The sequence below is a fragment of the Nannobrachium achirus genome (genome assembly GCF_963921795.1).
Source record: "Nannobrachium achirus genome assembly, chromosome: 4".
NCBI lineage: Eukaryota > Metazoa > Chordata > Actinopteri > Myctophiformes > Myctophidae > Nannobrachium > Nannobrachium achirus.
The window spans coordinates 44,614,882-44,887,405 of NC_137813.1; the positions used below are offsets into that span (position 1 = coordinate 44,614,882).

Here is a 272,524-nt window from a genome sequence, read left to right on the forward strand (position 1 = left end):
TTAACACATTGAATATCATATCATATTTATATTTATGCATGAAAAGCTGAAAAGTAGAAGTCAATCTTAGCCAGTCATGATGAAATATGAAAAATCACTATGGAGATAATGTTGATTTGCGTGGTGTTTGGCCATATCTGTAGGAGTAATAGCAAAACATACATTTGTTTTACAAAAATCGCCCTTTTGATGGTGCCATAATTGACCAATGTGAAAGGTGGCATTTCTCCTTCGGCCTAATGGGAATGTGCGTGTAAAGTTTCACGGCAATCAGACCCTGCATTAATGATTTGAGACATTTTGTTCAAAGCCTACCACTCCTGCATTGGATGCCAATCTTGAAAAAAATCAATGACAAATCAAACAAATATGTCTTGATCATAATGACTCTAGAGATAATGTGTACTGATTTGCGTGATGTTTGGGAAAATAATTGGTAGGAGTAATATCCCAAAAAAAATATTTAGAAAAAATCAGCCACCTGTGCTATAACAGGCCAATGTGAAAAATGGGGTGTGTGTGCACAGTTTCACGTCCAACGGTCCAACGGAGCCGGAGATTAGCTGTACACAGACGGATAGACGGACATATGCGCACACGGACACACAGACGGGCCGACAGGATGAAAAACATAGTCTTTGACAATAAGTGTGAAAAGTTTAAAGAAAATATAAAAGTCAGCAACATGCATTCATTAAAAAGGCACAGTGGGTATGTGTAATAACATTATCTTTAAGCATGCAAAACAATTATCATCGGTCAGTTATGCAAAACAGTTCACAGCATTATCCTTGGGTAACAAATTACAAGCACAACATCTGAAATGTGGCAATGCTTCCACTAAAAAACATGCAGAATTGTGCATTCATATATAATCCATAAAGTCTTTGGTAGGAAATCCGTCCATCCAGAGCCCTTTCAGTAGAAAGAATTCTTGCCTTTTTTTGTTTTGTAATAAACATACCCAATCACAGCCAGGAGTGCTATGGCCACAGGTGGTCCAACCATAGCCCAGAATGTTGTGCGATTGCGATTCACTGTGGAGGAAGTGAGGGGTTATTAGGTTAACATATTGTTATTCCACGTATTATCTATTTTCTCACTGTTGATCACAAAATAGTAATACCACCAACACTTATATTCCACACATAAAGGTCACGAGGGGACAATGACAACCATTTACCTCCTCTATGAGGGTTAAAAAGCAAATTGCCTGGATCTCCTCACACTACAGTTTTAAATACTTTGAATACTGTATCTGGTTGCATCACACTTTACAGAATAATAATCATATACCGTAAGTAAACTAGAAAGTAACTAGACTTTGAATCAATGCAAGTCATGAACGATTCCCCACCCGGTTATGTAATCCCTGGTACCAGTTGTCAAGAGTACCTGTTGTACCTGTCTGTCCCTTTTATGCCCACATGGAGATCTCTTTATCTGTCTGTTTGGCAGCCTGTGTCCCTTTTATGCAAATATATGGAGATCCCTGATGTTATCAGTATATGCCCATACATATATCGGTGTATGCCACAGACAGCACCACACTCCCTCATTGGGCACTGGTGTACTCAGGGAATGATTTAATTTGGAAACAGATGCCCAAAGTCCTGTCCTGTATCTCTATCTGTGCCCCTATTATGCGTTTATGCCCATTATATGGGCTTCAGTGTCAGGTATGCCCAAATATGGGTTCTATAGGCCAGTCTATGACGTCATATTGATGACATTAGCGTACTTCCATATGTAGAGATTTGTGGATTTATTTTTGGAAGATACGCTGAAACGACGACTTCCCACTTGGCGCATTATATCCTCTGCTTCTTGCCGATACGCACGGCAAGTTTTAAGTCGGTCATGCTCACTGTATATCATGAACTACAGACAGAGATTTCGCACATTTATAGTTATGATTATTGGGCCTGGGCGGAGCAACACAGCTCCTCACGTGATGAAGCAGGTTGTAAACAGCGGAGCTGGTTAAACTTGCGGTGGCACCACTGGCAATGGATGAACAGTCATGATATATGTGGTAAGACACATCATAGGCATACTGTATGTTCTCCCATATATAATGCAGAACCATCTGTCCCTTGCCACTGCTAGTTTAACAGTCTCTGTTGTTGACATCTGCACATCGAGGTGCCGCGTTGGTATTGCTCTGGCAAATGAAATTCTGTAGTGTGTGATGCAGCCAGATTTTAAATCTCCTGTAGCCTACCGCCAAGGTTAAACAACTCTCCTCTTTTCTAAAGCATGCAGGGCTCACTCTCCCCAAACATAACCTGGGACAGCTATAAACACAGACATACGGCTCCAAAACCAATGTTACGGGGTTCTAGTGTCAGAAATTATACGTTTTAAAGTCATACTGTGTACATTCTACTATTTAAATTTAAAATATATATATATATTGTTGATAAAATGTTCCACTGGCATATTTTTCACAATAACGTTCCACATAAATGTGTTGTGAGACCACTCCTCTAAATGGTCACATTTAGAGAAGTGGTTAAACAACCATTTAACGTAAATGTGCACGAGACCATGCACTTTTCTAAATTGTGTGACAGCAGTGCACAAAGTTATAAGAGCTTTGGATAAATGTGCTAAATAAATGTACCATTAACCCTTTAAGTAATATTTGTGTCTGCCCCTTACACTTCCACCAGAAATGATGCAGGCACCCACCGGAAGTTACACTTCCACCAGAAATGATGCAGGCACCCACAGGAAGTTACACAGCATGACTTTAACTTTCGTAATTTCGGTAAGTTAAAACACACACATTTATGGTATGTGGAATGATTATTGTGAAAGAATACCAGTGAAAGATTATATCAAAGTTTTCTTTTGTTTAATTGAAAAAAGACACTAAAAGACACTAATGACATTAAGACACAGTTACATTAAGAGAGTGCAAAATACACACATTATAAAATGTGTGAATATATAAAAAGAGTTTATTATTATAAACTCTTTTTATATATTCAACAGAAAAACAAACAGAAAAACAAATAAACCACAGCAAAAGGCACTGGCAAACAGAAAGGTATTTAGCTTTGATTTAAAATTGTTGAGAGGTGTAGCAACCCTGCAGTTTGTTCCAGATAATGTAGTGCAAAAAACATGAATTCTGCTTCCATGTTGAGTTATGAATCTGGATTCTGAAAGCAGAATTGTCTCAGAAGACCTGAGAGATCTAGAATGGTTCATGCAGTGTCACAAGAAGAAATTCTGTGCTTTATAAACCAACAGTAGTATTTTGAAATCAATCTCTCTCTGCCTTAGACGTGATATGATCCACATTCTACAGGTTTTACAGCTTTCTGAATCAACAGCAGTCATCTGAACAATTTGTAGTTGGCCCCAACAATGGTTGCCCTCAAAATATGTTTTTCCTATATAACAGCTTCTCCCTTTCGTATGTACCGGTAATAAACAGCAATGCCAGACACTAAGACAGCCACAATTAAGACAGCCACAACAATCCCAACAATGGTCCCAGCCCCAGGCCCAGGGTGACTGCCTGATGGAGAACAGTGGCATGGAAGAAATATAGAATTATAAATTAAACACTGAAAGGAAATAGATTAGAATGGTAGTATTGTTAGTACCTGAGCCTAAGTTATTTCATCATAAAAAAGATCCAAAATAACTGAAACATTTTCAATTTTTCACTTGAAAAACATGTATTTTAGGCATGCAAAACCATCATACAATGAAGTACAAATTAGGCTGTATAATCTTTGATAATAACACTTACCTTCGGGTGAATTGATGATAATGAACCTCTTGGTCTCAGTGCCCACACCATTGGAAGCTGTGCAATTGCAAGTGCCTGGAAACAAGGTGGTGGTAATGACAGAAAGACCTCCCATCTTCTCCTGCTTTGCATTAGAGCACTGCCAACTGTATGATGGGGTGGGATTTCCTGTAGCGGTGCAGTTCAAGGTTATTTTATCTCCTGGATCTAGTGTTTCTGTTTCGGAACTGAGGAAGGTTGGTGGGTCTGGAAGGTAAACAAAATAAATGTTAAGAGGGCAAGGAGAAGGAAAAAATAACAGAAAAAGTCCAATGATAAGTTATGTAATAAATATTCATGTGGTTTAGGAATTGAAACTCACAGTGTACAGTCATAATATGTGGCTGTGATGGGAAAGGGTTTGGACCTGACGGTCCAAGGTTCATTTGGGTTTCACAGTAGACCTGAGTTCCATCATCATCTCTGCCTGGGGTGATAGTGAGGGTAGACGACTCGTTTACTGGTGAAACTGAAGTCAAATTGTCATATGACTGCCTGTGGATGGCCTTATGTTGTTCTTTGAACCAAATAACAGTGAGATTCCTGACAGGTGCAATGTTGATAATGTCACACTGGAGCTGGTACGTCATGCCCTCCACCATTGGTCCTGTGTGGCTTGCTTGAGATATGGACACGCTGTCTGGCTCTTCTGTAAACATATAATGACTTAATTAAATTGCAGTAATGACAACGTATCCCCCCCTCCATTATAAATATCAATATGAAATGACTAGGATTGAACCATGTGGTATTAAATGATCAAAATCATAAGTGAGATAGGCTACTCACTGTAGAGAGTGACTGTCAGGCTTTGCGAACACTGGTCACCGTTGCCCCCAGGATTAATGTAGCACTGAGGCTCTATTTTCCAGAGTTTTAAACTCTCGACTGTCCAAGTGACAAACTTGACATTTTCTGCCATGTCTGTGGCTCCAATCTCGGACTCCCAGCCCATCCCGTCGTGCTCTGTAGATGGCGTGCTGCAGTTAACCGAGACGGTGTCTCCATATCTCACCACAACACTGGGAGGGTTCAGCTCCAGAGGGCAGGAAGTGTTCACACGTCCACCTACAAGTTGTACAAAAGACACATGAAAAAGAGTCAACATAAAAGTTAGAAAATATGCACAATACACAATCACGCTCTCTTCCAGCGTGATATAAATTGAAACGGAAAAATCTGCACACCATGTGTGTATATGATATGATATGTACACACTGGGCCACTGGGCCGAAATGCCTGTTTGTTTGAACAATAAACAATGAAGAATCCGTTCTAAAGTGAGTGCTGGTGTCCTTGTTCTAAAGTTCAAGTTGTTGAACTACTCTTTGAGAGCGCTCCTCTTTCTATTTTTTAGGTGTTTGGGGCAGGTCGTTTTAAGTACGTCTACTCTGGCTTTTGTGAGAACTCCAGACAGTTTTTAAGTTATATTATATAGTATATTTGATGTATTAGACATGCCCCCCCTTGATGTAGGGCTACATACGGTAAACACCTGTCCTAGTAACTGAAATCCTTCTAATGCATGAGGTGGCCGTGTTTTGTCAATTGTTTCATTTCTTTTATTTGAAAATGATAAATAAATATATAAAATAAAGAGAAACACGGCCCCTCACGTATGAGAAGGACAATATCAGCCACCTGAACCAAGAATGGGTGTTTTCAATTAATTCAATATGGTTCAAATGGATTTTGAAGTTGCAACTGGTTTACGTATATAAGAAGGGGGCATGTCTGATCAAATGAATATCAAACATCTAAACCAGGGGTATCCAACATTTTTTCAAAGTGGGCCACATCAGAAAATATTGAAACATCCAAGGGCCGACTATCTCCTGAAAAAATGTACTTTCGGTCGACCATAACAAAGTCACATATGCATCGCAATTACAATATTTCATTATCATTATCATTATCTATCTTTTGTCAGGTGTGTGCTCTGAATTAAATACAAATAACTCACATTACCAAATGTAACCAGACATGTAAGCTAAAAAATACAACAAAATAGCCTTTCATGACCGCTTCAGAATGAGACAACAGGGAACAAGGAATACTGACAAATTATTATAACATTGTTTATACTATAAACATCTTTTTTAACGGTGCTACCAGGCCGTTTGCAGCAAACACACATTTCCTACCAAATGTCTCTCTGACAACCACAACGCTGTCATGCATGTGCACTGAGACACAAATATAATACTCTGCAGACTGAAACAGATCTGCTATTTTTTTTATCAGGTCTTAATGGGTTGAATCTAATCTGCTTGTATTATCGAATATGTTATTAACATTTTGCAAAAAGAAAAGGCACAGTGGCACATATTTATAAAAAGGAATGCTAAAAGGATAACCCAATAAGCCCAGGGCTTGTTTTTGTGTATTCAGTTCATCAAGACATTTAAAGACAAACGATATACAGTAGAAAACATCATATATTATACAGTATACGAATAAAGGTACAGAAACATTTGAGGGACATCTATATGCATTCTGACAATGCAACGTTTATTTGTATGCATTTCTTTATGTGGAAGTTATAGAATATAATGTTGCTGTCGGGCAGACAACTCTTATTTCCATAATTTGAACTTTTGGTGTGTGTGCTCCTCACTGGCACTTGAGTCAGTAGAATTATAGATATTATAGAAACAGCAGTGACAACACAGAAATGTGTGTGGGCCTGAGGAATCCATTGGCATAACGACTAAATTGGGGAGAAAAAGAGGGTACAAAAATAATGTTCATCCCAGAACTAACCAGCGTTGCCAGGCCTGCTCATTATAAAGGGTTTCTAGGTAAAACCTGTGTGTGTGTGGTGGTTCATTTCAAGGTAAAGAGCAGTGTGCCTTGTGGTGGTTCATTTCAAGGAAAGGCAGCGGGGCTTTCACAGTAGCATCTGTCCCCCTGATTCACCACAACAATGTGCCCATGCCTGCAACTGTGACACAAATATAACATGCAAACTGATAGGAAATAACGAAAGTCTGGGCTCTGGGCTTTCAATAAAATGTTTGGGGGACATTATATGCGTGCATGATTCTCACATACATTTACATGCAACTAAATACACATAAATGCATTTCATACATTTGCATTGCAGTCACAACCAGTGTTGCCATGCATGCACTGTGATGCAAACACCAATGCAAACTGAAAGGCTTGGCGGATGGGGAAATGCAAATGACTCATGTCCTGACGTGTTTTAATAAAGATGCAGACACATTGGAGGCACATTACCTGCATGTGTGATTTTTACAAGCTGTGTATGCAAATATACATATAGTTGTTGTTGGGCAGAAAGCTCTTAATTCATGGGTTTCCAAACATTAGAAAATATTAATGTACTTTCGGACCATAGCCTAATAAAGTCACATATATGCATGCATCACATTTAACAATTTTATTTAACTATCATCATCAATACTGTACATATCAATGGCCTTTTGTCAGGTGTTTGCTCTGAAAACAAAAAAATACAATAAAATAGCCAGGAAACAATCCAGACAAATTATACTTTGGAAAGATATTCTTGTTTGACGGTGCTGGCGGGCCGTTTACAATACAATTTAGCAATGAAGCCGAGGGCTGTATAAAAGTTGTCCTTGGGCCGCATTTGGCCCCCGGGCTGCACTTTGGACACCCCTGATCTAAACACTAAATCTAAATGAAAATCTAATTGTCTAATAAAGTGGACATTTCATGAATTAACCCACCCCAGAGTGTATTGCTTGAGGAACCATGTAGATTGGAACATTACGCCACTTTTCCATTGAACTCAATAAAGGATATCTGAATGGTGAATCGTGTCCTCAAGCTCGATTGCTTAATTAAGGAACATCATTTATGTTCTGACTTGACGATGACATCATGACACTGACTCGCCTCTACTGGCACAGATGCTTCAGAATAGTCTTGGCAAAGGGGTGGGTTGGTTGCGGCTCTCTTGGTTAAAAGCACTGTGTTGACTCGCCTTGCACCGATGGTTTTGTGGCGACGTGTTGCAAGCACGGGTGCATGTCCGTGGCAAAGACTTGGCCCTGTCCATGTCAAATTCTAAATTCTCTGTATTATATAAGAGTATAATGTTCTTATTGGTTCTCAAATGTTTTATTTGAAAGGGTCCCCTTAACTCTGAGAGTGTACAAATGGAACCAATGGGCTTTTCTGCCAGTGAGAAACTCACTGGCAGAAAAGCAGTTCCCCACGGGATGAAAAAAGGTCAAAAACAAAAAGGTATGGAATGCCATGTGACAGGTTTTGAGAGCTGCATTCTCTGTAAACTTTTAAGAACCACTTTTAAGAACCATTTGTGGAATTTCTTGGATTCTTTGCTTTTTGTGTTGTTTTTAATGTAAATGTTCCATTTGACATACCTGTTATGGTCAATCAGGACTAGCTCTTTTATTAGTATAATATTATTGTCCACTCATTTTGAGTGTCCATGGCAAAAATCTGACAAAAAATGTCCACCACAAGCCAGCATGGGATGACCCCTGGTTGCAAGCGACTCATCGGCCTGTGATCACCTAATAACATGGATTCACTCACACATTCCTCCATGGTATCAATCTGGACTTCGGCCCATAGGCAGAGAATATGAGAAATCAGAAAATGACCCGACCAATCAGTGCTTTTAACTGTTGTACGGACAGCCGTTGAAACGCAGTCACTGATTGGTCCGGTCATTTTCTGACTTTACATACTCTCTGCCTATATGGGCCGATGTCCAGACTGATACCGTGGAGGAACGTGAGTGAATCCATGGATGTTGTCAGTTCGGATCACCCATGTCCGTTATAGGCTAGCTAGCGCAGGGGTAGGCAAGGCACGGGGGCCATCATAATAACTGGCACACTGGTATAAGTGTGAGAGAAAGGATTAGTTTATGTTTTTCTTTCAAAGATCAAGTAGACAATGCACAGTCAATAAAACAAGATGTGTCCAGCCCAGGTAATGAATCATGCAAACTCAGATGAATACGATGGGGTGGGAGTTTGGGAGATGGGTGGGGGTTAGACTTGAGATAGATGCAATGATCATTTTGATCATTCGTTAGAATGTCCTGATGTGAAAAGAAATGATCTATATATTCATTGTATATGGACATAATTAAACTTCTTCATAGTAAGCAGCACACTGACTATAAAAGAAAAACATGACACCTCATGTAAAAAAGGTTGCCGACCCCTACTAACATCCATCCCCCAAAATACGTGTTATAGTAACACACACCTGTTGTGCATAAATCAGTCAAATAGAAAACCACTCATCTATCAGGCTCAGCACCTCTATCAAAGCCTATTATATACTATTATTATTAATCTATAATAGGCTTTCACTAGCCTACTGACACAACAAAATGTGGCACCACATGCAAAAAAACAAGAAAAAAAAAGACACAACCAGACTACAAAATATAAATGATATAGTTAGCCTAATATAGCCTAGGAGTCAGAGGTGTTACTGTGAGGTAGCCCTGAAACATGACATGTGAACCATGGCTAGCTCTGGTATATGGACATGGATAGGCCTAGCCCTCATGGCTACTAATAGGCCTAGTTAGGGAAAGTTAGCCAAGTATTTGACCAATCTGGGAACTAAATGCTTACCAATAGTTTTCTTCACAAAATTAATGTGTTCATATTCATAGGTGTCTATCACCTCTGAATTATTTCCAACCAAATTCCCTTGGGAAACTTTGTGGGAGCCATGAATCAAAGTTGGGGTCTCATTGACTTTAGCCTAGCCTATAGTCTCAGGAAAATAATGCAAAAAATAAATCTGCTTTAAGTATAGCATGCTACAAAAGAAAGTGATGACTCATCACAAAACAATGGTTTAGTGTATCAGCGACCGTCATGTTTCAGGGCTAGGTTTAGTGATGAGTCATCACTTTTCACAGTTTTGTGGGGGCCGCTATTAGCCCAAGGAATGTTTTTTGTACAAAGCAAATGCTTGCATTGGATTCAGAATCATGAAAAAACCTTAGTTTGACCCCTCACATGCTACTTAAAGGAGTAGTTCACCCCCAAAATGACTTTTTTTCTATTGATGATTACTCATGCCATGGAGAGTATAGAGTTTTTTTTTTGTTTTTTGTCACATTCCTAAGACAAAAATTTGATTTGAGTAAATTTACCCCCATTGATTCTGGATGGGGACCCGTTTCATCCGGAACGAATGGGGGTACATTTATTGTTATCACATTTTTGTCTTAGGAATGCGACAAAAAACTAAAAATATTATTGAACTCTACTCTCCATGGCATGAGTAATCAAAAGAAAAAAAGTCATTTTGAGGGTGAACTACTCCTTTAAAAAAAGATTAATTTTGTATAATTTTACTGTATAGGCTAGGCTAGGCGACCCCAACTTTGATTCATGGCTGGCTCCCACAACATTTCCCGAGGGAGTTGGATTGGAAAGAATTCAGAGGTGATAGACCTTTATGAACACATTTATTTGTGAAGAAAGCTATTGTTAAGAATTTAGTTCCCAGATTGGTCAAACTAGACTTGGCTAACTTTACCTATTAAACTAGCCTATCCTTATTGCGGTCTTGCACAAAGAAGCGCACAGTTTGTGAAAATGAAAGTGGAGATTGTGGAAAATGCAAACAATGAATATGAGGGTGAACCCCATGCACTCACTGTTTTTGCATTCTCCACTTTCAGTTTCAGTTTCAGGTCCCCACCCTTATGCCTTATCTAATTTCACAATCGAGATAAATCTGTAAATGAAATAATAACTGGTAGCCTATATTTCTCCAGCATCCATCTGTTTTGATCATTTCTGTTGTTTCACTCTAGACAAATAGTCCCGTGATTGCAAACGAATTAGAGAAGATTTGTGCACTTACTACTACTAGACTAACTTAAAATAATAACCATGCGATTATAGCATGCTACATAAAACAGGCGAATTCAACAACAAACCCACATCCATCCATGCACGTATTAATATGTTATGACTTAAACGTTCCTATATGTAGCTCGAACCTCTCAGCTGCCTACTTTTAACGGCCATCCGATCCATTCAAGACAGTTTAGGTTGTTCTTTTGTTCATGTGGAAAACAAGACGACAACGTTGTTGTAACGTTACCTGCAAATGCAATCATTCCGATTAACATAAATATGTCCGTCGTTATTTTCCTCATGTTGTCAGTTCCCCAGTGAATTTCAAGTACGGTCCCGTAGTCGCAGCCAGTACCTCGTCCTCACCAACCTAGTCTGACTACCGTTATTATCGCAACTGACTGAACTATAAATGTCTACCGTATGATGATGGGAGTGGTGGAGGAGGGGAATCCCAAAGGTGTCATGTCCCCAGAAGTAGGAGGAGGATGTTTTTAAGACAACACACCCTTCGAGAAACTGCAGTGTAGCCTATTCCAACTATTGTACAAGATAGTAAGGCTATAATGTATCAAATTGTATTAGCCTATCAACTCAGGGTTTCCTGCAGGGTTTCCTGCGGCCCCCTGGCCTAAAATCTGTCCCCCCTGGCCAAGAGACAAGAGTCAACCTCTCCTTTTATGTTGAGGGCAAAAATAAGAATTAGTCTAAAATAAGGGAATTAATTTAGTTGTGTGAGCGCCTTCCTAGGAAGGTCCTCGATGCACGTCCCACTGGGAGGAGACCCCGTGGCAGACCAAAGACCAGATGGAAGGATTATATCTCCAAACTGGCTTGGGAATGCCTCGGTATACTCCCTGAGGGAGTGGAGGAAGTTGCTCCAGCTCAGGATAAGGAAATCTGGAGGTCTCAGTTGGAACTGATACCGCCGCGACCCGATTCCGGATAAGTGGTTGAAGATGGATGGATGGATGGAATTTAGTTGTGTTTTCCGTCATCATGGGCACATGTAGTCTATGTGTTTTTATAGGGCAAAATTAAGAATTAATATTACAAATTAAGTGAATTAATTACTTGAATTAATTAATTAGAAATTCCAGATTCCCCCTGGTCAAGACTTTTTCCTGCAGGAAACCCTGCAACTATAAGCGTTGTCATCCTTTACTTTAGGAACACCATTGCCATAATGGCAATGGTGGAATATCATTCACTTGTCAATGAAAAAGCACAAAAGTAATTGCATGAGGACATCTTCAGAAATGTAGTGGAATTTGAGAAGAACAGTTTGATATGATGATATATTTGATAACATTTCTAATAGTGCAATCCATTGTTGTAGTGGATTCTGCCTTTCCAAATTCATGAGCTGGTTCTCAATGACTCCAAAAATCTTTGGAAAATATTATATGCCTATTTGTATGAAAAATGTCTTAAGATCTTCTTTTGTCACTTTAGAAATGTGCAGATACCCTGTATACATGCACTTACACTGTTTAGTGTTGCACATGAAGCGAATCATCTGGGGACCCCACAACATCTTTCAGGGATCCCCCTAGTCAGTTTGAGAATAACTGGTCTAAACTTCTGATGATATTTCTAAACACTGTTGATATAACATGAATGAAATATCTCATAAAACACTCAGAGTTATTCATGTAAACATTTTGATAACCTATGACATTTATATGACTGATGCCTCTTTACTTGCATTGGCCAGACTGACAGTATTCATATCTACTTTATTCTGAATAGTAACACAATATATGAAATCTTTTTTAAACAAAACATTTTTTTTAATAATAACACCAAATTGTGAAAAAATATTTTACAGCAGTATACACAAGGGGCTACCTCCAAATTCATATTGTACACTTAGAGGTAGACCTTTAATACTTACAACTCAGACATCAAGAAAGGTCTCATCACTCTTTCATTGCATCAAATCCCTCCTTGCAGTCCAATTTCCAATCTACAGTGTCTCCAAAAATAAATATGATTTACATCTGCATAAAATATTGATATGGCTGTACAAACATTATATTTGTAGTTACTAATTTGGATCATAAAGTTTAAAGGAGTAGTTCATCCCCAAAATGACTTTTTTTTCCTATTGATTAGTCACACCATGGAGACTGGGGACCCAAATGCATGGGCAAGGATGGGGACCCAAATAAGGCCCTGGATGGGGACCAGAATCAATGGGGGTAAATTTAGGGTCAAGTAAATTTACCCCCATTGATTCTCACACAAATGCATTTGGGTCCACATCCAGGGTCTTATTTGGGTCCCCATCCAGGCCCATGCATTTGGGTCCCAATCCAGAATCAATGGGGGGTAATTTTACTTTAATAAATGTTTTGTCTTTTGTCAAATAAAAAACAATATTATTGAACTCAAGTCTCCATGGTGTGACTAATCAATAGGTAGTTTTGGAGGTGAACTACTGCTTTAAACACATTTATGTCTCATAACCCCTGACCGTAATACTTAGTCTATCCGGAAATTAAGCTCACAATGCATCACATCGCAAAAATAGCAGATCTACAAGTTCACAATGCACCACAAGCTTATCTGCTATTTTCATTGTGCAATGCTGATGTAGCCTAGAGCTAAGTATAACTTGGGCTTAACACACAGTATAACTATAGTATAACTTAAGACAGTAAAATGGTGACGTCACAAACTCATAGTAGTGCAGAGTGATTGCAGAAGTGAGTGCAGAATGAGTAGGCTGGTTACAAAGAGGTTGAGAAACTCAGTGGAGTTGGCATGTGCAGGCGCAAATGTTCACAGCTCTGGCCACAGCTGGCATGCTCTTTCAAATGTCACACATTAAGATGAGAGGCCGATGTTGGGTCAGATCAGATCTCGTGCCCGGGGTTTATCGGTGTTCATTTCAAACGACAGCGATCCTCTGTCTTGCGACCGGGCCCGGTATATCCCGCTGTGCCAAGTGAAATATCTCAGACCATTACAAATGAGACCGACGTCTCGCGATTCTAGCCACCCACGATCTCGGGGGGGTGGTGCCATGAGAGACGTGACTAGATGAAGATTCCGCCCCCTCAAGAGGGATAAAATCAAGAGTGTTTTTCTCTCTCTCTCTGTCAGTTTAATTGCCATTTGTTTAATGTTTTGACAATGAGGGTGTTCCAGGTGATCCCCAGCTTAATGATGGAGACCAAATGGTAACCAAAAGGACTATTATTTATACTAAAGGGAATCTTTCTCCAAAATAATCAATTAGGCCTACCGCATGCCAGCAAAGTCAACGAGCCAACGACCCAATTAGCGCAGAAGTCCTGCAGCTGCGGTGTTCTGACTCGCTATGCTCCAAAATCCATTTTATTACCTAATTAAATATTAAAACAGCGAAATTAAACAAATATATTCGCTATAGTCTATAACAAAGAGTCTCTCTCTCTCTCTCTGTCTGTGCCATATTTGTAGCTAATAATGCAGTATTGATACTTTTACTTAAGTAAAGAATGGGAGTATACTTTTTCCATCACTGCGCAAATTAGACTACAGAGGCGCACATGGGTATGGTAGGCCTATAACGTACCTTGATTAGGCCTACAGGAGAAAATAATAAAATGTACTTCTTAAAATGAATTCATCATGCTTGTGCTTGTTGCTAAAAAGTAGGTATTGGCAACATGACTAGTGTATCGCATGCATGCCATGTTACCATACCTTAGCATTTGCAGAACTGACGCTGCTGGCAGCCGGAGGAGGAGGAGGACATTATGAGCGAGTGTGCAGGCCTATTCGTGGACTCTTTTTATTCTGACTTTGGTTGGTGTTATTACTGTTATGTTGATATGATTGATCTGAACCAAGCTGGACCCAGTGGATTATGTAGTCTACAAGGAAGCACGTTGGCTGTCTCACCCTGTCTGTCTGTCACAGCAATGGATTAATTGGTAGAAGTTGGTGTTACATTCTTCTTTCGTTTATCATCGTCCTTTGCACACAAGTGATAACTGCGCCATCATGACAAAACATTATAAAAACAAAGGTAGGTTGGTAGTCTTCTAGGTAGGCTACTGTGCGCACACTGGCCGCTGCTCACTTTATAGATATTATAATTATATATTCAGTTATGTTTTTGGCAAGCGAGACGCGAGATGTGACGCGCATCCAGCAAGACACGGCTGAGAGTGTCGCATGATCTCCAATATCATTGATTGACCAGTGTCCACTCCTAAAAAGCATCAACCAGCATTTTAACGGCAACCAGCCAGACATTAAACAGACATGAGCTTAATCAGCTAATAGCAATTATGAATGTCCAAACCTCGCCGTTGTGGGCGTGCAGTCGCAGAAAAAAAAAAGTTTAACCTCTCGCTTTTTTTTTTTACTGTCCCACCAACATCCAAGCATATAGAATAGGGACAGGCCTAGGTTCCTCAATATCATTTAGCTGGGGACCCCCTGGAACTCCCCAAGGACTGGCGGTCCTCTTTGAGGACCAATGAACAAACTGACAGAACGAGAGGCGCAATGCCTGCAGCCCGCGCGTAAAAGTAAAAAAAAAAAAGGAATGCAATGGAATGTCTCTGACTTTGAGTATTACATTATATGAATAAGATATTATATATAGGGTGTCTGTCTGTCAAGTTGCACAAGGTCAATTTAGAGCCCTTATAATACACGGATAGAACAGCACTGCCCTAGCCAAATCTGCGCAGCAAAAAAAAAGACACTGCCTTGTTGCCAAATGACTGCGCAGAAGAAAAAAGAAGAAAGAACGCTATAGGCTATAACGTTTTTGAACAAGTGATTACAACAAGGGAGAGAGTAGGCTAAAGTAAAAAGTAAGTAGGCTAATAATAATAATAAAAGTGTAGGCTGTGACAGAATAGCCTACACTCTGCGCAGCCTAAAAAGGGAGGAGCTGGCTTCATATAATCTGAAGCAATCCCGTGAGCTCATTCAGACGACAATAATTGTAAAGGATTCCTACCCGATGACCCGAAAATATCAAGCTTTTTTGATATTATCGTGAGTGCTCCCGACGAGTCCCGAGGTCATAAAAAAGCTAATTAACATAATCCGATCGTGTCGGGGTACTGTTCAAGCCCAAGACCGATTCCGGGGCCGACCAAACGATTTTCCCGGGGGGTCCTCCCGAAATCTGGTCGGGGATCCTCGGCCCCGGGATCGGCTCAATGTGAACGGGCCCTTACAGTGTCAGGATAATAAACATAATAGCATCATGCACCCTTTGTGCCTTTCAAACAGAGCAGAATGTCATAAGACCCCCCCACACACAGCTATATTTCAGTAGTACACTTATAGCCTAGCACAGCTAAACAATCCACCCATGTTAAAACAAGATGCAGTTAGTTAGCTGCATTAGTATAGACTGGCCAAGCCAGGCTAGTACACTTAACCCAACATCCCAAGCTGCAACTACTGAACTTCATATTCAAGTGCATGAACTATGGGAGGTTTGACAGGGATGAGGGAGGGATACTTCCAGATGGTTATGTATCTAGGCCTGAAGTCTGCCAGCTGATTCATGTGGATTCAGGCAGACGTAGAGACACATGGACGTGTCGTCTACCATTTGGACGTCACAGAACGGAATGGCAGGATGGCAAATCCAAAAACAATGACACGTTTCTATGGTGACAGGAAATGGGGGGAGAGATAGGGAGCAACACGCGGCAAATGTCATCCGGATCGGGAATCGAACTGGCGACACCGCCAGGCATCCATGCCTATGTGGCAATGCCTAAATGGTATACGCCTGGACCAGTAGGCCAGTGTGATTTTTAAGTACAATTATTTTGTGATCTGCAGGTATGTGTAAACATGCAGCTCTCTCTCTCTTTAAAATTAATGGAAAATTACCCCCGAAACACGAAGGTCATGATTCATTTCCAATTCATTGTGTAAAAAAGTGACAGAAAAAGCACTTATGGCTGGCTGCATCCTTTTCTGCAATAGCACAACATATATGTTGAATTTCATCAGCTCCAGGAAGTGAAGACAGGTTTCAGGCATACATCTCAGCTGAATCTTTCTCAATTCAGCCACTTGCTTCATCTGATTGCTCCACAATCTCCAGAAGATGGACATAGATTTCAGGACACCCATCAGTCAAATACAAATATTCGGTTCTTGTTGTCCAGATCGCCCATGTTTTCTCCTTGTGTGAGAGAGCTACTTTACATCCAGTTATAAATCCTGCCGCTGAGCACAGCAAAAGTTACAATATTTAAACTTTGGACCGCGATGCCGTCTACCATTACCTTTGCCGGAATCTTCTACCAGCATCACCTAATGTTACAGTCCGCTCTCTCCCACGTAAAATGATATACTGTCTGCCCAAAACCATTTGAACACAGCATGAGTGGTATGCATCCCCTTGACTAAAGTGTTTGAGGGGTTCTGCATTCAAAGCAGTCATATCCATCCATCTTGTGGTAGAAACGGATGTGAGGCTAAGAGAGTTTGGTCATGGGGATGGGCAGTTGCATGTCCAAGCCGTTATGAGCTACGTTGCCATTCTGGGTGCTCAGTTTGGGCTTTTTGAGACTGTAGCTTCGTATCCTGGTGTTCTTGTAGTAGATTGAGTAGATGAAGACGAAGATGACAGAGATCACCACTACAGTTACAGCCACAAAGCCTGCTATGAGGGGCAGGTAGTCCTCTGTGATAAAAGAGACAGAAACACAGAAACACACCAACACCCCATTAATATGCCACCAGGCCAAGTAGAAACGTAGAAACGCCTCCATTTCTGACACCTGAAGGTCAAACGTGCCATAAGGATGCAACTATAAAACCTGTAATTAGAGACTTAAGAGGGATTATATGATTTCTATCTAGTTACCCGTCATATATATAAATTAGAACAGGGATGAAGGACAGAGTGCTCCTTCAGGAAATGCATAATCAATCTATTGAGTATTTGGTAGGAACCCAGTTAAGCGTTGCAAAAGAAAAGGAAAATATGGCAATGGTCAGAAGCAAGATGTGTAAATGAACATTATGAAACGTATGATACTTGCAAGGTTAATATGTAATATATTAGCACTATTAACTTTTCTGCGTCCACATGCGAGGGTCCACGGAAAGAGGACACCATATACTGTAGTTGTGATTTTACAAAAATGTTGTGTCAGCAGATGTGTCCAAGAGTAATCCAAGGCACGATCAAATAATCTTCCAGACAACTAAAGGACTTGTGCCATAGCAACAATTCTCACTCCCAACTCGTCACATACTGATGCAGACAAGTTTCCAACAGGGCAGGTTTCCAACAAGGCAGGTAGGTTATCCGTTTCTGTTGATTTAGCACCATTCCATAGGAGGCTGGAATGTCCGCATCTAATATGGAGCACGAAAGGTACCCCTTTCGTGCACCATATTGGCCTACAGTATGTGACGATATTCACGTCACATGTCTCTAGCGGACCCTCGCAGCTACACAGGAGCGGCAAGTACCGTATATCGGAAAACCTCTTCTTCTAAATGGAGGATTTGCACCTAGCTGTTGTTGTCATTTAGATTTTTGAGTTACTGACACTTTCAAACGGGTCCGAAACAAGTGAGTAAATGTGACACAGAGATCTATGTCACACGTGTTTTTACTACACTAAACTGTTCTTGTGTTACGCGTGTCCTAAAGGCAATAAGCCACACAACTTTCTAGCTTCAGACAGTGTCCCAGAGACCCAGTCTTTCTAATAACCGTATTTATTTGGGAACATATCGTATTTTACCGAAGAAAAATCACGCACAACTATATGCCTACTTTCTATCTATATTTTCTTAAAAGTTAACCACGACTGATACAATAATATAATAAAAAATATTCTGTTACCTTTTAAAATCACCTCCACATTAACGGTGCGGGAAGCGAGATCATTGGTGGCATTGCAGATGTATCGACCAGCTTCGGACACGGTGAGGTTTCCTCCAGTCATACGCAGCACTGAGCTGTGGAACCACTGGATCCTTGGTGGCGGGTTGCCATCGGCCTCGCAGACCAGGTCCACGGGATAGCCTCTGAACACTGGTATCTTCTTTGGAAGTTTTGTGGTGTTGATTGTGGGTTCATCTACGAAGAGGGAGGGACACAGTTAGACATGAGGTCTGTAGAACTGGGCAGAGATTTTCTTTCTCTAATCTGGGTCCCGAACGTGATATTTTTTCTGATCTATGGGCAGAAAAGGTTTTACATTATCTGCCAAAATTGTGCAATACTTTTACTGATACATGATAATACCATATACCTTTAAGTATAGTACAGGGTTTGGTGATGTTTTATGCTGTCAGAATTAGCTTTGTTTGTGTTCCTTTACAGGAGAAGTAAAATAGCTCCTCCTGAGCCTCTTCACCGTACAATCTAAGTCAATGAGGAGGCAGAGGAGCATATTTTAAATTGTCGATTTCTAGTCAATGGAGAAATTATTTTTAGGTTTCTGGCCCACCTTTGTTGTTACATCATGGCAGGGTAACTACACAAAGTGGTCTTGTCCTTTAATGTGCACACTTTTCATTGGTCTCCACTTTTACAGCCTAATAGAGTTAATTGTGGTCTATAAATAGAGAGGGGACTGCCCAAAAGCACCACAATCAGTCACAGCTGAAGTACAGTGGTTCTTTAAATTCCTCTTCCAAAACAGTCTGAAAGACACAGAGACACACAGACACACACGCGCACGCGCACGCACACACACACACACACACACACACACACACACACACACACACACACACACACACAGTACTATTGCTCTCACAGTAGACGGCGATGTTTAGGGGACTGGAAGTTAGAGGTCCTTCTTCTCCCAAATCCAAATGAGCTTCACATCTGAACTGTGCTCCGTTATGACTTCTGTCGACAGTAATACTGATGGTGGATGACACGTTATACGGTGCCCTCATGGATGACGTGTCATATGGTGTCCTTGTCTCGTTGCTGTATGATTGTGTGAAGGTGCTGATGGGAAGCCACCTCACAGCCAGCTTCTCTACAGGAGCAACGTTGATGATGTCACATCGCAGTTGGTACGACGTCCCCTCAACCAGCGGTCCAGTTTGATTCACAACATGGATGGAAACACTGTCTGGGGATTCTTGGGAGGAAATGTGCAACGATGTCAATCAAATCAGAATAGTTGAAATACAGATTATTGTCAAAAACATAAAAAGAAAAAAAAAACATAAAATACTTACTATACATAGTAAAGTCAAGAGGTTTCTCGCATTCTCCAATTCCGACAAACGTTCCGACACAAACAGGCCTTGGGTCCCAATCTTCGTGGGTGTCCACAGACCACTGGGTTCCGCTGACTTTGCCTTGAGGGACCCTCCAGTATATGTCTTTGGTGCTGGAGGGGTTGGCAGTGGATTTGCATGTTGCAACCCCATTGCCTCGATATTGTACCACCATCCTTTCTGGGGTTATTTCGACGGGGCATCCGGGCGTCACACCTGTGGAATTAAAAGTGGCGGAAAATGTCATTGCATTCCTTTTTTATATCCCCCTATTGTCTCTCTCTCTTTGCATGTCTACATAATACTCCCATGTCCATTGCTGAGACACAATGGTTAAGTCACTTAAAACAAAGGCTGTTAGCCTGTGACTCACAGTCAGTAGACTATAAAAATACAGGAAAGGGCTCAGGATCAGGAAGGATACCCCCACCCTACATGCACTGCGCGCACACACACACAATATACACAAAGTGGGCGCTTATGCCAACTTTATCAGCCCTAGCCTTAACGGCGCTATTTTCCTCTGGGCTCCAGCCCTTGTGAATGTGAAGAACATACCTTCAACCATTATGGACGTTTCCATTCACAGCAAGCCTATGCTAATATCGCCAGTGGTGGAAAGTAACTAAGTACATTTACTTAAGTACAATTTTGAGGTATTTGTACTTTACTTGAGTATTTCCAATTTCCAATACTTTTACTCCACTGCATTTCAGATCCAAATATTGTACTTTTACTCCAATACATTTATTTGAGACACATTGTGAGCTTGTAGATCTGCTATTTTCAAACCTTTAACCTTTTTTTACATTTGAACACTTGAAATGGGACATGTCTATTGCATAATGATGAGTACTTTTACTTTTGGTACTCTCAAGTACATTTTGATGCCAATTTACTTTTACTCGAGTAATATATTTTTTAATTCCCGACTTTTACTTGTAACAGAGTATTTCTACATTGCAGTAGTAGCCTATTGATACTTTTACAACAAATGAGTATAGGCCTACTTTTTCCACCACTGAATATTGCCCCTCTATAATGGTTGTATGCACGCGCGGTGCGTGCACGAGCACGCGCTTGTTGCTTCTAAAACAAAGACTTTCTCCTCAGGTTATTGTGCCAGTGTGTCGCGCGACCGAAAACAGCCGATCTACAAGCTCACAGCAGCGCGTTGCTATGCGACGTGTTGTGAGATAGTAGATTTGTCTATTTTCGGCACGCCACCCCGTTTCATTGATTTTTTCAATACCAAAACAAGGGAAACGTGTGACATAGATCTCTGTAATTGGCATCACATTTACTCACTTGTTTCGGACCCGTTTGGAAGCGACAGCAACTCCAAAATCAAAACGACTGAGAGAAAAGCAACAGGGTGCAAATCCTCCATTTAGAAGAAGAGGTTTTCCGATGCGTTGAAAAGCTGTCGCCCCCTCCCGTTATGTTCCGCTTTAACTAAAGTTTTCCTTATAGCTCAAGTTGGCTCAGAGCTCTTTGCCTTGGGAAGCAAGCAGCCAGCTACTGGTCGTGCTGAGTCTGTTACACGACTTCCAGTTAAATATCATAGGGGAGGAAGGAAACAACCCTCCCCCACTACTAGACTGCAGCCCGCCTGTATCTATAAATGTAAAAGCCTGTTACAGTAGCCTACGCAGTTTTTCCATGTTAGTGGTGCTTAGAATGGTGGTTTGTTGGGAAAAACAGTCAAAGGACCATAAATTCAAATTCATTTCAAATTGTTGGTATGAAAACAATAGGCTTAGGGCTTAGGCAATAGTAAGCCTATCAGCTGCCACAAAATATGCATTGTGGTGTTAAAAAATGTGTATCCTGTGGTAGCCGCCTACTGTAACCTAGTGATTCACAATTTCAAGTGTCCCCAGCTTGATATGCAAAGGCCGTACTGGACTCAAATTTAAATTAACACAGTGTAGATTGGGGTCCCATGCAGGGACTCCTATCTACACAGTGTTAATTTAGACCATAGACTGTACAAATGGATCTATACAGGTCCATTTGGTTGCTTACACCCCGCCACTCCGACATGTCTCCTTTCCGACATGTCTCCATTCCGACACTAACCCTATCTCTAACCCTAACCCTAAACGTAACCCCTATGGGAGTGTCGCCACTCCGACAATAAAGAAGTCAATTTTGGAGTGGCGACATGTCGGAATGGAGAGCGACTCCCCATTTGGTTCCATTTGTACACTCTCTGAGTTACAGATCTATATAAGGCCCATATCTAACAATCATTTAGCTGGGGACCTCCCAGAACCCCCGCTCCCAGGAGGGGCCCACACAGTGGAGTGCTGTAGTCCAGTGATTCTCAACCTTTTCAGGCCATGCCTCCCCAAAATAATCATATTTGAGGTCCAGGAGCATACGTACAACACAGGCTCTGATGCCTGATAGCGTGTCCCGAGTTCGAGTCCTGATCCTGACAACCTTTGCTGCGTGTCACTCCCCATCTCTCTCCGCATTTCCTGTCAGTCTCTATACTGTCCTATCAATAAAGGCAAAACATCCCCCCTCCACACACCACACTGCTGTAATCTATGATGATGACTTACCTTTAACAATGACTCTGGCTGTTCTAGAGACGTTCCCCCTGTTGTTCCCGGCATTGCAAGTGTAGGACCCCATGTTGTGGGCATTGGCATTGTGGATGTGGAGAATGGACACATTATCTTCATTCGTCACCTCTACATTGGGAGCATGGAAATAAATCCAGGAGTATTCAGGCGGGGGTTTGCTCTTGGAGACGCACTTCAGCTCCACATCAGAACCAACGTCAGCTTCAGCGTCCTCAAGCTCTGAAATCTTTGATGGTGGATCTGGAGATGAATGAATCATGATAGGTTAGATCAGGGGTCTTCAACAGGGGTCCGGGACCCCTAGGGGGTCCTCAGAGTTTCTACGGGGGGTCCTCCAAATCTTCCAATCTTTTTTATATTAACAACTTGAACCCTAGTGTCCATATTCTGAGATCTATTATAAATAGCAGATCTACAAGCTCAAAACGCCTCGCAGTGCGAGCTTGTAGATCGGCTATTTTCGGCAAAGAGGTTTGGTGTAGAGGGGAAAGAGAGCAGACTAAGTACAGAGTAAAAGGTCAAGTTTATTAGGTAATGACGGCTCAAGTGGTTAAATATCTGAAAACACAAATTGACATGTATCCAAAATACACTGATGATTGGGCTGCCAAACGATGAAACTAAATGGAATCTATGAAAAGGTTGTGGGGGTCCCTGCTTCATCTCTCTCTCAACTAAGGGGGTCCTTGGCCTGAAAACGTTGAAGACCCCTGGGTTAGATCTAGAATAAAGGTGGAAACCTTTTATGTCCAAAACTGGACACCAAAGTGGTAACTCCCCCCCCCCCCCCCCCCCCCCCACACACACACACACACACACACACACACACACACACACACACACACACACACACACACACAACTCAGTTTATTCATCAGTACATTTTGAGATTTTTCAGTGACTTACATGAGACATCAATCCTCAAGTTGTGACTGACATTTGAATATTCGTTTGAAGCAGTGATCGTATAGAGTCCTTCGTCGTGTCTTGTTAGGTTCTCTGGGAGGGACATTTCTTCCCCGTCTTTGTATGTAGTAATAGAAGGTGACGGGGATCCAGTAATATTACAGATGATGTTGATAGTTGTATATTCAATACCAACGTAGGTGCTGGGACAATCTATCTCTGGTCCATCTGAAAGCATTCAATACAGAAAAAGACAAAAAATTAGATAGTGGGTCTAAAGGCTTTATCATATCAGTCTGAGATGAAGGGTGATCACCTCAACTTTTTTTTTTTTTTTTAAAGATTAGTTTTTGGGCTTTTTATGCCTTTATTCGACAGGACAGTAGACCGACAAGAAATGAGGAGAGAGATGGGGAACGACATGCGGCAAAGGTCGTCCGGATCGGGAATCGAACCAGCGACGCCAGCAGGCATCATAGCCTAGTATGTGGTATGCGCCTTGACCACCAGGCCAGCGGGCGCCCCAATCACCTCAACTTTTAGGTGATAAGTTATCACCTGAAAATGAGATAACAATGGAGGCCATCATAGTCATTGTTGTTGATGTACTGACATATTATCTTGCTAATTATATTGATGTATTACCTGCTTATTGTAAGTCGCTTTGGATTAAAAGCGTCTGCTAAATGCCTAAATTATAATTGTAAATTGTCACGGTGAAGTCCTATCACCGTGACTGATATGTCTCTACAGTGCCTCTGAAACCAGGGGGCACACTGATTAGTCTAGATCGACCAATCAGTGAACGGGGTGAAGGGGAGATGCCTGAAGGTAAAAACAGAGGAGAGATGTCGGGGTTCGCGGTGATAGCCCTTCACCGCGGCGAATGATGTCATGTTGTAGTTTTCTGACTTTAAAAGACTACACTGCGGTGATAGCTTATCACAATAGCTTTTTCAAAAGGCAATCCCTTTTTGGCCAGGGGAGATATTGAGCTTATTGGCTTCACTTTTTACAGACTGATAAAAGGGCAGGGGCTCAAGCCCCCTCTGATGTCTATGTGTGCACGTGCCTACCAGTTTGTGTCCAACTTACAAATGTCTCAATGGACCACATCCAATCAATGCTGACGTGCTTAGTTATATTGTGATATAGATTGGCTAAAATTTGATTTTATTCATTAAGATACGTTCCGGATTGCAGCTTAATGAAGTTACATCTCTGGGTTTAAATTGGCTCTGGTGTATGTGAAGGCTGAATATGCGACTTACAAAACACAGAGACATGCAGAGTTCTGTTGGTATTGATATAGCCTTTAGCTTCAATTGTGTAGAGGCCTGTATTGTGCCTCAACAGAGCATCTGCTGGATCGATGCGAAGTCCATCTTTAAACCACGCAATTGTTGGAGACGGATTTCCTGTCACAGAACACTGGTCCTCCAAATTCTGACCTTCCCATATTGTGATGTCAGAACAGGCTGACATGTCTGGTCCATCTAAAGAGAGTGGAACATTTTGCAACAAATTATTCCAAAATTATTCTCAGAAGTAGCAACTTGTTCTGGGTTAGTATCATGGTTGACTGGCTGCTGGCATAATACTATTTTCTCTTAATAGTATTTGTTAATGGAGTAAGCTTTATTATCCAAACTCTGACCTGTAGGCCTAAACCATTGATATGAATTCAAGATGTTCAAATGTCAGAGCTAGGTTATTACGAAGCAACACCGCCTCTCTTTCTGGGGCATCACTGCCCTTCAGTCATGCTCCAAAAATGTTTTAAAATGTAATATACTTACAGTGAACCTTAATCGGATACGCCTCTGAAAAGATAGAATTCTGGGGTCCTTCTGGTCCTAGGTTCAAAGAAGCCTCACACCTGAAATGGACTCCATCATACTCTCGACCGGCTTTAAAGGTGAAATTAGCTGACACATCCTTTGGTCCCTTGGTGTCGGTGGGATCATCAAAAGATTTCTGGATGGGTTTGGTGTAATTTCCTTTGTGCCACAGCACAGTGAGATTTTCAACAGGAGCTATGTGACGGATGCCACATGTGATGGTATATTGCTGGTCCTCATGCATCACAGCAGAGTCCGCATTTGAGCTGATGGTGATAGTGTCTGGAAAGGCTGTAAGACATAAAATGTGTGAATCTATGGCAGAGCCTATAAAAGTCTCATTCTGTGCTGTGCAGTGGTGTAAAGTAACTAAGTAACGTTAACTTAAGTACTGTACTTATAAGTACACTTTTGAGTTATTTGTACTTTACTTGAGTGTTTCCTATTTCCAATACTTTTTACTTCTACTCTACTACATCTCAGATCCAAATAATTTACTTTTACTCCACTACAATTATTTGAAAACTTTAGTTACTAGTTACTTTGCATATATAAATGATTATATTATAAAACATACATTAACCCACTTTAGCCCTATCTTATACCTAGGCTATTGAAAATAGCCGATCTACAAGCTCACAACGTGCCGCATCGCGACGCGTTGTGAGCTTGTAGATCTGCTATTTTCAAACATTTTGTACTTTTTGCTTTTGGTACATTAGATCCCAATACTTTCGTACTTTTACTCAAGTACATTTCGAATCACAGACTTTTACTTGTAACAGAGTATTTCTATATAGCAGTATTGATACTTTTACGTAAAACATCTGAGTACTTTTTCCACCACTGGTGCTGTGTAAAGACAATACAATCAAGACTTACTGTAAACAACGACTGGTAGTTTCTTTTCACATTGTGTGTCTCCGTTGATGTAGCATATTGGACTGGCATCGTATTTTGTTAGATTTGCCACAGTCCAAACAACAAGCTTGACGTTCTCCATTTGTGGCGTGCCTCCTTCTTGAGCCTCCCATCCCATTCCTTCATGTTCTTCAACTGAGGTGGTGCAGTTAACTGAGACGGAAGCTCCATGTCTCACCACAACACTAGGAGGGCTCAGCTCAATAGGACAGGATGCATGTATACCTACACAGCCAATGATAATATAAAGTTATTAGTATTTGCATTCGATGTAACCATAAAGCATAATTTATACGTTCTCAAAGTGGGGTCTGGGGACGCCCATGGGTCCTTGAGGGTGTTCCAGGGGTCCCCAGCAAAATGTTTAAACCTTTTTTACAGCCTCTATTTGTAAATAGCCGATCTACAAGATCATCGTCTCAATGTGACCTGTTGTGAGCTTGTAGATCTGCTATTTTCAAAGAATCTTGAACAAATTTGAATATGTTTGAAACATTTTAACTACACAAATCTTGTATGGGGGTCCCTGACACAAAATATTGTCAAATGGGGGTGATATGAAAATGTTTGAGAACAACAGTGTTAGACCATGTACACAATGTATCCCTCAGCTTCTCCTAATACACTTGAGTTTCGCGCCATCATCATTATTGTCAGGGTTGTCATGGTTGAGATACAAAGTCATTCTTTTGAGAAAGTTTGTCATTCTTTTGAGAAAGCAAATCATAATTTTGAGATAGTAAGTCATTCTGAGTTTTCATTATTTTGAGAGTTTATCATTAATTTGAGGCACAAAGTCATTATTATGATGGTTCATCATTATTTTAAGATACTACACAGTAATTACTTCTCATTATAATGACTTACAGGATCTTTGTATTTTCCATAACATTGGTGGAAATGGACTTCCATAGAGGACATGTCAATCATGGGCATACTTTCAATTACCCGATAAGCCACTGGCAAATAGGTAGGCTTTAGAATTATTCAAGCCAAGAGTGGCAATGTAATTTAACGAAACTTTAGTATATGCAAATAAATTGAAGGATCATGGTTGGCTAATGGCTACATGTATGCTATTGATATTGATACACAGTGTACATGACCCCCATGACCCCGCTTTGAGAACCAATGCACTACTACAGTATAATGTCACACCTTCCAGTTACACAAGATTCAAGATTCAATAACTTTATTGCCATGTCAACATAGTTGATAGGAATTTGTCTATTGGTTCACTCTCAAACGTAAAACAAAAAACAAGGACAGTGCACCATATGTGAACACCCATAAACACAGAAGAAGGAAACAACGGGAGACAATCCCCAGCAGCAGTTTAAAGTGCTATATACATATACAGTATATTGCCACATAAGTTCATAACGAGTCAGTGCAAGTTCAGATGTCTAATAGCTACAGTATGGGGTAGGTGCTGTCTCTGAAACGGGATGTTTTGCTCTTAATGCTTCTGTATCTCCTGCCTGATGGAAGGAGATTGAAGAGGTAGTGTGCAGGATGAGAGTTGTCTGCTATGATTTTTTTTAGCCTTCCTACTTATTCTTGAGGAGAAGAGTGATGAAAGTGAGGGGAGGCTACGTCCAATGACTGTTGATGCTCGGCGTACTACTCTCTCTAGCTGAGACTTGTCCTGGGAGGTTGTGTGACCAAACCCGACAGTCATCGAGAAGGTGAGCACACTTTCAATCGTTCAGCTGACCCTGAACTTCTTGAGTTGCCGCAGGAAATAGAGCCCCTGACACCTTTCAATGAATATTTCATTTTTATTTCCTTCCGCATTCCGTTTCCTTTTTGCAGTTGTATTAGTAGGGTAGATCAGAGGCTCCCAGAGAAACCTGTTTTTTTAAGACCCTTATGGTGTCTAGTTATGATTTGTTCTTGTTGCCGTGGTCAAATAATGTCATAAACTCATCACTTTTCACAGTTTTGAGGGGACGTTTTTTAGTCGTGCAAAAAAAATGCTTGTAAAGGATTCAGAATCATGAAAAAACCCTAGTTAGACCCCTCATATATGCTACTCAAAGAAGATTTTTTTGAGGGGTCTTTTTTTTTTGCTTAGTGAATGGGTAGGTGCAAGAAATGGTTAAAAATTAACCCCATGGGACATTAGTTGACCACAGCAACACGAAAATGTGTTGGGGTGCTCTGGGAGCCTCTGATCTACCCTATACTACATGATGTGTGTAGAGTAGTGGTTCTCATACCTTTTCTCGTCAAGGGCCACAGTTTGACATGCATTTTAGGCTGCAATGTATTTCTACCTCTGGCATCTCAAATTATATTGTAACATCACTGTTAATTAAACTCAGAGAGAGTGTACAAATGGAACCAATCCATTTGTAGTGCACTCTCAGAGTTGCATACCATTTAAGGGTAGTTAGGGCCATTTGGTTCCAAACTATCATTTAGCTGGGGACCCCCTGGAACTCCCTCAAGGACCCATGGGGCTCCCCAGACCCCACTTTGAGAACCAATGGTGTAGAGAACATCTCATAAATCTATTGTGGCTTTGATGACAGGTGGAAAGGCCTCCACTCATTGCTGCACCAAATGGTCAGATGCAAATCATGTTTTGTTTTGTTTTAATTAAAGTATACAATTTTAGACCAGCTGAGTCAACAACATGCCTGTAGCCTGTAACATCATTTACTCAAGTTGAAGTAAATACTTGTAAATAGGCCTACAAGTACAATTGAGAGGTAGCTACTTTTACTTTATAAAAGGTATACCATTTCTTCTACTCCTTTCTCAGAGGCAAAGGGTCGATTCACACTCTAATAAGGAGCCTAACTAATTTCGGTTTGGCACTAGGCGAACCGAAATTAGTTAGGCTCCTTAGAGTGTGAAACGACCCTAATATTGTTGACTCCACATATATGCCCATGTCACAGCTTTAATTATAGGCTACTTCAACTAATGAATTGTACAGGTTAGCTACCCAAGAGTCATCAAAAAGAGTTTACACCTGTAAACCTGTGATGTGTCAATAAAGTTGTCTGATTCTTTACTATTTAAGTAGACCTAATGATCACAAGGCCTTATGTGCCACAAGGCACGAAGTGGATAGGTAATAAATTATCACATTATCAATGATTAGCTAGTCCAATAATGTAGCTTTATAGGCTATAAAAATCTTTATGCTTTTCTAATACTTTTCTCTCACTTAAGATTCTGTAAGCAGGACCTTCACTTGTAGCAAAGTATTTACACTGACACCTATCGGCGACTTGTTGTTCCACTGAGGAAGTTGGAAAGCCAAATGTTTATTTTACTACAAACCACTGATAAATCTAAGCATTTTCACTACAATACCGCCCTCTTCTGGCTGTTAGACCTATTCTAAAAGTTCTAGCCTTCAAGCAAAAAAAGGGGAAAAAAGTACGAAATCATAATCTTCTTTGATAAATAATAGGCTTAAAGCAAAAAAAGGGGAAAAAAGTACGAAATCATAATCTTCTTTGATAAATAATAGGCTTAAGCCGCTTGTGTATTTTCCCGTTTTGTTATAGCCTATGATGCTGATGTTGTTTTGTTGAAAGTAGTTTTTTAAACAATCTAACAAAATAGTCGGCTAATAAGCTAATATATAGCCTACTAGTTTTCAATGTATAATATAATATGATAAAATATAATGCAATGTAATTAATAAGCTATCGAATAATCTATCTAATAATGATGTACATTATTAGTCAAACAAATAGGCCTATTATATCACGAAGATCAGAACAAATGAAACAATCCAAAAATGAATGACATACCGTATATAGGCTATAGCCTCATATATTTTTAAACAGCCTACCTGTCGCACCGAGGAGAAACCCCACGATCAGTCTAATAATTGTATTTCCACTCATTTGTCCGAACAGTCCAGTCCTTGACGAAAAGGTGATGATTCCTTATGCAGTCCAACTTCAGCGCCCCTTATCACTTCACTCTCCTGAAGTTGTGGAGAGGACTCGCCTACTCGCGCCTAGACGCCTACTACATCTACTCTAGTCTCTAACGGTAAAACACGTGGTTCACTGGAATACCCCGCACAGCACTAAGCATCATTCTGAGTCAGTCTACCGGTATATTCATTAAACTGCTCTCTCTCTCTCTCTCTCTCTCTCTCTCTCTCTCTCTCTCTCTCTCTCTCTCTCTACCAGTGTTGGAAAAAGTACTCAAATTTTTTGCTTAAGTAAAAGTATCAATACTGCATTATAGCATCAAAATGTACTTAAAGTACAAAAATTACCTGTAAAAAATGCTGATCTACAAGCTCACAATGCGACGTGTTGTGAGCTGTTGTGGATTATAATTTTCAAATAGCCTAGGTATAAAATATGTCTAAAGTGGGTATGTTTTATAAATTTATAATTTATATCTGCACAGTAACTAGTTAAAAAAAATGCAGTAGCCTACAATATTTGGATGCGAGATGGAGAGGAGTAGAAGTCAAATTATTGGAAATACTCAAGTAAAGTACAAATACCTCAAAAATGTACCTAACTACAGTACTTAAATAAACGTACTTAGTTACTTTATACCACTTTATGCCTCTGTCTGCCTCCCTAAAGTTTCTATAGTAACTACTTTATGTTGTGTACAGCAGCTTGAAGTACACGCTCTTTATTCAGCTATTTATAAATGTAGGCTAAACATTCAGGTTACATGTCAGACATTCTATATTCAGGAGTCAGGACTCATTAAATCAATTTGACAGCCAGATAAAGTCTGGAGTCCAGTTAACTGGAGTGAGGTTAACAGGATCTTTTTACAATAAGATTGCAAGTGTTGTTATTCCGAGATTCATGCAGCTCATCTCATTATGCCCACACTAGAGGTCAACAGCGCATATATTTACTCCTACTCACCAATGAAAAATGCTATTTTTCTGCTCTAATATTGCCATGTTAATATTTCAGTCAGCAAAGTTGGATAGCTACATGAGGGACAAAACAGAACAGTTTTGGGTTATTAAGTTCAGATAAACATCATGTCAGAGACATCAGTGGAACCACATACAGTGAAAATGATTGTTGCCTTTATAGTACAGTAGAGTACAGTAGATTAATTCATTAGGTTATAGATATAACATTTCATATTGTTTTGTGTTGGCCCTCCTCTCATAAAATGAGGTTATTTGCTTATAAGCTCAACTGCCATAATTCACTGAGGGCATGAGTGCTTTGGAATGTTTTGGACTTTCCAATTCCTGTTTTTGTGAATAATGACTAAAGGTCTGATCATGAGTTACCTAGAACATACACACTTTGGATTTCTATTAGGCTATAGGCCTCTGTGTCATTGGCTATCTTTGGCAAGCTTCTCCGTCATATGACGGAGTAATCATGACGGCACCGTTACAAGATAGGCTCTAAGGCACCAGCCATGGGCCTACACATCTGAAGGCAGACACATAGGAGTACATCAACAAGACCTTAAGTGAACTCATGTGCTCCACAAGTTCACATTATCAAAACCCAGCAGTGATTCTCACAAGCCACATTTGTCATTGTATAGGCAATTTCTATGACAATCTGTTTGTTTGTTTTTATTCCTGTCAAGAAAATTCCCCAAATTGCTCAATTTTTACACTCTCATAGTTTAATTAACACAAAGTTTAGTTTCTGTGTGTGATCAACCATGAAGTAATGTTGTATACAAAGAAGACCAAGATTGCTGAGAATTTACAGCTGTGCAGCCCCTTGTTGTCTTTAATCTGGGTTGTGGTCAAGGGTTATTAAAAATAAATATCAGCTCAAGGAGTTTAATCACTAGGAGAGTAGTAGATGTGTGTTGGAGCCAGGAACAGTGGGGTTGTGTCAAGAAAACAAGCATTTGGATTCCAATCATGTCCTGAAACACTCCCTATTCACCAGAGTATAACAACATGGAGGTGTGGCATGTCCTACTTTCCCCTCTGCATTTGCAACAGAAAACCCATGCACACTGACTCGCATTACAAGAGAAGGTTTTCATAATTTAAATACATTGTTTCTCACACACTTTGATCTGAGCGAGGGCCATGTGTTATGGCGACATGGATTAAAGGCACAGAGAAATAAGCAGTGCTTCCAAACAAAACATATTTGGGCTGTTTGGGCATATCCCCTCACTCTCAAAACCATGCCCTAGAGTTTAGACCAGTAGACCCATGCCATGAGAGGAATTAGACGTTTGCCCGGGACCCAGACTAGTGAAAATAGCAGATCTACAAGCTTTATGCCGCGCTGTGAGCGATGGGTGCGTATAGGCAGGGGTCAACGTAATTTCAAACATGCACAAAATGTACATATAGGACCTGCACACCATCTTCAACTTGCCAAAAAAACCTCTTTTTATTTATTAGAATGCAACGTTTCGGTCAAAGACCTTCTTCAGGTATCTGCTGACAGGTAGTAGCAGCACAGCTAAATACATACAGAGATCTACCACACCTAATCGCTGATAGGGATGAGCCACACGACAGGTGGTAATCATTAGACTAATGTGATCTTGTCATCACTGTCAGTATAATACACAGTTAATACAGATATAAAATTCAAATTCTATTAAACAGTGGATCACAGTGTATGGAAAACTATACAATATAAGAAAAAACATCAATGTCACCAGTATTACACCTCAACATATACAAGATAGAAAATAAAAAATAAAATACAGAAGAGAAATCTTTTATTGGTACAAAAACACTCAATTCACTGTTCAGGCAGGAGATTTGCCCTATAGTGCCTGAGAATGAAAAAAATGAAAAAACAACAATAGTTAGAATACATTACAGCATCAAATTATGTAAAAAATCGTTGTTAAGTCCCTTAGGTGCAAGAGTTTGTAGGTGGTGTATCCAGAACGCTTCACGTCGTTTCAATAGGACATCCAGGTTTCCACCCCTCTTGGGGAGGCAAACCTGTAAAGTGGAAGCTCGACATGTCATGTTTAAAATCATTAAAATGGACAGCGACGGGATAATCCCGATAGTTCCTTCGAATAGAGCGTTTATGCTCACTCATTCTCTGTTTGAGTTGTCTAGACGTTTTGCCTTCATAGGCCAGTCCACAAGGACAGCGTATCAGATACACCACACTAGTAGAAGCACAGGTAATAGTCTAATCTTAAACTGTTTACCAGTGTGAGGATGATGTTGTTACATTGAGCACTATGACCACACAGGTAGTTTCCCCTAGGAAGGGGAGCCAGAAGAGTCTGCCCCTGTGCAATATTAATAACAATAATTAAAAAACTAAATGTAGGAAAAAACAATTAAAGGGCCTAGACTGAGTGTCTAGACCTAATCCTGCATGAACAAAAGACACCCAAGAAAAACTAATAAGCGAACCGAAAGAAAAATCGAAAAGGAACTGACTGGAAAAGGGAAACGAAAGCAACTTCCACATGATTCGTGACAAATCCCCCTAAAATAAAGTTCTATCCCTTACGTAGATCGGCTATTTTCGGCAAAGAGGTTTAGTGTAAGTAGGCTACAGAGTGAAAGGTCAAGTATTTATGCTTAAATGTCTTTAAGTCTATGAAGCTATGAAATCTATATGGAAAAAGTTGAATTGAATGTAGTGGGGGTCCCTGCTTCATCTCTCGCTCTCATCTAGGGGGCCGTTGGGCTGAAAAACATTGAAGACCCCTACCATAAAGTCATTGCCAAAAGGATAAAATGCTGTTAACTGTTGTAGACTTTCCCCTCTTACACTGCTCTTGAGCTTGTGCACATGCAGTGACTAGCGCACAAAGAACAATGACTGGAAAAACTAAAAAGAAAAAAAGAAAAAAAAGACTGGAATGTGATGAGCCCAATGGTTAGATAAGTACTAATGTGTTAGTAATGCTTCCAGGCACAACACTAAAGGAGCATACCAATCTTTTGACGTGTGGATTTTTTCTTGATAGGATTTCATAAATCAAATCTTATCACACTTGATCAAAATGCTATTCTGATGTTTGTGTTCTCAACTTCTCACTTAGATTTTGTATTAAGGTCCATTGTGCCATAGGCTAATCCCCCGGCCACCATGCATGTATATACAGTACATGTGGGATTTATGGATTATGGCACAAAGGACCTGAATTATGAAAGCCACCCTCAAAAGAGCATGAATTGTGGTCAGTTCCATGTGATCTTTCAGCAGTTGAAGATGTATTGATAAGCGTCAGAATTTAATAACAATCATAAATAGACGGATATATCTCAATAACAGAAAAATATACTCTATGTTTATGATTTATGATTAAGCAAATCATAAAGAGTGACAAATGACCCACATGACTTAAAACCAGTAGTCCTTTAAAGCCTAATTCGTTCATTCATGTAACTGTGTCACTTGCCAAAATGAGTCATTCTCAAGTTATTTTTAGTGAGAAACAACGTGTCTTTTACCACTTTTCTGGTGAACTGGAGGCTGAGTCATTCTTTCAAAAATTAATCAAATAGTTGCATTCATCTTGCCAAATATTAACTAGCAAAGAACTTTCACGCTCAAACAGAACTCAGACTCCTGACACCAGCAAGAGTTATCCAATGACTCTGCATGCACTCAGTACAGGAGTGGTGTCATCTGTCTCAGGTCCCAGGGCTACCTCTCACTTCTGCCTCTGACTCATGTATATACTGTAGATAATGCTGTGAATGGACGCTGATAACGTGACCTTGTGCTTGGGTTGTTTAGAACGAAGCCCACGTCAGCTTTGGTGGGAGGTCCGCCTCACTGACATCTGCATGCTGAAAACACAGGCTGGGGTGTCACACCAAATTCTGGGCCCTGGGTACAAGGATTCACTTCAATTATTTTGTGCTTTAACTATTGAAAAATAGCAGATCTACAAGCTCACAGTGCGGCACCGACTACCGAGTGCCGCAAGTGTAGATCTGCTATTTTTTAAAAGTTGTGAAAATGTGTGCACGTCTTTGAATATTTCAGAGTGCCGCGCTGTGAGCTTGTATATCTGCTATTTTTCAATAGCTAAAGTATATAAAATAATTAGGACCCCTCCACCTTGGGCCCTAGTGACTCAGTCCCACTCTCTCTCTCCCCCCCCCCCCCCCCCCTGTGACACCCCTGAACACAGGCATTGAAATATTAAGGAACACTATTCGTGAATACGGAGAACGACACCAGAGACAAATTTCACGCTACAACAATATATCTGTTGTGGATTTACTGACTGGGCAAAAGCTCTACTGTAATGTGATCATGGGGAATACATGAGCTCAACAGAGGTTCCTCTGTGTGTGTCCATAGATTCTTTGTGTTACTTTTGGCATTTGAGGGGCCTTTTCTATGTTGGCTGAGTGGCTGGACCCTGTCAGCCACTGGAAATGTGAACAGGGTTTACTGGAATTGGAAGACTTACAGGAAAGGCGCAGCCTACTATCGAAAAGGGAAGACTGAAACAAACCCCTTGCAGAGCCCTGCCCTAAACGTTAATACAATCACAGGAATTGATTATCATCACTGCAGCGTACAGCATAATGTCATTCCTACACAGTAAATCCTTGGTGTTAATTAACTCTGTGTAAAATCTAACCAAATTGACCTGTAAGGGTCCAATGTGTTACATTTGTACACTCTCTGGATGACAAATATTGAGATGAATTTAGCGCTTTATTCTGGCTATGATTATACTCCTTCCCTCAGTATTGCAATTTTTTAGCTTTTTGGCAGGGGTCCCTGGGGGTCCCTGGAGGGGTGGAGGTTGTGGATTGGCAGGCAAGGAGTGTGTGTGCAAAGTTTGGCATGGATAGGGGCAATGGTGGGCGAGATATGAGTAGGGCAAAAGTGTGACGTGACGTGACGTGACGTGACGTGACGTGACGTGACGTGACGTGACGTGACGTGACGTGACAGAGGGACTGACTGACTGACGGACGGACTGACAGCTGATGGAGGTTTTGATAGTAACTGCGACCTGACGGTCACAATAAACACGTATACTTTCTGGGAGGGAGTGTATGTACTATACATGTTAAGTTAAAGGTTGACTAACATTAAAGTTAATGCATTAATACATGTAATTATTTAGTAAATAATGACATAATTGAATAATGAATTATTTAGTATGCTGGATTATTAAGTAATGCGTGCAAAATGCATGTCACATTTTGGCCTATTGAAACTTGGGTCATACAATTAAAAAAATAAATCCCCGGATTCCTGACGCAACTTCGACTGAGCCATAGTCGGCTATTAGACGTCTAAAACCGGGTTGTAACTGTTTTTTAGACGGCTAGGCTTAGCTTAGACGTTGAAACAACGTCATTTCAACGGCTATATAGACAGTATGTAGCCTATATAGACGCTTAAAAAAACAGTTAATCAACGTCTAATCTAAGTTTAGCCGTCTAAAAACATTTACTTTTACAGCAGTTATAACGTGGCTTTAGCCTAGCCGTTTAGACGTAATTTAGACATCCAATAGAGACACACGGGCCCCTACAAATTCACACCCTGCACTATTGAAACAGCGGCCCCGCTTCGGGTAAAGGAGAACGGTGAACTGAAAGCCAGCCCATAGAAAGTCATTGCAATTCAACTGTGGTTAGCCTAATATTAAAATAATCCTACACGAACTGAAGACTATATTGATTTAAATAAAAATCTGTTTTCAAATGTATGGCCTGACCCTGACAACATATCTTCTTGTTTGCTAAATACATGATGTGTGTCACGTTTAATTTGCCACTTGAATGGGTTACCCATAATGTTAACAGAGAAGAGGGGAAACGGCAGAGACAGAACCTGTCGCTTTTCAGTGACATCACTGTCTTTACTGCTGAGAGTTTACGAGCGCCGACTTTGAAGATCTCGACTTTTTCAACTACAGGTGGATTCTCATTCTCCAGGTTAATATTAATCAAAAAATAACCTGCAAGACTCCGTTTGGAAGAAGCGAGATGCGACCATTTTCCAAAAATAAACAGCCTAATTATACATGAGAGACAAGCGTATCTGGGTATTGAAAACCTCACGGGATGCGTCCATGACGTGTGTACCATGCGACCAACTAAACTTAAAGTTATACTATGTAACTTTTTTTATAAAACACATCTTAAAATTGTCCTAACTATTAAATCGCTAAAGTTTTAGAACCCCCACTCCGTTAATTTCAGCCCCAAAAGCCTTTTCATATGTTTTCTACTTAGCCTTGACAGGGGCGGGATTTCGCGGCAAAATGACGTAATCTGCATCATCTGTATACGTTGTGTATACGTTGGCCAATCACATCGCAGATCATACACACATGATACACTACCGGCCAATTACAGTGCATCTTGCGTCTTTTCAGGAAATAGCTTGCTTCAACAGCTTTGTTTACACTGGTCTAGAAGTCTAGCATGTAACTCCCAACCGCTGCTCGTAGAGGCACACGAGAGACCTCGATGGATGCGTCTCGGCGAGGCGAGGCGGACGCGGTGGTCTGAAGGCCCGGTCCGCGGCGAAAAACGGCCGAAAAAAGCAGACGCGACCGCGGTTTGCTATACTGCTACAGACCACTAGTTGAGCAACTTACACAGTATAGCTTTAAGATTTCCAATGCTAGCACTTTTGACTCACAGGTGAAGTATATTAAAGTATATTGTAGGTAGTGTATCAAGATGACAGATATGCCACTTTAAAAATGCAAAATTAAACTCATGGGACACTTTATTAGAACACAAATAAATCGCTATGGCCTCAGTAATCAACCACTGAAATTATGATATTTCACGATGCCTCTCATTGGGATTGCATTGGCAGCTGCAGTGCACCGTTCTTCCTTACCCAAAGTGGGGCCGCTGTCACAATAGGGGGCGTGAATTTGTAGGCGCCCGTGTGTCTCTATAGCCTGAAGAATGCTCAGTGGGTTGGCATATAGGCCAAGCCCCTTTTCTGCTTGACAAGAGTTTACACCATTTTGCGTTTTCTTCAAAACACGTTTTGCTACTCCTACAGATTTTGTCCAAAAATCATACAAATTGGTACACATTCTCTCTGGAGTCATGTGATCAAGTCAGAGTTTTCATATTCCATTCTGATTGGCTACAACTGGCTTCTAAATGTTGTGGGAGCAGCCTGTTTTTCAGAATGTTATCACACATTGAGGGGCCTGTAATCACTTTCACCCATAAGGGGTACCACAAATACTCTCCTACTGTATGTCATGTGACAATATTGTCTTAGAGGGTTTTCATACTCCATACAGTTTGCCTTTAATTATACCCAGGGTGGGGCCTATTTATTACAAAAACGTAGCTAGTAGTACGAGGTGAGCCCTCAACAGCTTGACATTGGATTGAGGCTGAAGAATGCTGTGACTGAGCCAAATACTTCCACTATGAAGAAAAACTATGTTGTGCTTTGTCTGGAAGGGAAGTGATAATCAATCTAGGAAATGTCACTAGGAAATGGAATGCTCATGATTCCACTTGCAGATTTATTGTTTATGGTATTAATGAACTATTAGCCTACTGAAGGTGAAGGTGTCACAGAATTGTTTCCCTTGGGAGACGTTTTTCTTGGAGCATAATATATCGTCCCCAAACCAACATACCTAGTGCAACGAGAGCAACACCTTATTGGCACCAACTCAAAACCTTCTGCCCCACTGTCTGCCCTCCTCTAGTATGATTGAAAGAGGGGCAAAAGAGTGCTCCAGGGGTCTTCAATGTTTTCAGTCCAAGGACCCCTTAGTTGAGAGAGAGAGAGATGAAGCAGGGACCCCCACAACCTCTTCATAGATTCCACATAGCTTGTAGATCTGCTATTTTCGGCAAAGTTCTCTGAATATGGATGTTAAGGGTTCAAGTGGTTAATATAAAAAAGGAGAAAAAAGGTTTCTATCACTCAAATATTTGGAGGACCCCTTGTAGTAACTCTGGGGACCCCCGAGGGATCCCGGACCCCCTGTTGAAGACCCCTGTATGACTCCATGCAGGGACCCTGTAGTTTATATCTCCTACCTGACGGCAGTAAGTCATGCTCAGGGTATAATACATGGGGTCAGATACAAATGTCTTAGCCTGCCCAATGGTGGACTCCTTTAAGCCCGTAGCAATCTCAGATGTCATTCAGTTTTTTATTGTTTTGTCATAAACATACAAATCTGTAGCAAGCCAAGTGGGAAAAAAAAGAAAACATTTATATTGTATTTTCTTGTAAATGCTATGCTATGATTACCTGTGCTTTGAACGGGTCTCACTCTCTGGTCATGTAAAGCCAAAAAGAGGGGTTGGAAGTGATGACTTTTTGAAACATCTTTGAGTAAGTGTTAAATATATCAGACCAGCACTTGGTGAGATTAGGAGCAGGACCAGAACATACGCATATGGTCAGCTGGTCATGCTTTACAGCATGGACAATAACGGTCTATAGTAGGGTAGATTCAAGCACATTTAGCATCTCAGATGTCATTCTGCCAATATCGGGCACAAGCCACAGCTCATAGGTAGCTTCTGCCACATTCCAGTCGGTGGGACATTTGTCTGCACCGATCCACACACAGCTGCATGTGTCTTCTGTTGTGTAGTTCCAGACTTTCATCAGTTCTTTGCACATCTCCCCTGTTTCACACTCACTCTATTTAGTGACTTCCAGGTTGTCCAGCTAAGGTCGTGGTCACTAGCGAGGCTTTCCTAGGCTTTCCATTGATGTTACTCTGTCCAATCATTCAAGAGCTCCATGTGTCATAACTTTGCCATTTATCTTGAGGACTGCGGATACAGAAACATTCCCCTGGTGCAGCTTGGGAAACGCTGGTTGAATGAGATAAACATCCAAGAGGATATATCTGATATGGCCAGTAGGCCAATCTCTGTATACCTCCTACCTGGGGGTGATGGGAGCTGTGAATGTGCATGGACATTCCTCTTCCCTGCCATTTTGACCATGTTTACCATACTCTCACCCTAAACCTAGACTGTTGGTAATGCTTGCTGCATATATGAGGCAAGCATTTCACAAACTAAACAAAGGAGCATAGCCTATGAATGTACGGTAAGTGAAATAAGAAGTAGTTCATGTTTTTTTTGGGGGGGTGGGGGGTTTTTCCCATTCTCCTCTTTCTCACTTTCGGTTGTCTTCGCTGACAAACACTTTAGCTGAAATCTCTGGTATTAATAGAACTCAGTTGTCATTTCCTGGCCAGTACCGCAGTGCGGGTGTGTGGCTTGGGTTCAACGCGTTCCCTAATCACAGAGACCTCCTTTAACATTCTTCTGAGGTGTGCGCAATATGCAAGAAACCACATGGTTAAATAGTTAGTGACGGACATCAACAATAATAATCAATCTCACTGCTTCAGGGAAAGTTTAATGCATGCAGGAACAAGATAAGGAACGGGAAACTCGAACACTCGAACAAGAGACGTGACAGGAAGACACATTTCAAAAATCAGAGGCCAAAGTGCTAACTATGCTTTAGATAGCACTTGTCATGGAAAACATGGTTTGGATTTCATAGCGGCTTCCTCTGGCCTCTTCTGATGCCATCCCAATCCACTATTTTACTATCACATGTGCATCCCCTTCCTCCTCAACCTCTTCTGTCAACCTCTGGCTTTAAGCATCTGATGCTGCGTTGGCTAGATTTGATGTTGTGTTTGTCAGCATGAGGCAGTCATATGGGGGGGTTGGCCTCAAATTCTTTCTTCATTCCCTCCTTTTATGTTTTTTTTTGTTCCCTTTGGGGGAAGGGGAAGAGTGGATAGAAGACAAAATTCTTCTTTCCACTCTTCCCCCATTTATTTCTGACTGTTCTCTCTCTAACCTTTCTTTTTCTCCCTCCTTTTTGTATGCAGGCATTCTTTTCTGTTTGGAAATGGAGAAGTGTGTTGATGCAGCGTGTCGATCTCTTGGGTGTCAAGGCTACAAACAACAAACTTACATTCCCAAAAAGGGGCCTCATCATTATTCCTCTCCAGCTGAGTCAGTGTTTCTCCCAAAAACAATCTGGAGTATGTCTCCATGTGTGTCTGTGTGTGTGTGTGTGTGTGTGTGTGTGTGTGTGTGTGTGTGTGTGTGTGTGTGTGTGTGTGTGTGTGTGTGTGTGTGTGTGTGTGTGTGCGTGCGCGCGTGCGTGCGTGCGTGTGTGCTTTCATGTGGGTGTGCATGTGTGTGTGTGTGTGTGTGTGTGTGTGTGTGTGTGTGTGTGTGTGTGTGTGTGTGTGTGTGTGTGTGTGTGTGTGTCTGTCTATCTGTGCGTGTGTTGTGAAGGTTGAGGTGACCTCTTTCACCCTGTCCTGCATTCTGATGATAGCCAGGTTTAACCAGCCTCCCCCCCACAGGGGGAGGACAAGTGGAGGATGGTAGTCTAGTGGCCACTAGTCTTATCTCTAGGGGGTCTGGGGTCTATAGGATGATCCAAAATGGACATGTTGTTGCTCTGGAAACACAACACTTGACATCATAGTCATCTGGGAAGAGTTAGCCCCTATAAACTAGTACCATACTCACTTTATATGAGGAATGTTCTTTGGCACTGAGACAACCTAGCACAGGGCTATTAAAACGTAAAGCTGGACTGCAGACAAAGTAGTCTACACAGCAATGGTGTGGAGCAGCCTTTACAACAGATTAATTTACAATAGCATAAACTATGGTGAAAAAGTCGTTGACACATCACATTTTACAAATCAGTTATTTACATTAATTGATTGATCTATGTGCAACAAAGCATGCATTAATCACACTGAAGAAGACTAAGTAAAACAATGAATATAGTGTAATGTACTGTATAGCATTACTGCTGGTGAGTGATGAACACGGACTTGCTGTAGTATTTGATCTGCCCTTTTTGCCTTAGCGTGGGCTGTATGGGGGACTGTAAATGATTATGTAATACGCCAGGGAGAATAAACGAAACATTGAAACGACTGCACAGTGTTGTGTATACTGTTCCTGAGAGAAAGACTCCTGACCCTTCTTTTGGCACGATATCCAAAACCCAACAATATATGGCATCTGTCCATGAGGTGAAATGCATCCCTTGGTGGGAGAAGAGCAGATGTGAGCACAGGAAAGCATATGTGAACGTGTTGATCTTCTGACCTATGTTACTGGGGAGATATATAGACCTAAGCAAGGGCGTACTACAACAGTTAGTGGCTGCAGCTGCCATAGAGTACACTGCATGCATGTTTGAGCCAGGTATTCATCAGTGATCTGTTCTGTCCCCAAAGACATAAACACTCTCGCTGATCTCTGGCTCCACCGTGTGGTGTTTTGTAATGTCCAAAGGAGTCTCTAGTAAAACCATGTCAAATCTCACCATCATAATAACAACAACATATAGGCCTAAGTACATTTAGAATATAAGTTATACAGTATACACTAGTAAGACGCCTCAGGACGAGGTCGCGCCATGTCTTGGCCATCTGGCCAGTGATGTATATCGGACCAGTTACCCATGGAGACCCCTGGTACCCATATATGGAGATCCATGTACTGCATATGGAGATATGCTGTGAGAGCCCAAACATGCTTAGTCCTACTCAGTTATGATGTCTATGACATCTGACATCATACCCTTTTATGCCCATACATGGAAATCCCTGTCTGTAGAACCAGCCACACAGATAGGGCTGTCTTGGCCATCTGTCTTGGCCATATATGGATTCTGTTAGTGTGGTATGTGGCCTCCATATATGAGCATTCCCATATGAAGTCCTGTTAGATATGGGCTTAATATTTGGCATCAGGAACTCCATATATGTGCATAAAAGGGATTCTGTTTGTGTGACATCACAGTGAAGCCAGAGCGTGAAGCCAGAGCGTGATGTCAGAGCGGCAAACCCCAGAGAGGTTCCCCTGACATCACAGTGATGTCATTGTCAGAGCATGATGTCAGAGCGACAAACCCATAGACAGTAAAAAAGTGTCCAGACTGACGGACGGACGGACAGACACGGACAAGCCAAAAATCTTATCAAATGGGGGTACTTGGTCAAAAGCATATAATCTTTTCTTTTTTTTCTTTTACAAAACTTTATCCCACGATTTTGTAACCCATTCTTCACCCAGTGCCAATTGCCTAAGCTGTAATCCTGGGCTCTGCTCTCCCTCTGCCAACCTGGGGAGAGCCCCGAACTGAGCTCATGCTTCTTTCAGTGCATGAGGAGTGTGCAGGCCGTTTCTTATCACCTGACAGGGGGAGCTTCCCCGGTTGGACGTAGCGCGTGGAAGTAACACGTTATTCCAACCAGTTCCATTCCCATCCATCAGGCGCCCCGACTGGCCAGGCAGGGCAGGAATTTCATGGAGGCCATGAAGGCCATGGCCGCCGTTGCCCCTCAGTTTGGCCATGTGCCCCTAAAAACATGGCCCTGAGGCCACAGTGGCCTTAATGTCCCAGCTGACTGTACCACTTTCTCCTCTGTCTGGTCATGTTTGTTGACACTAGTGTCTTTTGTTGAGATTCTGAATTCATAACTCCCCTGAGTCCCCATCTTTAAACATATCCAGTGACTTTGATTGGTGCAGGGCTTAGCAATTAGCATGGAACAGATTAAATCATCCTTAACCCTTAAGTCCAATTAATTATTTCAATGGACTAAGATCTTGTCTTATTTGACGGTTTGATGGTCTCATTTGGCCCAATTGTGCCCTAAAGAAATTTTCAACATTACAGGCCAAGTGGCCGTGACCCTAAAATGACAAAATTCCAGGCCTGTGGCCAGCATTATAGAGACCAGGATTACTGCATGTTTTTGTGAGGGTATTTAACACTAGGAGACACGGGGAGAACATGCAAACTCCACACAGAAAGGCCCTTTCTGCCAACCCCATAGGGTGTGGGACTGTGGGTAGCTGTGGGCGTTGATGACGCGGAGTAGAGAACTCGCCCCCCCAGCGTCCCCCGACAGGAATTGAACCCATCAGGACCTTCTAGCTGTGAGCACAGCACTACCGACTGCATCACCGTGCCCCCATCTAACACATATTCTTGACATAAGGCTTGACAAACAAAGCTGATGTGGTGGGTGTTGGGGAGGGTGAGCAAGCTATCTGTGTAAGAATGTATCTGTATCCCTGTCTTGTATGTATGCTGTTCATGTTTTTTGTATGTCATGTTCTTATGGGTCCCTCTTTAAAATGAGATGCTGCATCTCAATGGGGCTTTCCCTTCAATAAAATCGTACAAATCTTACAAAGATTGAGAACCACTGATTTAGCCCACAGAAAGATTTTAAGCACCCACGCCATCATTCTACTCTCGTTGAGTCAAATTATTTAGGCTTTATGGCCTATAGAACATTTAAAAGATAAAGATCATACAAAACATATCAAATGTGTTCATCATAACATAAGATAAAAAAACAACAGTAATTTAAAAAGGAATAAGTTATATTTTTTCAGTAACCACATACATACCTAACAAAATGCCCAATTAAAATCTTGTTCAATGTTCAGACATACAGTATGCCGTCTTTCTTTTTTAAATCTGTGTAACAGATTTCTTTCTTTCCTGTGTGTGAGTGCACTACCTTTACGCGACTTTTTGCCCATTGGCTGTCTCGGTGTCACATGGTCAGTGACGTCATTACGTGCGCATCCCGCGTCTTAGACGCGTTCACGTTGCCTAGAGACGCATTCACGTCATTGTCCTGGAGTCCACGTTAAAATAATTTACCACGTCGCGAAAAAATATATATTTTAAAAAGTCCACAGACGCCACCATTGTTCATGGGTGAAGGCATGCTACTTTACCCTGCGTTAACACAAATGAAATCCGCGTAGAAAGTCTTAAAACAGACGATAGAACTAACAGTGTGTGTTTTGAATCCATTTTGTGCGACCGTACATGGTCATAGAATTCAATGGGTGCCTGAGTTTTAGCGTAGCACCGGGCCGCTCTCTGACCATAGTGGCACGGGATGGTGTTTTCCTCTGGTGTTTCAGTCCGAGTGTATCAAAGGGTGCGTTCGGAAATGCGCACCGGGTGGACTGCGCGGGCGTTTATCGTGGGCTTGCCCAGGCCTTACGGCCTGGGCATAAATATAACGATTGCATTCACCACGGCTTCGTAACTCGCGCGGCGCTCCGCCGGCCGCGCGGCCCTGGTCCGCTGGCCTTCGCGCCGCTTGCAATGTCGTGGACAATAAAACGAGCGCACCCTTTGATACACTCTGACTGAATCACCAGTAGAAAACACTCTCTCATAGTGGCACAGCGTGTCAGGTGATACACCAAAAAGGGTTCCCCCACAGAACGTGTTCCCCCACAGGCGCAGAAACGTGACGTCTTTACACTGCAGCTGCTACGTTTAGCTACATGCTAAAGCTACTGCCGTTTCTGGCTGCTCTTCTGAGGCAGAGTGAGGCTGGCAGAGGGTCATAAACTCATTAAGTCATAAAAAGACGTCTGATTTTCAAAGCGGAGAAACTAATTATCTGTGATTTACAACAGCCGTTTTCCCGAGCGCTCCACGTTCTCATAGTATTACGTCTCTCCCACAGAGTGGTCTCTCCATAGACAGTGGTGAGAAAAGTATACTCAAATGTTTTACTTAAGTAAAAGTATCTATACTGCAAGTAAAAGTCCGGAATTCAAAATGTACTTGAGTAAAAGTATAGGCTACACTTAGGACTAAAAGTAAAAGTACTCATTATGCACAATTATTCTGTATCACATGTTACCAAATAATATCCTTTGAAAATAGCTATGGCTGAAGTGGTTATGTAGGCTATACTTTTCAAAGTAACTAGTAAAGTTTTCAAATAATTGTAGTGGAATAAGTACAATATTTGCCTCTGAGATGTAGTGGAGTAGAAGTAAAAGTAATGAAAATTGGAAATACTCCAGTAAAGTAAAAGTACCTTAAATTGTACTTATAAGTACAGTACTTGAGAAAATTACCTTTTTATTACAAAAATACCATAATTGCACCAAAGTAATCAACAAGCTAAAACTATACTACCAAAAATGTCCAAACATTAGCCTAATTGTAAAATAATATAAGATAGAGGCAAACATTTTATAAATAGCCGATCTAAAAGCTCACAATGCAAAAAATAAATAAAATGGGGACCCAAATTATACCAAGGCTATTTGAAAATAGCCGATCTACAAGCTCACAACGCATTGCGGTGCGACGCGTTGTGAGCTTGTAGATCTGCTATTTTCAAACATTTTGTACTTTTACTTTTGGTACTTTAAGTACATTTGGATACCAATACTTTTGTACTTTTACTCAAGTACATTTGTAATTCTGGACTTTTACTTGTAACAGAGTGATTCTACATTGCAGAATTGATACTTTTACTTAATTATAAAAATGTAGGTACTTTTTCCACCACTGTGTAAACGTTTGTGTTCTCATGCCAATAAAGCTTCTTTGAATTGAAGATTGCTCCCCATGTGGCGGAGTACACAATAATGGTAAATAAAGTAGCTTACTCTAAAATAATCCATCCATCCATCTTCAACCGCTTATCCAGCATCGGGTCACTGGGGTAACAGTTCCAACTGAGATTTCTAGAGTTCCTTAATAATAATAATTAAAATAAACAATACTAAGGATTATAATTGCGACCGTCAGGTCGCAGTTACTATGAAAACCTCCACCGCCTTTTTTGCCCCTATCCATGTGAAATTTTCCACACACAATCCTTGTCTGCCAATCCACAACCTCCACCCTTCCAGGGACCCCCGCAGCTCCAGGGACCCCCGCCAAAATGTTTAAAACACATTTTTGAATACTGCTCCTGCAGTTTTTGCCCTAAGATCACACAAATCGCTACACAGTATGTCTACACTTATCTCATCGACATGGATCTGTCCCATATAGCGCCACCATCAGGTCGATTTTTTAACACATTTTTGGACCTAAACTTTTTTTTTTCTAATTTCTTTTTCAAACTTTTTTTTTTTTCAAAATTTTTTTTTTTTCAAACTTTTTTTAACACTAAAACGAGCACACAGATTTTATATTGACTGTGTCAATTCTTGTTTCTTTTCTTTAAAGGTCACTGTTGTAGCAGACCTTAGTTCATATGGTAGAGAATTCCATAATTTTCTCTCAACAGTCAATTTGAGACACTGTCAATGACCACCACTAGATGTCAGCATAGTGTTAAACAAACTCCCATTCTAGCTATTCCCCCTCTCTTTCTGCCATCTCTCTCAACCATGTGGCCCTGTCCCTATTGTCAGAGGTAGACCTAAATTAGGTGTGTTGCTGTTGCTGTATAATTGCAGGCTACAGAGGATGGTAGGCCAGGTACACAGCATTTCACTGTGCTCCTGGGCACAGGTTTAGAGAGGGGGCATTTATAAATAGGTGTCCTATGGATTTGGCGACCACAGTAACCACATACATGCACTGGGAGGCCACAACCAAGCCCATGGGAAAACACAATTAGTGAGGTCAGAATGAACTGGATGGGAACACGTGATGGCTGTTTCTCACATTTTACCTTGAATTCATCATTGTAAGTGGCAGCCGGGAATGAGAATGCGTCACACCCGTGTGGTCCGGGTTCCTACACCCTCGCTAATCTAAACCATAAGGGGATTGCTCATTTCCCCCGTTGTCAACAAGCACACAACTAGTCTGAACTAAACTAAAAGCTGCAAGTCATCTTTAAGCACTTGAGCCAGTGGCCCTCGTTACTGGGGGATACATTCGCCAGACTGATCTACTAGCCCGCCCTATGTAGATCTTTTTTTCTGGCCAAGAGATTTGGTGTAGAAGTAAACAAGAGCTGACCAAGTAGGGAGCCAAGTCAGGTCCATTTTACTAAATAAAGAGGGGTTCAGGGATGTTTGGCTGGAAATGTAGTCAGAGGCAGATATCACACATTTCAAACTTGCATAGCATATGGTTTTTCTACTTTTCCCCCCCTTGTCACGCAGGCCATTTGAGCTCAAATAACAATTGTGAAGTGATTTTCAAGTGTTTTTCAAGGCTATAGCCTTTATATGACAACTTTTCCATTGTCAGCAATACAGCTTGAATAATCAAAACTCAACATTTTACAGGTTGAAGGCAGTAGAAACAAAGGATTTCTTGTCATGAGTTTTACTTTGTCAGCAGAAATGTTCACAGTGTTTTTCCAAATATCATTTTGGAAAAGACTGTTTTCCTTTATGTAACAGCTTCTCTTAAGTAAGCCATTTAATTCACTGTTAACTGTTCGAAAGACCTTGCGTGTATTCAGACAAGTGGGCTTGGTTATTGATCAACAGTCTGTTAATAATTCCGTAGGCCTATTCCTGATAAGCCATACAAAACTGCTTTGGGGTATATACTGTGACAATTGGTTCCATTGTGGTTTGAAGACAAACCACAAAACGGACTATTTCTCAGACCTTTAGAGATGGTAACACGGTAATCCCCTGTTTGGGAGTACTTTAAACATGGAGAGCGGTTGTCTTTCTGTGGTTTAATTTTAACTTGTTTGTCTTGGGCCAGTTCCAGAACACGCTGCAGATGGACACATTCTCACAGTGCTGCACTCACTCAGCCCGGAGGTTTTTTCCTATACTCTTCCGCAGCCCATTTTCTCTGGTTTGGGTCTGGGGCTGTGGCCTCGCTCATGACCCCATGCAGGACCCACTGGACCCATGGCCTGCCATGCTGTTGTTGGGTTGGCTCACATCAGTGTCCCTGTGACCCCAGCCAGAAGATAATCACGCTGGTATGTTTCTCTTCTGGTCCATTTTTTCCAGTGTGATGAAGAAAGACAGACCTCCACGCCCACCCCACCCGACTATCTGCTCAAACCACCTTTTAGTTTACGGAGAAAATAGGAGCCCCATAGGTTGAAACTTGGGATGCACTCATATGGAAATCCTGGGCCGATACTGATACAGATTTTTTTTAATTAAGTTGGCCGATGACTGATACAGACACTGATATTTATTTATTTTGTTGTCATTTGTCAGAACCACGGACCACCCGCCCCCATCGGTTCTTGTATTCTTATATTTGTTTTGCTGTTAGGTTTAGTTCTATATTTAGGGTTAGGCATAGTTTTACTGTAAGGGTGCAATGGTTTACAGAATTCACGATTCGGTGCGATTAGATATTTTGGTGTCACGGTTCGATACTTTTTCGATACAAAAAATAAACAGAAATGTCCTTGATTTATAAATGTATTTTTATAACGACGATTTTTTTTGTTTTAACTTTGAACAATACGGTACCTAACCTATAGGGTAGTGGTTCTCTAAGTGGGCTCTGCGGACCCCTAGGGGTCCTTGAGGGGGTTCCAGGGGGATGTGGATGTGGAGTGGTATTGTATTGTATTGTTCGGTACAGGATCACTTTGTTCGGTCCTTTCGGTTCGGTTCGGTATTCGATATTTGGTTCGATATGTTGCATCCCTATTTTACTGCGGTTAAGTTCAGGAATAAGGTTAGTTTTAGCCATAGTTTTACTGAGGTTAAGTTCAGGAATAAGGTTAGTTTTAGCCATAGTTTTACTGAGGTTAAGTTCAGGAATAAGGTTAGTTTTAGCCATAGTTTTACTGAGGTTAAGTTCAGGAATAAGGTTAGTTTTAGCCATAGTTTTACTGAGGTTACGTTTAGGTTTACCTGCTGGCGACCGCTCCAAGGTCAGTTGAAACCAATGCCTGTTTCAAAGTTACTATAGTAGAGTAGAGAGCAGGTCCCTGAGGATCTGACATGGAGCATATACATACTGATGAGGTATTTCACAGACTAATCGACCACAGCTTGGAACCTTGTATGAGACGATAACTCTGAGTCTATGACACAAGATAATTTAGTACGGGTCAATGGAGGGAGTAGAAGCAGGGAGTGGAGGCCGTAATATAAGCAGCCTCTTGAGGCAGATCATTGATTTTCTACACTAGATAGCCTCTGAAGTAGACTAATGGGCAGACCTGCTGCACCTCAACGAAATCATCAGATCCACGACTGAAAACATGTCATGGATCCAAAGTGTTTTTGTTTTGTTTTTTCTACTGAAGATCTGTTTTCATTGAGTGGCAAAGTATGGATTAGTTGCCAGGGAGAATGCTTTTAAGCCATGGGTCTTCAACAGGGGGTCGCGGACCCCTAGGGGGTCCTCAGAGTTACTAGGGGGTCCTCCAAATCTTTGTGTGATAGAATGTTTTTATTTTCTGAGTACTTTAGCCAAAAATAGCAGATCTACAAGCTCACAACGCCTCGCAGCTATTTTAGGCAAAGGGGTTTAGTGTAGAGGGGGAAAAGAGCAGACTAAGTACAGTGTGAAAGGTCACGTTTATTAAGTATTGACAGTTCAAGTGGTTAAATATCGGAAAACACAAATTGACATGAATCCAAAATAAACTGATGATTGTGCTGTCAAACAATGAAACTATATGGAATCTATGAACAGGGTTGTGGGGGTCCCTGCTTCATCTCTCTCTCGACTAAGGGGTCCTTGTCCTGAAAACGTTGAAGACCACTGTTTTGAGGGAAGGGCTGGGGGAAGAGTGGTGGGGTTATAAAGAGGTGTGGCTGACACAAGATACCTAGAGGCAGGGTTCGACCGGGGGGCGATCGGCGCCTTTTCTTTTGATATCCCTCCTCTGGTCATTAATCGGTATGGCCTGGGGATATGTTTTACCCCTGCTTCTGGTCAGACTGAATGAAAGACTGTATGTTAACAGCGGCGTCAGTTCAGAAAAAGCTAAGGTATGGCAACTTGACTGGTGTCTTGCACGCGCGCACTCGCACGCGTGCAAGACACCAGTCATGTTGCCATACCTTAGCAACAGGCACAATTACAGTACACTTTATTATTTCACCCTGTAGCCAAGGTATGGCAGCTGCCATAGCTTGCCATACCCAATTGACGCCTCTGTATGTTAACATCATTATCCTTGGCGTTCCCAATTTTGGTCAGATTTTCGAAACTTTTCCAAATCTTTCAAACATCTTTCAGGCTCACAGCACGTTGCGATGCGAGGTGTTGTTGTTGAGCTTGTAGATCTGCTATATTCACTGTTTGTTGTATAATGACGTATGGGGATTACATGGTTAAGAAAACGCCCCACCTCTGTACCTTTTAGCCAATCGAACCCTTGCCTAGAGGCAATTCCCGATCATCCAGGCAAACGAAACCAGATAATACGAACGCCACCACCCACCCGTCTGGCTAATGTAGCTAGAGGACAGCTGCAGAGGGACTCAGTTACAGTACCTCCTGACCTCCATCTCAAATGCGATCAGGATGTGATTGTGTGAGCCACACCCATTCATGCGGCTTTTCATTGGCAATCCCACCAACTGGGGGGGGGGGCAGATCATTGATTACCCTGTGAAAGGGAAAGGATGCATGGGTCTTTTTTTGGCAGACCCAGCAGGAGGCTGGAAAGGTTCTTGTGATCCCCCCAACCCCCCCCCCCCCCCCCAACCCCCCAGGCACCGTTAGCACTATGAGAGAGAGGGGCACTCACTTCCAAGGCTTGGCAAAAAAAGAAAAAAGAAAATGCATGGAAGAATACGACAGCTAAACATCTGGAAGGCATTATGCTGTTACTGCCCAGGGGTGAGACACAGGGAGGCGATGAGGGGGGAGGGTGTGTGTGTGTGTGTGTGTGTGTGTGTGTGCGTGTGCGTGTGTGCGTGTGTGTGTGTGTGTGTGTGTGTGTGTGTGTGTGTGTGTGTTTGCGTGTGCGTGTGTGTGTGTGTGTGTGTGTGTGTGTGCGTGTGCGTGTGCGTGTGCGTGTGTGTGTGTGTTTGTGTGTGTGTGTGTGTGTGTTTGCTTTAGTGGGAATGCTTTAATTACATTGTTGTGTGTGAGTCTGGGTAATGAAAGCGTGACCTCTTGAGAAATACTTGGGAGGACGAATGAGGGTGGCAGACAAGGATGCAGAAAGAAAGATGGAGGGAGATATGGATAGTGAAACAGTGTGTGCGTGCGCGTGCGTGTGTACGCGCTTGTGCAGCGTCTATATGGGCCTTTGTTCGTGCAGACTCGTTTGAAGGGGTCTTACACAAGGCAGCAGGATGTAGAGATCATGGCAACAGAGCAGTTCCATCTGAGCCGGGCCCAGGGACGTGCAGAGAATGTTAGAGAGGCAGGGGCTGACATTTCTAAAGGGGCCTTTGAGTGAAAATATTGAAAATAGCCGACCTCCAAGCTCGCAACGCGTCGCAAGCGTCGCGACGCAACACGACGCGTTGTGAGCTTGGAGGTCGGCTATTTTCAGTACTTGATACCACACTAAACTAAGCATAAAAAAGGTAATACGGGAGATATGCCTACAGCATGGATTTCTACACAGTGAGGGCAATTCTTTCAACATAAGATGCTGCATTCAAGTTCAGGAGAGTTTGGACAAGGCAATTCTCCTGAATGCTGCCTTCAGGTATATGGCATGGAAAGAGAGCATTTGCATGTCTTTCACCATGGTAAAAACTGCATTCAATTCAATTTCAATTCAAAGGAGCTTTATTGGCATGAGAAAACATACGTTTACATTGTCAAAGCAAGTATCACAAATACAATAAAAACAGTTGAAAATGGGGAACATATGTACAGTTGGAGGGGGTGCATTCATGGTTCTGGAGAGGGCACGTTTTACAGACGGGTAAAAGGGCAGGGGCTCAAGCCACCCTTTATTGTCTATGTGTGCCTGCTCTCTGGGCCCTTCAACACAAGATGGCTTTGTGTGGAGGACACGGCCAGTGGAGAAGAACACCCCGTCCTCCCCTCCTTCCCCCATGGGTTCTACCTGCAGCCTCAGGCACGGTGCAGGACACCAGGTGGTGATAGGGCTCACAGCAGCAGCCCAGCTGTCCCTCTGCCCAGGGCCAGGCTGCCAGGGGAGCTGGGAGTCACCTCAGAGAAACCTGACCTTCACATCTGCCGCTCCCTTCACCGGGAGGACGCTCCAAATGAGAAGCACGGCCGGCTCATATATAAGGAACAGCATGTGACACAAAAGAGGGTTACGGACTCTTCTTTGCATCACGTTTCGTTTCCCAAACAGTGGGTCGAGACCCATCTTTGGGTTGCAGAACAATTTTTATGTAATTTTTAAGTAAATATCCCCCTTTTATGGTTTCCTAAATTTTTTTTTTTTATTTAACTATGTTTTTAAAATGTAATTAAAGAATTCACAACTTTTCATCAATTCAAAACATTTTTGAGCGGTGGTAGACCGCTCCATAGAGTGGCTGTGTGTGTGTGTGTGTGTCTGTAGCCTGTACTCCTCAGCGTTTTGCCATAGCAATGTGTGTGTGTGTCTGTAGCCTATACTCCTCAGCGTTTTGCCATAGCAATGTGTGTGTGTGTCTGTAGCCTGTAGCCTGTACTCCTCAGCGTTTTGCCATCACATTGGGTGTGATTTTTCAAAAGTATTTGATAAAGTGAAGCGAAGTGACGCGTTGTGAACTTGTACAGTATCTGCTATTTTCACTGGGTCTTGAGCTAAAAGGTTTGGGAACCACTGACTTAGCAGACCACTTAGACATTAACCACATGAACCCTATATCCTATGGGACGAACATCCGGCGGAAATAGCAAACACACAGTCACAACACGACGTGTTGTGATCTTGTAGATCGCTCGGCTATTTTGGGGGGAAGAGATTATATGTTGTTTAGAGGGGAAAAGGGGGCGGACCTTGTATAGAGCCCTGGGGGACCCCGGTCAATGTATGGTTTAATTGGTTAATCATGGAGCACAGTGAAATCAGAAGCAGACCAGCTGACAGGGAGCAGCATGTGACACACAGGGTATATCAGAAGGCCCTCAAGACTTTGACACTGCGTTACCGTGACGGCATGCACGCCACAAACACTCACGGGACCATAATCTGGTTTACGGAAGACCCTGTGCTGGCTGCCGGCCGGGGGCCACGTAATAAAGTCGGCCTCAAGGGGGTGAAGTGTATCGTTCTGCTTTGACAGATCACCGATGCGTGGCAAGAATTCATAGATCGATTTACAAGAACTGTGGGGATTTTCGCAGCCCTCCCCCCATCTCCCCCCAATCCCCTCCATGGACGGCCTTGCACAAGCCAATTACTCATAGAACCATCTGTAAGAAATGAAAATCAGCAGCATTTCTCAGCCAGCGCTGGACCGGTCGCCGCCATTTCGTGAGATTTTCCTGGCCATGCTGTATATTCACCCCCCCTGCCCTCCTCCGTCTGTTTTTTCTTTTCTTAGTTTTCTTTTTTTTTTAAGAGAGAACTGAGTTCTCTCCATAACGTGAACACATGCTGTGCTTTGCCTGGGGCTCACTGGAGACAGACACTGGACAGGCATCTCTCCTCCTCCTCCTCCTCCTCATCATACTACTACTACTCTCTTCCAGGGGCGTCACAAGGGGGGGAAAGGTCGGACTGAGTTACTAGGGCCCAAGGTGGAGGGGCCTTCATTATTTTATACTTTAGCTATTGAAAGATTACAGATCTACAAGCTCACAGCGCGGCACCGAGTGCCGCGCTGCAAGCTTGTAGATCTGCTATTTTTGGAAAGTCAAATTTTGCTTCTGGGGGGTGCCTGGAACTAAATATTTTGAGATGGGAGTCCGTGGCCAAATACATGTCATTTTGGGCATCAATCACATGAAAAAGTTTGAGCACCACTGACATAGACACATGTTTTTTTTTTTTTTTTTTTTTTCAAAAAACCTAAAGAAGGATTTGAAATATTCAAAGACTATTTTCAAGTTTTTTCAAAAATAGCAGATCTAGAGGCTCGCAGCGCTGACACTCGGTTTCACGCTGTGAGCTTATTTGCTATTTTTCAATAGTTAAAGCACAAAATAATGCGTAATAATGCGTTACCGTGCAGTCTAAATGGGTTAAACCCCCCTATGAAGAACATTCATGGGGGGCCCGCAGTGAATCCTCGTAGCCAGGGCCCAGAATTTGGTGCGACGCCCCTGCTTTCTTCTCTTCCATTCCCCCTGTTCCCCTCATCAACTTGTCATCCACTCCTCCACTGCTGCTTGGCCCCCCACTACACCTCCCACCCGCCCCTCCTCTCCCCTCCTCTCCTCTCCTCTCTCCCGCTCCACACCGCCCTGCCATCGGAGCCGTTATCGAGCAGGCATTTCACAGACACTCCCACTGAGACTGGTGACCTCATCAGTGGGCAGGAAGTCAGAGGGTTCATGTTCCTCCTGTGAGAGTGATCCCACACATCCCCACATATTTTTGATTCGAGAGAGAGAGAGAGCGGGGAGAGGAGAGTGTTCTGGGGTCGCGTGGGGGTGTGGAGTCACTCTGCTCGCTCGATTCTCACTAGCTGGCGGATCATCTTCATCGGCGTCGTCATCATTAGCCTGTGATTGTAGAAATGTGGCATTAGCTGTACTTGAACCCACCCTGGCCATGATATACGATGCGAATGGCATGAACCTGTAGACACCGGAAGTGGCGGAAGTGCTGCGGTTAACGTAAGTTACGTCATGCGTTGCAGTCTGTTTACATTCCCCGGTGAAACAAAACAAAGCTCCATTGACCAGCTCGTAAGTTAACTCGCTCTTTAGTAGAATCGTAAGCGTTTAGTAGAAACGTGTAACGTTGTTAGAATCCATGTTTGCTGCTTACTGTGCGAGCACTCCGAGCAGAAAGGACGAAGGCGTGAGGGAGAACAGAAAATGTTTCTGCGGGAAATAGATTTTCAGCAAGACCGCACTGTGATTGGTCGGAAAAAAGACAACTTCCGGTGAAATTCTCCCCGCGGAAGTACGGTTGCACCGTTCTATACCGTATCAGCCTATGGTGGTAACCAGGCTTTTCTCTTCGCAGATGAGTACGCCTGGCTACGCGAGGCCAACTTGAACCAGAACAGAGGCTCGCTCCAGGTGTCCTGATGTCCTCTTATACTCTCTGGGGGGCTGCTGTGTTGGTGGTGGAACAATGAGGAGGAAGAAGTTGAATTAAAGAGAGGAAAAAATGAAAGGGGAAGGATGAAATAGGAGAGCGCTCTTGCGCACAATGAAAGATATATAGGGCATACTGAGCCATCTGTAAACAAAGAAACTGACGTTCCTCCAGTCTCACACGATGGAGTCATCCCTATTTTGAAGCGTCGGTGACACAGACCAACTGACCATTGACTATTTCCCTCAACTGGGCCAACGACCTTCAATGTTTGTTCGCCTCTTCCTGCCAGAGTTACTGTTACTTCAACAAATGACATCAGTGCAGATCGAGGCCAGCGCTGATTCAACGTGTCTGAACACAGTAACACACCCACCTGCCCACCTACACTTAAATTCTAGGTTGTTTGTTACATTGCAAAACTTTACTAGAGCTGGCAAGTGGAAAACAGAGACAAAACGTGTTATGATAAGAAATCAAGGAATGTTAATCTTTGCTATGGTTGCTGTGTTGCAGATGGAGCAATTGTTCGTGGTTGATATCCTTTTTATCGCTGATACCCTTTAAAGCCTTAGATGTTACCTGTTGTTGTTTGAATACGATTATGCGGTTGCTTTAAATATTATTGTTTCGTTGCTGTTGTGTTTAAGTGCTGTCCTTCTAAAAAAACAAAAAGAATATATTAATAACTCTTTACAACAAATCTACTGTGCTCATTTGCTGTCACGTTGAATCCACTTAATGAGAAGGCCATCTCAGAACGATGGAAAAGTACAAATTGTATTTAATAGAAGGGCATGGGGGGGATTCAAGTTAGCAAGAGAGGCTTAGCTTACAAAACTGCAGATGAATTGACAGGAATTGGGTGTAAGCAGATCTAAATGTTAAAGTGTCTGATATGGCTTAATCGTTGGCGAGACATAAATTGTGAAATAAGTTGTGTATCTGCAATTGTGTCTGGATTCTTAACCGTTGGCGTGACAAAAGTATGAAAATAGCTATTTATCTGGACTTGTGGTCTATGTTCTTCCCTATTCTGAGAAATTACAGGTATTTTGCGAAACTCTCCTCTAGAGAAATGCAGAAGTCAGATCAGCAAGCGACGAGTGGAGAAGTCACGCCAGTCTGATGGGCCGATCTATCTGAAAGTAAAAACAGAGAGATGTGTCTGGGTTTGCGGTGGATAGCTCTTCACCGCGAGTAATGACGCAATGTTGTAGTTTTATGACTTAAAAAGACTACATTGCGGTGCCTACTATGATAGGGGCTTGAGACCCACCTACCTGTATATCTTTTTGCATAATTAGGGCTCAGGGGTACAGAATAGCGGGGCTCAGACTTCGCGAACTGCCTCGGTGCAACTTGTTGCTGATAAGGAAAACGTAGTTTGAGCCCGGATACTCTGTATCACATTTCTATCATTCAGTCTGTAATATTTTTTAACTTTATGCTTGATTATTAAATACATATTTTTACTTTAACATTCTTGTCCTCTCCTATTTTGACCATACAACAGATATGTGGATCTGAGGACATGATCTGGGGGTTTGACAAATGATCTCACTGCATCTGGTTGTGTTTAAGGCCTTTCCCAACACAATACAGTAACTTTCAATCACTAAACTCAAAACTGCTGAATGTTGTGAGGGTGGCGGTGGTGAATTTCCATGGCACAGACAGTATTGATTCTTGCTCTGACATGTGAGTACACAGCCTATACAGTCGATCTGTACAGGGCAAAGGTATCCTCAGGGTAATGTATAATTATCACACACGCATCCAGTCAGATACACACAGACACATGTACAAACATGCACACATACACGCACACACGCGCACGGCACGCGCACGCACGCACACACACACACACACACACACACACACACACACTGAAAACCTCACACACAAAATGCTAAACCTCACACTCCCTTCCCAAGATGATCACTTTGCCATCGAATCACTTGACTATTTTCACAAAATGGACTTGTGTTTTCATTTGGTACACACGCCATATTTTCAAATGACACATACCAATCATTCAGTACACACAACTAGCATTTGCTGCACACTACCAAGCATTTACAGCACTATGGAGTGCAAAATTGAAAACACACCATTGAATTGGAACACACCATATGAATGACATTGACTCTGGAGAATGAGCTATTTCTCCTTTTGTAAAATTACTCAGTGTTGGCCTTCTTTTTTATATAGTCAAACATAAAACGGCACACAAATATGCAACCAAAAAGTTTTATTTGGGTACATGATTTACAGTAGATTTAGGCACCATGCCTCCGGTCAGAGATGGGCACAAAATACAAAAAAGTATTTTGAAAAAAATCTAAATACTTGGTCAGTACTTGGTCTAATATTGACCATGATAGTGTCACCAAGATACTATCCTGGTGACACTATCCTGGTATTTGTATCTTTGTATTTCAAATCATTTTTTGTATTTTGTGCCCATCTCTGCCTCCGGTTCCTGTCTCAATGTTCAGTTGTGCAACAACTGAACATTGTGTGTAGTGTTTAGACAACAAGGTGCTTGTGTAATTGACATCAGACTTGATTGTGTAGAGTTTTGAATAGTTGTGTGTTGTGTGTTGATACTTTGAGATTTTACGTGAGAAGTGTGTGCAACAACTGAACATTATGTATAGTGTTTCGACGACAAGGTGATGTGTAATTGACATCCGTGTTTTATAGGTTGATGCTTTGAGATTTTACATGAGAAGTGTGTGCAACAACATGACATCAGAGTGTAAAGAAGGAAAATCCGAGTCTAATACATGAAAAGGGAGTGTGAAGTAGTGCCAAATCAGGTCAAGCTATAGGTACATGAAGTGAAGGTTGTGAAAATTGTGCAGAATTGTAGATTTTTGTGTGTTAACAATCGTGAAAAACTGTAACTGTGTTCACAAATGGACTTGAGTTTTCATTTGGTACACACGCCATATTTTCAAATGACACATACGGTACCATTCATTCAGTACACACAACTAAGCATTTGCTGCACACTACCAAGCATGTACAGCCCACTGGAGTGCAAAATTGAAAACACACCATTGAATTGGAACACACCATATGAATGACATTGGAGAATGAGCTATTTCTCCTTTTGTAAAATTACTCAGTGTTGGCCTACTTTTTCTATATAGTCAAACAAACAGCACACAAATATGCATCCAAAAAGTTTTATTTGGGTACATGATTTAGATTTAGGCATCATGCCTCCGGTCAGAGATGTGCACAAAATATAAAAAAAGTATTTTGAAAAAAAGAAAAAGGAAAAAAAAAAAATCTAAATACTTGGTCAGTACTTGGTCTAATATTGACCAGGATAGTGTCACCAAGATACTATCCTGGTATCTGTATCTTTGTATTTCAAATCATTTTTGTATTTTGTGTCCATCTCTGCCTCTGGTTCCTGTCTACAGTTGTGCAACAACTGAACATTGTGTATAGTGTTTTGACAACAAGGTGAATTGTAATTGACATCCGTGTGTTATAGGTTGATGCTTTGACATTTTATGTGAGAAGTGTGTGCAACAACCACAAATTGGAGTGTAAAGAAAGAAAATCTGAGTCTAATGCATGAAAAGCGAGTGTGAAGTAGTGCCAACTCAGGCCAAGCTATAGGTACATGAAGTGAAGGTTGTGAAAATTGTGCAGAATTTTAGATTTTTGTGTGTTAACAATCGTGAAAAACTGTAAGTGCTGAAATGTTTACCATTGAGCTTATAGGGGCGGCCTGCTTGCTCGGGAGATAAAATGTATCTTGAGCATCAGGTCAAAAGTGAGGCATCATTCATGGCCTTTGACACTATCTAAATGTCTCATGTATGTTACATGTGACATGTGTTTTGAATTCACAATCAATAAAATACCAATCAATCAATCAATCAATAGAAAAGCAGGGAGACAAAATATAACCAACCCAATTGTAAAGTTATATTGTATTCTATTAGTGAGACTTTAACCGTGGCCCAACTTAACCCTATCCTTAACCTTAGGGATATGGGTTAATCCCTATAACCTTAAAACGAACCCTAAACATAACCCCCTCAACCAAACTCCAAACGGAACGCCTACATGCCTAGCTCCAACCTGAATCTTTTCATAGTTGTAACTGTGTAACCTTAAAAATCTTTCTTAGCCATAACAAAAAAAGAAAAAAAGAAAAACAAAATACCTCACGGGGGCCAGAAAAATGTCCCCACAAGGTTGATGTTTTGCTTCTGGTTCTACTATGCTTGTGGGGGGTTTCCCCACGAGGATCCCCACAAGGATAGAAAAACAAAAGACACACACACACACACACACACACACACACACACACACACACACACACGCATGCATATGTACATTGGAGATCACTTTCAAACAAATGTATCATAGCTTCCCAGACACACCTCTTGCTTTTCTTAATCTCTTAAATGATATGAGGCTGAGCGGCGTTGCAACACGTCCTGCTACCTGCATGTCTTGGTTTGTGCTGCTGACGGGGCACAAACACACCTTCAGCTCCAGAGGGCTTTGAACTGAAGCCCGTCTGGGCTTGGCCACGGTGCACTCTCACCGCTTGCACGCAGTGCTGGAAAAAAGTAGGCTACACACATGTTATACTTAAGTAAAAGTTTCAATACTGCAGCATAATTACGCTCACAATGCGATGCATCGTGAGCTTGTAGATCGGCTATTTTCAAATGGCTGAAATGTATAGGCTATAGGGCTGAAGGTAGGTAAGGTATATTTTGTAATAATAATCGAAATCTAAAAAGTAACTATAGTGACTAAAGTTTTCAAATTATTGTAGTGGAGTGAAAGTACAATATTTGCCTCTGAGATGTAGTGGAGTAGAAGTAAAAGTACTGAAAATTGGAACTACTCCAGTAAAGTGAAAATACCTAAAAATTGTACTTGCACGGCACTACTAGAGCTCAACCGATTTATCCTTTTGGTCGATATATCGGCCATCATTTGACAATTTTGTCGATATCAGCAATTACACAAAAATGTTCCACTGTTTGTTCTTTTTTCTTTTCTTTTCTTTATTCTAAAATATCGATCAAAACATCGGTACTCTGTGGTCTAGGACTCTCTGGATCGGCCGGCTCGGACTCAGCAATCTAACATCGGTCAGTCTCTAACTTAAGACATCAGCTCTGCCAGAAGGCCCACAGCAAATGTATGGAAAAGGAGAAAAACAGAACATCCCAGAGGGCTCGCCAAGCTAAGAGAAGGAGAGCCTGTGACTGTTGATTCTGTTAAGTTCAGCTCATCACTGCTGTCTGCCCACGGGGACATTGGCGTGTTTGTTGTGCCCAGATGTGAGTGAGCATTATAGGCAGGGCTCAACAGTCATACGCAGTGTTTGTGATTCACTTCCAATCACTTGAGACATGGCTCTATTCAACAGATCTGTGTAGGCTACTGCTGTACTTCCAGGCAGTTCATCACCAGCTTGAGCTCATTCTGACATGCATCGATAAAGGAGCAATGTCACCCGTGACAATGGAAGGACAGGAAAATGCACATATTTCAAAGTGAACACACATGCATCATTATGCGGTGAAAAAGGAGGAAGCAGAAGGAAACTAAACACAATCTTCTTGCAGGCTGGAGTTAGAAAGAGATCACAATTAGAACACTGCCTCATGCATGAATGAAGCAGTGAGCTCATATCCTCTCTATCCTCTACCGGTTACTGTCCATAGCACACAGAAAGAACACGTTTTTTCCTATTAATATTTAAACATCCATGTGGACGTTGCTCTACCATGGAGTGCAACTATAGGTGGGAATCGTGGGATACAATGCATACCGGTATATACTTTCTCAGGAGATAATAGGGTCGTTTGAAGCAAACAAACAGATCCTGCTATTGTTTTTTTTTTTCAATCGATAATACAGTGTTATCCAGTATGGAATCAGTGTATGGTACAGTTGTCTCTGGTTAAAGCTAGACATGACTAAACTTCTCTAAGATTGTGGGTCAAATGCTTCAGTCTGGTTTTCAAGCTGGGTATACTAAACAAATTCTGTCTCTGGCAGGTATTACATCCGCCCCCTCTCATATTTTATTTGTGGAATATCATCTTTTCCCCACCAAACAAAAGATTCAGGGTCCCACGGGCTCAACTGAACAGACTGTGCAACTCTTTTGTTGCAGTTGTCAGAGTTTTGTTTCTTAGAAGTATACAGGCCTCAGTGTTCCTGTGTGGTCCAAGCACTGGCTGATGTAAAAGGGAGTGATTAAATTGATACGCTGCAGAATGTCTGGTGTAATTTACCGTACGTATGACTAAATATTAGTCATAGTATTTCTTTATTTTTTGTTATTTTTGGTGGTGAAATATTGTTTTGTTATTTACGTGAAACGAAGTACATCCTGGGACCGCTCTAGGACAGAGGTCTTCAACAGGGGGCCCGGGGCCCCTAGGGGGTCCTCAGAGTTACTACAGGGGGTCCTCCAAATCTTTGAGTGATTTTTATATTAACCACTTGAACCCTAACGTCCATATTCTGAGAACTTTAGCCAAAAATAGCAGATCTACAAGCTCACGCTGCCAGGCGTTGTGAGCTTGTAGATCGGCTATTTTCGGCAAAGAGGTTTGGTGAGAAGGGAACTAAGTACAGAGTGAAAGGTCAAGTTCATTAAGTATTGACAGTTCGAGTGGTTAAATATCTGAAAACACAAATTGACATGAATCCAAAATACACTGATGATTGATGATGATTGTGCTGTCAAACTATGAAACTACGGAATCTATTGTGGGGGTCCCTGCTTCATCTCTCTCTCAACTAAGGAGTCCTTGGCCTGAAAACATTGAAGCCCCCTGCTCTAGAAAGAAGATTCCGATGAAGTGAAATCAAATGTTGTTGGTCGTCTTTCACAATCAGTTTTCTTTGTGCTGTGCGCGCGTTCCATGTGGAGGCTAAGGGCTGTTCTCTCATCCTACTGACACCATGCCAGTATTCATACTTGAGAGAAACAGAACATTCACATAGAGACAGCAGTGGGACTGGGAGGACATTCACAGATAAACTCTGAACCCTCACAATGAGAACATTCACGTCGCTAGCTGGAGATTGGGACTGCGCTCACTCAGCACCCCGAGGCAGATCATGGTGCCCCTCGTCTCGGACCCCTACAGAATCAGTGATTAGGGCATGTTTCCGTCATCGGTTTGGAGATCTAATTATGCTGTTACAACCAAAGCTCGTCTGTCTGGTGACATTATCTGAGCTGCCAGAAAGGGATGCTATGAACCTAGCTAAGAAACAAGATAAAGAAAATAAATAACACATGGGGTTATTATACGTGGGGTACTGACCATGATACTGACCATGATACTAGAAGATACTGAAAATAATAATTTATTGCACCCTAAAGTGGTGTGACGTTTTGGCTCAAATGTCCTTCATCAGACTGGCATGTACAGTTGTGCACCGGCCTGAAATATCCATCAGTGTGCGAGCGTTTATTTCATTTTGTTTAGTCTAATACTTTTTACATGATGCTGACCATGATGCTGACCATGACACTGTCCATGACACTGACCATGATACTGACCATGATACTGAACATGATGCTGACTGACATGATACTAGCATGATACTAACCATGATACGGACATGACACTGACCATGTTATGTTGTATTTTAATCCATTTTAATATTGTTTATCATTATATTTTAAACAGTGTTTTGGGGGGCAAGAGATGGAGACGGAGAGAGAGAGAGAAAGAGAGAGAGAGAGAGGCAGAGAGAAATAGACAGAGAGAGATGGAGATTGAGAGAGAGACAGAAAGTGAGATGGAGAGAGAGACAGAGAGAGAGGGAGAGAGAGGGAGTATGTATGAGAGTGAGTGAGAGAGAGCGAGAGAGAGCGAGTGGGAGTGGAAGAGAGAGAGAGAGAGAGAGAGAGAGAGAGAGAGTGGGAGGAGGAGCCTGTCGGAGCCGGAGATTAGTAAAGGTCAGTACATTAGCGTTTGGTTGCTGTGGTCACAGGGGTCAGTGTGCGGAGTGAAAAGTTGGAACGTCATGAGTCGTTGCTATGTGGGAAAATTAGCGGAGGGAATAGTTTCAGGTCTGTTTGGGATAATTGAAGTGCGTCCATCAGCTGGAGTGTGTGTTGGTGGAGTACTGGGTGTGTGTGGGGAGGGGGATCACAGAGAGAGAGAGAGCGAGGGAAAAAGAGAGAGATGGGGGTTTGGTTCGTGAGCAGGTCTGGTTCCCATTAGGCCCAGAGGCCCGGAGTCGGTTTGTTTGTACAGGCGGAGCGTCCCCAGAGGAACACAGTCGAGGCAGGGCTGATGTGGCTCCTCCCCACCGGGACGCCATGGAGGGAAGATCCAGGGGTGTCGCAGTTCTGGGCCCTGGGTGCAAGGTTTCACTGCGGGCCCCCCATGAATGTTCTTCATAGGGGGAGGGGGTTTAACCCATTCAGACTGGGAACGCATGATTACACATTATTTTGTGCTTTAACTATTGAAAAATAGCAGATCTACAAGCTCACTGCACGGCTGCGAGCTTGTAGATCTGCTATTTTTGAAAAATCTTGAAAATTTGTGTAAAGTCTTTGAATATTTCAAATCCTACCAAGGTTTTTTGAAAAACCTATGTTTCTATGTCAGTGGTGCTCAAACTTGTTCATGTGAAGGACCCCCAAAATGATATGTATTTGGCCACGGACCCCCATCTCAAAATATTTAGTTCCAGGGACCCTCCAGAAGCAAATTTTGAGTTAAAAATGTTAAAAAGGTACATATTTTCTAAGATTTGCACACATTTTCACAACTTTTCAAAAATAGCTAAAGCATAAAATAACTATAGGCCCCTCCACCTTGGGCCCTAGTAACTCAGTCCCCCTTTCCCCCCCACCCCCCCCCCCCCCCCCCCCCCCCCCCCTTGTGACGCCCCTGGGGAGATCAGCTGCAGTGCTTCACGCTCTCACCCCTCCAGGCGGTCCCTGTCGCTTCGCTCCATCCCTCCTTCCTTCCCACCCATCCACCCCATCTTGGAACAAACTCCAAACGGGTCTTCGAAGACTGTTTACGGATGTTCTCTGTTTATGTGCTATTCATGAGAGCTGAGCCGAGAGTTCCTGTCAGAGCCCTCGCGGCCTGACAGTCCCAGAAACTCTGCCCTTTGTGGGACATGTCATTCACATGCAGGGACGTGCTGGGCCCCTGATTCAGCCCGGGAAAAAAGAGTTGGAGAGGCCCTCATTGCGCGCTATAGAGAGAGATCTCTCTCTATAGCGCTGCTGCTACTCAAAGATTTGCCATTTCAGATCATAACAAGTGGCAAGCCAGTGGGCCAATTACTGTAGATGAGTTATATTTCGTCGTTGTCGGGTGGAAACCGTTTGTTTTGTATTTATCATTTAAAAAATGATTTAAACTAGTGAAAACAGCCGATCTACAAGCACACAACGCCTCGCACTGCGAGGCGTTGTGTGCTTGTAGAATGGAACGAAGGCCGCCATTTTATTTTTATTTTTTTCCTAATGGCCGGCCTGGACCGGACGGGAATGAACCGGCCGTTCGGGAGTTGTCCCGCTTTTCCCGATGGCCAGCACGTCCCTGTTCACATGTGAACCTATCCCTGCTCATTAATCGGCTCGGCTACGTCACATGGGCATGCACAGACAGAGCCATTGCTCACAGGGGTTGGGCCACACTCTCCTTTTAAACATAATCACAGCGCCAATCAATAAAACACTTTTCCACTCACGCAATTAAACAGAGCCGAGCTGTTGCTTTTATGTGAAGCGTTTCGTGCCGCCGTCTTGGACATGACTCCCTCCTTGTAAAAGAGATTTTGAATTTCAGTGGCCGTATTCCTGGTAAAATAAATCTAAGAAAAAAAGAAAAAGGAAGAACTGAGCTTGTGTAACTTTCTTTTTATCCCTGATGGGTGAGGGTCTTGCATTATATAACGTAGCCTACAGGAAGCAGCTCATATGTTCAAAGTTGTGACCTCTTTGAAAGCATTCTTTATAAGCTACACTATAGCGTTCCTAAAAGCATTTTGCAGCAACGGTCCCTCAAGGTCTTTAAAGATTTGTGGCCGCGTGTCCTGTGAAATACCGTAACTGTCATGAGATAGCGGTCAGTGAGCAGTGAAGGGCTACCGCGGTGGATTGGGGGGGGCAATAAAGGAATAAACACATGTCTGACCACATGCAGTAACCCACTAATTGGAAAATAAAGACAGGGGGACAGATTAAAGCAGCGGGACTTTGATGCCACTGAGGTGGGACAGACTGGGGGCCGTAAAGATGAAGATCAGAGCACAGAGTGACCGGCCGAAGGTGGAAAAGACACCTGGAGAGGTTGTGGCAATGTGGTGAAGAAAGTCTCATAGTGCAGCTCCACACAGTCTGCAGGGAGGTGGCGATGGAGAGAGAGGGGCGGGGAAAGGGAAAGAGGATGATGTTTCACTCTTGGTGCTCTGCAGGGAGCGGCTGGGGAGTAGAACTGTGATTTATGGAAGCCAGAACTTCACTTCAACTTTTCCTGGAATCCAAGGGCTCTTTAGAGGGGGGCAGGGGAGGGGGGGAGGGGGGGTTGGTGGTGGGGGGGTTGAGAGGGTTAGGGGGCAAGTGTGGTCCAAGGCCACGATAGGAGCGATATTTCACCGTGGCCGTTAAATCAATTCACCTCCAGTAGAGGACCAAAAGCTGGAGAGCAAATGCACATTCTCCATTACAGGGTCTCCTTAAAGTCCCCAGAGGGGTGAACCGTTTCTCAGAGTTTGGAAACTCACAATCAAGCTGTGTTATTTGAACTCGTCGGGGTCAGCAGTGCAAATGCTGAGGTAATTAGGAATGCCCTTTTTGGAAATAGAAAACCTAGTAAAAAAAGGACAGAAAGACATACAGTATAAAACAATACAGTACTTCAACCATGCAAAACAAATGGTGTCCACATAGGCATTATTTTCAGTGTTTCAAAATAACAATTCTCTCTAAACGTAATGCCAACTATCTCAAATATTGTGGTGCTGTTGGTGTTAAACCGTATATATGAAAGTATCTCATCCAATCTGCATTAACTTAACATGATTACAGCCAGTCGTAGCAGAATTCATGAGACGCTGTTAATTTAATCCAGCTTTCCTTCGTGTTATTCATCACTTTATGGAGCTTTCTCTGTGGCAGCTGCAACGCCAGATCCTGGCTTTTAAGATAAACACTGGATCTTCTCCAAGACTGCAACTTTGTCCATGGACTTGAAACATACCCCCACAGGCAGCGGAGCAGACAAAATATGCATGCACGTTGCACGCACACACGCATGCACAGACACACACGCACACACACACTGAGATGTGCTCTGAGATTAGACAGGCTTTACTGTAGTAGTAAGAGCGTCTCTGCCTTTCACATTTCCCCATTGCTCATAAGCCCGAGCTGAGGAAGACTCTCCTGTGATCCCTTTGTGAAGACAGCTCATGTGCTTTTCACAGAGAGCAATGTCCTCAGTGCTGCTGGTTCCAAGTTCCAACTAGCAGTCTTAACGGTTCTATTGTGAAAATAGCAGATCTACATGCTCACAACGCCTCACGTTGCGAAGCGTTGTGAGCATGTAGATCGGCTATTTTCCCAATTTCTGCCTCTAATATTTGACAATTTGACCAATGTTTAATTTGTCATTTTAGAGGTATTAAAAAGTCCTTAACCCTTAAGTTCTGTTCAGATTCACTACACCTTCGTTCTGTTCGGGTCATTTTGACCCGGGGGATATTTGGTTTAAAAAAAACAACACTAATATAAATTTTAACTTAACAAATCATCATGATACATTGACTTTGACTCAATACCAAACAATTCATATGATATATATGGTAAATGTTTGCATTTCTGCTTTGCTATATCACATTAAACACTGAACGAGCTAGGCGTTTTTACTGATTTAGCTGGAATTCATGTAAAAAAAACTACTTTATTTAATACTGGGCAATATTGCTCATGGTTATAGGAAAACATGAAAATCAGACAGGGGGGCTTCGGAAGGGGGGTGTTAGAAGGGGGGGGGGGGTGTGTCTGTGTTTTGGCACAATAATGTGTATTTCTGTGCATAATTATGTGCTTCCGGGTCAAAATGACCCGAACAGCACTTAAGGTTCAAAAAATACGAGGGGGGTGTAGCATGGGTGTAGGGCAAAAATATTTTTTTTACACGTTCATCTCAGAAGACTCTTTAAGGCCAGTGAGTTTCAGGTGGAAAAAAATTAAACTTCTACCTTTTTTTTTCAAATGAAAATGTAAAACGGGTCAAAATGACCCGAACAGAACTTAAGGGTTAAACTGTGACTTTAGAAATGTGCAGATTCAGAAACCCACTATACACTAGTAAGACGCCTCAGGGCAACAAGCGACGGTCGCGCCACAGTGATGTGGACATCAGGGATGTGGAAATCCCGGGATCTCCATATATGAGCATGAAAGGGATTTGTTCCCCTGGCATCACAGGGATCTCTCTAACAGGGCATCATTAATATTGATGACATCAGGGAACTCCATATATGGGCATAAAAGGGATTCTGCTAGTGTGACATCACAGTGAAGCCAGAGCGTGATGTCAGAGCGGCAAACCCATTCTGGTAGAGTGGTTCCCCTGACATCAAAGTGACATCAGAGCTTGATGACATCATGATGACACATTTTTCACGGTCTATGGGTTTGCCCATAGACCGTCTACACTGTGTACACGTCTACACGTCTACATGACGTTTCTCATGGTAAACTGCGACCTTCGTTCGCAATTATGTTGGTTTGTTTACTGACGCGTGAGAAAACATTGTTGCACTGGGGACCCCCCAAAATAATGTGGGGACCCCCCTGGGGGTCCCAACCCACAGGTTGCTCCCCTGGTCTGTTGGTGTTGAGCCCATATTGTATCCCTAATAGCATGAGTCACCACTCACCAAGCAGAACCAGCCCTGTTGGCAAGAGGAAGCAGAGTGAGCTCACAAACCGTTAACAGTCACCATCACGTGAAAACTCCAAGGCCGACGGGCCTAGTTGACATTATGACTCCCTTGAAACTATTTCAAAATGAGATTTAATTTTAAGACGCCACGCTTTAGGCCATTAGTCATCATCTGTTGGAGCAGCATCGTGGCTCCATCTGGACTTCAGCATGCTACACATTTAGACTAGCTTTCCTCATCGTTCATTGATATGATAATGAAATTACATCTTGTTTTAGACACAAATCATTTGTGTAATACACGGTGGTTTTCTTTATGTCCAGGAACAATGATGAATAAACACGATAAACAATGCTCGGTTCTCTGCAGTGCACGGTCCTTTTACTTAATTGCCCCGAAATATTACGGTTTTGATTGGCTGCAGCCAGTGTGTTCTTTTAGATTTGATTGGATGTGGCCGGTGAGGTCATAATGCAACGGAGTCACAGCTGTAACAACATGACCAAACTTGGCTAAAACTCCACTCCCCTTCCACATTTTCCATCCTTCGTCTCCCTGCCCAGGCACGTGCACACAAAGACATCAAAGGGGGCTTGAGCCCCTGCCCTTTTACCGTATGTCATAAGTGCCCTCTCCAGACCATGAATGTAGTTTTTACTATGGTGAAAGAAATTAAAATGCCCTCTTTTCATGCCACACCTGAACGCAGCATTCGAGAGAATTGCCCTGTCCAAACTCTCTTGAACTTGAATGCAGCAGCTTATGTTGAAAGAATTGCCCTCTCTATGTAGAAATCCATGCTGTACGCCACATTGCCTTTTTTTAGTTCAGTGTGGTATCAAGTACTGAAAATAGCCGACCTCCAAGCTCACAACGCGTCACAGCGCAACATATTGTGAGCTTGGAGGTCTGCTATTTTCAATACTTTCACCAAAAGCCATTTTAGAAATGTCAGCCCCTGCCTCTTTAATATTCTCTGCACGTCCCTGTCCCTGCCCCTGCCCAGTAAAATCCTGAGTGTTCATTTAACTGTGTACGAACAGACCCAAAAGCATCCGTTTGTACACTCTGAAGAGTTGAAAGAAAACACTCTGGATTATACAGTGCGACTGCACACTGGAGCCTTGTGCTCCTGGGGTCCTTCCTGCCTACGACACTGTCTCAACTCTGGGGCCACAGGTCATGGAAAAAGGCACAGCATCAAGGGAGCTGCAGGCACCACGCACAACTACCAGATGAACACTGTATTCTTCAGAGAGGAAGGGAGAAAATATAATCTCCTGCGCTGTATAATGTTATCACTGTCGGGTGAAAACCTGTCCAAAACCATTCGTTTTTTATATCATCTAAAAAATTAACTAAACTAGTGAAAACAGCCGATCTACAAGCACACAACGCCTCGCGTGGGAGGCGTTGTGTGCTTGTAGATCTGCTGTTTTCACTACTTTTGTGCAACTGCCTTGTCTGATGAAGCAGGGCTTTACCTTGCGAAAAAACTTACAAATTTGACACTTGGAGATACAAGGTTTCTGCCCGACAGTGACGATGTATTGACTGCATTGGGTCAAAAGGGTCCCTCTCGCAATGACAATAGCCATTGAACACAGACAGAGCCCCGGGCCGGGGGAGCGATAACAATGCTTTTCTTGATCCAAACCTGCTGCTAAATGTTTCCTTCCTCGGCCCCGTGATTGGATACACAAACTGAAGTGCAAGCCCAGATACAAGAGGCCTGTTACTCGTTTGGGCAGCGGGACTGTCAGTGCGGCCTTGGCAGGGAGAGAGGTGCGAGAGAGACCAGAGGCTTTCCAGCTACAGCCAAAAATAAACACACCGGAGATGGAAGTGAGGTGGGGATGAGAAGAGAGTCTGAGTGTTCACATCAAAGCAGCAGCTCCCGGGGGACATGCGGGAGTCAGCCCACAGGGGAGGGGACTCTGTGCAGTCCAAACCTGTGCAGGCTTGCCTTTATGTCCCAGGTGATTTACAATGACATAAGACCTATACGGTGTTTTGTATTTATCATTTTAAAAATGATTTAAACTGGTGAAAATAGCCGATCTACAAGCACACGTGTGGTTGTAGATCTGCTATTTTCACTAGTTTTGTGCGACAGTCTTGTATGGTGAGCTATAGGGCTTTACCTTACAAAAAAACATACTAATTTGAAACTTGGAGATACAAGGTTTCTGCCCGACAGTGACTATATATATATTATGTATATAAAAATGATTATAGAATCTTCATGTCCCTGGTGACATAAAGAAAGTCCCTGGTGTCATGTAAAAAACAATTAACCATGATTGAATCATAATTTACAATTATGATTCACTATTCACCATTTCGAGAGAAACTCATAAAGCATTCACTGGAAATTATGTCACAGAGCACAGGTTGTAATCAAGGGTTACATATAGGCTTATGTCACAGAGCACAGGTTGTAATCAAGGGTTACATATCACTTATGTCACAGAGCACAGGTTGTAATCAAGGATTACATATCAGAACTCCGGCACATTGCTATTCCGACCACTTTAAACCTGACCTTAACCCTAACCTCAGTAAAACTAACGCTGGAGAATGCTAACCTGCCGACGCTGGAGAATGCTAACCTGGTGTTTGGAATGGGGATGTGTCGGAATGGAAACCCGTCACCGTAATCAACTACGTGTTTTAGTATGTTTAATCAGATTTACGTGTGAAGGAAGCAGACAAAAACACCAATCTGCAAACCAAGTCAAGTGCTGTGATCATTAATGAGGGTAATGTATTAAACTAGCAAAATAGAAATTGGAGCATACATTCAACAGACATTCCTTGTAAGCTGTGTCTGTTTAAGTACAGTAAACTATTCATTCAATGAAAGAGAAACAGGAGATTGCCAGTTTGTATAGCAATCAGTGAACATCTGTCTTTGATACATTTCTTGTTTCATCAAAATTGGTCTATTGATTACAAATATCCAATATGTTCAATTTGATGCAGTTACACTAAAGTCAATGCCAGTTCCTGTCAATGCCATGCAGGCTGTATTACAGCAACCTGTTACCTAATGCCCTTTATACCTACAAAACTACAAAATGTCCCCACACCGGATGTAAATGCAGACAGAGATGGAGATGTAGGTAGAAGTATGTAGGTTGATAAGTTGATATAGGTTCTTGGTTTATCTATGATCTAGATGACTATTTCTATATGCATCTGATGTACCTCTTCTACCTCATGTTTTCTTTTAGCTTACTGCCTAAATTGATCATCAGTTGGATGCAATTAAAAATCTGAAAATCTACATTTACCTCACTACTACAAGGAAAAGTGCAATTTGATGGAAAGGATGTTGGTATATTCATTGAAAATATCTAATATGTTCAATTTGATGCAGTTACACTAAAATCAATTAGTTGACTTCAATGGTTTCCTGTGTAAATAAGCCAAGTGCTTTCCTAGGATCTCCTTTTAGTTGACCTTGTACCAGTGAACTGTACCGTCATGAAACTGTACCTTTTTCTATGCAAACTTCTAATAAAGTCTTCAATCAATCAAGACTTCCAGTTCCGTTCCACTGTCAATGTGACTGTGTAGGCTGTTTTACAGCCTCTGCAGCTGAATGCCTTTTACCTTAATGCCCTTTAAAGCTACGAAACTACAACATTTCCCCACACCGGACGTAAATGCAGACAGAGTTGCACGTAGTAGGTAGGAGTATGTAGGTTGTTGATAAGATCTCTTGTCAAGAAGCTTTGATCTTCAAAATGGAATTATAGTTCAGGAAATCTACATTTACCTCACTACTACTTCAAGGAAAGGTTCGTATTACGTATTATTACTTTAAACCATTAGTTTCTGATTTAACTATTAAAAAATAGCAGATATACAAGCTGACAGCACAAGCTTGTAGATTCGCTATTTTTGAAAAATCCTGAAAATCTTTGCAAATCCTTGAATATAATATTATCTTTTTCAAGGCAAACCTTTGTAACTCAAATCTCTGCTTCTGGAGGTCCCTGGAACAACATATTTTGAGACGGGGGTCCGTGAAATACATGTAATTTGGAGGGTCCTTGACATGAAAAGGTTTGAGAACCACTGATTTAGAAGAAGGATTTAGAAGACATTTACAGATACAAGCTGTGAGCTTATCTGCTATTTTTTGATAGTTAAAGCATAACATAAAGTGGTTAAAATCTAGAGTGACACAGATTTGTTTTGTACGCATTAGGCCACGGGCCCTCATAACTCTCAGTTACAGACATGTACTGTAAGGGTCCATCTATCAACAATTTAGCTGTAGATCCCCTGTAATTCCCTCATGGACCAGCCCTGCGGGTCCCTGGACCCCACTTTGAGAACCACTGTTATATAGAGAGCTCTTCCTTATCATGCTGTTTGTACGTCTGCGGTCAGGTGTATATACACAGATGACTGCGCTTCAGGCTCCATCGCAGGAGCGTGAGAATTAGAACTTACTACCCCCCTGTCCTTTTACAGCTTCTGTTTTTATGGTGCAGCAGACGTTTACCACTCTGTCTACCACCATGTCTACACATACAGTAGTCTATACTCTGTAGTACCTGTCCCCAACTCACAGTCACTTATATGTGAATAACCACTTCAACCCTATATACTTCACTGACCAGAGTCCCTCAGGTCTATAACAGCCCCCCCTTCGTTTTTCCTCTACACCACTGGTTCTCAACCTGTGTGTGTGTGTGTGTGTGTGTGTGTGTGTGTGTGTGTGTGTGGGGGGGGGGGTCCCCAAATTATTATGTAATGGAGGTCATACAACAGGGTCGTGCCAGGTCAGTGCTTGGCGGCAAAATGCATTATGGGATTTGTAGTCACCCCTGAGAAAGGGTAAAAATGGCCCCTGGCTGTCAGTATAGCTTGTGTCATGAATGTTGTTTCTATATACTGTGATAGTCATCAACAAATGATCAGAATGGCACAGTTCCTATTTTCCCTCCAACTGTGGGTATAGAGTATAGACACACAGGCCATGAGACAGGGTGGAAAGAACAGCTAGATTAAAGTAATGTCCTGACCCTGGTCAGTGTTATCTGATGACCCCCGACACTGACCTCTGCAGTCAATTCGTCAGCACCCCTCACCACAACTCATCCCCCTTTGGGAAAACCAAAGATAAGCTGTGGCGAGGAGGAGACAAATGTGTGCGTTTGACGCATGTGCTAGTACAAATGGTCTTTTGTAAACAAACTTTTACACACAAACAGTGCGTGCCCGGCCTCAAGCAAAAATACACAAAGATCAACTCATTCTGTCTGGTCTCCCTGTCTCCGGTGTACAACCACCAGCCCACGTGCAAACTTCTTGAGGCAAGATTCCAATAGGCGCACGCTTGACCTGGTTACTACTGAAAGCTTATTTCACCCTCTGTTGACTAACTTCACTGCACTTCCTTCACTTGCAGCCATCCATTCTTCCTCTTTCTAAACTTCTAAACTTCACTTTACCATATACCTCTATGTGCCCCCACACATACTCTAAAGACCCTTCTTTGTGCAGGACAAAATCCTTTAAGGCAGGGGTTCTTCAACAAGGGGTCCGGGACCCAGAGTTACTACAGGGGGTCCTCCAAATCTTTGAGCGATAGAACATTTTTTTCTTCTTTTTCATATAAACCACGTGAACCCTAGAGTCCATATTCGGAGAACTTTAGCCAAAAATAGCCGATCTACAAGCTCACAGAGCTTGTAGATCGGCTATTTTTGGCGAAGAGCTTTGGTGTAGAGGGGAAAAAGAGCAGACTAAGTACAGAGTGAAAGTTCAAGTTTATTAAGTATTGACGTTTCAAGTGGTTAAATACCTGAAAACACAAATTGACATGAATCCAAAATACACTGATGATTGTGGAATCTATGAACAGATTGGGGGTCCCTGCTTCATCTCTCTCCCAACTAAGGGGTCCTCGGCCTGAAAACGTTGAAGACCCCTGCTTTAAGGCAAGGCAATTAAGGAAGGCAAGGCAAGGCAAGGCAAAGCAAGACAAAGCAAGGCCATGGGGCCTAAAACATCTCATAAAAAATCCATAAAAGGGCATTTCAGAGCATATAGCATTTCCTCAATTCCTCCATGTGGTGACATGCTGAAAATGAGTGCATGCTGAAGCGCAGGTATGCTATAATATTAGTGCATGTTGAAGCACAGAACAGGTACAGCCTTCTCTGTAGAGGAACATCTGTCAGCTAATTCTCTCTTTTTTAACATGAGCAAGCAGTTACTCACAGTCAACCCTATAGGGGTCAAGGAATGTGAGCAGATCTTACATAATGTACTACAGATGGAACTGCGGCATATACAACACATGAATGTGACAATAAAACTACAAAGGCCATTTCGTTTTTTATAAGATGCACAACGTGAGTACTTAGACTGAGAAAACAATGTATTTTCTCACTAATGAATGGAACATTGGTTCACATATCCCTCCCTTTCTCAGACCCTGTCCCCAGTAATAACCACACAGACACATATACAGTATGTGCACTCACACACACACGCACAGTGTGTGCGTGTGCGCACTTTTTTGGCTCTGCACTTTTTCTTTTATTTAGGCTAAGCATTATTATTATTGTCTTGGTGCAAACACTTATGCATACTATATGTGTATATTTTTGGGCACTATGTTGAGAAGTAGTTCCTAATGTTTGAATGACTGGACCATTGTAAGTTCTTTGAGTTTGCAATATGCTTTAGAAAAGTCCCTTAAAACTGCAATCCTTTACAGAAACGTTAGTACTACTTTTTTGTTGTTGTGTTGTGTTCTGTCTCGACACTTTATGTATATATGGGTATGTATTTCTTTTTACTTAATTGCTCTGTATGGTTGATTCTCCTGTATTGTTCATTCTTCTTTCTTGTTTGTTTTTGTCGCTCGGCTGTACACAACAGTCCTTTTCTTTTTGTCTTACTGTCCTGTAACCTTAACTGCTGTACCTTCTGGGTGACTTAATTTCCCCCTTGGGATAATTGCGACCGTCAGGGAGCAGTTTACTATGACCAGTCAACCCATTCTTTGAGTACTTTGTACAACTAGACTAGGGTAAAAAAATGGTTGCTATGGTAAACAGTTGGTTGCTAGGGTAAAAAAACATGGTTGCTATGGTAAACAGTTGGTTGCTAGGGTAAACAGTTGGTTGCTAGGGTAAAACCATGGTTGCTAAGGTGGTTGCTAACGTACACTAACAGACCAGCAACAACAGACTGTTGCCACAGCAACGTACACAAAGGTTTGTGTACACATGTGGTGTGATGTCATACTGATGCGGAGATATGAGCAGGGCAAAGGTGTGACGTGTCACAGTGTGACGTGTGACCGACCGACCGACCGACGGACGGACGGCCGGTGGAGGTTTTGATACTAAACTGCGACCTACGGTCGCAAAAACCTCCACCGGCCGTCCGTCGGTCGGTCACACGTCACACGTCACACCTTTGCCCTGCTCATATCTCCGCATCAGTATATAGGGCTTGTTTGTTTATTGTATGACATCACGCCACATCATCAGCTGTGGACTCTGTGTCTCCAAGTATGGGCTGGTGAGGTCAGACTTTGTGTGATGCGTAGGTTATCTCCATATATGGAGATTCAACATTCCAGGTGTAACTATGGCTACCCGTATGACGTGAGAGGTGGAGGTTGAGATATTTGTGGAGATAAGCGACCAACGGTCGCTTATCTCCCGATTAGGGAGTCTTACTGGTAAAGGTATCTATCTCTGTGTGTGTGTGTGTGTGCTTCAAGCCCTTGCACTCATCCCCTGGTACAAGGATTAGCCAAACACCTCAGGGTTGGGTTTCTCTGCAGTGTGACAACAGGGGCGACGGAGAGCTATAGAGCTGCCCCATGGTTTCAGGTCAAAACAACAGATTTGAATCTAGCCCTCAGTGATGTCTCCTCAGATTTAAGAGGTGGGACTTACCACTAGCTGTGATGATCACATCAGCACAGCAACAGCTACTGACTGCCTGCCATATGTCTTAATTTGACCGGTTCCCTGCTTCAGAAAGGCCACTTCTTCTTGGTCCAACGTTGGGTCCCATGACATGGGTGCCCTGCTGGAACCGACGAGAGTTGTATCTCTTCTCATATGACCGGTTCTGCTTATGAAAACATTTTCCGCTCGGTAATAAATCGTCACTGTTGGGCAGAAACCTCCAATCTCCAAAGTTTCAAATGTGTACGTTTTTTCGCAAGTAAAGCTCTATGCTTCATCATAGAAGGCCGTCGCACAAAAGTAGTGAAAACAGCAGATTGTAGATCGGCTGTTTTCACTAGTTTAAATCATTTTTAGAATGATAACTACAAAACAAACGGTTTTGCACATACAAAGGTTTCCACCCGACAACGACGAAATGTTAATGTAGTGGGGGGTAATAATGGATGTGTGGATTACTATGTGTTTTGCTAAGGGTACTTGAGCAAGGCTCTCTAAACACTGGCCTAATCTGCAGGAAGCCACAAGGCTCACGGCCATCCTCAGCCTGTGTGTCCATCCATGCACCGCCCACTGCACAGTTCTCTGGACCTCCCTGGCCTGACCGGACCACCAGAGGTGGAAAAAGTACTCACATTTCTTACTCATGTGAAAGTATCAATAATACAATAAAGAAATACTCTGTTACAAGTAAAAGTCTGGTATGCAACATTTGCTAAGTACAAAACTATTGGTATCAAAATGTACATAAAGTACCAACTACCAAAAGTAGAGTGTACTCATTTAGGAGAATGTCCCATTTCACAAGTTTTAAAAACTCTTTTGAAAATAGCTACAAGCACAGAGAGATCGGCTATTTTCAGATGTCCAAAATATGTACACTTATAGGGCTGAAGTGCTTAATGTATGTTTTGTAATAATAATCACAATCTACAAAGTAACTAACTAAAGTTTTAAAATGATTGTAGTGGAGTAAAAGTAGTCTACAATATTTTTATCTGAGATGTAGTGGAGTAGAAGTAAAGTTATTGGAAATTGGTAAAGTAAAGTACAAATACCTCAAAATTGTACTTAAGTAGGCCTACATTACTTAAGCGAATATTCTTGGTTACTTACACTTCTGCGGACCACTCACACAACAGCACAGTGACTACATAGACATCCATTCTGCATATAAATTGGATCTTAAATAGGGAACTCATATGTGAATAATTAAACTTAAAAAAATAAATCCAAACATAGCAGCTGTACAAGCTCAAAACACATTCACGAGGTGGTGAGCTTGCAGATAGGCTATTTCCTCATTCCTGTACGATGAAGTATGATGAGCTTAAGTCAATGCTGTAATACTCCAGCAGCTACCAATGCATGGACACTTGGCTAAAGTGGACCATGGGAACCATCTTTCCAGGCTTGACTGTAATAATAAGGTAATGCTATACTCCTGTGAGACATGGAGCAGGGAGGGGTTCTGTAACACTAGGCAAGCACTGTATGGCACCTTGGATAGAGAGATACTGTCTACTCAGAACTCGCAAAGAGGTCAGCAAGGAAATAATGTCATGAAATCACAGGAAACAATTCAATTTCGATTCAATGCAATTCAAATTGCTTTATTGGCATGAGAAAACATGCTTTAGCATTGCCAAAGCAAAAGTGGAACAATTACAATCAAAACAAAAGAACATAATGTACAACATATATACTGTATACCGGTATACATTTACACAGGAAACTCAGGGGAAGTGTATGTGCAAACACTATGTTGCACAAGATGTATTTTCTCTTACCACAAACGGAACCATAATTATAAGTGTTGCATCTCACAGAGTCATCATGTTTTGTTCGAGGCCAGATATGGTACATTCAACTGAAGGTGGACCAGTGGCCTCAGTTCAGAAAAAGCTAATGGCAACATGACTGGTGTCGCGCGCGTGCAAGACACCAGTCATGTTGGCAACAGGCATGATACATTTATTTTAAGAAGTACATTCTATTTTCCCCCCACAATTTCTATGGTTTCTTGGGCTGGATATGGCAGTCTGGAACAGTTGTTCAAGTGCGGCTAAACTTGGCATAATATAGTAAACGTGCCACAATTAACAATAATGCATTGCACCTGTGCAGCTAACCTACGGAATATACTATTCTGTCAAGATGGGGAGGATAAAAGTGTGGAGAATATAACTAGTAAGACACCTGAGGGTGGAATGCGACCTCAGGGTGACATGCGACCTCGCCCTAAAGAGCGAGGTTGTGCCAATTCTTGACTATCTGGCCAACCACAGCGTTTCTCTGACGATTCTAGTTGTTGTCATTCTGGGGGGAGTTTGTTCATGTTTTTGTGAGGGTATCAACCCTAGGAGACACGGGGAGAACATGCAAACTCCACACAGAAAGGCCCTATCGCCAACCCCACCTAGGGTGTGAGCGATAGGGCCTAAACATGGAGATGTGGAGAACACTATATATGGAGATAGTCCAGTCCATCATGTCATATGGGACTACCGTCATAGACAGTAGCCATTGTTAGGCCGGAGTCAATGGCTGTCTGTCTGACTGTCTGTGCAGGAAGTGATGTCACATGACATACTTTTTATGCCCATATATGAGTCATTCTGTACCACATCTCCATGTTTAGGCCAAACAGGTTAGCTCCATTTCTCCATGTATAGGTCCAAATGCCCAACGTCGAGCTTGACAAGGAGGATACCGCACATTGTACCTCATCCACCCTTTCTTCTCTCTCCTTTTGGTATCTTTATCCTCCTCCTCCATTTTTTCTTATTTGTTCTTCTCTTTTTTTGTCTTTCTTAGTCATTGTGTATCCTTCTCTTTTTTTAGTCTTTCGTTTACAGTTTACAGTTTACAGTTTAGGCATTTAGCAGACGCTTTTAATCCAAAGCGACTTACAATAAGCAAATAAACATCACAATAATAAACAAGATTAAGTGTCAGTACATCAACAGCAATATAACAAATGTGTATGAATATATATCTAGAAAAAAACGATATAATCCGTAAAAAAAAGTTTCTAAAAACCTAAAAACAAATGCTAACTAGCTTCATGTTGATTTTTCCAGTAGTGCTAAGGGTTTAGGTGGAGTCTGAAAAGGTGAGTCTTCAGTCCTCGGCGAAAGCTAGCGAGTGAGTCCGTTGTTCTAAGTGCGACAGGGAGTTTATTCCACAACTTGGGGGCCAGGAGGGCAAACTGTCTCGGACGAGTGGATTTTTGCCCTGGGGTTTTTAGCGAGGGTTCTGTCAACATCCCTGTGTTGGTTGATCTAAGTGCACGGGTGGGGGTGTAGGGGTTGATCAGGTTTTGGAGGTATGGAGGAGCCATACCTTTGGCTGCTTTGAAGGTCAGCATCAGAGTTTTGTATTCCGCGCGGGCCGCAACCGGAAGCCAGTGGAGGCTGCGGAGAAGGGGAGAGACATGTGAGAACTTAGGCTGGTTGAAGACCAGTCGTGCCGCGGCATTTTGGATCAGTTGGAGAGGTTTAAGTGCACATGCCGGGAGACCAGTGAGGAGGGAGTTACAATAGTCAAGTTTTGATATGACAGATGTCTGGATGAGGAGCTGGGCTGCCTCCTGGGTGAGGAAAGGTCTGATTTTACGGATGTTATAGAGTGTGAACCTACAGGACCGGGTGACTGATGCAATGTGTGCCTTGTATGATAGCTGGCTGTCCAGGACCACCCCAAGGTTTCTAGCGGTAGGAACCGAAGTCACCAATGCGTTATCTATGGAAATAGTGAGATCTTGCCTGGGGCAAGGCTTAGCTGGGAAGAAGAGTAGCTCTGTCTTGTCCGGGTTCAGCTTGAGGTGGTGGGCTGACATCCACTGTGAGATGTCGGCCAGACATGCAGCAATGCGTTCTTCCACCTGGGTGGCAGAAGGAGGGAAGGACAAAAACAGTTGAGTGTCATCAGCATAGCAGTGATAGGATAGGTTGTGAGCAGAGATGACAGCACCAAGGGATTTAGTGTACAGGGAGAAAAGCAGAGGGCCAAGTACGGATCCCTGGGGGACTCCCGTTTGGAGGGTTCGGGGAGATGAAAGCAAACCTTTCCATGAGACTTGGTAGGTCCGGTCCGACAGGTAGGAGGCGAACCACTTTAGTGCCGTCCCGGTGATGCCTAGGTCAGCAAGGGTGTCCAGGAGCAGCTGATGGTTCACTGTGTCAAATGCTGCTGATAGATCCAGAAGTATCAGGACTGCAGAGTGGGAGGCAGCCTGGGCAGCATGGAGTGCTTCTGTGACAGCTAGGAGTGCCGTTTCTGTGGAATGGGCCGGTTTAAAACCTGACTGGTTGGGATCCAGCAGGTTGTTCTGTGAGAGATGGAGAGAAAGCTGGTTAGAGACCACACATTCAAGGGTTTTTGAAAGAAAGGATAGGAGGGATAGGAGGGATTTGTGTAGCCGCCCCGTACAGGAAGTGATGTCACAACTCGCTGACATCACACTGACATCACTCCCTGTACAGAAGGAAGGTTACAGAAGGAAGGAAGGAAGGAAGGAAGGAAGGAAGGAAGGTCACTCAAGTGACAAGGTTTTTCAGGGTAAATGCGACCTTCGGTCGCAATTATAATACCTTGTTAAATTTTGCATTTGTAGTTATTTTAATGTAATTTAACAACATAACCAGCACAGATAGACAAAGAGACATTCATGGATTTATATACCCCGGCCGCCATACCCAATTGACGCCCCTGAGGTGGACAGTGAGTGAGTGAGTCCATATCACTCTGAACAGAGCAAATCAAATGTTGCTACTAGAACTGGTCTCCTGTTGAGCAGGGGGGAAAAGGCAATAAATGAGCAGAGATAAGGGCTAAGCTAACACTACTACTGTAGTCTGGGGCACTGCAGGCGGGGGGAGAACTGATTCGGGGGCGAACAGATGTACCTCTCAACCTGTGAACAGCAGAGACAAATGGCAGAACCACCACTTAAGCTGTGGGGAGAGATCAGACACCCTGACCTCCCAGATACCATTGTTTATACTGTTTTTGTTCAGGGATGTGTGCAGGAAGCAACCCAAGTTGATTGCATTCCCCCCAACCCACCCCCAGCGTGTTGAGTGATTTTCACAACACCTTTGACATTTAACCCATGTGCCCTATTCTCCATTTTGGAAATGGTCCTAGAAAGGTCCTCTAAGCTATAACCCCAGAGCTATTAGGGTTGATTATGTCATGTTTATTATTGTATATTCTACCACTTTTTGTGGTCACATGTTCAGATACTGGATTCTGATTGGCTTAAAACAGTGGTAAATCAGTCAACAACCTTGAGTTGGCTCATGGACCCCGCCCACTGTTGTGTTGCGATTGTAACTAAATAACCTTGCAAGTTACAACTGCGTTTTCTTTCATTTATATGGTAGAAGTGGTAGAAAAGCAATTTACCATTCGAGGGTCGTTGGCTGATTTACCACTGTTTCAGGGTTGTTTGTCACTCGGCTTCGCCTTGTGCCACAACCCTGAAACAGTGGTAAACCAGGCAACAACCCACTCCCTCTCATGGTAAATGGCTTACTTCCCGTATGTCTTTCCCAATGTCTTGATGAATTGAATGCACATGGTGTGTTATCCTTTTAACAAAATCATACCTCTGTACTATTTGCAAACTGTTAATAAAGTATTCAATCAATCAATCAATTCTGGGTTGAACATTCAACAAAAATAGCAGATAAGCTCACAGGTCACGAGATTTAGTCTATAGGGGAAAGAAATAAAAAAAATCACACCCGTGTGAACTGAGCGGTGGTCGGTGTGTGTGTGTGTGTGTGTGTGTGTGTGTGTGTCTCTGACTGGCCTGATGAACAACAGCGCCCCTCCCTTAACATGTGTGGTCAGAAAAGGTACTGCAGGCTCTGCAGGCTACATACAGACACGGAGACACGGAGACACACACACACACGCGCATACACACACGGCCACGTATAGGAGACGGTGTAACCACCGCTCAATAGGGGCCTGGTAAAGGCCATTGGGGAAGCCTGGTCAATGAAGTATATACTGTGTGGTTTAAATCCATCGATTGCATTCATGAGATGAATCACAAATCATGCCCATTTATGAAACAGTGAGACAGGACACCGAATATGTGGTAATTTCAGGCACTTCCCCTGCCTGTCCATTCGTCTACATCAGAGATGATGATTCATATTAGTGTGCGTGCGTGAGAAAAGGACACTGTTTTCTCTCTCCAGAAATAGTGTTTGGTGAATCAGCTGAAAGTTGGAAAAGAGAAATGTTTAAAATAACTCTGAGCAGTTAGCAGTGGCAACATCTCCACAACGCGGAAAATGAGCATATTTCCTTCTCCTTTGATGTGAACAACAACTCTATGAGAATCATGTTGTCCAGAACATGCTTTCTGATTATAGCAAACCCATGACTCTGTTGCACATGATCTGAGGAACACTGCTAAAAATACGTAGGCTGCTATCTAACACTGGTCCAGCTCCAAAAGCACTGCAAAACCCAAAGTGTTTATCTAACTCATAAGGGTCCGTTATTACACTCTCATCATAGTTCAATTAACGCTCTGGGTTTTACAGTGAAGAGTATGGTCTCTATACCACGCCTTCTGCTGTCTGATTTAAAGAGGGAAGAGAAGTGATGGGCTTGTGGTCTGAATAGGGGTGTTTTATTTCAAATCCAAACTATTTGATATCCCTTTGAATAGACAACATACTTCTCCTGGGAGATTTACATAAAAACGTTGCCATTTGTGTCACGAACGACTGTCACGAGAAAAAAACCTACACGGCAAAAATCATCAGTGGTAAATTGAACTCTTGCAGGGTGTGAAAACGGACCTCTACGGGTCTTAAGAGTTCGATTAAAACGCTGATTATTCTCCTGCGCAAGCACCACATATCCTGTTGTGTTGTGCTCCATCCATTGTTCAACTGTCTGTGCATGCTATAGAAACTGGGTTAAAGGATCATCCAAAAGGGATGGAAAGTACCCCTCTACCATAATATCGTCAGATTCGTCACTGTCGGGCAGAAACCTCGTAACTCCAAGTTTTAAATTTGATTTTTTTTCACAAAGTAAAGCCCTGCTTCATCAGACAAGGCCGTCGCACAAAAGTAGTGAAAACAGAAGATCTACAAGCACACAACGCCTCGCGGTGCGAGGCGTTGTGTGCTTGTAGTTCGGCTGTTTTCACTAGTTTAAATCATTTTTTAAATGATAACTACTAAACGAACGGTTTTGGACATACAAGGTTTCCACCCGACAACGACGACATGGAGCCTGAGAACAGCTATAGTTCACTGTTAATGAGTTCCCCAGTGTGTAAGCCTGCATCTAAAAGTAGAAGCAAAGGAAATTCAGGCGGGCTGCCTACAAAGACCGTTTGCCTTTTTCAGGTCCTACGCTTTTGTGCAAAGATGAGTAAAGCTCCTCAGATGACTGATAAGAGTTATCAGGTCTGACTCAGTTTACTCTCTGTTACTGTAGTACAATACATATTTTCCGTGGCTGGGTCCAATCCAGTTTCTCTGTTTGTGAGAGGTTATGTCTAGGTAAAGACCTGCTTACCATATCATTTTCACAAGGGGGTAGAGCAAGGTCAGGTAACCACATGAGCCTCTCAAGAATGTGTGTTTGTATACAAGTACCGAAGCAAAATCTCCTTGATCTACTTTTTCTTTGTGTAAAAGTGCTAATCTTCCAAATTCGTGCGGTCGCCGGTCGGCCTTCCATGGCGAAAACCAGTCGCCACAGAAGCAGAACTGTGTGGTAAACGAATACAATTCCACCACACGTTATCAGGCCAGACAACATCGATTTGTGAAACAATAGCAATATCCAGGGTTCGATTTGCTGGGGGGCCCAATGCCTCTTCTCTGCGGAGCTTTATTGTCATGAGAAAACATATGTTTACATTGCCAATGCAAGTTTCAAAACATAATAAAAACAGTTGAAAGTGGGGAACATAATTATCGTCATTGTCGGGTGAAAACCTTGTATGTCCAAAACCATTCGTTTTTTATATCATCTAAAAAAATGAACTAAACTAGTGAAAACAGCCGATCTACAAGCACACAACGCCTCGCACCGCTTGTTGTGTGCTTGTAGATCTGCTGTTTTCACTACTTTTGTGCGACGGCCTTGTCTGATGAAGCAGGGCTTTACCTTGCGAAAAAACGTACAAATTTGAAACTTGGAGATACGAGGTTTCTGCCCGACAGTGACGATATACTGGAGGGGGTACAGCATTGTGTAGACACAGCTACCGGTATGTCACCTTTTGTTGTTATGTACGGTGTATACAGGGTATGAAGCTTTTTTGGAGCCGTGGGCGGAGCCCATGGTCTCCCTCTGAGTGGCAATGTGTGTCCTGTCTCACCAGTGAGAACTGTCCCGTTGAGTTCGAACAGTACCTTTTATGACCACACATGTTAAGGGAGGGGCGCTGTTTTCAGGCCAGGCACACACACGCGCACACACACACAGGGGGGAACACATAGAATCAAAAACATAGATCTGGAAGTGCTCAATTTCACGGCTCCACTTCGAAACAAGGTTTGATTTTTGGAACAAATAGCAGCATTTATTGTAGTCCTTAGGGTGGTTGTATTCCATTCTTTAGAGTTCTTTTATCGCAATAGTTCACAAATCTTGCTGCTGTGTTCGCACATTGTTGTATTTCTCCCAGTAGGTATGGGAGTTTTTTGTCATGTTGGTCATGCTTTCAAACTCACTTTGGGTGTGCATAATCTGCGGAAGTATGTGTCTCGATGTCTTGGTATAGTGGGCAGGTGGTTAGAAAGTGTAGCCCTGTTTCCACCACATTGTGTGCAGTGGGTGCAAGGCCTGTCTAGTCTACTGTCTACCCTTGCGGAAGTGGAGTCCGTCTGTGGTGGCCTTTCTCTTTTGCAAGGCTGTGTTCGCTGAGTCTGTACCTAGTCAAGACTTTCCTACGTTTTGGGTTGTTTACCGTGCTCAGATATTGTGCCAATGTATATTCTCTTTTTAGTTCTAGATAGCATGGAATTGTGTACAAAATAGTATCCAACAATAACAAAATATTCAAAGTTTTGGGTCCGAGAGGCTAAATCCCATCAAATGGTTGTCGACGGCTCAAATGCTGAATAAATGATGGACCTTGATATGAAATCGGTTGAAAACCACTGCTCTACAGTGTTCATTAGAACAGGGGTTCCCAAACTTTTTTGTCTCAGGGCACCCCATACATATCTTTTTAATCCGAGGCACCTTATATTTATAGCATATTGTCGTTGTCGGGTGGAAACCTTGTATGTCCAAAACCGTTCGTTTTGTATTTATCATCTATAAAATGTACTAAACTAGTGAAAACAGCAGATCTACAAGCACACAACGCCTCGCCACGCGCGGCGTTGTGTGCTTGTAGATCGGCTGTTTTCACTACTTTTGTGCGACAGTCTTGTATGATGAAGCAGGGCTTTGCTTTACCAAAAGACATACACATTTGAAACTTGGAGATTTGAGTACCCCTGCATTAGAAGAGGTGTCACGGTGTCTGTGTGCACGTTCACCATGCGCGCACACCGTTAGTCACCCTGGTCTTCCTGGGGGGAGGGATAAGATCGAGAGGCGGCTAATAACAGCTGCCAGATGTGGGACTCTTGTGGGAGTCCCCTGAGCCCATGTGCATTCTCACAGACAATGGAATGCTTATGAGGAGCCCCAGCAGGAAGTGAGGTCAGGGCTCTTGACCCCTCCCCTAAACTAAGTGGGAGACGGGAGACACAGCAGCGATGGGGTCCCTATATAAGTGGAGCTACGCTGCTGCAGGCTGCAGCCCCCTAAACACATCTCATCATAAACCCTGCTGACAATGAGCAGCCAGTCCATAAAGCCATGTCTGCCAGACATCCAGATGACAGACAGTGTCCATTCGACACCACCCCAACTGTCAAGTGCTCAATGGCACACATAAGCAGGAGGAAATACAAAAGGCCTGCCATCATGTGCACAAAGATTCAAGTTTTCCTCTGAGAAAAACCACACACACACACACACACACACACACACACACACACACACACACACACACACACACGCTTAAAGGGAAAATTGGTAACGAAAACGAAACATTGATACGTTTATGAGAATTTCACAATGCTTCCTGAACACGTCACAACGCAGCAGATGGCACAAGAGAGGGGGCACAGATGAGTACCAAGGGTGGGGAATCTGGGGGATTACTCAATCACCACCACTCCCCCAGTCACTGTCTGGACTCCTCCATTTACCTAGACATGACAGAAGTCATGGTTAGACACGCTCTTTTGAGGAAGGCTAGATGCCTGTCAGACAGACGTGGTCAGACGTTGTCAGACAGACGTTGTCAGACAACATACGTTGTCAGACAGACGTGGTCAGACGTTGTCAGACAGACGTTGTCAGACAACAGAGGATGTCAGACAGACGTGGTTTCAGATTGCATCATTGTGGCGTTTGAGATTGTTCAATTGCCATAATGCACTGACTGATAAGGTGCTGCGCATGCTCAGGTGCTGGTTCCATGTTTTTTTTTCTTTTTTACAAGGGTAATAGGTCTAATAATAATAAAGTAAAATGTTGGCTTAAAGATCAATAAATGTTTATTTTGAGCTCTGGTGAGCTTATAGCTTCCTGTTCCTGCATGGTAATGACTGTAAAACGAAAAACAACAACAACAACAGCAACTTCTTGCATCACCACATTCAGATTTTGTTTTCAAAGCTATAGTCATTTGATGACTTTCGTATCTAATCCTAATGTAACAAGATTTAAGAATCCCTGCTGTCATCAAAAATAAATAAATCTGCACCCCCCCCCCCCCCCCATTCTTCACACAAACAAAGATAGACCCACAAAAAAACCGTAGCCTTATAGCCTACTTAAGCCTAAGCTGACCTGCATTTTCTCCTTATAATAGCCATTGTATAATATTCTGTGCTAGGAATGAAAACAACCCACTTTGTCAGAAGCGGTCGTGTTGTTGTGTGTAATTACACGTCGTCACGACAAAAAGTAACTGATATTTATCACAGTCATATTAGATCATAGCTTGGTGACTTCAGGTTTCCATGTGGTGTGGTGGCTGGCTGAGTTGTTCACCTTGCTTAAGGCACACAAACACAACACAACCTGTCCTTTTGTATGTCTATTTGGGTCTGTTGACAAAAATGACATACTGCAACACACAACTACTTACGTACACAGGACATGGGCCACTGTCCAATTCATGTGAAAAGTATACCAGCAGTGTTTCTCAAACTTTCAAATTTCAAGGTCTCCCCTTAACTCTGACAGCATACAAATGGAATCAAATGAACCTGTCAGGGTTCATTTGGTTCCATTTGTACACTGTCAGAGTTACAGACCTGTATGGGGCCATTTAGTCCCCCCTAAAGAAACCCACAGAGTCCCTGGAAATCGACTTTGAGAAACACTGCCATAGAATTAATAATCACCAGAAGAAAGAAAGAAAGAAAGAAAGAAAGAAAGAACGAAAGAAAGAAAGAAAGAAAGAAAGAAAGAACGAAAGAAAGAAAGAAAAGAAGCTTGCATCGTCTTGCAATATAATAGCTTTAACAGTGTTTTGCTCATCTGCTTATACAGTAACATTGCCAACTGGAATAAATTAAAACGTGTGGATATTAGTCTGAGATAATTAATCTCTTAAAGAAACTGAGGAGTTTGGAATGATATAAGGACCATCCTGGGATCTACTTAGAGGGAGAGGAAGTGAGGAGGTGGAACAGAAAGGATGAAAACATCTGGACTTCATTTCTAGCCTTGAGAGCGGAAAAAAAGACCAGAAATATAGATGTATTTTCATATTACACCTATCCACAAATCTAAAGAGCTGGATGATGCTAACATTTCGACACTTATATGCTGGTCTGTGGACGGCCAAAGAAACCTGGGCTCACAGCAGCGGTTTCCAGTGTGGAAATGTGTTTGTGTGTGTGTCAGTGTGCAGTGGTGGAAAGTAACTGAGTACAATTTTTAGGTATTTGTACTGACTATTTCCAATTTCTAATGCTTCTACTCTACTACATCTCAGATCCAAATAGGCCTATTGTAATTTTACTCCACTACATTTAATTGAAAACTTTAGTTAAGGCCTAGTTACTTTGTAGATTGATTATTATTACAAAACATAGGCCTACATGAAACTCTTCAATCCTATACATTTGATTTCAGCCATTTGAACATTGCAGATGTACAAGCTAACAATGCCTCAAGGTGCAACACATTGCTGTGATCTTATAGATCTGGTATTTTTAAAAGATTTGAAAACTTGAAATGGGACATTCGGCATAATAGGCTACTTTCTACTTTTGTACTTTTTGTATATTTTAATTGATACCAATACTTCCTACTTTTACTCAAGTAGCCTATAATAGCCAATTAACATTGCATTCTGGATCGACTTTTACTTGCAACAGAGTAGACCTAGCCTATTTCTAAATTGCAGTAGGCCTATTGATATAGCCTACATTTAGGCTACTTAAGTAAAACATGTGGGTAGGCCTACTTTTTCCACCACTGAGTGAGAGTGTGTCAGTGTGTGCGTGGGTGCGCGTATGTGTATGTGTGTGTGTGTGTGTGTGTGTGTGTGTGTGTGTGTGTGTGTGTGTGTGTGTGTGTGTGTGTGTGTGACCGCGCGTAATGTGCGCGCGCGCCCATAGCTCCCAGGCTGACGTCCAGTGGAGCTGTTGTTCTCTCAGAATAGCAACAGGGACAATCACAGTACGGACGGCTTGGAATAAAGAGAGTTAGAGAGACAAAAGAGAAAGTTCTTAAAAGTCTCAGTCAATTGTCTTTAATGCTCGTCTTAACGCTTGGGGGAATTATCGTCTCTTTTCTTGCAAGAAGAAGAAGAGTCGCATTCGGTAATTCGGTGACTCCCAGACCAGTACAGTATGGATCTACCAGTGACTGCTAGTAGGCAAGGAGCATTAAAATCCACTCATCTGGGAAAGTTTTGACTGTCATCGCGGCTTGTTGTCTTTCATTGAAGGAACGGGTATACAAGAGGCTGAGCACATGTTAGAACATTTAAGGACAAAGCTCGCACAGACGCTCTTTTCTACGATCACTCACATGGGGTAAGTTTAGCCTAAAAATAACACTCAGAATATATTGCTATAGTAGCCTATGTGTCGTCTGCAGGTCCGACTGCAACATATATATTTTTTAATATACAGTATATAAAGCACCATGTATGCCTACGATGTGTAAACTGACTATTATAGTCGATACTTTTTTGCGTAATGCATTGGAGATAGATGAAGTGCATCCGGAGAAGTGTTCCTTCATTCATCCTTCACTGTCTGATCTTTGATTCAATCAAAGATCACTTTCTCAACGCGTTGATCGATCATAATTCATAACCATACATTCCAAGTAGTATAGCCTCCCTAAATCTAATTGTAGCCTAATGCACTGGTTCCCAACACTGGGTCGGGACCCATTCATGTCATGGGCACATTTTTACGAGTGTTATTCCAAAGTTCCAAAACAAATGTCTAAGAAGTAGTGAAAATAGCCCATCTACAAACTCACAACGCGGCGCGAAGCATTGATCTGCTGTTTTGTAGATCTGCTCTTTTGGGTCTCGAGCGCAAAAGTTTGGGAACCACTGAGCCTAATGCCCTGTAATCTCAAAATAGATACCGACATTTGCTAAAACGCGATCCTCGCCGTGTCATTTGGTTTGGTGACACATTGTGTGAGTATCGCAGTGTGTGCGTGACTGACTCAACCTTTTAGGACTATCGGCCGTGACAGCTGTGTTTGTGGAACTCTGTGTCTCGTATTAATGAATTACACTGTGTTTAAATATTAACACGCGTCCGTGTCATTTGGCCGAGGGGTTCACGGAGTAACGCTCGCATCATGCATGGGAAAGTTTACTGTATGATGGAGGATATATTGGCTCCATGGAGGGTATGCGCCCCTGGCGCGTCCCTATAGGGGGGTCCACCGCTTCTGGTGGCCGCTTTGCAGAGCCTGCTGTGTCGCCCCCCCTCCGATGTTTTTTTGGGGCTTCTTGTTCATCCGTCACTCCAAAGGAGGCATTGTACTGAAAGGATGTATTAATAAGACAAAAGCTCCCATTATCCCATCTACTGCAGTTAATCTCTTGGTTGGAGTTAGGGTCTACCCTCCTCCCATGCAGAGCCAGGCCGCAGACATTCAAAATTGCAAGCAATTTTAGAAAAAAGAAAAACAAGAGTAAAGTACTGCAGCTTTGAATATTCTTTTGATGCAAACCCCCATTGCATTTTAGAAGGTAGTAATGACAAGCCCACTAAAAAGACCATCTATATAATCATGCTGTAAAACGGCCTGTTAAATCTATCAAGTAGCCTAGAAGACATCAGTAAAAGTACATTTATGGTATTCCGATTTCCTCCTAGAAGAATGAGGCACCTTATAATGCTTATTCCATGCTGACACAACGAACGGCACATGGTTTTGTGGTCGATTGTATATATAATTATGCAAAAAAAAAAGAAGAAAAAAAAAAACACTGCCAGGAGGGATAATTGAGGTGTCAGTAGTCCAGCCACAAAGCGCCTCGTTGGAAGAGTCTACTGAAATCACAGCGAGATAAGATGATAAGGTCGAGGAACCAAAGTTTATTACCCAGATAAAACCCCACAATCCATCATCCCCTCTTCTGTGGTGGGCACCACTCTGTGTCCACGGTGTGGTGCTTATATATTAATGGGTTCTCTTAAACGTTAAAAGCTCATGATGATGACTGACAAAACTCTTTTGCATTGCTGGTGTGATAGCATGTTGTGGAAATGGGATTCATCAAAGGCATCGACTTGAAGCCGCGACATCCACACTAGATAAACATTAGCAAAGATGTCTTTGTGATAACATCGCTGAAGGTGGTTTGTGTGGAGAAGGAAGTGTGGTCCACAACAGTGGGTGATGTTGTGTCAACTGGTGTTGAAAGAGGCCCTGGTAGGAGGTTTGTAATGGTGGGGATGTTGAGAGAAAAGGGTCGCAAAGTTGTTTGGGGACGTGTGGGTGCCTGGCTACAGGTTCAGGTGATGCGTGTGTCTGTGTGTGTGCCTGTGTGTGTGTGTGTATCGTCACTGTCGGGCAGAAACCTCTCCAAGTTTCAAATTTGTACGTTTTTTCGCAAGGTAAAGCCCTGCTTCATCAGACAAGGCCGTCGCACAAAAGTAGTGAAAACAGCAGATCTACAAGCACACAACGCCTCGCACCGCGAGGCGTTGTGTGCTTGTAGATCGGCTGTTTTCACTAGTTTAGTTCATTTTTTTAGATGATATAAAAAACGAATGGTTTTGGACATACAAGGTTTTCAACCGACAGTGACGATATGTATATGTGCTGACCGGCTGCTGTGTGCACGCTGCACACATAACGTGATATGGCCGGCCTGCCGTCTGCACTGGGGCCATGTGACCTCATGGCTGATTAGAGCAGAACAAAAGCCCACCGCGCCACCGCCACTGACCACTGCCAGCCTTCTTCTCACAGTGGTAGCAGCAGCACACTCCATCGTTGGCTCAGAGGAGAGCGACCTGGAGTGTTGCTGTTAACAGTGTCAGCTCAGACGCTCCGCGGCTGCGGGCCAGAATCAGGGACTCGCACAGGTTCTCTGGCGCACACACACACACACACACACATGCTCTTGGACTTACCAGACCATATAGAGGGACTTTAAAATCCATTATGTCAGAGCGCAGGGAGAAGGACCCAGGCCAGCAGACCATGACATCACACTCCTAGGAGTTGCCCGCACAGCCTCTCCGGTGCCCGCCGGCGCCCACCCACCCACCCAGCGCTCAGTAGCCCACCCCGCCGCCATATCACCCAGATGTGGCCCAGCAGCAACCGCTGTAACCCGACACTTCTTCTCTGCATCCCCTCGTGTGCTGCAAAGGGGCGCACACGGGGGATGAAGACAAATAGATGGGATTGGATAAATAAATAGATGTATAAGTGAACTGGGTGGAAAAATAAATGCGTGATAATTCAGTTGGTGGGAACTGGAAGTGAGGGATCTTTCTTTCGGGGCCGGGTCACGTGGGGGTAGGGGGGTGGGGTGGGGCGGGGTGTGGTGTTCCCTGAAGGATGCTCGGGTTTCAGCGTAGGCCTGGGAGAGGCCCTCATAGGAAGCAGTGAGAGGTTTTCTTCCTCGGGGACAGCAACATCTCCTTTGTTGTCGACACACAACCACTTTAGTTTGGCCATATCAGAGGGGTAAAGAGACAAGGAGAGATCAGAGAAGGGAACACAAGGTTCCCTTGCCCAAGGCGGGCACGACTTTCACCTGGTTAAATGAAACCAGTCAGAGTTAATAGGTCAATACATCTAGGATTCGGGGAAAGAATAGCCAAAAACCCCCGGCAGATCACAGAGATCAATGTAAGAAATGTGTTTAGAAAGTGCTGCTGGGGCTTTGCTCTGTGATATTAATAGTGCTTTGTGGTGCCACGGCCATGTGGGCTTCACACAAGCTCTGGAGTTCTAACTGGTGTTTCCCCCCTTTGCCTGAACAAAAAAAAAAAACACACTTTCTTGGGTGTGGCAGCTGGAGCAAAATAAACGCCTTCTGTTCGCAAGCTGCTGGAAGTGCAAGTCGCAACATACAGCACAGCCGACAGCATGCAGCTTCTCAGAATCACAGCCAAGAACTGGGAGTGACTCTCTGATGGGAAATAAATAAATATGGCCTACTCCTCTGTCTTCCCCCCCGTCCCCTGTCCGTAAACACAACCACGGCTAGACTCTTGCAAGTCTTCACTTCTCTTTGTTATTTAGCATACAGGTATACGGAAATACACTGACGCGCAGGCACCACAGACGTGGAGAGAAAGGAGGAGAGAGAAAAGAAGGAGAGTGAGAATGTTGAGCTTGTACTCTCTGGATCGGTGTTTCTCAACCACTGTGCCTGGGGACCTTTGGTGTGCCCCTGAGAAGGGTCAAGTGTGCCCCTTGAAACTGCTTGAAAGCCAGTATTGTAATTATCATTTTAAAAATGATTTAAACTAGTGAAAACAGCCGATCTACAAGCACACCGCGAGGCGTTGTGTGCTTGTAGATCTGCTGTTTTCACTACTGTTGTGCGACAGCCTTGTATGATGAAGCAGGGCTTTACTTTGCGAAGAAACGTACAAATTTGAAAATTGGAGATACACGGTTTCTTCCCGACATTGATGATAATTACACCCCCGTATTATGTTGGTGTGCCCATGGATTCTTGGGACATGAAAAGTGTGCCCATGCAGAAAAAAGGTTGAGAAACTTTGCTCTGGATACGCTGTATGTGTGTTAATCTCCAGCATGCAAGACATGGCTGTCATCGCTCTTCAGATTACTTTGCAACCGTGTGCATAAATGGATGTTTTGTGAAATTTCCAGCTTACGTAGGCAAGGTTCTATCTATTCAGAGTTAAATCTACACTCTTGATTTCACTGTGTGACACATTTCCATCTATCACGAAGAAAGGAAAAATAAATCCATCCGCTTTAAGGGCTCCTGTTACTTGCCTTCCCTTCTCCTGTGACTTAAGACTAACTATTAAGACCCCCCATGGCCAGAGACGAATGCTTGTAGCAGCATGCCAGGATTTCCTGATGCTTTGTGAAGAGAGAAGGGGGTGTGTGTGTGTGTGTGTGTGTGTGTGTGTGTGTGTGTGTGTGTGTGTGTGTGTGTGTGTGTGTGTGTGTGTGTGTGTGTGTGTTCGCATGGTCTTGTGCTGATAAATGCCACTCTGCTTATTATATTTCGAACACGGACCACACCACACTTAATTCTAGTCGAGTTGAGTTTAGTCCCGCTAAATGAGGTTCTTGGACCTCAAAGTGGCATTTTTCATCACGTATCCATGCCCACAGACATGAACGCTACAGATCTTTCAGAAACAATGACATGGGAATTTAACATGAGGTTTTTATGGGTTTGCGCTGTGGCTTTTGGGACGGGCGCATGCAAAGCAACACTTTGCTCACTCTGCATAGGTTGCTGCATGGCTTGCTCAGCGTGATTTATGGAGGGGAGCGGAACAAGCTCCCTGCTGTCTGCCACGGCGGCGCGCTTAATCAGTGCGGTCGTGTCGTGGTTTCCTGACGTCTGGTCAATCTTGAGCACTCTCCCTGCACCGATCTTGGAACAGGTACACATGTGGAGATGCTGTGGCCTCCTTCTCTGTCCTCCTGGCAGCCATTGTTATGCTCTCTGCCTGGCTTTGTTTGTGCAGCTGGAAAGCTCACCAGCATTACTTCGGCAACCCCCTTCCCCTCCTCCTCCTCCTCCTTGACAGCAGAGTCAGGGAGAAGAGAAGCCAGATGCATGCAGCGGGCTTCTTCTTGGATTTTGTCTTGCCCCCATCCGTTCAGTGGGGCTTAGATCGTGTCTGAGGGGCGTGTCGAAGCAGCTTATATAGCTTGGAATTTAAGACTCGAGAGTCCGCCTGTCCTCTCTCAGCAAACCATTTCAGATTATCTAATGGCAGACAGGCTTGAAAAGATAGATGGATCAGTCATAACATCAAAATCCTGAGTGTTCATTTACATTTGACAATATAAATGTGCACCCATAAGGGTTACTTTGTACCGTCTGAATTAACCGAGCACTCTGGATTTTATTGTGTATCCTGTTTTGTCAAAAATAGCTGTTTGATCTTCTGACCTCCATTTGAGTTTTCTAAGAACAGCTTGAATACAACGCTGGATTCACAGTGCAGTTCAGACAACTTTGCTGAAACAGACACGATGAAATGCATGTGGGTGCTGTTTGTGTGAAGTTAATGTGACAACTGCTCAAACATGTCCATTTAGAGACCGGCTCTTCCTTGGTCAATGTCAAGTAGCGGTTGTCCCGTAGTAAGATGGAGTATTTTAAGATCTGTCTGGTTGTTGGGTCAGCAAATATGAAATATCCCTTGCTTGAGGAACCTAAATTCATTTTACCGTAGATCTGTCTTCGAAGAAATCTGAGCTCAAGTGCTGTTGCAAGAAGTGAAACAGCCACACAACAACCCTATCCTCCTGAGGTAGTCATTATACGTGGCCCCTTTACAGAAAGTAAAGATCGTTTTATTGTGGATATTTTACACTCCTGGTCGTAAAACCTCTGTGTATCAGTGAGGTCAGTGGATGGTGAAATCATAGTTACTTTTTTCCAGATATACATTTTGGTTGCGAGAAAATGCAGCCGAAATGTGTCCAAAACTCAAGGGAACAACTGTTGCGAATGTGGACACAACAACGTTTCTTCTCCAGGCAACAATGTTTTTCTCCAACAACAGATTTCCGTTAGATGGGCCTGTGTTTTCTCGAAAAGTCTGGCAGATGGAGGAACCTCTCTCTGTATACATTTATCTATAACATCTTATCAGTGTGTAGAGGCAATCAGGTTGGCATCGCACTCCTGTGTGTGTTCTATTGTTATGAGTTTTTGTTGTGCAGACTTTTTCTGTGTCATTACTCATTACGCTTAGGCTACTTCTTGACTTCTTGTGGTGCGTCTGTCTGCTGGTCTAGATTCTGGTACATTAAAGATTTCGCTAAACATGGTAAACAAGCACCAGCGTACAGTGATGATTATCTATTGTCACACAGCCCTGCAAAACACACACGCACACACACACACACGCGCACGCATAAAAACACACACACACACACACACACACACACACACACACACACACACACACACACACACACACACACACACACACACGCACACACACACACACACACACACACACACACACACATAAAAACAAACACACACACACACACACACACACTTGAGAAAACATACGTTTACATTGCCAAAGCCGAAGTGTGCTGTGTGCACTCACATAGACACACTGTATATATACTGTGATGTCTTACATTTACTGACACTATGGTGCAACAAGCACACGCTCACACTCATACGTGCGCTTGTGCTCTCTCACGACACCCTCACGATATCTTTAACCAGGCTACAGAACATGAGAAGGGGTGGAGTTCAAGTTCTGGAGACGGTGCAGAATAGGAGCTGGAAGCCAGAACAAAGGAGAAGTGAATAAGGATTGAAAGGCTTTCATTAGGGGGATGCCTCATTGTGTGGCATGTATAGGACATGGGAAGGTGTGAAGCTACTCCGCAGGTCAGCCGAAACCTGAAACGGACAACTCCTCAGCCCTCTCACTCAGCATGATAATGGCCCGCTCCCTCCCTATAGTTCTACTCTGGGGGGTTGTGGTCCAGCCCTGCCAGCTGTGCTCCAGCAAAGAAGAGAATTGTAACTTTGCTGATGCACATGAGCCGTTTTTTAGAGGTCTTTCAGTCCGAGTGTATCAAAAAAGCAACTCGGTTCAGGCAGCGGAAGCTTGTGATTGGCTGCGCGGAGGTACCGAAAGTCGGGAGGACGGAGATACACCTAAACCTAACCCTAAGCCTAACCTCAGTAAAACTAATGCTGGTGAATGCTAACCTGGTGAAATGCTAACCTGCCAACGCTGGTGAATGCTAACCTGGTGAATGTTAAACTGGTCGGACCAACGATGCCTAACCGAGGTGCTTTTTTTTTCTCTGACTGAAAGACCTGCCAAAAACACTCTCCCATGAGCCAACACTCAGTCTTGGCTCACATGGAAGTGGAACGACATCTAATTTTAGTAGGTAAAACGAGCGTACCTGAACACAAGCAGACCTCAAAATAGTTCCAGCCTTTTGGTCTGTGGTACAGAGTAGACTCAAGCACAAAATGCTGGGAGGAGATTTGTGCTGCTACAGAGCAGATGTCAGGAGGGATTTCACACCATGCTGTGCTCTGACTTTAGCTCTTAGCACTTTGTGATTTTGTAAAACTGCGTACACTGAGAGGCCTTGATGAAAGTATGGCTTAGGTGTAGGATCTACACACGCACACACACACACAAGCACACACACACACACACACACACACACACACACACACACACACACACACACACACACACACACACACACACACACACACACACACACACACACTTTAAATTTAAAGTAGTTTCTATAGTATGTTGTATATGTTTAAAAAAACGATATAATCCATCTCTTTCAATATAGCCTACTGCAGAGGCTATACTGTAAATCCAGAACATATTAGCATCCAGGTTTAGTCCTAAGATTGTAGCCTCTATTTTACTATACTGCCCCTTTCCCTTTTTTAAACGGAAACCATATAAACCCTGGCCCACCAGAGAGAGAACTGGTCCTAACCAATAACCATGCTTAGAGACAGTTCTTTTTTCCTGATCCTCTATACTAGAAGGAATAAGAGGAAATGGCCCTAACCATAGAGTGTATTTTTGCTGCAGAGATTCTTGAATCCAGAATAGATCTTTTCCTATACAGAATATGCCGTAATGAAGTATTTAATAGGGCATTATAAGAGTACGACTGCCTCAGATGTGTTCTAAATAAATCCTCCCTGATGGGGTTTTAATCACCTCTTTGTGGCCACGTCTTTTGATCTCAGTAGTGATGTTTAAAATACTGAATATGCGGAGGAGGGGTTGCTTGAGTAAGGAAGATGTGACTCGAGTAGTATTGGTAGCATAATAATATATGCAGAATAGAGGAAAATGAGTATAGGCTGAATGAATATTTGGATTTCCCAAATATTTGACAGGAACAGTTTGAGGTTATTTGAATGTATTACATTAATTACCTCCAGGATGCTACCATCTGAGGATAGTCCCACCCCCCACACCCTCACCCCCCATGGGGGAAATTTGTGGTGGTGGGGTGGGATAATGCCTTCTGGTCATGGGTTACTTCTCCTGAGGCTCTATGATTTCCGCCTTTATACAGTCCTTTGTCCCCAGATCTCTTCTCACTTTCCCTCTAACAGCTTCACAGCACATAAACGGCTGCCATAAATAAAGCAAAGCAAAGTCACGCAGACGGACCGACTGGAAGTCGGAGGAGAGCACTGATCGCCGAAGAAACTCAGACAGATAAAGAGCGAGAAAGAACAACACAATGAAAAAGGAAAATGCGCTGCCTTTCTGACTGAACTGTGTCGACAGGCCCCCCAGAGGAGACTCAAACTGTCAGCGTCTGACGAGTGAAAGGGTAATCCCTAATTATATGATTATTAAACCCTGCATATTGGGGACACCCATGCACTCCCCCAAATATCCAGCGGCTGCTTACACAAGCTTTTAATGACGCTGCTCCACGCGTCCTGGTGAAATTACCATAAAAACGGACAAAGAGCAAGGAGGATGCTGTGGCTATGGTTCAGTAACCATACAGTATTTACATTAGTAAATGGTACCGGTGTAGGAAGCCACAGACTGCAGAGAGTAGTAGTGAGAGACTGCTTAAAAAGGAACTTCTCTCTCTTCCCCTATCATTATGTGATACTATTAAGGAACACAAGTGAAAATGCAACAGGAGAGCTTCTCCTTTTTTTTCTAAAAAGCAAAAAAAAGTATGTCTCAGTATGTCTGGGACATGGCTTGGCAAGTTTACAAAGAGCAGGAAAGACATTTTTCAGCCGAGTTTTTTTATTACATTTTCTCCCTCTCTTTCTCTCTCTCTCTCTCTCTCTCTCTCTCTCTCTCTCTCTCTCTCTCTCTCTCTCTCTTTCTCTTCTTAAATGTGCTGCCCCCCCCTCCCCCAGTGGAATTCTCCTAAAAGGTCCACACTGTGAGATATCGCAGGCCTCAATCTCATATCTCCAGCCTGCGCTGCCTCTCTCGACGGTACAAGTCACAGAGCGACACAGAAACAACCACCCTTCGCGCTCTCCGTCTCTCTCCTCTCTCTGCACTTCCCCTTGATGATCCCCCCTCCATGTCTTTTTCATAAAAATAAAAACAAGTTTTACTCAGAGAGTGTAAAAGAATTGACCCGAGTGGAGTGGACCCATAGGGTCCACAGACACACTCAAGTTAGGTCTAAATCAGCGCTGAGGATTTCACTGTGTCTTAGCTAGTTTTTGTGTTTTCAACATAACAGAGCCTCCACTGTACTTTTCTCCTCCCCTTGCGCTTCGACTCCTCCATCCTCAGCCCACGCACCGCTCCCCTGAGCACAGTGAGCGCCGTGCAACAGTATGTCAAGAGTCAGATCACTGCCAGCATGCGTCAGCCCCCTCTCTTTCACTTCACTACTGCCATTTCCCTTGTTTAGAAAAGCAGTGCTAAAGAGCTGTGAAGTGAACATCCAGTCAATTGGAGAGTGCAGATAAGGGACTGTCTGGGAGTGATTATGTTAGTATTCCCAGCTCTGCTTGGTAAATACTTGTTTACTGACGTAGCCAGTAAAGAAGTATGATCATCTAAGAAGAACAGATTTATTTTTGTTCATGTGGTTGCAGACGAAAGCTGCTGTGTTTGCTGTTTTCGCGTTATGGGAATAGCAGATCTCCAAATAGTAGATCCAAATAGTAGATCTCCAATAGCTTGTTGGCTCCATTTCGGAAAGAGACACCGGCGAGCCGCGAAGTATAAATCAGGCTTTCCTTGTTTGGGTGGCGAGGTCTATCAGTCTGTCGTCACCGAGGCTTGTAACAGAGATAACGGTGCAGCAGGCCAGTGAAGGGCTTCTCATTGCCTTTTCCTCTTCTCCCAGATAAAAGCGCTAGCGATCTCATGACTGAGGACCTCATAAACAACATGTGTGCTCATTTACCACTGCACCCACCCACCCCTGTGAAAGAGGCTGTTCATAGATGAGTAATGTCCATGATACTCAGAAATAACGATTTGGCATGTGATTGACATGTCGTCAGTGTGTACACATTTTCTGGACATAGATGTTATGCCTCCGGGAACTAAAGTGACTGTGGTTTAATCAATGGTGTTCATTCCCATGCTGGTGTTAAAACAGATGGATGGAGCCCCGGATCCTAAGGCAGAAAAACACGCAGCCACATGCTTTTCTAACCTTATACAACGGCAATACGGCATCAGCAGACAGCCTGCGACTGGCCTTTTCTATGCATGCAGCGGATTTTCATACTTTTTTTTTTGCTGTGTGTGCATACATGTAGTTTGGCTGCAGGGTTAGGGCTAGCGTAAAAGGCCTTCTTCGACTATCTGATTCACATGATGACTCACTCATGGCATAGAAAATGTAGAATCCATTTGATGAATCAAGTTGGGAGCGTACAGCCCAGGCGGTTATGTCAGCCTGTGAGACATAACAATGCAGAGAATGCTTGTGGGTTGTTGTCGTAGCCCAGACGTCTTTGTTCTCGATCCGGTAACTGGTTATAGCAGCGGCAGTGTGAAAGAACCTGCGGTAGTGAACCCTGAGTGACTTGATGGCTCTCATGCGTCCTGACACAGTTACATAGATAAGAGGATGCTTACTGGCTGTGATTTATGTTTAAATGACTACACATTAGGCTGAACCAGGGACGTGCTGGGCCCCTGGTTCAGCCCGGGAAAAAGAGTTGGAGAGGCCCTCATTGCGCGCTATAGAGAGAGATCTCTCTCTATAGCGCTGCTGCTGCTACTCAAGGATTTGCCATTTCAGATCATGACAAGTGACAAACCAGTGGGCCAATTACATGAGTTATATTTCGTCGTTGTCGGGTATGAAACCTTGTATGTCCAAAACCGTTTGTTTTGTATTTATCATTTTCAAACTGATTTAAACTAGTGAAAACAGCCGATCTACAAGCACACAACGCCTCGCACCGCGAGGCTTTGTGTGCTTGTAGATCTGCTGTTTTCACTACTTTTGTGTGACGGCCTTGTATGATGGAACGAAGGCAGACATTTTATTTTTTATTTTTTCCTAATGGCCGGCCTGGACCGGCCAGGAATGAACCGGCCGTTCTGGAGTTGTCCCGCTTTTCCCAATGGCCAGCACGTCCCTGACTACACATTAGGCTGAACCTCCCATGCTCCGCTCCAGTGTGTTCACACCGCACAGTTCTCTGTCCCGGGGGCCGCCACAGCTGAGCGGGTAGAGACAGAGAGGAGGTCTGTCTGGGATTTGGAAGGTTCGACCCGCGGCTCGCCCCTTTCTAGGTGTCGAAGTGTCCCTGAGCAAGACACTTGACTGCTTCCTGGTCATTGTATTAATAGCATGTAGGTAAGTGATTAGACCAGACCATTCCCCGGTGGTCTACTGAGACTATTAGGGATGGGACGATACATGGTATTATCGTTTATCGTGATAAAAAACACTCACGATAATCGTATCGTGGAGATTTAACTTATCGTGATATCGTCCTCCGTCATGCACTGGGATCAATTGACCTTTTATTTGCTGAGCTGCATATACGGTACCACTTAAACACTCTATAATTGGTAAAAGGTACTTATAATATACGTACTTGATACAGTGTTTTTTTCACTCTCTATCAAATGTCTTTGCCGAAAAATAGCCGACGCGTTGTGAGCCTGTAGATGTGCTATTTTTTGGCAAATGTTCCACCCCAGGATAATGGATTTTGATTATCGCGATAATATCGTAAATCACGATTTCTTTTGTCACAATGATCGTGATATGAAATGTTCGTATCGTCCCATCCCTAACTGAGACACACTTTGACATTTTTGCCATGAGATTTGATTGATGCTGTTGTCGTCAGGATTTGGCGGACCATTTGGAGTAAGGGGCTCCCTGTCCTCCTAACTCAGCTTCACCTCATTGCTCCTCTTCCTCCCTCGGTTCTGCTCTTGCCATCTCACACCACGCGTGTCAGCAGCACATGGGGTGTCCTAGTCTTGCATAGCCAGGCGTTGCATAGCTTCGCCTGCTCCGCCTAAGAAATATTGTTAGGCGGGGTTCCCTGAATGTCTGGCTCTGCGATACTAGGGGAGTCCAGGTTGGAGATTGTTTACCTTAGGGTAGGGCGGGGAGATATGAACAAAATCAAATAGCAATCGATATGTTTGACAAAATGCCGCAATATATAAATATTATTGTGGGGATGTCTTTTTCTTTTACACTATGAGATTTGTTTTATAAATAATCATCAGTAATGCCTATGTTATATCCAAGTGGGAAAGGGCAAATAAAACGATAGAACAGTCACAAAACTGTATTATCGGACTTATCTCCACCAACCATTAAAAGACTAAACTTATGCCATGTCAAAATAGTAAAATATCCGCTTGTAATCTGAAGACCCACCTCTTCAGACTCCACCTTAGCCCGTAGCACTTGCCCTAGTCTCCACGATCTTGCAGGCTTATGCAGTGGCTAAAACGTAATTTAGATAGCATGTTAATGTAGACAGATGCCAGGTCAATGTTGACCTGGCATCCTTCAGTATAGTTTCAACACACAGCTTATAATTTCTTTGGATATTCTACTGTTAGGCTGATAATACGTTCTATACATTAATGTGTTACCTTGTGTTGTCCATGCGTACTGCTTGTGCTTACCTTAAAGGACAACTTTGTTTTTTTTACAACAAGGGTTCATATTTTAGATAGTCATTAGAGAAAATAAAAGACAAGTGTTAAAATGTTTTCATTTACTTCTTTCTATCGTTTTAGTGATTTTGATGATTTTGATTGGGGGCATGGATGCAAGTGGCTAAATAAGTATTTTAGACACATTTAGCCCATTCCCAAGATGCACCGCAATCCTTCATGTGCAGATGTTATGTATTGGGGCTGGTGTAAATAGTAACAAAGAAATTGCTGGCTTATTGTGTCTAAAAAGACTTAGCCACTAGTACTTGTACGCATGGCCCCACCCACTGAAATCAAAATACTAAAATCGCTAAAACAATAGAAAGCAGTAAATGAAAACATTTCAACACTCATCTTTTCTTTTCTCTAGTTACAATCTAAAATATGAACCCTTGTTGTAAACAACCAAAGTTGTCCTTTAAAAGTCGCTCTGAAAATAATAATGTAAGGTAATAAAGATAATAATATCTGTAAATATCCAAAATACCAGATGATATCTAGTCACGATATCAACATAATATCCACTTATTATTCCCCAGCCCTGCCTCAGGGGAGGGGGTCAGGGTTATGCTGGATAGGGAGCAGAGGGGAGGGAGTGGCAGTACGGCATCATTAAAATGAGAGGGCTAGCAGAGCGCTTTCAGAGCGCAATTACACACCCACTCAGACTGCCATTAGGGGGACAAAACCCAAGAGAACAGGACAAATCACAGCGGATCATACAGTATATCCATGCTTTAACCCATTCAGAAACGGGTACACCTTATTGCGTATTATTATTTCATGCTTTAACTATTGAAAAAATAGCAGATCTACAAGCTCACAGCGCGGCACCGAGTGCCGCGCTGCGAGCTTGTAGATCTGCTGTTTTTTTAAAATCGTGATAATTTGAATTTTGACCCAAAGTGTCTTTTGAATCCTTCTAAGGTTTTTTGAAAAAAACTATGTTTCTATATGTCAGCAATCTGGCTAGCCATCGTCAAAGAAAAGGTCCTTTTCACTTAACTGGAGCTCAGTTAGTCTGTTCTTGAGAGACTACTATGTCAGTGGTTCTCAAACTTTTTCATGTGAAGGACCCCCAAAATGATATTTATTTGGCCACGGACCCCCATCTCAAAAACGTTAGTGCCAGGGATCCCACAGAAGCAAGGTTTGAGTTACAAATACATATATTCAAAGATTTGCACACATTTTCACATTTTCAAGAGTGCCACGCTGTGAGCTTGTATATCTGCTATTTTTCATCAGTTGAAGCATTCAATAATCCCAGACCTAAATAGGTTAAACACAGTGAAGGGTCCACTCCAGAGGGGAACACAGGTGTCCGCGACCATTGTGAATCTAGTAGGCCCTTGATGTGGTCCTAAGAGTTTTCCTCTAATTAATGGCGTTGAGTGATGATTCAGTTGAGGGGCAAGCTCCGAGAACAAGATGACACCAGGCAGTCTCACATGACCATGTTCTGAAGTTGATTAAGTATCTATTAAGAATGGCATGATTCACATTAGACCTACTGTGTGTGACCAGAAGATCTGAAAACACATATAGACAAGAATCTAAAAGGAATAGCAATGATAAGACAGAGTACACAATAAAACATGATGGTCTACAATGTAGATTAGTTGTCCTTCAACGGTTGCATCTATTATCAATGGGCATACATATGCACACAAGTATATCTATATGCTTACGTAGATGAGAGTGAATCAGCAAACAGAAAAAGGTTAAGCACATCAAGACCAGAATATATCATAGCAACGAGTACAAAGATTACTTTTCTGTTGGAACAGCATTTCTGGTTAAAGGACAACTTTGTTTTTTTACAACAAGCGTTCATATTTTAGATTGTAATTAGAGAAAAGAAAAAGTGAGTGTTAAAATGTTTTCATTTGCTTCGTTCTATTGTTTTATCGCGTTTACCGTGCTAAAATGTAGGGCATGCGTACGCATGGGGGCATGCGTACAAGTGGCTAAATATGTCTTTTTAGACACATTAAGCCAGCAGTTTCTTTATTGCTATTTACAGTAACACTTCTAGCCCCCATAAGTCACATCCAACCATGAACAGTTGCGTTGTATCTTGGGAATGGGCTTATTCTGTGTAAAATGACATATTTAGCCACTTGTACGCATGCCCTCAACCACTGAAATAAGAATCTCTAAAACAATAGAAAGAAGTAAATGAAATAATTTTAATACTCATCTTTTATATTCTTTAATTACAATCTAAAATATGAACCCTTGTTGTAAAAAACTAAAGCTGTCCTTTAAGTCTGAGATCGCACACACAGCAGGTCGTTTTGTGGACCTGTCTTTGGCAAGGCCCACTAGGTAGGAAAGTGGGTGACGCATCTGGCCTGTTTTTCGTGTCCCGGTGTTGCCAACACACCAGCTTTAGTGCAGAGAGTGTGAAGGACAGTTGAAAAGAAGGAAGTTCCTAATCCTTAGCATGGTCGGTGAACACACACTATACACACTCCACTGTAAACACACCGATTCGTCCAGGTAGAGCAAACAGTAAACACATTACAAAGCAAACAAGATAAAGCTACAAATGTAAACGCTCCTTTAGACACGGTTAATCACCACGCTGCTTATCTAAGCCAAAATGTCGGCGTGGGATTGTGTGTGTGTGTGTGTGTGTGTGTGTGTGGGGGGGGGGGGGGGGGGGTATTTGTGTGTGCATAGAGGTGTGTATCCTCGTGTCAGGGCTTCTAGGCACCTTGTCCAGGTTGTAAGTGCTTTCCTGGGGAGAAAGTGGTGTGACAGGGGAGCAGGTGTTGTAATAGAGTGCCGTTGCTGTGGTGTTTTGTTAGAAGCCACGCTGCTAATTGGGGCTTTTCAGGTGCGGGTGTGTGGGAAATCCAAACATCACCTGGAGCCTTTGTGTAGCCGATGACTGACAGAGAGGGAAGTCTTCCGAGGATTGTAAGGAAGCAGTGATCAGCGTTCCTAAATGTCAGTCCTTATGATAAATGCATTTTTGGCAGTTTATATTATGCTTTGCCCCAAAGCATGAACATGAATACATGACTCATTAAAAAGTCATAAAAGGAAATAGGTCAATTTCCAGTGAGTAAACGCATGCATGATGCAGTTTCTCTCTAAATATTGATCTATATCTTGCAGTCTATTTGACTTATTTGCTCAGTTTTCTTTGTTTTCCTCTTCTCACCCTCGATCCTCTATCTCTCACGTTAATGATTTGTTGTGAAGGCCGGCCAGCACATTGGCTGTATCACCTTCCTATAACCCTGTAATGGCTTGCTTCAGTCACATACTGTATGCACGTTGCACATGGTACAAACATTTAGATGCAACACACTGAAATGCAATATCTCAAAATACAAATATATGTTGTTCTCTTTGGATAATGTATTGTTAAAAGAAATAATATCACACTGGCGCAATACAGTTCTTTGGGGATTTATGAGACTTTTTTGTGGCTTTGTGTTGTGTCTAGCGTCTACTGTCTGTGACAGCATGACAGTGATGCGGGGAAGGTCAAAGTCAGGGCACGACTTTGAGAGAGGAAAGGAGGGAGGGGGGGGGGCAGGGGCGTCACACCAAATTCTGGGCCCTGGGTACAAGGATTCACTGCGGGCCCCCCATGAATGTTAACTATTGAAAAATAGCAGATATACCGGTACAAGCTCACAGCGCGGCACCGAGTGCCGCGCTGCGAGCTTGTAGATCTGCTATTTTTGAAAAATCGTGAAAATGTGTGCAAGAAACTTATGTTTCTATGTCAGTGGTGCTCAAACGTTTTCATGTGAAGGACCCCCAAGATGATATTTATTTGGCCACAGCTAGACCCCCATCTCAAAATATTTAGTTCAAGGGACCCCTCCCCGGAAGCAAAATTTGAGTTACAAATGTTCGCTTAAAAAATACATATTCAAAGATTTGCGCACATTTTTACGACTTTTCAAAAATAGCAGATCTACAAGCTCGCAGCGCGGCACTCGGTGCCGCGCTGTGAGCTTGTATATCTGCTATTTTTCAATAGCTAAAGTTACTATAGGGCCCCTCCACCTTGGGCCCCAGTAACTCAGTCCCACTTTCCTACCCCTTGTGACGCCCCTGGGGGAGGGGGGGCTTTGGAACAGAAGTTCTACTCTCCTGTCAACTAGCTCTCAGTGGAAACCTGTGGATGGCACACACAGCAGGCGGGTCTGCGGCGAGACAGCACCGCCAGGTGAACCAGCCCGTCAGGTTTGGCACGCTGTCAGATCCCTCGGTGACAGATGCCACGGGCTCCTTGGTGACAGCGGGACCTTGAGCCGTCTCGCTAATTTGCCAAAACACAGAAAACTGTCTGGGTCAAAGTGAGAAACATCACAGTCAAACCGAGATAGACGTGAGACAAGACAACAGGAAACATCGAAAGGATCTTATCTGTATCTTATAATACAGGGGTTGACACTAAGCTCTCAGAGGCACTTGCCCGTCAGGCAAGCACAGGTCATGTTCTACTCGCCCAAAGGTCATGCCCACTTGCCCGAAAAGTAAATTGTCCATTATAAAATGATAGATACGATTTTAATTACCGCTCAACTTAACAGTTATTTATTTTCTCGATGGGGCTGTGCGATAAAAAATGTCATACTGTACCTCAATACTTCCAAATCCAAATACAAAATACCTACATAGCTATTATTGAATATGTGTATGGTTTCACAATTGTTATTTTACATTGTAGTGTAGCAACAGTAAAAACAGCACAGTATAGGTAAACTGTGCTCTTATTTTACATTCCACCGACCATAAGACCACGTTAGGGGGTCGGACAGATATCTTGTGTTGTGTTTATAGACAGTTGGGTTCCCTCTCAAATGTGCACTTGCCCGGTTGGGCAACCTGAAAGCAAACTTCACTTGCCCGAAAGTTTTACGGTATTTACCTGACGGGGGCAGGTGGGCAAGCCTTAGTGTCAATGCCTGTATTATAAGAATAAAGACTGCTTTCGACTGGCTGACTCATGATATTGTTATGCAGTAATGTAAGCAGTAATGTAAGCTAACCTAATCACGCTGGTACGCCGGGCACACATGCTCAGCCTCAAGCACCCATTTGTGTCTTTTTTACGATCGATGCTGGCCTGTTGGTCGCATAAGATGCTGTTGTGGAAAGCTCCTCTGCTGTAACAGCGTTGCAGTAGCCTAATGGACGTGGTGTCTGTCCCGAACGGAGGTTGAAGGGCAGCGCTAGTCTCTCCACACTGAAGGAGACTATTGTTCTTTGTTCCTGCTTGAGGAAACAGTGTGCTGGTTATTATTGGCAACCGAGAGCAGCTGTGTGTTCAACCTGTCTGCGTGCAGCTGGACTGGACCAGTCCGTGTCTTTCCTGAATGCACAATTTGGGGTTTGTGGCAGCAGATCTGTGCACATGTGTGTGCTACGCTTTTTAATGAACTTTTTGAACTGTGTACGAACGTACGCACGCATTAATGTAGTTGTATGTGGGCGGCGGGGCGGGTGTGTGTGCGCGTCTGTGTGCGCTCGGTCAGTGTGCGTGTGAGTGTGTACGTCACTGCAATGTCTCAGATTCCTGCCTTTGTGTCCAGATGCCGTTCCACATGGACGCTCTCTTTCTCTGTCTCCCTCCCTCACACACACATCACATACATACACAGGAGCGTGCGTGCCACGCGCACGCACACACACAGGAGCACAGTACACACTACACATAGGAGCATGCACACACAGGAGCACACACACGCACACGCGCACACGCACGCACGCACGCACACACACACACACACACACACACACACACACACACACACACACACAGGAGCACACACTCTCTCTCTCTCGCTCTCCGTGTCTGTCGTCCTCTGTCTCTCACCCATTCCCGGCAGTCTCTCTCTCTGGGATTTGGGGTCACAGTCCGGCAGAACAGAGCAGTAACTGGGCTTCTAGTTTCCAGTAAAGGTCTTTTAGAGGGAGAGGAGCAGTGAAGGCATCGGTGTTGAGTTACCAGTGGAGCAGGACCTCCAGAAGGATCTGATTACCTGTGACAGGTTTAAGACATCAGCTCCAACTTTAATTAGATTTCCAGAAGCTCCAACTTCCCTTTGTTCCGAGCAGTTTGCGCCCCTTTGCCTTCCACCCAGTAGCAACAGTCCGTCTGACCTGGTTTGGGGTTTGTTTATAGACTCTTTTAGTTCTCTATGGCAGGGGTCTTCAACAGGGGGTCCGGGACCCCTAGGGGGTCCTCAGAGTTACTACAGGGCGTCCTCCAAATCTTTGTGTGATAGAAACTTTTTTTCTACTTTTTTATATTAAGTATTGACGGTTCAAGTGGTTAAATATCTGAAAACACAAATTGACATGAGTCCAAAATACACTGATGATTGTGCGGTCAAACGATGAAACTTTATGAAAAGGTTGTGGGGGTCCCTGCTTCATCTCTCTCTCAACTAAGGGGTCGTTGGCCTGAAAACGTTGTGGTCTAATCTCTCTTTCGGGTCTCGCCCTGAAAAGTTTGGGAACCACTGCTCTATGGAATTTTAAACTGTACCATTCCTGTGTACGGTGTTTGTCACCTCTGTGTGTTTTTGCCCAGGTACATTTGTAGAATTGTGGCTTTTAGAAACCGCAGGCTTTGTGTATGTATTTTGCATACAGGTTGCATTGTAGCAGTCATTCAAATCAACCTCTTAATTTGGATAAGCACGATAATTGCAGTTAGATTTAAAACAGAGGCGTTTTCTCCACACACACCTGGAAAGCTCCCGCCTCCTCCTCCTCCTCTCGGGTATCTGTTTACTTTGTCGTTAGCTTTTGTGAGAGAGCCGGAACTGACGGTTCATGATGGAGAGGTCCGGCTGATCCATGAGCTCTAGCTGAAGACAGAGGTGGCTCACTGGAGTGGAATGGTGTGCTCCGCACAACAATACCGTGTGTTGACAGTCGAGTGCTTGGACGGGTTGGGTGGAATGTCCCCTTCGGGTCTGAAACCAAGCTCTCGTCTGAGAGAGTGGCTACCACCACCAGGGACGTCACACCAAATTCTGGGCCCTGGGTACAAGGATTCACTGCGGGCCCCCCATGAATATTAACTATTGAAAAATAGCAGATATACAAGCTCACAGCGCGGCACCGAGTGCCGCGCTGCGAGCTTGTATATCTGCTATTTTTGAAAAATCGTGAAATTGTGTGCAAGAAACCTATGTCAAGGACCCCCAAGATGATATGCATTTGGCCACGGACCCCGATCTCAAAATATTTAGTTCCAGGGACCCCCAGAAGCAAAATTTGAGTTAGAAATGTTCGCTTAAAAAATACATATATTCAAAGATTTTCACACATTTTCACAACTTTTCAAAAATAGCAGATCTACAAGCTCGCAGCGCGGCACTCGGTGCCGCGCTGTGAGCTTGTATATCTGCTATTTTTCAATAGATAAAGTTATTAGGGCCCCTCCACCTTGGGCCCCAGTAACTCAGTCCCACTTTCCTACCCCTTGTGACGCCCCTGACCACCACTCAACACATCAGAGCCTCCGCTATTGTGATCTCTAACGATGTCAAAGAGGAAAACGTTGGTTTGATCGGGCTGGTTTTTCTCAAAACTGGATTTCATGTTTTTTTTTTTCACAAGAAGCCATTGTGTTGAGTCGCTGCCTTGCTGATTTAATTTCCATCCCATTTCTTTTCTAACAGCTTGAGACTGCAACTGTCTGTCTGTGTGGGCGTGTGGCTAGATAGAGGGGTTGCAAATGGACACAGACAACGCTGTGTATTCACAAACTCTGTGAACATGTGGCCGCACAATCCAGTGCATTCACTTGTTCTGTGATGAGACGTTTTTGATTTTAAAAGAAAATAACTGATCGTTATTTTGAATCTTTCTGCTTTATTTGAGCAATTATTTTATTTTAGCAATAATAAACACCAGCAGTAAGGCGAGGCATGCTACTGTAACTGTCACACACACAAAAAATTAATTATCACGTGCTTCCTCGGTTTCCTGGATCACTTTCTTAGAAATGACTAGCCTGACATTTTGGTTGTTGCGAGGGGTGTTTAGATTACTGATGTGTAGGACAGGTCTGTGTGATTTTAGATTTTAGCTATATATAGTATATGACTGTGAGTCACAATTTTCCAAAAATAGCAGATATATACAAGCTCCAGGCACGTCACTTCGTGCCACCATTTATGCAAATCTTTTAACCCATTTAGAACGGGTACACATTTTGTGTATCATTATTTTATGCTTTAACTATTGAAAAATAGCAGATATACAAGCTCACGTGCCGCGCTGCGAGCTTGTAGATCTGCTATTTTTGAAAAATTGTGAAAATTTGAATTTTGACCCGATTCTATAAGTGTCTTTTGAATCCTTTTAAGGTTTTTTTAAAAAACATATGTTTCTGTGTCAGCAATCTGTCCAGCCATCGTCAAAGAAAAGGTCCTTTTCACTTAAATGGAGCTCAGTTAGTCTGTTCTTGAGAGACTACTATGTCACTGGTTCTCAAACTTTTTCATGTGAAGGACCCTCAAAATGATCTGTATTTGACCACGGAACCCCATCTCAAAATATTTAGTTCCAGGGACCACCCAGAAGCAAAATTTGAGTTACAAACGTTCGCTTTGAAAATACATACAGTATATTCAAAGATTTGCACACATTTTCATGACTTTTTCAAAAATAGCAGATCTACAAGCTCGCAGCACGGCACTCCGCGCTGTGAGCTTGTATATCTGCTATTTTTCACTGGTTAAAGCATTCAATCATTTCTAGGCCTACATTTCTAGGCCTAAAATCTTTGCCTCAGGGGATCCCTGGAACAAAATATTTTGAGATGGGGGTCTGCAGCCAATACATATCATTTTGGGGGTCCTTGACATGAAAAGGTTTGAGCACCACTGATATAGCAACAAATATTTTTCAGAAAACTGAGACAAGAAGGCACTTGTTCAATCGACCTCTGGTCTTGGGTCTTGGGTTAAACATATCAAAGACTAATCACATAATCAACCACGTGATCCCTAGCGTCCTGGCATGTCATGATAGGAGAAAGTACACGCACATTTAACCAAAAAAAGGAAAACCAGTAAGCGAAAATAGCAGACGTACAAGCTCACAACATGTCGCAAAATGACACGTGAGCGTGTAGATCAGCTCACTGTTTGATGTACAACACAGTATAGTGATTATTTGGGGGTGAACTGATAGCATATCGTCGTTGTCGGGTGGAAACCTCGTATCTCCAAGTTTCAAATGTGTACACTCTTTCGCAAAGTAAAGCCCTGCTTCATCATACAAGGCTGTCGCACAAAAGTAGTGAAAACAGCAGTTCTACAAGCACACAACGCCTCGCGGCGCGAGGCGTTGTGTGCTTGTAGATCGGCTGTTTTCACTAGTTTAAATCATTTTTAAAATGATAAATGCAAAATGAATGGTTTTGGACATACAAGGTTTTCACCCGACCACGACGATATGTGATTAGTACGCATATGAATCCCTGGTTTTATTCCCAGACCGGGCTGGTCAGACCATTTGCAGGCATGTCACTCCCCTACTCCCTCAGTGTTTCCTGGCTCTCTCCAGCACCTGTGAAATAAAGGCTCAGAAAAGCCCCCACTTTGGTCCCAAACAATGCATCTTGAAAACTACTGAACCCCAGAGGATGGCCCCCTATTGATTTGATTTTGGTGCTCTGACACTCTCTCGTGAGAGAGCTGACGAGCCCTTTCAGTGCATGTGTTCCTGTCGCTAACCACAACCTTCCTCTCTCTCTCTCTGTGTGTTTGTCATCGCAGGTGACCTGCACGGGGCCCCTGAGACGTGACTGTGGGACAGGCAGTCTTCCCTCCCCTCCTGCACCCTCACCCCCCGTCTCCCCGCTGAGAGGGAGTGATCATCAGCCCCAGACATGCTCCGCTGCGCCGCTGTGTGAATGACTCTTTGCCGTAAAGCCGCTGTGCTCTGCCACCCTGTCAACATGAAGAGCAAGTATTCCCAGTACAACAATGGGAGTCTGATAAGGTACTACTATGAAATCACCAAGGACTTGACCAGCCAGGAGCTGGAGGATCGCATCAAGGATAAGAAAGGGCTCAACACCCTCAACATCGTCATCGTGGTCCTCTGCAGCTTCATCATCCTGGAGAACCTGCTGGTCCTGATTGCGGTCTTTCGCAACAAGAAGTTCCATTCAGCAATGTTCTTCTTCATCGGCAACCTGGCCTTCTCTGACCTGCTGGCAGGCTCCGCCTACATAGCCAACATTTTCCTGTCGGGCCAGAGGACATTTGAGCTGGTGCCGGTGCAGTGGTTCATACGGGAGGGCACGGCGTTCATCGCACTGGCTGCCTCAGTCTTCAGCTTGCTGGCGATCGCCATTGAACGCTATATCGCCATCACCAAGGTCAAGGTGTATGGCTCCAATAAATCATGCCGCATGTTCCTCCTAATAGGAGCCTGCTGGGTCATGTCCATCCTGCTGGGAGGGCTTCCAATCATCGGCTGGAACTGCATCAACAACATCGATGAGTGCTCCGCCGTGTTGCCGCTCTACTCCAAGAAATACATCCTGTTCGTGGTCACCATCTTCAGCATCATTCTGCTCTCCATCGTCATCCTCTACGTGAGGATCTACCTGATTGTGCGCTCCAGCTTCCAGGAGGCCACCAACTACCCCACCTACTCCCTTTTGAAAACTGTCACCATAGTCCTAGGCGTCTTCATCATGTGCTGGCTGCCGGCTTTTATCTTCCTCCTGGTGGACTCGTCCTGCAAGATGAGATCCTGCCCCATTCTCTCTAAGGCTGACTTATTCTTTGGTGTCGCCACCCTGAACTCAGCACTGAACCCATTGATCTACACGATGCGCAGCAAGGACATGAGGAAAGAGTTTCTGCGCGTGCTGTGCTGTTGGGGTATATTTAAGTGCGGACGCCCCGCTGACCGGTGTCTGGTCCCTTTAAAAAGCTCCAGCTCTCTGGAGCACTGCACCAACAAACATGAACACCACACGCCCATCATGCAAAACTGCACCACCTGCGTCTAATGAGGTGGAAACATGCACGCGTGGGCGTGTTTGCGTGCGTGTGTACGAAGAGAGAGCCTCAGTGAGAGAAAGAAGAATGTGCGTGGCACGTGCATGTGTGTGTAATAGAACGAGACATGTGGCTAAGAAACCGGATGAAAGAACTTGTTAACCCGTGTGGTTAACCATTATGTTAACCTGGCTGGAACATAGCCTTGTTTTAAAACACAACACTAAGGCGTACACTGGCAATCAAAAATTGTGTTAAATCACAATCAACGTTCAGTGGATCCACCCTGGCAAGCGTGTGAGAGCACAATCATTCTGTCTAGAGGGAATCGATTAAATGAACTCACAATCAAAGGTGAGCTGTTTCAGAAATGTGAAAATGGCCTTTTGTTGGGTACTCTCACCAAGTACAAATGTCATCTTAACATTGACTTGTTAAACATTTTGATGTACTTGCTTGACGGATTTTGTTTTAAGATGTACGTATGTTGACCAGCCAAATAGCCAAATATCAAATGCATAACATCACAGTTATGGCGACTTCTTGAGAAGCTTTTCAAGGTCTGCGACGTTAATGCAAAGCTTACAGATTTGCACTTTGTAGACTTGTAGGCAATTAATGATTTTCTTTTTAATGGCTGTTACCCTCTGCCCACAAATATACAGTACATTGTATGTATACATCAGGCATGCCTATTCATTGCTGATAAGGGGGCAATGAACTGCCCCACTCAACAATGCACTCCAGACAAGAAAAATCAAACCTCGGTTCGAAGTGGAGCGGTGAATCTGAGCAGCTATACCGTGTGTGTGTGTGTGTGTGTGTGTGTGTGTGTGTGTGTGTGTGTGTGTGTGTGTGCGTGTGCTGCAGAACAGCGCCCCTCCTTTAACTTGTGTGTTGTGTGTGGCCACTCAAGGTATTGCCAGGCTACAGACACGGCCAGCCAGCCAGCCACATACATACATACATACATACATACCCACGGACATACCTGTCTATTGGGAGCGCTTTCACCGCTCCAAAAATACAAAGAAACAAAGAAACCCAGGGCTGTGTATGCCCCTTGTAACCTTGCATAGAACCCCTTTGATTAACTGCAACAAACTAAAGTATTTTGCTTACATATATTGCATGAAATGTAATTTAACTCATTCGTAAGCGCTGATGTATATGGTATATTCCAGCTACAGCATCATGATTAACAACACCGTCACTCACTCTATTTCCTTATTGTTCCCCTTGCTTTTACTGTTGTCTTTTTGTATGTTAACAGTTTCCTGAGAGGAAGGCTCAATCAGAAGGCACATTTCCTGAAGTGACTCTGGCACTGATAAATTTCACTCGATGACAGTCGTCCAATTGTCCTGTACTTAACCCATTTAGACGTGGGATTATTGAATGCTTTAACCAGTGAAAAATAGCAGATATACAAGCGCGAGCTTGTAGATCTGCTATTTTTGAAAAATCATGACAATTTTGACCTGATTCTATAAGTGTCTTTTGAATCCTTCTAAGATTTTTTTTAAAAACCCTATGTTTCTATGTCAGCAATCTGGCCAGCCATCATCAAAGAAAAGGTCCTTTTCACTTAACTGGAGCTCAGTTAGTCTGTTCTTGAGAGACTACTATGTCAGTGGTTCTCAAACCTTTTCATGTGAAGGACCCCCAAAATGATATTTATTTGGCCACGGACCCACATCTCAAAATATTTAGTTCCAGGGACCACCCAGAAGCAAACATTCGCTTTGAAAAGACATATTCAAAGATTTGCACACATTTTCACGACTTTCTTCAAAAATAGCAGATCTACAAGCTCGCAGCGCGGCACTCGGTGCCGCGCTTTGTATATCTGCTATTTTTCACTGGTTAAAGCATTCAATAATTCTAGGCCTAAATGGGTAACGGGACGGCTGTGTTGTAGCACCCATCACAGCGACAAGCAGTGTTCACTGGTTGCGTCTTCCTCATGTGGGAAACAAGGCTGAATGTTAAATATGAAGTGTTTGGGGCAAGCGCTCCACTGTTGACAGTATTATTTATCATCGTTGTGCAGCATTACGTTGCCGTTGACATGCAGAGAGGATGAACAGGGGCTCTCGCTCTCACTGTGAAGAAAAAGCACCACAAAATGTTAGAAAACCCTATTGTGAGCATCCTGGTTTGGTTTTTACAAGACCATCATGCCGTTTTTTTTAAAAAACCTGTTAAGTCGTGAGATCTGTTCAGAGTAAACACGGGCTCATCTTTCTGAAAACCCCTCACTTCCCCTACAAATAAAGGGGGGGAGGTCTCTGGTTTCAAAGGAGCACGGGAGGGGGGTAGCCGGTCAACTCATGGGAGGTCAGCTCCCATCCTCATTCTCTGAAGGCCTACAACACACAGCTTCCTTCATCCATAGGAAGTCCTGTTTTTCATTGTCCGGTTCCTGTTGTTCTGGGTTAGATGTTCTGGGTTAGACTAACCTTCTTCCTGCACACACACACACACATACGCACACACGAACACCCGCACCCACACCCGCACCCACCCACACCCACCCACACACACACTTGGGTTCACCATATTTCCGTTATTTTTTCTTCACATTTAGACAGTCAAGTAGAAATGGTGCAAAGCACTTTGGCAGCTTTGATATCTGCTTTACCCCCAGGTTTTCCAGATGGAGATGTGTTTTATTCTATGTACCTATCACTTCATTGTGTTGCCTAACTTTGTATGATTTTTTTTTTAATGTCATATATATGAATATTCATGTATGTTTGTAAGTATGTATGTATGTATCTATGTATAGTATGTATGAAATGTGTTATTATATGGAATGTCTTGTGTGCAATAGTCTTGTTTGTTCAATAGCACGCTGCCTGTGATAAATCGGTACAATCTTAAACACTAATAGAGGTACATAAGCGTATTGTTCATTGCATTCCCTTTTTATAAAATAAATGAAATGCCAAAAGAATCCAAGTTGTGATTGAAGTTGTTTTAAAAGAAGCGTGTTCAGAGAGAGAATGTTGTAGAGTGGTGAAGCATCTGTGGAGTTAAACGGCAGCTTATTATCTGCAGGGTAGGGGCTACAGATGCCTTCGTATTGTGCCTGGATCTAAGAGGTAATCAAAAAGCGGCGTTCAATACAAACATGCTCTGACAAGGTCAGAACAGCGCGTGCTTCAACATGAACAGCGTGAAACGCTCCATGCAAATGTGTCTCAGCCCATTAATCATGGCCCACTTTTGTAAAAGAAAATGGTTCAATTGCTTTAAGGCTTGTGTGAAAAAAGGGGATTTGTATGATGGGAGGGTGGGCAGATGATTGTCGACAGTGAGTGGGCAAGTGGGGTGTGGCAAGCCTGGGAGGAGACTGATGCCTAATAGCAGACCTACAAGCTCACAACACTTTGCCTCCGTGGCGCGTCGTGAGCTTGTAAGTCGGCTATTTTCAGCATTCGACACTGCTGTACGGCGACGTATAAATCAGACTTGAAGAAAGGCCATGGGAGACGTCTTCTTGGCTTATGGGGAGGCTTGGGGTGAGGGGAAAGGCTGACAGAGAGTGGCCTTGGGAGAGTCGGGCCTGGTTGCTGTCAGACATCCAGGATTCCTGGGTGGGAACACTGGCTGAATCAGCCCCAGGAGGCTACGCTGCCGGCAGGGACGTGCTGGGCCCCTGATTCAGCCTGGGAAAAAGAGTTGGAGAGGCCCTCATTGCGCGCTATAGAGAGAGATCTCTCTCTATAGCACTGCTGCTACTCAAAGGTTTGCCATTTCAGATCATGACAAGTGACAAGCCAGTGGGCCAATTACATTATATTTCGTCGTTGTCGGGTGGAAACCTTGTATGTCCAAAACCGTTTGTTTTGTATTTGTATCATTTAGAAAATGATTTAAACTAGTGAAAACAGCCGATCTACAAGCACGGTGCGAGGCGTTGTGTGCTTGTAGATCTGCTGTTTTCACTACTTTTGTGCGACGGCCTTGTATGATGAAGCAGGCTTTGCTTTGCGAAGAAATTTACAAATTTGAAACCTGGGAAATACAAGGTTTCTGCCCGACATTTTTTTTCCTAATGGCCGGCCTGGACCGGCCGGGAATGAACCGGCCGTTCGGTAGTTGTCCCGCTTTTCCCAATGGCCAGCACGTCCCTGGCTGCCGGGAAGCCTGCCAAGCTTTTCCCCTGCCCCGCAGGATGTGACATCACACTCAGAAACCTGTAGGTGAAGTTGTATATACAAAGACGTCCACTAGCAGAGAACACATCAGACCCATGCGTGCTCAGCCCATATAATATATGGTAGGCTACGGGCCAGTATGAGAAACATCTTATGAAACCAAACATAAACACGGACCCTTGGGCACGTTCAGAAATAAATATTCTTAAACGCAGACAGAAAAAAAAAACGTGGTTACATTTAAGTAGCTTGTGTAAGCCATGATATCCTTAATAATAAGCTCTCTCTCTCACACACTCACTCACTCAATAATCGTATCACAGAGCTTTTAATTTATCGTGAAATTGTCCTCCCTCGTTCACTAGGATGAATTCGCTTTTGTTGAGCTGCAAAATTCAGTACCACTTGAACCCTCTATAATTTTTCAAATCTGACCTGTAAAGAGTGCACTTGGTACAGTTTTACTTCACTCTACACAAATTGATTGCAGATCTCCAAGCTCACCATAGCAGATCTGCAATTTTTGGCGAAGTTTCCCCCGAGAATAGGGATGCATGCTGGGGGTTTAAGTGGTTAACAAAAGTGGCATTTTAATTAAGTTTTAAGCTTATTTTGATTATCGCAGTATCGTTAAATGCAATTATTTTTCCTGTCCCATCTATAACTCTCTTACACACGCACACGCACGTGCACGCGCACACACACACACACACACACACACACACACACACACACACACACACACACACACACACACACACACACACACACACACACACACATGCACAAGCTACAACACAAAACGTTTCCCATATGGTGAATGAGGTGTTTGACAATGAGCTGTCCATGCTGCTCACAGTGTGAAATCAGTGACAGCCTGCCTGAGCCTAGTAATGTGGGTGGGCATATGGACTGAACTGCATTATGGGGTCAGATTGTAACTATATGATCAGGCTAGATCAGGGGTGGGCAGCATTTATTTTCAGAGGGCCTTACTGACTACAAGTAAGTGAAGGGCCACACATTGTACAATTGAATTGAAACTTGAAACACGTAACACATAAGAATGATGTTAAAACTCGATAAATTAGACAATTTAGACATGCCAGACTACTTTACAATGAGGTCCTTTCACAACAAGAGAGCTGTACTGTACACTCCATAGGTCACTGATAAAACACATTAGATTATGTTATAAATAAGAACTCAAGGTTGACTATTTCACTGTTACATTACAAACATAAAACATGTGAGTACATCATACGGAGGTATACAGGTATGTACTCAAATGGTCAATATTAATTACTGTTCATTGGAGTCAAGTTAAATCAATGTATAGAATGTAGTTTCTTTAGTTTTTATTTCTCTTTGTTCTACATATTGTGTGTTATTATGACACTTTTATAATGATTATAAATTAATTATCATCATTTATTTAACTCAAGGCCATGTTCACATGTTATGGAGCACAGAGTAATAATTAGACTATATCATATCAATATTCATACAGACATGCCCAAAAGGCATGGCATATAGGCTAATATATCTCACCTTTCACTTTACTCATAGGCCTTTCTTTGACCAAGCCACACTGACTTCAGTTTTCAGAGGTCTAATAATGGGCACGTGCTGCCACCTTGTGTTGAAAGATAGAAGCAGCAGCTGAACATGGTTACAATACTTTAGCCTTCGGTTTCTAATTTAATTTCATCAACATCGGTGCATGTTTGTTGTTTCATATTCAGTAGTTCACTAGTATACAAGTTCAATATTAATTTTCAAGTCCATTGCTCTGCGTCTTAAGGTTTGGCTTTCTATTGTCAGACATACAACACAGCGAGCCATGAACTACTACCCTTAACAAAGCACAAAATCATCCACCGAGAAGAACACAACACCTCTGTGCTCTGTCATGTGTAGGCTAGATAATAAATGAAATAACAAACACATCAATGGGTCAATTTGCTTGTAAAGACGCATTATCATTTATTGGCCAAATAAACAGATTGCTTCCGCCTGGTCATTTGCCTGTCACATCTGTCAAAAGATCCGGGGGTGATTGTTATGGGTGATTCACGAAATAAAGTTGCCGTTTCACTCAAGCTTTAACATCTTGTAAATCACACTTGAGATAAAAGAACCTTTGAACAATGCAAAACAGTGTTTTGGTGCAGCTAACGAAGTCTGTGATTAAATATTCCACCACGTAGTGTACACGTCTCCCCTATCTGTCTCTGCGGTGGTACATTCCAGAATACCCTGGTTTCCGCGCGAAAAGACGGCCCGCGCGCCCGAACTGCTTATAGCATCAATCGCATTGAACAACAGCACTCACTGCTGCTCACACTGTTGTCAACACGGCCGTGGCTTTTAACGTCGTTTTTACCGATTTTAAAAACACGCTTTTATCTTTTTTTCCGCCACGTTTATAGAGACTTTTACAATGCAAACCAAGACCTGCTCGCTCCTGCCTGAGGATGTTAGGAAAAGGTACAGTAACCTGGATGCTAATATAACAATAACCACAATGTAGCATGCATGCAGCGTTGTTTTGTTATCCGATGCAAATGACAGTCACTACAATGATGATCACACACTGTGTTTGAAACTTGTGGTCGTTGCACGACTTTTATGTCAAACCGATGCTTCTAAAGTTGGCGTGTACATGCGTTAGCCGTGTGTAGCTAATGTTAGCCTGCTCCCACACATGATAATGACAGAAGTGTTGCGACAGACCGGGAGATAAGATAACAGCGGGATCGGATCATTCAAACTGGCGGCTTGTTGTGAAGGAACGCAGCGCGTCTGGATGAAACTACCGGGCAGATTTGGCGCCACGCAGGAAGTTGGCTTCCCGGGAAAACAACACTGCTAATGAATGAACTTGACGCTCAGTGATAGTTTGCGACGTGACAGCTAGTTGTCTTTTGTTTGTCGGCCAAACTAAACCGTACACAAGGACGTGGCAACTTTATTTAGCTTTAAAATGACCTATTTATTTTTGTTTTCACAGGCTGCAGGCGTTAGAGTGCGAGGAGGATGAGGAACACATTTCACCCGAGGTGAGTTCATGTTCAACACATGATAGTGGGATAGCTATTTGTGGAGAAGGAGCCCCACTTTTTTGTTTTCTGAATGTGTCAAAAGTAAAGGATGGTGGATTAGCAGGTTACCAGCTATGTTTCTCGCCTGTTTTAAACCGAATACCGTGGCTATCAAATTTAAAATGTCAGTTGCGTATTGTGTCTTGTGTGAAGAGAAGCGAACCAGTTCATTGAAGTGATACATTTATTGTGTCTTGTGCTCATGTGTATATATTGTATAATTGCTTGTTGTCTAGTGAAGTCACAATATGTTATCTTTTGCTTATGAAAATCCAATTTCAGGATTGTGTGAAACAGAAGGTCAATTTGCTTCGGGACTTCCTGAACCAGGATGCCGTGGAAGAGCTGGAAGGCCTGGAGGGGAAGTATCTCCTGTCCGAGATCTCATTGGTCAGTTAACTTGCCTGTACATTCTCTCATATTCTTGCATATCGTCGTTGTCAGGTGGAAACCTCGTATGTCCAAGACCGTTCGTTTTGTATTTATCATTTTAAAAATGAACTAAACTAGTGAAAACAGATCTACAAGCATTGTGTGCTTTCAGATCGGCTGTTTTCACTACTTTTGTGCGACAGCCTTGTATGATGAAGCAGGGCTTTACTTGGTGAAAAAACGTACAAATGTGAAACTTGGAGATGCGAGGTTTCTGCCCGACAGTGACGATACTCTGATGCGTCCTGTGCTCATTGTGCTCATGCTGTGTGTGTTTGTACCTCACAGGATGGCTACACCTCCAAAGTCAAGGCTATACTGGTGAAAGAGCTGCCATTGGAGAACGGTTCACACGCTGCCGGCGTCGAGCAGAACGGGAAGACGAATGGCTTCGCAGCCAACGGCTCCCATAAGGACGAGGACGACGGCGAGGAGACCATGGACACCCAGGAGGAAGCCGGCAACATGAAGTCTCCTTCTGCTCCCAAGGGGAAGGGAGGACGCAAGAGCAAGGCAGACTCTGACCCCAAAAGTGAGCTCCCCTGTACTACACCACTGGGTCGGGGGCCCAGTGAAAATGGCCGATCTACAAGGATCTGCTATTTTCACTAGTTTGGGTCCCTGTGCAAACACTGAATTTCTCTTTTGGGTCTTGAGCTAAAAAGTTTGGGAACCACTGCCCTAAACTACACCTTCCATAATGCACCACAATAGGCATCGGGTGGTGTAGAACAAAATATTCCTTTTTTCTTCCAGAATCTCCTGCCAGTGCCAGAGTCACAAGAAACAGTGGGAAACAGCCCACCATCATGTCCATGTTCGCTAAAGTGTGAGTATATCCATTTAAGTTGACAACATAGATTATTGATGCCACAGGCTGGCCATATGAAGTCCGAGACCCATTTTCATATCTTAACCGATTTTAGAGTAAAAACGTTATCTCATTCTTTCCAGTCAAAAGCGCAAGTCGGATGAGGTGAATGGAGAGGCTACAAATGGACAAAAAGAGGCTACAAATGGACAAAAAGAAGTTGCAGAGGTCAAAGCCGTTATTGAAGAGGTGAGGAAATATTGGCAGTGGTTATGGATACCAGGTCACTGTAAGTGTTGAAAGTTAATAACCACCTGACTCGTATATTTCAGCCTGTGGAAGAGAAACGTCTTAAAGTGGATGATTCGAGTGACTCTCGGGAAGAGAAGCGACTTAAGGTGGATGATTCAGACGCTTCCAGAGAAGAAAAACGTCTTAAAGTGGATTCAGATGAAACGTAGGTTTCCTGCTCTCTGAACATGGATGAGCTTATTTTCTTTGCTGTTGAAGAACAATTACACAAACTAACACGTTATTATCTGTACAGCATGGTTGTTGAAGAATCCAAGAGTGTGACACCTAAGCCAGTCTCTGTAGCCAAGGTAAGGCACTATGCTTGTGTGTTTAAAAAAAAAAAAAAAAAATGTTAACTGTCAGTATTGCTTATTTTAATTTTTTCTCCTCTCCCCCCCAAGGCACCACCCCCTAAATGTCCAGACTGCAGACAGTACCTGGATGACTCTGACCTCAAGTTATTTCAGGGTGATCCTGATAATGCGGTGAGAAATCATTCTACATTCACAGGGGTTAAAGTTCTCAGTCCTGGAGACTGATTTCAGTCTTGAGGATTCCATAGGGGCCATTTCTGAGATCATTGCAGATCATTGCAGCAAAAATAATAAATGACAAAGACGCCAAGTTATAATATATGGATATAGATCTGAGTATTTGAATTGGCCAGACTAGCATAGAATACAACAGAACTTCATAAAATGAAGCATAGATTGGCACACACACATTCAGTGAAGGCAGTTCAGAACTTCAGGGAAACACTCCAAATATTGCTGTGCACTGTGCTCAAAAATCACATATTGGGACATGGTCTGAAAATACATTTCAGTCTTGGGATTTGTTTTGGCTTTAACCCCTGCATTCATGGTCAGTTACAATATTTGAGCCTGCCTGAATGCGAGCCTGCCTGAATGCTTTCAAAATAAAGTACTGAGGTCGCAAAGTACTCAAGGGCGCACTCCAATATCAGTGAGGTGCTGATTGGCAAGTAAGTATATGGAAAAAGGCTGCACACTCATAGCCACGATGCACAGGATTTATTTTTAGGGAAACCCTACCCGAATGCTTAAAATGTGTCACTTGGATGAATGATTTGTCACGGGTGCAGTAGATTACATTTTTCCTTAATTGTCTTGAGTCTGTCCAGCCTGATGAGTGAAACATTGTTATTCTCTTCTAAAAGGTAGAATTGTATGTGAATTGTGAACACTAAAACTAACTCTGCATCTACAGCTGGATGAACCAGAAATGTTAACTGATGAGCGCCTCTCCCTGTTTGACGCAAATGAAGATGGCTTTGAGAACTATGAAGAGCTGCCACAGCACAAAATCACAAACTTCAGGTGAGCACTAGCTCACAACATAAGTCTACAAACAAAGGACTCGGGACACCTAAGGAAGGACGAGAACTCACGTCACATTAGCTGCCTGTTGAAAGTATATTTAATTGACTTTAATGTATTTTGAGGTTGCAGAAGAAGGCTACCTCGTTGTCGCTGTAAGATAATTTACATCTGTGCTGTAGGAGTAATCTTCACTATGCCATTGCTAGAGCAAAAAGGGTGATTTCTCTGAAATCGGATAGTGATTGTATTTTCCAGCTACTGATGGTGCTGTGGTTTTTCTTCTGTCTTGCAGTGTCTATGACAAGCGTGGCCATCTTTGTCCTTTTGACTCTGGGTTGATTGAGAAGAATGTGGAGCTCTACTTCAGCTGTGTAGTCAAACCTATCTATGATGACAACCCCTGCTTGGATGGTACTTTATTTAAATTTATGAATCAAAACTCCTTACACTAATTGACCCCAATTTGCCACTTGGTCAGTGCAGCCAAAATAAAGTTCAATTGATAATACAAATGTGTTTTGTGAAGGTGGAGTTCCTGCCAAGAAGCTTGGACCCATCAATGCCTGGTGGATCACTGGCTTTGATGGTGGAGAAAAGGCCTTAATTGGCTTCACTACAGGTAGTAACACTTCAATTGTCAATTTATCTAAAATTATCTTATTATTTTAGGTTGGCCTTTCTGTGTCTGATGCGCGAATACTTGTCCTCCCTAGCCTTTGCCGACTACATCCTGATGCAGTCCAGTGAGGAGTATAGGACCATCTTTGCACTGATGCAGGAAAAGATCTACATGAGCAAGATAGTGGTAGAATTCCTGCAGAAGAACCCTGATGTTTCTTATGAGGACCTGCTTAACAAGATCGAGGTTAGGATTGATCTATTCTTCCGTAGCCAGACCCCCGCCATGTCTCATATGCATATGTATTGATGTTTACGTGTTTTGCCATTTAAAAAAAAAAAAAAATCTTAAGGTAAGTCTAAATAGTCACATTAGATGGTACTCCCTGCGGTTGCTACTTGACATTAGGGAGTGTTACTTCATTTAAAAATATATATCTGCTTAGCAGAAAGGTATTATGCTTGGATGATTTAAATTCTGATACATTTGCACAACTAAAATGAAGTGGCGAGGAGGCGTCCCAATCGTTTTCAGAGCTCCCATGCTCCCGATGACGGAAGCATTTTAAAATTGTGGGAGGCAACAGTCTGGCTCGCAAGACTAGGCTTGCTCAGAATAATCCAGCTGTCAAACTTGATGATGGCCCAGCCACAGCACTGACCAAACCCTGATCCCCTCTTGCCTACAGACCACAGTGCCCCCCGCAGGGCTCAACTTCAACCGCTTCACTGAAGACACGCTGCTGCGCCATGCCCAGTTTGTAGTGGAGCAGGTGGAGAGTTATGACGAGGCTGGAGACTCGGATGAGCAGCCTGTCATCGTCACCCCCTGCATGAGAGATCTGATCAAGCTGGCTGGAGTCACTCTTGGCAAGAGGTGGGGCTCATGTACATTAGGGTGTCATACATTGAATGCATTTACATGCACCACTATGTGCCAATACTACACTCCTACAGTAATTAACCCTGGTTTACAATACATACATTTACTCAAACGTATGGCTTTGTATCCTGACTTGCACTTGGAACCTGAAAGAAATTTGACAGTGTGTGCCCATAATAAGTTGGTTTGCTTACAGGTAAAGTTCAAGTTTTCTTTTGGGGGAAATCCAATAACGGACATTGTTTACACAACCATCTGAATAGCAATAGTATCAGGGTCTGTGTATTGGTGTGCATGTAAAAGCACTCCCTGACCCTCCCTAACATTGACCGCCTTGTGATTTCTATGTGGTCTAAACTCTTGATGGTTTGAAAGTGGTGCTACAGTACATGGCTGGGTTATGCGTGGCCAGAAAAATGAATTTCTGTGAAGGTTGTCACTTGTCATACTTTGCTAAAATCACTAGCACTGAATGTAGTTAACTTTGACAAACAACTAGCCACTCCTTTGAGTCCTTTCTCTCTCTCTCTGTACATCTTGTATTCCTGGTACTTGTTTCTTGTTCTCCCTAACATCTAACATTCCTCTAACATTTCCTAATGCAGCATGCTGTTGTACTGGTAGGTAGGCCTCACTGCGACTGCATCCTCAACTTGTTTGTGGTGTAATTTTAGGTTGTCTAGTCAAATGGAAACATTTCTACAGAGTTCGTGCTAGAACTTAAAAAGATGTATAGATATATTATTTGGGTACATTACAGTTTGTGTTGGATTAACGTTTACATTGCACACCAATATTGCATTAAATTAAACGTGTGTATTATGATCAGAAATCTCATTCAAACCAATGTATAGTACATTGATAATCTGATGGCTTGAACGGCTTGTAATGACTCACCCAAAACAAATGCACCTACACTTTCTGTTGGGAAGATCTCCATTAAAAGTAAATGGGAAAGGACTGTAATTTACTTTTTTTATTGATTCTTAAGGTGGCAAATTAAAATAACTTGACATCTCCCTGATTAATGCATTGTTGTTCAAGTTATAAAATGGTTCATAGACTGAACATTTGCATATTATGAGCTTCCTCCACTGTAGTGGTACTCAACACTGATGTGGCTTAATTGTCCACATTTTGTGGGTTCTTGTGTTCTCGGCTTTCATATGGTGTTCAAAATGTCAGTCGACTTCTAACGCGAACTCTGCATTGTATACATCTGTACTTTGTCTTGTTTTGTCTGCTTGTTACTCACGTTGCATGGCTCCATCAGCTGATGTGGCTTGTTTAGGTTGAGGGGCTCCATAACGGCCATAACTTGGACTGCCCTCAATTATTGCGAGCCAAATTAGACTGTTCTCTAAGACGCCTTGTTACCCCTACAGGAGAGCTGCAAGGAGACAGGCTATTCGCCACCCGACCAAGATAGAGAAGGACGCAAAGGGGCCCACTAGAGCCACTACCACTAAACTAGTCTACCAGATCTTTGACACCTTCTTCTCTGACCAGATCGATCAGATCAATAAAGATGGCGGAGTCATTAGAAAGCAACGCTGTGGTGTCTGTGAGGTAAGTGATGTGATTGGTTGCTCGTCAGTTAACACTAATAATCAAGAAGCAGTTTTTTCTTGCATCAATGAATGACTCACCAAATCAATTGGCTTTAACTTGGTGTGTGTGAAAATGGCGCAGCCCTAGTAGTTGGTAGCCAAATTGACTGCAAGATGAAAGGAAGATGTCTTCATCCCTATGTTTTGTGCTCTTAAGGTTTGCCAAGCTCCTGACTGTGGCAAGTGTACAGCTTGCAAGGACATGATCAAATTTGGAGGAGGTGGTAAAAGCAAGCAGGCTTGTAAACAGAGAAGGTTAGACAATCTCTCAGACCGTACCGTCTCAAGATGTCATCTGTGGCTTGGAGCAAGTAAAGAGTGTTTCCTTCCCCTGTGTGTAGATGTCCTAACCTTGCTGTGAAGGAGGCTGAGGAGGATGAAAACCTTGAGGAAGAGGACGTGCCATTATTCAAAGCCCCAACGAAGAAAGTGTCCCAGTCCAAGAAAAAGAAGCAGACCAAGAGCAAGCTAGCATGGATCGGAGAGCCGGTTGAGGTAATGGATTCGTTTAGTAAAGTAATCAGTCTTGGTTTGCATCACATTTCCCCTGCTCTGTCCAGGAATCTGGTATAATTCTTTTTCTCCCCTATTTGGTCCCTTAGACCGAGGGGAAGAAGAAATATTACAACAAAGTGCGTCTGAATGATGAGGTGCTGGAGGTGGGGGACTGCGTCTCAGTCTCTTCAGAGGACCCAACCATTCCCCTCTACCTGGCGCGGTATGTTAACGTTTTCAGAAATGTCTTTCCATAATTAACCACTTAAGCCCTATTTTTCTTTTTACTTAGTACGATGTTGTCATGAGCTTGCAATGCATCTTGTAGATCAGCTAGTTTAGAACATTCATTCCCAATGTTCGCCTATAATTGCATGCCTGAAATGCCAGATTGAAAGTGGTGTCTTGAGGTAGAGCGGTCTTGAGGTAGGTTGTGTGAGTTTTTTCCCCTCCTACTGACGTCAGTTCCTCTGCCTGTTGTGAGTTCTACAGTGTGGATTTTATGATGTCACAGAGTGAAACGGGGTATACTTCACCCAGGAGACGTAGACGGCAGTGCCTGTCTACTGTAGTCTTTCTGGTTTTGCTAGACCCCACAAATGGCAATTGTTCTGCATTTTAGACATTGTGTCATCCTAGGTATGGGACCATATGACATGATGATATTGTGATAGCTAGCGACCCCACTTCAAGATGCGCTGTGATTGGCCGGCAGTGTATAACCCTCGCTGTGATTGGCCGATAGTGTATGATGACGTAATTTTTGCGCGAAAACCGGACCCCGGTCAGGATCATAGAAAACATATAAAGAGAAGGCTTCAGAAGCTGAAAATAACGGAGTGGGTGTTCTAAAACTTTAGCGATTTAAGAGTTAGGACAATTTTAAGATTTGTTTTATAAAAAAAAGTTACATGGTACAACTTTAAATTGCCACTTTAGTTAACTACTTGAACCTGCAGCATCCCTACAAGCTCACAACATGTGAGCTAGTAGATGTGCCATTTCTGGCAAATCGATTTGTGTACAATTAAATAATGCACTCTTACCTTTGCTTATTGTTAGTCGCTCTGGTCTGCCAAATGACTAAATGGTGTGTGTGAACATTTCTATCGGTTGTAGAATCGCTTCCATGTGGGAGGATAACAATGGCAAGATGTTCCACGCCCACTGGTTCACTCGTGGTACGGACACTGTGCTGGGAGAGTCCTCTGATCCTCTGGAGCTGGTGCTGGTGGAGGAGTGTGAAGACATGCAGCTCAGCTACGTGATGGACAAAGTCAGCGTCATGTACAAGGCTCCATCTGCCGACTGGTTCATGGAGGTACGGTCGGGTTGTCACTGATGGCTGAGTGCTTGTGAAGCCTTATACCTGTACTCTTGTACGGCTGTCGCTAGTTGAAAATATTTCCAACACAAACCTCTGGCTAGCAACATGGTTGCAAGACTATAAGACATTTGTTTGATGACTTTTATTGAAGACCTGCATTGTATACCAAGCCTTGTACTGATTGTCTTCGACAGGGAGGAGTGGAGGAGGACCTGAAGGTGATCGAGGACGATGGCAAGAGCTTCTTCTACCAGTTCTGGTATGAACCAGTGTGTTGCCGCTTTGAGACTCCGCCCACTTTTACGCCATCTGAAGAGTCCAAGTTCAAGTGAGCATCAGCGTTGTTCTGTCACACTGAACTCATCAGCTTCAATGTTCACATAGGTCTTTTTGGTGGCAACAATAACGTTTTTTGTGTTCCTTGTTTATTAGATTCTGTGGCAGCTGTACTAAAATGAGAGAGAAGGAAGAACAGGAGACTCCTCGTGCGTTTGAACCCCTGGAGGACAATGACAGCGACACTAAGGCTCTGTATGCCCTGGCCCTCTTTAAAGGACATCAGTTCAGGGTGGGAGACAGCGTGTACCTGCCTCCCGAGGCCTTCAATTTCAGGTGAGTGGGGCCTAAAATGTCTTCTAAACAGTTTTCTGAAAAATCTTGTTTCTATGTCATTGGTTCTCAAACCTTTTCATGTTGAGGACCCCCTAGAATTATATGTATTTGCCTGCGGATCCCCATCTGAAAATATTGTTCCAGGCAGGGACCAAGAGAAGGATTTGTTGCAAATGGCTGCTTTAAAAATGTATACTTTGCACTAATTCTTAACGACTTATCAAAAATGGCAGATCTAAAAGCTCGCTGTGCTGTTTTGCTATAGTTAAAATAATGGTTAAAGTGGTGACACAGATATGCATTCCCGGTCTAAATGGGTTAAATGCTAGATTAGAATTTAGTTCTAAACTGGGGTGGGGGGGCTTTTAAGTTTGCATGTCCCTGTGAAGACATGAATGTTGGGGAGCTACTCCTGCCAATCCGTACTGGCATTTGAGCTGGAGCTGGTCCTTAGGAGTAGGCAATTGGTTCTGCCACGCCCACCTGTTACAGTATCTCCCCATGGTTTGGGATCAATGACACTCCTTTGGCTCTTGACAGTGTAATTTTACATGTTGTATTCTTTTCCCAGTGTGAAAGCAGCTAGTCCAGTGAAGCGTACTCACAGGAAGGAGGATGTGGATGAAGAGTTGTATCCAGAGTACTACAGGAAGTCCTCAGACTACATAAAGGGATCCAACCAGGACGCTCCAGAGCCCTTCCGCATCGGCCGCATCAAGGAGATCTTCTGTACCAGACGCAGCAATGGCAAGTCCGACACGTCGGAGGTCAAACTGCGTCTCTACAAGTTTTACAGGTAGGCTACTGCACTTGTGCAGTGCACTTCAGATCACACATTTTTTATGCAACTGTAAAATATTAATTATTTTGCAAAGTTATATGAAGTTTTGATGATCCTATATGAACGTGTGAATTGAACCTTGCCTTGTGTCGTCTTACTTCCAGGCCTGAGAACACTCACAAAGGTGTGAAACACGGATATCACACTGACGTCAACCAGCTTTACTGGAGCGATGAGGAGGTGACTGTCATCATGTCAGAGTTGCTGGGCAAATGTCAGGTCGAGTATGCAGAGGACCTCAATGAGTCTGTCCAAGACTTCTCCAGCGGTGGACCTGACCGATTCTACTTCCTTGAGGTAAGGATCCGGCTCTCCAGTGATGCGTGTTGCATGATATTTTTTTAGTTATTCAGTTGGGTGGTCTTGAGTGCATGTATGCTTTTGCAGACAATGTGTCTTGAATTGACTATTCCAAGGAAACTCTAGATTGAAAATTTGTATCATGCATTATGATAATGTTAAAAATGTGTATCATGCATTATGATGTTAAAAACCTGTATTGCACTATTAAGACATTTACTTTGGCCAATTAAGTTGTCCATCACCCACAGGCTTACAACGCCAAGTCCAAGAACTTTGAAGACCCGCCAAACCACGCCCGCTCAGCTGTTCAAAAGGGCAAAGGGAAGGGCAAGGGAAAAGGTAAAGATTATTGGTTTGTCATCAAGTGTCCTGAAATGTTGATGGTGTTGCTTCCTGAAATGTTAATCAAGCTGTCTTATCAGGTAAAGGCAAAGGGAAGTCCTCTGCCGCACAGGAGAAACAAGATGCTCAAGAACCACAGTCACCTAAAGTGCCCAAGTATCGCACGCTGGATGTCTTCTCAGGCTGTGGTGGGCTGTCTGAAGGTTTCCACCAGGCTGGTGAGTGCTCCTCTTCCTGGCAAATGACCCTTAAGTCCCTTGCACCTCCCCATTTCTTTTCACATGCAAAAACATAAAAGTAAATGTAAGAACGAAGCTGTGGTCTCTTGCACACATACTCCAAAATATCTATTTTGGGAGTCTGGAAGATGGCATCTAAAAAAATAAAACCAACCCATTTGTTTTTTTGTTTTTTTTGCGTTTTTTTTTTGCGTTTTTTTTTTTCGTTAAAAGCCAATTGATAAATCTCATTGGATTGGACTGTTGTGTACACTACACATGGTTCTTTATGCCAGTGTTTCTCAAATGGGGGTATGTGTACCCCTAGGGGTACGCAGGGGTACTGCAGGCCAGGGGGGTACGTGAGGAAAACTAGAAAATGAAAATGTTGGTAATGGTGAACGCTATCTGCCCTCAGGGATCTCTGAGACCAACTGGGCCATAGAGATGTGGGAGCCAGCGGCGCAGGCCTTCAGGCTGAACAACCCCGGCACCACAGTGTTCACGGAGGACTGCAACGTGCTGCTGAAGCTGGTCATGTCTGGGGAGAAGACCAACTCTCTGGGCCAGAGGCTGCCTCAGAAGGGCGAGGTGGAGATGCTGTGTGGAGGCCCTCCCTGCCAGGGCTTCAGTGGAATGAACCGCTTCAACTCGCGCACTTACTCCATGTTCAAGAACTCCCTGGTGGTGTCCTATCTGAGGTTTGTTGCGAGCACATGGATTTAGGTCTTTGTTAAGTCACAAGACTTAACACATTGATATGGTCGCTGTTGGGCAGAAAAGTAACATTTATTTTTTTATATAAGTAATTAGTAATCCCTTAATACAATATAAATGTATGGACACTAGATTGAAAGTGGTTAGGCTAAGTGGTGTCTTGATGTAGGTTATGAGTTTTTATTTCAAGATTCTTTTTTCCTCCTACTGACGTCAGTTCCTCTGCCTGTTGTGAGTTCTACAGAGTGGATTTTATGATGTCACAGAGTGAAACTGGGTACACTTCACCCAGGAGACGTAGACAGCAGGGCCTGTCTACTGTAGTCTTTCTGGTTTTGCTGGACCCCACAAATGACAATTGTTCTGCCTTTAGACATCGTGTCATCCTAGGGATGGGAACAATATATATGATATGATTTTTATAGTAAAAATAATTGCGACTATCAAAATACCACCGTAGAACGTTGCAGCAGCCGGCCCCTACTGGCCAAAGCTGCAACAGCAGGTGGGGTGAACAACATGCACGAGCATAAGCGTGCGCCGCTGGGGTCTACAATAGGGTTCAATGGATGTCAAGTGACGTAATTGCGTCTCGACGTAAGTAAAATTGGCAAACTTTTGTTTGCCAATTTCCCCCACAATGCACCTGGATTTACATCTTCCGGGTGCTTCAAAACGCCACTTGCATTGAAATGAATACCTGGGGGCGGGGCTGTCCACTCTATATTATATATAAGTCATGATTCAGTGTAGTCGTTTCATCACAAGTTTTCTCATCTGCTGAAAGGTAACCGTTTAGGACATGCAAGGATTCTACCCAACAGTGAATATAGTCACGATTCATGGCATTGTGTTTGCTAAAGGCTTTTAAGACTTACGTTTCCTCCTTTCTTGCAGTTATTGTGACTATTACAGACCCAAGTTCTTCCTGCTTGAGAACGTGAGGAACTTCGTCTCCTTCAAAAGCTCCATGGTCTTGAAGCTTACACTACGCTGTCTGGTGCGCATGGGTTACCAGTGTACATTTGGTGTCCTTCAGGTGGGTCTGAATTATACACCTCGAGTACCCTACCAACCTTCCCAAAAACTGATTGGCTAACACAAGACATCTGCCCCTCCCTTCCCTATGACACCCTGGCCAATGCTACAACTACTCTAGACCCTTCCTGGCTCCCAAGCTGTGGAAAGAGCTCCCTCCTCAGACTCAAAACTCAACACGACGCTACTTAAAACACTACCTCACTGCCCCACACTGTATTCTCTTATATCAGTAGTTGATGCTGCCTATGATATGTATGTTGGTTGCTGGTACACTTATTCTTTGTATTATTTTGAAGGCATCAAGTAAACAACATGCATTGAAACATTATTTTAGATGGTACGACAGTCGTTAGGTTCAATGTCTGCCTAATATCCTAGTTAGTGGCACTTGATTGTTTTCTTGGCACTGTATAATTCACTTAACCATTTTACTGTCTTTTGGCTTGGGTTCATGCCTTTACTTCATACATATACATACTGTACATGTTTTGTGTTGGGGCATCTGCCAAATCATGCCTAAAATGTATTTCTATTATTGCAACAGGCACTACTAGCCCATAGCAATATGACTAACTGTCGTCCTCTCAGGCTGGTCAATACGGGGTAGCCCAGACCCGCCGCAGGGCCATCGTCCTGGCTGCAGCTCCCGGGGAGAAGCTTCCTCTCTACCCCGAGCCTCTGCATGTGTTTGCTCCCAGGGCCTGCGCTTTGAACGTAGTGGTGGACGACAAGAAATACTTCAGCAACGTTACACGGTAAACGATAGCTACCAGGCAATTGCTAGAATAGAAATGATATTTGAATGTTTGCCCCAGAATTGGGCTGCTAGGGGTTCAAGTGGTTCATATATCACCTGTCCATCTACAGAGGTAATGGAGGACCATACAGAACCATCACCGTCCGAGACGCAATGTCAGACCTGCCAGAGATTCGCAACGGAGCAGCTGGCTTGGAGATCTCCTACAATGGGGAGCCACAGTCTTGGTTCCAGAGGCAAATCAGAGGAACACAGTACCAACCCATCCTCCGAGACCACATCTGCAAGGTTGGTGTCCTCACACTCCACCAAGTTAAAGTGTTGCTAATGTGCTTTATGTAAGTGGTGCTAATGTGCTTTATGTAGAGTAATAACTGATGCTTTGTGTTCTCAGGACATGAATGCTGTGGTTGAGGGCCGCATGCGGCACATCCCCTTGGCCCCTGGCTCTGACTGGAGAGACCTGCCTAACCTTGAGGTTCGGCTCAAAGATGGAACCATGACCAAGAAGCTTCGCTACTCGTGGGCTGATAAAAAGAATGGCCGTAGCAGCACTGGTGCACTGAGGGGTGTTTGCACCTGTGCAGGAGGTATGGAAATTAACTCCCTGATTAAACTAAAAAGTTGGCAATGATTCAACGAGCGAAAGATGGTGACAAGGTTGTTTTTATGTATCGTTTCAGCGGTGCCATGTGACCCTGCAGACAGGCAGTTTAACACCCTGATCCCATGGTGTCTGCCTCATACTGGGAACCGCCACAATCACTGGGCTGGACTCTACGGTCGTCTGGAATGGGATGGGTTCTTCAGCACCACTGTCACAAATCCTGAGCCCATGGGCAAGCAGGTATTGTGTCTTATTTATCATGCGTTTCTTTTCTTTTCTCACAATGCTGATCCAAAGCAATTTCTTGAAGCAGACATTTAAAAGTAATTAAGAGATCCTACTTGCAAATAAAGCTGCTTTGTATTTTAAAATGTATTCGACAGGTCAGACAAATCTGCCCTTGTATGTTCTTTGCTGATAATGGAACATTCTTCTCAAACCAAAGCAGTGTATTGTATACAAGTTTGATAGTGCCCATTATGAAATTCTGTCAAACGATAAGTCCTAGTTTGTAAGCTGATTCTTTATCCCTAGTGGATGTATTGGGGATTCCTCTGCTTGTCTCTGAGTCTATAGAACTAATCATGTGGTGTTTATTCCAGGGCCGTGTTCTGCATCCTGAGCAGCACAGAGTGGTCAGTGTGAGGGAGTGTGCACGCTCTCAGGGATTCCCTGACACCTACCGCTTCTTTGGGAACATTCTTGACAAACACAGACAGGTACTGTCAGTCCACTAACCTTATTTGAATAGACTGTATTGATTTAGTTCGTTTTTTTTTTAATAGTTCAATGGTAGTAACCAGAGCATTTGTCAATTAAAACAATAAAAAACATTAAATCATGAATAAAAATTCCCATAACATGCAATAAGGTGCCACTGAATACGGTTGACATTAAAACCAGCAATCATCTTAAAATCATGCTTTTAACCAATGACCGGTTTTCCACTTACGGTGCCTCTCTTGCTATTCCTGTAAATTCTTATATGGCTACTTAAAACATTTCAATTATCACTCGTAACTGTTTTTTTTTTTCGGTCACTTTTGAAGGTGGGAAATGCAGTGCCTCCACCTCTTTCCAGAGCCATAGGACTAGAGATCAGGAAATGCATCTTGGAGAGGATTAAAGAAGAGAAAGAAGAGAGTGCCTCAGGTGAGCCCTTAATGTTTAGCATGTTGATTACTGGCTGTTAAATAATTTCTAAGCCTAATTCATTCTCTTACATGTAAACTATGCATATTAATCATGAGTATCCTCTTTCCCCAACAGAAACCGTAAAGCAGGAGATGGAGGAGGTCATGGATTAGGCCTTGTTCCCCTTCCAGTAAGAATCGATTCCGCAACCTGATGCTGAAGTGTCAGGAAATATTTTTTAATGAGATGGCTTTGAGCCCTGTTGGACATGCTGTGCAGTACCATTCCATGCTTGAGTTTCTAATTGTGGTTTTAAGTGTATTTGGAAATTTTCACACAATGTGGAATAAATTGTATGTAGTTTTTATATGTTGTAATATTTCAAATAAAGCTCTTATCAAATGGATCCTTGCCTCAGCTCTGGTTAATATCTCAACAGGAATTGGGAGGGGAGGTGAAACTAAGCATGTTAAAGATGGCTTGTACTACACAATGACGACTACCCCTTCGTTTAGATTCTCTAAATTAGATTAATAGAATACCCCTGTGCACCATGCATATTTGAACTATTTATGAGCTTGCATTGTCTATTCAGCTGCTCACCTGTCAATGGGCTTGAAGTTTAATTGTCCACTATAGGCTTAATTCTATTCCCAAAGATTGGGCTAAGTCTGTGACCTCAGACACGCATTTAAAGCATTAGTCCATGGGCTAGACCCCTGATTTTTGGATATCGTTGCCATTAGAAGGGCCATTAGAAGGGACAAAGGTTGGATGTTTTTTTTTGTTTTGTTTTTTTGCTACATGTATGGGGTTCGCAATGACAAAATGACAGCCAATTACTTTTGGGCCCTTATGTCTGACATCTTAAGAAATGTGTTGTATGACAACTAAGAAACAAAGTGTGTTTTGTTGGGTGCCGAGATGATTTATGAGGTGACTGAAGCAATTCAAGTTCAGTGTCATATGTTGATGGTCAAGGTCATTTTGGATCCAAAATGTTAACCAAATTCTTGGCATTGACTTATGTTTATTTATTTTTCAATTAGAATTATTACAAATATTACATTTAACATGATATGAACTACTCAATATCTTCATCAGAACTGTACTATTCAACTGTAGGCAGTGAATCTTACTCAAGCACTTGGTTTGTACAGTTCTGGAGTTTGCAGAGGTCTGACTCTACATCTCAACCTGTTGCTGAGACAACTGCGGTGAGGCTTTGCACATCCAGTGATGCTGTTAACCATCCACTCCATGGGGTATCGGGTGTAGAGCAGTGGTTCTCAAAGTGGATTCCAGGGACTGGGTTCCTTTAGTGGGGGTCTAAATTGACCCATACACGCCTGTAACTCTGACTGTACAAATGGAACCAAATGAACCTGGTACACCGTCAGAGTTAAGGGGAGACCTTGACATTTGAAAGTTTGAGAAACACTGGTGTAGAGCATCTCCATATTCTAGTCTGGTGATTGGCACTGAGGGCATGGAGAAAGACTAGTCTCCTCTCCTAGCACAGAACTTAGTGGATCTCGTTCACGTCACTGGAGGTGATTCCAGACAGCTACCAGCTACAAGTAAACCGCTGCAGTTGGTCAAAGATCTCTGTTAAAACATCCAAATTCTTGCTGAGTTGTTTGAATGTCTCCTGATATTCAGGGGTTTTCCTCAATAACCTCAATGCACTGGCAAAGGCACTGGGCACTCACATCCTGTAAATGTAGCACAACTGGTATCTCACAGATGTCCACACATCATGTGTGGTTTTGTGTACCATGCTTTTGATATAGGACAAGGAATGTGTTTTTGGAAGTGTTAACTGCATGTGTTCAAATTTAGAAGTCTTTGTTATGTACATAAATCAGTTGTAAGAGGCCTACAGATTGCAGGAAGAGCTAAGGCATTGGCAAAATTCTGTTCAGTGTCTGTGATAATTGGCAGTCACCATATATTGAGGCGATGATTCCTGTACCCATGATCTGTATCATGACATTTTGTTGAGTTTCCCAAGTTTGTGCATCTACATCTTGTGTTCAAGAATTCCCAAATATGAATGCAAAGGTTGGTTGTGTGTGTGTGATTTACATGTTTTTTCTGAGTTTGTCCGGTATAGCTACTAGAGGTATAATTCAGCATGTCTGTTATATTATGATGTTGGACCACCAACCAACATCAGAAATGTGCATACAATTGAATAATTGTGGTGTTTAGATAAGAATGAATTATGTGGTTTTGCATATTCAGATTATACCCCTAAAATTATCAGCTTGCCTTCTGAAACTGCTATCTTACATTTTCTCACTCCTGGATGTCATACGAACAAAATGATACATGTTTTGTCCCTTACTTTTGATGGCAACGACATCTAATCTATCTAGCCCATGGACTACATGTACTTGTGACCAACGTGGTCCAGAAAATGCAGTGCTAGTTCAAATGAATGCATGTACATTCAGTTCAAGATGTCTCCACACAGATTAACAGATTAACTCTTGAAACCTGTGACATGCAATGTCAATGACTTTCTACATTTGGTAACTATTGAGTTGAATGAGTTTGGTTATGCTAAAACTATACAGTGGTTCTCAACTTGGGGGTCACCAGATGATGGGGAGGTTAAGGACTGCATCAAAAGTATCAAACTACTATAAAAACTAGTCAAACATAAGAATTTTGAAATCTACAACCACACACCGGTTTGAGCTTGTAACGTGCCATTTTCAGTGGAACAATGTAGTAATGCCTCAGCCCCAGTTCAAAAGTGATAGGTTTGGGGGTCATGGCCTGAAGAGGTTGAGAACCACTGCCTGTTAATAGATCACAAACAAGCTATTGGTACTTAATGACTGCCAACTCTTAATTGTCTCCACCAGCCGAAGGCTGAGGGAGAGTATGTTTTCCCGTCCGTCCGTCCGTGCGTCCGTCCGTCCGTCCGTTACCAGCTAATCTCCGGCGCCGTTGGCCCGGTCGCTGCCAAACTGTGCACACACACTCCCTCGACACCAATTCAGAACCTCTGCCCCAAATATTTCACATGGGCCTGTTCTAGCGCCACCAGGAGGCCGACTTTTGCAAAACTAACTTTTGCCAGTACTCCTACAGATTTTGTCCAAAAATCACGTAAATCAGTAGACAGTATCTCTACAGTCATGTGATCGACATGGATGTGTCAGATTTTCCATATTCCATCCTGATTGGCTAAAACTGGCTTTCAAAGTTTGCAGGATTGGTCAGTTTTGAATAAAATGCCTGAAATCCTGAACGCAGTGTGCGATTTTGGTGAAATTGTGCATGCACATTCCCAATAGGCAGAGGAATAAATGCCACTTAAGAAAAATCAAATCAGCCTCATGGTGGCGCTATAACAGGCCGATTCATGTTTTCACCTATAACTCCACCGATTAGTGTCAAACTTTGTATGCGCACTCCTTAGAGGCCAAGGTAAAACCTTTTCCCTGCATTTTTTACATCAGCCTTTTATAGCGCCATCAGGAGGCCGACTTATGTAAAACACATTACATGCCTGACCTGGTGGAGACCTGTGCTCGGAAGAGCACTGCTTCTAGTTTGATCTGCATTGGAAAGGTCCATGTTTTGGATGTTGGGCAAAATCTTTGTACCAAGACCTTATTCCACTGATTTCCTGTTCCGAGGGCTATATTTTACCAAAGAAACACCAAAGTTGAAATTGTGAACAGTTTTTAATGTATAGAAAGGTCAAGGTCCAAATAAACTTTTGCCCTCCATTAAACATATTACATGAACATGAATAGTTTCCATACATTTATATCCCAATACACCTGAAATAAGGAGCACACTATTGGTGCTCCCTTTTGGTATTTTGCAATATTAAAAACATACTGCTACTTAAATGCTACTTAAAATGCATTTTCAGGTAATTTCAGACAACAGCTAGATGTTAATTTCAGCCATATCTATGGGATATAACTACATGACAACAATCAATGCGAAGAAGGTTACTTTCATTGTACATACAAAAAGCTGAATTATGACAACCAGTTTCTCATCACTGCTTTTATTAATATAAAGCCAAATTGAACTTCAGGCATCCCCCTGGAATGGTGCTCAGTTGTTTGATGGTCTGCAAAGAAACAAAAAAAAAAGAGTTTCAAAAGGTTACGCATTTAAAGTATGGGATAATTCATATGAATGACAAGTTACTGTATTACTAAGTACTACTTACTTGGCCCATTCAACATTGAGAATAAGGTGATCATATCCAAATCCTGACACTCCTGCAATGGCCCTCGCTGCATCCTCCCGGCGATGAAAACTGATAAAGGCGAAGCCCTGGCAGAAACAAATGCAAACCAGAATTGGAATCTGCAGAAAAAAATGCTGAGACAAACACTGGTCTAACCTCGTCACCAGGTTTTCTGTAGTACCTATGGAAAGCCTGGTTTATATTCTGATTAATATCACCGGAATTAACTGTTCCGGTCTTGTCTAGCGTAATTTGCACACAGACAACAGCCCCGACCGGATCAACAACCTGCAAACGTCAACTCATCCCAGTCTAACTCTGACCTTGGACTGTCCAGTATTCTTGTCCTTGGCCAGGTAGATCCTGGAAATGGAGCCAAATGGCCTGAAGAGCTCCTGAAGGTCTGTCTCACGAGTGTCCTCAGAGAGATTGGTCACACGGATGGTGGCGTTGTCATCAGCTATCCAGGAAATTGAGAGACATGACCAAGTTACTCAAACTTTACCTCCAATACCCATACTCCTACAATATAAAATCTTGAGTGTTAATTTAAAGGAGCTATAGTCAACTTTTTCTTGAAAAACGGATGCTAAAATAAAAATAATGTTTCGAAAATATTTTATAAAAAAATAAGCTTCATATATGTGTTTCAATTAAAAAATGACCACAAAAAGCGTAAAATAATGATAAAATAATCATTTTGGCCCTTTGTTTACATTTACAGGGCCCGTACTTTGTTTACATCCTAGTCTGTAGACTAGGATGTACACCTACAATGGAAAAGTTGACTATAGCTCCTTTAACTAGGATTGTAGAGGAAAAAAAAAGATTTACTCACACCCACCTCTGCGGTTGGGCTGCATGGACTCCCCTCTACGCGTGCTTCCATCCCTCAAGCTGGGTGGAACATATTTCCCAGTCTTGCTTCCTGCTGCTGGCGCGGCAGGCTCTGGTTCTCCTGGTGAAAAAGGGGTGAATGCAACATTAATCCACTATGTCTTGTCGATCTTCAAAATAACACTTAAGTGCCATGGTCCTTGTAATGACTGTCGCTGTACCTGAGCCAGCAGGCTTGTCCTTATCTCCAGTGGAAAGCCCAAGCTGCTCAGCCAACTCTTTCTGCATGGGACCCAGGGTGTCCTTGTAAGGGCAGCGGGTGGTCCAATGGTCACCTTTGCAGATACGACAAGACACAATCTTCTGTCCCTTGAGTTTGTTCATGGGATCTTCATCCTGGTCTTGGGAGTTCAAGTCCTGGAAAAGCATAGGGAAGGATATTGACAAACCAAAGGTTTGGACTGAATCAGGAAAAAACTTCAGATGACATTGCTAGTATACATCATTAAAACAATCGCAGGGGAGGAGCACATTATGCAACTGATCCTCACCTCTTTGCTGGAGATGAAAACCATGAAGACATCATCACTGACAGTGGTGGTAGCAACATTAGGACCGGCTGCATCAAACTCGGAGTTGCCAAATTTCTTCCAATTCTGAAATGACATGAAGTGAGATTTAAAACCTGCTAATGTTATTGTAGCACTCTGAGATTCCTTAAATGAAAAGTGCATTAATACAATCTATTATTATTTATTAATATGTCTAAATAGCCAAACCAGCTAAATGTCACCAATAGCCAAAATCTCAAGCCCATCACAAACTCAGTGTTGCTAGTGTATGTCAGGAAGCAGACCTTTCTCCTGGCAACAGCTTTTGAAGCTTTTCTGTTCTCAATCTTGAAGGTCCGCACAATCTAGAAAACAGGAAATATATGCAGTCAGATACAGTGACATTTTTTGTGCATCACAACAAAACATTTTGCAGTCTACTTTGATTCAGTTTCACACTAGTTTAATACACTTGAATTTCATATGGCACCGGTGCAGGACAGTCACTTTGGAATTTCAAGAAAAATGCCAGAGGGTTGCAACTGCTCTGATGCAATTGACTTTTGCATCATGGCATGTATAGAAGCCATTCTTTTGCCAAATTTAAAATATAATAAATAATTTAAAAAATAAAATGCACCCAAAACAGATTACAAGAGCAGTGATTGTAATTATGAGCTTCCATTTGCTGACAATTAAGTGATAATTACCTTGAACTTCTTTCCATCTTCATCTATTTTATATTCTGTAATGGTTTTGATATTTCCTTTGATTGTTTCTTTTGGAGAAGGTAATTGACCTACAGAGAGAGAACTCTTGTTACAGATACATTGACCATTGATTGTGTTTCACACACCCCTAAAGAAAGGTTACATAAACTAAACCACCACTGAAAGTGGAAAAATAGACTATAGTATAGACTAGAGGCTAACTATGTTAGCTACATGACAGCGCCTCACGTCACTGCCGACAGGCCGAAGAAACATATGTCAGCCAACAATTAATTATGGGAACGAGATAATGCATTACACGTCTTGATTCATATCGAGGTCCACCTCAAAGAGGTAAATAACAGTCATATACATCTACAGGTTGCAGTAAAACAGCGTCCATCCACGTGGAATAAGTGGAAGCCGCCTTGCTAGCCTCTTCCATCAGTTCTGCTAACGTTCACCAGCTAGCGTTAGCCACATTAGCTTTACCTTCAATTCCCTCCTCTTCAACCTGGTCCGCCCAACTGGGCTTGGAACTGTGGGGTAAAGATTGACACTCGGTATTAGACATTCAACCGACACACAAATTATGAATATATGGAGCCCATAATGTTCATTTATAAACTCACTCGTCGTATTCCTCCGACGGCATTCTGTCGGCTAGAGGAGCTCCAGGGTTGTAAAGAGCGGAGCAGCGTGAGTACGGCCGCCAAACACACTTCCGGGTAAGAATGATTCTCAAACTTCACAATAAAAGTATTGTCGTGATGGCTGGATGATGGTCGTGTTACAGCGGTGTCAGTTCAGAAAAAAGCTAAGGTATGGCAACTTGACTGGTGTGTCATGTTGCCATACCTTATCAACAGGCACGATTACAGTACATTTTGTTATTTCCCCCTGTAGCCAAGGTATGGCAGCTGCCATAGCTTGCCATACCCAATTGACACCTCTGTCGTGTTACATCCTTTACATCAATAATTATTTACTTTAATACATTAATATGAAACTGAAAGGTACATCCAGTGTCTGCGCAGCATCTTGTGATGCAAGAAAGGTGGACTGGACAGTGTGGTCTTCTTCAGGTAGCCTACGGTCCTAAATTGTGATTTCCTAAACCACTTCTTTGCCGAGGAAACGCGTGGACTTACTTTCGAGGATAATACTATTATGAAAAGACAACAAAGAGACGGCGGATGTGACGTAGACTTCCGTAGAACTCTATGAGTGAAACTACAATGTCCAGAAAGATGGACTACAAAAGGCGCTTCTTATCAATCAAGACGGCAAACGTTCTTGTAAACACGTTATATTGTTAAATGAATCACTTCTGTGTAAAATTTACATTTTGGCCTGAAGGTGGTGCTAGACTCGTGTCATGGGGTCACCAAAATCTGTAGGGTTCATCTTCTGCAGACCAGAGGTGCAAAGCATAATTTCAGTTTTAGAGTAAAGTGGTGGGCACACTGAATAATAATGACTTCATCTTCATCTGCTATACTGAGAATGACTTATATATAAAAATAAAAAATAAAAAAAATAATAAAAAGATATACAGAGTTTGTTTTGATCCATGACCAAATTAGAAAGTTGAGGTTGGCTGTGCCTGTGTGTGTCTGTCTTTTAAGCTTGGAAGTGGGTTTAAAATGTGCTGCTGAGTTGTGTTATTATAAGCCAGACAAGCCTAGGTCAGGGGAAGTTTAGTTCACACCCAGTCCCACGTCTATGAAGCATTCTATTCTCCAAGACTCCAACCATACGGACTATCCACATACTCTGGAACTGAGTTTTACATTCCACAGGCCAGAAGACAGAGTGCTCTGGCCATGTTCAGGTGTTTAGACAGATATCTCGTGTTGTGTTGTGTTTAAAGACGTCCCCTCTCAAATGAGCACTTGCCCTGTCGGGCAACCTGAAAGCAAACTTCACCTGCCCGAAGGTTTTATTTACCTGCTGAGGGCAGGTGGGCAAGCCTTAATGTCGATGCCTGCTATAGCAAGCATCCATATTCTCCATCATTTGTGTTAGGCTACATTTCACCCCATAGAAATATTCTGCCCCAAAATACCATCTATTCATGTGGTCTCAATCTCCAGTCACTGGTAAACTCTGTCAGATGTTTCCATGTTGGAAATGGTAACAATCTGTGGCAAAACAAATATTCAAGTAAATAACTTTATTACATGTGATACATCTATCTGCATGTCTGCATGTACAAAATACACAAGAGACACAAGATGTACTTTCTTCACTACCCACTCACATTCACATACACCGTACATGTGTGATATCATGTCATTTGGCTGAGGATCCATAAAATGTATATTAAAAGTTTACATTTTGTTTGTTTGATTGATTGCTTTATGCTTTATTAGCAGTTCACAGAAACAGTAAAGTACAGTTTGATACAAGGTCAGCTAAGAGGATTTAAACCCAAGAAAGCACTATGGCTTCAATTGTTTCCATTGGGTTCCTTTGTACTCAATTCAATGAGTACAAAGGCTTTGACCTTTTTTTTTTCCTACAGGGGCCAGTTTCGAACTTGCAGCCACCTAGAGCGGTTTTGAAGGTGAGTAAGGAGTACACAATATAACAACTACAGCCAAATCAACCAACTTATGTCTCAAGTCTGAGCTGATCATTATTCACAACTAATGACTAAAATGTGAGTTCAGAAGAACAACTATTCTGTTTTAAAACTGTTTTAAATTAGATCTCAATCTTAAAGGATATACCACCACCAGTGTTTTGTCACAGTTGGTTCCACCGGTGTAATCCATCACTGTCAAAACATGGTCATGTAAATATATAAAACAATTGAATTGCACAACTGAAAAGACAGATATCAAAGCAGACACGTAGCCTACTTCCTTCTTGTCGCTCAGACCACCAGTATTTTCACTACTGTAAAACTTGCCATAACGGAAATGACTGGTGGTGGAACAGCCTACACACAGATAACGGTAGCCTAGCTCTATTCTAGACTCAAGCATAGGGGTATCCAAACTTTTTTCAAAGAGGGCCACATTAGAACATATTGAAACATCCAAGGGCCGACTATCTCCTGACAAAATGTACTTTCGGTCGACCATAACAAAGTACATATGCTTGTGTTTAACTATAATATAATTATCCTTATTTATCTTTTGTCCGGTGTGTGCTCTGAATTAAATACAAATAACTCACATTACCAAATGAAACCAGACGTGTAAGGTAAAAAATACAACAAAATAGCCTTTCCTTGACCCCTTCAGAATGAGAAAACAGGGAACAAGGAATACTGACAAATTATACAATAAACATCTTGTTTAGGGAGGAAGCTGCGGGCCCGTAGAAACCAGACACACATTTCCACACCAAATGTCTCTCTGACAACCACAACGCTCTCATGCATGTGCACTGAGACACAACTATAATACTCTGCAGACTGAAACAGATCTGCTATTTTCTTTTTAAATCAGGTCTTAATAGGTTGGATCTAATCTGCTTGCATTATCGAATATGTTATTAACAGTTTGCAAAAAGAAAAGGCACGTGGCACATATTTATACAAAGGAATGCTAAAAGGATAATCCAAAAAGCCCAGGGCTTTTATTTTTTGTGTATTCAGTTCATCAAGATATTTAAAGACAAACGATATACAGTAATATGCAGAAAACATCATATACAGTATACAAATAAAGGTACAGAAACATTTGGGGGACGTCTATGCATTCTGACAATGCAACTGACAGGCTTGGCGGACGGGGAAATTACTCAAGTCCTGATGTGTTTTTTATAAAGATGCAGGCACATTACCTGCACGTGTGATTCTTATAAGCTGTGTATGCAAATACATATAGTTGTTGTCGGGCAGAAACCTCTTAATGCATGGGTTTCCAAACACTAGAAAATATTAAAACACCCTAGGTGACAATAATGTACTTTCGGTCAGACCATAGTCTAATAAAGTCACATACATATGCATGCATCACATTTAACAATTTTATTTAACTATCATCATCAATACTGTACATATCAATGGTTTTTTGTCAGGTGTTTGCTCCGGAAAACATAAATTAATTTCACATTACCAAATGTAACCAGACACGCAAGGTAAAAAATACAATAAAATAGCCAGGAAACAATCCAGACAAATAATACTCTTATAATACAATTTAGGAATGAAGCAGAGGGCCGTATAAAAGTTGTCCTCGGGCCGCATTTGCCCCCCCCCCCCGGGCCGCACTTTGGAGCGCATAGAATTTAGTTTTATTGACTTATTTATTGATTTATTTGTTTCAATGATGTACTGTAATAAAATAAAATACTTCAACTACAAAAGGAACAGTAATATATTATACTTGATCTTTCACTTCAGCCTTCTGTTTTCCACTTACATAAATGTTCAGAATGATACAATTATGGGGCGCCCGCTGGCCTGGTGGTCAAGGCACATACCACATACTAGGCTATGATGCCTGCTGGCGTCGCTGGTTCGATTCCCGATCCGGATGACCTTTGCCACATGTCATTCCCCATCTCTCTCCCCGTTTCCTGTCAGTCTACTGTCCTATCAAATAAAGGCATAAAAAGCCCCCCCCCCCCCAAAAGAAAAAAAAGAATGATACAATTATTCACTAGAATGTTAGCATTTAACATCATAATTATTTATAGCCTATTATCTCCCCCGTCATTGTCCTCTGAGTCTACACACCTCCCACAGCAGACAATTCTTCTGATACTGTCAAACACAGCCATATAAAGGAGTGGATGGATGCACATATTCAGAGTTGCCAACCCTTTAGATACTTGGTAGGATGTGTAGACTGTACAGTTAAAGTCACTATCATCTTTTAGTCTCAGGTATAGGCGATAGGCCTGAAAGAAATGGTAAGGAATAAAGGAAATGGCATATAGCACAATGACAGATATGACCATTAGGGCTACCTTGCGTTTCTCTAGTCTGGTTATGTTTTCATTCTTCCATACCACCCATATTACCACACAGTATGAAGTGAAAGTCACCAGAAACGGAAGAAAACACCCAAACACTGCCATAAACACTATATAAGTGAAGTGAGAGATTTCATATCCATGGATCCGGCAGAAGGATACACACTGAGTGTTGCTTCCATGCACAGCAGGGCAAGTGGAGGCAAACTTCAGCACAGGACAGGAAAGGACCGCAACAAGGATCCAGATGATTGCACTGGCTGCCTTGACGCGCCCCGGCCGCACATGGTTGCGAGAGAAGAAGGGGTACGCAATGGCCACACAGCGGTTCACGCTTATACCCATGATGAAGAAGATGCTCACATACATGTTGCACGTGAAAAGAAACCTCTCTATTTTACAGGCGGCGGCCCCAAATATCCAATGTTTATCTCGTGCGTAGTAGTCGATCAGCAACGGCAGGGTGAGAACATAGAGGAGGTCACTGATGGCCAGGTTGCAGGATAAAACCACTCCAGTGTGCCAGTTTCTTCTCTCTCTGGTCACCAAGAGCCACAGTGCAAACACATTACCAGCGAGTGCCACACAGAATTCCACACCATACACTGAAGGTAGCAGTGAGATTTGGAATTTCTCACAATGTGCTGTGTTGTTGTCGACAATCATTTTATTTGTTGAAGTTCATCTGGTAGCTTTCATAAAATGGATGTTTATGCTGTTCAATATCTGTGAATGGAATTAGAATTAACTAAATTAATAATGCTACAATATGTCTTTATCAGTGTATCAACTCAAAACAAATCCACAATCAAAATGGTACTAAATAGGCCGACATGTATTCACCTTTTAAAACATTAATTATTCATAGAATTGCTTTCAAAAACGTTAAGCTATCATTTGATTAGACAGAACAAAGATATACTCACTGTAAAGCAGAGATCATATGCAAGACTATATTCTTGAAGAGTGAAGACAGATTACCACAGCAGCTCAACTGAATTTGCAGTGAGTGCAAAATGGTGAGTGAAATTGTACTGCAAGCACATGTCAATCTTTCATTTCCTCTTAAGCAACATCTGCCTGAGCAATTTGAAGAAGCAAAAACGTCATGCCTCCATTTTTAGTTGGCCAATAGAAGTATCCATTGGACCCTGATGAAGGCCCCTGAGCCAAAACGCCTTGGTCCCCTGTGTTTTTAACTTTGCCAGGCAAGCCAAAAGTTCAGGGATAGACACTACTTTAAATTATCAATTAAAAAAAAAGCATTTGTTAGCTTTAAAAAAAAGCACTTTATAATTGTATAAATTATATGTAAATAAAAATAAATGTATCCACAATTTTCCCCGGGGGTTTACTGGAGACTATCAGGACCAAACTTCCGGGTTTAACAGCAGACATACAAGCTCACGTCGCGTCGCAGATGCAACCCGTTGTGAGCTTGTAAATCGGCGGCGGAAGATCGGTGCAAACATCTGCGCAATGCACTATGGGGCGTTGGAAAATCGTGGATACATTTCCATAATACAATATTTTAGGTAAAATGCAATATTCTGGTTTATAGTATAATAAATACATGGCTGCGTATTTGATTGCGAACACAACTCACTACGCTCACTTCCAGCTAGCTCACGTAGTGTCGACAGGTCAAAGAAGCATAGGCCAGGCAACAAGTTCACCTGATTCTCTCACTTGGATGTCAGCCTACTACATACATGGGCAACTGGCAGCCTGGCGGCCCCCACCTTCACTTAATGGGGACATCAATTTACAAAATAAGTTAAGTTCAAATATGGAGATACTGTAAGAGGTTTCTGTCGACCGCAACAATATGCAATGTGGCCCCCTCATCACAGTTGCCCAACCCTGGCCTACTACAAGGAAGGAAATGTTTTGACCTAGAATAGGGGTCTTCAATGTTTTCAGGCCAGGAACCCCCAAACTGATGGGGAGATGGAGCAGGAACCCCCTACCTCGTAGTGTGGGGCTACATACAACATATATTGTGTGTTTCATGTGTATAAACATACCACGTTATTGTGCATTCAATACTATGCTATTAAAATAATAGATTAATATATTCATGCTTTTATTCTAAACATGCATGTACAAGTGGCCATACCACCACCTCCATTTATAAACATACCGTATTATCCGAGAACCAATGTCAATACTATCAATTTATCACTAACAATCTGTCAATTTGCACAATAATCATGTATACAAGCTATTCAAAAGAGAGAATCATGTTTTTTTTAATATATATATATTTAAAGACAAATTACATTTGTTTAAAATAAAAATATATAAAAGTTCTCCAACAATTTCGGGGACCCCCTGCACTGCCTGCAGTATCCCCGCAGACCACCTAGGGGTCGCGGACCCCCTGTTGAAGACCCCTGCTGTGTTCCACTTTTATGTACCCATATAGAGGTCAATTGTTAGTATTTAACTGTGTAGTAAACCCTCCTTTATTACAAGTGGTTTAAATTGTTGGGAATTTAAATAGTTTTGTACCATCACGCCTCATTGCCAAATAATTGTGCATAATTTTAATGCCATTCAGCAGGCTCCTTGTAAGACTATTTTATTAACTTTTTATCTTCTACAACCTCAGGTCTGAAATCTCCCATTCCTTATCAAATCATGTTATTTTCAGTCATGTTGATATCATGGGAAAACCAAGTATGCATTCAAAGAAAAAAATAACATCCTCCAACTATGGTGCTGAGCAGCAAAACCACATTGTTGACGTGAGCCTCTACTGTAGCTGAAACTGAATAGTTGCATTCACATGTTCACAACCAAATATGCAGGCATACATTTAATATACTATAAACCAGAATACTTGTCAATGTGGGCATCCCACACCTACCTACGTGGATGTACTAAAGATGCTAAGGAGCTGGCCACAGTGGCCAGATTTATGGAGAACCGAGATGACTGGAGACGCCGATGGAGGGCTCGTCTGAGGACGACGTAGAGATCATAATATTGTATTATGGTAACTAATAATTGAAATTAGAAAGTGTTTAGAAACTGCTTTTGCTACAGCTACTTTTTGCAACCCAGTTAGACCCTAGGCTGACTCTAAAAACGCCTTCTATATTCTGACCCAAGTTTTCTGAAAAAATGTATTTATTCAAAAATTACCCCCCCAAAAATTGCTACACTGTAGTGTACATGGCAACAACCCCAAAAAGAGTTCCCATCTTGAAAGATATAGTTACAAATAGGGTTTCCCAATGGGTTAACATCTATCCCTGATAAGAACTGTTCACCACATAACAGGAAAAATAAAGGACACCCACCTAGTAGCATAACTTGATTTCTTAACAATTTATTGGATAAAGCACATTTAACATGAACATTCGAACAGTACAAAAAAAATTTCACTGTTACATCAAGTCCCTCTGCTGATTTTCAGCAATAAATATATTCCACAAAAGACACCTGTTGGTCAGCACTTAAGTCTTCACAGCAAAGGTCATGGTGGAGATTTATGCACCTGTGCTGCCACCTAGTGTTTAATTATGGACTGCATTCAATGTCTTGTTCCAAACAGAAGAGTACAATTCAGCCTTTTCCCTTCCTCTGTTTGAAGCCTTGCTTCGCACCACCGCTGGGACCTCCTTTCTTGTGGCCAGGCGCTTTGCCTTTTGGACCCTTAGACTTGAATCCCCCATCCGTGTTTTTCTTCCCAAATTTATTCTTACCCTGAAAAGGTTTCTTCCCTCCAAACCTCCTGTCCCCATCACCGGTTTTCTTAGCCCCAAATCGCTTGCCGTCTGCCCCGGTATTCTTTCCAAATCGTTTCCCCCCGACCGCAAATCTCTTTCCCCCCTTACTGTCGCGATCTCCTCCTGGCCCGTCTCTGCGCGGACCACCCGGACGTCGCTGGGGTGATTTTATGTATTTCTGTTCACCTGGACCAAGTCTACTGGATTTTCCAAATTTCCCCCCGGCCGCAAATCTCTTTCCCCCCTTACTGTCGCGATCTCCTCCTGGTCTGTCTCTGCGCTGACCACCCGGACGCCCCTGGTCGCGATCTCCTCCTGGTCTGTCTCTGCGCTGACCACCCGGACGCCTCTGGGGTGATTTTGCATGTTGCTCGCCACCTGGACCATGTCTCCTGGGTGACTTGCCGCGATTCTCGTCACCTCCAGGTCTCCCAGTCGACAGCCTCCTCTTCTTGAAGGGACCTCCTGGGGGTTTTCCTGAGTTATTCCTCTTGGCGCCAGAGAACATGCCTGAACAAAAGCAAAACACAATTGTTAAGTTCTCTCTCAACAGCCATGAGATTAAACACGTTTGAGAGGTGGGTTGTTACATCTCTAATGATAATCACCTTCCTCTGGCTCCTTCCCTACAGCCTGTCTGTAGTACTCCACCTCATCATCAGATGAGACCACAACCTTGTCAGTCTGCGCCCCAGGGTCCTCCACTTCACTGTCCACTTCTTCTTCCACTTGTTGCTTTCTCTTCATGCCTGCCAGGCTCTTTTTCCTGAAACAAACACGCATAATACATTAAAAGTCTGTGAAACAAAAAATACAATAATTTGTGTCATTTCATTGTTGAGGAGACCTACTTGTTTGCTTCCCGCTCCGCTTCCTTTTGGGCAATATCCTCTTCCTGTTTACTCCGGCGCTCTGATTTCGCTTTCAGCTGTAGCTCTTTTCTTTTCAGGATCTCCTGAATTTCTTCCTCCGTCTTGGAGACTATAGAAAAATCACATTTTAGGGACCATTTCTACAAATCCACACTGCACTGTCACGTGTCGTTGTGATCTTGTACATGAGCTATTTTCAAACAGTCAAAGTATAACCACTTGAGCAGTTAGATAAAATAAGAACTTGAATACTCACTGAAAGAATGATACAGAATATTGCCCTCGCCTATGCCATCTTGTATCTTCACCAACTGCAAAGTCATTCGAGGACCGATCTGAAGGAGGAAAAACATTTATAAGCATTAAAAGAGGAACGACCCAAGGGAGGAATATATTTTTAAGTATAGCCCTATCCAGCACCACTGGTGTGAGCAGTAAAATACATTAATTTTGCACAATTACCTCAGTCAAGCGTACAGCGCTCTGCTGTGATGCCATGTTGCCACGTCCAGAGTAGACCTGTGGCAGCTCAGTTATGTTGTGATCTCCATCTTGTTCCGCCTCACTCTCAGAAAGGTTAGCTCCTCTAAAAGAAGTCATCGGAATTAGATCAGTTTATAATAAGGTAACAAAGAAAAACTCCACACCAACATGTACTTCTTTAAACATTTTCAACTTGGCAAAGACTTTGACCACTTTAAACTTGCGTCCCTATTCTGGGCATGTGATAATAGGTGAACATTCAGCTAAAATAGCTGATAGATGAGCTACGTAGATGCAGTGTAGATGAAAGTATAAGTAGTACAAGTATAGACGCAGGGAGGACCACAGTCAAGGTTTAAGCGGCTAAATAGTGAAAACAGTCCAATCTACAAGCACACAACGCATCGCTGTGCAATGCCTTTTGAGCTTGTAGATCGGCTATTTTCACAAAAACCTGCTTAACCACTAAATATTACATACGGCATAAGTGGTTAAACATGAGAGATTTATAGCCGTTTCAAATGTTATGATAAATACCTACAATAATGAAGTAGAATTTGCATTTTCACAAGGGACTCACTTCATCAACAGCTCACTAATGTCTTCCAACTTGCTCATGTTGGGGAACCTCTCCTGCATCAGCTTCTTGACACCACGACTAATGCCAACAGGGACAACCTTCAGGCTGCTGCAGGGTGGAAGAAGAAGAAGATGGTACTGGAGGTGAGTGTGGGACTTTATCATCAACAGAAAATGGAGCAGATGTGGGTGTTTTTGATGCTTTTGAACATGCATCACTGAACAGTCAAGTCATAATCTGTCATCATCTGAGCCCAACAGTCTTATCAAGGTAAACTGCTATGACACTTATAAACAAAGCATAGTAACCAAAGCATAACTTTGTACTGAGAAATGTCTGATACTTACTAATGGCGGAACTCTATCTCCTGGGTCTCTGGATTGTAGTTCAGCAGAACACACCGCTTAATACTGTTAAGGCTTATCTACGGAAACAAAAGCCAAAACAAAAGCTATATTTTAGCTTAAACTGTAATGTCATTAAATTACTTTAATTTCAGGGAGATGCCAGAGTTGAGTTGTCAGAAAGTATTTGTGTCTTCAGGGTTGATATAAGAAGACTATACACGTCATCAACCACTCATTTATCACAGGGGTCTTCAACAGGGGGTCCAGGACCCCTAGAGGGTCCTCAGAGTTACTACAGGGGTGACGCCAAATCTTTGTGTGATAGGGTCATGTTTTTTTTTACATTAACCACTTGAACCCTAGCATCCCTATTCTGAGTGGAACATTATCCAAAAATGGCAGATCTACAAGCTTACAACACCTCGCAGCGCGAGACGTTGTAAGCTTGGAGATCGGCTATTTTTGGCAAAGAGGTTTGCAAAGTATTTGACGGTTCAAGTGGTTAAATGTCTGAAAAATACACATCATTCTAACATGATGACAGTGCTGTCAAACAAGTCTAAGCTTCTAAGAAATCTATGGACATTTCTAATTTGCAACACATTTTAATACCCTGCTTCATCTCGCTCTCAACTAAGGGGTCCTTGACCTGAAAACGTTGAAGACCCCTGTTCTATCAGAATGAGTACTAGGCTGCCACTTCATTCAAACATACCTTGTGAACATTGATGGAGGGAAACATGTGTTGGAACATGGTGGCCATCAGTTTAACCTGCATGCCGTCAGAGCCAAAGTTGTTCAGGACCAGCAGCGGATGATGCGTAAACTGCTGGTCATGCATTCTGTGTTTCTTCAGAGATGAAACCACATCTTTGATGAGCGCATACTGGGGGGGGGGGAAAAAACATCAACAGCCCTTGTCAGAAACTATTCAAAGAGCAACACCCAGATTGATTTTAATGGTAAGGGATTATCAGTGCGTTTACTTTGAAAGACATCACTTGACAGTCACGTAATAATGATGCTTCATCATCTAAGCCCGTGCACCTTTTAATACTCATTTAAATGCATAGAAGAAATACCTTTGCCACTTTGAAGCACAGCATTGGACCTTTGGGAAGTCGAGCAAGCCTCTGAAACAAAAACATGTTATAGGGTCAACAACAGCATCTCCATGTGGATTTGGCTGAACTCGCCATGCACTATCACGTCCCCACTCACTTGGTTGCACGACTAACATGCCAAAAATAGCAGACCTACCAAGCTCACCATATCTGCAACGCCATAAGCACATGCATTTTAAGTTGTAGGTCTGCCATTTTCAGTGTGTGACACGTTTGTGCGCCGATGTTGTTTAAATTAAAAACTGGGTGTTAAGGGCCCATCAGTGCGTTTACTTTGAACATGCATCACTGAACAGTCAAGTCATAATCCGTCATCATTTGAGCCCAACAGTCTTATCAAGGTAAACTGCTACAACACTTATAACCACCATATCTGCAACGTCATAAGCACGCTTTAAGTTGTAGGTCTGTCATTTTCAGTGTGTGACACCTTTGTGCGATGTTGTATAAATTAAAAACTGTCTTTTTGATTAAGGGCCCATCAAAGTATTTGTTTGGCATAAACATTAGCATATGGGTGTGTACAATTTTCCCACCTCTTGTTATTGTAAAAAGGCCAAATTAATTGAGAAATAACCATTCTCACAATGTAAAATAAATAAAATAATGACCAAGAGTTCAAAGTATGCGCCTGAGGCAGATTTGTGGAACTAAAGTAACTGTAAATACTAGGCAAGGTACTCTGAAAATGATCTCACCATGTTAACACTGGTTGGGGTCTTGCTGAAGATGATGAAGTGTGTCACTCCCAGTGGTCCTGCTACTGACACAAAATCTTTCAGGGAATTCTTTTTCCTCACCTGGTAGAGAAAACAGGCACAGCGCTCACATTTCACTAAAAAAACTAAGATTTCCAGGCCTTTTTCAGCAATGTGACAAGAAGACCCAAAACCAAAGCTTTTTGCTACACGGTCAGCGAAATCTAACAAAATCACATCACAAGATTTATAAATAAAATCTGTAAATATATTTAAACAATACATGATGAATCTGTACACTAACATGTTAGATTAAACCATTAGAGACCGGGAAATAATCTGCTATTTGAGCATTTTCTTTTTTCTTTTACACAAATCTCTTCTGGGGGTCCCCTCTCTGGCACACAACATTTTCAGAAGGGGTGCAAGGCCAAATACATGTACATTTTCGTGGCACAAAAAAGTCTGAGAACTAATGATGTAGCTATGTGTACAATCTGCCTCATGCTTTACAGGTTTAATAACACATGGACGCATTAAAGACTAAAAACTGTGGGGTTTATCCTAAAGACAGACCTTGAGGTTCTCTGCGGTGAAAGGCCCCATGACTCGCCGCATGTCCTGCACCAGCTGGCCGGCATTCTTCCCAACACGACCCCGGTTAAACACGAAGGAGTGGGGAACGTTCGTGTAGGTCTCTTCAGCCACATGGTTGGCATTTACCCTGGATTTCTTCTGGTTTTTGGTCTGAAAAGTAGGAAATCAAATGATCATCAACTGGACATGATGCTAACAGATCTAATATTTGATCATGTGCATTTACCCCCACTGTTGGCTGAAGGAAGAAACAGCGTTAGCAAATAACATAGCAGTGTACTCGTCGTGAACGCGTTTTCCCTTAATTCAACCGTTTATTCGTATAACATTACACGGTAAATATACACGTATAAACTTATATCAAGAGGCAAATGTCCGTTATTCACAATTCACACATAATACATAACATTAAATGTACGAGGAGGTTCACTTTGGCTAACGCGTTAGCTTTAGTTAAACTTTGCGTTGCGTACTTACCTTCGTCCTTTTCCCCATTGTGTTCCAAGATACAGTGTTGGCAAATTAATGCAATAACAGCTGTTACCTCCAACTCAGATATTACTATTGCACAAAATAACCGATATTTTCACAACATTCATGCTAAACTGTACACGTCCACCCAGCGCAGAGCAAAGAGCATGGCAGCTCACAATCCCACATGTGGAACTTTTAGCACGGTGTCACATGGTAATATGTCCGTTTGTCTCAATGAATCGACTTTGTAACTGGTTCCTAGCAAGAGAGACACTTTTCGCAGGGCACATACAGACAGTACCTTGGCTTTGGGTCTGACAGCTCTGACTTATCCTATTCGTAATTTTTATTCACCAAAATTCCCCTGTAATTGTTACCAAATTGTATTTTTATTTTATATACATTTTATACTTCTTGTTCTTTTTCTTGGTACAAGACGTATGTGACGTTTATTATAGGCCTGCATTGTTAGGCCTGCACTGCAGGAAAAAGGCTTGGCCAAGTGGTGGTGGTGGTGGTGGTGGTGGTGGGGGGGCCTCTGGCGCGTGTGCCAACATAGTTTAATGAATTAATTCATTTAATTAGTTTAAATTAATTCCCTTATTTTAGACTAATTCTTATTTTTGCCCTCAACATAAAAAAAGAGGTTGACTCTTGTCTCTTGGCCAGGTGCTACAGATTTTAGGCCAGGGGGCCCCCCTGGCCAAAGTGCTGCAGGAAACCCTGTGGTAGGCGAGGTTAAGTCTCAGGGCACCCAGGCTGTAAATAACATTTTCATTCACAGCACCCCTGAATTACATTTTACAGCCTACCTTACATTTGTGACAAATATGTAAATCTGTCCCCTTAAGAGTTTAGTTAACAGATAATGTTTACAGTTCTACATACATAGGTACCTGTAACAGGAAATGCATATTTGCTGGCTTACACTATAGTCTGTTTAAAAAGCTATAGACTATTGGCCTACTTTACAAACGTCCACACCCCCTGTTCTTGTCTGGATGGCTCGTATCTTCTTCAGAAGGCCACTCCTGTCCATTATATATCAAGCACTGACCTCAGTTGATATTTTAAAATCAGTTTCTATTCTATTCTATTCTATTCTATTCTATTCTATTCTATTGTCACTATTAGATCTCATCTTAATAAATAAATTAGCGTGTGGGAAAGATCTTGTATTAACAGCATAGAAGCTTGGTGGCAGAGGGAGGAGACAGAGTGGATTCTTGCACTGAGGGCCAAAGCAGATAGCTGGTCTTTCTTTGGGAGGCGGTGTCATTAGGCTAGTTTGTAATTAGGAGCCTCTTCTTTCAGAAATCCTGTGACAGAGATAAAGTTAAGGGGTGGTCTGGGTTACTGAACAACATGTGTCAGTGTCCTCTCTGTGTGCCTCTCTCGCTTTGACTTCGTACGTATTTTCTTTCTTTGTTTTTATCTGCACTTAAAACCTTTGTGAGGCTCGCTGATACTGCTGCGTGTAACACTATAGAGGATGTTTTGTATAGGCTCATTATTCTGCCTCTTAATGATCTCAGCCTCATCTTTAGTTTAATTATATTTTCATCCGTGGGCCACAGGATCTATGCAGCAACAGAAGACAGAGGTCCAGCAGCTACAGTACATCATTACGGTGAGTTATGGAACGTCCCTGATCTCAAAATGCAATGATGGAATCGACTTTCAGAGAGATGACACGTGTCCGAAACAATAACAGTTGTTAAAGTCTTTGTTGTTTACACAGTCATGTTAAAAGTGTAATGAATTATTTTGTAATTCTTTATTTAATAACCATTTCAATAACTGAAAGTGGTCTTACCAATTTCCAATTACAATTTACAGTTAACCTGGCTGAGTGTTATCTTTTTCAACACATTTCGTATTTTATTTGACATGTTTGATGTATGGACATTTAATTCGTTTTTGGTAATAAATCATACAGGAGATTTCTGTGTGAAATGTAAATATTGACCATATTATGGTAAGAATGGTGTTTATGGTATTGACTGTGGCTGTTTTGGTGGGACCTGGAGGTAACCCTATAAAGACTGTTGACCATGGGATAGACGTTTTGTTGACTCTGACTGGTCTGTGTTGACTGTTGTCCCCGCGGCGTTGACCTGTGAATAAACTTCAGCCAGTAGAAGAGACCCTATTGCACTTTTACTTTCCACAGGATGTGACGGGAACATCTGGTGAACATTCAAGATCCAGGAGGCAAAGTGCACAATAAAATTCTCAGTGTTAATTCAACTCTGAGAGTGTAAGATGCAGATGGCCACAGTAGCAAGTAGGCCCTGGTCTCTGAAATGGAGTTATAGACATTCTGGTGAGGGATTAGGTTTGTGGTCAAAGGTTATCATGTGTTATGCATTGTTATTGCTGACGAACTCTAATCTAAATTTCTCCTCCATTTACTAGGTCTGTTTTTAAGAAGTTGTACAGATAGCCTACATGGAGAAGATACTGACACTTGCCCTGACTCTGTTTCTAACATTCTGTCTGGACATACCTGTCGCTTGGGGTCGGAAGGAGTGGGCCGATGGGGAGAACACGCAGACACGCTCGTCGCGCTCCTCAGAGACGAAAGCCGGTCGCTGCTCGTACACCTTCATCGTTCCACAGCAAAAACTGAAAGGGGCGCTGTGTCTGAGCACAGAGTCTGTTGCTGCCAACCGCACAGAGGTGGCGGGATTGCGAGCAGAGCTCAGCCGGCAACAGGAACAGATGAAGATGCTCCAGAGTCACCTCGAGCACGAGGGGGCCCTCGCTACGGAGGTGCGGGCCCTCCGCAAAGAGAGCAGTGGTATGAACGGGCGCATTGCCCAGCTCTATGCCCAGCTGCTGCACGAAGTGATCCATAAGAAAGACCAGGTGTTGGAGCAGCGAAGGATTGAGAACCTTCTGCTGAATGCGACAACACAGGTGACCTTTTAGGCCTCCGCCATACAGTAGGTGCTGCATGATGAGGCTGAGCAATCACTTGAAACAGCTGCACTGCTCATGTTGCTGTTGTTCCTGATTTGGTTGCGTTCTAGTGTCGTGCACAAAATAGGCAATCTACAAGCTCTCAACCTGTCGCATGGCGTCACGTTGTGAGCTTGTGGATCGGCCATTTTGATGCGTGACACTGGCAGTCTGGCACGCAACTAAGTACCAGGCTTTTGCTGTCTATTCAACCTTCCAGGCCCTGCAGGTATCCAGTAATTACAGGGAGCTGGAGAAGAAGTACGGTGCTCTCACCTCTGTGATGAGCTCACAAAGCCAGCTCATTGCCCGCCTACAGAAGCAATGCCAGTGCAGGGACACTACTACCCCATCATTACTGGTAGGGAAGAAGCTATAGCATTCATCTGCCAATTGTGGTTCTAAATCCGGGAACTGAAGACGAGGAGTGTTTATGTGTATTTATTTCTCCCTGTTGAACTGGATAGGCGACCACTGAATCTCCAAGAGCCCAGACTGATGGGCGACTCAACGACTCGTCTGAGGCCAACCAAATGACTAATGATGTGCAGCGGGACCAGAGTGCTCCTCCATCCCAGGAAGAGAAACCAAAGGGTGCCGATGACCAACCCACCACGGCCACCACCATCATGACAGCCAACTCTCCTACAGATCCTCCTTTCAGTTACCCTGTTCCAAAAACCCCAGGTAAACCTAAAGCAGGGGTCTTCAACCTTTCAGGCCAAGGACGCGTGCCAAGGATCCCTTAGCTGAGAGAGAGATGAAGCAGGGACCCCCACGACCCTTTTCATAGTTTCCATATAGTTTCATTGTTTGATAGTACAATCATCAGTGTATTTTGGATTTATGTCAATTTGTATTTCAGATATTTAACCACTTGAACCGTCAATACTTAGTAAATTTGACCTTTCACTCTGTACAGTAGAGTCTGCTCTTTTTCCCCTCTACACCAAACCTCTTTGCCTAAAATAGCCGATCTACAAGCTCACAAGCTGTGAGTTTGTAGATCTGCTATTTTTGGCAAGTGGTTAAAATAAAGGAGAGGTTTCTATCGCACAAAGATTTGGAGGACCCCCTGTAGTAACTCCGAGGACCCCCTAGGGGTCCCGGACCCCTGTTGAAGACCCTTGACCTAAATACAAATTGGTCCACTGTGTTACCATCTGCTCACGCCTCACATCTCTTCTTTTACACAAGTTTCCTACATGTTGTTTTACATACTGGACCGCATGCTTTTAACCAATGGACTTCTATTTCCACCTCGTTGAGCACACAACCCGCAGAACCCACATCCTCTTTTGACGATTTTTAGATTATGATGTAGCAACACGCTTCCCATCACATATTCCCTTGTTAGACTCGAACAATTATTGGATACTGGAGTCTGTGTGTTCTGTTCATGTTATCTAACAGCCCAGATAAGCGGAGGATGTGCAGGGAGCCAGTGACCTTGGTGGTAGGAGTGCTATCTCTCTGGGAATGCCTAAACAATGTCTACATTACAAACTGCAAGCTGTTCCCATCAAAGGAGAGCGGGGACTTTTATAATGAGCCACAAACTCACACGCACATACTGTACACACAGTGTGTCTCCTATTACCCAACCAGTGCAGCTTAAAAGTTCAATAACAAAGCAAAGGACTGTGTAAAGAAACTGTCATATACTGCTCCAAAGACACAAAAAGAAGAAGTGTTAAGAAGTTCTCACATTCTTTACTTATATAACAGCATCAATACCACAGTGTAGAAATTCTCTGTTACAAGTAAAATGTCTGATATTCAAAATTTACTTTAGTAAAAGTACAAAAATATTGACTTCAAAATATACTTAAAATCTACAAAGTAACAAGTAACGAATAACGATAAGGTTTTCAAAAAGCTAATAAAAGTAAAAGTGCAATATTTGCCTCTGAGATGTAGTGCAAGTAGAGGTAGAAGTAAAAGTATTTAAAGCATTGAAAATTGGAAATAGAAAAAAAGAGAAGTGCTAGATTAAAATGATAAAATTCTACGCATGGGAAAATGTACTTTTAGTTATTTCCACCACCACGCACATGCACGGCATGCACGTGTATTGTATACGCATGTAATCAGCACATGTACACAGACACAGAAACGCAGGCACGCACTCACTAATTACCACAGCCCTAGAGCATTTGTGTTGCCTTAAATGCCTGGTTTATGCCCCTAAAATGCTACAGTTGCACAAGCCAAGTGTGTGAAATTACAAAGCAGAGGGTATATGATGGACATCCTCCACCCAGCTAGATCACTAAAACAACTCCAGATAACTCTAGCTTGCAACTACAATACACCGTTCCTCTAAACCAGGGCTTCTCAAATGTTTTTCTTTTGTATCTATCCTCGAGGACCACCACACCTCCACACAATGATATATAAGAAGGCACAATCAGTTCTATTTTATAAAGTACTGCATAGTACTGTGTTCTATCTGTCTGTCATTCAATGTTATATGAGATACTTCAATGGTTTCCTATGGAAATAAGCTTAGTCTATTCTAGGATCTCCTTTTAGTAGACCTTGTACCAGTGAACTGCACTGTCATGAAACTGTACTTTTTCCTATGCAAACTTCTAATATAGTCTTCAATCAATCAATCAATCAATCAATCAATCAATCAATCAATCAATCAATCAATCAATAATTTTAACACGAAAATAGCTTACAACACATGCATTATGAGCCTGTAGATTTGTATGTATTATGACTGATCTGAAGCTATAAGTGCTGATGGCCAAGTAAAGGATATCCAGTCTCTGATGAACTCTGTGGAGCATTCACTGTTCATGTTATCCATAATCCATGTGACATGAGACGCTGAACATGTGTCGTCTGGGGGGGCAAACAGATAAGCGGGGGCTGTTGTGATATTATTGACATGACATGAGAATAGACAGAACTCCACAGCTCCCCTCATAGTTATACATCTTGCGCCCCCCCCCCCCCCCCCTCCCAGAGGTCTCCCAGCAGCCTTTTACAGATCACATTCCATGTTTGCACCTCAGGGCCTTGGAGCGACTGCAAGCATGTGCTGGACTCCGGGGAGACCACCAGTGGCATCTACCTGCTCCGCCCGCAGAGCGCCAACAGACTCCTGCAGGCCTGGTGCGAGCAGAGCCGTGCCGAGGGGGGCTGGACCGTCATCCAGAGGAGACAGGACGGCTCGGTCAACTTCTTCAGGACGTGGGACCAGTACAAGGTGAGTCCACCACCACCCAGTAGTGTGTTAAGGCAGTGTTTCTCAAACTTTCAAATTTCAAGGTCTCTCCTCAACTCTGACAGTGTACAAATCGAACCAAATGGACCCGTTAGGGTTCATTTGATTCCATTTGTACACTGTCAGAGTTACATACTTGTATGGGTCAATTTAGACCTCCCGAAAGGAACCCACAGAGTCCCTGGAATCCACTTTGAGAAACACTGTGTTAAGGTATTTAGACCTGAAAAGTGTCAATTTAGATTTTAACCACCTTAACCATTAATTTGATACTTTAGCTGTAAAAAATTGTAGGTATAAAAGCCAGAGCTTGTAGTTTGAAAAGTCGCAATCATTCTGGGGGGTCTCTGGAACAAAATATTTTAAGATGGGGGGCCGGATGTCAAATACATTTAATTTTGGGGGTCCAAAGTTTGAGAACCACTGCATCGAAGGATTTCGAAGACATTTGTAAAATCGGCCTCAAGTCTTAAAGAGAACAAAATGTTGCACAGTCTGAAGCCAGCCAGAAAGGAATTATGAAAAAATGTCAATGCATAAAGCATGAATGAATATTAATTAGTTGGCACCGGTAAGAATGAATAAAGTCTGCAGTAAAAAGTGCTCCACAATGTGCGTTCCAAGGACCTCCACCGTTCTTTGAGGAGGTTCCAGGGGGTCAATAGCAGCAGGGACGTGCATGCAGAGAATGTTAGGCAAGGGCTGACATTTCTAAAAGTGCCTTTTGGTGGAAATATCGAAAATAGCTATTAGCATTCAAGTTCAGGAGAGTTTTGACAAGGAAATTCTCTTGAATGCTGCCTTCTGGTATGGCATGGAAAGAGGGCATTTGCATTTCTTTCACCATAGTAAAAACTGCATTCATGGTCTGGAGAGGGCACTTTTTACAGACGAACAAAAGGGCAGGGGCTCAAGCCCCCTTTGATGTCTATGTATGCACGTGCCTGGTTGCAACCCTTCCTCGGTTTAATTAAAAACTGTTCCATGTAGGAAGGCTTTGGGAACCTGGATGGAGAGTACTGGATAGGCCTGGAGCACCTCTACTGGCTGACCAAACAGGCTCACTACAAGCTGCGGGTGGCTCTGGAGGACTGGCAGGGCCGTCAAGTGTTTGCTGAGTATGACAGCTTCCGCCTGGAGCCGGAGAGTGACGGGTACCGTCTACGACTCGGGGAGTACCACGGCAACGCCGGGGACTCCCTCTCCTGGCACAACAACAAGGCCTTCACCACCCTGGATCGAGACAAGGACCGCTACGCAGGTCAGACTTTCCACTGGCCGCTCTATTTTTAACAGTCTATCTCAGGACTTCCCAAACATTTTCAGGCTGAGACTCAAAAAGAGAAATTTGGTGCAAAATTATGAATTGGGGTGCCCGCTGGCCTACTGGTCCAGCCGCATACCACTTAGGCATTGCTATATAGGTATGGATGCCTGGCGGCGTCGCTGGTTGGATTCCCAATCCGGACAACCTTTGCTGTGTGTCACTCCCCATCTCTCCCCCCATTTCCTGTCAGTCTATACTGTCCTATCAATAAAGGCATAAAAGCCCAAAAACAAATCTTCAAAAAAATATAAAGTATGAATTAATCACAGATCTGCAAGTTCACAACACGTCATGATTTGGCACTTTTGTAGATGGCAAAAAGAATCTAAATTGAAAACTCAACTCATTTTCAACTCACAATTTTGGGTTAATTAAAAACTACATTTTAATTTACCTCAAAATGGGTCACTCACGAGTATCTGTTGTTATCGGTTTGATTAATATGTTTGTTTGTTTTGTTCAGGTAACTGCGCTCACTACCATAAGGGAGGCTGGTGGTATAACATGTGCGCACACTCCAATTTGAACGGTGTGTGGTATCGAGGTGGACACTACCGCACTAGCCGCTACCAGGACGGGGTCTACTGGGCAGAGTTCCATGGGGGGTCCTACTCTCTCAAGCGAGTTTCAATGATGATCAAACCCACCTAACAGACTTGGACTCCATTGTGAGATGTTAATCTGAGTGACATATCAGAAGATGTTTTACTAAACTGATGGGGCTGATAGAAGATGATTCGTGCATATTCAGTGGGAGCTCCTCAAGCTGCTTGGAGGCTGGCCAATGGAGAATGTTAACAAAAGAATGTGTGGGTTAGTTATGTTAGCGTTCAAAATATGATGTTATAAAGAATAAATCACTGGATTTCATGTTAACGGAGGTCCAGTAATATTAATAATGTTCAATATGTTGACAAGTAAGACCTCTTGGTTAGTTGCTGACAATATCCTCCAAAATACTGAGGGTTAATTTAACTAGTTTTGATAAATATTTAGGATTTTACAGTGTAGTAGGGCATATTTTGTAAATCCCAATGTATTTTTCAATTAAAAAAACAACAACAACATGATAGATAATCCTTGATTATGACTTTCTTTGACTTTTCGATTTGCTCATAAATACAGTGTGAGACGAGTATGGGAGGAGACCGTTATTCTCTCTTTCTCTGAACGGAAGGTTTGCTGTGGTAAATGTTTCTGTTAAAAGCTTCCTGTCTCTAACAGGGCGTGTGAACTTGCCCTTGCTCATTCACTCCCTTTTGCACACTGATGCTTGGTATCTGTCCAGGTTCCAGTAAGTGACAGACGCTCATCATCAGGACCAACACTGATCCAAGGTTCAAGGTTCAAGAGTAGGTAATAGCAACAGCAGCCTCCTCAGTGGCAGAAGCAGGAAAATCCTTTTAAACAACCTGTATATCTACCACATCCTTCTTTACTCTTGGAACCCCGATGTTACCCCTTTAGGATGCTGGGCCTTTTTGTTTTCATAGGCTGTTGGTGGAGCTGTAACGCGTCTTCTGTTATTATTATTTTGTCTTTAATGTGTCCTGTTATTATGGTAATGATGTGGAAGACATTTTCATAGTGAATGACTAGGCAATGATTGTATCATTGTACATTTTGGGTAATTGAGGTAGGATTTATATCTATGTCTATGTTGCAAAATAAAAAAAAATGTAATACACAGAATGTAAAATTTACAGAATATACTGTATTAGTGATCATAGATATACAAAATATACTGTACATTTGTGCACCTAAAATCTTGCTCCACCATGTTTGATCAAAGGTAGGCACCCTAGGTAGGTAACAAAAAACAGATACATTACATGATTGATAATTTACAACATATTTACAATAAATATCACAGTTCTTGTTTGCCCTGAGCCACTGTTTCAGATGGGTCTTGAAAGTGGAATATGTAAGGCACACTACCTTAAGTGGTTGGTCATTCCAAGATTTACTTCCCTTTTCTGAAAGCACATTATGTACAGATGTGATGTGATGACCTACAGTACTGTATACCGGTTCATATGTATGGCACCTCATGGTACCCTCTAGCTCTAGCAGTGGCCCTGGTGTCAATGCATTTGGCACCATCACTGTTGATATCCATGGTCACTGAGCTATACCGGTATGATCTTGCTCTAATACTAGGCCTAATTAATTTTAGGGAAGGAAAAGGTGGTTCATATTTTACTGTCCCGTAATCTCCAGCCGACAGACATCTGTCAGCAATGGGCAAAGAGATTGACATATTGTTAAGTGAAGTGTGACTTATGTTTCATTCATATAATATGCTGAAATAGGTAATTGCGTTCAAAGTGGTCTTCTTTAACAGTGTGCAGGGGCAAACGCCAAATTATTTTTCAATAAAAAAAGAAATCAGAAAATCCTTGGTTAGGAGTTACTTTGACAAACCTGCTGATAAATACACAGTGAGATTACACAAGATATGGGAGGAGACCTTTATCCCCGGCTTTCTCTGAAAAGCACGTTTGCTGATGCGTTTGTGGTTTGATGACATATTTCCGTTAACAGCTTCCTGTCTCATACCAGGGCGTTTGAATGTTCCCTCGCTCATTCCCCTTTGCACATTGATGGAGGTTGATGCAAGGTGTTTGACCAGGTTCCAGTGAGTGACATAACCTCCTCATCAGGACCAACTGAATCCAGTGTCCAGCCTCCTCGGCGGCAGAAGCAGGAACAGCCTTTGAATCAAGCCTTATCTCTCCCATCCATCCCTCCCACCACATCCTCCTGCTGCATGGGGGCTTACCTCTAAAAGCCACCATGTGGCCCCTCAGGATGCTGGGCCTTTTCATTCTGATGCTTTTACAAGCTGGTGAGTTATAACTGGTCTAAACTGTGATTAGATTTGGCACACAGTAAGATCTTCACTGTTAACTTATCTCAAAATGTACAGAATTAATGTAACCAAGTTGACCAAATGGGTGCCTTTGGTAACATTTGTACATAGAGTTACAAATTAAATGAACACTGGTTTTACTGTGTTCTATGTGTTTAATGAATCCTATTATTATTGTACTGATGTGAAAAACATGAGCATTTATTAATGTTCCCTGTTAACCACGTGTTGTTTTGGTACATTTGCAGTAGAAATATTCAATCACCTTAATACCAGGAGTGAAGTTATTGTAGATAAAATACACTATGAAAACCCCGACACCACATATCATTTTCTCTCAGAAGTGGAGATTGACATTGAAATGGCCTAAAATGGAGGGAAATTCGCAAAAGGCGGAAGACCTAATAGGCCCACGCTGCTGATGGTTTTGTGTCATCGTGAGCTTGTGGTTTAAAAGGGAGGGGTTGGTGTTAAAGCTTTTGTTTTTGTTTCCATGGGCAAACTGCAACTGTTGCTTAGAATATCCTTTTACATTGGGGTGGGAGTGGTGGGTGGCAGTTCCGTTAACACAGGAAAAAAAAAGAAGAAGAAGAATGAAACGAAACAGAAAGATCATACTGAAAACTGAAAACACAAAACATTTTTAAGAAAGTCTTTTGGCAGTTTGCTTTTATTTAGACTGTGTGTAGAGGGAAATCAGAGCCATGCATCTTTGTTATACAATGTACAGCAGTAACTAGACATGAAACCTATTCTAATTTGACCAGCTACTGTAGAGTAACTGCCCACTACCGTAATGAAATTGAGTGGTCAAGGCAGGGAGGCTTTGTAAAAGTTACAGAGGAGAGTCAAGAAAACAAAAGCATAGCAGGAGGATGAACTCAAATTGCAGGTTTTTAGGACAGTAGCCTACACAGTCAGCTATAGGCCTATTTTCGTCCATGCCTTAACCCTTATAACTAAACTTCTTTGCCCTTTTTTATTGAATAGTAACATTTTAAAATACTTAACATATTCATTCTACATGGACACGTTGTGAGCTTGTAGATCAACTATTTCAAATATTCAAAATAGTACAAAATGGCAAAAAGGTTTAGGGATAAGAAGTAAGGCATGGACGAAAATAGAGCCCAGAACATAAAATGGCCACAGAAATACAAACGTGTTGTTTTACTGTATCTATGGTAACAACACGTGTGGTGCAGCATAGTGTCTGAAAGGAGATTGCCATTGTTAAGACCCATGAAAACACCTGTTCATGTGTATCAACAGATGCTGATAGTGACTGCCCTCTCACCCTGCATCCTCCTGAGCTGGTGGTACAGTATGGAGACACAGTAGAAGTCAATTGCACAAGTGAAGATAGTGATCAATTAGGGATAGAGTGGTCCGATAAAAATGGAAGCTATGTCTCGGAGATGGAGGGCTTTGCTGTCTGGACAGTGAACGTGTCGGACTGGGACGCAGAGGCTCGGTGTCAAATCCAGAATGAAAGCCAATGCAGCAAAGACCTAAAGCTCACTGTATACCGTAAGTAACATTGGGCTTTTTAGGGGGAAAAGGGCTGACCTATTGTATACTTTGCTATTTGAAAATAGATTTAATAAAATGAGGGATGCCAGGGTTAATGTGATTAAGCAATGCCATAACCAATAGTCTTTTTCCCCCTGACAGAGAACCCAGAGTACATTACTGTGTTTCCCATTCCCATCAATGGGTCTCTTCAAGGAGAGGAAGGAAAAGAGTACCAGCTACAGTGTGACATCGTCCAGGTTGCTCCTGTGCAAAACCTCACCGTGAGGTGGTACAGAGGCAAAAGCATTGTGAAAAATGAGACAAATAGCAGCAACATGAGCAAAACACCGGTCAATGTGTCGTTCAATCTGACGCACACTCTCAGCAGAGATGATGATGGAATGGAGTTCACATGTGTGGCTGAGCTAGACCTGGGTCCAGAGATACCACAAACGCCTGTTAATCACTCTGTCAGCGTTCGAGTGCATTGTGAGTCTATAGTCAGTGGTATAAAGTAACTAAATACATTTAGGTACTGTACTATGTTGAGGCATTTGTACTTTATTTGAGTATTTCCATTTTTCTGAACTTTTACTTCTACTCCATAACATTTCAGAGGCAAATGCACTTTTACTCCACTACATTTATCTGAAAACTTTAATTACTAGTTACTTTGTAGATTTCGATTATTGTTACAAAACATACATTAACCACTTCAGCCCTACCTATATACATTTCGGCCATTTGAAAATAGCCAATCTACAAGCTCACAATGCGTTGCGTTGCGAGGCGGAACATTGTAAGCCTGTACTTAGATCTGCTATTTTCAAAAGTTTTATTTAAAAAAAGGAAAAAAAGTGAAATGGGACATTCTGCATAATGAGTACTTTCTATTTTTGGTACTTTAAGTACATTTTGTTGGCACAATACTTTTGTACTTTTACTCAAGTACATTTTGAATTCCATACTTCTACATGTAACAGAGTATTCCTACGGTACATTGCAGTATTGGTACTTTTACTGAAGTAAAACATTTGAGAACTTTTTCCACCACTGGTCTATAGTTATTACACAATAACAAGGTCACATATTCTTACACATGCATTTGTACTATGTAAATGCATGCCAAGTCAGTTCAGGTGTTCTCATGCAGCATTCTGCACTTATTTCTCCTCTCCTCTATCTCCAGATAAGCCTGGGGTTGTGTGTCCACCACGTTTCGTGGACGTGGAGGGTAATTTCAGCCTGAGCGCTGTGCCCTGCAGAGTGGAAGGGAACCCTCCTGCTGATGTTAAATGGTACCATAAAGAGAAGGTGATCGATGCCTCCTCAACCATGACCAGGAACGATTCCGGAGAGTATGTCATTGTAGCTACCAATCGCCTTGGTAACGCCACAGTTACTATTTTCCTCTCAGTGGAATGTGAGTGCTTTGAGAGGGACAGTTTAAAAAAAATAGCTTCAATTAGGACTTCAACTTCCGATCACACGTAGGCCAAAATGTGAAACTTTATCGTGTCATTGTGAGAGTGATCGTAAAAGCTCTATATTCCTTTTCAGATCCTCCTAAATTTGAGGACGTATCGAGCGCAGTCGATGTAACCATGGGCAGTAATGTGTCACTGGACTGTACAGCTAAAGGAAACCCACCTCCCCAGATCCAGTGGTTCCATGATGCTGAAGGATCAAGTGTTCTGAACATTTCAGGAATAAACAGTAGTGCAACCTACAATTGCACAGCAGCTAATAAACATGGGACTATAAGTAAGCAGATCTATGTTAATGTGATAATGACCCCTTCAATGCCAACCCCAAAGGAAATGGCCTCTCCAGCCACAGAGGAAATGACCACTCCAGCTCCAGGTACAGTAGATCTACAATTCACCAAAACAACACTGTTGATTTATTCTGCCATTAAGCTCAAAGGCATCTCCAAAACTATAAACTGCCTACCCATGACATGATCAGGAGAACACATTACATGTAAAACAGCTCAGTCAAACAATTTAAATAATCAATTTTCAACAATACGTTCAACAATACCAGTTTTACCTGTTGCTGTGGATATAATGTATCATTTTTAAATTCAAATAAAAATTGCTTTATATACCGGTAATTACTTTTCAAAGCAAAAAATAACAAATAAAATCTAATATCAACCAAAGATTGTAGTTGAAATGGAGAATTGTTTACACAACAAAGGTAGTTCCATAACAAAACTGGATATTCGTATAGGTGAAATGCTGCTTTAAATTGATTTTAAGATGTCTCATAATCAACTTTTGTCTGTTATTGGCTGATCCTTCTTGTGCATTAACTGAAACTTTATTTTGATTGGATGTGTATTAGAGGAGGAAAAAATCCTAAAAAAGAGCCTTAGTTTTTGAGGTACCCCTACCCGGGGTAGAACAAAACGCGACATCGTTTTTTCATATCTTTAGGATGTCCCCTTCATGAAATGGATTGTCCCAAGTTTTACTTTGACTGCAAAAGTCATGAAATTGATCCATGAAGGGACTCATCACATAGGCAAAAAAACGCCTATCCTGAAAGATGGAGTTCCAAGTCAATACTTTGTCATTTTCTACCTGCAGGTTGTTTTTACCTCATACTTGCACAGATGGTCCACAGGTAGTGTCCTTACATCCCAGAACAATCAGAATGCAAAAATATGGTTCTGTTTTGAATCTGCAGCCTTTTATATAAGGACTTTCTATAGGCGGAAATTACATTTCTAAGGAATGTTCCCCTGTAAGTCTGGTGATAATCTTCTATAAGGGGTAGAACAAAACGCGACATAGTTTTTTCATATCTTTAGGATGTCCCCTTCATGAAATGCACTGTCCCGAGTTTTACTTTTACTGCCAAAGTCATGAAATTGTTCCATGAAGGGACTCACCACATACTGTAGGCAAAAATCGCCTACCCTGAAAGATGGGGTTCCAATTCAATCCTTTGTCATTTTCTACCTGCAGGTTGCTTTTACCTCATACTTGCACAGATGGTCTACAAGTAGTGTCCTTACATCCCAGAACAATCAGAATGCAAAAATATGGTTCTGTTTTGAATCTGCAGCCTTTAATATAAGGACTTTCTATAGGCGGAAATGACATCCCTAAGGAAAAATCCCCTGTGATCCTGGAGATAATCTTCTATAAGGGGTAGTACAAACCCTGACAGTGTTTTTACTTGTCCTCTTCATGAAATGGATGGTCAGTAGCTTTACTTTTACTGCAGAAGTCATGAAATTGATCCATAAAGGTACTCACCATAAAAAAGCTTACCCTGAAAGATGGAGTTCCAAGTCAATCCTTTGTCATTTTCTACCTGCTGGTTGTTTCATCTCATATTGCACAGATGGTCTACAGGTAGTGTCCCTACATCCCAAGGGGGAGGCTCTCTCCATTCCGACATGTCGCCACTCCGAAATGGACTTCTTATTGTCGGAGTGGCGACACTCCCATGGGCCTAAGGTTTAGGGTTAGGGGTAGAGATAGGGTTAGTGTCGGAATGCAGACATGTCGGAAAGGAGACATGTCGGAGTGGAGAGATGCACCCATCCCAAGGCCTAATTCTCTTCACCTCAAAAGCAGCAAACATATTGTTCTATAAGCAGTCTATGGTATTCAGACTTAAATGCAGTACATTATATATGTAAGCCTATATTCAGTAGAATACACTACACTTTGTGCGCCATTCTTAATGCCAAATAATCAGCAGCCTTTTCTCATTTTCATTTATTTCTTTTTCAATCAACAACTATTTTGAGCAGTGTAAGGGAGACTGACCAATGTTTGATTATTTGGCATGCAGTAAGCCAAAGATTCTCAGATCCTGAAGTTCATGAATGTGCTTCGCCAGCTTGTTGAAAGCTTTTTGCTTATTCTGAACAGGCTGCTTGTTGCATTGCATCCAGTCAATGCATGCCATGCTAGAAGACTCTCACACAAAGCCACTCCCAATGTATTTGTAATATCAGACATTGGGATGTATCGTTGTCTATCCCATGACCAGCATGCATGAAAATGGCAGCTATTCCAAGGAGTTGTTGACTGACATAGTAGGCGAGCAACACAAGTATATCCATAGTACTGTACATATAAATTAGGCCAGGGTCTGAGAACCTTTGGCTTGACAGATAGTCTAATGGAACAACGTTTCAACCCTAGGCAAACCTGAAGAAGACCCACTAGGGTTGAAACGTTGTTCCATTAAAATAAAGTTGTCGCTGGAGCTTGTAAACAGTGTGCGGACTTCCTTCTCTGTTCATGGTGCGTATTTTTGGTCCAGCACCTGTAAATACTTTTTGGAGATGTGCGTGCTTCCTCCTCTGCTTTGACAGATAGTCTACCAGAGGCTTCAGGATGTTCAAGACAATATGCCCTCACTCTCTATGGCCTAAAAAAGAAGGCAAAGGGCCAGGTGTGTTCTAGTCTTGATGAGCTCCGTTGTATTCTTGCATCAACGACAGACATGCCAGTCTCACACCTGCCTCCCACTGAGGATATTTTTGAATGTTCAACAGGCTATGTACCAAACTGGTACAGTATATGATGCCACAATCATGTCCCCAAACCCCTTTTGTGGAATCCAGTTGGGAAGGGTTGGATGCTAAAGGATACATCACTAAAGCCTGTCCTGTTCAAAAAATAGCCTGCACCAAGCAGTAAGAGACCTCACCCAACTCTACTGCTATGATAAGGATTGTTGCAGTCAAAGTAGTACGTGCCTCAATGTCTCTCTGTGGGATTGTGTTGTACATAATATTGCTCCTGTATTTACAGTACATTGCCTGTAAACTAAAATAAACAAGAAATGACACAATCCTTTTATACCAGCTTGTGCCTTGTGGACCAGCCTTGACTGTAGAGCATTGTAGTGGCCCTTGGTTGTAATCCACTGGGAACTGAATTCCTTCTTACCGTTTATATTATAATAATATATACCATCATACCATATTTATTACCATAACATAAATAGTAAGACTGAATTCAATTAATTCATTGACCAGCCATTGACCAATAGATACACAGCCGATTACGTCACGAACAAACTCCTGACAAAATTATGTCTGAATTTGGGAGATCACAGCTTTGTATCCATTGACCAGCTTTGCAAATTGGTCAGTCCCCCTCACACTCAAATTAGTTGTTGATATGAAAATATTGAAAAAGAAATAAACGAAATAAATTAAAATGAGAAAAAGCTGCTGTTTGATTATTTGGCATGCAGTAAGAATGGCACACATATATAGAAAAACTCCTGATTCACAATACAAGCATATTATGACATATTCCTCTGGTTTATTTTGGTTGTTGGTGTATTCCCTATTGACAATCTGAATGGAGTTTGTTAATTTGTATTGATAATGAGCACCTTATCGATCCTGCTTATTGACCCATGGGCTTTTATCGAGCCCACTGTTGAGCGCTTTATAATATTTTGTGGGAAGATGTGAGATGTGAGATTCTGAATAGAACTGGTATCTTTTTGCATTGGCCAGTTGTTGTGAGTCTGAGTTTGAGGATGAGAATAGACAAAAGTAAAAAATATTGTCATTTAATATCTTTAGAAAATCATTCATTAGTGTGCAGTAAGTGTTAAATGGCTATATATTATGAATAGTACTGTAACAATGTATTAATCGCCTCTTGTCTTGATTATTTAAACATGATGTCATGGGCCGCTATGCTTAATAACAAGCTTGATAAGCCCAAAGCTTATTGATACCGGGATATCAAGTTTGTAGTAGGCCCTTGTTTCCAGCTCCTTCCCTACCAGTAAGTGGAAATGGTGTATGATTAACTTGTGGGGATATTTCTGCCCTTTCTTGGTAAATCACTTTTTTGCATTCTGATTATTTTGGGATTTAAGGACGCTACCTGTAGACCATCTGTGCAAGAATGAGGTAAAAACAACCAGCAATAGAAAATTACAAAGGATTGACTTGGAACTCCATCTTTCAGGGTAGGCGTATTTTTTGCCTATGTGGTGAGTCCCTTCATGGATCAATTTCATGACTTTTGCAGTAAAAGCAAAACTACTGACCATCCATTTCATGAAGAGGACAAGTAAAAGTTATGAAAAAACTTTGTCATAGTTTGTACTACCCCTTATAGAAGGATTACAGGGGAATTTTCCTTAGGAATGTCATTTCCGCCTATAGAAGGTCCTTATATAAAAGGCAGCAGATTCAAAACAGAACCATATTTTTGCATTCTGATTGTTCTGGGATGTAAGGACACTACCTGTAGACCTTCTGTGCAAGTATGAGGTGAAAACAACCTGCAGGTAGAAAATGACAAAGGTTTGACTTGGAACTCCATCTTTCAGGATAGGCGTTTTTTTGCTTATGTGGTGAGTCCCTTCATGGATCAATTTCATGACTTTTGCAGTAAAAGCAAAACTCGGGACAATCCATTTCATGAAAGGGACATCCTAAAGATATGAAAAAACTATGTCGCGTTTTGTTCTACCCCGGGTAGGGGTATGGTCAACTTCTGGCCTATTTTTTCCTCTACTAATGTGCTTTGCTTCTTGTTAGACATTCACCCTCTCGTGCTGAAGCCTGCCAGAGTGGTGGTACGATATGGAGATTCAGTTTCAGTCAACTGCAGTACATCTTCTCCTGACCACAATGGGATGGGTTGGGAGTCCGAGGTTGGGGGCACAGAAATGATGGAAAAAGTCACGTATGTCACTTGGACATTGGACAACTTGACAAACTGGGCAATAGAGCCCTCCTGCTACATTAATATTGGTGAAGAACAACACGAGAAGAAGCTACCTGTCACTTTGTATAGTAAGTACCAGTACCATTCATGTACTATTAGTAGCACAATAAGCATGGCAGGCTCAGATATGTGATAATTGTTATTTATTATTGTTATTTATTTTCACAACATTGTGAGCCAGTACTACAAATGTTCACCCCAGAATAGAGGTGTTAGGGTTCATGTGATCAACTTTAAAATAATAATAATCATTATTATTATTGTCTATAGAGACTCCAGATGCTGTGAGAATATCTCAGGTGAATCACACTGGGCCAATGTATGAAGGCAAAGAGTATCAGCTACAGTGTAAAATCATCAAGGTTGCTCCACTGCAGAACCTCACTGTGAAGTGGTACCACCAAAATAACTCCATCCCAGGACCAGTACCTGAGTTTGATGCAGCCGATGCTCTCCCTAAGGATGAAATTCACTCGATCAGAATCATTCCTAGTAGAACTGACCATGGAGCAAAGTACCGATGTGAGGCCCAGCTCGACTTGGGACCAGATGGACCACAGCCACCTCCTACTAAGACTTCATCACCTTTGACTGTTCTTGTGTTCTGTAGGTTCACACTTTACAGCAATATAAGAATGATTCATTATTTAGAAATAATTATTGAATGAAGGTAACATGAGATGTTATTACTTGATTTGTTTGTAGCTAAGCCTGTGATCCAAGGCTGTCCAAGTCATTTCAGTGGTGTTGAACACTCGTTCACTCTCAGTACGTTGCCCTGCCGTGCTGATGGATTCCCACCTGCCACTGTCCACTGGTATCATGAGGGGAGACAGATCGATGCATCTACGCCCCTCACCAGGATGCAATCAGGGACATTTATAACGAAAGCCCATAATTTCAGGGGCCAGACCAATATGTCTATTGACATCACCATAGAATGTATGTATGACAGGATTTATCACATTTCATACTTCTGAATGCAACATACATTGTTGTGGTGTGCCATCATTTGTTTTGATTAATATAACGCATTCTTCGCAGATGGACCTACATTTGACTGTGAGGGCCGCTATGAGGTTAAGGAGAATGATGAGAACAGTCTTCTGTGTAAACCTGATGGAAAACCAGAGCCTCGTGTCAGCTGGTTCAAAGATGGACAGGAGGTGCACAAGCCATCGACAAGGCGTGACAGTGGAAACTACACCCTCAGAGCAACCAACGAACACGGAACAACAAATCACACGCTATATGTTGACATCTTATGTAAGTAATTATGATGACTGTCCTGCCACTGCTATCATGCAAATATTAATGAACTTTATTTGTATAAGACTTTTCCAAAGTTCCAAAGTGTTTACAGAACAAGGTAAAAAAAAAAGAGCAGCGAGATATCCACAAAGAAATAAAACAACGTTTTAGGATAAAACAACGTTAATTAAACCAAATAATAACGATTATGTGATGTGAGTATTTGGACTATAGCTGACACCAACTCAGGACTCCTGAATTGCTGCCCTCTACTCCATCCCATCTAGCAACAGGATCCGGAGCTCAGCAGTGTTGCTGGCTCCACTGTCACGTCGCAGTATGTCCATGTAGTGTTTTGCACCTCTTTCCCCTCCTAGCTGTGCCTTAGGTTAGCTCCTACGGTGTAAATGGGCTCGCCATCAGTTCAGAGTGCCTGGCACAGTGCCCAGCCAGCCTTATCTTTCTCTCTCTGACCTTTTCTGTGAGGGAGGTAATAATAACAAATACAGAGGGATTAAACTTAAACCAGACATAGGCAAAATACACTACAAAAAATACATACATTTTCAGAATCAAAGATTTTATGGTCATGATTCACCAGAATCCTGGATGGCTTGATTCTAGGCTTAAAATAATTGATATACATATTTATGTAAATCTCTATGGCAGGGGTCTTCAACAGGGGGTCCGGGACCCCTAGGGGGTCCTCAGAGTTACTACCGGGGGTCCTCCAAATCTTTGTGTGATAGAAACTTTTTTTTCTCCTTTTTTATATTAACCACTTGAATCCTTTACGTCCATATTCTGATTTTGGGTCCCAGCTTCAGTTTACAGCAATATTAGAATGAAATAATTTCTGAATAGCGGTAACATGAAATGCTATGTACTTGTTTTGTTTGTAGATAAGCCTGTGATCCAAGGTGACTGTCCAAGTAATTTCCGTGGTGCTGAACACTCGTTCACTCTCAGTACGTTGCCCTGCCGTGCTGATGGATTCCCACCTGCCACCGTCCACTGGTATCATGGGGAGAGTAGGATCAATGCATCTACGCCCCTCACCAGAATGCAATCAGGGACATTTATATTGGTAGCCCAGAATAACATGGGCCAGACCAATATGTCTATTGACATCACCGTAGAATGTATGTATGACAACATTTATTTTATTTGTATGAATGGCAATGCAACATAGATTATTGTGGTGTGCCATCATTTCTTTTATTAATATAATGCATTCTTCGCAGATGGACCAACATTTGCCTGTGAGGGTCGCTATGACGTTAAGGAGAATGATGAGAACAGTCTTCTGTGTAAACCTGATGGAAAACCAGAGCCTCAGCTCACCTGGTTCAAAGATGGACAGCAGGTGCAAAAGCCATCGACAAGGCGTGACAGTGGAAACTACACTCTCAGAGCAACCAACGAACACGGAACTACAAATCACACGCTATATGTTGACATCTTATGTAAGTAATTATGATGACTGTTCTGACTGTTCTAAATATTTTTGTAAATCTCTATGGAAATTATGAATTTTCGATTTTTTTTGTGACACCAGAAATCCAAAGCCTAGGTGCCTGGGCTGAAAAAGCCTGATCCCCCCCAAGTGAGGAGGAGTTTTAGGAACAACCAGGAAGGCCCAATATGAGGATCTGAGGCTGTACACAGGCCATCATATCTAAAATGAGACTGGGAGTCTGTCCTTGCAGGGCTTTAAAAGCCATTAGCAAAATCTTAAAATCAATAAGATGGGTGTGATATGGTCGCGTTTCTCAGAATTTCTCAGTTAGTCAGTCTATCAGCTGAATTCTTTTTTTTTTTTGTGTGTTTTTTGGACTGTTGGCTGTTGATACTAGGATAGCAGACTGACAGGAAACAGGAAGAGAGACAGGGAGTGACAAGCAGCAAAATCGGGTTGGGCTCGAGAATTGAAGCAGCAACCCGCCGCAGGCTACACAGAGCCTATGTGGTATGCGCACCAGGACCAATCTGTACCAATTGGAGATGGGATTTAACTTTTTTGCTGAGCCGAGGGAATTACAAAAGTCTAAATGTGATTAAATAAAAGCATGAATGACATTTTCAAGGTCTCCAAATGAAAGGAAATATTTAAATCTGTCTGTATTTCTCAGCTGGAAGTAACATGATTAAACAGCCCATGTTACATGGGCATAACAAGAGTTGTTAAGTCATTAATAATAATGACTGAATGATGGTGACATTAAATGCTATTACTTGGTTTGTTTGTAGATAAGCCTGTGATCCAAGACTGTCCAAGTCATTACAGTGGTGTAACTGGTGTTAGAGAGTTCACGCTCAATAAGATGCCCTGCCGTGCTGATGGAAACCCACCTGCCACCCTCCGCTGGTATCATGGAGGGAAACTGATCGATGCATCAGCACCCCTCACCAGGATGCAATCAGGAGCATTTATATTGGAAGCCAATAATACAATGGGCCGGACCAATATGTCTATTGACATCACCATAGAATGTATGTATCACAACATTTATTACATTTCATGTCTTCTCAATGACTTATATCAGGAGAGCACAATATTCCATGTAAAACAGCTCAGACAACAAATTTAAATAAACCATTTTCAACAATGCATTAAACAATACCAGCTTCATCAGGCATGTTTCTGTGGGCATAATATATCATTTTCAAATTCAAACACAAAGTTGCTTTATATAATGACGCAAAATCAAAGAATAAATATCAACTAAAGATTGTAGTTGAAATGGAGACTTGTTTACAACAAAGGCAGTCGTATAAAGCAGTGTATTTGTACAGTTGAAATGCAGCTTTAAACTTAGGCTTAAACTGATTTTAAGCTGTCTTATAATCGACTTTATTATTGGCTGAACCTTCTTGTGCATTAACTGAAGCTTTATTTTGATTGGATGTGTGTGTGCTTCTTGCTAGATATTCATCCTCTCGTGCTGAAGCCTGCCAGAGTGGTGGTACGATATGGAGATTCAGTTTCAGTCAACTGCAGTACATCTTCTCCTGACCACGATGGGATGGGTTGGGAGTCCGAGGTTGGGGGCACAGAAATGATGGAAAAAGTCACGTATGTCACTTGGACAGTGGACAACTTGACAGACTGGAAAATAAAGCCCTCCTGCTACATTAATACTGATACACAACACGAGAAGGAGCTAACGGTCACTTTGTATAGTAAGTACCAGTAATACTTATGACACCATTTTATCTATCTATCTATCCATCCATCTATCTATCTATTTATCTAATCTATACTGTAGGTATAGTACATCAGTGATATTTAACCATTTAAACTCCATAGTTCGTTGACCAGATTCGAAAATAGCCTGTACTTGTAGATCTGATAATAATGCCGAAATGTTCACCCCCAGAATTGGGGATCTAGGGTTCATGTGATTAACGTTAAATTATTATTATTATTATTATCCTTTTTGTCTATAGAGACTCCAGATGCTGTGAAAATCTCTCAGGTGAATCAAACTAGGCCAATGTATGAAGGCACAGAGTATCAGCTACAGTGTAATATCATCCAGGTTGCTCCACTGCAGAACCTCACTGTGAAGTGGTACCGCCAAAATAACTCCATCCCAGTACCAGAACATGCGTTTGATGGAGCTGATGCTCTCCCTAAGGACGCAAATCACTCGATCAGAATCATTCCCAGTAGAACTGACCATGGAGCACAGTACCGATGTGAGGCCCAGCTGGACTTGGGACCGGATGGACCGCAGCCACCTCCTACTAAGACTTCATCACCTTTGACTGTTTCTGTGCGCTGTAGGTTCTCCACTTACCTGTCATCACACAATGTTTACACTCAGCACTATTAGAATTATTCCTTATTTAGAAATAAATACTGAATGATGGTAACATTAAATTCTATGTGCTTGATGGTTTGTTTTTAGATAAGCCTGTGATCGAAGGCTTTACACAGGGAAGTGAGACAGAATTTGAACCTGGCACTGACCTGAATCTGACTTGCATTGCTGAGGGCAACCCTCCTCCTACAGTCCAGTGGATCAAGTCTGCTGGGAATGTTGATCTCACCGCCACTGGAGGGCGCCAGAGCTCTACTTATCGTATCACAGGAGCCACGTCTACCCACGCTGGGGATTACATCTGCTTTGCCACGAATGAGCTTGGAAACGTGTACAGGACCATCACACTGAAGATGATGAAAGGTATTATTATTATTTACTGTGCTGCTGCTGAGCACAACATGGAAACATAAACACTGGAGTAGGCTAATAATAATGGCTGATGTGACCTTAACACAGACATAGGCTACTTTGCTGTCATCTAATCTGTATGAGACATAAAGCACCCCCCCACACACACACATTCAATCTGCACTGTCCTAAAAGTTCCTCCATAAATGTTTTTGCTGCTTCCTCATTGGCTCCAAAGTCGGTGACCCTTACGCAGCATTAACTTGATTGATTGATTGAACATTTTATTTGAAGGTTGCATAAATTACAGTATAACATTGAAAGACAGACCAATAGAATACAAATGTAAAAAGTAACCCCAAAGCTGCTTAAAACTATGAATGTAAAAGAGAATGTTAATTATTTATCTGGTGAAATTACATGAATAAATCTACCATTTCTTGTTAACTTTACAGATGAATCCACCACAGCAGCCAACCATTGGTTATGGATAATTCCACTGATCATCCTCACAATAATCATCATCTGCCTTGTGTTTTACTACAACCGAAGAAACCGTGGACATTATCGTTTGGATCAGGGAGGGCCCTCGGCCTCCACTATCCCCTTGCAACCACTGTTACCCAATGGTTCCAACTCCATGGTTTAAAGTGATGATAGGCCTATGGCAGAATTACCTTTAATCTTTATTTTATTTTCCCATAACTTTAGTGTTGACTTACTGCTGTTATGGTCAGATGATGAGATATGTGATTAATAGAGACACGTTTGCCTTCAAGAAGCCAGTCAGTAATGAAAGAATCAGCTTGTAAAAAAAAATAGCCTAAATGACAAAGCAAAAGCAATTAAGTGAAAGGTCAAAGGATGTAAGACATTGGTTCTCAAAGTGGGGTCCAGGCCGTCTGGGGACCCCCATGGGGGGTCATTGAGGGAGTTCCAGGGGGTCCCCAGCTAAATGATAGTTAGGAACCAAATGGACCCTTATGGGTGTGTAACTCAGAGAGTTTGACCTAAAAATGTAACCAAATTCGGTTCCATTTGTACACTTTCAGTTTCAGAGTTAAATTAACTTGATTTTACAATATAAATTGGGGTCCCAGAGATAGAAATGCCATTAAATGGGGACCCCGCAGCCTTATGCACGTCAAACTGGGGGTCCTTGAAATTAAAATGGTTGGGAAACACTGCTAGAGCCGTAAAAATCTTCTCTAATGGGGGTCCCTGGCATATCTTTTCAACTGGGGGTCCACCCACGGGTTAATACGTGTAAATGTGGGGGTCCACTGTCACTGAACTCCATGACATCATGAAAAAGTTTGAGAACCTCTGCCTATCACGGCCATGGACCATGGCCGTACATGTCCCTTTAAGAATTAGGGATTTGGGAGTGACGCGATATGAAAGCTAGTTTATCCTTTCCTTCGCTATGAAAAAAATATTTGGACTCTAAAAACTAGGCTAGTGCGACTGCGACCGCTCGTTGTCGGCGGCCCCGCGGTGTTGAAGTGAAATAAACGGCGGCAGAATGCGTCCGGCCGCTGGTCGCTGAAAAGTAACCGGAGCAGAGGGGAAGTGATTCGGTTACGTTGAGAAGATCTCAGATCTGGGCTGGATCACATCAGATCAGAGCAGGGCGTCCTCCTCCTCCTCCAGTGTTGTTGGGAATCAACTTTGAAGAAGTTCTTTGTATTCAGAGAGGGATATACAAGTTGAACATGGACTGGGGAACGGACCTGTGGGTGAGTTGAGTGAGAGCTGGGTGGAGAGCGTTATTGACGCGTTGTTTTATTGAATAGTTGTTGTAGATAAAAAAAATAGTGTCGCATTGTTGCGTGGTTACGGTTTGACCTCCTAACTGTACTCTGCTTTGAGGTGAAACAAGATGCAGGGGAGGAAAGCTAAGCTGCTACCCGCTACTGACACTGATACACAGTGTGCTAACGTTAGCCGATTGGAACTGCACAAGCAGTGAGCTGCAGACCAAGACACATAGTACAGTCTACAGACAGAACACGGTGTCGTACAGAACAGATCTGCAAGCAAACAACAACACGTCGCGTTGTTTGTCGCTTGTACGTTTAATCTTTTCGGTGAGCGTCACCGTTATGATTAGGTTTAAATCACCACATCACCTAAACGTCCATGTGCGCAGAGATTCAGTCAAATGTAACACATCATGTAGAGTCAATCTGCATGTTCAGGCGGGCTTATCCTTTGTGGAACACATTCGTTTATTGATTCATGATCAAATAAGTATTGCTTTTTTGTTTTTGTTTTTCCTACGTGAATTTTTACATGTTGTCGTTTAAATTGATGGAGATTGATGCAACATGCATTGCCTTGCTTCTCCACTGGTTGGAATGGATGATGAGTTGTCCTTGTCCTACCTACCTGTCAAATGAGTGGCGTGTGACTTGACAAATAATTTGCAGCCCAATGACAACAAGCCTGGTTACACTACTAGGAGCTGGGAGTCTGGGACTACTATTGATGATCTAACCAGATTGTATTTTGTTTGTTGTATTTTGTTACTTTATTTCTTATATGTTGTACTTGCATTGGCAGTTTCTGTACTTTTAAATTGCTTATGTTTAATATTTTTCATTTCTATTATTTGTAAATATGTGTAATAGCCACATCTATCTATCTATCTATCTATCTATCTATCTATCTATCTATCTATCTATCTATCTATCTATCTATCTAAATTGTGGTTTACTTTACACTGCAATTTGTTGTGCTTGCATGTTAACAATAAAACTGTTGAAGAGGATGATGATCTTCGTTTCTTCTGCTCTTTCCTTACTTGATTACTAACTAGTAAGACGCCTCAGGGAAATTCTTGGCCATCTGGCCAGTGATGTATATCGGACCAGTTACCCATATATGGAGACCCCTGGTATCCATATATGGAGTTCCATGTACTGTATACGGAGATATTCTGTGAGAGCCCAAACATGCTTACTCAGTTATTCGTTATGTGAAAATCCTATGATGTCTATGACATCTGACATCATACCCTTTTATGCCCATACATGGAGATCCCTGTCTGTAGAAACAGCCATTAGTGTTGTATGTGGCCGTTGTGGCCTCCATATATGGCATTCCCATATGAAGTCCTGTTAGATATGGGCTTAATATTGATTACATTAGGGAACTCCATATAGTTCTGTTAGTGTGACATCACAGTGAAGCCAGAGCATGCTGTCAGAGCGGCAAACCCATTCTGTTAAGAGTGGTTCCTGACATCACAGTGACGTCAGAGCATGATGACAGAGCGACAAACCCATAGAACCACAGTGTCAGGCGTTATAGACAGAGATACATACATACAGACAGACAGACAAGCTGTGACCGTTCACATACTAAACTTGCGACCTACGCTCGCAATAAAATGCTTATATTTGTTGATGCCTTCTGAGTGATTGGGTGAGAGGAAAGCTTGATGTTGGTTATTGATCACTTCAGGACACAAGAGCTCATGAATATCACATGTTGGATTGGAGTGATGGTGAGGCTTGCCTTGGACTGCTGACTTGCAGACTACAAGCCAGAACTTGGACAGGGTGATCCAACAAGTGTAAAGTGTCATGAGGGTATACATCGAGATAGCTCACAAACGCTATGGACCAGACACCAGAGCTAACATCGAGAATACTTTAACCCATTAAAACCTGAGGCTGCTTCAGTGTCTTCCTTAATAGTTTTTCGGAAAAACCTTTTCATGTCAAGGACCCCCAAAATGATGGATTTGGCCGCCGACCCCCATCTTAAAATATTTTGCTCCAGGGACCCCCCCAGAAGCAAATATTTGAGTAAAAACATGTTTGCAAATGTATATATATTTAAAGATTTGTGCAAATGTTCATGATTTTTCAAGAATAGCAGATCTACAAGTTCGCGGCACGAAGTGACGTGCTATGAGCTTGTATATCTGCTGTTTTTTTTAATAGCCAAAGAAATCTAAAATGACACGGATGCTTCCTCAGTTTTAATGGTTTTAGTTAAATTAAATCGAACATAGTTTTCAGATCATACCAAACAACACTTTATTGCCTTGACCACTGAAAGTTTTTGTCTGTATAGTACATGGCTACTACTACACTCTCACTCACTGTATCAGAATGTGTAAATGGAGCATTTCAAAGAGGAGGGTGGTGAGGTTCTGACCTCATTATAGAGAGTCTCCCCTAGGCCTGTTCCCTCTGTCCTCCTTCAATCCTGGTGCGACAGCCTAATTAGTTTTGTCCTAATTTGATGGAGTTATAGAGGAACCTATCCATATTCCAGTATTAATTAGGCCTTGTCGTGCAATTAGAGGAATCTGTTCTCTTCTCTTACGTTGTTTACTAATTTCTTTCAGGGATTCTTCTGGTCGGGATCATGGCTATGTTCCCTCGACCCTATGTTCCCTCAGCCCCACTGAGGTTAGGGTCAGGGTTTGGGTTAGGTTTAGGCATCATTTCTAGCCATCATCACTAATCACTATGCGTAACAACAGCCTGATTTTGTTTTAAATTGCCTAAACAGATATTACTTTTAATATGAGGGTGCTACTTTGTTTATATTGGTCCCATCTGTGTCTGGAAGTTGCAGACTTGGCAAGGCCTGACGAGTAGTGTAATTGGTCTTGTTAATGTTTGGCCAAGGAACCTCCCTTGTAGGCAGGGTTGCTCTAGTCTATGTCATCTGTCCTCTTGCTCTCCTTGTTGTTGTTAATCCAGTGGCTATTTTAAGCCACAACTTTTCACTGTTGAAGATCACTGCCGGGTTTTAAGCCCTGATAGAGAGTGCTACTAGGCCAATGTCAAAATCTGCCGTCCGTAGTGTGGCAGGTCTGGCTGTGTGCGCCGCGGCCCATGAGGTTCTGGGTGACTCGGGGTACAAACATTCACTCTAATCATGGAGAACCAGACTGGTGGCTTCTGATGGTGACTCGTTTATAAATTATTCTGTTAATTGATGACACTGCTTTGTTCTCTCAAGCATTGTTCTCTTTGTGTCGGGTGATGGAGGCAGTGGTAGGCTATGTAGGAAGGGTACAACATCATAAGCCATCAAGGCTGCAATCTGTTGGGTCTTTATTGATAATTTTGCTTTCATGCATCCATCCTAAATAAATACCCTTTTCTCTCTCCTTTTTGAATGAAAGTTCTGTGTGAACGCTAGTGGAGTTATGATTATCTTGACATTCATTCAAGAACGGTCATGAGGAGAATGAGATGCTCTGGATATTCCAAGGAAATTGGACAGGACATGTAAAGTAGCATCAATTTTGCACCAAAGTGTTGGTACTCGGGTGGCAGGGATGAAGAATTATACCATTATCTGTTTTCAGTGACAGTCTAATAACATATTTTTAATGTGCATTATCACTGTCCTTAATTAAGGACTGTTGAAGACTGACTGTGCAACACATTTGAATATGTTAAAGCGTGGACTACATAATGATTTGGATCTGATGTCAATGTATCGGATACTGTTAACTTTTCTCCAATATACAATAGAATACTAGACTAAATACTAGAATCCGTAGGGGACATAATATCCCTATGTTTGAAACATTTGATTAGTGTAGTCGTGGATACCTACTGCACATTTGTTTGCGTTAAATATTTGTATTAGTCATAAATCTGCAGTACTTGTTTGAGTTGTACCTACAGAAGACCTAGACCTAGCTTGCTTTGTTATTTCACTGTACTCCTTTTTCATTGCATCCTACCGTATTTGCAAGTCAAATGCACAGGACATTTTGCAAGGAGTAAATATCCTTCACACCCCCATAACAAAACCTTGTATTGGCAGTCTGTATCGACTGCCATTACGTCCCCAATTATTTACATTGATTCAGCCATCCAAACAGTCTCTTTCAGTGAGTCCTTACTCCACAAGGATTGCAGAACTCTGGCTCTGTCCTAACATTGTTGTTCTATAATTACACAGAGGGTTGTCCCACTCACTCATTTGGGCTGTCTTTTTTGGTTTTAGGAATTAGGGGTCAAGTCAAGCTCAACATGGCCTAACTTGTCAGGAATCCCTTTTCAGAGCCACCCCCCTCCATACTGTAAAAGTTATACCCAGGGGTGTCGCACCAAATTCTGGGCCCTGGGTACAAGGATTCGCTTCAATTATTTTGTGCTTTAACTACGGAAAAATAGCAGATATACAAGCTCACAGCACGGCACTTGAGTGCCGCGCTGCGAGCTTGTAGATCTGCTATTTTTGAAAAATCTTGAAGATTTGTGCACATCCTGGAATATTTTAAATCCTTCTATGTCAATGTTTCTATGTCAGTGATGCTCAAACTTTTTCATGTGAAGGACCCGCAAAATGATGTATTTGGCCACGGTCCCCCATCTCAAAATATTTAGTTCCAGGGACCCTCCCAGAAGCAACATTTGAGTAACAAATGTCCGCGTTTCACGACTTTTCAAAAATAGCAGATCTGCAAGCTTGCAGCGGTGCCACGCTGTGAGCTTGTACATCTGCTATTTTTCAAAACCTAAGTATAAAATAACTAAGGCCCCTCCACCTTGGGCCCTAGTAACTCGGTCCCACTTTCCCCCCCTTGTGACGCCCCTGGTTATACCACCAATAGAGAGTTGAGGGGTTAGGGTGTTAGTGGAGTGGGAGGGAGGGAGGGAGGATTTTTCTGATATCATCTCTCTCTAGCAGGCTTGTCTGAGCTTGAAGGTGTCATAAAAGCGCTGCTAAATAGCAGACAAAAGAGAAGGAGTCAACAACACAATATATACGGTACACCCCTTTTCCTAACAAGTGTGGGAGGTTTCTACAAATGCAGTCCTCCTCATCAGTCGGATGTCTATGAATTTGTGCCAAGCACAACTGATAAAATCCATGTCACTTCACTCTGAGACTTACTGAAACTTTACTGCAGGAGAGGAGAGGAGCACCTCCTATTTCCTGTCTGAAAGCTGTGACCTCCGTGACCCCCTCGGTTGTGGCCTTGTGTCCCCTGACTGTTCTCCCTCTCTCTTTCGATCTCTCAGTGTCTCTCTCTCTTTCTCTCCTGTGATTTAATGCTAGGAGGACACACATAGTCTGGCTACGGTCAAGGGTTTTGCACAAGCAGAGAGAATCTGTGGAATGCATAGGACATTTGAGGAGGGGGAAAAAATAAACAAATGTGTTTGAATTTATCACCCAACATCCAAACTCGTCACAGAATGGCATGCCCATTCATTATCTATCACTTCCATGTACCATGCCGTATGTATATGTACCCCCCCTGTGAGGTGTATGCTCAATAACATCTTGTCTTTTCCTATTTTGTTATCTCTGACATTCTGTCCAGGACCAATTTGACATCATTGAAAAGCACACACAGTCTGGCCTGGAGCTGGTGGAGAAATATGTGAAATTTGTGAAGGAGAGGACAGAGGTAGAGCAGAACTATGCCAAGCAACTGAGGTAGGTCTAATTCCTGTCATGGCTCCCTTGACGAAGTTGCATTAAAATGAATGCTTTCAGTTGTGCGTGCATGTGTGTGTTTGAGAGAGAGGGAGGGAGAGTGCTGTCTCTGTGGTCGTCCGTCCGTCTGTGTGTGTCTGTGTGTTGTTGCTCTGTGTGTGTCTGTGTGTGCGGTCATGCGTGCGTGTCTGTTTGTTCATTTGTTTGTTAGTGTTGGTGTGTGGGCACATGCTAAGGCGCCGTTTATGAAATGTATTCACTGTCTCATGACTACTTTGAGGTTACGTCCTCGAAACACTGGCCTCATTCTCCAGCTGAGCTCTTTCTATCAGCCACTCTCTCTCTCTCTCTCTCTCTCTCTCTCTCTCTCTCTCTCTCTCTCTCTCTCTCTCTCCTCGGTCCCCAGTTCACTCCCAGTCCTCAGGCCTACATCTGTTTAGTGCTGAGCTCTGCTGGATCACAGAGGAAGTGGGAGCAGACTGGCACAGTACAGACAGGATGTGGTTAGAGGAGGGAGTGGGGGGTGGAGAAAGTGAAACAAGGAAGAGCAGAATAGCCTTTTCCCCCTTTTTATTGTCTTTTTTAAGTTTCTTACGTAATTGTAATTGATTTTCAGCAGTTAACAGCAGTAGCATTTGTTCAATGTGGCTGTTCATGGGCTGGTGTTTTACGAAGGGAGCAAATGTTTACATAAGAATATTTCGGGGGGGCAGTCCTCTTCTGTCACACGTGTTTCTGAACCCCTTTTTTCAATATTTGCAGGAACTTGTCAAAGAAATATAACTTCAAACGAGGCAGCAGAGAAGAACAGGAGTGCAGGTGAGCCGGTGGCCTTGACCAAAAACATTTATGGAAAAAACACTGAACCTTCTGGAGCACTGTAACCAACCTCCGGTGGTGATGATATTTTATTGTCTCTATAAATGTAGTTGCTAAGCAATATCAGCATAAGACATTGCTTACTGGCAGAGCTGTTGCCTAGCAACATGGACGTATTGATCTGTCTCTTGATAGATGTCTCTGGGTCTGTCTGTAACAACACATGAAAGAAGAAAAGAAAAGAGCATCAGTGTAATATTGGAGGCTGTTCAGAAGGGTTTCACATGCTTGGCTGTCACATGTGGCAGTATAAAGAGTCAAGACCAGTTTAAGCATTCATTCTTGAATCCCAAGCTCAACGGTCATTATTAATATATAAATAGAAACAGCCTTAGTTTGGGCTCTCATGCAGGGGTTCAGTACCATCATAGCTTGAACAAGATGGCCGTTCAGCATTCTGCACCTAAGGTCAAAGGTCAAGGCCGTTGTCACTGCAGTTTGATGGGCGTAGTACGCACCCTTATGTGGAGCTCTTGCCTTGTCGTCTTTTTCGAGAAGGAAAAAAGGAGTAAAGGTCTTTGCACGCTGCTGCGTTTTTCGGGCCGAATATCGGAGTGAATTTCGGAGTGCGTAAATAAAAAAAATCAACCTCACGTTATGTCAATCACGTTTGCACAATGCTGCCCGTTTTCGTATTTAGGGTTGACTTTTTTTTTTTCAGATTTTCGCAACTGCTCTCTCTCTCTCTCCTCTCTCTCTCCTTGGCCTGAAAAATGCTTTCGAGGATTTCGGATTTCAGTGCAGTGCAGTGTGCAACCAGCTTTATGCCTGATTTGTACCTTAGTTACCTGCCGGTGTCATGCACCGAAAACAGTAGATCTACAAGCTCTCAATGGGTCATAGCGTGGCGTGTCCTGAGCTTGTAGATCTGCTATTTCCGGTGAGCAACACAATGCGCAACCGCATATAAATCAAGCATAAGGAAGCGATCAGTGGTCTGGTCCGTCACACGCCTCGCTTATCTCTGCACCCTCCTTCTGGACAGTAAGTTCCAGGGATGGGACGATAAGCGATACTATCGTGATAAAAAAACACTCACGATAATCGTATCGTGGAGATTTAATTTGTCGTGATATCGTCCTCCGTCATGCACTGGGATCAATTCACCTTTTACTTGCCGAGCTGCATATCCGGTTCCACTTAAACTCTCCATAATTGGTAAAAGGTACTTATAATATACGTACTTGATACAGTCTTTTTTTTTGAGCGGTGGTAAACCGCTCCTAAGAGTGGCTGTGCGTGTGTCTGTAGCCACTTTTCCTCAGCGTTTTGCCATAGCAATGTGTTTTCCTCAGCGTTTTGCCATAGCAATATGTGTGTGTGTGTAGCCATATTACATCACATTACATCACCAATTATCTGTAGCCATTATCTGTAGCCACTTTTCCTCAGCGTTTTGCCATAGCAATGTGTTTTCCTGTGTGTGTAGCCTGTAGTACATCACCAATTACCAATTGAAGACGTTATGCAAGCACGACCACCGCTCATTTCACATTGGGTGTGATTTTTTACTCTCTATCAAATGTCTTTGCCAAAAAATAGTCTATCTATATGTAGATCAGCTATTTTTTGGCAAATATTCCGCCCCAGGATAATGGATTTTGATTATCGCAATAATATCGTAAATGTGTGATTTCTTTTGTGACAATAATTGGTGATATGACATTTTCATAATATGGTCCCATCCCATCCCCCAGTAAGTTCTCCAGCTACCAGTCCTTACTGGACGTCCTGAACGAGATGAACGACTACGCCGGGCAGCGGGAGCTGATCGCCGAGAACATGATGATGAACATCTGCATCGAGCTCACCAAGTACCTCCAGGAGCTCAAGCAGGAACGCAAGACGGTGAGCCCTGGAGGGAGGACGGGTTCGGGGCAGTGGTTCTCAAACTCCCCCATTTAGGGCCTAGAATTATTGACTGCTTTAACTATTGAAAAATAGCAGATATACAAGCTCACAGCGCGGTGCCGCGCTGCGAGCTTGTAGATCTGCTATTTTTGAAAAATCATGGAAATTAGAATTTTGACCCGATTCTATCCACCTGTTTCCGCGGGAGTTTACTGGAGATTATTTGGACCCGTTTGGACCACACTTCCGGTTTAACAGCAGACATACAAGCTCACGTCGCGTCGCAGCTGCAGCCGTTGTGAGCTTATAGATCACACTCGGCTGCGGCGCCGGAAGCTCCGTCCAATTTCTGCGCAATGCACTATGGGATGTTGGAAACTTGTGGATAAGTGTCTTTTGAATCCTTCTAAGGTTTTTTGTAAAACCCTATGTTTCTATGTCAGCAATCTGGCCGGCCGTCGTCAACAAAAAGGTCCTTTTCACTTCACTGGAGCTCAGTTAGTCTGTTCTTGAGAGACTACTATGTCAACTTTTTCATGTGGAGGACCCCCACAATGATTGGCCACGGACCCCCATCTCAAAATATTTAGTTCCAGGGACCACCCAGAAGCAAAATTTGAGTTACAAACGTTCGCTTTAAAAATACATATATTCAAAGATTTGCACACATTTTCACAACTTTTTCAAAAATAGCAGATCTACAAGCTCGCAGCGCGGCACTCGGTGCCGCGCTGTGAGCTTGTAGATCTGCTATTTTTCAATAGTTAAAGCATTCAATAATTCTAGGCCTAAATGGGGTCTTCAACGTTTTCAGACCAAGGACCCCGTAGTTGAGAGAGAGAGAGAGATGAAGCAGGGACCCCCACAACCTTTTCATAGATTCCATACAGTTTCATCGTTTGACAGCACAATCATCAGTGTATTTTGGATTCATGGCAATTTGTGTTTTCAGATATTTAACCACTTGAAAACGTCAATACTTAATAAACTTGACCTTTCACTCTGTATTTAGTCTGCTCTTTTCCTCCCTCTACACCAAACCGCTTTGCTGAAAATAGACGATCTACAAGCTCACAACACCTCGCAGCGCAAGGCGTTGTGAGCATGTAGATATGCTATTTTTGGCTAAAGTTCTCCGAATATGGACGCTAGGGTTCAAGTGGTTGATATAAAAAAGGAGAAATAAGGTTTCTATCACACAACGATTTGGAGGACCCCCTGTAGTAACCCCTGTTGAAGACCTTTGCTTTAACCCATTTACGTAGGCCTGAAAAATAAGTAAAAATGTCTTCGGTTTTCTGAAATTTCTGAAGTTTCTATGATCAGTGGTGCTCAAACTTTTTAATGTCAAGGACCCCTAGAAATGTATGTATTTGACCTCCGACCCACATCTCAAAATATTTTGTGCCATGGACCCCCAGAAGAGAATATTTGTGTTTAAAAATATCTACATTCTTCCAAATCTTCCCCGGACCCCACTTTGAGAACCACTGGGTCCCAGGGGAGGGGTGAGCCAAGTCTGCCTGGGTGTAATCATGGCACGCAATGCTGAGGGCGAGTGTGTAAACGGTGGGTGGAGGGCGGGAGGTGGTGAATGGAGGAATGGCGACGCAGAGGTCCCACTGTTGTGGCAGGAAGGAAGCGTTACACTGTGCATCCCTCGGGAGGGAGGGAGGGAGGGATGGCCGCAGTAGCGGTGTGTCATTCTCTGCCCGTGTACTGATTTGGCTCCTTCCCCGCTTGGAATGCGGGGACTGGAGCAATGCAGCCGCGCACAGAAGACTCGCTGCTATAGTCGTAATGTCTCAAACACACGCACTGGCATTTGTTTTTGTTTGTTTTGTGGCTTTTGGGATGGTCATTGTTTATTCTGCTCCCTCGCACATTAACTCACTGACTCAAGTTCATGTCTGCCCCACTCTTCATTATCGTGGGCTCTCTCTGTCATCTGACTCCCCCCCCCCCCCCCCCCCCTCCTCCACTTTACTCTGTCTCTATTTTTATTCCTGTCTGCAGTATCTGTTGGAGGCCAAGAAAGCCCAGCAGAGTCTGGAGAGCACATACAAGCAGCTCGATAGTGTAAGTTTAGCCTCATTTTTTGGTCCTCTGGAAATTAATCTCCTTGAAAAGATGTTTTTTTTTCTACAGTATTTGCATGTATGTACTGTACTGTTACAAATGTTCTGCTGCCCTGGGGGAAAGCTGTCAGATAGCCAGAAATGTGTTTCATTGTGAGTTGAATGGTTGTGCATCCAGCGCCTTTTGGTCAGGTGACCACATTTGTCTATAGTAAAAACAGGTGGGAGAGGGAGTTGGAACCCTGGAGGGAAAAAGAGCCAACGTGTTCCCAGTGCTTAGAAAAATAAAATAAATATCTTGATCGCTGCCATGCCTACTGCATGGTCCGTGACATTGACTGCAGACTCGCATCATAAATCCAAGTCATGTTTAGTAATGATTGTAGTACTTAAGAGCTCCTTAAGGCTCCGGTCCACACCTCCCCTATCCATCCTTTTTTGAAGGATGACAGTGAAAAATGCTTTGCTCAAAATAGTCAAGCCTCATCGTATTTCATTCAGACAATGGCCTCTCTGCGCAGCGTGGGTCGGATGGGCCTGCCGTGAATGTGAGCCTCTTCTTCCTCGTTCCCTTTCTCCTCCAGAGTAAAAAGCGCTTTGAGAGGGAATGGCGAGAAGCGGAGCGTGCCACGCAGAACGCCGAGAAGACCGACCAGGACCTCAACGCCACGAAGGCAGATGTTGAAAAGGTAGACGGAAGCGAATGAACGTTCCAAATAAACACATATATCATCATTGTCGGGTGGAAACCTTGTATCTCCAAGTTTCTAATTTGTACGTTCTTTCGCAAAAGCCCTGCTTCATCATATAAGGCCGGCCGTCGCACAAAAGTAGTGAAAACAGCAGATCTACAAGCACACAACGCCTCGCGGTGCAAGGCGTTGTGTGCTTGTAGATCGGCTGTTTTCACTAGTTTAAATCACTTTTTAAGTGATAAATGCAAAACGAACGGTTTTGGACTTACAAGCTTTTCATCCGTCAACGACGATATCTCTTCCTGTGTAACGTGTCGACGGTGGAATCTGACAGTGTGTGCGTTTGCTGTGTGTTGATGTGTAGGCCAAGCAGCAAGCTCACATGAGGACACACATAGCAGAGGAGTGTAAGAACGACTACGCAGCACAGCTCCAGAAGTTCAACAAAGAGCAGAGCCAGTTCTATTTCAACGACATGCCCCTCATCTTCAATGTAAGCCAGTAGCCTCATAAAAAGGCACCAGTGAAATGAGTCAAACCTCACGGCAAAGTGTTAATCTAACCACTTTCAACCTTATTTTGGGCAAGTCACGATAGCCAAAAATGTCATAGGCAGAGGTCACACAGGCTATAGGCTACAGCAGGGGTCTTCAACATTTTCAGGCCAAGGACCCCTTAGTTGAGAGAGAGATGAAGCAGGGTCACCCACTATACCTTATCACAGATTCCATACAGATTCATATGTTTGACAGCACAATCATCAGTGTATTTTGGATTCATGTCAATTTGTGTTTTCAGATATTTAACCACTTGAACCTTCAATACTTAGGTCCTAATAAACTTTACCTTTCACTCTGTACTCTGTGCCAAAAATGCTTTTAGATCTGCTGTTTTTGGCTAAAGTTCTCAGAATATGGACGCTAGGGTTCAAGTGGTTAATATAAAAAGAAGTAAAAGAAGGTTTCTATCACTAAAAGATTTGGAGGACCTCCTGTAGTAACTCTGAGGACCCCCTAGGGGCCCCGGACCCCCTGTTGAAGACCCAGGGGCTACAGGTTGTTTTGCGTTCCTTTAACGAGCACACATTTACAGAAACTGAACACACACATTAAATGAATGTCCAAGTCATCTGTAATGCAAGACACCAAATTCTCATAATTGTATTTATTTGTATTTTAGTTTAGGAGATAGTCATCCAAATTCTATTCGTCTCAGTTTGAGCTGTATTGCGTCCTTCCAAAACGTTTCCAAAAAGATCATAAACACTACTCTACTTTAGTAAATTAATATCATGCAATATTGCAATGCAGTATTGATTCTTTATTTTTTATTAAAAACAAGCAACAATACATTAAACATTATGTCTTATAGGAATCACTTAATATTGCTTTTATACTGTACATCTACACAAGTAAATCTGTCAATGGTATACTACAGACAGCATTATTTTTTGAGTTTTTTTGTATTGAATTTTCTTGTCAATCACAACCTCGTACATAATTTAATTTTCTTGTGTGCAATCACAACCTCATACATAATTGATGTTATGTGTCATCGTGGCAAAACAGATACAGTAAGTAGATACAGTATTATCCATTTGTAATCCGAGAGTCTACAAATGTAACCCACTGGACCCTATGGATGTTTATCCCTGAGAGTGTGCATGTACAAATGTAACTTGTCCATTTGGTTCTATTTGCACACTCTCAGAGTTAGAAGAACACTGAGGACTGTGATGACTGGCTTGGATGTGTTGTGTAGAAATTGCAGGACATGGACGAGAGGCGAGTGAGGAAGTTGTCACACGGCTACATCTTGTTCTCGGATACGGAGAAGCATGTGATGCCCATCATTGGCAAGTGCCTGGAGGGCGTTACTAAAGCCGGCACTAATGTCAATGAACGCAATGTAAGTTGGCCATTCAAATAATACTACCCTAATCTCTCTCTCTCTCTCTCTCACGCACACGCACACACACACACACACACACACACACACACACACACACACACACACACACACACACACACACACACACACACACTGTGTGCTCAGAGGCTAGCCTGATAACATAAACCAGAACCGGACACGTTGGTAAATATTTGTATTACTATACTTGTGTGCAAATAACAATTTTAGGATGGCATTTTTAGAAATGCCATTTTTACCCTTACTTTTGCCATTTATAACCTTAACCCTAAAGCCTGAATTAGATTACACTGAGTTGTGCAATACTCACTCAAGGATAAATCAGGCATAACACTAGCCCTAAACCTTAAATCAAGCCTCTAGTCTAAATGCCTAATACTAACCCCAGTGTAGAACGTTTTCTAATTTTAAGCCCAACTCTAACAATGTCTATCTATCAAATTATGCTCTATACTTGTGGGGACAATTTGACCCTCACAAGTACAGTAATAAAAGTATGCACGCACGCACGCACGCACGCACGCACGCACGCTATGGCGGCTTTTCCGTGCCAGCTAAGCGAAGCGACGCATGTGTGCCAAATGGCTTTTTGTTTACATATGCGTGCGTGCATGCATGCGGTGGTTCTGCTCCAGTGGCACTCCGGGGCACACGTTGCGCTGCATCAAAGCGTCTGGACGCATCGCGTCTTTACACGATGGTTCCGCGAAGGTACGCGTGACATGTCATGTAAAAAAAAAAAAAAAAAAAATTCTCAGATTTTTTTTTTTTTTTTTTTTACAGAATTTTATTCTGTAAATGTACAGTGATTCTTATATCAATGGTTTAATTGTATTCGTTTTAAGCAGTAACTCATTCCAGTTCAAATACAGACCAAACCATTCAATTCTATGCCATTGCCATCCACTATTGTTGCCTGTTCCGTTGCATTTAACAATGCAGACCTAAGAGTTTAAATATATTTTACTCTGTTGTGAGTAAAAATGAATCTGATCATTATAGAAGAGGGCTTTGCACATAAAGAGTGCTGCTGCATTATATCCTATATTAATTATATGAAGAAGTAATCCATTATTTGGGGTGACGACAACCAGAATGCAGAATAGACTATCATTAGTTGGCTGAGAATAATGCCACAATGGTTTAAATGATCTAATGTAACTTTGAGAAGCGCAGAGCTGGTCAGAGTCCAATCAGACCAGCTGCGGGAGTGCTAATTGGGTTGACTCGTTGACCTAGGCCTACTTAATTGCGCTATTCGGTGTATAATTGAAAAATGGAAATGCAATGACAGTAGGCCTATTAATTCATTTATAAAAATATCAAAATTCATTCAATTTGTCCACACAGTGTGGAAGGAAGACAGACAGACAGACAGACAGACAGACAGACAGACAGACAGACAGACAGACAGACAGACAGACAGACAGACAGACAGACAGACAGACAGACAGACAGTGATTTATCCAGATGCTTTGCCATTAGGCTACTCACACGGAGTAATGTAATGAATATGCTGACAGACAGACAGAATGAAAAGAGTCCACGAATAGGCCCTCCTCCTCCTCCTCCTCGGCTGCGCGATCCCGCCAGCAGCGTCAGTTCTGCAAATGCTAAGGTATGGTAACATGGCTGTTGTTTTGCACGTGTGAAGGAAGGCACTCATGCAATACACCAGTCATGTTGCCAATACTTAGCAACAAGCATGATGAATTCATTTTAAGAAGTACATTTTATTATTTTCTCCTGTAATCAAGGTACGGTAGCTACCATACCCATGTGCGCCTCTGTAGTCTACTCCACTTGCTGCCTCGCTCGCATCCATTGGTGCGTTATGCATTTTTTCCGACTTTCACTATTTTAAGCTCTAACTCATTCATGAACACAGGGTCCATTTGGTTTCATCTTATGTTCTAAATAAAATAAAGGTTAACGTCAGTCTTGCCTGACTTTCATGGGGGCAGAGGTATAGGCCTACTTTTTCTTTTTTTTTTTTTTTTTCGGTGATATGCACGGCAGCACGTCATTACTTTCTTACTGACAGTGGATTTCAACCAGTGGTCCGGGGCCCCCCAGTGGTTCTTGAGGGGGTGCCAGGTGTCTAATGGCTATTCAATCAATCCTCTACAAGTCTCCATGATTCATGAACATTACCTCTCTCTCTCTCTCTCTCTCTCTCTCTCTCTCTCTCTCTCTCTCTCTCTCTCTCTCTCTCTCTCTCCCCCCCCCCCTCTCTCTATGTCTGTCTGTCTGTCTGTATATATAAAGATATTGGCGAAGCATACGTTGTGCCATTGACCGTTAAAATGTTTAATTGGCCGGTAATTATAAAGTCCACCGGCACCGGACACTGTGACCGGCTGGGAAAATGTCTCCCTTATATAGGCTATTTTATCATGTGGCTCCCTTTGGGCTATTTTATCAGATTTAAGCCTATTATTCTTATTATTATTTGGTTAAAGTAGTAGGCTACAACCATTAAAACAAATCATAATTTTTGTATCATGATCTGTCAGCGTGGTTTAAATCCCGAAGGGTGAGCGTGCTGCGGGCTGATTGATTGATTGATTGATTGATTGAAGAATTTATTAGAAGTTTGCAATAGAAAAAAGTACAGTTTCATGACAGTACAAATCACTGGTACAAGGTCAACTAAAAGGAGATCCTAGAAAGCCGAGGCTTATTTCCACAGGAACCACACTTTAAGTATCTCATATAACATTGAAAGACAGACGGATAGAACATAGTACTTTATCTAGGATAATATCAGTTTCAAAAGCATAACATCAAATACAAAAGGCTGCTTCTTCTGTGCTGTGTGCTGTGTGCTGTTAAAAATCAGCCTAGGCCCTATTCGTCGTACGATGGTGACGCGCGTTGAAAATATCAGAGCTACAAGCTCACGCAATTCACCACGCTATGAGCTTGTATATCTGCTATAGATACGCAACACGGGGCGAGCTGCCTGCAGCTCTAGCGCTTGTCCCAAATCAGCGCTGTCTTGTTCGCTGGAGACCCTGCAGAGTCGGGGTTTACCAGTGGCGTCAGTTCAGCAAAAGCTAAGGTATGGCAACATGACTGGTGTCTTGCACGCGCGCCCTCGCGTGCGTGCAAGACACCAGTCATGTTGCCATACCTTAGCAACAGACATGATGAAAAGTACATTTTATTATTTCATCCATCCATTCATTACACATCCATTACACATGCAGTGTCAGCGTTACACTTGTCAAGCCGACATTTCATTGAATTCATAGGGTATTTATTTTTGTTCGATATGATTACAGTATATTGAGTCTACAGCAGTGGGTCTCAACCAGTGGTCCGGGGACCACCAGTGCTGTGTTGGTCCTTGAGGGGTTAGGGTTTCCATGCAGGTGATCTCCAGTTAAAATATGGAGAGTAACCAAACGGAACTATATAGACCCTTAACTCTTGAGAGCGTAAAATGAAACCAAATGGACCCTGCCTGCCTTGGTTTTGTACTGCGCCGTTGGTTCGTTCTGGGCGAGCGGTTGTTTTTTGTGCAACTAAAATACTGCTGTGCACATTACATTGGCGTAGGCCTATAGGAAAAAATAAATAAAGCCAAGGAGAACTATTAACGGCGAAACACAGGCCCACGAACAAAATATTTATATAGCGAATAGGCCTATATTTGTTTAATTTCGCCGTTTTAAAGCACCATGCTGGCGAGGAGGCTGCGCAAAAAAAATGATTGTGCTGTCAAACAATGAAACTATATGGAATCTATGAAGGTTGTGGGGATCCCTGCTTCATCTCTCTCGCCTGTGACACCACGCAAAGCGTTTCGGGGTATTCCGAGTTTTGCACGATCTGATCATCTGCTTCAAATACCACCAGTGGTCCTTGAGGCTTGAGGTGGTCCACAATCCCCAGCTTATTAATGATGGAGTTGGACAGTTGGTAACCAAATGGACCTCGGCGCTTGCCGAGATCTCTCTCTCTCTCTCTCTCTCTCTCTCTCTCTCTCTCTCTCTCTCTCTGCTCTCACTGGGCGCAGTGGGGCAAAGTAACTAAGTAGATTTACTTATACTGTATACTCAAGTAAAATGTTGAGGTAATTAAAAGATATGATTAGGCCTATTATATTATAAAACATCCATTGATCCACTTTAGCCGTACGTTTTATGCCTATATGCCTATAACAAGACAACTAAAGGAAAGAGAGAGGGGGGGAGGGGTTATTATTACCCTTATTACTATAGCCTACTACTAACTAGGTAACCTCGCACACCAGGCTTTACTAACTAGGCAAGGGGCTGCCTCTCCGCTGAGCGCATGCATGCATTGCTGCGTGACAGACAGACAGACAGACAGACAGACAGACAGACAGACAGACAGACAGACAGACAGACAGACAGACAGACAGACAGACCTGGCGAAGGGCAAATGCGTTGTACAGTAGTTATCTAAACCGGAGCATGGAGGAGCTTGGAACATGCATGGTACAAAAAAAATGGCGGAATGGCAGAGAATCTATGCAGATTAGCAGTAGGCCTAAATGGTGAGGCCACATTCTCATAATATAATTCGGTTTAGTCGTGCGAATGGGAGGGGTGAAGTTGCCACATTCTTGCATATTTAATTGATACGTTTGCGCTCGCACTGCACTTTGTCATCCGAAACAAGGAATCGTCCGTGCACGTCTGTCCAGGGACATGAATGTATCCAAGCTGCATAATAATGCCTCCTCCATCTCCCTGTGTGTAACCGCAGGACCCCCGCAAGCGCCGCATTAGCCTATTTATCAGCGGTCAACGTTCGTAAACGGGCAATCAAAAAATAAAACCAGCGGCGGCGGGAGAGTCTCGCAAAATCTACCAGCAATAAACCAGACAGAAAATACTTTAGCAAGATATGAATATCTACGAAGAGGACAACGTCTCTCTCTCTCTCTCTCTCTCTCTCTCTCTCTCTCTCTCTCTCTCTCTGCCCCTCGTCTTGCCCTCCGCTGGCTCACTCGCTGCGCAAAAGCGTCTCCATTTGGACATGATTGGCACAGAGAGCAGCGCGCGCGAGCTAGGGCGAGAGACCCACACATCGGCCTATATTATATTAGCCTATAGCCTATATATGATATACAAGTGACTCCAGAAGCACTTTCCTTTCATCTAAATGTGAGCAACTCCTCACAAATAATACACTATGTGCGATGGAGGGAGGGGTGATCAGAAATTAAATCAATGAGGGGAGGAGGCGGCCAGAATGGTCAGAAATCTAATGTAACCTAACCCTAACCCAAAGCCCGATACATAATTGACAATTGGAGACCGGCCCGGCCCGAAGACCGACATTTTTCTAAACAAGCTTAATTGCAGAGTGCGTGTAGCGGCGGCCTTTTGTTTTCATTACATTTTAAATATTGGTGAAGAACAGAGACATGATACCCCTTTCCAACTGTCTTTATTCAATTGTGAAACAGGTCCCGACTCCCGAGGACAATTTAACAATGAACAATCCTTTGAGTTTGCGTTGTGCGACATTTGTGCAATTAAAATAAACAATCTCAAGTTAAGTATGTGTATAAAATATTAGAATGAATAGCCTTAATCAGTCAAGCAACGAAACATTCCCATTCCCTGGTTAAATTAAAGTATATAAATAGGCTAAACAAATAAAATAAACAGCATTTGTTATTTTAGTCCGTAACACAGCACTTTTCTTTGTATGAATAAACACTTATTCGTTCAGTTTAATAGTCCCAAAAATCCAGCGCTGGGCGCAAGGCCGCGCCGGGAGGCCGCACCGGCGAATAATCCAATCAGACAGCAAGCAGCTGAAATTAAATAAAATACATTTATAAATAAATGATAAGATCACAAGAGACCAAGATGACTACATTCTACGTTGGCCATTGGGTATATATTGCCAACAGTTAAAGGCTAGGCTGTACTCACCGATCTTATAAATTGTGATGAAGAAAATCGTTCAACGATGTCCTTCGCTCGGAGATGGTTCTGCCCGCAGCGCTGAAAACCCGTTCACTGGAACTGCTGCTGGCCGGGATGCAAAGCACAGATCTTGCCAATTTTTTTCTTTATTTATTTTTCTCAAGCCCGACCCAGCCCAAAGCCCGACATGTGCGTGACAAATTGAGCCCGGCAGGCCAGGCCGCTGCTCAGAGCTGAAGTTAACGACTAAACAAAACAAACAAATAACGAAATAAAGGTCTAAACACAACATAACTGAACAGAACTAAACAAATAATAAATAAAGCAATTTAACTGACAACTTAACCAGAAGGCAGCCATTCCGAAGGGCTCAACTTAGGAACACCAAACAAAACAAAAACAGTTAAATAAATAAATAAATAAATATAAATAAATTAACGAAATATGTATAGTCTCAATCAGTCAAGGATTAAAACATTTGGTTAAAATGCAAATATAAAAATGGGCAAAACAAATAAAATAACCAGCATCTGTTATTTTAGTCCATAAACACAACACACTTCTACTTAATATATTAGTCCCAACCAGCAGGGCGCAAGGCCGTGACTCATGCATGCGCTGATCTGAAAGTTACATTTCAACATCACATCATCGCCCAAATAATAATAAATAATATATTCGGAATGGCGGGGTGTTTCCAGAAAATGAAACGAAATCTATTTGGTTTCACTTTATACTCTAAAGATTTAAAAGATCCATTTGGTTAACAACTCTCCATAATTTAGCTGTGGACCACTTGGAACTTCCCCCAAGGACCAACGGTGGTCCTTGGCCAACGGTGGTCCTTGGGGGGGGGACCACCAGGACCACCAACTCACCAAAGGACCACCGGTGGTCCTTGAGGGTCTGTATTTTATCCCAATTCAAATAGGCCTATATAAAGCAAATTTGCTACGTCAGCCAAGGAGCACAGAGAGCATGAACCCACAGTGGAGACAGACCAACGCATGCTCGCATGAACGTCTGGATGTTTTATTTGATATACACGTCTACACACACACACGCAGGTTTAGCGCTGAGAATCAAATGGGTGGCACACATCTCACACGTGCGTTCCAGAGCAGAGCAACAAGTCAATCACGCGTACAGTTCATGGCGGCGCTGCATTTGACCGTGTCGTCTCACGCATGATGGCCACATGGCCATTAGATGTATGCGTGCGTTAACACATGCGTTCGCCACAAACGCCTAACACTACGCGACCTCGCGTTCCCCTGTGAGGCACAAAAGAGAAGGCACACGGGGACGCGTGCCGGCGACGTTTGCGCGTTATGATTCAAAAGCCATTTGAAAATGACAGGAGACGTTCATGCGTTCAGTACAACACAGATAAAATCGAATGCGTGCGCGCGAGTGTAGCAACGTCCATGTGGCACGATTTGCGCTCGATACGCACGCACGCACACACGCACGCACGCACGCACGCACGCACGCACGCACGCACGCACGCACGCACGCACACACACACACACACACACACACACACACACACACACACACACACACACACACACACACACACACACACACACACACACACACACACACACACAGGACAGCACAGGACAGCACAATAGTTGGTGACTCCACCTTAGCCCATAGCACTTACCCTAGCACTTGCCCAACCTCAATGACCTTACACAAAAGTTAGATAGCATTTTTTAGGTTTTATATAAAGTTTATATAAAGTAGGTGCTTACGTTCTTTTTTTCTTAGATTACTATTTCTATGCATTTGATGTGTTGATGTATTGATGTATTGACCTTGCTGATTGTATTGTCGCTCTAGATTAAGAGCGTCTTCTAAATGCCTAAATTGTAAATCCTCTCCGACTCGGTCCATGAAGATTACAGCATGAAATTCACCAAAAACCTTTCTTTCCCTGTTTCCATGTGCTTCAGGATTCATTGGCTCTCATAGAGCAGAACAAGTCTGGCTTTGAGCGTCCTGGGGACCTGGACTTTGAGGATTACAGTCAGGGAATCAACCGGACGTCCTCGGAGAGCAGTCTGGGCACCCCTAAAGGAGCCATGGACCTTCTGGGGAAGAACCGCAACAAGAACTTCTGGCTGTTCAGCAAGAAGAGTAAGGTAGGATCTCCATCTCGCCAACAGAGCACTGTGGGCTGGTTTATGCCTCTGACATGGCCCGGTCTACAGCAGTCTTTCCAAAACAATGGGTCGGGGTGATATTTAAGGTTGTCTTCGCACCTGGAGGATTTAATTTGATTAAAACGTACCCTGGAGCCTGGCCTATTGTCAGAAAGTCCAGTTAGTTTGCACAGGTGTGAAAGCACTTTAGAACCCTGATGCAGAACAAACTAATTCTGGTCTGCCACAAATCGGGAGTCTCGATTTGCTTTAGGGGTGAACAGAATCCGACGAAACAGTTGGTGGAAAATTATTATAGTGGACATAATGTTGATTATGTGTATTAGGTCAGCTTTAAGAGTTTATTTTATGTAAATGAATTCGACCTTGCACAAGAAATGTATGGACATACAGTATGTTTTAATGGATGATAACTTCCATAATTGTCATAATACACATCATTTATTATGACCAAATTAAACAAATGGCAATCATTTTAACATAATTAGGCAAGCCAGTTGCTGCTGCAAAATGCATGACCACTGGCAAAAAGCTTGCCCCATCATTAATCTGACTATTTACAATTGTGTATTTCATTAAATGTTCCGTAAAGCATAATTCCATTGTTGTACTCTGCAATTAAGGAGACGGCTTATTCGTTCAGGGCAGGATATGTGGGTATGGATATGTCTAAACAAGACAATGAAGTCTTGTTTACAGTATGTAGGCTATGAGCAGTGAAGTCGCGAGCTGCTATTATTTAATACATGGTAGGCTACAACAAGTCCTAGGCTACACAGTGTTAGTATTTTAATCAATCTCTGCTTGTCGGATGATACGTTTGGATTTGGAGGTAAAAATAAAATAAAAAGAATTCCTTCATTTTCTACCATAGAACAGCGGTTTTCTGGATCAGGACCTACTTTAACCCAGTCAGACCGGGAAAGCATCTGTCATTTTAGAACTACTGTTCTAGAAGCAGTGGTGTAAAGTAACTAAGTACATTTATTTAAGTAATATACGTAAGTACAATTTTGAGATATTTGTACTTTACTTTATTTCCGATTTCTATTACTTTTAATTCTACTCCACTACATCTCGGATCCAAATATTGTTTTACTCCACTACATTTATTTGCATGTAACTAGTTACTAGTTACATGCAGATATAAATCATAATAATATAAAACATACATAAACCACTTTAGCCCTATTTTATACCGTTGCTATTTGAAAATGGTATAAAACAAACATACAAACAAAACAAAAAAAGTACATTTTTTTATAATGCAGTATTGATAGATACGTTTATAAGTAAAACATGTGAATATTTTTTCCACCACTGTTTCGAAGGCATAGAATCGGCCTCGGGTCTTAAATCGAGAAACTGAAAGGGATTTTTGCTTCTGACTGACTCCGGCGCCGGTGCCAAACAGGCCGTTGCCACCCTAATCCGAGAAAGCCCAAGAGTTTTGCTGTGATCCACGTACCGAGCTCCACAGTAACTGAAAGAGAGTCTACCGTACGGTAGGCTACCTGTGGACATTGTCATGGTAACATAGCCTCTGTGTTACCATGGTGATATACTGCGGGACGGTGTGTAAACCCTGAAACAGGGAAGGATTAACCCTGAAAGTTACCTTATTAATTAATTAGATCCAGCTACATAGCCTAGTACAGTGACTGTCCCTTGGAAGACAACAAGAAAATGTTTCTCTCAAATACTGTCCAATAAAAGAGCGACTGTTTCAATTGCGTCACATTTGTTAAAAGTTTGGTGCGCTTGACAAAGTGCAACGTGAACGCTTACCGAACCAAATAAAAAATGCAATCGCACAGAGTCTACCGAACTATAGGTGTGAAGCTGCCCTATGAAATATATGGATTATTTTCGTCTTCAGGAATTAGAAATAAATAAACCCAAGATAATTTCTGAAATTTCAAAGAGAAAAGTTCAAACTATTCAATACGTATCAAAAACCTTGAGAGAATAGTGAAAATAGCAGATCTACAAGCTCACAACATGTCACATTGTGACGCGTTGTTAGCATGTTGTTGTCAGCAGCTATTTTCACAGTTTCACTGTTACATTAATTCATGATGTATTTTTGTAAGTTTGGGTCCCGGGTAGACGCCATGATTAACTTTTGGACCGTAAGCTTAAAAGCTTGGGAAACACTGGACTCTACAGTATGACGTCATTCTAAATTTCACTAAATGACAGGATCAGAGTAGAAAACCAATGGCCAATAAGTCCCATGATGTGAGGGGATTCTTCAGGTCACTGTGAATCAGATATGGGTCAGATGGGGGGGCCAGCCAATCAGATCCCAGGAAAATCCCCTCTTATACTGAGAGCTCTCATGATCGACCTGTGGTGGTGCGCACACACACACACACACACACACACACACACACACACACACACACGCACACAACACATCGAAAACCCTCTCCTCACTTCAGCTCATCATCATAATGCATGAGGCTTCCTCTTTATCTATGCAGTGCATTGACAGGTGTAAACACACACACACACACACACACACACACACACACACACACACACACACACACACACAAACACCTTTCTAGAACAGGTCCTTTGCATGACTCTGTCCTGGCCTGGCTGCGAGTGAATAAGCCTTGTCCCCTCCCCTCTGCCTCTGCTGTGCAGTTTCCAATAGGTCAAGCGGCTCGGCAGCATTCTGCTGTGCTTGTGCTTTCATCAGCACGGGGCACAAACAACATTGAATGTTCCTCTTGCAGGCATCCACAAACACACTGCCTCCATTCTACGGCCCCGGAGAACCCTAAGCATTACGATGACTGGCATCACAATAACATCTTTGTGTCAAAGCCGACCAGGGATGACACCAGTGCGGGGAGGTCAGGTCTCGACGTCCATTCATAGCAAAGTCAAAGTTTTTAGATGCTATCGTCGCCTTTGCCGTACCATTTGCTCAATGACGCCCTGTTCTGGGGGCCGAGAGAGCATCGCCGCCCGTTTTAAAAGATCACGGACGGATGGTTATCTCTGAAGAAGACCGTTCATTCACTCTATAGCAGTGGTTCTCAAAGTGGATTTCAGGGACTCTCTATGTACCTTTTTATGGGGGTCTAAATTGACCCTTACAAGTCTGTAACTTTGACAGTGTACAAATGGACACTGTCAAAGTTAAGAGGACACCTTGGAATTTCAAGTCTGAGAACCACTGCTCTATAGAATGTTCTTGCTGCGGCTGCCTGAGTTAGTCCAAAAGTTAACCCATGAGAAATGATTTGCTGACCGCTAAACTACAGTAGCTAACTGACAACTCCCCTACCATCACCACCCCACTCCCTCAACCCCTGCTCCCCCCTGCCGATCCCAGCTTCGATCTAATCCCGCAAACGCCGGATGACCCCCCGTCTTTTCCCAATCTGCAGTGTTCCCTCCTTCCAGCCGCCCCTCCTCTTTCTGCATGTCTTTACTGGTTGTACTGATCTGTGCACTCTCTGACGTCCTGTGTTTGTGTTTGTGTGTGTGTGTGTGTGTGTGTGTGTGTGTGTGTGTGTGGCACACTGCTTTTGTGTCATCAGTCATGCTCTCCCCATTAGCCTCTGTAGCTGTAGGAATCGCAGGCCGAACATCGGGATTTTGTGTCTTGTATCCAGTGTTGTTTTCGTCGACTAAAACTATGGCGAAAAATGTTTGTCGACTGCGTTTTTGTTCACTGACAAAAACAAAATAAAAACTACGCTGTGATGACTAAAACTAAGACTGAATATATTGACAATTTTGTCAACAAAATAAAAACTAGCCTAAAACGTTAGGGAGGGACTAGTGGAGAAGAGAGTCATTTTTGTTTGGTTGCTCTCAGGTGTTGCATGCTGAAAATAGCAGATCTACAAGCTCACAACGCGTCGCGTTGTGAGCTTGTAGATCTGCTATTTTCAGCACGCAACCAAGTGTAAAAGCAGTCATTACGATGCCCTCAAGGCCTGCCAAAATACATTTCAGTTGACATTTCAGTATGATATTTAGTCGACTAAAATTAGACTAAAACTAAAACTTTTCAGGTGACTAAATTATGGGTTATTACTAAAACTAATTGACATTTTATTCAAAAGACCACGACTAAAACTAAATCAAAATGTGCTGTCAAAAACAACCTTGCTTGTATCTGCTTGAGTGAACCATTACTTTACATTGACCCATTCCGAAAACCCCATCTACAATCCTTTTCTAAACTGCCCCCCCCCACCCCCAGCACTCCCCTCCCACACCATTAACTCCAAAGCAAAGTAGAGCCTTCCCTGTAGGTGCACACATAATGACACCCCTGTACCACCACCTCTGACTGAGGTTTTTGTACATGGGAACGAGTTACCTTTTTATAGATCCCCATAACTGTCTCTGTGCTGTCAGAACTGCGACAGTGCGAGTCTGCCTGTGTAATTTAGCTAATGGCTCGCAACCCACCGCTCCTCAATTAAGTGGTTCAGCTGACACTGAGAGATGGGCCAGAGTACAGCGGCCCACTGCAGCTTGGCTTTTTTAATTGAAGCTTCCTCTGTGAGGTCACAGTGGGCATTCTTAATAAATTAGAAAATATGTTGTCCAATCTACAGTATCTCCCACACCAATTAATCACTTAGGCCCCATTTAAAAAAATAACTAAAACTGCTAATCTACAATTCATCACATTATGATGCTTTATGCACTTGTTTTTTCTTCTTTTTTTTCCCTCCTCTTTTTCCTACAAACTTTTAGGAAATGATTCACCTATGCCCAAAATAGAGATTAACAGGGTTAATGTGGTTAGCCAGGATATTTACGATACAATGTACTTGAATATTCATCTTTTATGTACAGTAGGTCAGTCTGCGAGGGTAGTGTAGGGTCACTGATGATGAAGCATAATATATTCTAACATGCACTAAGTGCGCTATGAACAAGCTACTGTGTGTGTATGTATACGGCTGTACACGGCTGGTAACTTAGTCGGCTGATCAGGTTGAACCACTGAAACGATGCTTAAGCTCTGAGCTGAGGCTCACACCGCAAAATCTAGTGTACTATTTAACTCTTTACGTTGCCGGTCTAATTTTGACTTTGAGGAGCCATGTCCAGTCCACTAAGATGTTTTTTTTTTTCTGGCTGAAAACGCCATTGGCGATCGCCTAAAAATGCTTCCAAACACCCAAGTTGAAAATATTGTCACGCTGCTGAGGTTTATAAAAACCACGGCGCTTCCATTGTAAACAATTCAGAACATACACTGCACTCAGGGGGGGAAAAATGTATCTTGGTGGAGAGAGAGTTAAAATCACACTCCAGTATTTCACTATGTGCCCTCTACCCTTCATCCGGTGCGGTCGTCACACTACGAAGTATACAAGGCTTAAAGGTGTCGGGGCTACTGTGACACTAGTCTCGCGAGGCCAGACTGTTGCCTCCGCGATTTGGGCAAATGCTCCCGGCATACAGTCTGGTGCATCGAATGAAGAACGATGAGTACCGGTTAAAGCGGAAGTGAAGCCTCCTCGTCACTTCCGTTTCCGTCTCACATCGCACACATTTATCATTATATAAATAAAAATCATATAAGCATGTTTAGCTTGCTGCTTAGCAGAAATGACATTTTAAAATATATTTTCTTGAACGGTAATGCCCGTTTCCATTACTCGCCGTTTGGGAGCTGCTGTTCCAGACTATATAGCATTCAGAGATTGTGGAATAGTTGTCTGGCTACGCAAGACTACTGTGACACTGACTGTCACGGGTCGGGTACTGTGCTTTTTGTTTATGTGTTTGAGGGAGACGGAGATCAATGTGTGTGTATGTGCTCATGCTCTATGGGCTTTGCGCAGAGTCACAGTGGTCTACTGTATGTGCGTGTAAGTGTTCATCATGCAGTGTTGTCTTCCTGCCTGTGCGGTCATGTGCTTCGAGGTGTTGTTGACGGTGTCTCTTTCTTTCCCATGTCACCTGTTTTTGCCCTCCCTTCCCCTGCCCTCCCCTCCCCATCCAATTCTCTCCCACCTCCCACCTACTCTCCCCCTTCCTCTCGTCCATTTGGTGTTGGTACCTTGTCTCTCACCCCCCCCCCCCCCACCCCCCACCCCCAGCTCTCTCCCTACTCGCTTCCCCCCTCCCCTTTCTCGCCCCCCATCACCCCCACACCCGCTAACGGACCCCCCTCCCCCAAGTTTTCCCGGGACCCCCTGTCATACTGTTTGAAGGAGATCAATAAGACAGTCAAACCCAGAATCTCCTCCTTCCGGACCCTTCGGAGATCGGTGAGTCACCCAGGTCAGGGGGAGATGGGTCAGTGGGGGGCCGGGGGGGGGGGGGGGTCATCTTGAGTGACCTCTGCTTGCTCCTTGTGCGATGTGTCGTTTATCTCTGCAGGAGGTCTTAAAATGTGTAGGATTCAATTAATGTTCGGGGCTAAAATGATCACGAAACAAGTATTTTATAGACCTCACTGCTTAGACTCATTTTCTGACATATTGTTAGAAAATAGACGCTCTAAAACATGTGTCAAACTCAAGGCCCGGGGGCCAAATCAGGCCCTTGAATGAATTATCTTTGGCCCGTGGGATGATATGTAATTACTATTAAAACTGGCCCGCTGGTACCATAATACTACAAGTCCCACAATGCACTGCGAGTGCATTGGCGCATATCGAGGGCCCGCGAACGCAAGCCCACGCGTTTATTATTCATCAGCAGGTTCAATATATGCAATCATTTCAATACATTTTCAGTAAACAGAATCAGTCCGGCCCTCAACTTGTACCATTTCCTTATTTTGTCCCACTGTGTATTTGAGTTTGACATCCCTGTCTAGAAGCTGACAATGCATTGTGGTGCCCTGTGAGCTTCTAGAGTGGCTATGTTCCAAGTATTTAGAAAATGTTTTTGAAACATTGTGAAGAATTATTATGAAATAATTTGAGACATTTTGCGTGAAATTTTGAGGTGAAAGTGGTTAATTTCATGTTTTATAGTATGGCAACATTGCCTGTGGGATTTAAGTGCCAAATGCTAAGCTTATTGTCACATGGACTACTGTAGTGTACACAATACTGTCTTGTTTCTCTGCCCCCCCGCAGAAACTCACACCAGAGAAGATCATGGTAATTTTTGGTGTGTGTGTGGGGTTGCAGTATGTTGTACTTAATCACCACTTCTATTTCTCTACAGCTAGCTTAACCCCAATGTAATCAAATTCATGCTGTTTGCCCAAAATCAGTGGTTCTCAAACCTTCTAACTTCAAAGCCCCCCATAACTCTTGAGTGGGTACAAATGCATCGACTTGTACACTCAGAGTTACAGACCTTTAAGGGTCCATTTGAGTCCCCGGGGTCCCCGGGCCTAATTTTTGAGAACCACTGCCCAAAGTGCTCCAGATTAGCTGAGCATCAAGCTGCTGTTAGCCTGTTCATGCTATGTGGCACAACAAGGCCTGTGTTGATGACTTTGGGTTGAGTAGGGTGCCACCTGCTGGTGAAGCAAATAATGTGTGATAGCACTGCAGCAAGTGGAGCATCTTGGAGGCTGTTATTTTGTCACGCTGCATTTGCAGTTCTTTAGGTGTACTCAACTGAGAGAGTATTTGTTGAAATTTTTATATATACTTAATAAGTAAACAAGTGATTCATTGTTGATTATTATATGGTACTTGCGGGCTTCACAGGTGGAAAAAGGTGTTGGTTTTGGGTCCAGCTCAGTAAATAATTGTATTGGTAATTTAAAGCTAATTTAAAGTGTATCAAAGCCAATGTTGGCACTGTATATGTGAGATATTTTGTCACCTAAATGGTGTAGCTCGAGCTGAACCCAAACCACAGTGTGTCCCCTCGGGGTGTGTTTCTGTAATTGCAGCTCCTGGGTTTTGTAAACTGAGGTTGTTTTAATGTCAGAAAGAGTTCAGTATTAACCCTCCCTTCCTGTGTGAACTCTTCCAGCCCACAGTGACAGAAGACTTTGGCCATCTCCCCCCTGAGCAGCGCAGGAAGAGGTTACAGCAAAAGTTCGATGAGATCGGCAAAGAGCTTCAGAAGGAAGTGGATCAGAGGTGTGTGTGTGTGTGTGTGTGTGTGTGTGTGTGTGTGTGTGTGTGTGTGTGTGTGTGTGTGTGTGTGTGTGTGTGTGTGTGTGTGTGTGTGTGTGTGTGTGTGTGTGTGTGTGTGTGTGTGTGTGTGTGTGTGTGTGTGTGTGTGTGTGTGTGTGTGTTAGGGCTTTCACTTCAAGTATTTTTTACAGATCGACTAGTTGAAGCCACTGGTAGTCGACTAGTCGTTATGTCATAATAAAGAGCGTTGTGGCACGGCTTTTCACAGCAGCCAAGTTACCATGACAACGGATACTCACAAACCCCACGTGTGCAGCAGCATTTCACAATCGCCACATCCATTTTAGCTGCTACAGTAATAGAAACCCATGCTTGGACTCACCAATAGCTGCTATCTCTCGTAAACAAATCACATATATCCATTTGCATTGGTCGGCTAGCCATGCAGGCTAGGCTTTAGTAGGCTAGCTCACTAACACTCCTCTGTCTTTTAATTACTTCTAATCAAACGAACGTGCGGGATCGGTCGGTCTGTTGTTGTAGCAAGAACTGGGCTGTCCTCACTTGCTGCTTTGATCGCGCTAAGGTGTTATACTGTTAAACAACTCTATTCTGTAGGACTAGTCTCAACTCACTGCTGTGTGCAGACCGGGTGCAGACGCGCGACTTTCAGCACTTTGGTGACCTCTGTGTGAACTCACGGTGCAGGAATTATTAACCCTCGGTAGGAAGATGCAGCAATTTGTGTGTGTGTGTGACTGGATAATAATATTCAGTTTGTAATGGTTGTTAGAAATAAAACAACTATAATCGAATTGAAATGAGTTTGCTAGGCCTTCATAAAAAAAAACTAAAAAAAAAATAAAAAAAAATACGAAAATATTTATTTTTTATTTTTTTCCGACTTTTCGACTTGTACCTACAAGATCGACTAGTGGTTATACTAGTCGACTAGTCAACTAGTCGACTAGTTGGTGAAAGCCCTAGTGTGTGTGTGTGTGTGATCGCCACATTTAACATTTTCTTAACCGGTCACCCTTAAGCTTTACCGGTTAAGTAACTGATAACTGTTAAGGAAATGTGTTAAAAAATTTGCTATTTTACCCATTTAAAAAAGGGAAAATACACCAGTTTTTCCCCACAATAAAGTTCCCTATTTACACATTAAAAACAACAATACAACAAGGAGGAAGAAGAATACAAATGCTTTCTATAAGAAATGTGTTTTTTGCAACAGTAGGATAGACATAATCACATGTCTGTAATGTAACGCGGAGGTAACCAATTTCTTAGCGGCTAAACGGTAACGGTTAACCGCTGGCTATCCCTAGTGTGTGTGCGCACGTGTGTGCATTATATTGTTTGATAACCCCTGTTGTTGCCCAACAAAATACAAAAGTGGTGTGAGCTAGCAACAGTTGAGCAAGCATGGGAGTCTAATATGTATTTAGCGCATATCTAGTGTGTATATATCTCCGCTTGTCGCCTATATACTGTGCGTGTGTGAACGTGTGCGTTCCATTTGTTTACCCAGCAATGGGCTCTCCAGGGAAGTGAAATCCACTGAGAATGAATCCCACCTTCCCTCTCCTCCTCTGTCTCTCTCTCTCCTCCTCCTGTTCTTCCCTTTCTCCAGTGAAGCCCTGGGGAAGATGAAAGATGTTTATGAGAAGAACCCTCAGATGGGGGATCCTGCCAGTCTAGCCTCTCAGATCAGCCAGACAGCACAGAACATTGAGCGGCTCAGGGGAGAACTCAACAAGTATGAGGTAACCAGGCGTTCTGTTATTCAGCCCAACCTGTTATTAAGCCTGAGTTATGCTTGCGCACAGGTGTCGTGCACCGAGAATAGCCGATCTACAAGCTCACAGCGCTTTGCGCCACGACAGGTTGTGAGCTTGTTGATTGGCTTTTTTCTGTGTGAGACACCAGCGCACAACCAATGTATAAATCAGATGCAGTAGCTAACCAGCAGCAACCTCTGATGTCGTTAAGCGCAATGTGGGTAAACACATGGTCATCATGGTAAACAGTGATTTGATCTGCCTTCATATCTCATCTCTGTTTGCTTGTCTCTCTGTCTCCAAACATATCTCTTCTCCTTTTCCGATCTATATTCAATTGAATAATGATTGATTGATGTCTTTATTGATCATAACAAACACCTGACCCACCATCCAGGATAACGCAAATAAGCTTACAGCTTATTTCCATTGCAGTCCATCATTAATATAGTTCAAAGGCAATATTACTATTAAGACGCCTCAGGGTGACATGCGACCTCGCCTTAAAGGGTGAGGTCGTCTGGTCCGTCATCCGTCAGGTCGTCTGGTCCGTCATCTGGCCAGTGATGTATATCGGACCAGTTATCCATATATGGAGATCCATGTACTGCATATAGTACATCCCTTTTATGTCCATACATGGAGAACCCTGTCTGAACCAGCGACACAGATATGGGCTGTCTTCCTCCATATATGGGCATTCCCATATGAAGTCCGGTTAGATATGGGCTTAATATTGATGACATCAGGGATCTCCATATATGGGCATAAAAGGGATTCTGTTAGTGGTTCCCATGACATCACAACATACAATATATTTTATGCCCATAGATGGATATCCCTATCTGAACCAGCCACACAGATATGGGCCATGTCTTGGCCATCTGGCCAGTGATATATATCGATGACATCAGGAATCTTCATATATGGGCATAAAAGAGATTCAGGGGAATACCCATATATGGACTTTTACATAGGTGATGTCACCTGTGATATCACCTGTGATGTCACAATGATGTGTCAAGGGAACCACAGTGTCAGGTGTGACCTTCAGAGCTACACGGTACGTGGACAAGATGTGCCGGATATCACAGTGACTTCAGAGCATGATGTAAGAGCGCCAAACCCATAGACTGTAAAAATGTGTACACGTCTACACGCGGACACGCTTTGACCTACGGTCGCAAAAACAGAATGATTTTTCCAGATGATTTTTTATAAATGTCCACTCATTCTGTTTCTGAATTTGATGCCTGTGTAACACCCGAGATTCGAACCCGGGTCTTCCGTGTGTGAAACCAAAGATGCACCCCTTGGTCATGATGCAATCGCTCCTTGGCCAGAGGAGATACTAGGCTTTTGGGCTTCAGGCTGAGCTACTCTTCTACATTCTCCCCTCTTGACCTAGGGAAAACCCAATAAGGGTCATGGCCCCAACGTAGCACCTGAGATTTGAACCCTGGTGTCCTGTGTGGGAAACCAAACATGTCAAGAATTCCCCCTTGGCCAAGACCTCTGTGTTACTGTATATCACATTTTCTTTTAACCACGTAACTAACACGACACTAATTGTTGTAGTTTTGAAAGCGAATTATGACCCATTCTTGCTTGATGTAGGACTTCAGTTGTTCCAACAGTCCATGGTATGCATTGTTATTTGATATGTTAATATTTATGTTGTGCTTGTGCCTCATGTTTTCAATGCATCTCTGGACCATAGGTGGCGCCACGCTGCTGTAACATATGCAGAATGTGCCCTGGTATTGTCTTGCTGAAATAAGCAGGGATGTCCCTGAAAAGTCATTGGCTGGATGGCATCACACAGCGTGTAGCTCCAAAACCTTTCAGAATTGATGGTGCCTTCACAGTTGTGCAAGTTACCCACTCCATGGGCCCCATACCATCACAGATGGTGGCTTTTGAACTTTGCGCTGGGAACAATCTGGATAGGGGCCAGGGCAACCTTGTGCAACCAAAATGGTCAAATTCCGGAGCCCTGAATAACCATTTCAGAATGATGTCTGTTTTTATTGCAGTGTCGCCTGAGGGATTGAAGGTCACAGCCATTTAATGTTGGTTTTTGGCCTTAAAGTGATATTGTGCATTGAGAATCGTTGTTCTCAAAGTGTTGGGACAAAGCAATCTCCACACAGTGTTGAACTTTAAATCTGCACTGTGTAACATTCATATCCTACCTGGGATTCACTGTTGAAGAGGTAGAGCCTGCACCCCAAAATATGGTCGGAACTTCTTTATTTGGGAAGAAAAAAAGCCATTGTGTGTTCTTCTTTAGGTCAGTTTTAACATTACTAGCTCAAACCACAGAGCTAATAAAGCATGTCTGCTCACTCAGGGAAGAAATGGAATTTTTACCTTAACCCTTAAGTTCTGTTCGGGTCATTTTGAACCGGTTTTCGTTTGGAAAAAAAAGGTAGAAGTTTAAATGTTTTCCACCTGAAACTCACTGGCCTTAAAGATTCTTCTGAGATGAACATGTAAAAAAAATATTTTTGCACTACACCCATGCTACACCCCCCTCAGATTTTTTGAACCTTAAGTGCTGTTCGGGTCATTTTGACACAGATGCACAGAAATACACAGTATTAATCTAAAACACAGACACACAGTCACCCCCACTTCTAACACCCCCCTTCCGAAGCCCCTTTCCGTTCACATGTGTGTTCAGCTCTATGTGAGAATGACGTCCTGTTCTTGAACCACAAGTATTCAATTAATGGGCATGTTGGAAAAAAAAACCAAAAAGTTCATAAAAACATTGTCTGTTTTTCATTTTTTCCTATAAGCATGAGCAATATTGCCAAGTATTAAATAAAGTAGTTTTTTTACATGAAGTTTAGCTTAATCAGTAAAAGACGCCTAGCTCTTTTAGTGTTTAATGTGATATAGCAAAGCAGAAATGCAAACATTTACCATATATATCATATGAATTGTTTGGTATTGAGTCAAAGTCAATGTATCATGATGATTTGTTAAGTTAAAATGTATATTAGTGTTGTTACTTTTAAACCAAATATCCCCCGGGTCAAAATGACCCGAACAGAACAAAGGTGTAGTGAATCTGAACAGAACTTAAGGGTTAAGGCAGTAACACTTGTCAACCATTAATGGTCCTACCACACCACAGGATAGACAAGAGTAGGAAGACAAATACAACCACCCCAGTTGTGTTAGTTATATTGTTTTAAAATGGCATATTTAAAACACTGGTTTCCTCACTCTGCGTCCTAAAACAAAACATTCTTGTCTATTGGAGACTACCATGTAGATTATTCTGCCGTGGGCCGGCACCACTATAAGGACTTTAGTTTGTGTAGCATTCTTGTGTACTATTGTTTTAACATACTCTACCACATAGATTGGTCAAAATACAATTATTACACTATTCACTAAAATCCTAAATTCAGCACACCTGGTCTTCATCCGGTCAAGATGTTGGTGAACGTTAAGCCCCTCCAAATGTTCCAGAATTCCACAGCACGCCAGCCAAAGGGTTCACGTCTCCCCCTTTTCTCTGATTTTTTCGTTTTAAGCAGTAAAAGAGTTAACACCCTGGACACCGCTCCAATTTGATTAAATACTTTATTAGACAGAAATCGAGTCTTGAGGACTTGTTTCCATCGTAATTCTATCTATTCAATAGCATAAAAAATAACACCAAAATACAATATCCTCAACAAATATAAAACACTATACAGAGTAGAAAAGGTGGTGGTAGGTAAAAAGGGGGGTGCGTTCCACATATCTTATTGATAAGTACAGTAGGTAGACAGGAAATGGGGAGAGAGAGAAGGGGAGTGACATGCAGCAAAGGACGTCGGGACCGGGACATGAACCTGTGACGTGCTGTCAGGCATCAGAGCCTACAGTATGTGGTATGCGCCTGGACCGCTAGGCCAGCAGGTGCCCCTACCTAGTTGTTTATTGTCTTGACTAGAGCTCCTCCGTTCTCTGCTTATTGCTTGTTTGTACTTGTAAGTCACTCTGACAACATTTTACATTTGTAAATTGTAACCTCGCACCATCCTTGCTTGTGAACAATTCAGCCTTTTGGGGATGCTCCTTTTGACCTAATTATGATATCACCAAAGTTCACCAATTTATCTGTTTTTGAGCTTTCCACAACTTTCCCAGGACAGGGGACATGTTTCCCCTGTCCTGTCCTGTCCTGTCCTGTCTTGTATGGCATGTATTGCTGGAATTAAACTCAGAATAATCCTATATGTGTAGACAAATCAATAGTTGATATGGTGCATTAAATATACAGGTATATTGTCTTTATTTTATGTATTTGTCTCTCTCCCATAGACATGGCTGGCTGAGGCAGGAGGTCGAGGGGAGACGCTGCGCTACACACCCCAAGCGTTCAATAACAACAACGGTGCTCACGATGTTTACAGGTAAGATCGGCCGCTTCCAACGCACAAACCAACGGTCACGCTGACGCGTTTGTGACGTTATTTCACAGAAACTGCCTTTTCCTCTACAGTCCTGACGGAGCCCACTCTGATGGAAGTGCCCCTGACCCCTCCCAAGCCATCTACGCCGAATTTGATGACGACTTTGAAGAGGAGGAACTGACTGCTCCCATTGGCCAGTGCACAGCTATGTACAACTTTCCCGGTACGTCCTTTTTAATCCTTCAATCTTTACACGTTCATAGTAGACCTGACATCGAATAGTCGACTAATCGATCAAGGGAATCTTAGTCGACTACCAATCTCCTAGTCGAATAAAGAGTTAGTCACGAACACTCACGTCTAAGTAGATTTAACCATTTCTTGCATAAATGGAATACAGTTAATCTTGGCATTAAAGGGCTCCGTGTTCGGAGATGCTCCCTGAATTTTGTGCATGCTTTTTGAGCATTCTAAGCAAAACAAAAATAGGCATACAATTGCAGAACAATAGCAATGCATTGACATGTAACTTAGTCAAAATCACAGTATTTGAGCTTAACAACATTGACATGTAACTTAAAGCTGTACTGTGGAAGCTGCTCAACTAGTGGTCAGTAGCGGTATTGCTTTTTTCGGCCGGAGTTGCCGCGGACCACCGGAACGGGGGTCCGCGGACCACCGCGGCCGTCGCGAGCACCTCCGCCTTGCCGATACGATTCCGTAGAGCCGTCTCCCATCATTTTTAGACCAGAATTGAGGGAGTAGCAAGCAAGATTCCTTCACCAATGTAAACACAGTTGCTGAGGGAAGCTACTTCCTTTAGAGACAGCAAGACTCGCTGTGATTGGCCGGTGGTGTATGATCGGCGCTGTGATTGGCCGGTAGTGTATCATGTGGGAGATGACATCATTTTGCCGGGAAATTCTCCCCCCCTCACAACTCATAGAAAACATATAAAGAGAAGGCTTCAGAAGCTGAAAATAACAGAGTGGGGGTTCTAAAACTTTAGCGATTTAACAGTTAGGACAATTTTAAGATTTGTTTTATAAAAAAAGTTACATGGTATAACTTTAATCAGATAATCACAAGTATTTGAGCTTAGCCAGACTGATCGTGCAAAGGTGGAGGCTGGGGTGGAGGAGGCAGCTAGCAGTGAATGATTCCGAAGATTCGGAAACCAAGCATAGGTAGAGAAAGCAAGCCGTATTTAAAGGAGCCTTCCCTACTAATTGAGAGCTTTGATTGGAGTATGGCAGTCATGTGACATAATGACCAGCAGATAGGAGAATGTGGAATGAGAACAGAGCTGACTGACAGCTGACTACAGCTGGGCGGGACGACTCCCGTGTCCTGCATAAACTAACGTGTCGCTTCAGTTCAAGAAATGGGATATATATTATGATTTATTGGGAGAAACCAAGCAATAATATGTTAAATCAGACATTAAGCACGTCCCACAGCCCAAATGGAACTTCAAAACATGCAAAAAAAAAAAAAGTATATTCTTCCCCTTGTAGTTGCCTATAGTTGGCTGCCAGTCGACTATAGGCAATATTCGGGCAATCAGATTCGACTATACAAATCCTTAGTCAGGGACAGGCCTACATTAGTTCATAGTCAAATACTCCGGAGCTTGTTCCTATGATTCAGTCTGTCCTTGTCCTTCTCAGGTGCCAGTGAAGGGACCATCGCTATGCAGGAGGGGGAGGTACTTGCAGTGGTGGAGGAGGACAAAGGGGACGGTTGGACCCGCGTCCGTAGGACTAACGGTGATGAAGGCTACATTCCGACCTCCTACGTCAGCATCACCCTCAGCAAGTGACAGGTTCTCAAAGACACCGATAACCAATAATCAGAACACTACACGGATCTCTCCCCAATGGGACCATTCACAACGAAAACCACAGCACTAAAGGCAGGACCATTGGTGTGTTTGTGAGTGGACCACGGCTAACAATTGAGTTGCTTTGATTTCTTCATAAGCGTGTGGCTCATGTGTTTTTGTCACCGATGCGGAGAGAGAAACGACGCTAACCGTTTGTTCTGCCAGGCTTACAAAAGTCTTTGTAATCCCATCAGTCACCTAAGCCACCTAAACCACACCTTTTTATATTACCATTATTGACGAGTTATCACTTTATTGCATCTGTGGTTAGGAAAGGAGCTGCAGGGATTGTGAATGGATTTGAGGCACAGTTATGGTTGGTAAGTGCTAGCCCTGCCACAGGCTGGCAAGTAAATGGCTTCCGAGAGAGGAGCTAGCATGCTGCTGCCACTTCTACACTGGTGCCGAAGCCGGTTACGCTTAGGGGGAAAGTTACCTCACTTGTTCACTTTTGTTAATATTCATGAAAAAAGAAAAAAAAACAGCAGACGTGCACTCTGTCACTCTGACCCATGGGTGAATGATCCACATCCCAAAAAGTTTTGAGCACAGAATAATTTAAACCAGGGGTAGGCAACCTTAGGCACAGGGGAGGGTGATCACTGTCACACTCACTAAATTAAATATTAAAAAAAGTTTAGTCGGTTATTCTACTCCCATCTATCTACAAATTACATCCTGCACATACATTCATTCAAACTCCTAACTCTGACTGGGGAGGGAGTCTAGGAGATACGTGGGTTATTGGTTATTTGAGTCTTAATGATCATTACATCCTGAAAATATTTCTAAAGAAGACAAGTACAAAATAAAGGTTGTTACGTTGTTACAAGTCAAAAAGGTTGCCAAAAACCCTGATTTAAACCAATACAGGAAGTCTCAAATCCCAGTTCTAAAAAACCAAGTCGTCTTCCAAAGCGTTTGGAAGAGCTGAGCTCTGTTACAGTGCCCTCGCTAATAGTTGGAGTGAAGACCATAAGTGTTTACAAAGCCTGAATCATATCGCTCATTTATTTTTCCGGCCAGCGACGCCGTCGCAGAGCGAGGTGTCACGTAGGCGTTAAGAGCTTGTTTTGTTGGAAGTCGCCTTTTTTCTGGATTTCTAGCCATCTGAGGCCAAAGATGTTGACCTCACGCAACATGTATGCAGTAGTGGTCAGATGACAGGACCTGTATGCACATGGCAGTAGTAACAACTGGTCAGATGACAGGACCCGTATGCACATGGCAGTAGTAACAACCGGTCAGATGACAGGACCTGTATGCACACGGCAGTAGTAACAACCGGTCAGATGACAGGACCTGTATGCACATGGCAGTAGTAACAACTGGTCAGATGACAATCATCTTCAGTTAGGGATGGGACGATATGAAAATTTCATATCACGATTATTGAGACCAAGAAAATTGCGATTTACGATATCGCGATAAAATATCCCCAAGATCCATGATCCTGGGGCAGAACATTTGCCAAAAAATAGCCGATCTACAACCTCACAACTGCAAATAAAAGGTGAATTGATCCCTGTGCATGATGGAGGACGATATCACAACAAATTAAATCTCTGCGATACGATTATCGTGTGTTTTTTATCTCGATAAACGATAATATCGCGTATCGTCCCATCCCTAGTTATGGTTCAACCCGTCGGAACCATTGACCCTTCGGCAGGACCACAGCTCACATTTTCTAACGGTTTAGAATCTCATGTTTGTACTGAAAACATATAATTTATTAAGGTCGTGTACGTCATTCAAGGTAAGAATTTCAAGTTTTAACAGATATTTTAGTTTGTTTCAATGATTTCTTCTCAAGCTCGCTCTTTTCCCGTTCGTGCGGCACTCGGTGGGGCTGTTTTTAGCCACACACAATGCGTAAATAATACAGGCATAAAAATGTACAATGTTAAGACTTTATTGTATTTATGTAATAAATAATATATATTTTAGCTATCACAACACCACTATTGTCTTATTAGCTTTATAACCATTTAAATAAAGATTGTTACATTGTGAGCAGATAACTGAAAGACCCTTGTGATAAGACTTATTTTTACTTTATTTTTTATTTTTATTTGCTTCACGCTCTCTTGTATAAATCCATGTCTTGTTTTATGTTGTCTTTGAGTCAGACGGGAGGGTCACTCTTCATCTAACTGACTCATTGGTCTTGGTGCCTTTTTCAGGTTAAAAAGCATTGTGTGTGTATATACTGCATTTACATACAAAATGTCTTCTGCTTTCAAGACTAAATAAATGTAAAGCACATTTTTTAAAGTTGATGGTGTTCATGATTTATTTGTTTTGATCTCTTAGAACAGTGGTTCTCAAACTTTTCAAATCATATTTGAACTGGAAACCCCCCCACCCCGATAAACACTTGGAATTGCAGGAGTTTGAGGCATTACATTTTGACCCGGTTTCACAGATAAATATGATCCGATCTAGGGATGCTCTTATTGCGATTTTTGGGTCCGATACCGATCAACTGGAATCAGTATCTACTGATACCGTTATTCCCGATCACAGCGACAAATCCATAAATTCTTCTATTTATTGTGTCACTGTAGCAGCATTTATATATTTAATGATTATTCTTACAAAACATTGACATTGTATATTAAGTATAAACATTAGGGCGATTGCAGGCTGAGGTCCTATAGTATCCAATTCAACGTGTAGGAGTTGAAGCTGAGGTTGCATTCAGTCCCACAGATACATATTGTGAAAATAGCTTGTAGATCGGTAAAGCCGATAGAGGCAAAGCCCATACCGATCAAAGCCGATAGAGGCATTATCGGCCAATCGCGATCACTCACCGATCAATCGGCACATCTCTAATCCGACCTATAAGCTTGTAATGCCTCGCACTGCGAGCTGTGGTGAGCTTGTATAGCGGCTATTTTCACAATTCTTCTGTCTTTCATATACATTTTAGTTTTCATGCAATAACGTTTTGTTTAGGTATTTAAAAGGTCTTAAAATCATGACCCCCCAAATCATTTGAGGATCCCCCTGGGGGTCCCGACCCACAGGTTGAGAACCACTGTCTTAGAAGCCTCCCTTCCCCTCATGTGTCTAGGTTCAAGGTAAGAGCTGAAAGAGAATTGCTCAATCTCTTGCACTTGCAGCACTGCCACAGTAGGTGGCAATGTTGCTTCAGTGTTGGTGTAGGCAGGTGAAACTACATTGCCCATTAATCGGCAACCCTTTTATTCACAATTTGCATTCAGTATACATGATTTTTATTTGCATGATTAACATGTACTTCAAAACCATATTGTGTATAATGGGCACTTTAATGCCAATCTGGAGCACACATCTCTCTCCATCGCCTGATTACTAGACCAGACAAACAAATAAGCCTAGTAAATTGAGCTGGTCAAACATGGGATTAAAACATGGCCTTTTTTGTGTTTCCCTTCAAACAAACGGCACAGAGGATCGTTGGCTCTGCCGTGCTCGGCTCCGACCGCCAGCGGCCAGCCAGGGGCGTCACAAGGGAGGGGGGGGGGGGGAGTGGGAGTGAGTTACTAGGGCCCACGGAGGAGGGGCCTAAAGTATTTTATACTTTAGCTATTGAAAAATAGCAGATATACAAGATCACAGCGCGGCACTCTGTGCTGCGCTGCGATCTTGTAGATCTGCTATTTTTGAAAAGTCGTGAAAATGTGTGCAAATGTATTTTTAAGCGAACATTTGTAACTAAAATTTTGCTTCTGGGGGGGGGGTCCCTGGAACTGAATATTTTGAGATGGGGGGGGGTCCGTGGCCAAATACATATCATTTTGGGGGTCCTTCACATAGAAAAAGGTTAGAGCACCACTGACATAGAAACATAGGTTTTTCAAAAAAAAAAAAAAAACTTAGAAGGAAATATTCAAAGACACATTTTCACGATTTTTCAAAAATAGCAGATCTACAAGCTCGCAGCGTGGCACTCGGTGCCGCGCTGTGAGCTTGTATATCTGCTATTTTTCAATAGTTAAAGGGACAAAATGTGAGTGAATCCTTTGTACCCAGAGCCCAGAATTTGGTGCGACACCCCTGCGCGCCCAGCTAGAGTCGTGGGTTGGCATTGAGTGACTGGTCATTTGATTGATGACTGTCATTTGTATGCAAAGCCTTTAGTCTGGGCGTATGTTAAAGGTCAGCGTTTTCCATAAGGCTGCTGTGCTGCTCCTAGCAGGGACGTGCTGGGTCCCTGATTCAGCCCGGGAAAAAAAGAGTTGGAGAGGCCCTCATTGCGCGCTATAGAGAGAGATCTCTCTCTATATGCGCTGCTGCTACTCAAAGATTTGCCATTTCAGATCATGACAAGTGACAAGCCAGTGGGCCAATTACATGAGTTATATTTCATCGTTATCGGGTGGAAACCTTGTATGTCCAAAACCGTTTGTTTTGTATGAATCATTTAAAAAATGATTTAAACTAGTGAAAACAGCAGATCTACAAGCACACAACGCCTCGCACCGCGAGGCGTTGTGTGCTTGTAGATCTGCTGTTTTCACTACTTTTGTGCGACAATCTTGTATGATGAAGCAGGGCTTTGCTTTGCGAAAAAAATCTACAAATGTGAAACTTTGAGATACGAGGTTTCTGCCCGACGACAGTGACCATTTACTTTGTTGGCCGCCCAGCCCCCAAAATGCAACGAAGGCTGACATTTTATTTTGATTTTTTTCCTAATGGCCAGCCTGGACCGGTCCGGGAATGAACCGGCCGTTCGGGAGTTGTCCCGCTTTTCCCAATGGCCAGCACGTCCCTGGCTCTTAGCCACTATGCGAGCAGTTGCGGTAAAGCGTGTGGTTGCTGGGGAAAACCACTGCATCACTCGGCACCACTGCCACACACACACACAGGTGCTGAGTGATGCGGTCACCGGTCAGGCAGCGCTGTGTGACACTGCAGCCCTGCCAGATGTGCATCTGAAGGACTATACAATAGCAAAGCGTTTATCATGTGAGAATCAAAGTTTTACAATTCAAGGTCAGACAGTTTGATATGCATGATTAGGCCAGTGGTCTCATCCTGAGGGTCAGGACCCCCAGTATGGAGGGTATAAGCACATTTCTAAAGTGACAATTTAAGGACTTTTTAATAACTCTAAAATGACAAGTTAAACATTGACCAAATTCTCAAATATTAGAGGCAGAAATTGTGAAAATATATTTTAGATAGTCATTATAGAAAAGAAAAGATGAGTGTTAAAATGTTTTCATTTACTTCTTTCTATCGTTTTAGTGATTTTAACTATTTTGATTTGCATGCATGGCCCCAGGTTGGGGGCATGCATGCAAGTGGCTAATTATGTATTTTAGACACAATAAACCCATTCCAAAGATGCACAGCAATCTTCCATGGGCAGATGTGTGGCTGCTGGTGTAAATAGTAACAAAGAAATTGCCAGCTTATTGTGTCTAAATATACATATCTAGCTACTTGTACGCATGCCCCCACCCACTGAAATCAAAATACTAAAATAGCTAAAACAATAGAAAGCAGTAAATGAAAACATTTTAACACTCATCTTTTCTCTAATTACAATCTAAAATATTAATCCTAAAAAAAACAAAGTTGTCCTTTAAGGTCCAATTTGGACCCCCAGTGATCCCCAGGCCAGACGTTGAGAAACAGTGCTACATTACTGTTGTCCAAGCTTTCCACATATAATGTAATTTTCTCTTATCCACTGTAGGGTTGGGGAAAGAGTTGCTCCAGTGGTTTGGAAAGTACAGGCTTATAGGAATGATCCCGTGGAGATGTCTGTCCCATCAAGCTACAGATACCACACTATATGAAGTACAAGACACCTTCTTCTGTTACACTGCATAGTATCCTTTAAAGAAGATATTAAAACTGTCTACTGGATTAATATGGGATTAAGACATGTTTAATATGGGCAAGGTGACATTCTCCGTAGATTGCAATTCGGAGTTTTCCCTCATATCCATCGAACCAAAGCAGATGAGCCAAATAATTAACAAAACATTGATTTTCACTTTAATACCACTGTTCTTCAAGGGACAAATTAGATCAACTGCATAAAATGGATCGCTCATGACTTTGACTGAATGAACTGAGATGTAAGTATTTTGTGCTTGCCCTGGAATCCACCAAATGGGTTTTTCTAAGTCTTTAATGTGCTGGGGGATCTTAAATTGGTAACTACCTATGCATTATAGATCACACTACAGGCATATGAGAGTGAAACGACATGACATTTTGCATAAAGGCATGGGGGGAAAGGAAGGCACATCCATCTTGATTCCATAATTCATGCTTTAAGTGAGTTGATTTAATCAAATGTGCTGCTAACATGGAGTAATCAGATGAGATAAATCTGTTGTTGCGTGGTCGTTGAAATGAGTGATGATGTGAAGGCTACTGCACACATCGGTGCTGAAACCTCATATCTCCGTATTTCAACTTTTTATGTTTTTTCGTGAAAGAATGCCCCACTTCAGGGGTGGGCAACTTTGATGATGGTGAGGGCCACTATATTTCCACCTTCACTCCAGAGGGCCACAATGCATATTGCTACGTTCTACTTTGTCTTTCTAGTATCTCACACGTTTTGAGCTTGTAGATCTTCTATTTTTGCTTCTTTTGAATTGGAAACATGAATAATTTTTGTTATTTTTTAATTGGAATCCTGAAATGTACAATTGTATTTAATTTCAAATGCATTTAGTTATACTCATGTTAACTTTATGAACCTAAATACAAATATGTTGGATATGAAAAAAAGACTAACATTTTAGTACTACTATACTAGTCATTAAGCTACTAAGATAGACTGAAGTAATTAAAACGGTCATGTTTGCATGTTTGGAATTGTAACAGCTGCGGGCCGCATTTAGTGAAGGTGGGGGCCGCATGTGGCCCCCGGGCCGCCAGTTGCCCATGTATGCCCTACTTCATCATTCTACTGTGACACACAAAAGTAGCACAAAGAAAACATCAGAAAGTGGTTACGTCTGCAGGTTTTATAAATATTTAACCAAAGTATTAACAAGAGCTTGTGACTATATAATAACTACATTGGATGTTGGAACACAGCTTATTATCTTATCGTCGACAACGACGTTATGCTAAATCGTATTCCCCATTTTCTAGGAAGTTACAGTTTTGAACATACAAGGTTTCCACCTGACAGCGATGACATGCTATGTATGGTGCCATAGTTACGGAGCGTGTCTGTCTGACTGTCTGTGTGTGAATAACATTTTGTTCCACAAAGGATGTTTTGGCGGAACTAATGGATGGGGCCCGCTCACCTCTCCATTTAGCTGTCCCCATTTCATTTTATGGCTCAGACACTTCAGCTTTTTACAATGACCCATCTCTTAAATTGCAGCAACCTGATGATCATTAGTAATTCTCACAGGACAGACGAATACCAGAGTAATATTGACAAAACACAGATGTTATTAATCAAGCTCTGGTGCCGTAAAGGATCTGTATGCTCTGTATTTCACCATGAGACTGCAGTGATATAGGCCTACACGTTTGTCCTTGGTGTGTGCATCTACAAAATGAGCAATTTATTCCTGTGCCTTCTGCACCAGAGGTAATTAAAGATTTAAGAACTCGATCCTCCAACAGTTGTTGCAGGAAAAGTAGAGAGAGAGAGGGAAACCCTTTTTCTATAAATGGTATATGAAACACATGGCAATGCGTTGTGAGCTTTGAAAGTAGACAATTTGAAAATGGCTAATCTACAATAGATTGGCTATTTTCAAATAGCCGATGTATTTATGGTTAAAGTGGTTAAACAGATTTTGATAGAATATTACCCCACTTTGAGAACCGGTGTTCTAGATCAGTGTTTCTCAAATGGGGGTACGTGTACCCCTAGGGATACGTGGGGGTACTGCAGGGGGTACGTGAGAAAAACTAGAAAAATCTGTATTTTACTGTTGGGGTTAATGACAAAACATTGAGAACCTGCTCATCTGTACATTTCTAAACCAAATTACATCAATATCTTGACTAGTTGTAACTGTTATTGAATCGAAAGCAATGTTTATTTGCCATTATGCTGTTTTATTTTGAATGTAATGGTATTGGAACTGGACTTTTGTTGTAAATGTTGCTGCAGTCAGGGGAAGGGGGGACTTGGCTTCGGAAATCAGTGTAAGGGGGTACTGCAGCCAAAAGAATAATAATTGAGAACCACTGTTCTAGATAATCCTATCCTTAATAAAGACATTGTGCTGTGATTTTTCCCCCCTACAACAAGCATCCTACACAGCCAGGTGGGTGGCGACCCAGCTGAAGTTAGCCACACCCACATACTGTATGTTGTTGAATAGTAAAAAGGGGAGGGGATGATATTAAGATGTAATTATCAGTGTATTTCAGTTGGGCTTTTTGACTCTGAGGCGTTCAGCTTTCGTGAAGTAGACAAAAAATACACAGGGAAGACATATTTGCATATTATAACCACACCTGGGGGTCTATTAGAGTAATGTTAACTCCATAGACACATACAAAACAGAAAAAGTACAAAACTATGGCACAAACTCTTTAAGGGCAGAACCACTGTCATAAATATAGATTATCACCAGGGCATTCATCAATACCTGAGCTTATCAACCGAGTGCAGGCATATCTGAAAGGTTGGATTATTATTATTATTTGAATTCTTTGGTATCTTGTATTGCTCCCGCCTCCCAGTGGGGACATTTGTTCTCTGAATTTGCCCCATCCTAACCATTAGAAGCAGCAGGCAGCTGCCTGCCAGCACTCTGGGAGCAATAGGGACTCAGTGTCCTGCTCAAGGACATTTCAACACCAAGGCAAGAGCAGCCAGGGATTGAACCGGGGACTTCCCAGTTCCCAGACGGCCACTGTTCTCCTAAACCCCTGCCACCTTTATAGTGCCTTAGTTTTAAGGTGCCATAGTTTGGTACTTTTTCTGGTTTTCAAGTGTCTATGAGGTTGACAGTACTTCATTAGACCCCCTGATGTGGTTTTTATGAGCAATTATGTATTCCCTTTGTATTTGGGGTTTCTTCCTGGAGGCTGACACCTTGTGGGTCAAAAGTGCCGATCCAAAAACACAGATGAAATGACATCATATAACCAGTAAGACTCCCTAGTCGGGAGATATCTTTAAAACAACATTAGCAACGAATGTCGGGTGGTAATTTGTTCGTTGTATATACAGACTGTTAAATGAGGAACTCCCCTTGGCAAACCAAATTGTATAATCCCGCTCGTATCCCCCAATGGTGTGAGGAGAATGTTGGTTCAAAAGTAAAACAACAGGTGTGTTGCTGGTGTGCCTCACCTTTGTTGTTACACAGCTATTCTCACAGAATGTTGCTGTTGTTGCTGTCCGCTCTTTTAAATTCCTTGCACCTAAACTCCAGTGTTTCTTAAGCTGTGAATTCTACCAAACTTCCCGCACGAAACCATGTTTGGTGGCTGAGTTTCATCCATGTTTGACATTGTGAGTTCATTAAACCCTACACAGCATATTATGCTTTGTTGACCGGGGTTTCCCCAGGGGTCTGTACTTGGTCCCCTCCTCTACACCAAATATCTTCAGCAAAAGAGCTTGTAGATGTTGTTCACCTATTTTGTTTGCCTATTATCCAGGATTAAGGCTTTAAGCGGTTAACTGGTGGCAGTGCAGCACAAGCAATTGCATTGGTCTGCTACCTACTGTATAACAGAGGTTTTGTAATATTAGTGTTAATGATAAACACAAGGACATTTACATTTAACAAACATTACATTTAACATAATTGATCACTATATCCCATTAATATGGAATCCCACTATTCCATTCTGTGCCTCCATCATACTCAATCTCATCAAGGCTCTGATCGTGTGCTCACCTAAAACAATTACCTCAAATGTATCGTATGATTCAGATTCACTTTATTGTCACTTAGATCAGTGGTTCTCAACCTTTTCAGGCCGTGACCCCCAAAATAATCATATTTTAACTGGGGACCCCCACCCTGACGAGCAAGAGTTGAGGCATTACATTTTGTACAACATGGTTCTATTGTGAAAATAGCAGATCTACATGCTCACAACGCCTCGCGTTGCGAGGCGTTGTGAGCATGTAGATCTGCTATTTTCACAATCTCTGCCTCTAATATTTGACAATTTGGCCAATGTTTAATTTGTCATTTTAGAGGCATTAAAAAGTCTTTAAATTGTCACTTTAGAAATGTGCAGATACCCTCTATACACTTAAACCTTATGTTGGTTTGTTTACTGTTGAGTGAGAAAACAATGTTGCACATTAAGTTAATCATCTGGGGACCCCCCAAAATAATTTGGGGACCCCCCTGGGGGTCCCGACCCACAGGTTGAGAACCACTGGTTTAGATACTGTACATACATATGAAAAACGTACACTCAGATTCGCCACATCCGTCCTATTCACAATAGATGTAAGATTACAGATAACAATTTTGCAAAAGTGCATAGACTGGTATGATAATGTCCTCTCTTCAGAAGCCTAGTATTAGGCCTACCATTGAAACCAATCCCCTTGTGTCCAAGTTTAGGATTGTTCCTCTGGGAATGCAGCTACCTGTTGAGAAGACATGGTTATTAATGGTTACCGCCTTTCGCTCTCTTCTAGCACACCGTGTTGCTGTACTTTGTAGTGCGAGTGATGACCTGCAATTTGTGAGTCCAAAATTTGACAAAATGAGCACGGCCGCACCGCAATATAGAAGCCTAGGGGACTATATTCACATTATAATGGAAAATGTAATTCAACAACAGCATTATAATTTTTTCCACATAGGCTATGTAGGGTGAATATTGTTAAATTGGGACACCTAGCAAATTGGGACAGTTAAGCTTTCGCAGTGAATATATTTTCAAGGAACACCCAAAATAACCCCAAACTAATACTTGCTGAAAAGGCATCTTAAAAAAATAATTGCTGAAAAGGCATCTATGACATTAGCACCAGTGTAAAATTAATGTTCTAAAAATGTAATAAAGTATTCATAACATATATATATATGTATATACGCACGCACGCACGCACGCACGCACGCACGCACGCACGCACGCGCGCGCGCGCGCGCGCGCGCGCGCACACACACACACACACACACACACACACACACACACACACACACACACACACACACACACACACACACACACACACACACACACAGTATATAGCCATTTGTAGGTTTCAATGGATACAATGAATCTTTGATTGAAAAGTTTGCATACCGATTAGATGGACAAGCACCCGAGCACTTGTGGTAAAGTCGCCACCCACCACCAGGGAGGTTGTGAGTTTGAATCCACCGTGGTGCATCCAGGGGCGTCAATTGGGTATGGCAGGGGTATGCAGCTGCCATACCCAGGGTCCAGGGGAGAAAATAAAAGTTACTTTTAAATATAAATCCATGAATATCTTTTTGTCTATCTGCGCTGGTTATTAAGTTGTTAGATTTACAGTAAAATAACTGCAAATGCAAAATTTAACAAAATGGTCACTTTAACAAGGTATTATAATTATATTCTCCACACTTGTATTCTCCCCATCTTGACAAAATGGTATATTCCCAGGATCCGCAGGTCAGCTGCACAGGTGCAATGCATTATTGTTAATTGTGGCACGCTTACTAACATGCTAAGTTTAGCAGACATTGAGAAAATAGCCGATCTACATGCTTGAGCATGTAGATCTGCTATTTTCACAATAGAACCGTGTTATACAAAATGTAATGCCTATTTCCATGAGGACTCCCATCTTTGCCATACCCTAGCTTTTGCTGAACTGACGCCACTGGGTGCTTCCTGCTTTGTTGAGCGTCTATTACGCAAATACAGTTGTGTTTGGGGGAGGGAAGTGGGGCGGGGATGGTGATATTTGTCACTGTACGTACTCCTATGGGCTGGGACGGCAGCGCCTGTCAGCAGGGAGTGTTGGGCGGGAGGAGTAGGACGAATAAGGCCCTAAAAAAAGCAATCTGGTGGCACGGGTAAATCCACCACACTATGCATCCGCCTTGGCCTAGCATCTATAATATAGACTCCACACATGGGCAACTGCTCTAGGCCTATATCAGGGGTCTTCAACGTTTTCAGGCCAAGGACCCCTTAGTTGAGAAAGAGATGAAGCAGGGACCCCCACAACCTGTTCATAGATTCCATTAGTTTCATTGTTTGACAGCACGATCATCAGGGTAATTTGTTCTTTCAGATATTTAACCACTCAAACCGTCAATACTTAATACATTTGACCTTTCTCTCTGTAATTAGTCATCTCTTTTTTCCCCTCTACACCAAAGCTCTTTGCCAAAAATAGCTGATCTACAAGCTCACAACGTGACCTTTCTCTCTGTAATTAGTCATTTCCTTTTCCCTTCTACACCAAAGCTCTTTGACAAAAATAGCTGATCTACAAGCTCACAATGCCTCGCAGCGTTGTGAGCTTGTAGATCTGCTATTTTTGGCTAAAGTTCTCCGAATATGGATGCTAGGGTTCAAGTGGTTAATATAATAAAGGAGAAAAATAAGTTTCTATCACATAGGGAAGGGAAGCCGGGCGGGGGAGGAGAGATCTTTGTCGTTGCGAGTGCCTCAGCAGCCACCGTATGTGATATTGTTTTTCTCAGGATGGCTGGGGAAGACTTCATGACCTGTGACTGAGACGAGATGGGAGCGCTCGTTTTGATTCATTTGATTTGCCAACTCAAGGCACGCTGGTCGCTAGTCGACCTGCAAGGCCATCATCAGCGGTTCGGCACCAGCATTCGTTTGCCTAGCGACTCGCTTGGATAACAGCTGAAATGTCCTTCCTGAAGTCCATTCTGGTCTAAATCCAATGCTGCCTGGTGATAGTGGCTCAACATATTACACATGGAATGAGTCTTTTCATCCACTGGTTTGGAATAGACTTTCTTATTGTACTCTTCAAATATTTCCTTCTAATCTGGCTCATGTAATAATTGGTTGGTTTGAGGGTCCCTTGTTTTATGGATTGTACTAGAGGCCTGCTGTTTACGCAGATATCTGGCTAAGACACTAGTTGCTTTTGGACCTGATTCATAATACGTTTGCTTTACAAATCTTACAAATCTTTTTTTACATCTCCCCTGTTTCCTTAATTTGTTGTAATACCAAATGATCCTCTGTGTGTCTTTATCATTCTATATAAAGTATAGCCTATATTATATAACTTTGTAGTCTCTTCCCTTATCTGTTATATACCCATATCGAGCCTCCGTAAAATGTAGGTTATTTATTTTTCAACTATTCATGTCATGTGTATTGTCAAGCTGATTGTCATCTGATACATTTGCCGCCCTGATTTTACACTTTGTGACCCTAGGACTTTCACCAGTATTAAAACTAGGACAAGATGCTCTGGAACAGATGTGTGGATTGCATATTCTTAAATGTTGTGGATATTGGGCAGATTTACATGTTTTCATTTAATTTAATGACTAATAACTTATATAAGTTATGTCCATACGGGTGGTTGGCAGATCTATATCTCAGAGAAATAGTTTACTTCAGGCAGATGGAGGACGGATGATTTATTTGTACAGGAGGATTTGGGTGATATCAGAGCCTATCCACACATCTATTGTACCTATAGATAGATATTCTGGACAAACGCTGATTCAACCGTCCCACTCATTGGTGCATTAATAGATGGATAAAATTGGCCGATGCCCATTGGGAACGATGCCCTGTTGGGAATGCATGCCCAACGATGCCCCGGTTATGCAATGTTGCACCCATTGTCAGAGTACCTGTTTTCAGAGTACCTACTTATAGTATGACATGTCTATGACATCATATTGATGACATCAGGGATTTCCATAGTTTCATCAGGGATTTCTACCGTTTTGTTCAACTAATGTTCGCTCGATTATTCTTGTAAGTTCTGTAGCATTGTAATGACAACCTCCAAAGATTAAGCAGTTGATGGCAAAACCGATTATTACTGAAGCTGAATAGACAATGACATATTTAGAGCGGCATAGTCCTGTAACGTCTACTTTCACTCCAAATTACATCTAATCAGTAATCACCCTTCAATCCGTGACACTTCTTTCCATTTAAAATGACACTTTTTTCTGCCTAAGCATAAATTAGCCATAACCGTGACAGCTGCACAGCCTAGGAAATAAAAAGTGGTGAATACTGAAGGGCGGGTTGGAGGGAGGGTAAATCAGAGCAAAGATATGCAGTTTATCTTTCTGTCGTCAGTGTGTTACAGATCGAGGGGGGATGAATGGGCTTCTTTAAATAGCTCTGATTAATTAGAGGTTTTAAATTGCACGGGGGTTGGTAGCAGCAAAAAGCTCCCGAGCTCTTTCCCTCTGCGTTGCCAATGTTGAAGGGACACACAGTTCTGGCTGACTTAACACCATCAAGCATTCTATTCCATCTGTGCTGTCGATCAACATGACAAAAGACAGAGGCACCACCACTGTTTCCCCTTCAGGTGTTGCCTAAATCTATACTCCGTTGTACAGCGGTGCCCCGCGACGAAAATAGCAGATATAGTAGTTATACACTGTCTTACGACTAAGTAATCAGTGCAGCCTTAAACGTCAGTTACAGTGCAGGCAACAGTTCTGCACTTTGTGTGCACCCTGCCCTGCAGGGATGATAATGGCATGCCCCAAGGCTGTGGAACCCCCCCGCACACACCATCGCTCTACACCTTCCCCCCCATCTACAGTATGGCTTTCTTCCCCTTTTCTTCCTTCGTTGCTCTTTCCATCTATCTTGTTGCATCAGCCCTCTGTGTCTTTCTGTTGTGCGACTGATTAAGATCTTGCTACTATCTGCCGTCACAGGTCTTCCCCCTTATTGTTTCTTGCAATGCTTTGCATCACCATGGGCCCCACTCGCCTCCATTCTTAGCACCTTTATAAAGTTGTGATTATTTGCCTGTATGTGATTTTTTTTCTTTTTACATAGGAAAAAGGGCAGTGATGGGGAAGGACAAGCAACATGGGTCTTTCCATCCGGATTCCGGAATCAAACTGTGTGGTCATATATGGTCCAACGTTGACACACTATCATCACCCCAGGTATTTGTTCTTCTTTCACCATGGCCAAGTTACACATACTATACCACCCCACAACAAGCCACAGCCCTCATGTGATTCTTTGAATCACACTTTTGTGAATGCAGCCTCAATGAAGATAGATGGATGGATTGATAGATTCATTTATAGATTGATAGATTCATTGGTAGATTGATAGATTTATCCCGCGGGGAAATTCAGGCACCAGAGATAGCACAGCAGTACAAGTTACAGGTACAGCGCAATTTATAGGTATATAGTCCTATGACGTCTATGACATCTGACATATACACTCTAGTCTATACAATTCCCCAGCCTGTTGTAGAACATGAAGCATAGTAGATGACGATGACATCAGCACAGACCACAGGTAACATTCCAGGTAGTCTCACATGGCCTGATTGTTGCCTCCCACAATTTTCGAATGCTTACGGTTACAGACTGGAGCACGGAAGCTCTGTTGAGAAAGCGGAAGCCCCGCCTCCCCTCCCCACACACACTTCCGCTTCGTCTTTACAGTCACACAAATGTATCCTAATATAAATCAAAATCATCTAAGCATATACTGTATAGCTTGCTGCTTGGCAGATATAGCCTCCGAGAGCAGAGCGCTAGAAACAGAGAGACAGGAGACAGAATTACAGTAGACAACTGATTGGATGTTACAATAGTCACACAACACAACGTCATACTTAAGTCACAGTGATTTTACCAAAAGAACATGAAACATCAATTTAACAACATTCATTCATAAAACTAAAATAAGCTGTTGGTGAAAACAATGAAAAGATTACTCAAATTCTCACTAATTTGTTCTGCATGATGCTTACTTACAGGGCATATACTAATGTAGTACAGGTATACTAATGTACTAGTAAGACGCCTCAGGGCGTCATGCGACCTCGCCCTAAAGGGTGAGGTCGCGCCATGTCTTGGCCATCTGGCCAGTGATGTATATCGGACCAGTTACCCATATGGAGACCCCTGGTACCCATATATGGAGACCCAAACATGCTTACTAAGGGCGAGATCGCATATCGCCCTGAGGCGTCTTACTAGTTATGAGAAAGTCCTATGACGTCTATGACATCTGACATCATACATACAATCCCTTTTATGCCCATACATGGAGATCCCTGTCTGTAGAACCAGCCACACAGATATGGGCTGTCTTGGCCATATATGGATTCTGTTAGTGTGGTATGTGGCCGATGTTGTCTCCATATATGGGCATTCCCATATGAAGTCCTGTTAGATATGGACTTAATATTGATGACATCAGGGATCTCCATGTATGGGCATAAAAGGGATTCTGTTAGTGTAGTTCCCCTGACATCACAGTGAAGTCAGAGTGTGATGTCAGAGCGGCCGGCAAACCCATTCTATTAGAGTGGTTCCCCTGACACTCAGTGATGTCACCTGTGATGTTACAGTGATGTCTCAGGGGGACCACAGTGTCAGGCATTATAGACAGAGATACAGACAAGCTGTGAACGTTCACATACTAAACTGCGACCTACGGTTGCAACTAATGTATTACAGTATGTGTTCATTTTTAATTATTAAAGAGATATTTTTTCATTCAGGGTTTTGAATGTTTATTCTAGATGTACTTTTGGCCTCCTTGAAGAAAATTAATACGCGTTTTTCATTAGAGGTACAAAATATAAAATGACATTATTGAGTGGAGTGTTTACTGTTTATTACCATTCTGGAAGTGGCAGGCTGTTTGGGCTAGCGGGTGACATTGCCCAGCTTTCCCAGCATCTCCAGCCTGCTTGGGTATGCAGGGCAGCCCCTGGTGATTGATGAGTGGGCAAGGGGAGAGGAAATCTATCCCTGGGCTACAGTGCGGCCTGGTGATGGATAGCCCCTCAGAGGTCTTTGCAGAACTGATGGGCCGCGGGCCTCCGAGAGCCCAGCACTGGGAGAACGGTGGTGCTGAAACAGAATACAAGAAGGAAGAAGTACAAGAAAAAGTGAATTCTAAGGCACAGTCTTTATTTTTTATTTCTTATTTATTTTCCTGGGGACGGATGCGGCACAGCAGACTCCTGTGATTTGTCGAGTTTCTTGAAGGCACCGTTTATTAACTGCACAATGCAGCGAGAGCCGCGACTTTCACTCCGATGCTAACAGCCTATTCATAAGGGGTCAATAATGTAAAAGCCGGAGTGATGTGTCCTTTTGTGGACTTAATGTGAGAATAAAATTGTTTGTCAGCATGTATTGGTGTGCACAAGCTGAAGATGAATGCAGCGCGACGTCGACAGATAGATTGCCTGCCCGGTTAAAAAGAAACATTCTCGCACTGTTTGCATTCCCTCCCTTTAGCTGCACCTCACTACAAATAAAGTGCATGTGTTTTTTCAGGAGAGAGAGAGAGAGAGAGCAAGCACGTGCGTTTGTGTGTGCGTGCGTGACAGCTTGGCTGTCAGCAGCGCTCATGAACATGGTTTGTATGGGAGACGCACGTCTCTGGCTGTAATGGGTTGGTTGGTATATCACCTTTCTGGGACCCAATGCCCGAATCATCGCCCAGTAGTGCATAAGCTGAAAATCAATTACAGTGACGCATAAGGAGTGTGGAGAAACTGACAGAAAATTAATATCAGTCTGTGTTTTTTATTATCTCAGGAGATGGAGGGGAAACTCCTGCGGCCTGGCCATGATTATGCGAAAGTATCACAACTGACAGATAATGGCCTCTTTGAAAGTTGGCATCTCCTAGGATCTGCTCCTCAATGATAACTTCTCACATAAACGAATAATTAATGTGTCGACCTGAGGTGCTTAAGGCCTGTTGTCAGTCATTCATTCCTCCTGTGCCGCAAATAGTCGTTGACATTTTCAGAAACTTGCTTTGTGATGTTCTCATCATCCCAAGGTCAAATAAATGCACAGTATTATCATGTCGTTATTCAATGTGAAACATTGTTCTCTTCCATGCAACCAAAACACAGTAAAGTCACAAAATGGTAAATGGACTGCATTTATATAGCACTTTTCTTCAAAGCACTTTACAATGTACTGTACATTTACCCATTCACATGCACATTCACACGCAGACGTCGGAGGAAACCATGCAAGGCACCAACCTGCTCATAGGGAGAAGTTAGGGGTCCAGTGTCTTGCTCTTGACACTTCGACGCGTAGCCAGGAGCAGCCGGGAATTGAACCTGTGAGTTTGATTCCTGTCACATGCTCTTATCTGTGTCACAGTTGTGTACCCCTATAGAAGGAGGTGAGGAGAGGAATAGCCGGAAGGCCTACCTTTTTGATCCTCCAGAGGGGGTGCAGCCTCTGCCGGTCCTTCTTAATGATGGCCATGGTTGGTGTTGGTGGTGGAGGTCAGGTCGTCAGGAACTTGATATTAATAACACTTTCCACTTTCCACCATATACCGGTATGTACATATGTAAGCATTGCAGATGCCATAGCACCCCAAATCATAACTGACTTCGGAAACTTCCCACTGTTTTCAAACAACTCTGACTTCAGAAGGTTGACATTTCGCTATTATAAATCCTTGTTTTGAGTGTTTTCGTGTAATAGTGTAAAATTTTGAAATATGGACTTTTGAAATTCATGAGATGTATGCCATAGAAATTCAAAATTTTAACAAAAAAAGGTTGGAATAATTCACTGAATGTCCAATGTATCTAGAATATATGAAAGTTTCAAGAAATATATGAGAGTTTCAAGAAAATGTACTTTTACACAATATTCTAATTTTTTTCGAGAAGGATCTGTAAAGTTATAGTCAGATATTGCCCTAAAGCCCTGCCACAACCACCTGGATTCCTTGTTGTCCGTGAAGATACCGTTGAGCTTTTGCCCATACAGCCGCTTCGCTTCCCTGATACCCAGAGTCAGGTTTTGTCTTCCCTCAACAGTGAACAGACCCCTCCAGTCAGCCAAGGTTTCCGATAGGCTCTCTTCCTGATGGTCTTAACCTCAGTCACATCATCAATACATTTATTGATGTATAGCTAATGACAATCTCTGTGTATTCCTCCAAGTCGGTGACATTGTCATATGCTGCTGCCTCCTTGTAAATGTCCCACTGTGTATTTCCAAAGCAGTCTAATAGTGCTAGAATTGCCTCCTCTGTGGCCACATTCTGACCTATTTGAGTTTTGCTCTGCTCTGTTTCACCCTAGGTCTGTAAATACTGTAGGCGTGAGCATAACAGCTAGCGTGATCAGTAGAGCCAATGTTAGGGAGGGGGGCTGCTCTGTAGGCATTTTTGATGTTTGTATACACGCGATCCAGGGAATGTGTTAATGTTCTTAATGTTCGCGACTTTGTACATTTATTTCATACATAATTGGCAGCAAATATGAGATCTAACCAATATTTTTGCTATGCAAGTTTTATGCCAGCTGTCGGAACCTCACAGTTTGTAATGTGTTGCCAATCCATTCACAGCATGGCATCATGGTGCCATGCTATGGTACTTGGAAAGGAATACTAGACCATATTCACCTGGCGGCCAAATTTGAAATTTGCATTGAAAACTGTACCTACCGGTACATAGGGTGGCAATTCATTGTCTTAATGGCAAGATGGCCGATGTGTGAATATGGTCAATTGTTCAGCAGCTGCAAGGCACAAGGGAAACATCAGCTGAACCGGGTGGTGAAGACAGCAGGGAGGATCATTAAATGGACTGCATTTGGTAAATGATAAATGGAAAATGATAAAATGTCTTCTGCGCGGTTTATTTTGTTCAGATATGACTTCTTCTGACACCGTTGTGTGTGCAGACATGTCTGGCCTGCTCTTTTGTCAAGTGTCTCTAATCATTATCTTCAACACCTGTTGTCAGGGGCTACTCTTCATGGCAATTTGGGTCACCATTTTGGATCTCAACTTCAAAGAGACGCTTCAGCAGATTCCGAATTTCTCTTAAGTTGCCCATTTGTAAGCATGAAACGCCTTGGGGGATTTCATGTCCCTCGGTATAACGAGGTTTAGAATTTCAGAGAACTTGACTGTGGACTGCATCCAAGCGCATCACTGTGATGAATGCAATTTAGCCCAATGTTGTCAGCCTTGTCTTCCTACTTAATATACTGTAGGCCTTTTCTTGAAGTCCATTCTGCAGATGCAGTGGCACTTGTCCTATCCACTGGCTCCTATTCATTCCTCAGCTCATTTGAATCCACCTACAGCCTTGTCTGTCCTCTACCAGAATGTTTTAGGGCTGCAACTATCAACTATATTCTTGCTGTAGCGATTATTCTATCGATTACTTTTTGGATAAATGAAATATTCCAGAAGGGTGTTTTTATATCCTCACTGTCTGGCCAAAACCTCTTAACTCAATTTTTGATTTTTTTGATTTTTTGGCATAAATCAGGGCTATTGAACACCCTTTACATCTGAGTGTTGGTTAAAATAATATTGAAGCAATGAAAAGTAGTAAAAAGCCCTTCGGTCAAAACCTCCTAACTCCACTTGAGCGCATTTTCTCTAACATCTGGAACATCTTGCATTAAATATACATGTAAAACGTGTGGTATTCATAAAATAAAATAAAAGATAACTGTTTGGAACGCATATTGTCTTAATTTTCTCAATTTCTAAAATATTGCAATTCAGCTGAATCAAAGGGGTAACAGTTGAGTAGAACACAGCGAGAGTGAGAGTGCTATGGTGTACCTGTAAATGCATGTGCATTTCAGTGCATGTGCGCATAATTATGTACAGAATTATGTAGGCGTGTGTGTGTGTGTGTGTGTGTGTGTGTGTGTGTGTGTGTGTGTGTGTGTGTGTGTGTGTGTGTGTGTGTGAGAGAGATAGAGAGTCATTGGAAGGAAGAGAGCAGTTTCTTTGTTTTTTGACCTGGGATGTGCAATTTCCCTTGCGAACGGCAATTAAACAACATTTTCCGGTGAAGGAATTAGATGAAAATCCAAAATTCCAAGGAGCTAAATCAGGCTGTGCTTTTAAAACCTCAAGGCTAGTACCGTAGGTGTCTCTTTGGGAATCCTCTATGCTCACCCTGGCTTTCATCCATCTCATTTCATCACTTATTTTAATGTTTCTTATAGTTGCGCTGCCTTTCCGATTTATTATAGTGCCTGCCAATCACTTTGGCACCTTGTTAAAAAAGGCCCTCTTCTTAAAATTGAACTCTGCACCATTGCAACAATAAAAAGGAAGAAAATTGGCTTTGCTGTTAGTATAGTATGCTATGCTCTCCCACCTCCAGTCAGCCCCCCAGACACGGTGCCATGCCAGTGCTGCACTCAAGTATTCAGGGACACCATTCTACATACAGAGCACAAAATGGGTCTCTGCCCAGGAGCCCAAAGCATACCATTACTGGTCTGTCCAAGACAACAGTGGAGCCAACTTGGTATAAATGAGCAAATAGTGTGCCATCAATCATTTAACGCCCCATACGGTTCCAACCTCATACATAGAGGATTTTAATATCTCCAACCTCGTTGTTCAGTTTAGTTCCGTCAGAGGTGGTGGCAGTGACAGAATTTCCCTGTGTATCTGTTGCTGGCGGCTGTGCGATGAGAGGGAAAGGAGGGTACACAACTCGACTGATAGCATTTGGGGGAGGACAGGAGGCAAACCAGCTCACGCCTTGCTAGTTTGACTGGAAGGCAAGCGAGCTGCGTTGAAGGCTGGAGATATGACAGGCTGGACAAAATGGCTGGAATTGTCTGTCCCATTCTATCTGTCGCCCTTCTGGGTTTCTCTTAGCTCTGGTCCATCGCTTTCACCTCCCGCATTGCTCCCGGTGAAGCTCTGACAGACCCGTCGGGAAACGCATGGACTCGAGATTGTCGGCCCCGCCGAGCGCTCAATACTAGTGAAAATAAACAAAACCGTTTCACTACTCACCAAACCAAAGGTCGTTTTGCGCTGTTGAAAGTCTATTCTCCGCGGTGGTGAACCCCTCAGCACCCCACCTACTCTGTAAAATACATTATTTTTGGCATGAAATAAAGTGCATCCAACTCGACCGCCGCTTATTTCCAGGTTGTGAACCATTGTATCTGCGGTGGCCGCTAGGTGGCCTGAGGTGTGTGCGTTTTATTTCATGACAAAAATAATGTATTTTACAGAGTAGGTGGGGTGCTGAGAGGTTTACCACCGCGGAGAATAGACTTTCAACAACGCAAAACTACCTTTGGTTTGGTGAGTAGTGAAACGGTTTTGTTTATTTTCACTAGTATTGAGCGCTCGGCGGGGCCGACAATCTCGAGTCCATGCGTTTCCCGACGGGTCTGTCAGAGCTTCACCGGGAGCAATGCGGGAGGTGAAAGCGATGGACCAGAGCTAGGTTTCTCTGTGCTTTGACTCAGATGGACGGGTGCCCAGAACTAAGTTGTTTCTGGGCATATTCGTGATTTTAGCAGGAGGGCAACACTTGTTCAAAGCAGGGGGGCTACTTTGTTAGAGAGGGGAATCATAACAACACAAACTGTTTGGCAAGCTGGATGTTGAAAAGGCCACAAGCCCATCATTACTGGGTAGAGTGTGTGACAATGTTATTATAGTTTTGAATTTTTCATTTGTCTGTATTTTTTTTATTTTGTTTTGACTTTATGTTTTCAGTTTCTTTTTTGCTTTAATTAAGGTTAGGGTTATCAGGTTTGCTTTGCAAAAAAGAAAAGAAAATGACAACAAAACAAATTAATTTAATTAAAACATTTCTGACAAACCTTCAGCTCTGTCATCTTGACAACATGATTAACCTCTCCTTAATAAGAATACACGCACGCACGCGCGCACGCACACACACACACACACACACACACACACACACACACACACACACACACACACACACACACACACACACACACACACACACATGATCGAGCCTGCCATCATTTCACAAAACTAGAAGATAGCAACAAAAACAAAACAACCACAGTCCACAAGATAGCCTCTTGTGCATGATTTTTAAATGACATTTCAGTTTCATGGGATTTTCTTTCCCTTTGCGAAATGTTTTATTATTTATTTTTTCACCTTCCACTATGAGTCACTTGCTCTTATCTGTGTCACAGTTGTATTCAAAGTAATCCCAAATGGGTCTCTGGCACTTTCGCCCTAGCCTGATACTTCAGTCCGCACATCACCACCCCCTGTGTGTGATTGAGTCTGACGCTTGCAGTCAGGCTACTTTCGCCCGACTTTCGGCACCACCATGATGCCAGCTGTGAATGGATTGGCAACACATTACAAACCGTGAGCTTCCGACAGCACGTAAGCATGTAATACCTACAATTCCAAGTGCTTGTCAGGGTGGGAGTCCCCAGTTCAAATATGTTTATTTTGCGGGTCACAGCCTAAAAAGGTTTGAGAACCCCTTGGTATAGATTAACATTCCCTTCTGGAATATTCATCCACCAGGGGCATTGACAACTCATTTTTATGACTTCCTATCTAGCCAAGCTTTATAAACTATATCTTTTTTTAAGAAGAAACTATACAAAAATAAAAATAAGCGAATATTCGACTTCGGTGAACAACATCGAATAGCGACTTTGATATTCGAATATTCGAATAGTTGGTGAATGCCCTAGTGCACACACACATGGATGCCAGAGCAGAACCTCTGCCCCAGATTTTTCAGGTTGGCCTGTTATAGCGCCACCAGGGGCCGATTTTTGCTAAATATAAATGTTATATTGCTCCTACAGATTTTGTTATAGTATTTATTTGTATTTCAGTTAATGAAAATGCCCCACACATTTGGTTGGTTTTCATTAACTATAGCTGATAACCTTGTCGTGTGAGTTACTGGTGTACATCACACTCTGCATGCCTTTTACCCCCTTTTTCTCCCCAATTTAGTTGTTATGGCAATTGATTCCTCCCCAAACACATTTCTGTGTGTCACTGCTGTTGTATCCTACTAGCTCACCTTCCAGTGAGGAGCCCTGCTACAAGCCCCCATCGAGAGGATGAAGAGCCTTCATATCAACTACTTTTCTTCTGCATGCAGGCATTCATGAATTCCATACTTCTCTTTTGGAGCATAGACTATAGTGGTTCTCAAAGTGGGGTCCAGGGTCCCCAGCCAGGGGACCTTGAAGTAGTTCCACGGGGTGCCCAAAAAATTGGTTAATATATACAGTAGATACAGATTTCCCAACACGTGCTTGTAGATCTACTATTTTTGAAATATTGTGAAATAATTTTGATCACTGAAGCACAGGGCACCAACAACCACACCATTCTCAAGCATGTAATGCCTGTCATGACCTACTCTGAGATCGATTGCTTATGCCTTCCTGCTATACACAAACTTTTGGATGAGAGAAGGCCTACTTATTATAACTATGTGGAGAAGTAGCCATAAAACAAACGTCCCAATATAAGCGACCTCTACAAGAGTTATGATTTATGGCTAATGGAGAAGGCACTGCAGAAGACGTCTGTGTTGTTTCATAGACTATTCTCCCCTGTTTCAGGTAAATATGTGGAGAAACGTTTTCCTATGGATGCATAATGTTTAGTGCTATTGCCCATGCACTAGCTGTTTTATGTGCTTTGAAGAGGAAATTACATTTTGTAGTTTGTAGTGTTTTCTCACTGTAACCACAAACAATTGACATGAGCTAAGCTAAGCTAACATTGCTGTCTGTAATGATCTGGTTACACTTGAAAAGTGGATTTGAGGAAACGTTTGGTGGATACTAGTATGCACAACTCTAAATTAACTGGTGCTTTCTTGTGTTGGAGCGTCTCAGTGCGGCTGCAGAGTATCTATACCAGAGACCACACTATTAAGTCATTACACTAATGTATGGACAGAAGATAAGAAATGGGAAACATTGTAATAAGTTGGAGTTTAAAAGTAGCAATAATTCATGATGAAGTGTGATACTGGATACAAAATGCAATGAATGAAAACAGTTAAAATGGTTAATATGAATCCTTACCTATACAGTCCAGAACAGGGTTCTGGAATGGAAGCAACTGTATTTTTACACACTTAACTGATTCTGGTCTGTACCTGTAATGATAATATTTATCTGGTTGTTATGTGATGGTGAAGATAAGATACTTATTTGTTATGTAATTGATTCAAACAAACCTTTGAATGAGAGAAGACATCTCTGTTGTTTCATACACCATCTTCGGGCAGATTCTACTATATTGTTGTAATTGTGGGCTTGCTGAAAGCGAGCACACGTATGTTATCTTCATTATTTATCTATCAGTCAAGTTCTCCTCGACAGTACAAAGGCAGGGCCCTTAGCCAATGAGGTGCAGCCAAAGGGTATAGATCTTTGTGCCCATACATGGTGTTACATGCGAGCCCACACTGTTTCGTTGGAGTATTTCTAGTTTTATTTATAATTTGAGCTTGATTGTGATACATGTGGCTACCTGATTGACATTTTTGTGGGATAGAGAAAAAAGGAGAGGCTGCTGTGCTGTTGAAACAGACGTGGTATGTTGTAGGTAGAGGGAGGTCAGGGCTAGTAGCTAGAAATGGGGGGGGGGGGCACACCAAACTAGGTCCAAGCACAGTGCACCATGAAGGGTTAATCCTGCCCTGGCCAAATACATGTTCATTTGTGGGTCTTTGACATGAAAATGTTTGAGAACCACTGCTATAGGCAACGGCAACATATATCAGTACCTTTAGAACTGCTTCCTCAGCATTGTCCATTTGACTTCCATGATGTGGAGGGCATGCAGCATATTCGTGTGGCAGTAAACTACTAAAAGGTGCTGCAGTGGCAGAGATGTTCCAGTGAAGTGGCTGGTAATTGATGTATGGCTGCAGCCATGTTAGGGTGGTGTGGTGGAGAGGAGGGAAGCAATTTGTGGCACAGCTAAGGGCCCTCTCTGCAGCCTCAGTAAGCACTCCAATTTCCCTTTCATTCTGCCAAGCACTTTTGTCTGCAGAGAAATGACAAGCTGTGAACATCACTGATCACACACTGTACTGATCACACAGTGTATTATGACACGTGTGCACACATGTATGCATGCCCACACACACACACACACACACACACACACACACACACACACACACACACAGTTTTTAAACAATATTTTGTCATTTGTATTTGGCTGGGACAGGAACAGATTTGATCAAGATCCTTTCAAATCTTTTATTTTAAATATATAAAATACATTATTATGACATTTTATTCTAAACAAATGTATACAGGTTTATACCGTGGATTCTTTTTTTAAAACAATGTGAGATGTCACTTCTATTCTGCCTCTGAAAGGTAGGGTGGGTCTTGAGACAGATTTCATATCACCTTGCATCAACTAATGAATTTCTTTGTGCATTGATTGATTGATATCTTTATTGAATCTTATCGTGAAATAAACTCACAATAATCACAATAACATACATCTGAGATCTGACCCACCATAATCAAAAGTATAATGAAAAAGCTTGCAGCTTGTTTCCAATGTGGTCCTTAGTATGAGCCGGTATGAATTAAAGATAGTGTACTTTTGTAATAACTGCATAACCCATACATTTGCGGACAAGGCTAATATTTGATTATTTGTGATGCTATGTTTCAGTATCCTGGAGAGCATCCTGCTCAGTATCCTGGTGTCACTGTCAGCATCCTGGTATCCTGGTCAGTCTCAGTCCATATACTATAGTTCTTGTCTAGCTTTCTCACACAGTGTGGTAAACATTTTTGGCTACCTGCTCCAGAAATGAAAAAGCACTCTGCTTGTATCAGTTTATTCAGAGAAATTCTGATATAGGCAATTCATTTTATATTTGGCAAGCAATCAATCTATGAATTGATTCATCATTGCATCAGTTATGATAAAATGCATATTCATAAATATGCATTTTTATTTCAAATATTTCAAGTATTTTGTATTTGTATTGTGATCATTCTTTTGACCCAGTATTACTTGACTTAGTATTTTCACCCATCTCTGTGCACACATAGACTCTCACACACGCACTCACACACGCACACACACACGCACGCACGCACACACGCATGCACATACCCACGCACGTCTTTAAAGGACAGCTTTCAAGGGACTGCTTTTAAAGGCGTCAGAAACCATCTATAGGTGCACCATGAAGGAAGACGGGATTTTTAGAGCAGAATTGACCAAGTTGTTTGTTTGAAAGAAAGGAAGGAAGGGGAGTCAGTTGGTTGCAATTTGGGCTTTCAGCTGCTTAGCCAAGTGGTCCCACGTGTGTCTCTGTATAAATATTCATCTTCTTCACTGTTCTGCATCAACAGCTGAAGCACTTTCATCTCTTCCCCCCGTTTAGCTGTTTCGGAAAATAGATTTCTGAGCCTTTTCTGTGGCAGAGTTCTGAGCTTTCAATAAGATATGTTTAGATTCAATTTTGATGTGGCTTTTCATTTGAGGAATGGTTGAAGAGAGGATTCATCTTGTAAATGAAAATGGTTATGGCTGTATGGCCTTGACCGTGGCTGTTAAGTTTTAAAATGTGCCTTTTATAGAGCATTTGACAGGCCTGTGTGTTTTCTAAGCACTGCAGGTGATGTTCACTTCACCACTACTTAATGTGCCCATCTATCATCCTTAATCTCGTTTAATGTCCTAAACACTTTATATTAAAATCAGTCATATTTTAAAGTAATCACCAGTGTGAGAGTTTATAGTGTATTATAGCAGATATGCTGTGAAAATGATGCATGAACCAGTGTGCCTCAGTGGGGTTTATCTCCGGCTATTGCTGTTGAGAAGTCTCACGTGGGTTATTCCAGTATTTTTCTAATTTTTGGTTATAGCAAGGGAATTAAACATGCCCGTCGGTTTACTGTTTTTAATGAGGTCCATCATGTTATGGAAAATTGGATGGGACAGCTCTCTCTCTCTTTCTGTCTCTCTCCCTCTCTTCTGTGCTATGGCTCACAATATTGTTGCAATTATTAAACCCCCTGTGCTTTTTTAATTCAATTCATAAGCAAACAGCCTCCCTCTGCTCTATGAATCTCCGTTCGGTTTCCTCCCTCTGGCCATTAAAGTGAGTCGAACCTTCTCAGGGAAGAATGGAACCCAAAGCAGAGGGAAAAAAACAACAACAGCACTCCAAAATACCCAAACAATCTCCTGTCGAAAGAGTATAGGGCAGGGGTCTTCAACGTTTTCAGGCCAAGGACCCCTTTTTTGAGAGAGAGATGAAGCAGGGACCCCCACAACCTGTTCATAGATTCCATATGGTTTCATTGTTTGACAGCTCAATCATTAGTGTATGATGTGTGTGGATTCATGTCAATTTGTGTTTCCAGATATTTAACCACTTGTCATACTTAATAAACTTGACTTTTCACACTGTACTTAGTCTGCTCTTTTCCCCCTCTACACCAAAGTCGAGGGGGAAACGCTGCGAGGCGTTGTGAGATCTGCTATTTTTGGCTAAAGTTCTCAATATGGACACTATAGGGTTCAAGTGGTTAATATAAAAAAGAAGAAATGTTTTTTATCACTCAAAGATTTGGAGGACCCCCTGTAGTAACTCTGAGGACCCCCTAGGGGTCCCGGACCCCCTGTTGAAGACCCCTGGTATAGGGTTTGGGACTCACAATATCTTTACTTTCTATTACTATCTATTATTCCTCAGCTCTGCATAATTCTTTGGTTTTTATTTTCTCCCATGGTACTAGATTCCCTGCTCGACTGTCTATGGCGTCTGTGGTGATTCTGCTCTTCGGCTATGCTCATTGGTTTAGCGAGGGGAGACTTTAAGTCCCCACAGCCTGGGAGTCGGGCCTGCAGTCCCACTTGCCCAAGCGAAGTTTTATCTGAATTATCATTGCACAACTGAAATACCTCTCGGCATTAATTAAACGAGCCTCTGCTGCAAGTGACTCTTGATTACCCCATAAATTAATCCACGCACGCGTATGCAAATTCAAACTTTCCTTCCCCCCACAGAACTTTGCTACTTTTTCAAATGTGATGCTTTAGGTCGCCACATATGGCCTCACCTGCTTCATTCATAATTCATGAGTCAGATCATATTTTCTGTTCTGTCCTGGGCTGTTGGGAATTCCTATTTCCTTTGCTTTCTTGCTCCAAGGTCCCTATTTTGTCGTCACATATGCCTCTCGTTAGAATGGATGGGGCTTAGGGTTTGTGATGCATGAGGTCTAGCAGATAGCAGGGATGGCTATTTCATGAATGCGCCTGCCCTTTTCATTTCCTGCTATTGTGCCATTCCTCTGTGTTAAGCTTGGAAACATGACACAGTTGTCAGTATCAGTTGTTTTATGGATGGATGAATAATATGCAAACAAATATATATCTTTTTTGATGCATTACATTTGAAATTGTCTAAAGGGTATTGTCTTTAGGGGAACTAAAGGGGAACTAAGTTCACTTTTGTGGGGTTACTGTTATATAATGGGTAAAAAATCAAACCTCGGTTCGAGGTGAAGCGGTGAACTTCTATTCTATGTGTTCTAGAGCTATGAACTCTGTATATACATTCGGTTCTAAGTGAAGCTGTATGGGTTCTAGAGCTTCAGAATTCAGAATTCTGAATGAATGAATGATTTTATCTGGAAGGCCGAATTGTCATGTGAAGCTTGACCAATCCTCAAAGTATTGGACATTTTTAATCATCCAATCATCAGACCGGGACGGACACTACACACATATTCTGGACGTACCGGACAGATACAACCTGTTCATTCTGGACTGAAATGACCATATATGGACGTGGGGGACACACATGGGACACACTTTTACGGACAGATAAAACCTGTTCATTCTGGACTGAAATGACCATATATGGACGTGGGACACACACATGGGACACACATTTACGGACAGATAAAACCTGTTCATTCTGGACTGAAATGACCATATATGGACGTGGGGGACACACATAGGACACACAAAGCCACTCCTTGGAAGCGGCTTTCACCGCTTCAAAAATCATCCGAAGAGTTTGTTGCCCATTATGCATTGTACTACCTGTAGTTGCAGTTGTGTTGCTACACAGTGCCTCATGTCAACCAAGCCCTTTAGATTATGTGGTTCTCAAAGTGGGGTCCAAGTGGGGACACATCTGTAACTCTCAGAGTGCAGAAATGGAACCAAATGGACACTTACAGTTCCATTTGGTTCACTCTCGGAGTTATGGGGGTCCTTGAAATTAAAACGTTTGATTCTGTGAACCACTGCTTTAGATCAGTGGTTCCCAAACATTTCAGCTCGAGACCCAAGAGAGATTATAGGCCCAGGACTCTATAGTGAAAACAGCAGATCTACAAGCACACAACGCGTCGCTTTGCACTGCGTTGTGGGCTTGTAGATCGGCTATATTCACTACTTCCTAAATATTGGTTTTCTAATTTATGGAATTTCTTAGATGTTTCTTTTATTTCTTCATGAAATTACTGGAAAAAAATTTAATTTGTGTTTTAATTCGTGATAATTGTACCTTTTTTTGGAGGAATGTTTTTTGAAAATATTTTGAAATAATAATTTAAAAACAAAATGTAGGAAACAAAAAAAGGAGGGACCCCATAAAAATGTGTCCGCGACCCACCGTTTGGGAACCAGTGCTTAGGATGGTTTTAAACCTAAATGAAAGCAACTTGACCTATCCACCTGTTTCCGCGGGAGATTACTGGAGATTATTTGGACCTGTTTGGACCACACTTCCGGTTTAACAGCAGACATACAAGCTCACGTCGCGTCGCAGATGCAGCCTGTTGTGAGCTTGTAAATCACACTCGGCTGTGGCGCCGGAAGCTCGGTACAGCGTCTGCGCAATGCACTATGGGGCGTTGGAAACTCGTGGATAGGGTTTATTATGGCCGATGCTCTGTAGAGGAGCTTCTGTCCAGCCGTGTGCTGGTCTGAGCTGAGGCTCTCAGCCGAGAGTCTTAATGAGGTACTTTCTCCAGCTCTCATTGTGTCTAGAGGTTCTGGTTCAGAGCCACTGAGTCATGGAGGTGTTGATCTCAGCTTTGCCCGCCGTCAGTCTGGCAGCTCGTGTGCCCCATAATGCCTTGAATATGCAGGGGCTGTTAAGCAGACGGGTGCCCTGTGTAACCACACAGCCGAAGAGCCGCGCTGGGAGCCATAAAGAACCGAGAGGGAGGAGATGTTGAATAGCAATGAATGAGCGAGTGCAGCGATGGGACCTCTCTGGCACGCGCGCCCGCGTGCGTGAGTGTGTGTGTGCGCGTTGTGTAAGTTTGGATCTGTGGGATGTGAATAATAACTCTTCTTGTTTCACCATCGGCCCTGAGTGTGGGAAAACTCGCTGCAAATCCTCCGTTTTTGCAGACAATGCACAATGCCAGTGGGGAAGAAATAAGAATTATTTCAAAGCTCTGTCCTATTCAACAGATTACATTCCCCTCCATCTTAGGTGACTGCACACAGCTTAGTTATCTAGCCTTTCTCACGACAAGTGGAGGCTGTTGGCCAATTTTACAACTTGATTTATACCACGCCGCGCTTATATGCTGGTAATTTCCCCCCCAGTTCAGAATGTGTGCTTGTATCTTTTCTTTTGTGTGCAGAACCTCCGAGCCAAAGTGGTAGCATATTATATCCATGTTTTATCCATTCAGCCTTGAGCGAAGGGACTGCAATTATCTGTCTCAGTGTTCAGTGATTTGATATTGTTCTGTTGTGTTTTGTTAATGTTTTTTCTTACAAAGCTAATTAAGAGATAATTATGTTTTCTTGAAATGGTGTCAGTTTGTATGTTGGATCAGGTGTTCTGTAGTCTATTGTGGAGTACCTGCACTCATGACTATTAGATGGAGGATGATAGGGAGAGATTCATCCCCTCCAGGTTCAGCTGTGATGGAACAATCACTTCCTCGGCTATTACAACACTCTCCATAGAATACCACCAGACTATTCTCATGACAAATGATACATTCTGTCACATTCTCAGCGTAGAGGCTTTTTTCCCCCGCTCCTTTTTCTTTTTTTTTATATATATATAACTTTGCAGGAGGGAGCTTTCTAAGAGGATTACTTTATTTTCTGCAGCAGCGTAATGGAAAAGTCCGGGGCCTAATAGCGGTGCAAAACATTCAGAGGAAACCTAGCTGCCAACATGAACAAGCATTTAATTTGGATTCTTTAAAAAAAAAGTGATTGTCAGTGGGCAACCTTTCCCTCAGTATACACGAAACAGGCGCTTCAAGAAGTGAACGAAAGATTCTAGAAATAACAAATTGCTGTAAGAAGCTCCAACAGCAGTTCAATCACAAGGGGGTGCCTCGCACATTCCCGCCATGTAATTGGACTCCCGTTCCGAACATGAGTCAGCAATTTAGCCTGTTCCCACAGTTAACAATTTACTGCAATCCTACTCAGCGTGCACTGCCTCAACCTCTCTCCTCCTCTTCCTCTGTCTTTCACTCCCTTTTTGTACTTTGTCGTACGACTGTCGCTTGTTGAACAATGTGAGCCTGCATATTTATTGCGACCTTAGGTCGCAAGTTTACAATGAAAACTGGCACATCTTAACCACGTATCTCTGTCTGTCTGTCTGAAGGTCACGCCTGACACTGTGGTTCCCCTGACACATCACAGGTGATATCACAGGTGACATCACCTATGTAAACGTCCATGTATGGGTATTCCCCAGAAAGCCACATGGAGGGATCGCCATGTATGTGCATAAAAGGGATTGTATGTTGTGATGTCTTGGGAACCACTCTAACAGAATCCCTTTTATGCCCATATATGGAGATCCCTGATGTCATCAATATTAAGCCCATATCTAACAGGACTTCATATGAGAATGCCCATATATGGAGGAAGACAGCCCATATCTGTGTGGCTGGTTCAACAGGGATCTCCATGTATGGGCATAAATACCATACCATATACAGTACATGGATCTCCATATATGGCTACCAGGGGTCTCCATATATGGGTAGTCCGATACACATCACTGGCCAGCCAGATGGCCAAGAATTAGGGCGAGGTTGCATATCGCCCTGAGGCGTCTTACGCCCATAATGCTATGACTCATGTCTCAAGGAAAAAACAAAACCGCTACTCCCTATTGTGTAGTTAGAGCACCTTTCAGGCAGCTCAGCTGTTTCAGCTGCAGCCAGCATAGATCCATTTATTTTTAACAGATAATGTTGCAGGTTATTATGCTTACCGCACACTGGACCAGAGCCATGGTTGTGTGCTTACGGACCAATTTTGATGGCCTCTGTGACAAATCCAGGTTTTGTGTGGTTGGCGCTTGCTTGGTGCATCATTTGTCACCGTCAATGAGTGTAGTGGACTCAGTTGACACCGTCCGGATTTAAAATGAAGCACACACGGAACTGAAAGTTCCTATGATTGGATGCTAGTTGCGCTTTTCCGGTACCAGAAGTAACATGTTCTCCATAGGATACCATTAATTTCCCCCAAACTTTTACATTTGATTTTCTTACCTTAATAAACATTGTCATAAATACTTGGTTAAATATGGTTCCTGTCGCTAGTTTAAAGCCTGGTTTCAATCACCATGATATGCGTTTTGTGAAAATATGGTCCGATTTATGTTATAATCTCTATACTATAATTTTGCGAATGTCTGTCTGAGTGTCTGTCTGTCTGAAACAGCGTTTCTCCTCAGTGGCTGGAGCAATTGATCTGAAATCGCATCACCATAAGCATATGAACACACCTGACATAACTGTGAAGCCCGTTTGTCACTTTCACAAATCGTATGCTGTATATTAGCATTTTTATGGTGTATCTACTATCTATTCTGCATCTAGCATGAGGCACATCTATTCTGCATCTAGCTTGAGGCAAAATGTTTAACCAGCTCTGTGTGTGTGTGTGTGTGTGTGTGTGTGTGTGTGTGTGTGTGTGTGTGTGTGTGTGCAGGCAGGCGGGTGTGTGTGCAGGCGGGGGGGGGGGGCGGGGGGAACAGTATCTCTGTAGCCATTAAACGAAACGGGTTTCTTACATTGATGCTCCTACATCATGCAAGCACCAGTTAAAGTTACTTTCCATCCCTCATATACTGTGTGCACAGTGCACATCCCATAACCCACACACTGCACATCATTTTGGAGCTCATATCTTTGAACGGGTAAGGGCTAGTTCATGTTAAAGCAGGGTATGCTAGGCTTGTGATGATTCTTCTTTGTGTGCTTTATTTTTGGCAAGCTCAACACCACATTCTCCCAAGTATTCCATTGGTTGCACGTGACCAGCCAATAGCATTCGAGATGGTACCATTTCTACCAATGAACGTTGATTTCTACAATGATGGCGGCACCCGTACAAGGGTTAGCATAGAAACCAATCGCTTCCCACCGTCCATATTTTTTACAGTCTATGGTCCTGACACAGTCACCATGCAAGTCTTTGGACTGACTTAAATCACATCAGGTCTCTGTTGGTCAATTTTGTGAAATAAAATGTCGTCAACCAATCATCAAGGACGATGATACACGAAAGAAGAAGAAGTGTCTGATTTATATAAGCCACCAGATTGTTTTTTATCGTATTTTGACTTCACTTAACAGCGTCTGTGTAAACTAAGCGATCTGTGTCTGAGATAGCACACAGTGTAGTCTTTCTTTTACAGTCTAATAATGCAGGTCGGCGGCGGGCATTGTAGGAACTATTTCCTTTTCATAGACTTTAGTGAGAATGTTTTATTCATAGTTCTGGTCTTGGCTTGTTTGAGGCAGTGTAAAGAGAAATTATTCAATACCTGCGGTGGCGTTGCTCTGCTTCCACCAAAGCAAACAGTTAGAAAATAATTGAATGAGTGCCCCTCCGACTGAAACAAATTACTTTCATCTGTGACTGATTGGACTTGTTGCTATACCTTTCTCTTCCCTACTTTAGTTTTCGTTCTTTTTCCCCCTCGCTCCTCTCTTCTTATTGCCTTCTTCCAGACAACAAATTGAAATTCAAATGAGGCAACCAGCGCCACACCAAAACATTATGCAGCTGCTATATATATATGTTTTCTTCTTCTTCTTTTCTTTTTTTAAAGAAAGATCGTGGAAGTTTAAGATGCGATAAAATTGTAATTCAACATTGCATCTCTTATTGGCTACATATTGCGCTTGCATTATTTTCAACACTGTTGCATTTGTGGCTAAGACTCTCTCTATTCCCTGTTGCAATCACAGCTGATGCTGACACACGATGCTTTATTTGGAAAGAGACTGTGTCTCAGAACAGGGAGAAGTGAATGCTAGATTATTATGTATAAATCCAACAGCGTTTTTAACTGTATACAGTATAGTAGCTTCAATGCTGAGTGAGTTTTGCTTCTTTTGCACAACACTGGCACTTCTATCTTGTTTCTTAATGAAAAAGTTAAAAATATGAATTATGGAGACACAAGTTTTCTATTAATATCATATTGATACAATATACACTAACCACTTAAACCCGAAGGTGCAGACGCTGGTTAATAAGTATAGTTTATAGGTAATAGGCTATTGACTGGTGCCTGCTCTGTACTTCTGTTCTTTTGTCCCGCTACAACAAAAGATCTCTCCTTTGAAAATAGATTATCTACAAGTTAACAAAACAAAAGGTTTATCTGACAGGGGGCCAGTATGTCAACCCAAGCCAATGCTGCCTGCCCAAGGTTGAATATGTGCCTTATTGGTTTCCAAAGAAAAGTAGAAAATAGCATTTTATCAACACTTGAAATTAATAAATTACCCTCAACTAACAAAGTAGTATAATGCTACTGGGATTCCCTGACAGATTTGGGGGACGTTTCGCTCAGAATACGGAATCTGGGTCACACCTCACCTGTTGTTACAAAGCCATTAAAGCCAAATGATCTAGTAATTCAGTTACTGGTATGCAATCCAAATAATGTTATTTTTGAATAATCTTATGTCCTCAGTCCCAGATATCATCAATATGATTTTGTGGTGTATCCTTGGCATTACCACTTGGATATTTCAGATGCTTTGATTTCTTTTTGCGTTTTCTCCAATTGGGTTCAGTTAGGCATTTTCTTTCTTTTACTTTTGATATGATAACAATTAATTCATGCCCAGTTTTGAGTGAAATTAGAAGAGATTTTCAAAGATAGGCCCTTAATCACTATCATTACTTGGAGTTGCCATTATAAAGATTAATAGTTTTGTTTTAGGATTCCATTGAAATTCAAATGAGGCACACCAGGCATGGAATCCTATAAATAACTCTACATTAATCATATACCATACCATGTATTATACATTTGTTAACCATATTCCATATATTTTTCAAACCATGTAAATAATTCTATGATAAATGCAGACTGTATGTTGTTCAGACTGCGGGGAGTAGAATACTCCCCGTTTTTTGCAAAAGGTACGTCACTGCGTACACTCCTCGTGTGACGGAGGCGCACCGTCTCATTGTGCGTTCAAACTAGTCGCTTCTATCGCTTCACTTTGGTCGCGCTGGTCAGCGTTGGAAAAAAAAGATGTCACTTCAGAAGCCAAAACCAAACACCCAAAACATTTCCGTGTCTCCGGACAACATCGACGCTGATTGGCTGTCAGGATGCGATGGCTGGAGTCGGGGGGGAAGCGAAGGTCGCTTCACTTCGATTTTCTCAACTGGAGCGAAGATACCGAGGCGACCGTTCGCGTCGACCCGTTCACGTCGTTCGCGTCTGGTCGCGCGTCGTCTCGTCTGGTCTTTGCATTCACTTTGTATGTAATCGTGCCGCTCGAACTATCCAGGCCGGGCTACACCAAGCCTTTTCACCCGCGTCAGTGCGTACGCGGGACGTGCGTGCGTCTGCGCGTTTGGAAAGATCCAATATATCAATTCAGCCGGCTACACCAGGCGCACGGATGGCGTGCATCCTTGTTGTAGCCAGGGTTTTTTCGCACGCGCATGGACAGCGCACGCGTGTTCACACGTTTTCTGGCGAAGTCCGGCCATCAGGCGACCTTGAGCCACAAAGGTCGCATGAGCCGACTCAGCGCCGTTAGAAGTTGTAAACCAGGGGGCCAGAATAGTGAATCTTCGTCCCCCGACTTTAGGCCCCCACTGTTGTGCTCAGATTCGTTGCTCCCCAAATCCCAAGCCACGAGGGGCGTGAACCTTTTGCAAAAACCATGGAGCATCCCACTCCTCGCGTTCAGACTGTGAACAGTGACACACCTTTAGGAATGTAAATCTAAACCACATCATCCTGAATATCGGCATCCAGCCAGGCTCTCATGGAAAACAACAACGCGGATATCGTCGTTGTCGGGTGAAAACCTTGTATGTCCAAAACTGTTCGTTTTGCATTTCCCATTTTAAAAATGATTTAAAGTAGTGAAAACAGCTGGTGTTTTCACTACTTTTGTGCGACGGCCTTGTACGATGAAGCAGGGCTTTACTTTGCGACAGAACATACAAATTTAAAACTTGGAGATACGAGGTTTCCACCCGACAGCGACAATATGTGTCTCTCTCTCTTACATCATTCCAGTTCCAACATCTGGAGATCTCTCAAAGCCAGACAAGTGCATTCTGAGGCATCAGTCTGACATGTGTCATTGCAAAGTTATACTACGGCATGATACTGAACAGGATACGGAGCTCCGTCTGTCCCCACTGTCCCCAATCAAAACAGCGTTCGAGAGGGGAGAGCCACTCTAGCCGAGGATAATTGAGGAGGTGAAGAGGAACAGCCTGCAGCGGTGCTGTAAATCATCGACTTCAGAAAGGCAATTGGGCATAGCAGTGGCGGCCATTTTGTGGTTCCACCGATCTAGAGCTCATTCATTTTTCCCCCATAGAGATTTCCAAAAATATTTACATAAATTACTTTAAGCCTATAATCAAGACATCCAGGCTCCTGGTGAATAACGACCATAAAACATTTGATTCTGTGAAAAAATAAGAAGAAAACCGTGAAACAAAGGGTATTTATTAACTATAGTATATCATCATTAATTATTATTATTATTATCTTAGAATCAAATGTTTTATGATTTACCAGGAGCCTGGATGGTTTGATTCTAGGCTTAAAATTCAAGGTCTACTGTGTTCTCTCTTAACCTACTCCCGGCCATAGCAATGTACACATGGAACAAGAGCCAAGTTGCTGACCCCAGATGGCCACGGCGAGGAGCATGACATCTTGGCTGCAGGGCTGTGTCAAGGGGACTGACATTATAGTCCTGGACTATGCACCATAAGACAAAGCCTTCAGTGGACATCAACAGGAACTCGGCCTCACCGCACCTACTGTAGTAGGTCTAACTGATACCCTGCTGTCGCCCTAACGGACCCACTAGCCACAACTTACTACTATCTGCCTGTTATTTAATAATGTGAATTAGGCGCTCTTGGGTGCGCCAAGGTTGGTCTTTGGCTAAACAGCAGGAAAACTGAGGTGAGCATCTACAATGTACTGCTGAACTACCTAGTCTATCAACAAAAGGCGGCTCTGCGCTGAAAGAAGTCAGTGACTTCAGATACCTGTGTCATGGGTCAACTCGACAGAGAAAGACTTTAAAGCAAAGGAAAGTGCTCGCATGGAGGGTTCCGAAAAGGCTGAAAGGTTCTCCTATATGGCTGTGTGAATGCAGGACTCTGAAGCCTGTCCTACAGAAGTGGACACTAGAATGCTGCCTGCAGTACTAAACTGAGTAAGACGATAGCAGCCAGGAGAAGGAGGCTGGTCAGTCACTGCCATGGCCCAGCCAGCAAAACCTGCATTGATCTCAAGGGAGTCCTACAGTACACCTACCTAGCAGGGACGTGCTGGGCCCCTGATTCAGCCCGGGAAAAAGAGGCCCTCATTGCACGCTATAGAGAGAGATCTCTCTCTATAGCGCTGCTGCTACTCAAAGATTCGTGACAAAGTATGTCCAAAACCGTTTGTTTTGTATTTATCATTTTAAAAATGATTTAAACTAGTGAAAACAGCCGATCAACTTGTAGATCTGCTGTTTTCACTACTTTTGTGCGACGGCCTTGTATGATGAAGCAGGGCTTTACTTTGCGAAAAAATGTACAAATTTGAAACTTGGAGATACAAGGTTTCTGCCCGACAGTGACGATTTACTTTGTTGTCTGCCCAGCCCCCAAAATGGAATTATTTAAAATTTGTTCCTAATGGCCGGGAATGAACCGGCCGTTCGGGTGTTGTCCCGGTTTTCCCAATGGCCAGCACGTCCCTGCTACCTAGAGATGAGATGAGAGATGAGATAGACTTTATTAATCCCTGAAGGGAAATTGAGGCGTTACAGCAGCATAAAATGATCAAATAAATAATCTACCACACAAACAGAAACACATCAGCCACAGATGGACGTAATCACACAAGACCAGGGCCGACACAGAACCATATGCATTGAGGGAGAGAGTTCTTATGCATTATGCAGTCTGATGGCAGTTGGCATAATGTGGACAAGACATACTAAAGAAAGATGTGGCAGGGGAAAGTACGTCAAGCTATGGAGGATCAAGATTGGAGAAGCCACTGGAGGGCTTGTCCGAGAGAGAGAGGAGCCTCTCTAGTTCCTGGAAGTTAGCAGCAAAGACCAACAGTGCAAAAGAGTCGCAGAAGAATAGACATTCAAAGACGTGACGATCAAGCATTTTGAACTTCCGATGTCGCCACTTTCTTTATATCTGGTTTAGTACAGTACAAAAGCATGTGTGACATTTCTTTGCTTTTTGTTACATTGTTGCATTAAGAAGGGGTTCAACTCCCCTTTCTTGCTCAATGATGATTTTTGTTTATACGCACTCAATTAAACTTAACTCAGGTATTGAAAGAAATGTCAAAATGATTAAGATCTTATCTGTTATTCATAAGCAAATTCGTTTCAATTTCACCTCATTCCAAGGCGGCCATAGTGCTGTGCCGCTCACAAAGGCATAAATATAAATTACTATCATCCATAACGGTGGGTGTTATGATTTATGATGATTACATGTGAATAGTATCCAGCTTTTGCACAGTGTGGCCATTTATTGTATGGGACCACTAAAGTACAGTTGTGTGTGTGTATGTATGTGTTTTATTTCTTTTACATTGTTAATACTACATAGTCATCTAGTATTTATACATTTGATTAAGATACATGTTTTTCCATCTCTATTACTGTACTGTGAATGCAATAGCCACTTCCGTTTATGCAGGGGCAAAAAAGGATTGCCGTTCCCTAAATAACTTGGTATATGCACTATACATTTTACAGTAGATATTTTGTTATTGTGTGATGACAGGATTTGTTGGCATAGATGCCCCATGCAACTCGTCTACTGCTCCTTTTGTTTAATTATCAGCGCATCAAACTGTTTCAGATCAGCCTTGACAAGGTAAGAAAAATGCACGCCTGTGTAGGAAATTACAACATGTCATGCAACGTCAATGTCATTTCCCCCAGCAGGAGTGTGTATTATTTTTCTTGGCATCCATAAAAGATGGCTGTTTTCAGGAGGAGTCCATGCGTATAGCCTTAGTTTTCATATACAGTACAACAAGGAGTGTTTAGAAACAGGCGTCCATCTGTGTGTTTTGCATTTCCGGGCGGATGTGCGTGACGGGAACAGGCCAGCTGCGAGGTTAATTAAATCTACCGTATCCCACAAGGCACAGCTCAGATATAGCACACCTGTCATCCATTACTCTCTTACTTTGGGCCTCGTTTCCTCCTTAATCTGTGTATGAGTGTGTGAGTGTGTGTGTACTTGCATGTATGTGTGTGCCTTTGTGCACACCTAATGCGAAAAGTGGGGCAAATACTGCTATTAAAAGAGACACTGTTAATTAAGGTACTCTCATGATGCAGGTGTCAAGATGCAGGGGGATGAGGCTCTGCCATGAGAGTGGTGGATGTATCAGCACTGTGCCCAATGTAAATTACCACAGTTTGTAGACCAGGGACGTGCTGGGCCCCTGATTCAGCCCGGGAAAAAGAGTTGTAGTGGCCCTCATTGCGCGCTATAGAGACAGAGAGAGATCTCTATAGCGCTGCCTGCTACTCAAAGATTTGTGACAAAGTGACAAGCCAGTGGGCCAATTACATGAGTTATATTTCGTCGTTGTCGGGTGGAAACCTTGTATGTCCAAAACCTTTTGTTTTGTATTTATCATTTTAGAAATGATTTAAACTAGTGAAAACAGCCGATCTACAAGCACACAACGCCTCGCACCGCGAGGCGTTGTGTGCTTGTAGATCTGCTGTTTTCACTACTTTTGTGCGACGGCCTTGTAAGATGAAGCAGGGCTTCAAATTTGAAACTTCGAGATACGAGGTTTCTGCCCGACAATGACGATTTACTTTGTTGGCCGCCCAGCCCCCAAAATGGAACAAAGGCCGACATTTTATCTTAATTCTTTTCCCTAATGGCCGGCCTGGACCGGCCGGGAATGAACCGGCCGTAGGAGTTGTCCTGCTTTTCCCAATGGCCAGCACGTCCCTGTTGTAGACAGATGGAGAAGGAGCTCCCGCTCAAGGCATATAGTGACCCTGGGCCTCCCAACTCCCACTGGGGCCGAGCAGTTTGACACACAGTCTAGTGCGACTTTCTGCCCCAAAATAACCTCGTAGCTATGGCCGAGGGCTGCCACTCCGTTCCTTCTGACAGAGCTGGACCAGAAGTAACTCGGACGTATTCATATAGCATGCTAATATGCAGCGTCCAATCTGGTTCTTGAGTATGTACTGTACACTGTAAGTTCCTGAGTGTTCATTTAGCCCTGAGATTGTACAAATGGACCCAAAGGGTGCATTTTACACTCTCTGAGTTAAATAATCGCTCAGGATTTGACTGCGTTGCCACAGAAAAACAGACTTTGAAATAACATCAGCTACCACAAATCTTTCGTTAATGGATATTGATGGTGTGAGATAAAAATAGACTGAGACAACATTCCCTGCCCCGTGCTTTGTGGGAGGATGCGAGAAATGGCTTTATGCTCTGTTATTGTCAATGAAGCCTGTCCCAATAATGTCATCTGCGTGCAGTGCTTATAGATCACCGCAGGAGATCGTGATTAAATATATGGCTTCCCTTTGAGAAGAAGCAGGCATTCGAAAGACTTCCTCCAACTGTAACATAATGTAACGTAGATCAGGATGCAAGATGACCTCAATCTCTCACTCAACATGAGAACGTTCCATTCAGATCTCTGTTCTCCTCTCAGTCAGTTGCCCCTACTTATTGTTCTTCTCCCTGTTTTACAGGCAGATAGAGAGACTAGACACCCACATGTACTTCACAGCCTATACTGTCACTTTTTTTTTTTTTTCACTTTCCTAACACGCGCACCCACGCACGCACGCACTAACACACACACACAGTTTGAAGTGGTCGGTTGAAATCATGTCTGACATAAATTAATGCAAATTACATCTAAATGACAGTAGCATTTTAATTATGCACGACACTCAACGACTACTGAAGTCACGCCAGTTGTAAGCCCTATTTCACAGACAGGCGAGCCCATAGAACATACAAGCGTAACTATGAAGCTGTCTGCAGCCAGCATGTACTGCGTATACTGTATGCAGCTAGTATAATGCCTGCTATTGTGCCTGTCAGTCACGGTCAAAAACTGCGGTTTAGTACAACTGCAGCACATCAGAGAATGGTGTTGTAGGCTATAATATTCTTACTCTGGCCTTGTCTTTTATCTCAGAACTGTCAGTCCTTCTTCTCGCCACCGGCCCATCTCTCTCGGTTGGCCGTGAAGGAGCTCTCTCTTCCACTCTTCCTCCCTGCCTGTGCCCCGTCTCCCCTTTCTCCCCCTCTCCTGTCTTGTCAGACACGGGTTCAGCCCCGAGGCGGTGACCCTCGGTGAGTTTGCTCCGTCCCCGACAACATTAGTGAACAAATAAGACAGAAAGACAGAGGACTGACCCTGGAAGGGGTGCCAGGGAAGAAGGGGTCACAGATAATAAGAGGAAGGGAGGGAGAGAGGGCGAGAGGGAGTGGGGGGCAGACAAACTAAAGCAGAGGGAGAGGAACTGGTGCAAGGTGTTTGCTTCCTCACGGCTGAGTGGTTAGCATTGAAGTCTGGTAACAAAGCTCAAGAGAACCTCGTCACAGTGACATCATTAGAGGCAGTGGTGGCAGTGGTGGAAAGTAACTAAGTACAAGTAGTGTACTTAAGTACAATTTTGAAATACCTTTACTTTACTGGAGTATTTCCAATTTGTTGTACTTTTACTTCTACTCCACTACTTCTCAGAGACTTTTACTCCACTACAAATATTTGAAAACCTGAGTTACTACTACTACTACTACTATTCTCTACTATATTTTCTTTTTTGAGCGGTGGTCACACCGTCTCCATAGCGTGGCCGTGTGTGTATGTATGTATGTGTGGATGTCTGTCTGTATGTAGCCTGTGGTGTAGCCTGCTATACCTTTTCTGACCACACATGTTAAGGGAGGGGCGCTGTTCAGGCCAGGCACACTCACACTCACATTCACACACACAAATATACACACACACACACACGCGCACGCACGCGCACGCACACACACACACACACACACACACACACACACACACACACACACACACACGCAGCCTCCACCGCTCAGTTCACACAAGTGTGATTTTTTTATATATATATACATTTATACATTTTAGACATAATGATAACTTGTGAAACGGGACATTCTGCATAATGAGTAATTTTACTTTTGGTACTTTAGTACTGTACATTTTGATGCCGATCATTTTGTACTTTTAGCCTACTGTACATTTTGAATTCCGGACTTTTATTTGCAACAGAGTATTTCAATATTGCAGTATTGATACTTTTACTTTACTTACTTTTTCCACCACTGGTTAGAGAGGATGCTATAGCTTTCCTGGTTCTTCCTTTCTCTGCTCTATCTCAATCCTTCTCTGTCTCTTTGTCTTTCTCAGAACAGAATTAGGTATAATGTTTGCCGCACTGCATAATCACCATCGTCTGCTGTCCTACATACAGTACATACTCCACGGTAGTGTGGTATTATTATGTAAGTAGGAAGTGGTTGTTTGAGGCTTGCTGAGAAATGGAATATGGACAATATCAGTGAACCTCTGACCCTTCTGCATCCGTGCTTGCCATCTGTGCCATGTGATCTGCTTGTCGAATCACAGCCTCCCACTCTCTAGCTCAGGGGTCTTCAACGTTTTCAGGCCAAGGACCCCTTAGTGGAGAGAGAGATGAAGCAGGGACCCCCACAACCTTAGATTCCATATCATTTCATTGTTTGGCAGCACAATCATCAGTGTATTTTGGATTCATGTAAATTTGTGTTTTCATGGCCTACAGTGCATGTAAGTTCTATGCGTGCGTGCATATCAAAATGCACAGAGACTAACAGAAATACAATATAACAATTGTACTAGTAATAATACTGGAGGTAATTAAAGGGATATTCTACTTTCAACAGGGAGCAGTGGAAGGGCCTCTCTCCACATACACACCCATTGTAACTTCAAACTCCATTTTAACCATGATAGATTCATTAAAAACACCCATTATTTTTTCTGGTGACTCATATTACCCTCCTAATACGTGAGCAGGTCGTGTTTTTTTCGATAACTTTTTTCATTTATTTTTAATAATTATTTGGGGAAATGGAAAAAATTAAATACGAAATAATCATTATTAAAAATAAATGAAAAAAGTTATCGAAAAAACACGGCCTGCTCACATATTAGGAGGGTAGTATGAGTCACCAGAAAAAATAATGGGTGTTTTTAATGAATCTATCATGGTTAAAAGGAAAGTTACAATGAGTGTGTGTGGAGAGAGGCCCTGAGCCTGGAGGGCCTGGTAACATTTACATCAAATATCTAAATATTCAATCAAGCTAATTAAAATCTGTTCAGGGTGTTCATAAAAGCCTGATTAGATGATAAAATTACCAAAAGTTTTTTTGAAAGTGAAATATCCCTTTAAGTAAACAATTAAGTGAATAAAATTAAGAAAGAAAATGATATAGAAGATAGAAAAGTACAGGTATGCGGCAGGATGGGCAGGTACATGATAAATCTGTTAATGCAATTTTACATTTTGAGCAGCTGCTCAGGATTTTTGCAGTCTATATTTAATAAATATGATTATGTCATCATAGCTCTGACAGCCATAGGGAAAAACCCTTTCTGAAGGCCTGTAAGGTGCCTCCAACATTTCCATTTTGCACCATAACAAACAGTCCATTACTGGGATGGTGTTTGTCATTCATAATTCCTGTTTTCCGTGATGATTTCCCTGGTGCACTCAGCCTACATCCCCGCCATAGGAAGAGCTATTTCCATACCATATAGAGATGGCCCCTGTCGGAATGCTCTCTTATTCCACCTCTGAACTCCTTCGACTGGATCAGCCAAGCACTGTCTTGGTTATACTGTATCCTTGGGGAAATCTCGCTTTTGCGAACGCCCATCATTTCGACCAGAGGGTTAGCGACTCACTCCACGGAGGTTAAGGTAAGGGTGAGGGTTAGAGTCGGGTGTCTGTCGAAAAGATGACATGTAGTAACAGCGAAACGCTCGTGTATCCTTAACACCAGTAAGACTCCCTAATCGGGAGATAAGCGACCGTAGGTGGCTTATCTCCACAAATAGGGCAAAAATTTGTTTTGCCCAAATCTTCCTGATCCATGTTGATGACATGAGTGTAGACATGCTGTGTAGTGATATTCGTGATTTTAGGGCAAAAACTGTAGGAGCAGTGTCCAAAAATGTGTTTTAAAAATCGGCCTGAAGGTGGCGCTAGAATAGGGCCATGTGAGAAATGAGGGGTGGGGTCTCTGCGTTGCCTTGGCAGACGAATAGGTACCGGCCCCGGCTCTCCCGGACGCTCCTAGCCCGAGGTACGGCATTTTATGTGCGCTGCAGTGGCAGGGGGTCCTCCACTGGGGGCGCCACCACTTTTGCATCCGTTCTGGAGCACCAGGAGTCGGTGGTCCCCGGGAATTCCCCGTGAGCAGCCCCGTTGGGGTGGTCATTTGGTCATTTTTGCACATTTGGTCATTTTTTACATCTGGGGGTCCCCCAGGGAGGTTGTAGTTTGGCAGGCAAGGAGTGTGTGTGTAAAATCTGGCATGGATCGGGTCATCGGGTGCGGAGATATAATCAGGGAAAAAGTGTGACGTGTGACGTGTGAGCACATTTGCTCATTTTTTTCATCTGGGGGTCCCCCAGGGACCTGGGGGTCCCTGGGGCTCCGGGGGTCCTTGGAGGTTGTAGTTTGGCAGTCAAGGAGTGTGTGTGCAAAATTTGGCATGGATGGAGGCAACGGTTGTGGAGATATGAGCAGGGCAAAAGTGTGACGGACTCACTCACAGACAGACAGCCCGGGGAGGTTTTGGTAGTAAATGCGACCTACGGTCGCAATTAAACCTCTACTATGTATACTCACGTCACCAGTCTTGCAATGTGGTGAGCCTGTTCTAATTACTATTCTCAGTGCTTATAGATCCGGTCTAGAATCCGGTAATTTGTAAACACAACCTGTTACATGACCCAGACATAGTCTGTTTCCATATAACCAGTAAGACTCCCTAATCGGGAGATAAGCGACCAACGGTCGCTTATCTCCACAAATAGGCCAAAAGTTTGTTTTACCAATTATCAAGACATACGGGCAGTTGACAGTTTGCCATGATTACTCATTGAAGTTGAATCTCCATATATGGAGACCAGTAAGACTCCCTAATCGGGAGATAAGCGACCGTTGGTCGCTTATCTCCACAAATAGGCCAAAAGTTTGTTTTACCAATTATCAAGACATACGGGCAGTTGACAGTTTGCCATGGTTACTCATTGAAGTTGAATCTCCATATATGGAGATAACCTACGCATCACACTAAGTCTGACCTCACCAGCCCATATTTGGGCATGAGCAACTTATGTCTCCATATATGGAGATATGATGACATCACACAGTCCTCAGCCGATGATGTGGCGTGATGTCATACAATACACAAACGAGCCCTACAGTATAAAGGGGCAATTCTTGCCAGGAAAGAAGCATTTCTTCGACTCAGACCTTATCGCCAGGGTTGGCTTATAGCAGCTGTCGGTAGGACCATATATGGATTCTGTTAGTGTGGATCTCCTAACAGGGCATCATCTGGGATACCATCCCTTTTATGCCCATATATGGAGATCCCTAACAGAATCCCTTTCATGCCCATATATGGAGATCCCTAACAGAATCCCTTTTATGCCCATATATGGAGATCCCTAACAGCATCCCTTTTATGCCCATATATGGAGATCACTAACAGCTAACAGAATCCCTTTTATGCCCATATATGGAGATCCCTAACAGAATCCCTGTTATGCCCATATATGGAGATCCCTAACAGAATCCCTTTTATGCCCATATATGGAGATCCCTAGCAGAATCCCTTTTATGCCCATATATGGAGATCCCTAACAGAATCCCTTTTATGCCCATATATGGAGATCCCTAACAGAATCCCTTTTATGCCCATATATGGAGATCCCTAACAGAATCCCTTGTATGCCCATATATGGAGATCCCTAACAGAATCCCTTTTATGCCCATATATGGAGATCCCTAACAGAATCCCTTTTATGCCCATATATTATGGAGAAATCCCTGCTCTGAGTATCTGACATCAGTGTGATGTCACCTGTTTATGCCCATATATGGAGATCCCTGCTCTGCGTATCTGGTTGCTATGGTAAACAGTTGGTTGCTAGGGTAAAAAAACATGGTTGCTATGGTAAACAGTTGGTTGCTAGGGTAAACAGTTGGTTGCTAGGGTAAAACCATGGTTGCTAAGGTGGTTGCTAACGTACACTAACAAACCAGCAACAACAGACTGTTGCCACAGCAACGTACACAAAGGTTTGTGTACACATGTGGAGTGATGTCATACTGATGCGGAGATATGAGCAGGGCAAAGGTGTGACGTGTGACGTGTGACGGACGGACGGACGGACGGACGGACGGCCGGTGGAGGTTTTCATAGTAAACTGCTCCCTGACGGTCGCAATAACCTACGCATCACACTAAGTCTGACCTCACCAGCCCATATTTGGGCATGAGCAACTTATGTCTCCATATATGGAGATATGATGACATCACACAGTCCTCAGCCGATGATGTGGCGTGATGTCATACAATACACAAACGAGCCCTACAGTATAAAGGGGCAATTCTTGCCAGGAAAGAAGCATTTCTTCGACTCAGACCTTATCGCCAGGGTTGGCTTATAGCAGCTGTCGGTAGATAATGCCGGTCTTATATAAGGGTCATTTGTGTGCGGTGTGATTTGCCATGGTTACTCATTGAAGTTGAATCTCCATATATGGAGATAACCTACGCATCACACTAAGTCTGACCTCACCAGCCCATATTTGGGCATGAGCAACTTATGTCTCCATATATGGAGATATGATGACATCACACAGTCCTCAGCCGATGATGTGGCGTGATGTCATACAATACACAAACGAGCCCTACAGTATAAAGGGGCAATTCTTGCCAGGAAAGAAGCATTTCTTCGACTCAGACCTTATCGCCAGGGTTGGCTTATAGCAGCTGTCGGTAGATAATGCCGGTCTTATATAAGGGTCATTTGTGTACGGTGTGATTTGCCATGGTTACTCATTGAAGTTGAATCTCCATATATGGAGATAACCTACGCATCACACTAAGTCTGACCTCACCAGCCCATATTTGGGCATGAGCAACTTATGTCTCCATATATGGAGATATTATGACATCACACAGTCCTCAGCCGATGATGTGGCGTGATGTCATACAATACACAAACGAGCCCAGATATGAGCAGGGCAAAGGTGTGACGTGTGACGTGACGGACGTGACGGACGGCCGGTGGAGGTTTTGATACTAAACTGCGACCTTACGGTCACAATTATGGGCTACTGCAACTTAATGCTGGGGTCTTCAACAGGGCGTCCAGGACCTGGGAGTACATAGGGTCCTCCAAATCAGTGATAGAAACGTTTTTTTCTCCTTTTTTATATTAACCACTTGAACCCTAGCGTCCATATACGGAGAACTTTAGCCAAAAATAGCCGATCTACAAGCTCACAACGCCTCGCGCTGCGAGGCGTTGTGAGCTTGTAGATCGGCTATTTTCGGCAAATAGGTTTGGTGTAGAGGGGAAAAAGAGCAGACTAAGTTTCAGAGTGAAAGGTCAAGTTTATTAAGTATTGACAGTTCAAGTGGTTAAATATTTTAAAACACAAATTGACATGAATCCAAAATACACTGATGATTGTGCTGCCAAACAATGAAACTATTATGGAGTCTATGAACAGGTTGTGGGGGTCTCCGCTTCATCTCTCTCTCGACTAAGGGGTCCTTGGCCTGAAAATGTTGAAGACCCGACTTAGTGGGTAGAGAGGCCATTTGGTAATCAGAAGGTCACCGGTTTGTCTCCTGGCTCCGGTCAATGTGTCCCTGAGCAAGACTCTTAACCCCTAACCGCTCCCCCCGAGCATTCATCGCAACCATCTGAGCAGCCATCAGCAGGCTGTAGCTGAAACTGAATTTCTCTCAGTGGGATTAATAAGGTCTACAAATCAAATCAAAATCCACATCCTCTCGAATAAACGAGTCGCTATAGCAAAGTGTGAATGAGTATAGCCTCGTGAGCCAGAAATAATACAATAAAATAGTACAGTTCGACGGGTCATTTCTGCTGTGCATTTCTGAATAGCAGTAAATGAGCAGACACGCGATTGCACTGGCTTCCACAGGCTTTCATTGTTGAAGTCTCTGTGTTCCATTTTCCCTGCCTCTAAACACTAATCATTTCATCAGTCTCTCTTCTCCCGCTCAACTGCTCATCACCAACGCTTCATTCGCTCTCATCTCCTTGGCTCGCCATTTAATTTCAGTGCAGATTAACGTGTCGGCGCAGGACCTCCTTGCCCTTCTCTCAACCTCTGGTTCCCTAAGTCTTCATGCAAAACTCCATTTAGTTTTACCTACTCGCTTGGCAAAAGGCCTCTTGTCTGCGGAGGCTGCCAAAAATCCTGCTAACTATCGATTGCCTCGACCACACAGACAGCTGTATCTGCATGATTTACGAGGCCTCACACGACTACAGAAATGTCCGTCCATGATTTGCATTTTATTTGCATCATCAATAAACTCCCAGTCACAATTATGGACAATCCGGTTGATAGCAATTGTAGCGGTATTTATGTGTTGCATTGTTGATTGATTTCCCAAGAAAAGCTGCACACATACCACCCCCAACTCGCTTGCTCTTTCTTCATTCCTTCTCTCATGTGTGTTGTGTGTGCTCAAGCTCACAGAACACAACACACAAGCTTCTGACGCTATGACAGAGGCTGACAGTATGAAGGAAATGTCCTACTGTGCCCCATGTACCTTGTTTAAAATAATGATCTATCTGGCTCAGAAATGCCGGCTGTGTCACATTTATTTCACTGCCTGCCAGAGGAGGCATTTAAAAGCTGGACCAGTTTCCTTATCTCTTAGGGAAATTAAAAGCGTGAGGAATATAAAAGAGAAATGTAATAGTTTTCTCACTTTGGCTCAGCATTCCCACTGTTAACAGCGGAAATTCAGAAAACGTGTGGTCCCAACTTTAATTTCTCTGTTTGTCTAATCAGTGCCACTGCAGATTAACTTATATACGGGGTAAGCTTTTACTAATGCAATGTACAAAATGCTACTGTACCACCTAATCGAGACACAACCCCAGCAATGATTGGGAGTAGGGCTGGATAGGACGCAGTGGCGTCAGTACAGCAAAAGCTTGGGTATGGCAAAGATGGGAGTCCTCATGGAAAAGATGCATTACATTTTGTATAACACGGTTCTATTGTGAAAATAGCAGATCTACATGCTCACAACGCCTCGCGCTGCGAGGAGTTGTGAGCATGTAAACTTTGTCAGTTTTTTACACTGGTTTCTACGGTTTCTTGGGCTGGATATGGCAGCCTGGAATGGTTGTTCAAGTGCAGCTAAACTTAACATGTTAGTAAATGTGCCACAATTAACAATAATGCATTGCACCTGTGCAGCTGACCTGCGGAACCTGGGAATGTACCATTTTGTCAAAATGTGGAGAATACGAGAGTGGAGAATATAATTATAATACCTTGTTATAGTGACCATTTTGTTACATTTTGCATTTGTAGTTATTTTACTGTAATTTAACAACACTAGAAGCTGGGCCGCCCTTCGGGCGGCCCAGCGTCTAGTCGGCGACCTGGCCAACTCGGAACAATGTAAATAGGGAATGAATGCCCCGCCCTTTAATGCAAACCCCATTATACCTGTTTTTTACCTGGTCATAGGACCCGTTTTGACCATCTGTCTGCCTGTGTCCATTTATGCCCATATATGGAGATATTTGTATCTGTCTGTCTGTCTGTCGGCGTCCATTTTATGTCCATATATGGAGATCACTGCAGTTATAGTTCTGGGTCCATTTTATGCCCATGCATATATGGAGATATCTGTCTATCTGCGTCCATTTTATGCCCATATATGGAGTATCTGTCTGTGCCTCCAACTGTGTTGCAGACACAGTGCCGGTTCCCCCTTTAATGCAAACCTCATTATACCTGTTGTCATAGGACCCGTTTTGAACATCTGTTTGCCTGTGTCCATTTATGCCCATATATGGAGATATCTGTATCTGTCTGTCTGTCTGTCTGTCTGTCGGCGTCCATTTTATGTCCATTTATGGAGATCACTGCAGTTATAGTTCTGGGTCCATTTTATGCCCATATATGGAGATATCTGTCTATCTGCGTCCATTTTATGCCCATATATGGAGTATCTGTCTGTGCCTCCAACTGTGTTGCAGACACAGTGCCGGTTCCCCCTTTAATGCAAACCTCATTATACCTGTTGTCATAGGACCCGTTTTGAACATCTGTTTGCCTGTGTCCATTTATGCCCATATATGGAGATATCTGTATCTGTCTGTCTGTCTGTCTGTCGGCGTCCATTTTATGTCCATATATGGAGATCACTGCAGTTATAGTTCTGGGTCCATTTTATGCCCATATATGGAGATATCTGTCTATCTGCGTCCATTTTATGCCCATATATGGAGTATCTGTCTGTGCCTCCAACTGTGTTGCAGACACAGTGCCGGTTCCCCCTTTAATGCAAACCTCATTATACCTGTTGTCATAGGACCCGTTTTGAACATCTGTTTGCCTGTGTCCATTTATGCCCATATATGGAGATATCTGTATCTGTCTGTCTGCAAAAAATATGCCCCATTTCTATAGCCTGGGCGCCAGCCTGTTCGCTCCGTTCCGCGATTTGTTTTGTCTCTCGAGACAAATCGCGGAACGGAGCGAACAGGCTGGCACCCATGGCTACCATTTCTTAACATAAAAAAGTACATCTACAAGCTCTCAACGCGTCATGTTGAGAGCTTGTAGATCTACAATTTTCACTATTTGTTTAGAGGCGAAAAGAGAAATGGTTGAAAATGTTCTCCTATAATGACATTCCCAACATAGGGATGCCACATTGAAAGTGGTTAATAAAATAATGGTTGCATAACAATGCATACAATAAAACACTTATCTACCGTTAAATTATAATACTGTGTCACATGTAGATGGACGGGCATCAGATTAATCTGCTAACACAATTCAGAGTTGAGGACAATATGCATAAAATAACTTAAACATAAATAAATGTGAACACTAGGGCAGGGGTTTTCAAAGTGGGTGACGGGGCACCCTGGATTGCCCCGACGGCAGTCCAGGAGTGCCGCGAGATTATTTGATAATATTTGGAATTTATTTGGACACTTGAAAAAATATTTAGTATCATTTTAAACTTGAAGTACAAAGTTATTTTCAGTCAGTTCTAACCAAAATGACTATTATCTCAACGTTTTCCTCGCAACATAATAACTAAAATATCGTCACTGTCGGGCAGAAACCTTGTATCTCCAAGTTTCAAATGTGTACGTCTTTTGGTAAAGACTGTCGCATAAAACTAGTGAAAACATCAGATCTACAAGCACACGTGTGCTTGTAGAGCTGATGTTTTCACTAGTTTAGTACATTTTATAGATGATAATACAGAATGAACGGTTTTGGACATACAAGGTTTCCACCCGACAACGACGATATGCTATAAATATAAGGTGCTGGGAGTGAAAGTTATAATGTAGGGGTGCCTCGGTTTAAAACAAATATTTATGGGGTGCCCTGAGACAAAAAAGTTTGGGAACCCCTGCACTAGGGTGTGGCAATTGCCATCCCCAATATGCCCCAAATGACACCCCTGGT

The 272,524-nt window shown here is 42.6% G+C and overlaps 11 protein-coding genes across 14 annotated transcripts in view; 6 read left to right on the forward strand and 5 right to left on the reverse strand.

The window, feature by feature from the left end:
• The window catches only part of LOC308282926 (intercellular adhesion molecule 1-like), a gene marked incomplete at its 3' end in the record, with an annotated part of 19,653 nt that extends 8,597 nt beyond the window's left edge, over positions 1-11,056 (reverse strand). The window contains exons 1-3 of the mRNA XM_080723315.1: positions 10,916-11,056; positions 4,598-4,876; positions 4,176-4,457 (exon numbers count right to left, since the gene is read on the reverse strand). Coding sequence (XP_080579441.1) covers positions 4,176-4,457; positions 4,598-4,876; positions 10,916-10,970 — 616 coding nt within the window. The 5' untranslated portion in view covers positions 10,971-11,056. The remainder of the gene's footprint in view (positions 1-4,175; positions 4,458-4,597; positions 4,877-10,915) is intronic.
• Positions 11,057-16,827: 5,771 nt separating this feature from the next.
• LOC308282928 (vascular cell adhesion protein 1-like) lies at positions 16,828-22,764 on the reverse strand (the record flags this gene model as incomplete). The annotated part of the gene is made up of 5 exons (XM_080723317.1): positions 16,828-17,332; positions 18,509-18,745; positions 19,431-19,766; positions 19,867-20,124; positions 22,482-22,764. The coding sequence occupies 5 exons, from the start codon at positions 22,762-22,764 to the stop codon at positions 17,124-17,126; spliced, it is 1,323 nt and encodes a 440-aa protein (XP_080579443.1). The 3' UTR covers positions 16,828-17,123.
• Positions 22,765-89,867: 67,103 nt separating this feature from the next.
• On the forward strand, positions 89,868-115,029 carry s1pr2 (sphingosine-1-phosphate receptor 2). Its single transcript, XM_080723966.1, has 2 exons — positions 89,868-89,951; positions 113,039-115,029. The coding sequence occupies exon 2, from the start codon at positions 113,176-113,178 to the stop codon at positions 114,286-114,288; it is 1,113 nt and encodes a 370-aa protein (XP_080580092.1). The 5' UTR covers positions 89,868-89,951; positions 113,039-113,175; the 3' UTR covers positions 114,289-115,029.
• Positions 115,030-120,781: 5,752 nt separating this feature from the next.
• On the forward strand, positions 120,782-136,271 carry dnmt1 (DNA (cytosine-5-)-methyltransferase 1). The gene is made up of 34 exons (XM_080724164.1): positions 120,782-120,933; positions 121,457-121,505; positions 121,830-121,937; positions 122,268-122,511; positions 122,736-122,808; positions 122,934-123,039; positions 123,123-123,247; positions 123,338-123,392; positions 123,486-123,569; positions 124,315-124,424; positions 124,720-124,838; positions 124,954-125,046; positions 125,141-125,292; positions 125,735-125,922; positions 127,314-127,497; positions 127,696-127,793; positions 127,880-128,033; positions 128,141-128,256; positions 129,153-129,354; positions 129,555-129,688; positions 129,793-129,972; positions 130,544-130,768; positions 130,918-131,110; positions 131,365-131,455; positions 131,539-131,676; positions 132,095-132,377; positions 133,291-133,432; positions 134,023-134,189; positions 134,302-134,479; positions 134,586-134,781; positions 134,875-135,038; positions 135,401-135,517; positions 135,848-135,950; positions 136,068-136,271. The coding sequence occupies exons 1-34, from the start codon at positions 120,887-120,889 to the stop codon at positions 136,103-136,105; spliced, it is 4,656 nt and encodes a 1,551-aa protein (XP_080580290.1). The 5' UTR covers positions 120,782-120,886; the 3' UTR covers positions 136,106-136,271.
• Positions 136,272-139,617: 3,346 nt separating this feature from the next.
• On the reverse strand, positions 139,618-142,991 carry eif3g (eukaryotic translation initiation factor 3, subunit G). 2 transcript variants are annotated; one of them, XM_080724187.1, is made up of 10 exons: positions 142,891-142,991; positions 142,751-142,797; positions 142,259-142,347; positions 141,854-141,913; positions 141,549-141,653; positions 141,219-141,414; positions 141,005-141,118; positions 140,484-140,620; positions 140,140-140,246; positions 139,618-140,037 (listed from the first exon to the last, which is right to left on the reverse strand). In XM_080724187.1, exons 1-10 carry the CDS (start codon positions 142,911-142,913, stop codon positions 140,022-140,024), a joined length of 894 nt encoding a protein of 297 aa, XP_080580313.1. In that variant the 5' UTR covers positions 142,914-142,991; the 3' UTR covers positions 139,618-140,021. The 2 variants fall into 2 exon arrangements, with proteins under 2 accessions (XP_080580313.1, XP_080580312.1); XM_080724186.1 differs by having other exon boundaries at positions 140,999-141,118.
• A 3,917-nt stretch (positions 142,992-146,908) lies between these two features.
• Positions 146,909-147,859, reverse strand: p2ry11 (purinergic receptor P2Y11; the record flags this gene model as incomplete). The annotated part of the gene is made up of 1 exon (XM_080723318.1): positions 146,909-147,859. The coding sequence occupies one exon, from the start codon at positions 147,857-147,859 to the stop codon at positions 146,909-146,911; it is 951 nt and encodes a 316-aa protein (XP_080579444.1).
• A 2,666-nt stretch (positions 147,860-150,525) lies between these two features.
• On the reverse strand, positions 150,526-156,276 carry ppan (peter pan homolog). Its single transcript, XM_080724175.1, has 12 exons — positions 156,109-156,276; positions 155,611-155,781; positions 155,035-155,136; positions 154,295-154,345; positions 153,928-154,098; positions 153,213-153,289; positions 152,866-152,973; positions 152,265-152,388; positions 152,059-152,137; positions 151,782-151,911; positions 151,539-151,696; positions 150,526-151,440 (listed from the first exon to the last, which is right to left on the reverse strand). The coding sequence occupies exons 1-12, from the start codon at positions 156,124-156,126 to the stop codon at positions 150,767-150,769; spliced, it is 1,863 nt and encodes a 620-aa protein (XP_080580301.1). The 5' UTR covers positions 156,127-156,276; the 3' UTR covers positions 150,526-150,766.
• A 1,112-nt stretch (positions 156,277-157,388) lies between these two features.
• angptl6 (angiopoietin-like 6) lies at positions 157,389-164,781 on the forward strand. Of its 2 annotated transcripts, XM_080724004.1 has the most exons (8): positions 157,389-157,513; positions 157,683-157,735; positions 158,524-159,027; positions 159,290-159,430; positions 159,537-159,756; positions 162,096-162,289; positions 163,298-163,568; positions 164,098-164,781. In XM_080724004.1, the coding sequence occupies exons 3-8, from the start codon at positions 158,557-158,559 to the stop codon at positions 164,283-164,285; spliced, it is 1,485 nt and encodes a 494-aa protein (XP_080580130.1). In that variant the 5' UTR covers positions 157,389-157,513; positions 157,683-157,735; positions 158,524-158,556; the 3' UTR covers positions 164,286-164,781. The 2 variants fall into 2 exon arrangements, with proteins under 2 accessions (XP_080580130.1, XP_080580129.1); XM_080724003.1 differs by having other exon boundaries at positions 157,394-157,735.
• A 1,649-nt stretch (positions 164,782-166,430) lies between these two features.
• LOC308282930 (intercellular adhesion molecule 3-like) lies at positions 166,431-178,432 on the forward strand (the record flags this gene model as incomplete). The annotated part of the gene is made up of 8 exons (XM_080723319.1): positions 166,431-166,482; positions 167,779-168,036; positions 168,181-168,510; positions 169,211-169,408; positions 169,582-169,710; positions 174,566-174,708; positions 175,133-175,361; positions 178,257-178,432. Coding segments are annotated over 8 exons (1,515 nt in total), but the record flags the coding sequence as incomplete, so codon positions are not given.
• Positions 178,433-178,438: 6 nt separating this feature from the next.
• On the forward strand, positions 178,439-180,246 carry LOC308282931 (intercellular adhesion molecule 2-like; the record flags this gene model as incomplete). Its single annotated transcript, XM_080723320.1, has 4 exons — positions 178,439-178,499; positions 178,935-179,189; positions 179,457-179,792; positions 179,921-180,246. Exons 1-4 carry the CDS (start codon positions 178,460-178,462, stop codon positions 180,244-180,246), a joined length of 957 nt encoding a protein of 318 aa, XP_080579446.1. The 5' UTR covers positions 178,439-178,459.
• Positions 180,247-181,636: 1,390 nt separating this feature from the next.
• trip10a (thyroid hormone receptor interactor 10a) lies at positions 181,637-221,400 on the forward strand. 2 transcript variants are annotated; one of them, XM_080724068.1, is made up of 15 exons: positions 181,637-181,923; positions 187,500-187,615; positions 188,378-188,434; positions 190,192-190,342; positions 192,362-192,424; positions 193,008-193,112; positions 193,483-193,611; positions 194,880-195,026; positions 202,924-203,112; positions 209,226-209,396; positions 211,072-211,181; positions 212,815-212,947; positions 217,289-217,380; positions 217,470-217,603; positions 219,051-221,400. In XM_080724068.1, the coding sequence occupies exons 1-15, from the start codon at positions 181,900-181,902 to the stop codon at positions 219,200-219,202; spliced, it is 1,773 nt and encodes a 590-aa protein (XP_080580194.1). In that variant the 5' UTR covers positions 181,637-181,899; the 3' UTR covers positions 219,203-221,400. The 2 variants fall into 2 exon arrangements, with proteins under 2 accessions (XP_080580194.1, XP_080580195.1); XM_080724069.1 differs by lacking the exon at positions 209,226-209,396.
• Positions 221,401-272,524: the final 51,124 nt, after the last annotated feature.

Bases quoted from the DNA above. Each gene is read 5' to 3' on its own strand.
- s1pr2 (XM_080723966.1), top strand. From the start codon at position 113,176: ATGACTCTTTGCCGTAAAGCCGCTGTGCTCTGCCACCCTGTCAACATG.
- dnmt1 (XM_080724164.1), top strand. From the start codon at position 120,887: ATGCAAACCAAGACCTGCTCGCTCCTGCCTGAGGATGTTAGGAAAAG. The intron at 123,570-124,314 runs GTGAGAAATCAT...CTGCATCTACAG, and splicing joins AGGGTGATCCTGATAATGCG to CTGGATGAACCAGAAATGTT. The intron at 125,293-125,734 runs GTTAGGATTGAT...TCTTGCCTACAG, and splicing joins ACCTGCTTAACAAGATCGAG to ACCACAGTGCCCCCCGCAGG.
- eif3g (XM_080724186.1), bottom strand. From the start codon at position 142,913: ATGCCGTCGGAGGAATACGACGA. The intron at 141,415-141,548 runs GTGAGGATCAGT...ATGCTTTTCCAG, and splicing joins TTTTCATCTCCAGCAAAGAG to GACTTGAACTCCCAAGACCA. The intron at 141,119-141,218 runs GTACAGCGACAG...CTTTTTCACCAG, and splicing joins GGACAAGCCTGCTGGCTCAG to GAGAACCAGAGCCTGCCGCG.
- ppan (XM_080724175.1), bottom strand. The intron at 152,389-152,865 runs GTGAGTCCCTTG...GACTTCTTTTAG, and splicing joins ATTAGTGAGCTGTTGATGAA to AGGAGCTAACCTTTCTGAGA. The intron at 151,441-151,538 runs GTGATTATCATT...GCTTTTGTTCAG, and splicing joins AGGGAAGGAGCCAGAGGAAG to GCATGTTCTCTGGCGCCAAG.
- angptl6 (XM_080724004.1), top strand. From the start codon at position 158,557: ATGGAGAAGATACTGACACTTGCCCTGACTCTGTTTCTAACATTCTGT. The intron at 159,028-159,289 runs GTGACCTTTTAG...TCAACCTTCCAG, and splicing joins TGCTGAATGCGACAACACAG to GCCCTGCAGGTATCCAGTAA. The intron at 159,757-162,095 runs GTAAACCTAAAG...TTTGCACCTCAG, and splicing joins CCCTGTTCCAAAAACCCCAG to GGCCTTGGAGCGACTGCAAG.
- trip10a (XM_080724068.1), top strand. From the start codon at position 181,900: ATGGACTGGGGAACGGACCTGTGG. The intron at 190,343-192,361 runs GTGAGCCCTGGA...TCCTGTCTGCAG, and splicing joins TCAAGCAGGAACGCAAGACG to TATCTGTTGGAGGCCAAGAA. The intron at 211,182-212,814 runs GTGTGTGTGTGT...CCCTTTCTCCAG, and splicing joins CAGAAGGAAGTGGATCAGAG to TGAAGCCCTGGGGAAGATGA.